The sequence below is a fragment of the Mustela erminea genome, chromosome 2 (assembly GCF_009829155.1).
Source record: "Mustela erminea isolate mMusErm1 chromosome 2, mMusErm1.Pri, whole genome shotgun sequence".
Lineage (NCBI taxonomy): Eukaryota > Metazoa > Chordata > Mammalia > Carnivora > Mustelidae > Mustela > Mustela erminea.
Genome location: NC_045615.1, coordinates 117,721,321 through 118,009,678, shown reverse-complemented (window position 1 = coordinate 118,009,678; position 288,358 = coordinate 117,721,321). Strand labels below are relative to the sequence as shown.

Below are 288,358 nucleotides of genomic sequence, written 5' to 3'. Positions count from 1 at the left end.
ACACAAGACTGTCAGAACACTGTGAACATCTTGAAAGGCACTTCTCATGTTCTACTTCTCAGGTTCAATCTTATTTGTGAATTCACTTCATTTCCCTTGCTAGATTATGCATGGCTCTTAACTGAAGAAATACTGTTTGGGTCCTGCCTCATTTTAACATGAGGGGTCTAACATGCAACACAAGATAGAAAACTGGAGTGAGAAAACAGAAAAGAGAACGAAGTCAGGGGGAAGAAGGGATAAAGCGAATGCAGGGGTCTCCATTCAACTCCACAAGGGTTTAGGGACTTTGTACAAAGCTGGGCCACAAATGTGGCTGAGCTTCCTGTCGGCCAGTACAAAGAGGGAAATAAAAGGTACACACACGAGGCTCACAGGATAAATGTAGTGACTGCTGGGCAGTGAAGCTGTTTCTGGTTCTGAGAAGTAAAACCTGTCTGCCTGACCTTTCTAAAGAGCATATTGTTTGACATTGAAAATGAAGGATCCAACAACTTCATTTTGTAGTAAGATTAAAAAATCCTGTATCTCCCCTCATAATCTCCCATAACGTAGACATGACAAAGCACAGTTCACAGCAACTATTGGAAGGAACTGATGCAAACAGATACATAATTCTCAAGAGATCTGACTTAACCCAAGAAAAACAACTAAATGCAGAGTGTGGTCTAGGAAACTTTAGGGGTCTCTGAGAGCTTTTCATGTCTGCAGAGTCGAAACTATTTTTATAATACCACTAAAGATGTTTGCCTTTTTTTTTTTTAAGTTTCAGAGGTAGAATTCAGTGATTCATCAGTTGCATGTAACACCCACTGCTCATTACATAATGTGCCCTCCTTAGTGCCCCCCACCCATTTACCCCATGCCCCCCCCCGCAACGCTGTTTGTTTCCTAGAGTCGAGTCTCTTATGGTTTACCTCTATTTTGTTCTCAATTTTTCCTTCCCCTCCCTTACATTCGTTTGTTTTCTTAAATTCCACATGAGTGAAATCATATGGTATTTGTGTTTCTGACTTACTTCGCTTAGCCTAATACCTTCTAGCTCCATCCATGTTGTTGCACATGGCAAGATTTCATTCTTTTTGGAGGCTAAGTAATATTCTATTATATATAATACATTTTCTTTATCCATTCATCTATCAATGGACATCTGGGCTCTTTCCATATTTTAGCTCTTCTGGACATTGCTTCTATAAACATTGGGGTGCAGGTCCCCTTCGAATCACTGTTTGTATCCTCCGGATAGATACCTAGTAGTGTAGTCGATGAGTCATAGTGGTTCTATTTTTAACTTTTTGAGGAAACGCCATACTGTTTCCCAGAGTGGCTGCACCAGTTTGCATCCCCACCAACAGTGCAGAAGTGTTCCCCTTGCCTTTTACTTTTTTAAAAAGATTTTTATTTATTTTTTTGACAGAGATTCCAAGTAGCCAGAGAGGCAGGCAGAGAGAGAGAGAGAGAGAGAGAGGAGGAGGAAGCAGACTCCCCACCGAGCAGAAAGCCCAATGCGGGGCCCAATCCCAGGACCCTGGGATCATAACCTGAGCCAAAGGCAGAGGCCTTAACCCACTGAGACGCCCAGGCACCCCACCTTTTATCTTTTTTTTAAACATTTATTTATACATTTGAGAGGGGCGGGGAGGGGCAGAGAGAGAGAGAATCCCCAACCAGACTCCCTGCTGAGTGTGAAGCCAGACACCAGGGCTCCCTCCCAACATCCTGAGATCATAACCTGAGCTGAAACCAAGAGCTGGTTGCTTAAATGACTGCATCACCCAGGCACCTCAGCTATCTTGCCTTGTTTCCTCTTATCTTCTTATGAGTATGTACAGTTGAGTTTTTGAGAGGCCATAGGACTTGTGATAGAGCAACAAATCAAATGCAGAAGCAAATATTAGAATCTAGCTGTTAAGAGAATTATGCCAGACATTAATTTGCAAAATTATTTTTTATCTTGGAAAACAACTTTTTCACACAAAAATATGTCATATCACTCTATATGGGTTTGTTATTAATATTCTTAAGTAAATTAGTAAACATTTTAAAATTTTGTTTTTATTTCTAATATAGTACCTACAGGCATAATCCACTTTGGGGTCCTTAAAAAATTTTAAGAGTTTTGTGAGATTAAGAGTCACTTATGGTTTAAAGGGTCCTGAGATCAAAAGTTGGGGAACCACTGATCTAGAGAAAGATTTCCCAAAAAGGATGTTATCCTAGGAGATAATCCACGAAAAATATTTTGTGATCAAATACATTTAAGAAATGGTAAGCCTCTCTTGGAAATCATCAAATTAGAAGCCAACAGGCCAAGTTTGCTTTAACTCTGTGTTTCCTAATGGTATCCGACCAAGATCCCTCTTCCAAGAGCTTCCATTATTGTCCTGTTGGCACACCGGGGCACCTCAGGATGAACTCCAAGGCCGTCAGGCAGTCCCCAAGAGAAGCATCTCTTACAGCCCAGCTTTTGTCAAGCCTGGGTAGCAGAGTCTGATGTGACACCTCTGACAACATGAAGACTGATCCTTTTATAAACATCAAGGCAGCTGAGCAGGACAGAGAGTTCCTTTTATCTCTACAAAGAGGTGTACCAAGGGCAGGGTCAAAGCCAGGACAAAGATCCCACTGAAGAGGAAAAACAGAGTCTGTTCATCTGCCAAACAGGCAGGCGAGGTCCCAGAGTTCTCGACGACATCTTCCAGAGCAGATGGTCCATGCGCTTGCCTCCGTCATAAAGAAATCTCAATTAAGCGCCCACAGAATGCCAGACTTTAAGTTACACAACTTCCTGGTGCCTCCTCCAAGGAAAATAGTGGCCAAATATACCCTGAATGAGTCAACTTCTTTTATTGGGTTATTAGCCGTAAGTCAATTAAATGTTAGGGAATGTCTACCAAAAAAACGATGCCTTTGGTTTCAGAACCATCAGTTTGAGTTCTTTTTGACAGTAAACTGACACAGTTGTCCATTAAGCAAACTCCCAGTTCACAATAATAAAATTATGTCATCAGGCAGCTCATCTAAAGAGAACCCACAGTAATGTGCAAGGCACTCTGGGAAATCTAAAAACGAAAGAGGTGTCTCTTCAAAAGCATATAATCTAGTAAGGGGCCAGACAAAGCACCAGAGAGAAAGAGATAGAGAGAGAGAAAGAAAGAATTCTCACGCTCATTTCTGCAGCGGCTGGTGAGAAAGCTGGTAGAGCACGGCAACCAGTAAGTATCTGTCTCAACAAATTTGCTATTTACCTTTAAAATGTTTACTTGAACACAAACTGAGAAACACCACACAGTCGAATATCTTATCAAATAGAATCTAGTCAAACAGTGCTTCTTAGTGCGATTTAATGAGTTTATATAGGATTTAAAAAAAAACACCACTGTGAATTAAAAATAGATCCTTTTAATATACATATTTTCACTTCCGTTAACTCAACACTGATTTCTACTATGCATGCACAGTCACTGGGTTGAACTTGTTTCATATTTATTTATTTTCCAACATGCGGCAACAAGACGGCTAAGCTGAACTGTTATTCTTAAAGAGTACAATGTACCTTGTCCTCAGAGTTTTATCAACTTTAATGTTTCCAAAGAGCCCCATGAGGCTGCTCAGCACGCTGGCTTTTCACTGAAATTTCCTATTTGGAGGATGGCAAGACAGACTAGGATCTTCCCAGGTCTACTGGCTGCTTGCATTCACATCACAGCTTGGCTGGGAAAGCAGTAGAGACTGAATAATAAGTAGATCTCCTCCAACCACAGCTGGGTGAGAGAGCTTCATTTTTAGAAAGTAAATCGAATCATGAAAACCTCCCTAATGGTGTGATTTGCTCCAGGGTTCTTTTGATACTTAAGAAGGGAAATATTAATCCTTGTGCACAGTACTCTTATTTCCAGCTTCACAGAGTTTCTTCTCCAGCCATCCTTCTGCAGTGAGGCAATTTATTGTACTTGCGGCAGAATGGAAAGCATGAAGATGTCTTTCATAATCGAGGTGGTGATAGCCTTCTCATTTCCTGCCAAATGGATCAGACCACACTTTTAACCCTATAGAAAGAAACATGAATCAAAACAGGATTCGCTCTTAAACTTCCTACCACTTCCCTCAACTGCAAACAAGCAAAATGACATCAGAATTGAGTTGTGCAATTTCCATGTAGTTTGAGACAGTGCGGGCAAGCTGCCGGAAGCCTGGGATGCTACGGCTGAGCAGCCGTGGCCGCCGTGAGACTTAAATGGCTCACAAATTGCCCCACAACAGGAAGCTATGTATCTGGCCTAGTCAAAACATAAATAATCATTTAAAAAAAAAAGTTGCCACCGATTACAAGAGTTTTGGTTAATAAACTGGAAACCTCTCCTTCTCACCCAACTGGGATCATCTGAAAGTAACTAACCATTTCAGCCACAAAGGGAACTTTAGAGCTTCTGGAATAAAGCAGAATCCTGCCTCAATTAAAATAGCTCTCAAGTAAACAGCCTTTATTCCCGCGAGGGCAGGGTTTAACTAGGTACTTGGTCTGTCGATCTACAGGACAGACCTTGCATTCACCCTTGATATTCGATCGCACACTTGTCACATTTTTATGCCCATTTATCAAATGCACAAGAGGAAATGTGCCAACTCGCAAAACGTATTTCGGGGTGAACTGTTAAAAATAAGTCTTGGGGTGGCTCCTATAAAATAGCAACTTCTGTGCAATGAAAGGCACAACCACACGCCAGCCTCTGCACTCAAAAGATTTCTTCCACCCAGGGCAAACACCCCCCCACACACACACACACAATGGCACAGATGCGATTCTGTTTTGATTTCTAAGTTTACCTGGCGGCTGCACATTTTCTTGAATAATACCGGCTCGATTTATGGCTTGCTCCTTCTCTGAAAAACACAATAGAAAAACTGCTTTTACAAAGGTGGGGGGTGGGCCATGGTGGTGGAAATCTTTCTATTTATGTGGGACAATGACATGGGACAATTCAGAAACAATATACACAAGATGCAAATACTCAAAGCATTTAGGTTATGGACGTCAGATCCTACAGAGCAGAAAGACTGGGTATTTTCAATAAGAGCAAAGAAAGCCGTACTTCAAAAGAAAAGCTCTCGACTAACATCTTTTCTCGGTGATCTCAGCATTTTGGAAAGGCAACAAAACAACAGAAAAAGAACAATTTTGAAAGAGCTGGTGGGCGTGATATTATGAGGAGAAGGCTGCTGAATTGAAGGAACAAGCACAATTAACAAGAAAACGATGTAGTTTCTATGTCTCAAATGTGCTCCGCTGAAGGACCAGACCCAGAGCTAAATATGCTATGTTTTTGATAGGAAATAGAGCAGAAAATTAATCTTTGGGTGGGTGGCTTTGGTTTGGGTAATTGAAGCTTCCCTAATTGATTGCAGGTGCTGTGCCAATTAGTAAGCGTGTTCCAGCTACAGCAGCTCAGCCCATCTCTTTGGAGATGTCCAACAGGCAAGGGCCAAGAGAAATTGGGCATTTTATGTCTGTGGGCTTCAAGCATTCTGACACATCTTTCTAAGTGGTTTAGAATAAACCATAGGTCTGTGAAAACAAAGACTTATTATTTTAAGTATCTTGACAAACAAATGGTGACTTTTTAGGGGAAAGACTTGGAGCCAAAAGATGTTTACTACTAAATTATAGTAATTAAGTGTTGTAATCAGACCTTCGTCTTAATCAGGCTGACACTGTTTCTTGAAATCCACATTTAGCTCTTATTTAATATTAGGCTGTTTCCTTTATTCTGGCCTCTGGATTCTCATAAAGTTACAAGAAGCATAAAGGTACAAGGAACAGGGATTTGCCAAATCGAATATTCATTGAACTCGCTTCTCCAGTGATGTGACAGAAAGTCAATCCTAAGTGACCTACCTGATAGTTTTATCAATGCTAAGTTTTGCTTTGGCAAATAAAACACTGGTCAATAAGGATTATGTGAATCTTAATATCTAATTCTAAGACAGACAGAGGGAAGACACAGCATAATGAAGCCCATTACAGACAATGGCCCGATGGTTTCCCTGGGCCTTTCTGAAAGTAGCAGGTAAGTGATAACCAAGACCCTCAGGACAAGCTATGCCAAAAAGCTTCTTCCATCTAGAGTGGATAATGGAGCTCTCGGGTGTCGGATTTTCTAAAATAACTCCAACACAAAAGGTGATCTCATTTCCTAAGACATTAAACTCCTATAGGATTGAGCCCTCCTGTACTGTCAACATGTAAGGTCTCAAAGTACGGATGTGTCTCAGATATGCTCTTCGAAATGCCAACCAGTGAAAGACTACACTGCCATCTATGGTGCCAGGAACAAAAATAGATACGCTTTTCCATGCCTAAAAGGTCCATTTGCCAACATTTTGGAAGAGGTGAATTTTTTTTTTATTTTTAAAGATTGCATTTATTTATTTTAGAGAGAGCATGTGCACACGCCAGTGGGGTGAGAAGCAGAGGGAGAAGGACAAACAGACTCTGGGTTGAGTGCGGAGCCCAACGTGAGGCTCCACCCCACGACCCTGAGACCAAGACCTGAGCCAAAAATCAAGAATGAGACACTTAACCTACTAAGCCAGCCAGGTACCCCTGGAAGAGGTGAGTTTTTAAAATAATAATAAACTGCCAGAAAGCTTTCTACCCATAGATCTAAGAAAAATCAGACAGCCGGTGTATTGAACACATTCTCCAAGAGGCGGGTACTGGGAAGACACTGGCAGACTGCCAAACACCAAAGGAAGTTGACTTTTGATAGCAAGGACAGAATGTCTAATTGTATCCTAACCTCTTACAATGCAACAGAAAACCAAGTGAAGAGAAAGGAATCCCTGTCTTCACACTTTCTTGCTAATTGCTAATGAGGTTCAAGAGAGGCTAAGGATTTATTTAAAATAGACCATAATCTCTTTATAATCCTTGTCCTTATGCAACCACCTCTGTTTTTTTGGCTTGGACAGCCAATTTAAACCGATTTGCTGAACTAGTTCCTATCAAGTGATAACCGGTATTAGCATCCTATCTACATTCCCTGGTTCTTTAATCCATTAATGTTTTATAAATATTCTAAAGCCAAAGCAGTCTTATATAAATTCATGATATAACACAAAGGCACTTTATAATTTGTGAATGCGGGATATGCTAAAAGGAAAACAAACTAGTCCCTCTAGATTTAGCAGTATGTCTTGTTGAAGTTGACAGTAAGTTTTTATTTTGTTATCATTAAAGAAACAGCAAGTGTCTAGAAACCTCAGGAAAAGGGCAATGCTGAAGTCAGAGGTTTAACTATGTGAACAAGTCAGGATAAGCTAATTACTGACTTTTCAGTAGTGAGCATGTTTCTATCAGGAGTGAAATGATTAAGACGCAAACAGGCAATATTGGGCCTGGAGTTTCCTGATGCCCGTTAGAAAAGGCCCCACTCCAGTGTCTCAGCAAGCCCGACTCTGCCCCCTGGTGCTAAGGCAGTGGTGTGATTTGTAGTTTGAATTGAGGATCGTTATCTCTAATCAGAGGGCCAAAGTGTTATTATTATTAAAACTAATAATGCGTGTGGGCGGGCTGATTCTCCGACTGAAGTGACATAATTCACCTAATAATTTTGAAGTCTCTGGAAATGAAAACATATTTTGATATTAAATGTCCGTACTGTTTAACAGCTCTACTGTGTGACTTGTTACTTTCACATCCACAACCTCGCAGCAAAGGCAGACACTGTTCCCCAGCGCCCGCTGACAGCTGACTGCCTGAGTGCGAGGGCTTGAGGCTTTAGTGCAGGAAGGGCATCTAGAAACCAAAAGCAGGTGCAGAAGGTCAGGACCCCGGCACCCTGCCCAGTGAGACAATGGCCTCAGGATCTCTTCCCGCCGTCTCCTTTTGGTCACAGACAGTTAAAAATAAAAGCAGCTTTTTAAAAATAAAAGCAGCTTGAAACTTGAAGTAATTGGACAAATGGCAACATTTGAGTATGGACTATATATGAGATAATAGCACTGTGTCAATATTAAATTTCCTGGCTTGGTTAACTGCATTGTGGTTATGTAAGAGAATGCCCTTGTTCCTAGGAAATCCAGGCTGCAGCATTTGGGAAGGGAAGCTCACAGAGTCCTGAACTTACTCTCAAATGGTTCAGCAAAATAACAGAAATAATTATATGTATAAGTAATTATGTAGGTATATGTGTATGTACGCAGGTATGTACAAATCTGTAACACAGCATTTCGGGGAGAAGCAAATGCGTCAAAATGTGCGTTGATAAATCTAGGTGACAAATAAGCAGGATTTATCGTACTATTCTTAGGTCTTTTTCTGTTGGTTTGGATTTTTTTTTTTTTTTAATAACTGAAATACACAACTGCAAAACAAGTTTTTAGGAAGTCCTTACACTTCCTTGTGACTGTTCGGTGATTACCTCTCGTACTTCACGTAACTTTGACTTCAAAGGACCTATTTTTAAACAGTAAATAAAAAAATTAAAAATTACTTTTTCAGTGTTCCCATTCTGCTGCTATTACCAAGACATGTCCTCTGTTTGCCTACGGATGGGGTCAACCAGGACCAGCAGCAGAAGGGACCCAAGAGCCGTGGTGGCAAGTGTGAACCAGTGGCTGAGGGGGACTAAAGGGCCAATGGAGGCACTCCTCCCAACACTAGAAACACTTTGGCTTCCTCATCAGAGAGTCTGGTTGAATCCAGAGAGCTAATAATTGTAATGCTGGTTAGAAAGTAAGACTTTAGTCTGTCCCTGTACTACCCTGGACTCCCCAGTGAAAGAAATAAAAAGCATATTCCAGCGCCTGGCATGGCATAGGGAAAATGCCCTTCCGAGGTAAGAAGTATTCCCAGGTCAAGCGATTTCTCACAACCCTGTTCCGACTCTGTACAACAGACTTCCAGCTGGGGCAGAAGGTGCAGCAGTAAGGCGACCATGTGGGAGAAGGACTGAGGTCCCCTCACGGCAATCCGGAGATCCCGTGCAGCCTTTCCTTCTGCTAGTACACACTCTGCTGTCTTCAAGGCATGAGAAACGGGGCATCATTAAGCAACAGACAAGGTTGCGGAGTCAGGCTCTAGTGTCCACCCAGCAGTTAATGTGCTCAGTGACTTTGGACAAGTCACCTAAGTGAGGGGATTGAAGGAGCATGGGTTTTCTGGCAAAACTCAAGATTTTATATTTCTGTGCATCTACTTAAAGTTAAAAATGAACAGGATCACCGAAAGCGATCCTATTCTGTCTCATCTCACAGGCTGGTATAAAATACATGTTATTTTTAAAAGGCCATATTCAGGATCACAGTCTAGTTCTAGGACACAAAGCCAGATTAGGCTCTGAGCTACAGCAGCTGTACTCTCCCTGAAATGGGGGCTCTTCCAACAAGCCATGCCATGCCAGCAGGATGAAAGCTAAAAATCATCACCTGGGATTCCTTCCAGGAGCACAGCAGAACTGTCCCCATACTTCCGGTTTAGGCTTGCTGACCACCAGTGCCAACACGGTCTCCCCAGGGCTCATTTTGGACTCAAGTGTCACGTGCAGAACTGACCTTGTCATCCTTGTAACACTTAGGAAAGTCTGGCTGAGTTAGCACAAGAGCTGAAGATCACACTGAATGTCAACATGAAATCTAGTAAGGCAGTCTTGTCAGAGCAGCTTGCCTGCTTTTAAGGCATAGAAGATCGCCCTCATTTTATATTATCTAAGCAGCCTTCCCCTACTTCCCTGCTGCCTCAAGATGTCCCCCCCATGGCCTCGGTCCTGGCTCACCAGCATTAGTCAGACTGGCTCTGGTAAAGAGTCGGTGCTGACCTGACCCTCCGGCCCAACATGGGAACGTGGGTTTCTCCCTTGTCAGCCACAGGCCCTACTTCTCCAGGACCGGATGTCTGGCCTACCTTGTCCTGCACTTCCAAGAACTGTGGCCTTCTCCTTGGTCTGCCCAGAGTCCTGGGAAATACAAATGTATGAAGGATAGTTGGGAGAGGAAGACCCAACAAGAGAGGCTAAGAAGTGGCTGAAAGGCAGGAGCAAAAGAGCAAAAGGCTAGATGACTGGCAGTGGGGTGGTCAAAGAAGCTCAGGGTGTTTCAAGAAGAGAACACGGTCTTCCTTCCAAGAGGCCTCTCTTGGGCCTCTCACACTCACAGATGACCAAGCTTCCTGTGTTATGAGAATGTAAGTCATCATGCAGAAGTGCCCACAAATTCCCAACATCAAACCTTATTTAGCTGAATCTGTACCTGCTCTTCCTCCTGAGCTGGTGGAAGAGGTGTCCTGCCTTCAGTCCAAGGCTTTCTGCCTCCTGATCTCAAGATCCCCTACCACCCGTCACTCTATGGATTATCTTCATCCTTCTTTGTTCAGAGCCTTCTTGGCTGCCCCATGTCTCCCTAAAACACAACTCTCCCTAGGCCCTCTGACCTGCTGCAAATACACTCTTATCATTCTCCTCTCCATACAAACACCTTTAAGTAGCTAACTGCGCAGAGCAGCCTGCTCTCTGCCCACCACCAAACCACTGAATGTATTCTTAACAAGCTAACTTTGACCTTCACCTTCTTTTTCATAAATCTACTGAATATTTCTTATCTGTCTCCAAGAAGCCCAATCCTGCTGACCATAACCCTCTTCATCAAGAGTTGTTTTCATGGGGCTTGTGACTGCAGCTTCTTGTGGTTTTAACCCTCTTGCCCTGGCTGCTCCTCCTCCATCCATCTCCTTCGACGGCTCTCTCTCCTCTGAACCAGCTCATCCTCCTCACTCCCCAAACCAATTCCTTCTTGTGTTTCTTAGTTAGTGACCAGTGCCATCATCTACTCTACTGCTGGAGCCTGGAAACTGTCATTCTCCTTCGTCTCCTCCCTTCCCCTGTGGAGTTTACTTTTTAAATACAACTCTGCAGTTCAGTACTTCTCCCCAGTCCTATAATCACCACTGGTTTGGGCTACAGTCACCTCTGCCAACTCTCCTGTGACCACAGCAAGTACAACCTTCCTCTATTTGGAAATCTTGTTGACTCCAAGTGAGAGTGGATCTGATCGTCTCACTCTCCCGATTAAAATACTTCCATAAGCCTCCACGGGTTAGACGCTGGGGACAGCAGAGGGCTATGGAAGAATTTTAATCAAGCAAGAGGATCAAATTCAAAGAACAAATGGCATGACAACAGACTTTCTCAACAGCCGTGGGGAAAACTGGAGGTTCTAGACATTTTTCTGACAAACAAGGATGACTTTTGCCAGTGACAAATGCTCCTGAAAGAAATATTATCAGATGCATCTCAGAATGAAGAAAACAGACGGTGGAAAGGATACAGAGCCTGGTGAGTAAAGAATGCAGGCAAAGAGAAACCATCAGTGAGCGCACAAACCCTGCCGGTACTAGGTGACCGGGGAGGAATAAACACTCAGTGGCACATGTGGTACGAGGACCAAGGACCAAGGCGTTCTCCCCAGGTCTTTGTATATTTCCTAGGAGGATAAAGATACTAACTTGAAACAGTAATCAGGAAAGAATAAAAATACAATGTAGAACTTTCAAAAGAATAGAGGAGAAAAAGCTTGAAGTTGCAGAAAAAGATAAAAAAAAAGCTATAGGAATAGACAAATAGAGAATACAAGGTAAGATGGGGCAAATAAATATATCAGAAAACACATATGAAAATGAACTGAATCCAACAGTTAGGAGAAATTATCAGACTGGGTTAAAAAAATCCAGTTTAGGTTCGTTATGAGATTTGAAGACAGATGCCAAGGGGCCCCTGGGTGGCTCAGTCAGTTAAGTGTCTGACTGTTCATTTCGACTCAGGTCATGATCTGAAGGTTGTGAGATACAGTCCCGTATTGGGCCCCATTCTGTGGGAAGTCGGCTTGCCTCCTTCTCCCTCTGTCTCTCCCCCGCTCTTTCTCACTCTCTCTCAAATAAATAAATCTTTAAATAAATAAACAAATAAAGACAGGCGCCAAATCTAAGAGGATAAATACTAACTAATAAGAGGAAAATACTAACCAAAACAAAGATGGTAACTCTAATATTGATAAAATAGAACTGGGGAGGAATAGCAGGGACAAAGGGGACCCTTCATATAATGATAATTGTAAAAAAAAAAAAAATCTCCAGAATATTCTCTATTGTGTGCACCTAGTAATATGGCCTAAATATACCTAAGTAACAGAATTAAGAAGTTTGGTCTGGAATCAACATATGCAGAACTCTGTACCCAACGATGACAAATACTCACTGCAAGCACAGAAGGAACATTTCCAAAACTGACCTGTACTAAGCCACAAAGCAAATCCTGACCAATATCAAAGAATCAAAAACATACAGTCCTCATTCTTTAACCACAAATGCAAATAAGGTAGAAATCAGCAACAAAAGAACAACCAAAAAGACTACTGTGGCCACTGAGTAGAGAATAAGTTAGTAGCTGGGGCCTGGCAGAAGCAGGGAGACCAGCTCAGAGTCCAAGGAGCGGGTGAGGGAAGTGGGTCGGATGACAGTGGGGACAGTGAGATGGACCGAATGCTCTTACCATCTTGTCTGGTTAGGTACACCTGGCACCTAACACAGTACCAGGTATACAGTCATTGCTAAAATCCGAGTTATAAAAAATGCAAAAGAAGCTACATAGATACTGGTTCAAGCACTAAAACGAACTGCAGCTTCATCCATGGCCTGGTCACCAATACCTCACCTGCCAGGACCCGTTTACTGCCAGGTCCGACAGCCCTGCTCACATCTCGTTGTCTCACATCCCTGTCTTATGGCTCCTTCTTTTTTTTTTTTTTTTAAAGATTTTATTTATTTATTTTACAGAGAGAAATCACAAGTAGATGGAGAGGCAGGCAGAGAGAGAGAGAGAGAGAGAGGGAAGCAGACTCCCTGCTGAGCAGAGAGCCCGATGCGGGGCTCGATCCCAGGACCCTGAGATCATGACCTGAGCCGAAGGCAGCGGCTTAACCCACTGAGCCACCCAGGCGCCCCAAATGGCTCCTTATTTTTAAAACATTTTTGTGGGATGCCTAGTATAAGCCATACTGGGTGTTTCTATACCTATTATCTCATTTAATATACCCCCAAACTTATAAATTGAGCCCTATAAACTCCATTGTTGGATGAAGTGACTGAGCACACTGGTTGAAATCCCAGATCTGACTCATTGGCTGCGGATCCTTGTACAGTCACTTAACTCTTCCATACCTCAGTCTGTCCACATATAAAATGGGGGTGATAATCACACAGCAACTACAAAGATGGTTGTGAAAACTACACGGGTTAATATATATTTAAAGTGCTTGGGGTACATGGCACAAGTCCACACCTTCACCATTGGATGGACCGGCATGTCAGCCCATGCACATCCTGGGCCGGGTGATTCTGTTGTGGGGACTGTCCTGTGCACTGCGGACGTCTAGCAGCATCCCTGGCCTCTATCCACTAGATGCCAGTAGCACTCTCACACCACCCCACTCCACCCTCAGCTGTGATGAGAAAAAATGTCTCCAGATGGAACCAAACATGCCCTGGGGGACAAAATCGTCCCCAGCAGAGAGTCACCGCTTTAGTCTTCATAATGGAAATTTTCCCAGCGGGACCCAAAGCATAGCCCCTTGTCCCAAGTTCAATTCTAGATGCCTTAAGACAGCCTGGGGCATGGATCCAGGCAGGATGATGGAACCAGATTATGTGGGGCTTCACCCCACCCTCTGTCTACCCCACATGTGGTGCCTGGACATCGGCTGGAAGGCAGAATGCACAGGGCCATTTCAATGCTGGGTGATGAAAGAAGCTACCAGGAAATGGGAGTGTGTACTTAAAAGGCTCTGCCTCCAGAAACCAAATGTTGTAGCATTTGTAACAGGCAGAGCGTTTACACAGAGCTTTTGCCTTCAAATCGCCAGGCTTTCAGCCTCTGCTAATATTCTCCAGGGGGCAGGGCTGGCCCTCTTCCATCTTCAAGATGATTCAGGTTTCCTGGAGAACAAAATGAGCCTCTAATGCCTAATATTTTCTCTCTGACAGATGGTTTCAGATGTATCAAAGTGCTAATCCTTGCTGAGGTATAGGTCTCCAGGAAGGAGAGTTTGGCTTTTAAGAATGATAGAACCTCAATGATTAAGGAGGAAAATTACTCCCAGGATATTCACCACTGTCATGTGAGCAACCCGCTTAAAGTGAAGGAAGACAGAAGAATCTGAAAAAAGACCTGAGGAAAACTCAAAAACCCAGGATACCAGTTTAGGTCTGAAACATTTCCCCTTCAAGCTGTCTCTGGGAGTGGAAATGGAGCACAATAAAAACACCTTCAGGCTCAGGAAGATTAGGGCTCCATCTGCCTCCCTCCAATACCACCATTCCCAGCTTCCGAGTGTGGGAGACGCCGTGCAGACACTGGGCAGGGCTGGACTATTCGCCTTCCAACTTACTAGCTCTGTGACCTTGGGCCTCAGTTTTCCATCCGGTGAAACGGGCATTAAAATACCTACCTCAAAGCGAGGTTGTGGATACTAAAAGATCCAATGTTATGCCTAACCTGACACAGTCAGCGTTCCGCGAATGTTACCTGTGAGCATGAACTAGTATTTAGTGTCAACTTACTATGTGCCGACTGCTTTCGTTACCACCTGGGAGTCTCAATGGGGACTGAACGGTCTTATTTTACTGATTACAAACAGCAATTTACAGATGCGGATGCTGAGAGTACGAGAGACTGAGTCACACTTGTCCACGGTCCCAAAGCCGCACACAGCAGGACTCGAACCCGGGACTGCCTGACTCCCGAGCCAAGCTCCTCCCACGGCCCCACGAGCAGGTGGGGGTCGGAGGGGAGGGGTGTTACTGAGACCAGGCCACCGCGCGGGGTCACAGGTCACTCACGGTACTCCTCCAGCCGCATGAGGGGCCGGAAGTAGATAGGGTAGAAGGCGGCGCCGATCAGGGAGATGAAGCCGCCGAAGATGAGCACGGTGCGCAGGTTCCGGGACATAGCGCCCGGTAAGCGGTTGCCCCGACCCTCTGAGAAACCCGCACACGAGTAGCTGCCCTTCGCGCCGCCGGGCCGTGACCCCACCCGGAAGAGGCGGAGCTGCTTTCGCTTCCGGGCCTTGGAGGTGGGGCTAGGGGGAGGGCGGGGCGAAATCGTGCAAGGGAGGGGCCAGGGGCGTGACTATGGGTGGGCGGAGCCGGGCGGGAGGAGGCAAGGGGCGTCGCTGCCCCTCACCGCTTCCCCAGCTCTGCCGCGTTGGAGTTTACGCCTGCGCAGCGCCCGCGGCGTGGTGAATGGGGCTCTTTTTTCGCTGGATCCTACCGGTCCTCTTCTGACCCCTGCGCAGCCCGCAGCCCCGTTCCCCCTAAGTGCACCATTCTCCTGACCTCTTTCATCACCCACTCCTTTATCAACCAGGCTTCCTCGTTCTACCCCAACCCTACCATTTGATTTTAGTGCCTTCCTACCTCAAGCTGCGTGTTCTCTGTGACTCGCTGATTTAAACCTCAAAATATCAGTTGGCCCATTTTACAGATCAGGGAACCTCGGCTTGGCCGCGCGGCTTTGCACAAGTCATTGGGTCTCCTTGAGGACTGTTGGAAGAGATGAGAGACGAAGGGGCGACTAGCCTGCCCCGGGACGGCCTGCAGGGGGCTTCTAAACGGAGCCACAGGGACTTTTGGACCAACAGTAGCAGGAGAGCAGTGTTGTTTCAACGTCTAAACTACAGGGAGATTTGCTCTGACTCCGTTTTTCTATCCCCCTTCTCTCTCGCCGTTCCCTCTTGCTGAATGTCTGGGTTACCAATGAGGTAGGGATAAATACGGTCAGTGCAACTCAGAGAGCCAGTGGCCAGTCCAATTGATGGGATCTTAGGGTTTTGCCTTAATGCCACTGAAGATAAACATCCTGTTCCCCTTCCTATGATTCTCATTCTCCATCCTTCCGGGTGGGCTGTGGGAGCATATGAGCTACCCAGAGGTATTGAGCAGCTGAGAGTAAGGTTCCTTGGGCCTTCACTCAATCTTTTATAGATAAGAATGCTACCAGCAGCTGGAGGCTGGGGAGCAAGCCGACATTCATCCTGACCCCAGCAGTATTAGTGAGTCTGGAAAAGATCTACGATCTTTCTGAAACGGTGTGGAGAGCACAGGTTTCCTCTCTCTCTGTAGCTTTGTAGTTGAGTCAAGCTACTGTGTACTTCTGTGGTTCCAGAAGCATATAAATCAGGTGTTCGATCTGTCAGCAGATTTATGGACTAACTGCCATGCCCCAAACACCAGACAAAGTGCGACAAGGGATACCAAGATGAGTAAGATGTGACCCTTGCTCTCTGGGATCCTGCCACGTGGATGAAGAGACAGGACATCTACATAAAAAGATAACTAATGACCCGGCGCAGCTTGTTGCCAATGAGTGATAGGGTCATGCGGGCTGCAGAAGTTCAGTGGAGGAAGACAGATGACTATAGGGTGAGGCGGGGGCTGCTCCGAAGCTAGCAGGAGCTTGTTAGGGGGAAAACAGAGGACTTCCCTGCAGAGAGGGGAGCTGGGATGCATGCTTTCTGTCATGTGATATAAAACCCCCGGTGTAGTGTGCCTTTGCATTTTAGCAGCTCAGCCTCCACTTACCTTTCTGTTAATCGCCCCGGAATATCTTTTGACAAACCCCTCCTCTCCCATCTTAATCCGTGAAACTGGGCTTCTCCTCAGTGCCCCCTGCACCCCACTTATTTTTTTTTTTCCCAGCTCTGAGAGTTAAGTATATAACCAAGCCTGACCAAGCTCCCACACCACGAGGATCAGTTGGGACAGGGCCCAGGCCTGATCACCCAGTATTGCTGCATCCTCCTGGCTACATGACTCACGTTGAGCCAGTCATAGTGTTTTCCAGATGCTGGAAATCTGATTGAGGATTTGACAGGACTGGATGCTGGAATCCCTGGGCACCACCATTTAGAGACTAGGAATGAGGACAGTACGGCTGAAGGAAAGCTAGGGAGTAAAGAGAATCAGTTGCTGACATTACATTTGAGCTCCTGGAGGCAGCTGTACCTGAAAGGGATTCACCTTTGGCCTTCCTCAGTAACATGAACCAATAAGGTTCCCTCTTCACTAAAGCCAGTTTAGTTGTTTTTTTCTGTTTGTTTTTTAACAGTAGGTGTTCCAGAGGAAGTCACCATGAGTATCATTTCATTTGCTTTAACAATTCTTTGAGCTGCAAGTCAAGGATTACCCTATTTTATAGAGCAGGTCACTGAGATCCAGAGACCTTTCTTAGGGTCACACACCATTAGCTGAGCCAGGACCAGGCTTTGGTTTTCTTGATTCCTAATCTGACTGGCTCCTCCTCCCTGAGACTAGGCTGTCTCCATGAACAAGCTCTCCAGGATGGCTGGATGAACCCTACCCACATCCTGAAAGCCAGGATGTCCTCATGAGCCACCAGCAGTGCCTCCAAGGCAGACACGGACTCATGTGGGACAAAAGAACCACCCCCCTCTCCAAGTGGCAAGTAACCTGGTGGCTTCTCTGTCCCTTCATGTGAATCTAAAGGGTTAAGTCTGACCGGTGGCCAGGCCACAATCTATACAGATACAATAATCACCTTATTTGCATCATCACACCAATAATTAGTTACCGAGCACTTGCTTGCCACTGAGTCCTACCAAATCTAGGTTTATCTCTTTGGTCCCCATGTTCTCCTCATTTCTGAGGATCCCACTGACTCACAGATTCAATCAGCAAATACTTATTGTGTGCCAACTCCAGCAAAGCATTGCACTAGTTGATTGGGAACACGAAAAGGAAACATCAGCATTTGTGTATTTGACAAAGGTTTACTGAGCCAAGCACCATGTGCCAGGCACATTTCAAATGCTGGTGACTGCAGCCAGCAGTGAATTAACAAGAGAGTCTGTTGTCCTCATGGCATCTCTAGTGTGGCAGAGGGATAAGATGCGGCAGTGGATAGTAATTGCTTTTTGGTCCCTCAACCTTCCCTAATAATAGCTCCTGATTCTTCATTTGCATAGGGAGGAGCTGGGGGCATAGCAAGAATGACTCGCTCAATAGCTACTAAACGGGCTGAGCCAGGATTCGAATCCAGTCTGGCTGGCTCCCGAGACCTATGATTATCACCAGTGTACTCTGCCTTGCAAAGTCAGTGAGTTCATATTGTCTGAGTGCGGGTCCAATTCCAACCTGGTCCAACTGTTTCTTTTCTCCCAGAAATAAGAATTGGGAGTTTGGTGACACTGGGACAGACAGACAGTACTGTTGCAGTGGATTTCTTCCATTGCTAATGTCCTGATGAGATGATCGCTTATCTTCCACTTGCCTGTTATCCTAGAGATTCTTTTATCCCCCCCCTTGCAGTTGGATTTTCCGTGGTTCATTATATTTTGCTGGCCACCCATATACTTCCAGTAAACTCCTTTTGGATTTTAGTTCGTCCGAGTCTATTTTGGTTGCATACCAACAGAAGACCTCATAGATGCAGAAAGTCCCACAGTCACCTCCAACGTGTGACATAGACAAGGGGCCAGGGACTGCATAGCTATGCTAATGTTTGCCAAAGCCAAAGGAAATTTGGATTGGTGGGGGAGAGATCTTTGCGCAAAGGGGGAGAGAGCTCAAGGGATAGAAGGAGACAGGATGCAAGTCAAATATGTCAGGAGACCTAGGGTGCATATTTCCATCTCAATCACTGAGAAAAAAAAATTGGTTCAGACTCCTATCTGGCACATTTCTCCTTCTTCCCTTGGATGTGAAGATTGAATGCTTGCAGGGAGCAGACCACCAGTGGTGGCTCACATGGGGTTCAGACAGACATCAAAGTTAATCCGCTCTCTGATCTAAGCAAAATGGTGATGAGGGTTTCCTGGGACAGCAGATCCACTAATTGTGGCACTGCAGCCCGGCTGATGTATTTTTAGAATATTGTGAATTTTCATAAAGTACATTGCTTTCTGCAGGCAGTCAGACTAGAAGCTTGGGGTTTGGAATAGAGTGGGATCTAATGCAGGGTCCTCTGGATCTGAACTTTTAAGAATGAGAAAATAAGGACAGGAAACACTTCCCTGTTTTTATCAGCCTCTGTGACTCTCTGAGTGTCTACTTATCTCTATAAATATTTCCGATTTTGATCATTTTTCAAGCTTTTCTCCTTTGATCTGTTCTTTACATCCAAGAGAGTTCCCCAAATATCTGTCTTGGCTTACCTCTTACCACACCATGCACCCTATAGTTTTAACTAATCTCTTTATGACTTTGTAGGGGCCAAGGGGAGTGGGGCCCAAGGTGGGTCACTGTGGCATAAACATTATTTTGAGTTAAAAGGAATCAGGGGTGCCTGGCAGCCTCAGTCCATGATGCTTTGACTCTTGATCTCAGGGTTGCGGGTTTGAGCCAAGGTTGGGTGTAGAGATTACTTAAAAATTAAATCTTAAAAAAATTCTTTTAAAAAGCAGTCTAGGGGCACCTGGGTGGCTCAGTGGGTTAAGTCTCTGCCTTTGGCTCAGGTCATGATCTCAGAGTCCTGGGATCGAGCCCCACGTCCAGCTCTCTGCTCAGCGGGGAGCCTGCTTCCCCCTCTCTCTCTGCCTGCTTGTGATCTCTGTCTGTCAAATAAATAAATAAAATCTTAAAAAAAAAATAAAAAGCAGTCTAAACCTAGCAGATTCAGGAAAAGTTTTTTTTTTTTTTTTTTTTTTTACCTCTTTCTCAACTGCCTGCCTGTACCAGGAAGAACACTATTAATAAAGATTCTTCTTTACCTAAGAAACTGATTTGCATAACACGGCACCTTTGTTTTCCAAAGATTTCCTCTCACCTTCCTGCTAATGGTCCTTCTCACCTCTGTGTCAGTGGATCCCTGTCCATCTCAGCTCCTGTCTCACATCCCCTCACAGTCTTTGGGATTTCCCTGTGTGGATTCCCGTAACTGTCCTATTAAATTTGGTTTTCTCTTGCTAATCTGTCTCATGTCAATTTGATTCTTACTCCAGCTCAAAGGACCGTGAAGGGCAGAGTACATTCTTCCTCCCTAACAACTTCAGGAGCTGCATGTCTAAACCAGCCTTTCTGTTGAACTCCAAGCTCCTGTGCCTGGGAAAATCCTCAGGTTCAGGACCCACTTGCTTCTGCCCTCTCGCCTTGACTCTCCCTGTCTGGTTTGGCTTCCTAACTCGCCTTGGGGTGCCCATCCCCTTCCACCATTAAACTGTCTCATTCATAGGGTACCCAAAGATTCATGGAGGACCCAAAGCACCTTTGGAAACAAAGATCTGGTTCATCACTGTTTTTCTCAGAGAACTTCAGGTTCTCCCCAAAGTATGAATTAATCAGCCTGGAACTAGGGTTTTTTGGTTTTTGTTTTGTTTTGTTTTTAATTTAAATTCAGTTAATTAACATAGTATATTATTAGTTTCAGAGGTAGAGTTTGGTGATTCATCAGTCTTATATAACACCCAGTGCCCATTACATCATGTGTCCTCCTTAATGTCCATCACCCAGTTCCCACATACCCCAACGCCCCCTCCCCTCCAGCAACCCTGTTTGTTTACTATGATTAATGGTCTTTTATGGTTTGTCTCCCTCTCTGATTTCATCTTGTTTTATTTTTCCCTCACTTCCCCTATGCTCCTCTCTTTTGTTTAAATTCCACATATGAGTGAAATCATATGGTAATTGTCTTTCTCTGATTGACTTATTTTGCTTAACATGACACCCTCTAGTTCCATCTATGTCATTGGAAATGGCAAGATTTCATTCTTTCGATGGCTGAGAAATATTCCATTGTATATATATATATACCACGTCTTCTTTATCCATTCCTCTGTCAATGGACATCTGGGCTCTTTGCATAGTTTCCATAGTTTGGTTATTATGGACATTGCTGATATAAACATTGGGGTGCAGGTGCCTCTTTGGATCACTACACATATCTTCAGGGTAAATACCTATTAGTGCAATTGCTGGGTCATAGGGTAGCTCTATTTTAAACTTTTTAAGGAAACTCCATACTGTTTTCCAGACTACTTGCATTCCCACCAACAGTGTAAGAGTGTTCCCCTTTCTCTGCATCCTCACCAACATCTGTTATTTCCTGACTTGTTAATTTTAGCCATTCTGACCAGTGTGAGGTGATATCACATAGTGTTTTTTATTTGAATCAAATGTTTTGATTGTTGAATGATGTTGAATGATGTTGAGCATTTTTTTATGTGTCTCTTGGCCATTTGTAAGTCTTCTTTGGAGAAATGTCTGTTGCATGTCTTCTGTCCATTTCTTGATTAGATTACTGGTTCTTTGGGTGTTGAGTCTGATAAGTTCTTTATAGATTTTGGACACTAGCCCTTTATATGATAAGACATTTGCAAATATCTTCCATTCTGTTGGTTGTCCTTTGGTTTTATCGACTGTTTCTTTTGTTATGCAAAAGCTTTTTATCTTGATGAAGTCCCAATAGTTCATTTTTGCCTTTGTTTCCCTTGCCTTTGGAGACATGTCAGGCAAGAAGTTGTTGTGGCTGAGGTCAAAGAGGTTGCTACCTGTGTTCTCCTCTAGGATTTTGAGGGATTCTTGCCTCATGTTTAGGTCTTTCATCCATTTAGTCTATTTTTTGTGTATGGTGTAAGGAGATGGTAGAGTTTCATTCTTCTGCATGTGGCTGTCCAATTTTCCCAACTCCATTTGTTGAGGAAACTCTTTTTTCTGTTGAATATTCTTTCTTGGTTTGTTGAAGATTAGTTGACCATAGAGTTGAAGGTCTATTTATGGGTTCTCTATTTTGTTCCATTGGTCTATGTGTCTATTTTTGTGATAGTACCATATTGTCTGTCTTGATGATTACAGCTTTGAAATAGAGCTTGAAGTCTGGAATTGTTATGCTACTAGCTTTGGTTTTCTTTTTCAACATTCCTTTGGCTATTCAGAGTCTTTTCTGGTTCCATACAAATTGTAGGATTGTTTGTTCTAACTCTGTTAAAAAAAAGTTGATGGCATTTTGATAAGGATTGCATTGAATGTATAGATTGCTCTAGGTATCATAGACATTTTAAAAATATTTGTTCTTCCAATCCATAAACATGGAATGTTTCCCAATTCTTTGTGTCTTTCTCGAATTCTCTCATGAGTTTTATAGTTTTCAGAGTACAGATCCTTTGCGTCTTCAGTTAGGTTTATTCCTAGGTATTGATGGTTTTTGATGCAATTGTAAATGGGATCAACTCCTTAATTTCTCTTTCTTCTGTCTCATTGTTACTGTTTAGAAATTCAACTGATTTCTGTGCATTGATTTTATATCCTGCCATGTTGCTGAATTCCTATATGAGTTCTAGAAATTTTGGGGTGGAATCTTTTGGGTTTCCACATACAGTATCATGTCATCTGCAAAGAGTGAGAGTCTGACTTCTTTGCTGATTAGGATGTTTTATTTTTTTTTGTTGTCTGATCGCTAAGGCTAGAACTTCTAATACTATCTTGAACAATAGTGGTGAGAGTAAACATCCCTGCCATGTTCCTGACCTTAGGGGAAAAGCTCTCAGTTTTTCCCATTGAGAATGATAGTCGATGTGGGCTTTTCATATATGGCTTTTATGATATTGAGGTATGTCCCCCTACCCCTACACTGTGAAGACGTTTAATCAAGAAAGGATGGTGTATTTTGTCAAACGCTTTTTCTCCACTTATTGAGAGGATCATATGGTTCTTGTCTTTTTTAAATTAATGTATTATATCTCATTTGATTTGTGGATGTTGAGCCACCCTTGCAGCCCAGGAATAAATCCCACATGGCCATAGTGGCTAATCCTTTTTATGTACTTTTTCGTAGGGTCTTTGTCTGGTTTTGGGACCAAGGTAATGCCGGCCTCATAGAAAGAGTTTGCAGACCTCATGTTTTGATCCATAGGCCACTACTGCATCTGTGTGTCCTCAGCTGAGTGGAATAATCTATGTCTACATTGCCATGCTCTGTGCCTATGGACAGATGTGATCAAATCAACATGGACATGTGACCTAGAACACAGTCAAAGGTCCAAAATCTCTGCCTAAATGGGGAATGGACTGACCCAATGAGATTCTCTGCCTCTAGAATTTCAGCTGGAAAGTCAGGGAGAATTGGGAGATTGGCAGAGGGAGTAGAAGTTGGACAGATCCACAGGGAGAGATAGTAGCAGCATAGGGGGAGCTGTGAGTAAGTCATGGTGATAAATCAGCAGAAGATGTGAGAGCAAAGTTTGGAAAGTAGATGCTATTCTCAGGCAATGAGAGAATTGCCTGGGAATACCAGGAAGCAGAGAACGAGGGAAGAGAATTAACATGAAGATCTACAGATCCCTGCTGCTAAGAAGTAACAAGTTACTGTAAGCCCTAAGCCTGTCTTGGATCCATTTATTCATTCATTGTTTTCTACCATTTTCTGTTGAACATCCAGCCTATGCCAGACCTCATTCCAAGCATTAGATGAAGTCCTTGCCCTTATGGATAAAAAAGTAAAACAACCTCATAGATAGAGAGAACACATTGGTGGTTGCCAGAGATCGGTGATTGGGGGAGGGCAAAATGGTTGAAGGAGGTCAAAAAGTACAAGCCTCTAGTTATAAAATAAATAAGCCATGGAGATGTAATGCACAGCATGGCAACTATAATTCAGAATATTGTATTGCATATTTGAAAGTTGCTAAGAGAATAAACCTTAAAATTTCTCATCACAAGAAAAAATTTGTCACCATGTATGGTGATGGATGTTAACTAGGCTTATTGTGGTGGTGATTGTTTCATAATATATACAACTATTGAATCATTATGTTGTACACCTGAAACAAATATAATATTTCATGTCAACTGTACCTCAATAAAAAAATAGACTAAAAAATATATGGGACAGTTTGACATTTCTTACAAAATTAAACATACTCTTACCATACAATCGAGCAATCACACTCCTTGGTATTTACCCAAAAAAAAGCTGAAGACTTGTGTCCACTCAAAAACCTGCACATGGATGTTTACAGCAGCTTTGTTCACAATTGTCAAAACCTGGGAGTAATCAAGATGTCCTTTGGTAGGTGAGCAGATAAAAAAACTGTGCTACTTCCAGACAATGGAATATTATTCAATGCCCCAAAAAATGAGCTATCAAGGCATGAAAAGACATATTGAAGAAATTTGAGTGCATAGTACTAGGTGAAAGAAGCTCATCTGAAAAGACTACATACATGTGATTCCAACTATTTGACATTCTGGAAAAGGCAAAACTATGGAGACAATAAAAAGATTAGTCATTGACAAGGATTAAGGAAGAAGAAAGGCTAAATAGATCCCAGAGAAGGTTTAAGGCAGTGAAAACATTTTATATGACCCCATAAAGATGGATACATGTCATTATATCTTTGTCCACACTCATGAAATGTACCACACCAAGAGCGAACCCTAAGGTAAACTATGGACTTTGGAGATAATGAACTGTCATTGTGGGTTCATAGTTTGTGACAAATGTACCACTCTTATAGAGGATGTTGATGATGGGGGACACTGTGCATGTGTAGGGACAGGAAGAATATGAAAACTCTCTGTACTCCTGCTCAGTTTTGATGGGAGCCTAAAACTACTCTATAATATAAAGTCCATTAAAGAAATTCATGTTTTACAAAAAACTGGAGGAGAGATGACTCCAGATTAAAAGAAACTAAAGAAGCATTCCGTAAGTAAGCAGGTAAGTAAGTAAGTAAAGTAAATGAATGAATAAAGTAATGGAGTCATGAGTTCTAGGAAGCAAAATAGAGCTGGGTGTAGGGAAACTATTTTTACTTAGATGTCAAAGAAGGCCTCCTTGCGAAGGTGACAGAAACCTGAATGAAGAGAAGGGGAAACCATGTGAATATTTTAAAAAAGATGAACAATCCAAGTGGAGGGTGGAGGGACTATGAGTGCGAAATCGCTGAGCCCACAGTGAGCTTACTCTTCAAAAAACAGTAAGAAAGCTGATGTGGCTGAGGGAAGTAAGCAAAGGAGACAGGGAAGGAAAATTAGGTCACGAGGGTAGCCAGGCAAGAGCACTATGCCATGGGCCTCACAGGATATGAAGGACTTAAAATGTTACTATGTGTTGCCTTGAAGGGGCACATGAACCCCACTGTTTATAGCAGCATTGTCTACAATTGCTGTAATATGGAAAGAGCCCAGATGTCCATGTACAGATGAATGGATAAAAAAGATGTGGTATACATATACAATGGAATATTACTCAGCCATCAAAAAGAATTAAATCTTGACATTTTGCAATGACATGGATGGAAGTAGAGGGCATTGTGCTAAGCAAAATAAGTCAGTCAGAGAAAGACAATTATCATATGATTACACTTATATGTGAAGTTTAAGAAACAAAACAGATGAAAATAGGGGAAGAGAAGGAAAATTAAAATAGGAGGAAAATAGAGAGGGAGGCAAACCGTAAGAGACTCTTATCTATAAGGAACAAAGTGAGAGTTGCCGGAAGGGAGGGGGGCAGGGGGCATGGAGTCACTGGCTGATGGGCATTAAGGAGGGCACTTGAAGTAATGAGCACTGGGTATTGTAGGCAAATGATGAATCCCTGAATTCTACCTCTGACACTGATAATATATTATATGTTAATTAAAAAAATATTACTGTGCGTGTGATGGGGAGCAATTGGGGGATCCCTAGCAACCTTCTTAATTCCAGTGCCTTCTGGGAAGTCCAGCTGCTCTGTGGTTTTCATTCTATAAATTCCTGTCTCCCTTACCTTATCTATAGAGCTCCATTGTTTCCCATAAAACCCTTTTTTCAGAAGAGCAGAAATGAGTTTCCTTTCTGTCAAAAAAGGAGGCCATCCCAATGCTGTCATGATTTTACCCTGAACACCCCTTTCAGCTTTGCTTTCTTCCTCTACTCCATTTCTTCCCTCTCTCTAGAATGACTTTCTCCCAAGAGATTCTTTCCTCCCTCCTTTCCATCCCATTCTCCAAGGAAATTTCAAATCCCATTTGTGCAAGGGACATTGCCATGATCACTTGATGTGACATGGACTCTTCTCTTCTAAATTCCTGTTTGGATTATTTTTGGCCATATAACTAATTATCCCAAACTGACTGTTTAAAAATTTTAAAGACAATTTATTATCACTCAGAAATCTGCAGATTTACTAGGTGTTCTGCCTCACAAGATGTGCCTGGGGGCTGGGACAGCTGAAGTCACCCGGAGGCTTAACTGGACTGAGCCATGCAAGATTCACTCCCATGGCTCAGCTGGAGCAGTTGACTACAACAGCCATTAGTGACATCTCATAGCATAGAAGCTCTGCCCATGAGGGAGCACCCCAAGAACATCTGAAGGAAGACATAAGTCTTCTGATGGCTTAATTTTGGGAGGCACCCAGAGTCATTTCAACTGAATTGTATTGGTCAAAGACCAGATTGGGGGTCAGTTTCAAGGGGAGCTCTAGCTCTTGATGGGGGCACTGTTGAGAATTTGCAGTTCTCTTTAATCCACCATAGCTCCTATCGTGCTTTTTCCCAAATACTGATTATAGCCTTTGTCACCTTTTGCCTCATATTATAATGATTTAAGTGTCTCTTTATCTTACCTAGTAGATTTTCAGCCCCTGATGAGAGATTACATGTTACTTAACCCAAATCAGTCCATGTAATAATAACAACCACCACCACCACATTTATTTATTAAGTGCCTACTATAGGTCTGACCTCATCTCATCAAACACATGATCTCATCGTATCTTTGCCCTCATAGGATAGACATTATCCCCACCATCCAGATTGGGAGGCTGAGGCACAAAGTGATTCAGCCTTGCCTAAAGCCAGATAATTGGTAAGTGGTCAAGCCGGGATTTGAACCCATTTAAAAGCTTATGTTCTTATTCCCTATCTTCTATTGTCATCTCACAATCTGTCTCGGCACTAAGGAAATGTGCTTAAGTCCGTCTGTGTTGGTGTTACGAAAGCGACACTGAGCCAAAATACAAAAGGGAAAGAAGAAAGCAAGCTGTACAGGAAGGGAGGAGAGGGAGGGGAGATGGAGTGGATGTCCGATGCTCCAGGTGGCTCCACACGCGGTCCAGAGGATCAGCACTGAGTGTCCTTTGCAGCCTACTAGACAGAGCGCAGAGCATTTGGGAGCTCAGCAAGAGTGAGAGTATTTATTGGGTTTGAGTGCCTGATTCGAAACTTTCCTCCCAGATTCCAATTTTCTATCTGCCAAGATAAGTGATGGAGGTTTATGGTTCATGTTCTAGCATATCCACCCAGGCCAGAGAACTACAACTTTGAATTTCTGACCTGCTTCCTCCCAGCTCAAAGTGAATCTAGATTTACTTCTCATCAGGAATAAGCACCATGAGATCCTAGTTTTAGAAGATTCTGCCTTTGTTCTGGATATATCCATCTAAGTGCACATGGCCCCTCTTTGCAGACAGGGAGATACTTAAACCTACCATAAGCGGAAATTTCGTGTCTGGGCAGATGGCAACTAAAATCTCAATGCTTTTTTTACCTTAAACCATCTCTTATACTTCTATCCTATTAGAAACGTAAGGGCAGTGATGGGGTAGAAGTCTGAAAGGTCACCTCAGGTCCTGCCTGAGATCATTGGGCTACCACAGATTGGGTAGTTTATAAAAAACAAACATTTATTTCTCACAGTTCTGGAGGCTGGGGTGTCCAAGATCAGAGTGCCAGCTTGGCTAGGTATGGGCTTTTTTTTTCTGGTCCACAACCTGTGCCTTCTTGCTCAGTCCCCACCTTGTAGAAGGGGCAAGGGAACCCTCCCAGTGCCCTTTTAGAAGGCATAAGTCCCATTCATGAGGACCCTTCCCTTATGACCTTAGCATTTCCCAAAGGTCCCGTCTCCTAATACCAACACCTTTGAGGTGTTCTTAGGATTTCAGCATATGAATTTGAGGGAAAGACAGGACATCCAGGCCACAGCAGCTCTTCCGTGCACATGTGAACAGTTAATGCAAAAGATGCAGCCGAGATATTTTGGCCGCTCTCTCCCATAGCCCTCACACTCACAGGGCTGACCATCCTCTGCCCACATATGCACCATTCCTGAAGGACATCACCTCTGAATGGTGGCCACATTCTTGGCCATTACAGAGCAAGTGTGTCCTCACTCCTTCAAGGACATAATTACAATACCTTTACCCACCTTGGGAACTACAAAAGTATTTCACTGGTCAGCCTGCATTCTTAGTTCTTTGTAGTCAATTCTCCTTGCTTTAGGTACATTCTTGAGACCCTAGAAGGGTATGACCTAGTGAGCCCAGGTCTGAGGACCCAGAGAATGTCCTTGGCTTAGTGCAGGATAGAAATCACAAGTCAGCTAGGAGAAAGTGAGAGCAGAGTTTTTTAAATAGTATAAGTGATAGAGTAGAGTGGACGGAGTGTCTAGGAGACTCAGAAAAGAAGCAAGTCTTACTGTGGTTTGGGGCCAGGAGTTATATTGGAAAGGGGGTCCAGGGTACGTCTTCTTTTGGGCATCCAAAGTACGGTCTGATCAAAAGCAAGTGTCAGGCATTATTCCATGAATCACTGAAGCTAGGGGGTGTTGAGGTCGGTGTCGACTGAGGTTTGTTGGAAGCTAATGTCCTGGAACATGCTTGGGATCCAGTTCTTAGATGTTATCATCTGTTGTTATCAGGTGTATAGATGGGGCCTAGGACGAAACTCAGAGAAATACGAACTTTCTCGCCTTCCCCTTGAGGAGGAGCGTAGCTTCTCTGGTTTACTTAGATGCGAAGTGAGATACGAATGTGAGTAAATGGGGTATCGCAGAAAAACAGCAGAAACACAGCCTTTCTAGGGGCACTTGGATGGCTCAGTAGGTAGCGGATCAGCCTTCGGCTTCCGTCATGATCCCGGGGTCCTGAGGTCAGGCCCAGCATCGGGGTTCCTGTGTAGCAGGGAGTCTGCTGCTCCTTCTCCGCCTCCCCCTGCTGTGTTCCCTCTCTTGCTGTGTCTCTCTCAGTCAAGTAAATAAATAAAATCTTGAAAGAAAGAAAAAAGGAAAGAAAGAAAGAAAGAAAAAAAAAAGGAAGGAAGAAAGAAAGAGAAATGGAGCCTTCCTAAAATGGAGTCTTGGGGCACCTGGGTGGCTTAGTCATTAAGCTTCTGCCTTTGGCTCAGGCCATGATCCCATTGGGTTCCTTGCTCAGCAGGAAGCCTGCTTTTCCCTCTCCCACTCCCCCTACTGTGTTCTGTCTCTCACTGTGTCTCTCTCTGTCAAATAAATAAATAAAATCTTAAAAGTAATAAATAAATAAATGAAATGGAGTTCCTTTTGTTTCCCTATCTCAGGCAAAAGGATACATCAGCCTATAAAAATATTGCCTCAAGACCCTAGAAAGTCTGAAATGATAGAACTCTGCCAAACAGCAGAGAAACCCATTCTGAAAAATGCCAACATTTTGTGTAGTAAGTTCAATAAGTGTCATTGAGTCATATTAACAGCAACATTATCTAATGTGGACATTAGTCCTACTGAATATTTTCTCTCCGCTACTCCCTGCCACCTACCCGCATAACCACACTCCACACAGCAGCCAGGGCTAACTTTTAGAAATCAAAATCAGATTGTAGGACCCCTTGCTAACGCATTCCAAATGTTTCCCAACACTTAGAATAATACCCAAGCATCTTACCATGTCCCAGAAATTTCTAGATGATGTGTCCGTGCCTATCTCTTCCACCTCCTCTCCCTCCCTTCTCCCACATTAACTGGTCCCAGCACACATGTTTCCAGTTTGTTCTTGAACACATCCCATCTGATCTGGCCACTGGGCCTTTGCACTTGCACTTCCTTCTGTCTGTTAATTCAAGCATCTGTTCAGGAGGCACCTCGTCAGAGTGCTCTCCACCATCACCTGGAGACCCTAGTCTCCAGGAGCTTTCATTCCCCTTTACTCTCCCATTTGTCCCTCAACCCGCCTTGACCTTCACTCTAGAATATAAACACCATGAGTGCAGGAGCTTTCTCTGTCTCCCTGCTGTGACTCTAGGACCTTCCAGAATATTTGGCACACAGTAGATGCTCAGTAAATATTTGTTGACTCACTGGTGATCCTAATTCCTTAACATTTTCCATGCATTTTAGAGACACTTTTGCATGGGGAAGATACTCAGAAACTTAATCTCACTTGGGAAGGCAGGGAAAGACTTGCTTCTCCTTAATTATTTAATTATCTTCAAAGCATGGAATTTCAGGAAGATTAAAAATCTTCCTTATTCCAGTTGTCACAGCTCCATGCTTCCAGGCCCAAGGGTGGGAGCTGTGACTCTGATACTGAGAGCTGGTGTCTGGCCTTGGGGTAGGGTCTGCATAGCAAGAAAGCATCCTCAGACTCTTACCACCAGCACCTTTGGAGATTTAATTAACAGGGTACTTTCTGTTTCTTTCTATTCATAGTCAGGATTTTGATGAACTTGTAAGAGGGAGCTTTGTTACATGGAGGAGGTTGGAGGAGTGCTTGGGGCTGAGAGGGACCAGGGCTGCCCTGAGCTGCCCGGTGGAAGAATCAGTGGTGTTCCAGCTGCCTCAGTCAGGATCTGTGCTGGCCACACCCTGTGCAGGAGGACGGCGAGGCACCGCTTGTTAGCTGCAGTGCGTAGCTGCACTTGCTGGGATGCTCTGCCTACCAGACATTTCTGTCTGTCTACAGCATCTTTATGGACATGGGGGTCCCCACGTTTTCAGCAGGGGAGGTCAGCAGGCAGCAGTTTGCTCTGGTGTTTTATTATTTGGGCACCTTCATGTCAGCATTTGGGCTGCATCCAGGCTGTCTCAGCACTTCTGAACAACCAAGGTCTGGAAATAGTTCATGCACAGAGCTGGCTTGTGAAGGCGAGAGAAGGCTTCACAGCCAAGCAGCCGTGCACATCTGACCACTCTCCACTCTGTGGCCTGAGGTCCAGGCCTGGCTTCTCACAGCCACGTGCTCTGGACCTTTCAGAGCCAGGGAAGGTGTGGAGCAAAGTTCAGCATTTAGATGCAACAACACAGTGAGAAAGATTTGGGTTTGAGTCTTTACCGATATATAGAAGCCGTCAGGCCTTAATATCTTTATTGTAAAATGATAAATATTATCTACCCCACAGCCTTTTTGAGAAGAATTAATGAGACGCTGAGCACAGTGTTTAGAATAGTAGATCTCAGCTGTTATTATTTGGGTCCAAGTGTGTATATGACACCTTAACAAGCTCTCTGGGCCTCAGTTGCCTCATCTGTAAAATGGGGGTAATGCCTCATGCTTGTGTGACCATGAAATGAAAGTCTGAGATACATGGTCAAGCACTGTGCAAACGCCAGCACGTTCCATCAGTGAGCTGTTTTCTTTCCCATCCAGCCCTGCCATGAAGTTAAGTTGACATTTTCTCAAAACCCCACACATGAATATGTCATCTGTCTTACTCATTAACAAACATAAAAGTATACAATAGGGAAAGTTGTATGCAAACGTGGGGAAGCTAAAAAAGAAGCAGAAGAAGGAGGAGAAGAAGAAGCAGCAGAAGCAGCAGCAAATAGCATTAAAATAATTACTGCATGAGTGACTGGACTATTGTTCCTCAGGGGAAAATATTTCCCAGTTTGTTTAGAATAGCAAAAAGAGGGGAAAAAAGACTTCATGGTTATTTCTAATCTGTCTCCCCCAGGGAAATTAAACCTGAGTTATGGGGTATTTTTCATAAAGCCAGAGTCTAGTATAAAATGAACAAGTTAAAGAACTTCTGTGAGGCGAGCCTAAGGGTATTGGGATGGGCCGTCCTTAGGGCACGGATGTCTGGACTCATGTCATTCCTACCACAGAACTTCCTCTTCCTTGTGCCCCACGCCACCACCATGGCCCTCTGGCACCTGGGTATGCCCATGAGGAGTTACCTCACCTAGCTATGTTCCAGTCCCCTTGCAAGGATGTCCCAAGCTCATAGCTGAAACGCTGACAACTCTCTCAGCCCATGCCTTTCCCACCAGCCCTCCTTACTCCTAGCAGTAACTGATGCTGCTAGGGGGACCACCGAGGCAGCTGGGCATTTGTATATTAAAGTAGCATGTTAATATACGTAGTCTTGTTTCTGTTTGTAGATTTTTAAAAAATTATACCGAATACTTTTACAGAACCCTGACTGTTTTTAGCTTCATCCTTTGTCTTCTGTCCTATGGGCAGTTTCAAGTGTCAGGGGCATTTCTTATCTAAATCTCTCCAGCACCCCCTTCTTGAAGGAGAATCCTCTTCTCTGTAAGGAACCCATTCCACTGGAGGCTAACTCTTCCCTTCCCATTCACATGACCCAGAACTGACCACTCCCTGGATGCAGTGCTCCTGGCTATTGTGACTGGTTCCGATGATTCAGACCAAGCAAATCAGAATCTTCCTGGGACTTTTTTCTAATTTTATAATCAGCAAAAGCCATATCTTTTCTCTGGGGTGGTTGGGCTGGGAGGGTTTCGGCCTGAGGTTGCTTGTAGCCAGGGGATGAGGGCCTGTTTGAGAGACAGGAGATCCCTGATAACATTGTTTGCACACTGGATCCAGTCCTTCCTGAAGTCACCTAGCTGGGCATTGTGTGAGCTCATAAATACCTTCCATGCTGCTTTTTTTTTTTTATGGGTTTCTGTCACTGCTAACTGAAAACATCCTGAACAATCCAGTCATATTAGCCTTGTGTTTTGAAAATCTTGAAGACTTTATAGGATGGAATGAATGTGGTATAAAGAAATGTGAAATGGAAGGTAGCATGTAGGGTTGAGTTTGGAATAGCCTTTTAAAAGAATACCTCTCATTTACTGCATACCTACTATTTTTCAAGCATTTTATATACTCTGTCTCCTTGGCTTCATACCACCATCGTGCACCATTGTATTATACCCATTTTAGAGGGAAGAAAATTGAGGCTCAGAGGAACCAACAGACTTGTCAAAGACCCTCAGGGAGAAACTAGTGGAGCCAGGATTTTGCATTCAGTGTTTTAGTCAAGTAACCCATATCGTACAGAGCTAAGCCTACTGCTTACTCCTTCATCCAGCACTTACTGGACATTAGCTATTTGGCAAGCATGGTGTAGGCACCGGGGATATGAAATTAATAAGCTAGTGCCTGTTTTTCATCTGTTTACAGTCCAGCTGGGGAGACCCTCACTAGGGTCATTATTATGGGTTGAATCATATCTCCCCAAAGATGTCTTGCAGTCTTAACCCTTGGTACCTCTGAATGCAAGCTGCTTTGAGACTAGGGTCTATGCAGATGTAATCAAGTTAAGATGAAATCATTTGGGCCAGGCCTCATCCAGCACACCTGGTGCCCTTATTAAGAAGGAAGTTTAGACACAGAGACACACAGGGCGAGTGCCATGTGAAGACTGAGGCAGAAATTGAAGTCATATCCTCCACAACCCAAGAAACACCGAGGACTGCCCGCTGCTGGCAGAAACCAGGAAAGATTCTCCTTGCAAGTTCTCAGAAGGAATCCATCTTGCCGGCACCTTGATTTGGGACTTCTAGCCTCCAGATACAGCCGTCCAGGGTTCCTCCTCCAGGAACCTTTATTTATTTGAAACTTGCCTAGGATTGATCTTCCTGTGGCCACCCAGCTGCTGCCGTGGGACGAGCCTCTGCTGCCAGAGTCCCACCTTCTCCGTCATGAGAGCAGGACGCACCCTGTATGACGACTGTCCCTTCACCTGCCCTCTAAACAAACTCTGGTCCTGAAGGCTGGCAGGGGCCCTCCTGTTTGCTTTGGACCAGAAAGTGCAGGGTAGCAGCCGTCAGCTAATGCCAGCGCGTCAGCTGTCCTTTACATTCGAAGGCCGTCTGTTTCCAGGATGCAGGTCTCGTGATGTCGCCTTTGTGATTAATGTTGAAGCCATTTCTTGACGTAGTGTGTTAATAACACAGTGCAGGCACAAAGACTTTGGTTGTGCAATGTGACAGCCCTTTAATCTGACCGGTCCTCACCCCAGCTCATTCCTGGGAGTCAGGTAGGCAGTGCAGATAGGCAAGAAGGTGCAAGAAGAGGGGAACAAAAGTCTGAATTAATCAGCGATTTGCCTAGGGTAGTGATTAGCTGTGATTTGGACCTGCTGCCTAGCATGTCAAGCATCGGCTCAAATTCCTAATTTTCAGCTTTTTCACAATGCCGATAGGACTCTTCTAATGACGTGCATTCACCTGCTGATGTGTTTGGAGGGCAAAATACCAACTCATTAAAAGTGGGAAAGTCCCTACTACCTGAAACTTTCCCTGTGGGTGAACTTCAACTTTCCATACTCCCAAAGGGGACAGTGTCAGTCATAATTATCTGCAAGTAGGTGTCCTCCTGTCAATACCTCAAGGTCAAGACCTCAGTTTTGCTTTTTTTTTTTCTTCTTTTCTTTTGGTACCTTTAGGAATGTCTAACAGAGTGGGGGCTTTTGGCATGCTGGTAGGCTTGAATAGTATAAAGATTTAATATGGCCACAGTGTCCTTAGTTTATTATGTATGGTGGTTAAGACTTTGGGTTTTGGGGGTTGGGAGCCAGACAGCCTGGATTAGGATGCTAGCTGGCTGTGTGACTTTGAGGTCAGTTAACTTCTCTGAGCTTCAGTCTCTCATCTGTAAAATGAGTTGTTAGAAAACATCAATGAGGTAATATCCCTGAAGTGCTCAGCATTCAATAGAAAGGCAGCCATGTTATTAGCTGGTGACTGGCAGAGGGCTGACCACCCGAGTTTGTTCGGTTCCAGAGCCCAGGCTAGTTCCGACTTGAAAGCTCAGCCTGACTTCCATTGGAATTTCTCTCCACCATGGGACAGTTTGCCACAACCAGGTGCAGACCAGCAGCCACCTGCTATAGGAGCCACACTGACATTTCTACATCCTTTCCACAGATGCCTGAGCAGAGGGCCTGAGCCCCCAAACTCACAGCCAAGAAGCATCCCCTACTCCCAACTAGTTGGTGATCCAGAAATCTTAGGAATGGCTTTGCCTCTTTGTGGGGATGGGTGGAACTAGAAGCTTTCCTGACTCCTTTCAGGTCTCTCTTCCAGGGCTTGTCATAGGCCCATGTTGTAAGGACAGGAGTGCCAGGAGGAAAGACGCATATTAGGGTTTTACTCTACTACCTCCTCCTCCCCCACCCCAAGGCACAGGTGACTGTGGTCTCAGATCTGGAAGCAGGGCTCCCAGCTACCCTTCTTTGTTTATTTCTTAGGGCTGCTTTCACAAGGTACTGCATACTGGATGGCTTGGAACAGAAATTGATTGCCTCATAGCTCTAGAAGCTAGAAGTCCAAAAATCAAGGTGTTGGCAGGACCAGACTGTCTGTGATGACTCTAGGGGAGAATCTCTTTGGGCCTCATTCAGCTTTCAGTGTCGCTGGGTGTCTGTGGCCTTATTGGCTTGTGGTAATAGGCTGCCTGGTCACCTTGTCCCCTTGTCTCCACATGGTCTTCTCTCTGAGCGCATCTGTCCATGTGTCCTGGTTTCCTCCTTTTATAAGGACACCACTTGTATAGGATCAGGGCCCATCCTAATGATCTCATTTTAGCTTGATTACCTCGGTAAAGATTCTTTTCCAAAGAAGGTCACATTCTGAGGTTCTGGGGTGTTAGGACTTCAACCTAAGATGGGAGACACGATTCAATTCAACACACCATCTGTGCTGGTTAATCTTATATGTCAACTTAGTTAGGCCACTGTGACCAGATATTTGGTCAAACTTCATTCTAGATATTTCTGTGATGGCATTTTCTAGGTAAGACTAATGTTTAAATCAGTAGACTTGGAGTTAAGCAGATTACTCTGCATCCAGTCAGTTGAAGGCCTTAAGAGAAAAAGACTGACTTCCCTGGAAGAAGAGGGCATTCTGCCTGCAATCTACCTGTGGACTCAGACCAAAATCCTTTCCTGGATCCTGCAGCCTATCCTGGAAGACTTTGGACTGGTCAAGCCTCCACAATCATGGAAGTCAATTCCTTAAATAAATTCTCTCTCTCTCTCTCTATGATATTCTTTATATCTCATATAAAATATATGTACATATATATGTATGTACATACAGATGGGTCTATATATATGTGTATATACATATATATCTGTACTGTTTATAGACATACCTATATCTATCTGTCTATATATACACATATATAATATATATTATATATATTATATATATATATATATATATATATATATATATATATATAGCAAGCAAGAGATAGTTGGCTCTGTTTCTCTGTTGGTTCTGTTCCTCTGGAGAACTCTGGTAGCCCATCCACGGATCCCTGTAAACCAGAGTCCCTCACTTCAGCCTCAGGATTTGGTGATTTGGTGCTACAGTTATGGCAAGACTTGGAGAAGCCTCACCTGGACAGTGGAGGAGGCCACGTGCCTCTCAACCCACCTCACTGTAGACAAACGATCCGTCAGCCATTGAACAGGCATTTCTGAACCTTCCATTTTTATTATTCCCTTAGCAAAGGAAGGTTGAACAGTTCAGTCTCAGCATGAACTGCTATAAGAGATGATGGGGAAGAAATGAGAAGAAATTTCTTAGCTTCAGAGGATAACACAGCTCTGGAAGCCTCTCTCGTATACAAGGAATTGGAGCAGCATCACTCTTTTAAAATATTGCAAAGCATTTTAAAGCCTATCACGTTGTTCAGTGTTTCGTTACCTATTGCTGTGTAACAAACTGCTTCAAAATTTGGTGTCCTAAAATTACACTATTTTATTTGTCCCTGACGCTGAGGGTCAGCCGTTCATGCTGGGCTCGGCAGGGTGGCTCTTCTGCATGATCTCTACGGGAGTCACTTATGCAGTTTCTGCCACCTGGCAGCATCCCTCGGATCTTAGCTCAGGCTTCTGTAACACAGATGCCACAGAAGTTGTGGTTTAAACAACAGAGATGTAATTCTCACCGTTCTGCACCATCCTGCAGCCTGGGAAGTCCACGATAGAAGTGCCAACCAATTCTTTTCCTGGTGAGTGCCCTTTTTCTGATTTGCAGAGGGACACCTTCTCACTGTGTCCCTTCATGGCAGACCCAGATGTTCTTCCATGTTCTTCTTAGAAGGGCACCACTTCCATTCTGAGGGCCCTACCCGCCTGACCTAACTATCTCCCAGAGGCTCTACCTCCTAATATCATCACACAGGGGGTTAAGGCTTCCAAATATGACTTGGGTGGGTGGGGAGGGACAAAGACTCAGTTTCAGGCACTAAGACTAGATGTTCCAAGATGGTCTTACTCACACATCTGGCAATTGGTACTGACTGTTGGCGAGGCTTCTCTTTCCATTCAATCTCGTGTTTTCAACATCATTAGCTAAGGCTTCCTCCCCTGGTGGTTCTCTGTTCTAAGAATGTGACAATGGAGACTTCAAGGTCCCTTAAGCCCTAGGCTTAGAAGTCACCAAAGCATCACTCCCGTGGTACTCCTTTCGCCAACAGGAGTTACAAAGCCTTCCTATGTTCAAGACAAGGAGGAACAGAAGCCACCATTTGGCAGGCTGTGGTGCAAAGTGACGTGGCAAAAGGATGTGTACGCACTGATGGGAGGTTTCATTACGGCCAACTTTGCAAACAACCTCCCACGTTCACTAAGCAAATTAAACTATTGAGTGTCTGGCTATGTCAGGGAAGGTGGCAGCACCATACTGATCAACCCCAGCGATCAGAGGGGCATCTCCAATGTGCCCTGACATGGCTCTATATTAGGCCATTTGATTGAGAACCCGGCATGGAAGTTTTTTTGGACTCTGCCTGATTCAGGGTCTAGTCTATCAATTTTTTTTCTTATGAGATTAGGTATTTGCTTCATCTCTGTTACAACACAGCCAGGAGCATCTGGCTGAGCCTGCTAACTTATGTTCCTAGATTTTCCTTGGCAGAAATTAATTTTTTTTCCTTAAGAAATTTTTTTTCTTTTCTTTCTCGAGGCTGAGTCTTTGGGTTAATACTGGGGATCCACAATTCATAAATTTGTTCCTCTTGGTTCATTGTTTCAAAATGAGACTTTTAATAGATTCCAAAGACTTAATAAGAGTGCTGCCTTGTCACATAATGAAGTTACTGTGCACGTGGCTGACAGGTGGTAATTTATTATTATCCTTGTCCCTGATAAGAGTCATGCCATGCACAGTGGGTGTCTAATAAATATTAGCTATAACAACACAAATGAGGGAAGAAAGTTTGTCCTTTTGTGTCTCAACCAACCATTCATAACACATCTTTCTATTACTACTGTGTCTATTGTCTGTTAATTTTATCAATTATAGGTAGAGGGAGACTATAGCAGAGTGTCTTTATTATTGTTAGTTTAAATGTCCTAATTTATCCTGCCACCATGTTTTGCTTACTGTAGCAAGTCACAATATTTTTCTGTCCCTGCCGTGAAAGACTGCATGAAGTAAGTTGATCTTGCTAACAAGAGATAATTATTAGCTTCCTCAAGAATATTACTGTCTATGCATTGCTAAGCGTTCCAGGAGGATTAATATTTCTATGAATTGTGGACAAGATGAGGTGGCAACCAAGAAAGATAGGGCTATTTTAATATTTGTCCTTGTTCCATTTGCATATCCATCACCGGCAATTTGTTAATGCCCCATGTGTTTCAGTCTGTGGTCACGTGGAGAATTAATGCCTCTCTACCACCTAGTACACCCAATTCCAAAGTGAGAAGTGGACAAGTCAGAACATTGGACCGTTCTGGCATCACGGGGTTTGCATCCAGGAGGAACTTGTACACAGGGTGCTGCTTTTCTGAAAAGTCGGCGGTGATGTGGCAGATTTGAAAGCACAGTTCATTGATGTTCAAGGGTTTCTTCCTCGCATGAGCAGAGCTGTTCTGGCACTATGAATTGTACAGGTTTTTTGTTTTTTATTTTTTTCCAGCCTATTTGTTTGTTTTTATTGTTGTTGGGAGCAGACAAGGGAAGGTGAAAGGATTTAAAATTCAGCAGAGGATTGCTGATACAGAGGTCAGTGGGGCTGGGGAGACTTTGGCAAGCTAAGGGTCGAAAAGAAGCGAAAACCTCCTGAAACGTCCAAGCTTGTGTGTATAGCGATTACACGGGACACCCTAATCATACTGTATATATGGGTGCATGAAACACACTGAATTCTCTGAAGACATTTCTTATAAATTCTATTTAGGAAAACTTCAGGAAGACTGCAGATTTCAAATGTTGATCTATTAACTTCAAGTTGGAATTTGGCTGTCATTACTGAGCATTTGTGGAATACCTAGTCTGGGTATTCACGGGTCATTCACGGGTTCATTTCATCAACCAACAGATAACTGTTGAAGGTCTCCTGTGAGCCAGAGGCGTGGTGGGCTTCAGGAATATCAGAGGATTTGCTGTCCAAAGAAGGAGAAAGACAAGCAGGCATACAGTTTCAATAGGGTGGAATTGATGCGAGGGCTCAGCACGCAGGGCTGTGTGCACGCACGGAGATGCCCCAGGCCCCCAGAGGGGTCTGGGTGGACCTCTCAGCAGGAAGGATCCTCTCTGGTGAGGCAGAAGGTGTGAGGAGAGGTGAGGCAGGAGGGATAAGCTGCTCCATGTCTGTGGCAATCAGACCCATGCTGTCAGCTTTGGCCGGTTGGAGGCTTGGCGGCCATCAGAAAGGAAGTAGCATGACCAGGGAGAGCTGTTCAACGCTACTGTGCTTATAGTGAGGAGGGTGGGGAGAGAGGTGTCTTAGGTTGGGCTGCCCAGAAGATGATATGGGCTTCTTGGGCAGGCAGTTTCCTGAGGAGGTGTTCGCAGGCAAAACCTCCAGGGGTGTGTGGGAAATGTGCAGAGGGCGGGCAGAGATGTGGTCTAACCTCAGCCTGATCCCATGGGAGCTGTGGGGCATGTAGGTCAGTCTTGAGCCTCATTCTCAGGCAATCCTGGCCATGGACTGTCTGTGTCCAGGGGTTGGTGAATCTCTCAGGGCTGGTCTCAAGACAAGGGAAAAGCTGTGAGCTCTTACCCACCCCAGTCAGCAGACGTAGTGGGGCACAAGGAGCAGCTACTTCCAGAGGGAGGGGTGTGCAGGGTAGGGGGCTCTTGATGTCCTCCACATGGGGGAGATTGCAGCTTGCCATTGCTGGTAAGGAAAAGGGAATCAGTTTTTGTAATGGAAAATGCATTAGGCTTTCTGAAGGGAGCCGCTAAGTACAGGGTGAGAACTATAGGACATTACTGGCAGTTTGGCTGAGGGTGAGACCTAAGAGGTGTATCTATCAATCACAAAGAAGAGAGCCCCACAATTCAGAATTAATCAGAAGTAGAGGGAGTGGGATTTGAGTAACATTGAGGGATAAGTGAGGCAAGGCCAGGATGCGGTTCTGCTAACATTCTGAAAATAAATAATTCTCTCCTATTTCTATCAAAGGCGCTCAAGGTAATTTGCAAAAATTTCAGGTAAGTTTTTCATGGGGCTGAACTGCAGGCAAAGCTCCCACTGACTTCACAGGAATCTCCCAGGGGACATGCAGCAAGGTGAGGCCTTGGTTCTGGGTAATTAAGACTTATGGCCCCCTTGTCAGAGTAGAAATCCCCACTTATATCATTGAAATGCAGCAGCCCTGAGCCTTGTCGCTTCTCAGTGGCCAGCAGCCATTAGAAGCCCACTCAAGCCATCATTAATTTTGCTATCCTTCACTTTCTGAAATCAGAGGATGACTTCACTTTGATTAAGAGGGACAGTCACGTTATAATCAGTGGAGCCTGTGCTGGTCTGTGGCCTCCGAGCTGCCTGCCCACTGCTGGTACGACTAGTCCTCCAGGAAACAGGAGTTGGCAGAGATAGAGCCAAAATCACCATTGCTTCTGAGTTGGTGCAATTCTCCCCAGATGCCCCACCTGCACTTGTTTCTTTCAACATTACTGTCCTGTTCTACTTCCTGCCCCCCTCTCTAAGACACCAAAGTGCTCGTTAAGTGGTCAGACCTGGACAGGAAAAAATGTATCTAGAACACTCTTCCGATCCACGCTCTGGATCGGGGTACAGAGGTAGAGGTAAGTGATTTAGTTGATGTGTATGAGACTTTACCATGTGTAAGAGGCTGTGCCGGCAGTTAGGAAGAAAACTAAGAATTCTGTAACTTGTCCCTGATCCTCTAAGGGCCTAAAATCTTAAGAAGAGGCACATCTCTACCCAGAGTAAGATACTGACCAGCGAGGCTTAAGCAGGGTGGCTTTGGAGGCAGATAACCTGAATTTGAATCCTGGCTCTGCCACATTGGCTGAGTGACCTCAGACAAGTTATACAACCTCTCCGTGCCTCAGTTTTCTCATCCGTAAAATGGACATAACAATAACACCTACTTCATAGGGTCATTATGAGGCATAAACACATTAATGAGAGGGTTTGAAACATGGTCATTACTCAACAAATGACAGCAAAGCAACAAATATTTATAGAGTATTGACTAGGGGTACCTGGGTGGCTCAGTCATTAAGCGTCTGCTGTTGGCTCAGGTCACAATCCCAAGCTCCTGGGACCGAGTCCCGCACTGGGCTCCCTGGTCTGTGGGAGGGCTGTTTCTCCTTCTCCCACTCCTCCTGCTTGTATTCCCCCGCTCTCTCTGTGTGTCAAATAAATAAGTAAAATCTTAAAAATGTATAAAGAGATATTGACTGTGCTGAGCGCACTGTATCCCTTATCTCATCTAATCTGTAAACAGTTTACGAGGTGGGTACCAACGTTATCCCCGTTTCACCAAGGAAGGAGAGATTCAGAGAAGTTCAGTAACTTGTACAAAGCCACAAAGCCACAAAGCCAGAAGTGACGGAGCTGGGATTTGTACCCAGAGCCAAGGCACTTAGCCATCATTCTAGAATGTGTCTCCAATAAGAAAGCCCAATGCTTTAGGTACCCAGAGAACCAAGAGCTCCCTGGGAGCCAGGGCAGTCAAGGAAGTTTTCTGCTGAGTCTTCCCCTGGCACGTAGAAGGCTGTTTATTTAATTGGCCAATATTTGTCAAACGCTTAATGCAATCACACTCAAAGCTAGAGACACCGTGTGAAATACATGGTTTCTACTGGTAGTTTAAAGGGGAAGAGGGAAACCATCAATTGCTACAATAGCAAGGATGGGGCTCTGTAGGGCCCATAGCAGGACCTTGAAGAGAAAGTGGCCAAACCCTTGAGAATGGGAAGATGTGGAAGAAAGGAGAGGGCAGGAGAGGACCGCCAAGGAGGTGAGGGCTTACGGCACAGGGGGAGCAGAGGCTCGGAGAGATAAGGCAACAAAAGGGAGCCCTAAGTGTTTACTTGGCTGAAGCCAAAGGTGAAAGTGGGTAGGATGGTAAGAAGTGACTGTCATAATCCACATCGCTTGAATACTCACAGTGTATTAAGCACATAGCACCATCTATTTTATTCTTTCCCTGGAGTAGGCAAACTACGGTCTGTGAGCCCAATCTGGCCCACACCTGTTTTTGTTTCTAGCCCACCAGCTGACAATGACTTTTACGGGTGAACATTGACCATAGATTTTGATGATTGGGAACACTAACTTTGAACATTCATTAAGCAAAATGTTAACTCCCTCCTATCCTCTCCCCCAAAAAGAATTTCAATGTATCATTAGTAGACCTGTATTATTTAAAAAGTGTCCTCGATTATTATTATAGCTTCAACTTTGTCAATAATATAAGTTGCGGAAATATATTTTCTCTCTAGTTTTAGAAGTACCTATATAATAGCCTTCATTTTGCATTTTGACCTACAAAACCTGAAATATTTATTACCTTGTCCTTTATAGGAAAAGCCTGCCAGCCCTTGTTCTTTCCAAATGCCCACAAGACATCATTTTATTTAAGGATATGGGGACTGAGGCACCGAGGATGAACTGACGGGACTCAAGTCCCAGAGTTAAGACGGGATGGGGATAGGGTTTGAACCCTGGTAGTCTAGTTCCGGGCCCGCACTCTGAACCATACCTCCTCCCAACGTTCGCAGAGCTCTGGGAAACAAGCTAAGCACCTGAACTCAGTAAGTCGGGGTGGGGAGGGAATGGAGGGGGACAAAACTGCCCGGATGTGGGGACCAGCAAGAAGGAGGAGGCTCCCCTCGCTGACCTGGTGTGTGCGGGCCTGCACTCAGGCTATGGGCACAATGGAAGTAAGCCTTGTTTCCCAGAAGAGAACTTTTGATCAGGGGCATCTGACTTCTCTCTTGAATGATTGGGCTGACTCACAGGGTTGCAGGAAATGCAGGAGAAAGAGGGCTGGTGGCCAAGGGTGGGACAGAGGGGACGTTTGTTTGGTTTGGACTAGTGGCCCTGGGCCGGCTCGGGGATAAATGTGTGGAGATGCCCAGGAGGAGGAGGGTGGATCTCAGGGGCCAAGAGGACAGTTGGGGGCCGTTAGCAATGGGGGGGTCGCAGCCTCCAAGAATCAGAATCCATCACTCAGAGAAGAAATTACTCCCCCTGTTAACAGGCATTGAAAAGTCTGCCTTCTTCGAGTGGGGGTGGGGCATAGAGCAGCTTCTTATTTTTGAAGCCCTGGGACGGACTGGGGAGGGGGCCATGGTTCTGGTTCAGGGCATCTGGGAGAGGGAAACGAGGTTCTTTTTGAAATGAGTTATCCATGTCATCTTATGACAGCTTGCGTCACACACATGCACACACGCACGCTACAAAGGATCTTAAAAGACATTCTTTTTCAAACTCCAGTGTGTGTATGAATTTAGACGGAATTATCTGATTAGCTTCAGAGGCTGCTGACTTGAGCATGAAGATTTCCAGGTAAAAGCAGAGTGGAAAATGCTCAGTATAATCGAGAACGCGAGGAGAATTTCCTTCCAGTGAAGTTTGAAAACACAAAGCAAGAAGCAGCCTCTGATTACATAATTCTTACCTGGGAAAGTAAAAATCTTTGATTATCTATTTATGCCCTGCCATACTCAGGGCCCAGAGGAAATCAGGCAAACCTAGAAGAAACCAATTTCCACCTCTTCTCCCTCTCCTCTCGTTTCGTGGCCTCCGCAACCTTGACGAGCTGGCTTGCATGCACTGGGCAGACTCGCGGAGGTCCACTGAGGCAGAGGCTTCACCTAGAGGCAAGCGCTGCCGGCGCCGGAGAGGCCAGGAGGAAGGGACCAGGGGTTGGTCTCCCTTGCCCACTGAGGGGATTCTTGGAGACCGAATGTTTCCCCAAGAGTTCTCAGCTCTGATAAAGCGAAAAAGACGAGGCGGTGTGACATTTTAGAGGAAGTGATGGTTTATCGAGGTCCAGGTGGGGTGTGCCCTGTCTTTGCAATGTTTGCCTTGGTTTTCCTTGAGGCCAGTCCTGATCTGTAAGGTGCTTGTGTGTAAATTATAAAAAGGTGGCCCTAAGAGAAAAAAAAAATATTAAAAAGGTGGCCTGGCTTCCCAGTCTCCCATCCCAGGGCAAGCCTGAGGTGAAGACTAATGAATGGCAGAGCAGGGAGAGGAGGCTTGCACTTGCCTCCTTGGGTGAGCCTGGTGGCAGGGCAGACACAGCCGGCCCCCCCAGTCCTGCGCGCCCTATTTATTCATTTGCAGAAAGAGCGGCATCTGGAAAAGGGGTGCTGCAGGCACCTGGATGTGGCAGTTTCAACTAATAGCTTCACGTGTGTCCTCTCAAACACTGATTCGTCCTTTTCCTTGGGTAACCGATGTAGAAGTCAGCCTGGGGACACCTGTCATTTCCAGCCCCCGTTCTCCCGACATTTGACCCTCGGAGGCACTTTGAGGAGCTGAAGCCACACTCGGAGTGGCTCACCCACTGAATAAATTATCCCTTTGGTGTTCTAAATGGAGCTTCAGATAGAATCAACAAGATCTAGGAAATTCATTAAAAGAAAAGAAAAAAAAAAAGGAGAGGCAACCTGGTCCCCTATCTAATACGAGAATGAGATTTTCATGAGATGTCTTTCCAAGAGAAAATGCATGTGCATAAATACACAACAGCTGTGTAAACTAAAACAATTATCTCTCCTGATTTGAAGGGAACATAATACGTAGGTAGAGGAGAGATTGGTATATTTACCTCTGAACCTGATTTGATTTTAATATCATTCTGTCACTTATGAAGAGTTCCCAAGTGCCTTGTCAGGAAGAGTCACTTATTAAGCCACGGAAAGTGTCTTAGAAAAACAGCAGACGGTGGAAACTGTGAGTCATCCCCCAGAACCCTGGTGGCCCCCAGCACCACCGGTTTCTGCACTGAGCTAAGAGTTGTGCCAACAGGTGTTCATGCTTTCCTGGTGGTCAGTGCTAATCCCAGGGGAAGGAAGAATCACAAGGCACAGCCTGGTTTGCAAGGAGTTCACAGCCCAGTGGGGAAGGAGTAAGCAGATGTTTAAAATATGAGAGGAGATAAGGTTAATTCATTAGATATCATTTAGAAGCAGCTACCTCAAAGTTGTCCTGACAAAGTGTAGGTCTGTCTAGGGTGCATCAGACGGGAACAGAGAAGAACAGACATTAACTGAACCTCAGGACGCCAGGAAAATGTCGAGGCAGAGACATCTGAACAATGTCTTCCAGGATGAATACGAGTTTGAAAGCAACAAAGTGAGTCTTGGCACGGTCAAATGTTTGGAGACAGGACTGTGCCCAGCTAACAAGGACACAGTGAGGAATTCTGCGCAGCTGAACAGCATGGTGTATGCAAGAGGGACACAGAATGGGAGAAGGCAGGGTGACTGAGCCAGACCCCCAGGGACTGCGAGCCCCAAAGGTTTTCAGGCTGAGAAAGGCTCAGGTTGGTGTTTTGGATGAGCTCTTCTGATGCCCTCTCACTGAGATTTGCCTTAAGGGTGATATGGGGTGACGGTGTTGCTTTTCTCACTGACTCAGAAAAGTAATTCACTTCCTAAAGTGTTTGGCTTCATCTCAGGGGGTGTTTATACCCTAAAACACGCTACAAACTATGACTTGTGGGTGGTATCTGGGCGACCACCTATTTTTATAAATAAAGTTTTATTGGAACACAGCTGCATAGTTCCATTCTCTATTGTCTGAGCTGCTTTTGCACCATGACTGATTTTTGAAACAGGGTTCAGTGACTGCAACTGATGACCCAGGGGCTTGAAATATTTATGATTTGATGCTTTGCAGAGAAAATCTGCTTACCCTTGCCCTGAATTCTTCACCATCTCTCTTATCAGACCAGACTCTTCGGAGATCACTGTGAAGGCTTGCCTCATTACTCTTTGTGCTGTTCACCTCTGTCTTTATCAAGTGGCCAAATCCAGTTGCCAGTAGTGGGAAATAGAGTGGAGAATCATGCACAGAAGAAGAGGCAGTAAGACACTGAGCACCAGGAAGCAGGTAAGTTTGCCCAACCACACCATTTCTGCTCTGCAGGGGTCCCTGAGTCTGAGATCAGGGACACCAGGTATATTGGTTTCAGCAGAGTTTAAAAACCTTTCACCATGTCCTTACAGGCAGGACAGAGCCAGCTAAGTGGTCATGTTGATGGTCAAACCACTCCCCCCGCCATATATAGACTACTGTGTGGACATCAGTCTTAGGGTGATCTCTTACGTGTTCCTGCAAGACTCCAGACTTACTCCTGTCCCATTCAGCATTTTTATTGGCATAAATACATCTGTCCTTTGGTGTTATCAGTGTGGAGTTTGCCCATCTCTGGGGACTGGGGGGAAGCTCATAACCAGCATTGATACGTCAATGTCAGTGTTCCTAAAAATTCTAGAAAAGCTTGAGCAGTGACCAAAATATGCTATCTGCCAGAGAACCGTTTCCTCTATGGGAGGAATATGAAGCTTTAGGAGGTCCAGCCCCAACATCGATAGCCCCTGGGTTGAGAGTACAGTGAAGGTCAGCATGCCATAACCCCCAAAACTTAGAAGCTATAAATCAAGCTCACAAGCAGATAGACAAAATGTGTTCTATCCTCCTACTTTGACAAATACACTTTCTTCACCACCTAGAAGCCCAGACTCAAATTCTGATTTCTCTGATTGCTGGAGGTTTTAATGCCAGAACATGGCAGCATGGGGAAAAGCAGCCCTAGCCCCCGGCCCCCAGCTCGTGACCCATCTTCTCCTTTCTGACCTGCTCTTACAGTTCTCAGCACCTTATCTCCAGTTACTTCCTCTACACTGGTTTGCCAGTTAAAACTGTCTTTTGGTGTCATTTATTGGGCTCTGCCCTCTAGCTTCTCTACTTATACCCAGTTTCTGCCCCCATGGCTGATTAATCTGTTTCCAGTCTTTTCAGGTAATCCCAGTTTAGTGCTTACATTTGGCACAGTTCCCGGCAATAGTGCTCCTGATGGATTCTTCCCAGGGCTAGGAAATAGAACCTGGCCAACTTTCAACTACCTTCTGGCTTCCAGGTCTTACAGGATAACTCCTCTCCCCCATCACCACCTGAGCCGATGCCTCTTGAGCTTAATTACAGAGGATGAACACGTACTTCTGCAAACTCAGGGCTACTGGGGGTGGGATGTATTCTTACCCACAAGTAATACATTTCTTTGAATGCTAGTGTTTTTATTTTCAAAGAGCCACTAAGAAAAGGTTTCATTGAAATACAATTACACGTTCCAAAAAATACGCAAAACAAATACACAGCTTAATGAATTATCACAAGGCATATGACCTCCAGGTAAGCAAATACCCAGGCAGCCCTACCCTCACCTCTTTGTGCCTCATTATCTTCTTCCTGAAGGAAACCAACCATTATTTTAAAAAATATTTGTCTATTTATTTTAGAGAAGGTGTGAGCTGGGGGCAGGGGCAGAGGGAGAGAGAGAGAGAGAGAAGCAGACTCCCCACTGAGCATGGAGTTGGATGTGGGGCTGGATCTCACAATCTTGAGATCATGACCTAAGCCAAAATCAAGAGTCAGATGCTTTACCAGTTGAGCCACCCAGGTGCCCGAAACCAACCATTATTTTGACCACTGATGTTATTGTTCAGTTTTGACTGTTTGGGGATTTTATATAAATGGAATCAAACACTATTCCTTTGTGCATGTCTTTGTCTACCTAACATGATTTTGGGATTCATCTATGATGCTTTGTGTAGTTCTCATCTGGTAATTTTCATTGCCGGGTGTCTATTATACAATGCACCACAATTTACTTACACATTTCATTGTCGATGGGGGTGTAGGCTGTGTCCAGTTGTGGTTATTATGACTGGTACTGCCATGACTACTCCTGTGAGTACCATGGTGCTCCTGGACACAAATTTAGGACGGTTTATATCTAGAAGTAGATTACTGGATCCTGTGTTTTGCATATTTTAACTTAGTACTTCCAAACCATTTTCCAGAGTGGTTGAACCAATCTGTACTCCCACCTTCTGACCACCTTTTCAAGGCGTTTGTTGTTGCTGTTCTTCTCCATGACATAGCTGTGTTTGTTTCCATGTTCAAAAATGTTATAAATTTTATGACCAAGAGGGGAAATGATGTTTCTGGATGACATACCAAGTTTATCCTGAGGTTTCCCTTGTCCAAGTTGGAGGAGTTCAACCAAGCTACTTCTTAGAGCTTCTTCATTCAGGGTCATGACTTTCTAGGCTTTCATCAAACTGTTTAATATTTATGGAGCAGCTTCCCCCTCCTCTGCCCGGTATAGCATCTGAGTCATATTGGCTGAATGTGAAGAGGATTCACTGTTGACCTTCAATCCATTTTGCCAAGATAGTATTTATCTGAACAGTCTTATTTTGATTTACATGTTCATCTATTTGTCACTTAGATAAGCTTCTAAGTCCTTTCAAGGAAATGGACCATATACTTCTTTAATACATACCTTTCTCATCTATAAGAATTCTTGGGACTCCATGGGGAGTAATCAGTATTTGCTAACTGACTGACTGGCTCAGTGTAGCTTAAAATCCATCTTTATTTTTATATGATAGTTTAAGTGATTTAATGAGTGGCTGTCACTGACAAGGCACTTGGGGACTATGCATAGAATGACACAATAATATAAAAATAAAGCTTTGCTTAGAGACTGATACATAGAATTGCCTTCTGTGTACACATTGCTCTTTATACTAGAGGAGGCAATTCTTCGTTTGGTCAAGTGCAGTGGCTTTCATTGATAAAAGTTAAATCAGTCCACATTCCCTTCGACTGCCTTATTTGAATACTTCCCAAATCAGGAATCATATATAATATTCATTTCAGCAATGAATATGCAGGAAGTGCTGCATCTCTTTATTTAGGGATTTTAAACATTGCAGTCATGTTCATCATGGTGACTGTAGGCTTTTATATCTAAGACAGACTCATTTCTCAAAGTCATATTTAAATATCTCAAATGGTAGTGCTGGCCTTTTGGGTTTTGCACCACATACAACTGGAGAAAAAAAGTTGACCTCGCCCCAAAAATGTAAAGAAATGGCACAGCTGTGGATATTTCACGTTTAGGAATGGCGCCGTGGGATGAGGGAGAAGAAGAAAATTCTAGGAATTCTAGGGAAGCTAAGTTTGCAATGAGAATCTAGATGTTGGTTTCATCTTAGAGCAGAGTGTGGGAGTTGTTCTCTAACTTAATGATGCTCCAAGTGAAGTATACAATTTTTTTTCATTTGCATCTTTTGTAGGCAAGGTTTCTCTTCTGCTCCTTGCAATAATCTAAATACCAAGTACTGACAGTCCAGATGCCACACACACAGTTTCATATCTATGGCTCTGTTCTTGATTTTAGATCTTAGGATTGTTCCATTCATTCATTCGTTTGTTCATTTGTTCATTTGTTTAATTAGATGATCAGGCAAGAGATACCAAGCACCAACTATATGACAAGTGTTGTGCTTGGTGCTCAGGGTACAGTGATGTGTCCTAATGGACACTATTCAAATAATTGTAAGACCTCATCAGTGTGAATACTTTGAAGGAGGAATGTGGTATGATAGAAATGTGTGTTAGAAGGATTTGACTTAGGTCTGGGAAGTGTCTTTGAGGAAGTGTTGTCTAGGCTGATATCTGTTAAATGAACAGATGAGTTCACTAAGTACAGCGGGGGAGGCGAGGGGAGTTTGAGGAAATGAGAACTGCTTATGCAAAGGCCTTGTGGTGGGAGAGAGTATGACTTACATGAAGATTAGAATGACGGTCAGTGTGGTAGGGGTAGAGTGAGCAACACAGTGAGGGCAGGGCCTTGGGATCCTAATGGAGACTTGTCCTTGAAAGTAAATTCGACACATGGGAGAGGATAGGCGGAGGACAGGAAGAGATCTCATTTCACAGTGGGGCCTGTGGGTCTCAGAGATATATGAGGAAGAGGGTTTTAAAAGTTCTTATTCTTGCCTTTACACAGTCCCTGGTCAGCAGCTTGACTCAATTACAGGTGTCCCCTGACAGCTGTGAGCTGTCAGGCAGGCTGGTCTCCCAGGCCTGAGTGGATAATAGGGAGGATGCTCAGGGGTGGCAGAGGGACATGCTCCACTGGTCCGGATCTGCTCTTTCCTCTGCGCACAATGAGCCATTTGGGCAGGAAGCTCCTGCTCGCTGCTTGCAGATCTGAATGTGTTTAACTGTAACGGCCTGACAGGGAAGCCTGGTTTTAACTTTAATAGAACACAAGGCACCCAACCAACTGGCATAATCTCTCCCCTGAAAGGTGATGTGTGGCCTTTGTGTGCTGGGGCTTCAATTTACAACCAAGATGAAATACAGATAAATTCAAAATATAAACTTTTTGACTCCATTTATAATGCTAATAATAAAATGCATCATAATAGCCTTCTCAGCCTCCAGGTAGTCAACATTTGGAGATTCAAAAGATCTGAAAAAACGTGTTTGGTTCAAGCTACTACAATGCCTAGTGTTCTAAGACAACGATAAATCTTGAAGGGGCAGAATTCCGGGCAGGGGGAAGGAAAGGGAAAGGCAACTATTTCCTGAACTTTGACCATGATTGTCATAGAGCAGGATTTCTCAACCTTGGTGCTGGGGACATTGTGGCCTGGATCATTCTTTATTGTGGTGGGCTGTCCTGTGTATTGGATGTTTAACATCATCTCTGGCCTTTGCGCATTAGAAGGCAATAGCACAGCACCCTGTCTTCCAGTGGTAACAACCAAAAATGTCTTCGGTCATTACCAAATGTCCTGTGGGGAGCAGTCACTGCCCCTCTCGAGCCCCTATAATACAAGAGTTATAACTAACACACCGAGTGCAGAGGGTTTTGTGAAATAACAATAAGCATTGCCAAAAATTGGGAGATTTACATAAAAGCTTTAAAAAATATTATAAAGAATATGGCTAGAGGTTTTTCAATCCAGCTTTCCTTCTCACACTAGTGAGACACATAGCATATATATGAAAATGACCTATCGCAAGCCTTCCTCAGAACTCCCAACGAAGGGGCAAATCCCTACCTATTCATTGAGGGGAGCTGAGCTTGTGATTCTGCAAGTCAACTTTGAAATTTTAAGTTTGAAATGCATAAACAGTTTTCCCATTTCTTCCTTGCAGAGGAATTAAAAAAAAAAAAAAATGGAAGCGATTGTTCGATCTCTGTGCTCTTGAAACTTTAAACATTTCTCCCCAGCTCAGTTTTGGTGGGATATGGGAAAGTATTAAGAGCTCTAATACAATCATTCGAATGCTTAGCCGGAGTTGGGAGGAATTAGAAAGGCTCTGTAAAATTTCCCAAGAGGATGAAGTCTCTGACAGGGGTCCGATGCCCCCTCTCCTCTGTGGGGACAGCTACCACTGACCAGCAGGGTTACTACCGCCCAGCAGAACAAGGTGTTTGGCTGCAGCCTCTTTACCATGCTGTGTGTGAGTGACCTTGAAAATTGGCTAAATCTCCTTGGATCTCCACTGTCTTTTCTCTGAAAAGAGAAATAAAAGCGGTGACTGAATCCCTTGTCCGAATGTTGTGAAGTTTAATGAGATCACAGTTGGGGAACCCGGCATTATCATTTGAAGAGTGTTAATTCTCACATTCAAGGCTGCCAGCCTTCCTCGGTATTTTGCCTATTTTCTTTTTGTTAAATTGGTTAGGTAGGCAGATGTTTCTTTTATATAATTGGAGATGCAAGATTTAGAAATGTCACGGAAGTACCTGTTAACCACCCTAAATTTGAATCTGGGGAGTTGAGATTAGACATACACAGGTTTAAACTTACTTTGTGTACATAAAAAAATAGATGAATTATGTAAATTTATTATATACGCAAAATATGTTTAAGCTCATCTCTAATATACATCATTGCTCTGTATATGCAACATATAAAAGAGATTCTATGTATGTATGTATGTTTGTTTGTTATAGATACAGCAAATGTCACTGAATAGATTTCACAGTACAAATAATAATAATAAAATACTGCCTAAAATATCAGCAATACCATGGCTTACACAATGGGAAAAAGCCTTTGGTATTTTAGTTTAGAAGGTATAAGCAATCTGTGTGAATGGAGTTAGAAGAATTTAGTTGGTGTGAATAACAGAAAGCTCCGGACAGAAGTCACTCCAGGCAACCTGCCTGTTTATCTCACGGAAGGAGAATTTATCTCTAGCCCCTGGAGGAATACAAAGAGAAGGCTTGTCTTGTTGTGCCCTCTCCTGTTTTGTGGTCTATGCTGTGAAAGTAGGAGGATTAGGCAGGAAAATGTTGGTTCCTTTACATTAAAGCTAAAGACCTATTCCTGACTAGTGTTGAAATGAACCAGATAAACTGGGGTTCATCTGCGGGGGGAAAGCAAGTAATTACAGGAGATCAGCATCTCTAAAACTGGAGCATGATTCTGGAACATTCCAGTGGCAGCAGCATGGGATGTTTGTCTTATGGAAGGAGGTGGGACGAAGAGACCTGTGAGTTTTCAATCAGACACTCAGAAGTGTGTGCCCTGGACAGTAAGCTTTTCCTCCCTGTCCAAACTGACACTAATAACCCTACATTTGTGTCACTTGCAAAGCACATCCCCGGCCACCATTTCCTTGAATCCTCAAGACAATCCTGAGAGCGGCTGTCATCATTTTCAATGGATAGAGCTGGCTCAAGGGAATTGTTTAAAGGCCCTCATTTGCAAACTGGTGGAGAACCAATTCTATCTCACACAGCAACTCGCTTCTCTTTGAGAAAGAGAGATAGAGAGAAGGGAGGAAGGGAGAAAGGAAGGAAGGAAAGAAGGAAGAAAAGAAGGAAAGTAGGAAGGAAAGAGGGAGGGAAGGCAAGGAGGGAGAGAGAAGGCAGGCAGCAGACAAATTCTTTTTAAAAAGAAGGTAAAATAAAATAAAAGTTGAAAGCCATCCAGGCTCTAGGTGGGGTTTGGAATCAATAGAGTGGTTTTATTTGCTTCTAGAAAAGCTTCTTCTCTTAGACTCCCCACCCTTCCCTTTTTCATCTCAATTTCCTGATGGTGGTCTTGGGCTGAGGCTATTTTCCATTTTAAAAAAGTAGAAGGCCTGTCTTTATCCGTGGCTCTCTCTCACACTGAAACTGGCCATAGGTCTGTTGGCCACGTTTCCACGTTAGCTGTAGGGCGATGTGCTGCCAGGCTATCCATACCTGAAAATGGCCTCTCCGAGGAACAGGCCTGTCCTGCTGCGTGGCTGGAGTCCATTCTACCAGTTTTAAGATGCAGTGACCAGAGGTCCATTCCCGTAACTGATCGAGAGCTCTTGGACCCCGGAAGGCAGGAATCTTTGCTGAGTATGGGGTTGCCCCACTCACCGGAGCAGCTGCGGCTTTCACTTCTGTTTTTGTTTGTTTTTCTTTTCTAATTCCTTTTTTGTTTGTTTGTTTCTTTGTTTGTTTTTGCCCTCCACTGATCTGGCAGACACATTTATACTTTCCAGAAAGGTGTTTAAGCCACTTGTGGTTAAAGGTATTTTTTTTTTTAAGTGTCCTGTCAATGATGCAAATGATGTACTGAGGATATAATTTCAGAAAGTCAGAATTGTTTTAAAAACAACTTACTAAATGCTATTGCTCATCATTTGGCATTTGGCCCTTGAACTTTCATTTTATTTAATGCCACTTTTGATGTTCTTGATTTGAAATACTTCTTAATTTTCTTTTTTACTTTTATTTTAGGTGGGCTCCCTGGCCAATGTGGGGCTTGAGCTCATGGCCTTGAGATCAAGAGTCACATGGTTTTCCTGACTGAGCCAAGCAGGTACCGCAATACTTTTTAACTTTCATTTTTGTCTTGAAGGCAGTAATTTTTTTTTAATGCACTCCATTTAACTTTCTTCTGCTAACACCCTCTCTCAAAATATACTGGATTTCTACATAATTCACCTCAATTTAGATGTCTGCCTGCTTGTCCCTCTATCTGTCATCATTTATCCGATTAACAAATGCTGCTTCGTCTGGAAGGTGCTAGGACAGATCACCATAGTGATCTTAGCTCCTAGAAGATGTCTCCTATTGTGTGGTCACCGGTGGGTATCACATGGGATTGCCTTTTCAAAGTGACACATTCATCGCTCACCAACCCGCTGGTCCTTTTCTGGAGTTATTTTGCTCCCTCTCCACTTTACTCAGATTTGAGACAGTTAATTATTTAATATGTTTGCAAAGCACATTGGGTTCCCAAGAGAAAGTGTGCCACATAAACATATATAAATGAATAATTAATTAAAGTTTAAGCAGATTACTTGGTGAGGTTTTCCTTAACTGTCCCATTTGCCTAACGAGGTGTTTTGAAGTTCCAACTTCCTTTGGTACCTCACCCCTCCTCGTTTCCTGCGTCTTCTCCCTCTTCTTAATTTCCTCCTGTTTACTTCTTGTTCCCCTCTGTCCATTCTATCAGTGCCTACCACATTGCGGACTCCCGGTCAATCGGTGATTTAGCGCCAGATCCACAGGTAAAAGCCTTCATTAACTTCAGCGGGCGTCATAAGCTCCTCAGAACTCTAGGGTGAGATTAATAATTAGATAATGAATCTAACGCGCTGTGAAAACGAGAAGCCAGGCTCATGAAATGCTGAGCACGGCGCGGTGATCAGTAATCGAGAAAACCCTTATTTACTGACCCCTTTTCCCTGATCTGTTTCAAGTAAAACAAGAGATCCTTGATACTCTAAAAATTAATATAAATCAAATCAAATCCCTCCTGCCATCCCGAATCCTCTCAAGGGCTAGAACAAAACAAGGAGGTTGCCATTGAAGAGCACGGTTTGGAGGTTCGTTGGATTCTCTTTGAGGGAACAGCAGACTAATTTAGATCGCGTTTGAAGGAGCGGCATAATTGCTTATTGAATGTTGACGTTCAAATCCTAGTTATTCCTTTACCAGCGATTAAGGGGAATTAGGGAACAGTTCACGTCCATCCTGCTAAACCTGACCCAGTTTATTTACACTGTAATCTTACTTCAGAGCATGAGAGGTAAAATGAGCTGCTCTTATCAATTAATAGCTGGAGAAAAAATTAGATTTCAAGTTCAACATAAGAGCTATTTATTCCAAAGCACCTCAGAAATGAAGAGGGGCTCCCTGTTACACTGGAGAGAGGGGCTCTGAGTAGAGTGGAGGGGAGTGCTGAAGTGAATTTTTTTTTTTTCCTTTCCCTCTTAAGAGTTTGAATTACTGTGCAATCTTGGATTTTCTAGTGACCTGTGTTAAAGCCCTGGGGCTAAAGCAGACCTATAATGGATCTACTTCTGAATTGTTCAGCAGTATTGGAGTTTAAAACAGCGGTCGTGGTACATGCATATAATGAGGCCAGTGCTTCCTTCTCCATCCGAGAGGGCACTGGTCACAGCCCTTCACCACTGCTCAAAGTACAGAGGACAGCAATCTCTTCCTCAGCCCCCTTCAGAATTCTCCGAGGCAGCCAGTTCTATCCTGAGCAGTCACTGAAGTTGCTCTAAGGATCTGAGATACCAGGTCAGTGAAAGACCCTACCCTCGCCCCCAAATCTCCCGTCTGGCTTTGCCCACCCCAACCTCCAGTGCCACATTCCACGGTTAGAAATTCATGTCTCTGGGTTCAGGCATTGTCTCACTTTCAAGCACCCCAGGGAAGTAGAACACATTCTCGTTATCAGTGATTAATAATTTAATGCTCATTCGACAAACATTTGTTGTTTGTTGAATTTATTCATAACATGAATTAATCAGCGTCAGGGAGTGAGAAGATGCATTGGGAGTTGGGTGTTGCCTTTCTACTGGTAGACCGACCCCTCTGCACCTCGGGAAGCTCAGCTGGAACACCGAGGGGTTGGATCAGATCCTCCAAGCCTCTTCTAGCCCCAGCACTGCCTACCTCTAAGACAGTTGTGGGAATGGGCATAGACCATACAGTGGGGATGGTTGGGGATGGTCCCTGGGCATGAGGATGCTGGGGAAGAGAGACTGAGACTTAACAGAATGAGCGTAGAAACTCATCAGAGGGCTTGGGTCTTTGATGTGCTTTATATCAACCTGAACTCTTGGGTCTGAGTTCCAGAGCTCAGCTTAGAGTCTGGTACACAGTAGGTACCCAATAACATTGCATTAAAAAATATAGGGAAAATGACAACACCTATATATTAGTTTTCTAGGGCTGCTGAAACGGAGTGCCTCAAATTGGCGCAGGAATTTGTTTCACAGTTCTGAAAGGTAGAGTCCAAAATTAAGGCACTAGCAAAGTCGTGCTCCCTCTGAAGCCACAAGACAAGGATCCTTCCTTGCCTCTTCCAGCTTCTGGGAGTCCCAGATGTTCCTGGAACTTGTGGCAGCATAGCTCCAATCCCTGCCTCCATGTTCATATGGCCTTCTTCCTTCTGGGTCTTCACGCTGTCATCCCTCAGTACGTGTCTATGAGCAAACATCCATCTTCTTGTCAGGATCCCGGTCCTATTGGGTCAAGGCCTACCCCACAATCTCCTCTTGACCTGACTATATCTGCAAAGACCTTATTTCTAAATAAATATTTGCAGGCACCCAGGGTTAGGACTTCCAAAGTATCTTTTTAGAGAACACAATGCCACCCATAACAGGATTATTTCACAGGATTCCACAGAAATTGTTGAGACATTGAACTGAAATATGGACATGAAATATCTTGGGGATTGGAAAGCATTTACACAAATGTAGGATAAAGAACTCAGCTGGGATTTGAGCCTGGTCCTTTCTGCTCACCTTTCGGCTACCCACAGAGCAGTTCACCATAGGGACTCAGAAGTCCAGTTTAGGGATGTGAAGATAAATAAGAGGAAGAGTATAGAAAACAAGGTCAAGGACCCAAGGATGAAATTCACTACCTTCTTAGGGTTGCCTGGGCCTCGTTCAGGTTCCAAGTAAGTGAGGTGACCTCAAATACCCTATGTGCTAACCCAGTCTTTCCAGGACAGGATCTGTAGGCAGACAACACGTATTCACTGAGGAATTCTCACACTGGAGAGAATGGAAGTCACTGATTTACACTCTGATTTACAGCTTTATGGTTTTTATTATTGTAGATTTGGAAGGTCACTTAATGAAGACAAGTTTTAATAAGCACCAGGAAAGCATTAAGCATTGCGTTATTTAGAAGGCAGATATGGTTCCTGACCTCCCAGAGCATGGGTTCTAGAGAACACAAAGACTGCCATGTGTCTATTTTAAATATTTTTCTTTTCCCTTTCCTTTTTAGGGGGGTTAGCACCAGGGAAGGGTTGCATTCTTAGGAACCACAAGTCTAATTTCCAATTCTGGGCTGAATAGTAATTTTTCCTGAAGGTTTGAATAAATCATCCAATCTGCTTCAGTTTCAACTATTTTCAGCATTTCTATTTTAATCATTAATTTTGGCTGCTTAGGACCCCGGAGACACTGAGCCCGTTTGTGACTTAATTTGGGATGGGAAGGAGGCAGGAGGCAGAAGATGCACTGAGAACCAAACAGGAGAAAACGGGCTTGAGGTACAGTGTGAAAGATTTGGGCCAGATGCAATGAACACTTTCTTGTGAGTGACAACTGCAATTCTTTGGTTTGCTCTAGCCAGGTGGATGATAGAATTCACACAATTATAATTTGGGGAAGACAGAAGAGATTCTCACGTAAGAAAGAGAGTTTAATTTTCACTCTGATTTGACTACAAGGAGAGGAGTCTGATGAACTCTCCATCCTGGTAAATCATAGTACTCAAGATAAGAAGAAGAGCACCCAATCCATCCTGCGCTCCTTTTTGCTTTGAAAGCCAGGGAGCTCAAAGCTAATGAAACTGTTCAGTTATCAAAGTAAGATTAGCCTAGGGCACTGCTTCAGTTACCCACTGTGGTCAACAAACCACCCCTAAACTTAGTGGCTCAAAGCAACAATTTATTTTTACCTTTCATGGTTCAGCGAGTTGATGGGACTCGGCTGGGCAAGTCTTGCTTGGGAGTTTTAGTCAAACAGCAACTGGGTTAGAGTCATTTAAGGTTTGACTGGGGTAAATGTTCAAGACGATTTGTTTGTTCACATGTCTGGCCCACACGATGGCTGGAATGGCTGGAAGCCAGCAGAGCATCTCTCTCCCTCCACAGGCTAGCTTGGACTTTCTCAGAGCATGCTGGTGGTCAAAGTTGACCAGGGCAGCTGGCTTCCCCCCCGGGAGGAAATACCCTCCCTACTCCAGGGTTAGTATGGAAAAGTGCTTCATGGGTAGGATCATCTTTGGAGGCATGCCACCAGAGGTATTTATAAAATTTTTTCTGTTTTCATAATTTAAAAAAATTATTTATTATTTTTTTTAGAGAGAAAGGGGGGTGGGACAGAGGGAGAGAGAATCTCAAGAAGACACCCTGCTGAGCCCAGAGCCCAATGCAGGGCTCAATGCCATGACCCTGAGATCAGGACCTGAGCCAAAATCAAGAGTCAAATGCTTAACCAATTGAGACGCCCAGCTGCCCCTCTATTTTTCATAATCTTATAAGGGCTGTATCTTTCTTTGTGAGCTTTTTCAGAAGTAGACAAGTGTGGATAACATACAAATGGCACGTCATTCTTGTCTAGGGCTTGACAAGCTGCCGTGTGCCCTCACCCATGCTTCCTTGATGGCCTTCCCAACGCCACATCAGTAGCCAGGTTGGTGACTTTATCCCCAACTTAACAGAGGAGGAAACTCGGGTTCAAAAAGGGTTTGTGACCCGCCCGAGATAACATAGCTAGGAAGTGGTGGGATGGCCTTGGACAGAAGCTTTGGCATTGAAATGTGTGTCCTTAACTCCATGAGGCCCTGCCAGACATCTAAGTTTGAAATCCAGATATGATCCCCCGCCCACACATACACCTCAGAACACCTGTTGCCTCTCCACCACTGGTTGTCACACCAAGAGTGGAGCAGAGTAGTGGAAGCTGGAGTCTTTGAGCAAAGCTGCCTAAGCCAAAGTGGTTTGGCCCCCTCGTGACCATGAACCTGAAGTCTTTCAAATGACTCCGTTCCTTCCTCTGTAAAATGAGGCTGCTGCTGCCCGAGTCATGACGATTGAATGAATCAATGCATCAAAGCAACACTTGATAAGAACTTTAAAAAGAAATCTCCCAGGGGTGCCTGGTGGCTCAGTCGGGTAAGCGGCACGAGCGCTGCCTTCGACTTAAGTCATGATCCCAGGGTTCTGGGATCGAGCCCCATATTGGAGTCCTTGCTCTGTGGAGAGCCTCTTTCTCTCTCTGCCTGCTGTCATGCCCCCCCCCCAACACTTGTGTGTGCGCTCTCTCTCTCTCTCTCTCTCTCTGACAAATTAATAAATAAAATCTTAAAAAAAAGAAAGAAAGAAAGAAATCTGCCAGCCAAAAGCTGTAGCGATAAGTAGCTATTAAGAGAACCCTGGTCTGGTTTCCTCTTCTCTAAGCTATTCTCGATTTTATATGGACCTCACTAAGTATCCATATGTGTACAGCTGATCTTGACATTTCATTTTACTTGGTATTATTTATTACCAGATAGACTGAAAGCTCTCAGTCGATGTTAATGCCTGCCTAAGGATCGCCACGTCAGCGGCAGGATGCACTTACCAAATCTGTCAGGACTTGTAGACAGCACCCGGTTCTCCAAGGTCTCATGTGGACTCTCCTTCCTCAATTATTTACTCTCTATCCTAGGTGCCCAGTCAATATCCCCCCCCCAACCCCCTTCTCCCTGTCCCAAGTGGATCTGTACATCCACACCCAACTTCCCTCCACCCCTCTTTTTCACACACATGTTCTTAACACACTCACCCAAAGAGATCTTTCCAAGCACAGACACGTGCCCTTGACCTTCTGCCTCTCAAGGTATATAGAAATTTCCTTACACCCTCGGTATACAGATACTTCTGTGCTCACTGAGCCTAAAATGTACCCCTACCATTCCAGGTCCCCCAAGGATGGTGGGAAGAGTTTCGCAGTCACGGCCAGTGAAGCAGGGCTCAGACCTCTATACGAGTGAGGAGGTCCTGGATACCTAGCTGCCCTGCCCCGGGATGCTCAGTTCACAAGTCTTGCCACCAGTAGTCTGAGGGGGCCGGGGAGAGGACTTCCCCTCTTTCCGGGCCTGGTGGCAGCACAAATAGCCGGGGTGCAGTCCAGGGCACCTGTGATAGCTGCTCCCTAAGGGGGCCAATGGTCCTGACTTGAGAGGAGGCTTGGCTAAGGAAAGCTGCCTGCTTTTTCCCAGCTCAGGGTCGGGGGAGAATTGAGCTGAATGTGCACCTATTCAGAAGGGCAAGGAGCCAAAAATAACTGGGAGCAACAGCATTTCATCTGACAGGCCCAGAAATAGAGCTCATTTAGGAGTACACCAAGGCTACAGAGTGGGTGATTCTGAGACCTTCAGCATTCCCACAGAAACGCATGGAAAAAGTCCCAGCTCACCCAAGGGCTTCCGTCCCCTCGTCACACAACTTCTCAAGGGTCCCACGGCCCACAGGAAAGGAGTCTGTAGAGTCACAGAGACATAAGGCTCAAAGGATGGGGTATGGGGATGAGGAGATGAGCATGGAATCTGGTGGAACATTTTAAGGAAGGGAGGAGCAGAAGTACTTGGTAAATATGGAGGATTCAAAAAAGGAAGAACAGAGTTGGAATGGATTTAGGGAAGCCCAAAGCCTAGGTTTCTCAATTTTTCATGAAAAAAAAAAAAATGGGAGTACTAAATGCTGAAAAAGGTTTTTGTTTTGTTTTTGCTGCAAACAGGATTTAACTGGATCCTGAAGGTCAACCTTGGCAGAAAAAAAGGCCATGGTTTTCCAATGGGGATGGGCAGCATGTTGCCTGACAGCAATCTTCTCTTCTGTTTTTGTTTTCTTCTCTTTTATGTTGATGTCAAAGGCAAATGTCACAGTTCATTTATCTTTATCCCGCATATCTGAAGTTGCAGAAAGGAATGGAGGGAGTGGGAGTGGACAGAATTCCAGAGAACTCTGGAAAAGCCAGGTACTAACAGGCAGGAGATGGAGAAGATGACACTGACTACTGAAGAAAAAAAAAAGGCAGAGAGGTGATAAGGGGGCAAGAAGAAAAGGAAGGATGGAAAGAAAACAAAATGAAAAAGGAAGATGATAGGGGCGCCTGGGTGGCTCAGTGGGTTAAAGCCTCTGCCTTCGGCTCAGGTCATGGTCCCAGGGTCCTGGGATCGAGCCCCGCATCGGGTTCTCTGCTCAGCAGGGAGCCTTCTTCCTCCTTCTCTCTCTCTGCCTGCCTCTCAGCCTACTTGTAATCTCTGCCTGTCAAATAAATAAATAAAATCTTTAAAAAAAAAAAAAAAGGAAGATGATGAAGTCGATTTTATGGAGTGACTAAGTCCAAGAACTTTCTACGTAGAAGGCATGGGGGCAGTGCCCAGGGCTGATTAAGAAACAACCCCCGCTTCCAAGGAGCTTTCAACCCACTTGAGGACAACAGGCCAACAGACCGACTAGAACAAGATGCAAGCTTAGCCAGCTGCCTAATGGAGCTGCAGGAGAGAGAGAAAGGACTGGTTGCTTTTTGACTGGAGGTCACTAGAGAAGGTTCTCTAGAGCTGGTGGCATTTGCCTGGGACCCAAAGGTTTCTGTGGGAGGGCAGTGGGCAGAAGGAGATTTCCCCACTCTTATGTAGTGCCCTCCCTGCCCCTTCTTATAACTCAGACATCAGGTGTCTCTGCACAGTCTCGACCTGAGACATCCTTGGGACCTAGAAGTGTGGTTTCCAAGGGCCCCTGCATGGACCATGACAGCCCGAAGGTAAGTTTCTACAGGTCCACAGCAAAATAAGAAAATGACCCATCAGGAGTTTTTCACAACTTATATTCAGTTTAAAGGACTTTTCTTTTACTATATTAGGTCCTTCCTAATTTTTTGATAGTAAAAATACCCTGTCCTTTGGATGAAATAATGTTGATAAAAGACAGCATATTGGGGCAGGAGGGTTGTTTGTTTTAAATATTTTTACTTGGCAAGTGAATAGTTGCCCAAATGCATTGGTCCCTGAGATTTTACAGATTTTATTTTTAAAAAAGATTTATTTATTCACTTATTTCTTTATGAGAGAGAGAGAGAGAGCGCGCATGTGTGCATGCAGGTGAGCAGGGGAAAGGGGCAGAGGGAGGGGGAGAAGCAGACTCCCTGCTGAGCAGAGAGCCTGAGTTGGGACTCGATCCCTGGACCCCAGGAGCCAAAGACAGATGCTTAACCTACTGAGCCACCCAGGCTCCTGATTTTATAAATCTTAAACCATTTCAGCATCCAAGAACTACTGGCTTTGGATACCATTCTATGCCCATTGAGGCAAGCACGTTCAGTGAAGTTTCTGTCTTTTCCCTGCAGCCCTAACCCCCTTCCTCCAGACCTCTGATTGCTCCAACCCAGAAGCCTTGTGGAGGGAGGCTACCACCCTCCTTCGGGACTCTGTCCTGTTCCACGCTGAAGTGTGGTGTTGCTTTCTCACGGTCTCTCAGAGGGGATGGGATAAACGGACTCACACTAAGGCAGTAATGAGCCACACTGGATAAATACGGTCCCCAGGGACCTTCACAGTTTAGCGGAGCATTAACACTTAATTCAAACCAATAAATCGTAAAAGTGGGAAAGAATGATATTTTTGGAATGAACAGTCTTCTTCTATAATCAGACCACACCCTTCAAATTATTGATACAGACAGCTGGAGAGGAGGCAAGGGCAAAAACTGATCCCGGCTTCTGGATCGAAATGTCACAGACCGCTGTGAATAGAAATCCTGACCTTCTCTATTTCTGCCCCTCTCCAGTACAAAACTGATCAGTCAATCCCTCCACCGCCCTGCCCTGGGCCACAGAGCAAGCTGAACATCCCTTTTTGAGGACCAAAATTGTGTTATGGTTAGTCTTCTGCATGCCAGCTGCTCCTCACATTAAGGGATGACCAGTCACCTCTGGACTCTGGAGCCTTGGGTGGGGCCTGACGCACAGTAGGAGCACAGCCGAAGCCTAGTCAGTCAGAGATTTGATACACCAGGTTAAAAATAGCCCAGGGCCCTACAGGGTGCCTCCACAGTGATGATAGTCAGGGAAATTCAAACTCATAGGCTTCTAAAACTTCAATTCCATGAATCCTGATTACAAACAACTGGAGAAATCCATTTCGTTCCCTGAAGAACAACTGAGTCCGTGGGCAATGAAGGGGGAGAGAACTCCAGAGAAGCCTAGGAAGACAGGTTCCAGAAATATTGTGAAGCGCCATATCCTGGAACTGGCCAATAATTTTCCTTCCACATACATTAAAATGTATAATTTATACTTTGACCTGACTCTCTCTCTCTCTCTCTCTCTCTCTGTGTGTGTGTGTGTGTGTGTGTGTGTGTGTGTGTGTATGGACACAATCTGGGACAAGACACCAAATCTTTCATCTCCTTAGACACTCAATAGAATAAATGATTTTCCACATCACACAGGAGAATTGTAAGTACTTTGGGTCTATGGAAGTGGGACAGTGTTGGAGACATCTGTCAAAAAGAAGCCCTCAGATGCTTTAAAGCGGTGGCCGCTGGATTAGGTGGGAGCAGAATGACCCTTTCTATCAGCCAGTGGTTCTGGAAATGGGGTCTGTGGACCAGCAGCAGCATCCCCTGGAAACTTGTTGGAAAGGCAGCTTTTCAAGCCTCACCAGGGCCAACTGAACCTGAATTCTAATGGGCTTATCCAGCAATGTATACTATCCTAAGTCCTCGCTGCGGTTCAGACGCTGAACGTTGAGAACCACCACAGAAGACATTACCTTGCAGTGTCAGGGAGCCATGATCCTGACCCAGGACCACAGCCCTCAGGTGACTTAGAAAGGGATGACTCAGCTGGGTTGCTGAGTGTGCTGGGGCCTATCCTGAGATGGCTGAGGGCATATCCAGGCACAACCCCTGGGCACCCCACCTTCACTGCCAGCCTCCCCTGTCTCCTGGCTGGACTTGACCTACTGCTGTGGCATGTGCACAGGGCAAGGGCCAAATCCTTCCAGACTCCCAACTGTTCTTAGCTGCAATATGCACAAATCCACTAGTGCCTAAGGGAAGCTTTTGAGAACTTTCAAAGGTGGGTTAACTGTTAACTGTTTCAGAGCACCAGTTCCGGGCCCAGGCAGTTCTCTGAACCTCCTGACGCAGGCCAACGCTTCCCAGAGCACCGGGGAGGCCGCAAGCTGGAGGTCTTGCGGTCCAGCCGCGCCCCTCGCACTGGTGGCGGAACACATACCGCCAACAGCCAGTCCCAACCTGGGTCCCCAAGACCCAGTGCGTGCCGGGTTTATTTTTTAAAAGTGTTTGTGCACTTCACGAGCCTTACTCTTTCATTTAGGGCTTCAGTCAGATTGCATTGACCTAATTAATTCATTTTCTTTTCGGTCCAAAGTGGAAGGCGGGCCACAGCGCTGCGAATCCAATGCAAACCCGCTTTGAGCGCCGATACTCTGGACAATTAAAACAAAGAGCGGTGGCGGTGGCGGTGGCGGTGGCGGTGGCGGCGGCACCGCACAAAACCCTCGGGAAACATCCAGAACGTGCCGCGTACCAGCCGGCAGGGCGGGGCGCAACCTGGGTTAAAAATGTGCCCGAGGGAGGCGGCCCCACCCCTGCAGGTGGACAGGTGGAGGTTGGCAGGGGTCAAAATCCAGACTTAAAGGACTAGAAGCGGGGCCGCCGCGTGGCGCAACTGCAGGGGGCACACTCGCCCCGCGCCCAGCGGGAATGGCGCCCTCGCCCAAAAGCAACGAAACAAACCCCATTGCACCGGCGGGAACTGGGCTGCGGGACCCGCAGGAGGGGTGGGTGGGAGCCGGAGAAGGCGGGAGGGGGCACTAGAACGGGAAAGGGAAGGAGGGGAGGGAGAGAAAGGACGGGGAGAAAAAGCAGAAAGTGGAAGGAAGAGGGGGTGAGGAAAAGAAAGGTGCGAGCGGGAGACCGAGGAGAGGGAAAAGGGGGAACGGAGGGAGGGGAGAGAGGGCTAGCGGACAGGAAGAGCGCCGAAGGGGGGCGGGGGAGGAAAGCGAAGAAAGGGAAAACGGGGGCGGGGGCGGGCGGGGAGCCGAGAGAACCGGGCGGGGGGCGGCGGCCAGGGGGGCGGGACCGGGGTCAGTCCCCACCTGCGGGGGCGCCGGCCGGCCCGGGAGGTGGCAGCCGGGATCGGGGGCAGCTGCGGGGAGGCGGGCTGGGCAGGGAGGCAGAGGGGAGGGAGGGGACGGCACTGGGAGGCGGGGAGGAGCCGGCGCTCGGCTGGGGCTGCGGGGGCGGCGACGGCGGGAGCGGCAGTGGCGGCGGCGGCGGCGGGTCCGGCGGCGGCGGCAGGTGGCCCCGCGCGCGGCGGCCGGCCCGGCCGGGGGCGGGCGGGAAGGTGGCGCCTCGGGCGGGGGCCGGTCCCTGCACCAGGTGACCTGCTCTGGCCCGGATCCGGGCGGCCTCGCCATGCAGCGGCGCGGCGCGGGGCTCGGGTGGCCGCGGCAGCAGCAGCAACAACCCCCGCCGCCCGCGGTCGGTCCCCGGGCCGCAGCCATGGCCCCCCCGAGCGGCAGCGTCCCCCCGGGCCTCGGCGGCCGCCCTGCCAGCGCGCTGCTCCTGTTCTGCTACCTGGTGAGCGCCGGACCCTACCAGGGTCCTCCCCTCCGCGCGGGGCCCCGGGGACGCGGGCGGGGGCGGCCGGGGAGCTCCGCGTCGCCGGGCGGTACGGCGCTGCTAGTTTGCTCGCTTCCTGGCCGCTGCGCCCCGGACGCGCCGGCACCTGGGATGGGGACCCGGGGCGCGGAGAGGGGTGCGTGGATCGGACTTGCCGCGCGGCGCTCTCGCTGGTCTCGGTTCCTCTCCCTCCCGAGACGCGCTCCAGAGCCGGGCGAGGTTCCCCTCGAGACCCCCCTCCCGTCCCCGGCTCCACCTGGAGCCTCGCCAGCCGCGTTTCCTCCCCACCAGCCGCGCGCGGCTCTCCAGCTCCCTCCCTCCCCGTCCTGGGCTTCCCTCACAGTCTCGCAGCTCCCTGCCTTCCCGCGCCCAACTTCGCCTCCCGCCTCGAACCTCCGTTTAGTTTCCGCCGGGTTCTCATGGCCCGGACCGTTTTCTGCCAACGCGCTGGCGACGAACCCTCGCGTTTCCAGCGCTCTTCAACTGCTCCGTGGTCACTCCAGCCAAGTTGCGGATGCCAGAAAGAAATCGAGTTCTTTGTAACACGCTTACCGCCTGAGTGGCGACTTTAGCTGCGACTTGAACATTGTCATTTAAGAGAATACGCTTGGCTTAGGCACGTCAGTTTACCATTTGCCCTCTTCTTGGCTTGGGTTTCAGTCATCAACTAAATGGCAGTAACCTATTTTACAAAACCAGCTCATTTAGAATACCAGAATAATTTAGACCCTCAAAGAGGGGTGGGGGAATAGTCCTCAATTCCTTTGATGGCTTGCTTTCTTCTGCTTTGAAAGCTCCTAAACAATAGTAAATTTACAGGAGGCGACACCCTTCCTGTCCAGCCTACCTTATGTTCCAGGATCCTGCAGAAACCTTGGGTTATCTCGCCATATATTACTGTAAATAAATGAAATCGAAAATGCTGAATCATGAAACTGATGTAATAGGAAATTCACAGAATGCTTAAAATTGAGCAGTGTCATTGTCCAGAATTGTTCTCATTTATATGGTCTCACCGTTATTTGGAGTCTTCCTTTGTAGAGGCTAAAAACTGCTCAGGAGACATTGTCAGCCATCAGGATCTGATTCCAGAGAAATTGCCACCCAGCCCAAGTTTCTTTTAACACTCTTTACTTCTTGGCTGTTGCATTTCTTGAAGCAAGAGGGTGTAGAAATGCAAATTGTAATTCGGTTTTAGTGTCTACCTGTTGAGTAATCCATGCTTCTCTTCCCATTATAAAGTTAACCAGCACCAAAAATTTGGTGGTTGGATTTACTTGCTGTCTTCAGAAGTTGTCAGTTAACATGTGTGGGTTAAGTATTATTATTTAATATTTATGCCATTGGGTTAGAGCTCACAGACTTATAAATATAACTGCCAAAACAAAAGACAGGGTTTCAGTTTAAACAGATGATCCCCATCCACAAGGCACTGGTTACCCACAGAGGCAGAAATGATGTAGTAGAATAGTGTGTGAAACATTAATGTCCAGGTTGTCTGGAAAGTTCTACGCAGAAATCTGAAGACCTGGCAAGGAGAGACCACTTCTTGACAGTTCTGAGAAATCAGAGTAACAGGAGCAAAGCCCAAAGGCCTAGTGGTCTGTGGGAACAGAGGCAGATGAGGGAGCAAATAGAAAAGATCTGTTGGGACCGAGGGGGTTTTAAGGGGCCAGGTCACAGAGAGGGGACAGAGGTGCTGTGCAGAGAATACAGTGAGATAGTGAGGTGGTGAGGTCAGGCCTCTAAGGAGAGAAATTATAGGACATACTGTAATGTGGGAACTAACCAGAGCACGTCTGAGTGTCTTGGCTGTTGGGGAAGGACTGGATTTTGGAACCACTGCGAAGAGGCAGTGTTGGTGCTTCCTGCTGTGTGTTTCCTTCAGGATGGGCTTCAGATAGGTGAGTGCACAGGAAAGTCTGGCAAACAAGCAAACCATTTTGCAACTGAATGAGAAGCTTTTGTCAAGCCCTGGGAAAGCAAAAGTGTGATTTGGAAGATGGACTTCACCTTTTGTTCTAAAGGTCTGGCCATTTCCATAGGATTCTGCTCTAGAGGTATGTGCTATCTGAGCCTCTGGTGAAAGGTGAGGCTTCCTGACCTTGGAGAAATTCACTGTGCGAGGTGGGGAACATCTGCCTGAAGCACGAGATACAGAAAATGACAGGGCAAAAAAAAAAAGGCATAATCGTGTCCATTCTCCTCATGGAGGAATACTGCCTAGAGAAAGTGATTGGTCAGGGGAGGTGAGGTGTGCAGGTGGAGAGTAGATGTGGAACAGAATAACGAAGCAGGATCTCAGGAACATGTAGACACTAGAGGGAGAAAGCTATCCCATAATTTGGAAACATAACTAATCATATTAGTTTGCATTGTACTAAGTTGTTTATATGCATTATCCAGTATTTTTTTAAAGATTTATTTATTTGAGAGAAAGCATGTGTGAGCGGGATGAGAGGCAGAGGGAGAGAGAGAGACTCCTCAAGCAGACTCCCCACTGAACATGGAGCCCAGTGCGGGGTTTGACGCAGGACTTGATCGTAGGACCCTGAGATCATGACCTGAGCTGAAATCCAGAGTCGGGCACTTAACCAACTGAGTCACGCAGACACCCCCTCCATTCTCCAGTATTAGCTTTAACGACAACCTTGTAAAGTGGGAGCTGTTATGATCCTCATTCGGATGAGGTAACTAAGACTCCGAGAGGTTAAGTAAGTTGCCCTAGGCCACACAGGTAGTCCAAGGTAGAAACCCAAGTCTGTCTACTTCCAGAAACCCAGTCCTTAGGCATGCTGACGTACTGCTTTCTGTATGTTGCTGCGTTGTGCTCTTTCCTCTCATACATAGATGCGTGGGTCGTTACCAAACCTCTTACCATTAGCAGCCACTGTGCAGTTGGCCAGGATGTGAGGTCATGTCTAAAGTAGCCTAAAATACACAAAGCAGGAAGCACAGGCCGCACACTAGAGGCAGGATGTTAATGAGGAAAAAAAAAATAGGTGAAATCAGAAAATATTTGCCATGGAGGGATAAAAGATAGGGTCTCTCATCCAGAGGCACCTGGTGGAGGTTGGCACAGGGCATTTGTATGAATGTGTGTCTAGGTATAGAGCGAGTGTGCCTTGGAAGGCATTCTATGCATTGGCTGTGATTTGGGGGTCAATCACCACTCTGTGTCATCCCCACCTGTGTTCTTGTTCTTTTGACTGGAGTCGAGAATGGTTTTCTGAACAGAAGCCTTTAAGCCCCTGCCCTCATGGGGAGCGTGCTTCCCAGAGCCAGGGTCCTGAGGCAATGGGCACCTTTCTTCCCCATTGGCTGGGACAGAGTCACCTTCAGTGGCAGCTCAAGAATAGTACTGTGACTGTAGCTAGGTTACTGCCAAAGCATGAATAATTGTGACGAGGCCTGAAAGATAAGTCACGGAACGATGCCAAGCAGATTTCTGAAAAGATGATCCCTTGTTCCAGCAGCTGCCAGAAAATTCTAAGGTCACCAAAGGTCAAGAGTCAGAGAGCCTCCTCACAAAGGGTGAGGGCCCGGAAAGGAAAGGGTAGCAGAATTGCTTCCACTGAGGTCCCGGGTGCTGAGTGCTATGGTCTGGGCAGGACTTGCCAGCAGACCCCTTCTGGCATTCCCGTACGTCATTGCCTCGTACCTTTCTCCAGACTTGGCCAGACCAGCGGAGGCGGCCCCAGCCCCATCTGGGATGGTGGCACTTGTGGAAGGCATTTCTGTCCTTTCCGAACGCTGGTCTCGAATGTATAATTTTTTCTTTAATGAGAAAAACAAATCTCATAATGGCTGGTATTGATGTCAGCCATAGAGCGGAAATATTCAGAGTGGACGTTCGCGTTTGTTAGACAACCAGAGGACAAAGACGCAAGGGGGCATTAGTGGCACAAATGTATGTGGTGTTTGTTAGCCAATCTCCAGTGGCTGTGACAGAATTCCCTATCAGTGGCCACAGACCATGGGTTATCCCTCTGGTAGCACTGGTAAACTCCTTACTCTGTGTCTAACACAGGGCCTAGGAAGATCAAAACAAGGTATAGAGCCTCTCTATTATCTCGTTTGTACAAGAGTGAAAATGGATATTTGAAATACAGAGCTCAGCTTCAGACTTCCTGTCAGACAACAGAGGCCACATTCACCCCGACCAGAGCTCCTAAAATCCCCCAAGCCATGGTGTTTGTCTCTTGCTTAGTAGACCTATTCCTCTTGGCAAAAGTGTGGGAATCATGAATTGACTGAAGGAAGCAGGTGGAGGAGAGACAGACGAGGCATAAAGAACCCAGGCAGTTCACAAAGATGGATAGACTTGACCATAAATATCCTCAAGTGAATTACCCTGTTTATTGGCTCTCATCCTATTCCCCCGAGAAAGGACCCAAAGGACAGGAGGGCTGTGTGGCATGGAAGGGATGGCTGAGGACATTCTGCTTTGGCTGCTCTTATTTGTCTGACATCCTCATCCAAAGAAGGGCTTAACTGATCTGGGGTGTTGGCTCAGTGCGCTGTGAATATTTGTGGGTAAGATGATATCTACCCTCCCCAGGCACAAGGTATACCAACCTGGTAGGATCTTAGCCTTCATCCTCCTGCCTCCCTCCACCTTCAAGATGAGAGTGAGCAAAGTCTCACTTCCCACATCTGTGGCCAGAAAGTGGGACTGGTGTAGAGGTCAGTTGGTGGGTTGAGGGCCTCATTTTGGGCATGTCTGGAAGGCAAGAGGGACACCATAATTGATTGTGGAGTCAGGAATTTGAATTTTGGTTCTGTTTTTGAGGAGCTGGTTGACCTTGGGCAAGTGACTCCCCCTCTTTGATTCCATTCCATTTCCTCGGCTGTGTCCCTCCCAGAGCTGTTGTGAAGATTCGATTTGAAGGGAGTTCTATGAAGTTCTTTTTGAGAGGATGAAGTCAGAAGTAAATGAGAAGAGGGGCTTGCCGCATCTGTCCCAATGACCAGCTCATAGTTATTCAATGAAATTAAACCAGACCAAACCTTGGTTACCCTCATGATTTAAGTTAAAAAGGAATAGCCTATCAAACAGTATTAAAGAGAGGAGGGGAACCGATTCAACCAGGAGTCTTCTCGTTGTCGTGATGGTATTTCTCCAGCCAGCTCTCAGGTTTGCGAAGGCATATTCGTCAACTGGGAAGTATTGCCCAAGGCCCATCTTGATTTTGGCATCCATACCGACATCACTGCCCATTCTGTTTAATTGCATGCGTTGTTGACATAAACAGGATTTTTGCTTGCTTCTAGTCAGCAGAAATTGGAAAAGTAGGCCTCTTAAGCCAATACCATGACCTTTTGACTTATGGAAAGTTGGATACAGCCAGTTTGGAGAGAAAGCACTCATGGGCAAGGTTTCCTTTGGTGATCGATGGGGTGGAATGGGCAGGAATGAGAAAAACAGATACTCTGTAATTGTTACAGGAACCCACCACATACACGTATTAGGGTAAATAAATTTCCCATGACAAGACGTGAATGATTTAAGATACCTCAATCTCTTGGTCCCTTCCTTAAAGAACAAGTGGTCCATATAGAGAAAAGGGCCAAGCTTTCTCAGCTTTTTGGAACAGGGAGGGTTATTTGAATAGAATTTCTTATTGATTTTGTATAAGGGCATCAGATGCAGTCATCCTAAAAAGAAGCTTAGATAGAATTGATAGATTTTTTTTTTTCCATCCAGAAGATACACAAATTCATCTGTTTCTCGACTCCCAGTTTGAATTGAATGCATTTTGATCTTCAGTTTGGGGTTTTTTATCACGAACATGACATCAACTGACCCATTTCTTTCTTTATAAAAATTTACAATACATACACAATTAGACAAACATGAGAGAATCTGTTTTGAGAGTGTGTGTGACATTGTCAAATTTGACTTTGATTAAGGCTTACTTCTGGTGTAAACAGATGTTTGAGGGCTCAGGCGTCTTTCAGAGCCCAGCTCCGTTGTGTGCAGAGCAGATCAGTAGCTTCCGAGGTGGAACATGTATGTGGCTGCCTAAATGGCCTAATTCGAGGGGCACAGAAATGCGCCCACTCACCTCCCAAGTCTTGCTTAAAGCTGCAGTGCATCTGGACTTTGCTTTGAAGGCGTTATCTCCCCCAGGCTGGTAGAGATATATGACACCACTGAAGTCCTTTTTCATTATCACATTAACACTGATGAACTTGCCAGACAAACAGGCGTCCAACAGGGGGTAGAGGGATAGGACATTTTAAACATTTAATTTGTATTTTTGGTGTGGAGAAATGGAAAGTTCTAGAAGATAGGGTGTTTGTCTGAAAGGTCTGGAGGGGCTTGATAGCTGAGAGAAGTCCACCCTCAATGGGTAAGCTAGGTGCCGGAGCACCACCTTCCCTGACCTCACAGTCCCCATATCAGCTGTGATCCCCTAGGGGTCCGATGAGAGGCCAAAGGGTAAGGGTTCTTCCCAAGGACTTTAATTAGGCTAGATGAAAAAAGAGAAGTGGAGAGGGTCCCCATCACAAGAGAACTGGTGAATGTTGGGAAAGGATGGGGAGGACTCGGGATTGGATCAAGAGCCCCTGGGAGCACTGACCTGAGGCGGAACACAGAGGCTCCTGACAGAAAGGCTCATGCCCAGGATTTTACTTCACCAGGAAACACTTAACCAAACTCCTTCTGTGTGCCTCGTTCTAGTTGAGAAGCCAGAGACATAACAATGAATAAGACATGGACTCTGACCTCATGATTTCTAAGCAAAGGAACAACTGGGTAATTTCTCACTTCCGTTAATGCAACCTGGCATGTGAAAATACCTATGAAGGTTGGACACGTGTCATGCCTGTAGCTGAAACTCTTCAAGTTAATTGCCTTATTTTCCTGGCAGGAAACAGCTCATAACCACACACATGACTTGAGCCAGGAAATCAGCCTCAGCTTAATCAATATTTAGAGTGTGATGTGTTGCTAATCGGTGTTGGTTTTGTACATAACAGAGGTGGCCACAACTCATGGTGCAGCAGCTGCCCACTGGGTCCTCTCCAAGACACAGGATGCTGGCTTCCTAAGTTGTATAGGAGCCCAAAGACTGAAGACCACCGTGCCTCCTTGAGGGATTTAGTCCATGCCCCTATAGCCACATACAGTGATTTTGAAGTCCCCTTTGGAGCCAGCACACCCCCATCATATTACAAAAACATTGCCCGTCCCAGAAATTATTCTTCTCCTGTATTCAGGCTTCTCCCCCTTCTTAAGTTCATCTTCCTCAGTCCATGAAATTCTTCTGCACCCAGCCTAGCACTAACTTCTCATCCCCTTAGCTCACAACTGACAGAAACAATAGCAAGATGTCAACACCATTGCGAGGGAGCCTTAGCAAAATAACAAATTAAGTGCCATCCACGGCACGTCTATGAAATTACGCCTAATTGGGTTATTCATCTCTTTTCTCTCACAAGACTATTCCTTTGGAGAGCATATTTTTCGTCATGTTGTGTTTTCTAAAACTCTTAAGTCTAGAATAAAAGCTTGGTAATCTAGAACAGTAGCCGGCAAGCTATGGCCCATGGGCTCAGCCAGCTGCCTGTTTCTGTAAACAGAGTTGAGCTGGACCACAGCCGTGCTCCTTTGCTTCCGAGTTAGTTGTCTGTGGCTGCTTTCTTGATACCACAGCAGAGCTAAGGAGTTTTTCACGGCCACCAAGTGGCCTGCAAAACCTAAAATACTTACCATATGGCCCTTTTTTACAGGAAAAGTCTGCTCACTTCAAATCTAGCATAGCACCATCCAGTAGAAATATAACATAAGTCACAAATATGAGCCACGTGTGTGCTCCCAGATTTTCTAATAGCTGCATTTAAAAAGTAACCAGTGAAATTAATATTAGTGATATGTTTTATTTAACTCGCTGAACCTCGATATGATCATTTCAACGTGTAATTGGGATAAGAAATATTAATGAGATTTTTTTGCATTTTTAAAAAATTATCTTTGAAATCCAGTCTATATTGTACACTCACAGCAATTTGGAGCAGCCCCTTTACCAGCTCTTCCTAGGACTCGTGGCCTCTGTATCAGTTAGCATCTAAAACGATGAACCCTGGATTTACTTTTCTTGCACTTGAAGCTTTGAAGTAGATAAAAATAAAATAATCTTCATCTGCATATATAGAGTTTACCTTTAGAGCTGGCTTTGGAGGGAAGGGCCAGGAAGGAGAATACGGTCATGTGTCCTATACCTTCTTTCTCACTTGTCCCTGCTGATCTCAGCGATGATGAACCCAATGTCCGGAAAGTCATGGGTCATCAAGTGAAGCTGAAACTAGTTTCAGCACGCTGCACTTATTAATGTGGGAACGTGGACCAGGCATGTTTAGCACTAAGATGTAAAGTAATGAACATTACTAGTAACGGCACTTTGCAATGAAATCTCGTGAAATCACGTAGCCTTTCCCCCAGAATTCTGTTGAAAAGAAGTATTAACCTGGAATTCTAGCGTCAGCAATAAAAACATGATTTTAAAAAAAATACTGAAGTGGAGAAGAGGGCTGGGACGAGTTTTTAAGGTATCATAAGAATATTGAGGAAGAAGTGTTAAGTCATTCTTGGAGAAAGAACACGAGGTGATATTCAGTATACCACAGTATGTCCTAGACTCTGCCCTCTGTTGCCACCTTAACTGGGCAAATGTGGAATTGAGTGACAGAGGCATGAGGAGCAGTTGGAATGAGGAGTGCCCGCTTCTCTGTCTTTGGCTGGCCTCCGCGGTGGGCTCATTGGCTGGATTCTCATGTTGAGAAGGGGGCCACATCTTGGCACATCTGGCTGAATGAAAAACCACCGCTTGTGGACAAATGCCGGGGGTATCTTTAGTCACAAGAAAGCAGAATTCCACCTGGCAGCTCTTTATTGTCTTGCTGTTGTGTGCTGTGGGGCCCGGAACGTGGGAGAGGGAGTGAAAGCCAGGGGCTGGGCTCCTGGGCTTGCCTCTGGGAAGCCACCAGCTGGGCGATGTTGGAGAACATCACTTCTCAGGGCTCGGTGCCTTGACGGAAGAATGGGGTGGGCTGGCTCATCACCAGGGGCTAGTCCACTCTAACAGTCACTAGTTCTAATTATAAGATTATTTTTATGTTTGTTTTCCCCCCTGTAATTTGGAAGTATAAATGAGAGCATAAAACAATTAAGCCTCTCATTGCGGGGGCAGAGAGTTTGGACTGTACCCACCTCTTTACATATTTCTTCCCACAGTTTTCCCATGACTAATCGAAAGCAATGGCCAGCCCTTCTCACTCCACCACTTGGAGAAGCTACATTTTTTATTTTCATCTATAGGACAGTTGCTTTTCTCTCCATCCTCCACCCCCCCACCCCAAATCTGCCCCCCCCCCCAGTATTCATGTAGTACAAAATTCAAAAGATAAATAAGGCTATATAGCACACGTTGGTCTCTGAGCCTATCTCCTGGTCACCTCATCCTTCTCCACATGAGCAAGCAATGCTATACATACTCAAGCAAATGTGTAGATATTTTTCCTTTTCTTAAGAAGAAACTCAAATGGCACTTCTGAACCTTGTCTAAAAAACAACAACAACAACAAAACTTCAAACTTTAGAGATCATTTCATTATCTGTCCATGAAGCTCTTCCTCGTTTGAATAGCTGCCTAGACTCTAGGAGTGGATGTCCTATCATTTACTGAACCAGCTCCGTCTTGATGGACATATAGTTTTGCATCCTTTGCTGTTACAAACTTTGCTGCAGTGCAAACCTGCACATCCATCATTTTGCACAAATTTGAGTATATGGGTAGGATAAAATCCTAGAGGAGGAATTATTGGACCAGAGGGTGGGTGCATTTATATATTTGATGGATACTGCCTGACCACCATCTGCAGAGATCACTCTCACCAGCAGTACATAAGAAGCCAATCTGGCTAGGACAGCCTGTTACCTTGGACTTTTTGATCTCTGTGAAGCTAGTAAGTTCAAACTGATTTCTTCAGTGTGGTTTCAACTTGCCTTTCTCAGACTATCAGTGGGAACTTACTTATTGATGAACTGTGTCATTTGCTTGTTTTTCTTGATTGTCAGCTTTGTTTCTAATTCGAGGTCAGTGCTTTCAAATAGAAACACTGTTCCCTCTTCCAGAAACTTCCATTGATTCTTCACTGTCCGTAGAAGGGAAGTCCGCATTCCTTGGGCTGGGGGACTCAGTGGTCTTCAGAGCTGTCTACCCAAAGAACTTTTCTTCTCTCCTCCAAGCCCAGCTGAAATACCATTCCTTTCATAAAGGCTATTCTAGACACATCCCCCCCTGCCCTGCCGGTAGGATTACCTTCACCTGGGACTGTATTCCTTTAGGATTTGCTTATAGTTTGACAGGAGCCCTGATCATGTTCTGCCTGGGGTCACTGCTCTTTATAAACACAATTCCCTGATACCCAGCTTCGTGTCTTAGCCCCTTTTGCGTCTCCTGTAACCCTCAGCAGGAATTGAAGAAAGGGGGCCTTATTTGTTCCTTCTTTGGGAAACTGACCTTTTTTCTTTAAACTTGTAAAAATATTCACAGCATAAAATTTACTGCTTTTATCACTTCAAAGTATACAGTTCAGGGAGTTAAGTACATTCATATTGTGTAACCATCACCACATCCCTCTCTAAACTCTTTTCCTCTTATAAAACTGCAACTCTGTGTCCATTGTACAATACTTCCCCATGATCACCTCCCCCACCACCAACTCCAGTCCCTGGCAACCACCATCTTCCCTCTGTCTCTGTGCATTTGACTGTTTCAGGTTCTTCATAGAGGTAGAATCATGCAGTATCTATTCCTTGTGACTGGCTTATTTTACTCAGATTGTTTCCTCAAAGTTCATCCGTCTTATAGCATGTGTCAGACTTCCTGTTCTTTTTAAGGCTGAATAATATTCCATCATGTGTACATATCTGTTTGTGTACCCTTTTATTCACTGAGGTCATTCCTACCTCTTAGCTATTGTGAATAATGCTGCTATGAACATGGGTGTATGTCTATGAATGTATCTCTTCGAGTCTCTGTTTCCAACTATTTGAGGCTTTATAGCCAGAAGTGGAATTGCTGGATCATGTGGTAACTCTAGGTTTAATTATTTGAGGAACTGCTGCACCATTTTACATTCCCACCCACAATGCACCAGGAGCCCGGTTTATCTACCTCCTCCCCAATGCTTGTTATTTTTGTTTTGTTATTGTTTTGGGATAATAGCCATGCTAATGGGTGTGAATGGTCCAGAGTAATCTTTTCACTATTGTGTTTTGGATGCCTGAATCACAAAGTTATATTTAGAAGAGCTCTTTGCACCCGTATATCAGTATCTTATGCTCAAAACATTGCCTTGATCTCATGACCAACTTCCAAGAATTCTTCTGCAAGGAATGTCTGTATTAAGAGGTCTTTTTATTTAGAGAACTAGAGAAATCAACACACAGATAAAATCTTTCTTGGCCCATGTAGCCCCATCCATGGTGAAAGAATCAGACAACACAGTCTGTGGTCCAAGCCTGCCTGTGTGTGATTTGGAGCAGTGGAAACTCCTGCTGGTCCATCCATCATGCGTGCTTGTCCTGGCTCAGAACTCACGGGAGAAAAAGGGGCCAGGTTGGCATCCCTGTCATGTTCCCTCTTGGGTGCACCTTGAACTCTTCTCCCACACTTTGATTTGGCTGCATGTGTCACTGTTTGAAGTCAGGACAATGGTCTGGAAATGTCTGAAGCTGGCTCATCTCTTTTTCACGCTAAGGCAGGCTCACCGCTCCTGGATTTGTTGTGAACTAGCTCCTCCATTTGGAAACCAACTCTGGAATGATTGCCACGTAGCTTTGAAAGGCCCATTTTGATCAGCAGATGCTACTAAGTCTGGGGAGAGACTTAAATGTGGCCTAATCTTCATTTGTGTGTGTGTGTGTGTGTGTGTGTGTGTGTGTGTGTTGGTTTTTCTCTAATTGTTTGGGAGTGGTTTTGCCGTCTCTTATGTTCCCCATACAGTGCTTTTTGTAGAAAAAAGGAAATGATTTGCATAGCTGTTAATGTGATGATTTTTAAACTTTCTATACCCCTTTCTTTCTTCCTTCCTTCTTTTTTTTTTCTTTCCCTTTTCAGAACGTTGTGCCGTCTTTGGGCAGGCAGACCTCCCTGACGACGTCGGTGACCCCCAAAGCCGAGCAGAGCGTGGCTTACAAAGACTTTATTTATTTCACTGTCTTTGAAGGCAATGTCCGCAATGTTTCTGAAGTCTCGGTTGAGTATTTATGCTCTCAGCCTTGTGTTGTCAATCTGGAAGCGGTTGTTTCATCTGAGTTCAGAAGTAGCATCCCTGTGTACAAAAAGAGGTGGAAGAATGAGAAGCATCTTCACACCAGCAGGACACAAATAGTACATGTGAAATTTCCAAGCATCATGGTTTATAGAGATGATTATTTCATCAGACACTCCATTTCGGTATCCGCGGTGATACTACGCGCCTGGATTACTCACAAATACAGTGGCAGAGACTTGAATGTTAAATGGGAGGAAAATTTGCTACATGCTGTAGCGAAGAATTATACTCTGCTGAAGACGGTCCCGCCTTTCGAACGCCCTTTCAAAGATCATCAAGTGTGCCTTGAGTGGAACATGGATTATATTTGGAACCTTTGGGCAAACAAGATTCCCCAGTGTCCTCTTGAAAATGGTAGGTCATTTGCCTTGCCAGGGACCTAATGCTCATTTCTTCAGATGGTTTGTATCACGAGAGGATGGCAGGAGAAGGTTCTTACACTGGCCGTGAGGAAGGGGCGGGGAATGGCGGGGACACCGAGTCTGTAGTTTAGGACTCTGGGGAGAAGGGGGGTCGGAGGTAAAAAGGTGATGAGAGAAGAAATAAAGAAGAGAGTAGACTGCATGGGAGAGTCACAGAGGTCACGGGGGGCCCTTGAGAGATTTGGTTCTGAAGTTGGAAAGGAGTGTTAATGCCACCGAAACAGACACTGGGAAAATCTTCTACCCCTCTCCCATCATGAATCCTTTGAGCGTCAGTTATTTTTAAGTGGAGCGTTTTGACCTAGAGGAGATGAGAACCAGAGGCACCTTTGTGCCAAAGGTGTTATCCCACAGTAGCTTTCAGCCCAGAGCCCCTGGGTTCAACTCCCGACTATGCCACTTTCTGCCTTGGCATTCTAGGAGCCTCAGTTTTCGGATCTGTAAAATGGGGATAATAAATAACAATTCCCTCAGAGCCATGTTGTGAAAATTAAACGAGACGTAATCGCTTAACGCATGATCAGCACTCAGCAAAAAGTAGCCGCGATTCTGACAGAGTCCAAATTCTGCATCTTATCCTACAAGCCACATGGTTTCAGCCACCGAAGGACCCATGCAGGAGGGGCTTGAGGTCTCTGGCTTGTGTGCTCTTAGTTCTCTCCATTGCTATGAAGGGCATCTTCCTGTGTGGATGCTGAGGGCCTGCCGGCTCTTCTACTGATCTAGCGATGGGGAGCTAACCTGGCCATGCTCCCAGGCATTCACCTGGTATCTGACTGTGTTTCCTGAGGTGTAGCTCCAGGACCAGCTGAGACAGAATCAGGTGAGGCTCTTGTTGTCAATGCAGATTCCCAGGCCCCATCCATATCCTTCTTGGTCAGGATCTGTGGAGTGCAGGGCCCTGAAACCAGCACTTTAAACACACTCCCATGACCCTGATGCATCTTTAAGCTCCAGGATCTCTGGAGCAGCATCAGAGCTGGTGGGTTTTCAAACTTGAGTAACTGCGACTGAGCTCCCGTGGGTCTGGGATAGCAGACCCATCCACAGTAGGTGCCTGACCCATCATGGTCTTAAGAGGACTGCTTTGGGGCAAGATGACTTAAGAACACTGAGAAAACAATGGCGACAAATATTTCCTGAGACCACCCCAAAACAGCCCCGTATCTGTTGGGCATTTTGAGAATCTGTTTAACCATATATTGTAGTTGGTCAAGGCCACTTGCCATAGAATGAATGCATGTGGCGTTACAAAAAAAACAAACAAACCCAAACCTCTTTATTTTGACATAATTATAGATTTGCAAGAAGTTGAAAAAATTGGAGAGGATCCTGTGGATCCTTACCCCAGCTTCCCCCTAATGGTGAGGTCTTTCATAACTGTAGCTCACTAGCAAGACCGTGAAAGTGACATTGACCTAGTACCTTTGAACTAGACTGCAGACCTTAAGCAGAATTCTCCAGTTTTTATGTGCTTTTGTGTTTGTGTAGTTCTATGCACTCTTACCCTGCACTTGGTCTGAATAGCCTTGTTCTGTGGCTGGCATATTCTATGTTTGTGTGGGGCTTTAAATACAGATAATGGAGAGGGAGAAGGCTAGTTCCTTTTCTGTGTGTATGTGGGTTGCTGGTAGGGTGGGGCAGGCAATTAAATGTCTGAAACCTTCGAGCTGCCAGCGTTTTGATGATTGGTGTACATCCCTCTTCCAGGAGGAACCCCATGCTGGCATCTTTCTGGAATGCCTTCCACAGGGAGACCTCATTTATTAAGGAGAAGGAAGCACAAGGCACATACGGCCAGCTTTGATTTGCCTTCGATTTTGTCAGGGTGTAATGATTCCATTTCATGTGTGGCAAATCACATATTTCTCATTGAAGAATGACTAAACTGCAAGCTGGAAGTTTTCAAATGAAGTCGTTTATGAACTGGCTGAGGTCTTAGGGCGCCCCGCACATACCCTTAAAATACGAACCACCTTTCCTTTCTTTTGTTCTTCCTTCCCCTATTCACCGAGCTTCAGAATAGTGCGGTGGGATTTTTTTTCTCCCCACCTTCCTCCGAGTGTTACTTTTGGGGTGAGAACGAAGCTAATAAAAGCATCATGCCGAGGAAAGCCTTCTCTAATCATTCACGTCACCTCAAATGGGGGCTGGGGTTCTCCATGCACTCTCAAAGCCAAGCCCTGTTTGCGTGGCTGTGATATGTTCACTAAAAAGGGGAACATTTCCTCTCCCTCTCTTTAAAAGAGGAATCAAAAGAGTGTGTGCAGCAGCCCTATGGAAAGTGTCCACGACCTTTGTTCTGGATACGGCTGGGCGATGGAAGGGAGCCAGGCCTCTGGCTCCCTCTTAGCAGGATTTCTCTGTTCGGCTCTTGATGAACAAGAGTCAAGTCAGAACAACAAGATGGCATTAGGGAGCCAGGGTGGCGCCTTTCATGCCCGGTCCCCTTGCAGTCTGCAGCCAGCGCCAGTGTGGGGTGTGGGGGAACGTTTTCATAGTGCCTGGTGTCCTACGAGGGCTCCACGTCTGGCTTGCTTTCATTTTCTTTTTTCCTTTATAAAGAGAGAGAGAGAGCCAAAGTCTCCATGCCCAGGGCTGTTCTGTGAGTATTGTTAGAGTGCCCCTCCACCAAAGGCTCCCAAGGGGATAGCTGAGTGCACCCGGACACAGCCCTCGCCCTCACACCTGGCCTTTTATCTCCTTTGCCAGGACTGTGCCCGGCCAGGCCATTGGTCTGATTTTTTGGTGCACACGCGGCAGACCCTTGTCTGGCCCTGCTGAGAAAACATACCCCAGATCAGAAGTCAGCAGGTCCTTTTACGACACGTGTGTGTCCAGGCTTGGCCACGTGTCCTTTTGGTGCACCTGTTCCTGCTACATTCTGGGCACATGGGCACCTGTGGCTGAACTTTCCTGGGGGAAAGGGACCGGGCATTAGCTGTTGTCCCTCACTAGTTCCCCGTGTGCCTGACTCACGCATGAGCTCATCAAGAAAAAGGAATTCACCACAAAGGCAACAAGCCTAGGCCCACCTGGGCGGCTCCCCCTGCCTGTCCTCCCGTAAGAGGTCAGCGGGTCCAGCGGCCTCCATCTTCAGACGACGTTGCATATTCAGTCATTCTTCATCTCGCGGATTGCTGTCATACTGGTGGATGTCACAGCCTGCAAGCGGCCCCCCAGCTTTGCCCTCACGCCCCACAGGGCAGCCAGTGCAGACATGTCCCATTTATCCTACCCCCTGGAGGTGGTTCCTTCCACTGCGGTGAGGAAGAGCCCCCCCCCCCCGCTCCGCCCTCCGCCACGACCCTTACCATGGCCTGTACCAGGGGTCCCTGCCCTCTCTCTTGCCGCATCTCCTGCCATGCTCGTCTTTGTCTACCTGCCCCAGCCACATGGGCCTTCCAGCTTCTTCTCATGCTGACAAGTTCATTCTCGCTTTGGGACATTTCTGTGACGGCTCCCTTCCCCTCACCGCTTGCTCACTGATGTCATGTCTCTGGGCTAACGTCATCTCAGAAGAGAAGACTTCCCTGACTCCTTTATATCAGATGGCAGCCCCACCCCTGCCGTTTCCACCCCCTTGTCATCTGTCGTTATTTTCCTGCATAGCCTTATCGTCCCCAGACATCGTAATTAAATATGCGTCGTTGCTTTGTTGCCAGTTACATGTTTCTGGACCAGTACGCAAGCTCCATGATGCCAAGGTCCAGCCTTGTCTCGTGCAGTGCCCAGCACTGCAGTCCCTAGCACACAGCGGGCGTGCAGTGACTCTTCGTGAATTGAGTGATGAATGCTCTCAGCCAAGGGGCAAGGACCTTTTTCTCATATGCCTGCATGTGACCGTCACACAGGGACATCCCCACAGAGCTGTGTTGCCACATTAGGGAGCACACTGGGGTACGGGGTGGCTGTGTGCCTTCTCAAGGCTCACACACACACACCGCAACTGCCTGGGGACCGCCCATCTGGGTTGTGCTGGTTAAGGATGCTGTCTCATGCTCAGAGATTCTCCTTTGCAACCACACACAAGCCCACCTGTGCCCTCAGAGTTTGAGTCTGGGATTGCCCATACCCTGCCTTGACTTAATCAATTCCTTTTACAAGGGATAGCCTTCCCCACTGCCACACCACGTGGTAAAACCACGTCCATATTTTGGTAGCTGGCTCAAATTTCCACTGTTCCCCTGCTCACCCCCTTCCTTTCCTTTCCTTTCCTTAACCTTACGTTACCCCGCCTTACCTCGTCTTACCTCCTCTCCTCTTCTTTCCTCTCTTCTCTTCTATTCTCCACTCTTCTTTCTTTTCTCATCCCCATAATCAGAAATTAGCTCTCTACCCTCTAGCCTTCCCTAGCCCTCTGTTGGTACCTGTCTCTCCATGCCATGTGTATCATGTTTAAGTCAACTAAACAAAGAACATTGAGCATCTACTATGTATCAATTTCTTTAGAGTCTGGAGGCTAGTAGATGCAGACATGGTGCCCTCTGTCTTTAGGTGCTTATGGGGGAGGGAAAGCCAGCTGCCAATAGTAACAGCTACATTCCGTTACTGAGTACTCACCATGTGTTAGGCTCTGGGCTAAGTGCTCTATGTATCTCATTTAATCTGCCCAGTGCCTTACTATCATATTTACAGAGGGGGCTACTGACTCAGAGAGGGAGATTGACTTGTCTAAGGTCACACAGCTCTTCATGATAGAGCTGAGATTTGAACGCCAAAAACCCATTCTCATCTTCAGATCCAGTGGATTAGAAGTGTGATTTCTTATAACATAAGAAACCAGGTAGTCTGGTTCCCAAACCCCACATGTAACTGTTATCCTATGCTGCTGAAGGATGTCACGAAGCTATTTATTTATTTACTTGAAGTCCTTCATTCATTGAAAAATGTTACGGAGCAGTCTTTATGTGTTCCGAGCTTTGCTTTTTTCACAGAGGAGCTGACTTTTGAACAGAGACTTGAAGGCTGAGTAGAGTTTTCAGAGTCGGAAAAGGAGTAGGGGGAAGGGCATCCAGGTGGAAGGGAAGGCATGAGCCATGGCACACAGAGAAGAAAATGCAGCTGAATGGCAGAATGGTGATGAGCTTGCATCTTTTGATGGGAGGGGTGACAAATAGGTTTCATTTTGCATTCCAGCTAGGAGGGATTGGGGTTGCCACCTAGAACGTGATGTTGAGAAGGATTCTGAGGCTGAGTCTGTGCTTAGTGAGAAAGAGTGGCAGGCAGATTGATTACCAGTGTCTGCCACATGGTGGAAATGCCGACTAAAAACTTCATGCTCTGTGTTTGTTCATTCAGGTAGACTCTCAGGTGTGAGTTGGGCGATTCAGGAAATCAGACTGGAAAAGCAGGGAGGGGGCCACCTTTTGAAGTCTCTGAAATGCCATGTGGAGGTGTATTAAGCATTCTGCCCTGTTGTCCATCTATAGGAATGTTTTTCTGAGCTTCCAGCTTAGGTCAGCAACTGGGGGACATGGCAGCTTCCTTCTTTTCCACTTTTTCTTCCTTTCGCCAAAAACCCATTCTCATCTTCAGATCCAGTGGATTAGAAGTGTGATTTCTTATAACATAATTCCATTATAACAAAGTCATGGAAGGGCTGAGTCAGATAGGGGAGCCAGGCTTTACCTGTCTCTGAGAAAGTACCAGGATGCAGTGAGACTCTTTAAGTCAATGTCATGATGATACTGTTTATAACTATGGGAACAATGCATTTAGCACTTTCATTAAAAGAGAGAGAGAAAGAGCCTTAGTTCTTTTTTTCCCTCCAGTTAATCACGGTGGTCTCAATTTCTCAGTAATAACACCAATTAATGCCTCGCATCTGTGTGGCCCTTTATGATTTTCAGAACACTTTTTCCGTGCACATTGTCTCATTTAATCCTCGTGATAGTCCCATGGGAAAGGGTATTATTCTCATCCTTTCTTTTCAGGAGAGAAAAACCAAGGCTCAGCTTCTTTTGCGGGAGTCCAAACTTTGCAATGCCGCCTCTCTGAAATATGCTAAAACAGCCCTAACCCAGGTTCTAAATTAGAAAGGAATACACTTTTTTTAAGCTGAATTTTTACTGATGTGAATCATCCTGTTTTCCTCACCCACTGGACTTTGTCTCTTTGAAGCAGATTGAATAGCCGCAGAGCCCAGGGCTGGGGAGGCCTCTGAATGTGGCTGGCCCCTGCCCGCAGCCTGCACGGGAATGCTCAGACCTTGTTCTCTGCGTTTTTAGCCTAAAAAGGAATATATGTACCTGGTAAAACAAAAAAACAAAACAAAACAAAAACATAGAGTGTAAAAGGGATCGGAGGAAGAGCGAGCTCCCACTCACCCTGTGTTCTCGTCCTTTTCCCAGAGGCAAACGCACTCACACTAGTTTCTTGCATTTCCTCCCAGAAATGTTTTCTGCTCCTGTAAGCCTTAAGTTGAGAGCCCCCATCTTCATACACACATGGGAAGACCCTATAAACTCTGTCCCGCACTCATTAGCAATACGGCAGATTTCCCCCAGCAGCGTGTGCCACCTGACCTCGTTCTTTTTGGTAGCTGCTTAGCTTCCTGTTGCCTGACAGCCCGTAATTTATCTCACCTGTCCCCTGCTGATGGTCACGCAGGTCATTTCTAGTCTTTTACTATTAGCGACAAGGTTTCACCGAACATCCCTGTACATGTATCTTGGTGTACACCTACGAGTATATTCACAGGGTAAATTACTGGGAGTGAAATTTATTTTATTTTTAACACTCCTACTATTGAATATGGCACTGACTTCCTTACTCGCCCACTTCACTGCCTGGTATCCTTTGGGGGGAAGTTCTGACCTAAATCATACTTGCTAGAAAATTGAGCTTTAGTTCTCAGGCTTTGCTTTTAAAGAAAATGAAACACCTGAACACTCCTGCCTTTTAATGTCTTGCATTTGGAAAGTACTGTTGAGTTACCTGCACTCTGTCCTTCTCCAGGTTAGAACATCTTAACTGCTTTTCCTCCTATTTCCGCTTACAGACTTAGAGTTACTTTTGCCTCAAGACTGTCTCTTCTCCCCAAATGGGCTGAGATCTCAGCTGCACCATTGTGGTTGTGTTTGAAGCACATCCCGAGTAGGGTTTTGTTACATGGACATGAAACTGTCTCCAGAGCAAGTGTCCACGTCAGAGCTCTGATCACCCTGCTGACCCAGAGAATGGGCTACATGATTGACCCCAGCCACCATGCTCGGTGGTGACGTTCAAAGTATTTAACAACCAATTATTAGACAGGGTCTGCTGGTCAGGCTCTGTAAGCGCTAGCCATAGTGCTGAAACAGGATAGTGCGGGAGCCCTTTCTACCCTGAAGGAGAGCCAGGATGGGTAGTGGTTGTGGAGTCCTGGAGGGTCGAGGCAGCACCCATCTCTTTGGGAAGACCTGGGAGATGTGATGTGGTTTAATAACAAGTCCATTGGTTTTTAGTAGGAGATCAGCTTTGACTCATTCCTGCATCTCTTACTAGCCATGCAACCTTCAGTGGGACACTAACACTGTTCTTGTCTCCAAATGAGGGAGTTTGTGCCATACAAAATTTAATGCCTCTTCTTGCTCTAAAATTTAAGGAAATAAAACAAGCAAGAATAGTCAAGGTGGTGGGTTCTAAATCTGAACTATCTTCCTGGTATTTTGTGTTTGTTGTCATGATGACTTTTTCCTACCTAACTTCTTCATTCAAAGTTAGCCAGAGAAATGGATTTGAGAGAAGCGTCTGAAGGAAGAGAGACTGTGATCTGATTTGGGCAGCACGGGACACATTACGGCATTGTGAAAAGAGCTGAGCAAGAGGGAGGCAGGTTCAGATCCTGACTTGGCCATATTGTGCCCATTTGTTCATGCGATCATTCATTCAACCATTCATTCATTCATTCCCTCAACATTTGTGGAGCCTCTGTCAGGTGTCGGGCACTGCTCTGTGCTCGAGGGATGGGATAATGATTGAAGTAATGTCCCTGTTTTCTTGGGGCTTACATTTTAGAGGAAACTGGGCAAGTCTCTTAACCTCTTTGAACCTAAACTTTGGACTTAGGTTTTTCTAACTGTAAATTCTTTCATGAGGAATGACACTGGTGCTGTTAACTCTCCATTCTAATGCCCACGACAGCCATCACTAATCAAGCATGGTGCTCCAAGCAACCACAATCACTTACTAGAAAACAAGCCTCTGTGTTATCCTGGGCTAGCTGAATTCTAACATCCTTTCCTGCTCTGAAATTTCATTCTTATTATTTCTAACCTAAATGGAAAGGCAATATTATACTGAAGGAAAAATTGCTGTAGAACTCCAAATCATAGAACTATTCAAGCTGCAGATTTTACAAGAAAGCCACTGCCGCTTTGGTTTTGTTGGGTACAAAAGGTATGTGTTTTTGTAAAATTTATTTTAGATCTTTCAGTCTAAGATTTTTTTCCTTCCACATCTTTTGCTGCAAGTTCTTCTGCTCAACCCGATTTACTTTGATCCCTGGATAAAGGAGAGGCTCATCAGCATTGACTTTTAACTCCTTTCACTTTGGAAACCTCTTTATGAAGCCTCCTTTTCCTGAAGTCAGGTTGGACAGAATCAAATCCTGCTCCTTTTGATAAATGTTTCTACTGCACACTAGGTAACTCACCAGCAATCACTAGCAGAAGGCCTCCTAGGGGGCTACCGTGGCCATCTGGTCTTTTATGTTCCAGTCCACACAGTGGAAGCCAAACCAAGGTTGGGCTGACAGAAACTGCATGGTGATTTTCTCTCTGGATTCCAGAGACACCCTTGCAGTATTTCCATTTCTAATCCCCTCTACCCATCCACATAATAGATCAGCAAGACTAGTGTCCCCAAATTGAGCTCAAGGTGTAAAAGGAAAAAAAAGTTTGCAGTGTTTCTTTTGGAATCGATAGCTCTATCCTTCTGAGTTTCCAAATGCCTCTCCACCTCTCACCAAACAGGGAGATTTGTGGACACTGGGGACAATTTGGCTCTAGTTTATTTAATTCTATTAGGTATACACACAGGGTCTGAGATTATGAACACTTTGCTCTTGTGATTTCTAAGTTTTAATGAACCAGAGGTACCTCTCTCTATAAGACATTTTTCTCCATTGAAGAGTGAGAGCTGGGGTCTGAAGTATCCCAGGCTGAGGCTCCCATAATTTGTGCCAATAGAGGCGTTCAGTAACTTGCACAGACGTTAACTCTTCCCTTTCCAAGAAGCCCAGGAAAATAGATGAATTCTACCGTTTACTCACAGACATTTAAACCAAAGAGCATTTTAAGAAAGTTAAAAAGGTTCTTTATTCCTCAGTTGAGCTCAGTGATTTTTTTTTCTTTGAAGGGGGATGGGTATGGAAAATAAAAAATATATATATAACATTCTGGCCTCCTTTAAAGCAGTAGATATTAAATATAGATGAGATAAGTCAGTTCTCCTTTTAAGACTTATTAAGGACACCCTATCTTCTCTAGGGCCACAGGATTCTCCCACATTTGCTAAATAAAGTGGAAGGCTCCCTAGTTTTAAGGGGTTTGGTTGGTCATTTTGCCTAGGGTAGTATGGGGAGTATACTGGAAAGTCTGCACAGAAGGAAAAAATACCTGTGCACTTCTAAAAGCGTGGATTCTGAAACCAAACTGCCTGAGTTTGAGTCCCAGCTCCATCTCTTATTACTTAATCTTCTCTAGGGCTCGATTTTCTCATCAGTTGAATGGGGATAATAATAGCACCCATTTCATAGATGGTTGTGAAATTAAATGAGATCGCTCCTGGAATGGTATGCTTAGCACATTGCCTGGCACATTCTGTGTTATATAAACATTAGCTACCATTTTGGCAGCTATGCCTCCATTTCCTCATCTGCAGAATGGGGATAATAATGAGGATGAGAATGAGGATTATGTGACTCTCTTCCTAGGTAGCTAGTTAGCTAAATGAGATATAGATCTATTTATAGCAGTGTGGATGGTATGGAGGGCTACTCACATGATAACTGTTTCTATTGTTGCACAAATTGTAAATGTTTTCCTTAGCCCTGGAAGGGCAGCATGTGAAATGGTTAAGAACCTAGAACCAAGCTTGGACGTCAAATCTGGCTCTACTGTCATTAGCTGTGACCTCATGGGAGTTAGTTATCTTACCTCTAAGCTTCAGGCTTTTCATCTGTAGATTGGGACTCACACTACAATCTCCTTTACACGGTTGCTGTGAACACGGATTGAGACAGCTCTCTATAAAGGGCTTAGCAGGCACTCGGCATATCATCAGTGTTCAGTAAATGTTTGCTAATATTTTCAGATGCTTTCTTGTAACTGTTTGATGGGAGTTAGGCAGAGGGTTCCGGTAAGAACGTGATTTGGGAAGCAGCACTTTTCTGGAGATAACTGAAAGGCAGCTGTCTTGCTGTTCGCAGATGTGGTCACCCTCCTGGGCTTTCTCTATGCCTCCAGTGGAGAAAACACAGGCATTGTGAAGAAGTTCCCGAGGTTTCACAACCGAGAGCTGGAGGCCACCCGACGTCAGCGGATAGATTACCCCGTGTAAGAATGGGCAGATGATGGGGGCTGGTGGGGCAGTCCTCTGTTTAATTTGAAGACAAGGCAGGTCTCGTGGAATCCCTTAGGAGGTCACACCTTGGTAATATGTTTCGGGAAAATGTGGAGATCCACACAGCTTGGACAGAATTTTTGGCCCAAAGCGTTCTTGAATTATTCTTGCTACTAGCAGTCCTCGGTTTGCCTTGGACTTTCTGTGTCGATCCCAGGAATGACACGAACAGGGGAACAAGGTGTGGGAGCCTGAGGCCTTGCAAGCTTTCGGGTGCAGCCCGCCACAGCCAGCGCCCACTGCTGCCTTCACTTTGCTCTTTTGGTCTTGAAAGATTGGATGAGCTGCTTGAAATCTCCCAACTTCTGATCTCCTCCATTGATTTCAGCAAAACCCATATATATATATTTTTTTCCTTCTGCTGAATTGAAGATGCTGAAAACAGTTCCTGGTTCACCTCAGACTGGATGGATTTAGCAGAATGATTTAATTCTTCCCATGCTGCTGGCTGTAGAAAGATCTTGAGTCACTTTACCGAGCGTATGTTCTTGCTAAGCTTCCTTGTAATAACTTATCTTCATGAGCTTGCTCAGCTGGGTGGGTCTGGAGGGAGCTGTGTGGCACCATCTGTTTGCGTATCTTACCAACTGATTCTGAGGCCAGATTAGAAAGCCCAGAAAATTCTAAAGGACTTGTTTGGATATATCCCCCAAGAACCTGGGGCCACGGCCACGTTAACCCAAACTGTGAATTGTTTACTGGGGTCATGGTGAGAACTCTGTGCGTTTGTTTTGACCTTGATTCCTATTTTGCCTGCAAAATGCAATTACTCCCAGCTCCCCAACTTGGAACTGCTGGTCACTAAGACAATGTGTGGTGTCAAGCAAGTGTTGAGCTAATATTTGCTGAGCGACGGATGGATCACACATCTTGGCTAAATGTGTCCTAGTTAAGTTGACTACTGTTATTTTATTCTCACCCCACAAATCACAGATGTACAATACTTTTTTTTCAACTAAAATAGCCCCGGTCCAGAAATGGAACAATTAGATTAGTTGTTCCATATGGGTCAGCCGGAACTGTGATCCTGAACAACCTAATGTATGCATTAAAATAGTATCTACGTGTCCCAATTAACATATAGCGATGCTATTTGCAGATTACGACACTTTTCTACCTTAAGGCTTTTATCTTGGAAGGAAACAAAATTGCTCAAAAAAGCCTAATTATGTTTTTTTCTTTTAATCATTGAAATTAGCATAGCTTCTTATCAGATCACCTCTTACTAAAATCCAGATTTTTATTTTATGTCTGACTTTCTAAACCTTAATCAAGAATTTAGATGGCAAGCATGTGAGGTTCTCCAAAAGGCACAGAAACAGAGTTTTTGGTGCAAGGCACAATATCTGCTAGTTTTGTACAATGATTTTTAACTCCTGTCTTTCGCAGTTTCAATAACTACCTCCTTTGTCTCAAAAATCAAGCTTTGCAAGCTGATCTCCCATGATGAACATGAAGGCAAATTCATCCCTTCATTGGAAAGAAAGCAATTTACTTGGTCATTGTTAGCTATAATTACCTGTTCTTGGATGATATCAATCTGCAGATTTTTTTTTTCTCTCCTCACTCTTGTAGGTTTACTGTTTCATTGTGGCTTTATTTACTCCATTATTGCAAGGCCAATCTCTGTGGGATTCTGTACTTTGTTGATTCTAATGAGATGTATGGCACACCGTCTGTATTTCTTACTGAAGAGGGTGAGTATGAAATGGAACATTTAAACCGATAAACTGATATCGTGGTTTCCTTATGCTCTCTTGGCAGGTGTGTCGGGAATTAAGGAAGATACCGTCAACGTGGCGGTTCAGTGAGAGCGATGATTTTCTAATGCAGCTTCCCAGGAACGTCTTTTTTTCCTGGAAGCTGAAAACACATGTCTTCTTTACAAAGGAATTCACTTGTGTGGTCTTTTGTTTGCTTTGTTCGTGTTTGCAGGGAGAAGGCCCATGTTCTGACTGTAGAGCTCCTTAGGCCAATTGTTGAAAACATGTAATCACTTCATGCCTTCCTAAGTTTTTGTTTTGTTTGTGTGTTTGTTTGTTTGTTTGTTTTTTGGTCCTTTCTCACAAGTTTTAAATTTTCCTTATAGGCCACTTGCATATTCAGATGCATCTTGTCAAAGGAGAAGATCTTGCCGTGAAAACGAAATTCACCATGCCTCTGAAGGAGTGGTTTCGACTGGATATCTCTTTTAATGGAGGCCAGGTATCTGTGCGCACGCTCCGTGAAACCCTTCATATTAGGCACTGCAGTAAAGGCAGGGAGCAGGGGTGTCCTCGGGCGCAAATGTGTGCTAAAGGATAAGCTCTTTACAGCTCTACACGTCTCCGATCAAACTTTTATAGATGGAAGTTTGTTTTATTTTTTTTCTGATTTTGATAAAATCCCAGCCCATTTAATTAACTTCCAAAGTGCTTCTTTCGACCATATTGTGAATGAGTAAATAATATAGTTGCTCTATGTCCACAATTATCTGAGCAATTCAGTTTTTGTTTTTTTTTCCCCCCTCTCTCAAGGGAGATAGGCTTTGTGGAGATAAATGTTAAAATAACATCGGTCATGTTTATACACTGTTATCAGATCTATGCCTTTTCTTTTTTTTTTTTTTACAGGAAATTTATTAGTTAGTTCAGCCAAGAAGTGGTTTGACTGTTTTTGGCAGTTACACAAGTGCTGACGTTTGGCATTAAACAAATAATAACCAACAAACCTAAGTGATCGTTCTGGTGGGACAGAGGGGGTTTATCTACTGTGTACTATAAAACAGTGCACATAACTGTTTCAAACTCTCATAATGTAGATTTTATGGATTATGGCAAATCTGTTGTTATAATTGAAGACCATTCCATTTCTTGATATACTTGATGCCGATGTGCTACATTTTTTCTCTCTACTTTACTTCCTCATCAGCTTTTCTTATTGATTTGTGATTTTCCAGTAACAGAAGTGGAAGAGACGTGTTGTTTGTCTCATGTATTAGATAATACACAGGCTTCCCTTGGTGTTTAGGTTCATCACATTTTCTTTTCCCGGGGAGACAAGAAATCAGGTCAATCCTTGTTGCCTCCCTAAGAAGAATCTGTAAAAGGTTAGCTGGAATTTTTTTTGTGTGTTTGTTGGTTTCCTTAACAATGTGAGGTGACCTAGCTCTAGACTATGGTCCAGCTTTCCATTTATATAAGGATTAGGATAGCATTAGAGCTTGGTTGCTGCTTGCTTCTGAGGTGAAGGTCAGCTCAGTACTCTGTGTCACTTAAATGGGTCTCAAATCATCAGAGCAAATCACAGATTTATTTTGCACCCTATGTATGCAAGGCTCTTTGCTCACGGAGCTTACTGACTGTTTATGGGAGAAGCATTAAGCAGGTGAAGGGATGTCATAAGGAGAGCTTAATTACCAAATGATTCATGTTAACTCAGGGAAGAGAGGTCGGGCTTTACGCTGGGATGCTCGGGGAAGGTTTCACAGAGAAGATTCTTACGGATTGGGTGGAATTGAGTTGGAGGGGAGGGGAGGGAACATTTAGCACATCATTGGGTTATCAGATAAACCAGGTTGGAGCAGAAATTGGCAGCCTGTAGAAAACTAATAGGAGAAAAAAAATGTCTGTAGGGCTAGAATGTCGGCAATCTTGAATATCAAGAAATCTGGATTTTTATTCTCAAGGTGGCAGGGCATCATGGAAGATTTTTGAGCCAGAGTAGAGCAAATCAAAGTAGTCCTTTAATTAAGGAGATGAATTTAATTTAGCAGAGTACATGATGGGGTAAGGATTAGAAAGACCAGATGGGGAGGAAAGAAAAAAGAACTAGGGTTGAGTGGGGTTTTTTTGGTTTATTTTTGTTTTTGGTAGACTTTTGCCTTTTGTCCTACTTTATTTTCCATCCTATCTCATCTTCCTAATATATCTGTAAGTCCCCAAAATAGCATTATTGTTTTTCCACATGACATCCGCCACTCCGGTGGGACTGCCATCCTCATTGTTTGGACTAAATGGACCAGGGACTTAAAGCCGGTGGCTGGTTTAGAGAAACAACTGACTGGAGTCATTTTCTTCTCTGAGCCAAGATGCTGCATATGGAGAATTGGGTTGGTTTTTATGTGTTAGTTTGTCTGTCATAGACACAGTGTTGTAGCCACACCTCTGAGTCCCTCATTAGCTCAGCACACGTTTCCTAAATCCTTGCTCTGTGCTTGCACTGGATGTTGGGGGCAGAAGGAGCTCCTTAGCTCCAGGGGCTTATGTTGTAGTCGCCGTCCAAGACACATGAAGAATGTGTGACAGCTCACAACATTATCAACAAAAACATTGTCACCGTTGAAATGGCAGTGACGATTCTCCACGCTTAAGGAAAGAAACTGGGGGACAGCAGTGCGTGAGGAACACTCAGCACCCACTTGGTTCTCCCCCTAAGTCTGTCATGGAATCAAAGGAAAATTTCATAAACCCCTTGTGGTATCTTACGCATTTCCTTCTCTTCCTGTGCAACAAACGTTTGAGCAGAAGTACACCAAGCAAAACCATGGCTTGTAGCTTGGAAGTATCTGAACCCCACTGGGGGGAAACTGTGTGATGGATATGGTTAGATGTGAAGTCATTTGGAGAAATTAAATTTCTTTAATCTTAAAATATACACAGGGCTAGTAAAGTATTCATTTTATTTCTGCAGAAATGGATCAGGTGAAAGACTACGCAGCCCATTTTATGCGTAATTAATACCCAGGACTGTATTTATGCTGTGAGGTGTTGGGGCCTAACTGATCTTGTGTATTTCTCCCACACAGATTGTAGTCACCACCAGCCTTGGACAGGATTTGAAAAGCTACCATAATCAGACCATTAGGTAAGGGTAATATTTTCTTTTTATTCAGCATGATGTTGGATAAGGATTAGGAAATCTTCTAACATTAGCCCTCAACCCTAATGTTCTTCCCACACTTCCTTATTCAGCTCTTGAGCGTGGACTGTGTCGCGTCTGCCCTATAGCTCAGTCTTTGCACTTTTTTTTCCCCATCTGCAACCTCCCCTCTCTTCCCCCACAACGTTTTTTTCTAAGCAAGAGGAACTATTCCTCTCTCCAGATCTCATTGTGAATTCTTCCTTTCATGTCACTTGATAATTCATTTTCTTTGAAAATTATCTCCTAGGAAGGATTCTGAAAAATAAATAACGTATTAATGCTGCTTATTGAGAATGGTTGTTAACTTTGGCCCTAGTATAAAACATAAAAGCAGACAGTCTTCATATTTATGTTCATAATCTAAATTTGAAATGCATGCCACTATTGATATTGGTGTAACTTTTCATCCTCATGTAACCATTCTCCACAAGAGTTACAGAAACTGAGAACTGGGTCCTTTGCCTTGCATTTCATAATTTTTATATTTGCTTCTACACTCCTGTCTGATAGCGGGGTTTCTACTGGTAGAACCATGGGGCAGCCTCCTTTGGGCACTCAGGATACCTCAACATGGCTAAACCATATATATATTTTATATATATATATGTATATATATGTATTTATGCTATATCTATCTCTCTCTATATATATACATACAGTCAAATGCTTAAGTGTAAAAAACAGACGCAAAAACTACCAGCTTTTATGTATAATTTAGGTATACGTGTATAATTCACATGTACCAGCTTTGTCCGGGTAATTTTAAACAATGTATCAGGCACTTTGGCTGGGCATGGGGAAGCTCATGCCTCCCTATTGTAGTTACTTTACTACAACAAGCAAGAAGCTGTCTCTCTGAACAGGCTTGTTCACTCAGACTCCTCACACAATCCAGATTTTCTTGAAGAAAGGACCACAAGGAGAGGTAGCGACAAGGGAATGGGGGGCCGTACACCCTACTTTTCTCCACCCATCACCACCAACACCCCCTTCCCTCCCGTCCCGCCATTCCAGTTTACATTTAAGTCAAACGAATGGCTTTTAGGCGCTGGGCCCATAGAACAATTCTTATTTTCATGGCCGGATTAAAGGATTACAGTTATAAGAAAAGGCTAAAGGGGTGTTATTCTTTAGCCTGCAAGGGGAAGGGCAGGGGCGACATTGACAGCTGTATGGGAACTGAGGGGCTGAGGGCTGAGAACAGAGGAGAAGCCTGAAAGGGGACCACGTGGACTTAGGCCAGTCAGAAAGAGTTCAATGGACATGAGTTTTGTTGTAGAACAGAGGCCTGGGAGTTTGCTTTGGAGAAACGATGATGCATCTGATGTCCCTGCTCTGCTCAGTGGGCCCCAGAAATTGAGGGTTTGCGTTTGGGGATGTGAAGCCTGAAATAATACCTCCTCCTTTCTCTCCTGACACCCACCTCTGACCCCAGGACGTTTTTGACAAAAGATTGATTTCATAGGCTCTTTTTAATTCTCTGTGTAAGGGCTTCTTTTCACGGTGCATCCCAGGGACCTAGATGCTGGCCTGAGTGAACTGTAGATGAGAGATGAGAGTTGAGAGAACTGTAGAAAGATCACAGGGTGGGCCCAGGAGGTGGGGAGGGAGACCCAGGCCTTCCACATAGTATTTAAGGAGGTGCCAAAAAACTCGGTAATTGTATTAGTTTGCTGGGGTTGCTGGAACATAGTACCACAAGCTGAGTGGCTTAAACAACTGAAAATTATTGCCTTACATTTCTAGAAGCTAGAGGTCCAAGATCGAGTGTCGGCAGGGCCGTGCTCTCTCGGAAGGGTCTGGGAAAAGAGCTGACCTAGGCTCTGAGCCTGCCAGGCCTCTCTCCAGCTTCTGACAACTCTGGGGGCTGGGGTGGCAGGGCCCCAGTCTTTGCGCCGTTTTCCCTGTAACTGTGTGTATGTGTCCTTCACATTCCGCCTTGTATAAGGACACCAGTCATGCTGGACGAAGGGCCCATTCTGCTAGTGTGGCCTCAGCTCAACAAATTAATCAGCAATGGCCCTCTTTCCAAATAAGGTCACATTCCGAGAGTCTGGGCATTCAGACTTTAACATAGGAATCTGGGGGTGGGTGGGGGAGGGGGAAGACACCATTTAACTCATAACAGTAATTGTGATAAATGACGTTTACTATAATATTGTAAGAAATAAAAAATTAATGTCAGGAATATACAATGAACAAAAAAATAAAAGTTTTAAGTAAATACAGAATCCGTGCGATCATATAAGATCCAGAGGGGAGGACCAATGTTCAGATACAGACCAATTCAACATTCTTCTTAAAACATTGAAATGATCCCTTACCTGGTAATGGGGCAGTCCCCAGACCCAGGAGTGTCCCTGGCTACCTCCTTAGCTGCCTTTCCTGTACTCCTGGGGCCTCACCCATCAATTCAAGAGTGGAAGAGTTAATGTCAGGCCTGCCTGGGATTCCTGTTGTTGGATATTTGGAATCTCAACCATCAGAGAGGTTTTAGAGTGGGCCAAACCCGTGAACTAAACATCAGATATGTCAGATGGTCATGGGTTTACTCCTTGTTGTCATAAAACGTAAGGATAGCTGCTGTCCTCCCAAGGTGGTGTGGAAAGATCCATAATTAAGTGCTCAGAAGTGCAGCGCTCTACACAAATGAAAGGCTATCAGTGGCCCTGGGCGGGGGCAGGTAACAACTTCATGCCTGTATAGTGTTTATCCTTCCTTCATTTATCCAATATATGCTCATTCATCCAACACCTCGACCACACACCTGACCCAGTGCAGACTCTAGGAATAAAGGATGAACAAAAAGGATACAGGCAGTCCTTACCTTAAGGAAGCTAAAAGAAAGGCAGAAAGGAAGAAAGAAGGAAGGAAGGAAGGATGGATGGAAGGAAGGAAGGAAGGAAAAAGGAAGGAAGGGGAAAGAAAAGAAAAAGAAAGAAAGAAAGGAGGGAAGGAAGAAGGAAAGGAAAGAAAGAGGGAAAAAAGAGGGAGGGAGGGAAAGAAAGGAAGAAAAGAAAAGAAAAGAAAAGAAAAGAAAAGAAAAGAAAAAAGAAGGGAGAGAGGGAGGGGAAGGAAGGAACGAGCACCAGTGGGAGAGACAGATCTTAAATTCATAAATAAATATAAAATTACACATCATGATGAATTCTGGAAAGGAATTGAACAGGGTAGTTTCAAAGAACACTCAAGAGGGTCAGAATTTACAGCAGATCCCAAAGAAGTGACATTTGAGATGATGATTACTCTAAGGGCGGTGAGGGTCAACCCGTCCGTAGCTTTAGGTTTCCCTTATTAAAGAACTGCGGAGCTGGAGTTGTTTTCTGGTTGTGAGGGAGGTTTATTTAACAACATCAGAGATTCGTTCAGGCTGCTGGAGGCAGACGGTAATAAACCAAGGTGGTCTCCTATGTCCAGATAAGCATAAAGATAGTTTGCCAGTGTGCCCAAGGTTTCCAAAAGGGACGGCCTGGGCTTTGGAACTGTCTAGCTCAGCTTTTATGTCCGTGAAATTGATGACCATCAAACAGGGCACACACAGTACAAGGAAGTGCTTGCAACCCCTGGCAGCCACGGAGGATTGTAGAGGAGAAAAATGTAGAGGCTCTGAGGTGGATGGAGAGCAGGCTGGAGAGATTTCCTATTTAGCTGTTCCTTTTGGATTTCCAGACCCAGTTCCAAGATGGGGGAGGGTTTTCCTCGTACCCACACCAGGCAATTCTGAGACATCAGCAGGGTATCCAAGAATTCAACTCAAGCCCAACATTGTCCATCTAGAGATAGCATCAGATACCATAGGGGAAGTGTCAGCCCTACAAGACGACCCTCACCCCACTTTAGATGCTATCTGCAAGCTCTGGAGATTGGAGGTTCCAATGACCTTCTCCTTAGGTTCTTTTAATTTGCTAGAGCAGCTCCCAGAACTCAGGAAAGTACTTACTTACATTTATTTACCCATTTATTAAAGGATCTGCTATAGGATACTAATCAACAGCCAGGTGAAGAGATACATGGGGTGACGGCTGGGAAAAGGGCACAGAGCTTTCATGCTCTCTCCAGGTGTGTCACTGTCCCTGGCCTCTGTGTGGTCACCAACCTTGAGGCTCTCCCCCAGTCCTTTAGGGTTTTTAGAGAGGCATCATTACATAGTCATGGTTGACTAAGACATTGGCCATTGGCTGGTTCAATCTGCAGCCCTTCTCCCCTCCCTGGAGTTCAGGGAGTGGAACTAAAACTTTCAATCCTCTAGTCACCTGTTTGGCCCACCTGGTCCAACTCTGACTTTGGGCAGAGTCACCTTCTTTGATATAACAAAAGACATCTTTATTACTTTCAAAACTTAGGAGATCCAAGGGTTTGGGGAGCACTGTGAGCCAGGAACTGTGGACAAAGACCAAATACATCTTTCTTTCTTTTCTTTCTTTCTTTTTTTTTTTTTTTAAGATTTATTTATTTTGGAGAAAGAGAGGGAACATGTGCGTGCACATGCATGGGGGGCAGGGCAGAGGGAAAGAGAGAGAGAGAGAGAGAATCTGAAGCAGGCTCCACACTGAGTGCCTAGCTTGATGCAGGGCTCCATCTCACAACGCTGAGATTGTCACCTGAGCTGAAATCGAGGGTGGGAAGCTGAAACGACTGAACCACCCACGTGCCCCCAAATATTTATTTCTTATAAACCACAATGTTGCAGTTGTATTATGATAATGATTAAAAAGAAAACAAAAATTACAGTCTAGAACCAGGGGGACCAAGTAATTTATTAATTAGTTGAAAAAGCAAAGATCCATTTAAAAAGATACCATAACCATTTTATTTTAATTAGAAAAACCCGGAAATGTATATTCATCCACCAGTCTTTCCAGATAGGGCCTTTCTTTTGTTCCAAATCTACCAATTGAAGTTCCCTGTGGTTTTCCTTGCATAAACGGCACCCAATTCCCATTTCTTGCAAACAGAGAGAGAACAAAGACACTCATGAAACTACCAAAGCCAAGATACGTCTAGATTTCTTCCATTTTTTTTCTAATCTTTTACGGTTGTCCTAATTCCACACTTTTAAAGCAACTGTTCTTTTCTGTGTCAACCCAAAATATTGAACTTAATCGTTACAGAGTGAACAATCCTTTCTTCCCGATCCATATTTTATTGAATGACATCATAGTTCATTAATCTGTATAATTACAATGACCATACAATTGGCACTGTCAGGTTTGGGAATAGACACTTCCCATTCTTACTAAGTTTGCATTCCTGCAGTGGATTGGGTTAATAATTATAACCGTAGTTACCAGTTATGGGGCCTGTTTTGTGCCAGGCACTGTTCTAAATGCTCTGTTTAAATATCAGTTTATTTAATCCTCACAGCAGTCCAGTAGGTAGGTACTATAGTCATCTTTATTCAAACGAGGAGAAGACTAAGGCTCCTCCGAAGAGTGGGCTCTGACGGGGCGAGCATCCAGCACGTTGCAAGGATAGCCAGCAGGGGCGCTGGTGAGCTGGTTGAGCCGAGTTCTGTTAAGAGCGCTTCTATTGTAGAAGCCTTGCGTTTTGTATCCATCAAGAGCCAGGTTAGTGGTGACGGTGGCTGGAATGTTAAATCTTTCTACGGTCTTGAAAAACAAAATCAATTCACAGCTCTCGGAGATAATAACTTTGTGGTCCCTGTGGAAAATAAAGAGAAGGACCATCAAGCCCGAGATTCTGAAAAGAAAAATATCGGGAAAAGAAGCTCTCCTTTTCCATTTTAGCCGCATTCGTATAAAGCTAATTTCTAAGCGTTCATTTCTGCCGCCTTCTGTTGATGTTGTCAGAGTCTCATTCCTTCTCCCTTTCGTCTTTCTCTCCAGCCGGGTGAACCTGCTACAGTTCGGGTTCTTTGGTAACAGTCAGTACATCCCCTCTCTTGGGATAACCCCAGGTTGCTTGACTTTTCTGATCTAACTGCTGGTATCTCCCTCCATCCCTGTTGGCATCACCCTGGCCCATTGCTCTCACGACTCGCCGGGCTCCTGGCGGCTTGCCTGACATTTTGTTTTCTTTCCGTCTGCTTCCATCTGCCCTCTGTCTTCCCTGGCTCTTTCCTCTTTGCCTGACTTCTCACTTGATGCTTTTCTTGGTCCTCCCCCCAACCTGCTGTCCTCGTAGGTCTGATACCGCCTCCTTCACCTACCCTATTTTAATTTTTAAATAGGCAATAAATGGGGCTATTTAAAAAAAAATCAAAATGATACAAAAAGATAGACAGCCTGATGTCTTGCTTCAAGCTCTGTCCCCGTCCACTCCATCCCCTACCTCCTACGCCCTGGGGAAATATTATTATTAGGTTCTTGCAGTATGTACTTAACAGAGTTTTTAAAATGCAAATACAACAAAAAGATCCATTCTCCTCTTTCTTGGATTAAAAAGTATATGTTCATTTTCCACACTTTTGTTTTACTTTTTTTCACTTTAATAAATTGGGATCCCTTTAGTACACAAAGCCCTCTGTTCCCTTTTTAAGCTATATATTTTAAAAAGGCTCACATTTAGGGTCCATTGGTTCGTCTGACAGACGCCTGGGGTTGTCCAGTCTTTGGTGCATATAAACAAGACAGTAAGGAACAACTTTTTGCATTTGATTCTTGCTAGCCCATTTTGTCCCTTTTGTTTTCCTTCCTACTCCTTCAAGTCTTTCAGGACAAGGCAGATTTCCAGCACACCACCTGTGCTGAGCTCTGGCATTCAGCCTCTTCCTTCTCAGTCCGAATTTTCCCTCGGGTTCTGATCTAATAGGATATGCTGTTAGTTTTCCTTCACAGCCACCTTCTATCCATTCAACAAGGTAGGTTTTCCCCTTTTTAGAGCAAAACATTTCCAATTAAGACTAGCGATTCCAAAGAATTCCAATTTAGAGCAAAACATTTCCAGTTAAGACTAGCGATTCCAAAGAATTCCAATCCCAAACCATTTTACCAATATCAGAAGCCGGCAGGTACTGAATATTTGTGACGGGCAATGCACTCTGCCGGGCACATGCCTTTAGGATTTCACGAACCCTCCTAAGAATCTAATTATTATCTAATTTACTAATGAGAAAACTTGGTCTCAGAGAAGGTAAGGGACAGGCCCAAGGTCGCATGGCCGGTAAACAGCAGTTAGGATCCTAGCCCAAGTGTGTCTGACCCCACCACGGTCTCATCTGCTAGAATTCAGTGTGAAGGGACGTGAAGAAATTTAGGGGTGTACATCAAGAAGGGTCAGTAAAAGAGTCTTTTTTAAAGATCTGCTTCAGACCAAGGGCTCTCTTAATTCCTTGTTCTTCCATAGCTTCAGAGAGGATTTCTATTATAATGACACTGCTGGATACTTCATTATTGGAGGGAGCAGGTATGTGGCCGGCATTGAAGGGTTTTTCGGACCCCTGAAGTACTATCGTCTCCACACTCTGCACCCTGCACAGGTGAGCCCCGGGCATCGAGAAGTTTCTGGGAGTTCAGGCTTGATGGGCATGTGGCTGTAGGACGTGGAAGCTCATGTAAACAAAAGATTTACCCAAGCTGGACCTCGCATTGGCTCTGTCATCAAAAGTAATTAATATGGAGGCTTTTCCCCCAGCAAACTCGATAATAGATTTCTGTTAAGATTTGGTTCATTTAGTACTCATGAAATGGAAACCATTTACTTCCTATGTTTTAATAACTACTAGCTTAATTATAGAGTAGATTTTTATCAGGCTGTTGCCTATCCAGTGATTAAGCTAATGAAAGGAGAGAATCTTAGTTATTTGGTAGAGCTTCTTTTATGTGCTATTATTTAAAGTATCAAAAGAGGAGACACTCTAGCAAATTAAAATCTTGGTTCCATTCGCTGCTGTCTTCAGACACGCAGGCCTTGGGCTCCCATAGTGGGTTGGCTGTACTTGTAGACATTGTGGAGGACCGAACCTACTATGCCGTGACCCTCACCTCCAAAACCCACCCACAGGTGGGCTTGTCCAGCTCTCCAGGTCAGCTCCCATGAGGCTGGTGCAGGGAGGCAGGGACTGCCTCCCTTCACAGAGGTGTCTTTTTCTGCCCTTTAAGGAGATCACCAGACACCTGAACAAGGAACCTTGATGCATTCCTGTGACCCTGCGATATTTGTTCTGGGGAAAGTTGGAGTCATTAGGCAAAGTAAAGGAAGAAAAATGCAGAGCCCTACTATCTATGGGCACATGTCAGAGCCCCTATGGAGAGATTTCTGTGAAGAGAAAAACAAATTAATATATTCCTTTTGCAACAAATACTTCCAGAGCACCTACTATGTGCCAGGCCCTGTGCAGATGCTAAGGCGTCCATGATGATGAAGAAGGTAGCTCTCAAATTTTTTTTGAGGGTGGTTCACATGAGAAATCTATGTAATAAAAAAAGAAAGAAAAGAAGAAATCTATGTAATGTCCTAAGCACACACATACATGCACACACATATGCACATACCTGTATATATTATATATATGTATAAAATACAAAACTAAAATGAAGATTTTACTGAGTATACATGCCTTTCCCTTGTTAGACACACTCTGCTATTTCATGTTCTATTTTTTAAAAATATTTATTTATTTATTTATTTGACAGAGACAGAGATCACAAGTAGGCAGAGAGGCAGGCAGAGAGAAAGGAGGAAGCAGGCTCCCCACTGAGCAGAGAGCCCGATGCGGGGCTCGATCCCAGGACCCTGGGATCATGACCTGAACCAAAGGCAGAGGCCTTAACTCACTGAGCCACCCAGGTGCCCCTCGTGTTCTATTTTATTAGAAAAAAAAAATCAGGGACACCTGGCTGACTAAGTGGTTTAAAGCCTCTGCCTTCAGCCCAGGTCATGATCTCGGGGTCCTGGGATCGAGCCCTGCATTGGGCTCTCTGCTCGGCAAGGAGCCTGCTTCCTCCTCTCTCTCTCTCTGCCTGCCTCTCTGCCTACTTGTGATCTCTGTCTGTCAAATAAATAAATAAAATCTTTAAAAAAAGAAAGAAAGAAAAAAACATCACTTCTGTTTACAACCTGTTGAAATACTTTCATGACCCTCTAATGGGTTACAACCTGGATTTTGAAAACCATTGAGTTGAGATAAGGCCTCTGTTTTGGAAAAGCTCCCCATCTGTGTCTTAAACACCAAAGTCATGAAGGAACACAGTACATGCTCTAATTCACATGCAAGTGTTTTTGGGTGAGGAATTCGCTCTGCAGAAGCGAAGGTAGCACCAAAAGCAGCGAGAGGGAACCAGACCGAGCTAGTGTGCCCTTGAATTATACCCTCCTGCTGCTGATCCCAGAGTCGACAGTCTGTGCGCAGGCAAGCCATCTGGTGACACCAATGGGAGAAGAAAATCCGCCTGAACACGGCCTCAGAGGTATCGATGGGAGTTTGATGACAGTTGTTGTTCATTCGATTTTCTTGCCTTCTTGTAGATCGTTAATCCCCTCCTTGAGAAGCCACTTGCTGAACAGCTCAAATTATATTATGAAAGGTGTGCTGAGGTCCAAGAAATAGTGTCTGTGTACACATCCACGGTACAGCAAGGGGGCGAGCAACAAGAAGCATGTGAGTACTGAGCTCCAGCAGGGCAATTTTTAGCTCTGCGTGTTTGTGTCAACATGTTTGGCTCCTTTCTAAAGCGGTTAAAATAGAATAAATATGACCTGAGAGGCGGGAACAGATACGACGTGGAGCCCTCCACAGATAGAGGCGGGGGACCCTGTATGTTCCACCTGGATTCCAACCAGACCAATGGCCAACAGGAACCCCACACCTGCCCCTTAGCTTCAACCATATGCGATTCCTTTTAAGAATACAAATGAGAGCGTGTTGGGCCTCGCGTTGCTTTCTTCCCATCCATAATGGGATCTTTGGCCAGTCTAAGAAAATAAAAGTGAATTGGAAAATAAATTAATCATTAGAAATGTTTCCCCATCGGTGCACTTTTGTCTTGGACCATTAATATCTGAATATTAGCTTTCAGAAATGTTGAACAGTGACTTTGTTGTTTGGGGCTCGGTTTTATTTTTTTTAATCCTTGAAATTGATTCTTTCTGGAAGACCCCGTTAATAGCCAGCAGAAGGAATGCATTTCAAATAGACTGCTTTCAGGCCTGTTCATTTTTGCAGAGGCATCCTTCACTCATACAGGGTGGTCATTGATTATAAAAATTGGTTCCTGGCCTGTCTTCTAATATTCTGGCTTGGATCTGCACTTGTAAATTTCTCTGTGCTTAGATCTTCTTGCCTGATATGGCGGCACTAGAGTTAGTCCCATATGTTCCTTCTGGAAGAGCAATTCCTGTGGGGCCTTTGCCATCCACAAAGACGAACGGAGTAGGGCGGTCCTGCCCACACGTCTCCCTCTCTCCGGAGCTGGACTTCCCCAGCCCAGGGAGTGCAGGGATGGGTGCGCCTCTGGAGCATGCCTCAGTCCCGGAGGGTTCACAGACCACAGTCTCAGCAAGGGAGGAGACGCAGCTATAGGGAAGCGTGGAAAGCCAGTGCCTCTGCCGTTTAATTTAAGAATAGGCAATCCTGGTCCCCAGCTGCTGCGGGTACAGCTGACTCATCCAGAAAATATGATGCTGTCAGAAGAGGGGGAAGATATATAGGAATAGTAATATCCCAAACAGGAAAGAAACTGATTTTGATAACTGATGTAATTTCAGGAGAGATACTCTGAGTTGGAAGGCCGTCCTTGCATGCTGATCTGTTTGGTGGCATTGGAAGGTTTTCCTAACATCCACTGCCTTGCCTCCCTGGGGGTCCTTGTGCTTTGCTCCTCAACTCACACTGCCAACAAAATGGCCTAGATATTGGCCTCCTGGGGAACAGTCCGAGGCCAGCTGCTCATTCTGTAGAATTATTCAACAGCCATCAGCAACTTTGGCACATTTCCCTTGGACATGGCTTTGAATTTGTGACCTCGAGACAGAGGCATCAGAGCCAATGGCAAATCCCTAATGGACCCAAACCAACATCCAGGAACATTAAGTCTGACCTCTTATTTCTAGTTCCTCTTGGGGAGGAGGGATTTAGAAGGATGAGGCCTTCCCTCTTCTAAGGGCAGAGCTCTCTTGTGCTTCCCTTGCCTGCAGGTGACTTCCAGAACTCCTACCTGGACATGAAGCTCAGGTACGGGAGACCCTCCACGTGCAGAGCCTTCCCCTGGGAGAAGGAGCTGAAAGACCGGCACCCCAGCTTATTCCAGGCCTTGATGGAGATGGGCCTGTGGACAGGTAATTGTGTCCTTGCCTCACCTGTGGACCCTGGCTGGGAAGGCTCCCTCTTTTCCGGTTCTGTTCACCCTCTTTGGTGATGTATGCCTCAGAGTGATTTTTTACCCTAGAGTTCTAGGTTAACTTCACATTTAAATTCTGCCCTTGTATGTCCACAACTCTCAATGTATCTGTGCATACAGATACAAATACAACCCCAAACACAACAACAAATTTAGGAATCACTCCAGCCATCCTTTTAAAGCCAAGGCCACAAATGACAGGCGCCAGCCAGAGCTGGCCACCAAAGGCAATTGGTTTGGCATGTACATGACTGTCCATTTTAAAGAAAAAAAATTAGTTGCCGGTATCTAAAAACTTGCATAAAAATGCAAATGCTTAGCTTTTCTTGAAAACCCCACAGATCTGGCAATGCTGGGTCTCCTACGTTAGCCTCGGTTCCAGAAGTGAGACCTGTCTATTCCCACTCCCTCGTTCCCCCCCGATCCAGCACCTCCCGCCTACTTCGTTCCTGGAGCTTACCTGCCTGGGCCCTCAGGCCTTGGAACTTGAGATCCTTGACATGAAGTACACACTGTAAACGGCATCTCGGGAATCTGTCTATAATCCCCAAATATGGCTAGTTTCTGCTTAGGCCCATCACAGTTGGGGTGGGCTTAGTAATTAAGTGCATGCTGTAAGAGCCACACGGGATCTTGAAATGATGTCTGTTAGGAAGAGGAGGGAAGCTGGAGGTGTTCAGCCTGGGGAAGGGGAGACGAAGAGGGGTGATGATAACTCTTAGTGGTGAGAGGCAACCCCTTGAGTCAGGGCTTCTGTGTCACGTCAGGACTTCCTGACAATGTCAGTGTTCAACGGAAGAGAGTCCCTGCTGCAGACAAAGGGCAAAGGGAATCTATTCTGGCCTGAAAGAATCCAAAGCATACCAGATATTTCTTCTTTGATTCATTCAATACTTGCTGAGTGTCTGCTCAGTTGCTTGGCTAGGCTTTAGAGAGAAGTAAAATAACACAAGTTCCTTGCCCTGAAGGGACAGACTTGAAAACAAAGAAAAATGGTGATGCATTTTTTAAAAAGATTTTATTTATTTATTTTAGAGAGAGAGAGTGTGTGAGTGGGGAGGGGGAGCCGTGGGTGGGTGGGTAGGGAAAAATCTCAAGCAAACCCCATGCTGAGCGTGTGGAGCCCAACACGGGGCTTGACCTTATGATCCCAAGATCATGACCTGAGCCAAAACCAAGGTGGGATCTGCTCAGTGGGTTAAGTCTCTGCCTTCAGTTCAGGTTGTGATCTCAGGTTCCTGAGATCGAGGCCCACATCGGGCTCTCTGCTCGGCAGGGAGCCTGCTTCCCCCTTTCTCTCTGCCTGCCTCTCTGCCTACTTGTGATCTCTCTCTGTCAAATAAATAAATAAAGTCTCAAAACCAAGAGTCAGACATTCAACCAACTGGGCAACCCAGGCGCCCCTGGTGATGCATTTTTAATAGAGGTGGCGGGAATAAGTGGTAGAGTCACAAGGAAGGGAGTAGTCAGGAAAGGCTTCCTGGAAGAGGGGACAGTGGGATTGATTCTTGAAGGGTCAGTAGGTGTTTGCCAGATAAGCAGGGTATCTGGGTATCAGAGGCAGAGTAGAGGCAGAGAGATGGGAATAACATCGCCTTTGAAATGATGTGCAAGGCGTTTGGGAGGCAGGAGAAGGCCTGGAGGTTCTGATTCTGCTTACAGTTCCGAAGGCATCCTTAGAATTTGTGCTTCACCTTATAGGCGACAGGGGCCTGATGAAGGCTTTTAAGCAGCAGGCAGAGGTGCAATCAGACTTGGGTTCCGAGGTGACTTGGGTTCCGAGGTTACTCGGGTAACAGCGGGAGGTTGAACAGCGGGGTGTGCCTGAAAAGAAGCGCATCCTTGGTAGTCTGTGGTCCAGGCCAAGGATGCAGGCCTGAATGGGACAGGGTGGTAGGGACAGAGCTAAAGGGTGTAAAGGGGTTGGCTCTTAAGGATGTGTGACTGCTTAGATGCTAGCAAGGAGGACAAGGAGCAGGAGGCGTGTGGAATCGGGTGACAGCGTAGCCTCTGCAACCAGGAGGCCCGTCTACAAGTTTAGCTTAGCATGTACTAGCCGGGTGGCCTTGGGCAAGTCACTCCATGTCCCTGTATCCCCTTCCTCACCTGTGCAGCGGGAATGATAACCACTCTCCTAGAGTCGACTTGATGAATTGATGCATATAAAATAGATGAAACAGAATTGGCCTATGGGACACTCGGAACAAGCAGTGTTTCTCAATCTTGGCACTAGTGACATTTTGGACTGGGTAATTCCTTGTTGGGGTGGGGGTGCTGGAGGGGAGGTCTGTCCTGTGTGTCAGCTACATTTCTGGCCTCAGCCACTAGACACTAGGATCCCTCTCTCCCTTCCCATGACCCCAGTCTTGAGTTGTGAGGGTCCAGAGTTTTCTAGATGTCTGTAAGGAGGCCAAACTTCCCGACACTGAGAACCATTGCTGAGTGAGTGTTACTGTTGTCACCTGGCAGAGACAGTCCCCAGGTTTCCACTGCTCATGCTGGACGCGTGTGCTGATAGGTTAGGCTGTATGGGCTGAAGCCACACCCACATCAGAATAGGCTTTCTGAGATTTCTGATCATATTTAAATATAGTTTTACTGACTGGGAGCAGGAGTGAATCATTTTCACAACCCATTCTTTTTAAAGGAAATACTCTCAATAAAAATGTTTTCATGTTATTTTTAGAGCTCAGAAGTTTTGTTTATAAGAATTTAGAATTTTTTTTTCCCCCCTCCATGGAGGCCTGGAAACAGAATCTAATTAAAAACCAAAATTGTGAGCTCCTACACCTCACGGTGTCCTGAGCTGTGGGACTGGGGGGAGCCGTCACCTTACAGCACATAGCGTGTTCTGCTGACGCCTGCTAGGCCTTCGGGGGTCATCTGTGGTGAGCAGGGAAGCCCCAAAGCCAGATTTGCCACTTACAGCCCACTGCTGGTGCCGAGCTAGCCAGTTGAGTGCCTCTGGGGCCAAGTCTGCTTGGGATGGCGCCAAAGAATGTCTCCCGAGGGGCTGTATCTTTCACCAGGGCCTCTGCCTCCCTCCGGCACCCAGCTACCTGCATTCCTTCACCCCCTCCCCTTTCCTAGAGCCAAGGACCAGGCCGAGAGAGAGCCTGGGAAGGGTGGGCAAATCTCCAGAATGAACCTCAAGCCCTCATTCCCCCTTCAGCTCCAGTTTCTCTAGGTTATGCTGTCCTGTCCACAAGGACCGGGGAGCCTTCAGCAGAGGTCAGGCGCACACTCCTCATTAAAATTCGTCTCTCTACCTGGCACACTGCCCTTGCTTGGGGCTATCACAGTGTCCTCCTGCTCACCCTGGAGAGAGACCAGGGTTGAACATTGTGTTCAGTTTCTAACAAGGCTGAGCGAAATGCAGAACATTTGATTTTGTAAATTGAGGTTAAGAAAACAAGTTTATGTATTTTTTTAAAGGTATCTTTACTTGGGTCTCCTGTAAAAGGAATAGACGTAGACCAGTGTGGCCTTCTGGGTTCATCTTGCCGTAAGTGTCTGGCTGGATTTGGAGGCTTTGGATAACTCTAGTTAATAAGAACTATGTCTACATTCTGTTTTCTGCCGTTGCCCCGAGCTGTCCCATCCTGTTCACTAGTAGACTTCCTTAGAACGTCCTTATCATATTACATGTTTTTGTGTCTGAGATAAGCTCTGGGAATGGAATCAAGTATCAGATGCTTGGCGCTTGGAATTCTGGCTGCGGGAACTCCATGGAAGCAGGAAGAGAGACAAGGAATTTATTTAACTGTGTGAGAAACTTTTTCAGTTGCTCATGGCACAACCTTCCATCCATTTGATCAGTCCACAGATGTTGACCAAGTGCCCCCCGTGAGCCAGCACAGAACAAAAATGGGGCCATGTTTTGAATGATAGTTTTTACGTCAATAGAAAGGACAACTTCAGCTCCATTGTTCCTACCAAGGAGATGAATTTGTGGAATTTTTTTTTTTTTTCCCCAGCACTTTGAAAAAAGAAAACCACTTAAGACAGTGGCTTGTGATTTCTGGTTCTTTGTGACAGAGTCATTTTTTCCTTGGCAGGCTGTCACACGTACATGGCCACTCCACTCCCAGGCCACTACACGTGCGTGTTTCCGACCTCAGAGTGTGGTTTCCCTGCACTGTGTGATTTCAGGCGGATCGTGTACTCTCTCACTAAGCCAACAGCACCTTCAAAGGAGAGATGAGAACATTGCAGGGGGTGGGCAATCTGGAGCACTGGCTTCATCCACGACCAGTAGGGAGCAGATAACAGCATTCCCTGCTGCCAGCCTGGCGAGCTCAGAATTGGCCGCCACCCCTCCGTTGTTCCTGAAAGTCTGAACTCTGTTTTCCTACTGCCGAAGAAAAATCACCATTTGTACCATCAGTCCTACAGGGCTGTAATTAAAAATATATTTTTTTGTGGTTAAAAATACATGTAATATAAAGTTCTCCAGCGTAACTGTCTTTATGTATACTCTTCAGTAGTGTCAAGTGTATTCACGTTGTTGCCAGATCTCTAGAACGTACTCACCTTGTAAAACTGAAACTGTGCCCATTAAACAAGCTCATTTTCCCTCCCCACAGCTCCTGATAACCACTCTTCTACTTTCTGTCTCCATGAACTTGCCTATTCTAGATACGTCATAGACGTGGACTCATCCAGTATCGGTCTTCTTGTGACTGGCTTATTTCACGTAGCATCAGGCCATCGAGATTGTTATGGCATGTATCAGAATCTCCTTCCTTTTTAAGACTGAACAGCATTCCATCATTTGTAGGTACCACATTTTGTTAATCTGTCGATGGACACTTGAGTTGCTTCTGCGTGTCCGCTGTTGTGAATAGAGCTGCTATTCCAGACTGAGCTTTCAATTCCTTTGGCTACCGATGCAGAGGTGGGATTACTGGATCATATGGTAATCCTGTGTTTCATTTTTTGAAGAACCTTCATACTCTTCTTGGTAGCGGCTACACCATTTTACATTCCCACCAACAGCACACAAGGGTTCCTATTTCTCTCCTTCCTTGCCAACACGTGTTATTTTCTGCTTTTTTGAGAATTGGCCATCCTCGTGGGTGTGAGATGTAATTTATGTTTGTTATTTATGTATTGGGGCAAGTTTGGTTCAATGGTGATTCAGGATGATGCCCTCCTAAATGACATAAGGCTATTAGAGAGGTTCACGGACAGAGAAGCACCGATACATATGACCATGAGGGATAAGGTCGCCTGAATAGAGCTCATCTCACTCTACCTTGAGTTGTAACTATTGGATCCTGTTTGTGTCTCTATCACTCAGGTAATCACACGCTTATGAGGGGAACACAAGTAGTGTAAGTCTCCCACTTCTACTTCCAGTCCACGGTGTCTGCAGTGGTAGTGCTAGCTGTGTTAGGTGCTTAGTTATCGATCCTTCTTCTGTATGACCCTACACAGCACATTTCTCTACCCTTCCCCTCCAAGAGCATACTTCATCCACCCACATTCCTCAGCTAACCTACAAACAGTTTTCAAGTCCCAACTCAAATACCGCCCCCTCACACCACCTTTTCTGGGTCCCCAGGCGGATAACTTTTCCTCCCATGCTCCCCTTGCCATTTTGTAGATATTATCTTCACAGGACCTGTCCTACTGCATTATAATTGTGGAATTGCCTGGTTCCACAGTGGAGCTTCTAAGTCTTCAAAGACAGGAATGGGATCTATGTTTTCTTTGAAGTCCCTCAATAAGTATTTGTTGAGTGACTGAATGCACTCCAAATGAGTAAGTGATCTCATTTTCAGTACTAAAAATGTCTTCGTTAGGTCAGTGAATCACTGACTGGATGAGAAATTTGACTAGTTGACTAGTTGACTAGTTGACAGGTTCAAGGTCTACGCTGGCCAAGCCATGACACTAATCCAGACAGATCGAGGTCTCTGGGCTTATTCATCTTCCTTCTACATTTTTCTCACTTCTTGCACACTTCTTCAGCCTGTTCTCTCTTAGGAGCTGCTGTCCTGGCTCTGAGACACCTTTGCAAACACAGTTCTCTTTCCCAGGTCGGCCAGCAAGCTGCTTTCCAATTTCTCCCCATCAATAAAAGTAGCCCAGAATCCTTCTTAGGCACATCCATTACAAAAGAATTCCCCAAATGTAGCCCTTGCGGTTCTCACTTTCATATGTCAGTTATTGAATTGCTGAAGTAGACAGGTGCCCGGATGTAAGACAGCCCCAAGCAAGGTTTGTGCAAACCCAGTTTGGCACCCATGCATTGGATCCCTCCAGCACTGTGGTGGGCCCCAGGGCAACCATAATGAAAGAACTACTCCAGCCCACACAGAACTCTCTGCCAAGTGCCAGGGGTTGCGGAGGAGGGAGGCTTCTTAAATGTTGACAGCTGATGTGCTAACCTTGTATAAAATGCAGCTGTCCCCACTGGTGGTTCCCACTCTGAAGAATCACAGGACGTGTTCCTTGTCTCCCAGAGTAGGCACACCTTTGAATTAAAGATGGCAGCGCTCCTCGGGGCACTCAGCTGTTATGCATATAGATGTGGCAGAAACCCTTCCTGCCTCCCGGCATTCCAGAGCCACTGCTCTGCATCTTGATTTCCTGGCTTGGCACAGAAATTCTCCTGTGCCATTCTGTCCCCAGGTCCACAGCGGTCCAGACTCTGGGTGGCATCCAACAGGAGACCCCATGTTCAAGAAAGACTTCAGGACTTCTGATTGGTCACCCTCTGTGTCATTTCCTGGGGAACCTCCAATTCTTTAGGAAAATGGCTGCTGTTAGAGCATAGAAATTGCCCTATTAGCATTTGGGCTTTTTCCAATGCTAGGATAGTAGGATTCTAGGGTGTATGCTTTTTCATTATTTAAGAGGTGTGCTGGCTATTTCTTTTACTCTCCTGTTGCAACTTCCTCGGCAAAATGGAACCCTTAGAATTCAAAAACCCTTTGAGTGGGGCTCCAACAACCAGGGAGGAGAGATGGTGGGGATGTGGGATTGCTGGTAAGAGGCTGCGGGGATGCGGGGATGGGAGTGGATGTGGGGCTCAAAGCCAGAGAGCTGGTTTGGGTAGGAAGGAGGGAGGAAAGCTGCAAAGACTGAGTTGCAGGTGGAGTGCCAAGGCAGGGAGGGACAGGTGGGTGGGACAGGTGAGCTGGCCAGCAGGCCCCTGTGGACATCTGCCCTGAGGCTAGAACTGTTTACTCCCTTCCCTCCCTTGGTTCTGGACAGCTCTGAACCCATGAGCTGTGGTTACAGGAAGTCCAAGGTCTGCCAGCAAATAGGTCTCGGGAGGAGGCCGGGTCTGAGGTGGGCTCGCCTCCCAGGCTGATGCCATCTGCATCTTGCTCCTTTTGTTTTTGTTCCGGACTGGCCTGCTTTGCCCCAGGCTTAGGAGTGCTGAGTGCCGAGCAAGAGGAGGTCCCACGCAATATGCCAAGGGGATGCTGGCCTTAACTGGTTTGCTTTTGACTGTTCCTATTTTCCCCAACAATTGCAATGTATATTTGGAAACACTAAAATGCAGAGCACGGAAATGGTAGACATACAGTAATGTTTCTTAATAACACCAGGATACCGTGTCCTTTAAGAGCTATTTTCAGTGCCGTTCATTGAAAAACCCTCATCTTTATTTTTATTTAAGAAAGCATACATTATCGTTTTTTAAAACAAATACACAGAAGCACAAAGAAGAAAACAGAGAGGGCCACGCTGTTCCTGCCCAGAGGACCTGTGAGGGCAGCCCTGGGGGAGGAGGAGATGGAGAAAGGAGGGAGGGAAATTATGGGGACAAACCCCGAAAACTTGCATACAGAAGAATACAAGCAGTTTACTTTTTTTTTTTTTTTTAAGATTTATTTATTTTAGGGAAAGAGAACTGGAGGGGCTGGCGGTGGGGGTGCTCAGAGGGAGAGACACAGACTCCCTGACTCCCCGATGAGTGTGGACCAAAGACTCCATCTCAGGACTCTGAGATCATGACCTGAGTCCAAAATCAAGAATCCAAAGCCCAGCCCACCGAACCACCCAAGCTCCCCAAGCAGTTTACTTTTGAGAGATAAGCCTCTTCCTTGGGGCTCTGGGGCTCATGGGATCAGGATACAGATGAAGAATATGCTGTTTTTTTTTTTTTTTTCTTACCGAGTAAACTGGGTGAGAACTTCCTTTTCTGGTTACATGACATTTTCTCCTTTCACTTCCTCTTCCCTCTCCAACTTGCACTTTGGATGTGTTCCACCTTTTGGAAGCTTGAGGCTAAAAATGACTTTCCTATTGATGCCCCCATCCCTCTCACGAGGAAGGAGTCTGCCTCTTTCCCAAATGCTCCATCAGATGCCCACTCCAGCTCCCCAGCAAGGGCCCACCTTCTTGTTTTTTGCTTTTTGCCTCCGTTAATGATGAGCCTGCCCATGGCCGCCCTATGGTATTGGTATTGCTGTAGAAAAAAAAAAAAACTGAGCAAAACAATGCCGCACTCCTGGGGAAATAGGAAGGGTTAAGGAGTTGGGGTGCTGGGCCCTTGTTTCCTTAGCTTCTGGGGCAGGAAGCCAGAAAATGGGACCGTGGCTCCTTCTTCTATTGTGTGTGTGTTTGTTTCAGTATGCCCGTTCATCTCCATAAACAAGCATGTTTTTTAGTTACAGATCGTCTAGAAAAAAAAATATGCATATGCTAAACCAGATGGGTGAAATTAACAATTTCATTAAACTAATTTTGAAATTGCCAGTTTATTCACCACTGGTAGCGTGGCTTTGCTTTTCTGATGCAGTTGGAACTTGAACTTTAAAGAATGTGCAAAAACAGCAGTTTGACTTTAGACTTTTTTTTTTTGCAGAAATTTGTTTAGATTCTGCAGAGGAAATACTGATTGGTAGTATTTGGGGGAGGAGTTAGAAGTTTTAATATGCAAAAGAAATAATGAAGCCTTTTCAATCTGCTTCGCTTACAGTCTGCAGGTTTTTTGTGCTAAGGCTTTGAGTTTGGTGAAGGATTCCCCTTTTGCTCCCTGTTCTCCAGCAATCCCGGCTACCCGCGCACTCTTGCTAATGATTTCTGGGGTTCTGTGCCAGGGGTCAGCTGGGGCAAGTGTTTCATTTGGAGCTTCATTTGGTTTGAAGTCTCCTCTCTCCTCTGAGCCCACAAAGCTCGTGTCTGCGGGTACTCAGGCAAAACTGATCATCTTGGTTAGGTGTTTGGCAGAGCAGGTGAGGGGGAATGAATCATTAACAAAATGTTAATGTTGCTTTGCTCAGAATTTGCACAGAGGTGCATCTGAGATGAGTACATATTTAAAAGTAAATGTATGAATAGGTAGGAGTAGGATTTATTTTGCAACTTCATCTGAGTGCTGCAGTGCATAACAAATCCAGTGGAGAAGGTTCTTATCCTGCCTAATGGTTGGGTAGGATGGAATTCTCTCAACTATTCAAAGGGAAAATCCAAAATGAGATCCCCAGACTCCTGGTGGAAAAGGGTGTTATTATTCAGATATATCCCAACAGATGAGCAGAGGGAAATGTTCAAGGATGTTCACTGCCACGTTGTTGGTTATAGCAAACTCACTGGAAGCAACCCAAGGGTCTAAAAATAGAGAACTGGCTGGGGACACAGCACTGCTACAGAATGCAATACTAGCAAAGCTTTAGAAAGAATGGGCTTCTAATAGCCGCAGACAAATACTCATGAAACATGGTTAATTTAAACAAGAAAGTTGAGGGTCAGAATTATAGAAGCTTTTGGAAAGAAAAGGCATGTGTATCAATATAGATAGTTGTGTATATGAGTTTTAGTCTGTGCAAAGGGAAAATTCTGGAAGCATACACACCAAGCCTTTAACAATGCTTGTCTTCACTATTAAAGAGGGATCGGGAGAGAGGGCACTTCTGATTTTATTTTACACAAATCTGTATTGTTTGATTTTTTTTTTCATAAACAAGCAGCTATTTCTTTAGGGATTAAAAAATACAGAAAGAGAAGTAAATTCCATTTGTTAAGTGAGGTCATTTTTTCATGTTCAGCAAGCAGCTATTGCTTGGGATCGAGAGAGTAAAAGCAGACCCCGCTGTTGCTTTTTGGAATCTAGTAGATGGCTGGGGTGAGGAGTTCCAGGAGCCAGGAGATGAGACTGCCTTGGTTTGGGCAGGGGTGGGCTCCTTTCCCGCAGCTCAGCAGGTGGAAGCACGTGTCCCCCACTCAGGGGGCAGCCAGCCCTCTTGTGTGCTCAAAAGGACTGGCACCAGCTCGTAGCCAATGGCTTGGCTTTTGCAATATCATCCTTGGATCCCAATGGCCTCTGTTTTTAGCATGGACTCTGCGACGGACTTGCCCTTAAGTAAATCCAATCTGAGACCTGCCCATTTCAGTTTTCCCACATTGGAGATTCATCGCTGTTTACTCCTTAGTTGAGTGCTGATAGAATGGGTCTCTTGTTGCCTCCTAAAAGTTATTAGTAACATTTTTATTTTGGATAGAATGAAGAAAAGAAAAGAAACACGTTGGATATAACAACTTTTAGGCAGATGCAATTTTAGTCTTAAATAAGTTGACCATGTCTCTTTAAACCTAAATAATATCTATACAATCCTATATGGTCCTTTGTAACATATCATCTAATAGATACAAAGAATAGAAAGTAAACATTTGTTGCCTAAATTAAGGAACGAGAGAGATGAATGGTGTAGGCATACTTTGGAAGACTGTCACCCTTACGTTATAAGGCCATATAACTTGCTAGTTTGGGCATAAATGCTTATCAGATTTATGGGATGGTTAGGTGAAAGGAAATATTGTACAGCTGAAGGCAGTTGCATAGAGAAGGATCTACCCATATTGGTAAGGTACTTATTAAGACATCTGGTTGCCTATTCATCAGCAAGCCGGTGCAGCAGAGTAAGTAGGAACGGCTTTCGTGCCTCGCAAAGCTGAACTCAAAATTGGGCTCAGCCACTGGCTGGGTTTTGTAATGTCGGACAGGTTAGTTGATGTCTCCAGGCTTCAAACTCCTAATTGGAAAAGTGAGGACACTAATAATAGTCCTACCTCATAAAATTGTTCAGATTACATGACATAATTTACATAAGACACCTAATCCAGTATTTGGCATTTTGTAAGCCCTCCATAAAAGTTGACTCATTCCTTTCGTTGTATTTAGAAACCCTCAAGAAAAGCTGGAGGCAAAAGATAAGAAAGCACCTCAAAATAAGTTTCGTTTGCTCAACTCTTTAGAGCAGCACCTAGGAACTATTTCTGAGGTAAAACACGTTCTTCTTCCGAGAGTCTCAGAGAGAAAAAAAAGTCTCTCTGGAACTTTCGGTGGTCCTGATTTGGTGGTGAGTTACACTGAGTAAATTACTCTCTGGAGGCTCTTTCTCAGCTATATATAAGGCATATCCTTTTTCCCAGGATACTAGGCTGTCATTCAGTGCCAAAGAAAAAGCTATTTGCAGAATGACACCGTGGCATCCCCGAAGGGTTTCATTTACCTCCCTGGAAGGTGGTATATTTCAAGGCTCTGCAGAACAAGCCATATTAATAACTCAGGTGGTTTAATTGGCTTTTCCCTCTTCTTTCTAAAGCCACGTCGATCCCATGGTAATTAATTGTGTGTGCTGTGAATTGTGGTTATTTACAGTGCCAAGGAACCAGAATGAATCTGTATTAGAAATCGGCGGGAGGATATTTGAGAAGGCTGTAAAGAGACTCTCCAGTGTTGATGGTCTTCACCAAATTAGCTCTGTAGTCCCCTTTCTGATGGATTCTAGCTGCTGTGGATACCATAAAGCATCCTACTACCTCGCAGTCTTTTATGAAACTGGATTAAATGTGCCTCGGGATCAGCTGCAGGTAGAGTATTTCATGGGTTCCAGGAACATCAGTCATCCGCATTATATTTGCAGAGTAATGCTCTCATACCCCAGGTGGAAGATGGACCTGTTCATGCTCCGTGGAGTCCTTTAAAAGTCTTGACACTCAAGAAAAACATCCTAGAGCTCCGTAAAGTACAGGATCTTCTTCTTTCAGAGAGTGAGAAAGGGCGCGTCCTTTCTGGACACAAGCTGGGGGATACGACGATGTACTCTAAGGAAGAGTTGGGGCACTCCTTCAAGAATAGGGGCCTCTCACCCAGTTCTTCTAACCACTTAACTCTTTTGGCTGTAGGACCATTATCCAGCATGACTGGATAGCTTAGTGAGCTAAGTGAAGTCATTTGGACCTCTAAGCAAGGACCACCAGCCTTCTACCATCAATTCAAAAGCCATAGCAGACTGTTTCCTTTGTGGTTCTGAGACCCAATTAATTACGCCATTTGCCACATTTGCGATCCCATTTATATAAGTGCTGCAAGTGGTTCCTGATTACTTTACGTTTTCAAGTCTGCACACAGGATTGTTCTTCTTGGATTTGAAGAAATTTATATTGTTTAAATCTGCCCAGGGAGTTCCATGTTCCTTCTATGTGACTGCTTTTTGTATGTCTCTGGCTTATTGGAGGTTGTGACTGATGGGATGCTTTCCTGAGTCCCCAAGCAGTCCCCCACAAAGGTAGAAGAGTGAAGAAGATTGTAGCCTTGTCTCTGTCACAAAGTGGCTGGTGGGCCATAGACACATGACTTCAAATCTCTCTCTCCCCTCTTTCCTCTACCATGCAATGAGGCTGTTAGACCAGCTGACCTCCAAAGACCCTTCTCAACACTAACATTCTGAGAGTGTAAGGTTAGGACATGGCCACTATTCATATCATCTGCCATAGGTGAGGTAGGTGAAGAGGACCAGGAATCCTTAGAACAGTTGACAGATACACAAAAAGATTCTATGAGAGAAATCAGGGGACAATCCCTGTTTTCATGGAGGGAAGGGCCAAAGTCAAGGAATCATAATATTAAGCATTAAGAAGGACAGAGAGCTAGAATTTGTAAACCATTAGAAAGTTGCTGCGGCTTCTTTCCTAAAAAATATTTTTAAAGGCCTGTTAACCTGTTTCTGGAATGACTAGGTTTATATATAGGAATGGGGCCAGATGACATTTAAGTGTGAGGATTTTATGACCTTTTCTACAATCCTGTGAACACTTGGTAAATTTCTTCCTAACAGGGCATGTTGTACAGTTTGGTAGGAGGCCAGGGTAGTGAGAGGCTGTCTTCAATGAATCTTGGATACAAACACTACCAGGGTATTGACAACTACCCCCTGGACTGGGAGCTGTCCTATGCCTACTACAGCAACATTGCCACGAAGACACCCCTGGACCAGCACACACTACAGGGAGATCAGGTAAGATAAAGAAGTGGGTGGAGATGGTTATGGCTCTGTTTACGGGGGCTTCCTGAGCAATTTTATACAGCGTCTGCACCTGTGGCTGGCTCATTTTCAGGTCTTCAGAGGATGCGCATAATTGAATGGAGAGAAAAGCTATCTTGCACTCTCCAATTCATATTTCCTGGCTGTGTTCTTAGGCTGGATGCAGGAATATTCCCACACCCATGCATGAAAAGCTCTTCATGAGCCAAAGGACCAGCATGGGAAGAATAGATCTGGCCCTGGACAGATTTCGATTTTGCAAAAAATGTGTACCAGAAACATAGACACCTTTTCTTTGTTCCAAGACCTTATAAGGGGGTGGGTCTGGAGATGTTAGGGATTGGGTCAAATTGAGCGGGGGCAGTAAGCCAAGGGCTCCCATCAATGTGCAGCCAGCAAGCAGGGTCTGGTGTAAGGAAGTAAGCTCCATCCCCAGCTATGTTCCCAGTGCTGGGCACCTTGAGAAATATCTGTCCCCATCGTATGAGCCTTGTTAGCTCAGTGCTTCCAGGTGACTGACAGGTGATATTTGAAGCCTGCCTTAGCCAGATTAAGGTTACCTAACTCTAGCCTTTAGTTCCGTAAGCTTCCAAATCTTATTGACTCATTGGGCCAAGATATCAGTGACTCACATCTGCCAAAAAATACATAACATGTTACATTGGATCGTCTGATGGTTTGTTTTGAGGACCATGAATAAAAGGGTGTAAGCAGAAGTGCTGGTGTAAGAATTCAAGGAAAGCTGCCTCTACTTGAGGCAGGTCTGCATTCCGTGGGAGTACACTATGGCGAGGTTGGCTTCTTGAAAAGTATTTGTATGTATGCTCTTTATCCAGGAAGGATTTAAGAGGTTTTGATGGTCATAGCCTTTGAGGTGGTCAAGTTGAGAGGAAATGCAAGCCACCTCTACCAGGAGTTGGCAATTTTTTCTCTGTAAGGGGCCAGATAGTAAATATTTTAGGATTTGCTCGTATAGCCTCTGCCAGGGAAAATATATGAGCAAATGGGAAACCTGGGTTTGTGCACTGTAAATAGTACATAAGCTGCATGGCCGTATTTGGCCCCAGTGGTGGCCATAAACTCTTGATTGCCCCTGCTTCTGTTCAGTGAGCCCAGGGGATATGCCCGGCTAGGTGAGGATCGTGGAACTTTAGCCTCAGCGGCTAACTGGGAAATTGTCCACTCACTGGTCCCCAGTGCTGCCCCTGGATTGCACTCAGAAATCCATAATGCAGCAAATTTGCACTTTGATGATTGGGAGTGGATGGCACGTAGAAAGGAAATAATGAAATCTACAGTGGCCACCGTATGGTTTCAAAATAAATGACTCAAAGGTATATGCTGTCAGTGACCATTAAAATTGAGTCGAACTATGAAACACCAAATGACCATCTATAGAGCCATTCTAATTCCGTCAGAAAATGGTGATTTCTACTGAATAAACTCACATAATCTTGTCATTATTGTTTGTATTCCCTCAGTGTATATAAGCTATGTGAAAAATTGGACCTCAGTTTGACAGGAATTAATTTATGAATCCATAAAGTTGTTGTTGTTGTTCTTTAGAAAGGAATTATTCTGAAAAAAAAAATCTGTACAAAAAAACGAGCCACAAAGTCATAGTGTGGTTATTCTACTCAGCCTAAATGTGTTAATAATGTCCTCTATGTATACATTATACTTTTAAGAATTCTAATTCAGTATAAATTAGCAATGGGGAATGGCATGTTGCTAACAAGCTCCTTTTCTTTTGAAGATTTGGCACATGCAATGTTACGATTATGAAAGAAAATGTTTAATTGGTCAGAACCAAGGAAGATGAATAGAGGAGGTCCATCTTGCAGCTGAAAGTCGTGTGATTAAGAATCACAGATAAGAATTATACAGTTAGGAGAGTTGTATCCTCACTCATTTTCTTAAGAATGTGTAATTAATGGCTTCTTGAGAATTTAAGCAGGTGTCATACATTGATTTAAATGTCCTTTTGTTGAGAAATCTATTAATTCACCAGCAGCACGTAACAAATGAGGAGATACGGAAAGCCAGACCTCTAATTAACAAACCAAGGATTCGTCAGTAACTCCTTCCTTAATTCTTGCTTCATTTTCTCTTTTATGTAACTTGTGGTTTACATCATTTCATCTTCTTTATTCATAATCCGCTTCATGGTGACATGATTTAGCAGGACTCTGCCTCAGGTGAAAGAGAAAGAAGCTGCTAGGTTTTGTTTGTTTTTGTGTCTTAATCGCAAATGAGTTTCTTTCATTCTCACTGCTCCTGGGAATGTGCTTTTCCATTGGGTTAGGCCCCTAGCTTCCTCACTGTGCACCTGCTAGAGGGGCAGGGGTCTCATCCACATCCCTGGTGTCAACTGTCTTCCACATACTGATGACACTCAGACCTTCTTCTCCAGCTGAGATTTTCTTTCTTACGTTCCCCCATCTACAATCCTAACACACTGTGACAGCAACATGCCACCTCCCCTCTCTGTCCCCCAAAACTCCTCCATGGGCGACGCCACTGTCCGTGGTGCTGGCAGCCAAGGAGCCGCCCTGTCCCCCATCATCCCATCAGTTACAGTCCTCCTACCTTTACCTGCCCATTTCTCTCCGATCCCCAATCCTGCTGCCCCAGGTGACATTTGTCCCTCATCATCTCTGCCCTGAGCCACTGGACAACCGCCTGGTCTGGGCTGAATCGTGCCCACCCTTTCCCATCCCCGTTGAAGCCCTAACCCCCAGTACCTCAGAATGTGACTCTCCTTGGAGGTAAAGGCTTTAAGGAGGTAACTCAGTTGAAATGGAGTCATTGAAGGGGGAGGCTGGGGTAATATGGCTGGTGTCCTTACAAGAAGAGGGGAGTAGGACACAGATAAAAGAGCAGGATGACCACAGGAGGACACAGTGGAAAGGTAGCCATCTGCATGGTAAGGAGAGAGGCCTTAATAGAAACTAAACCTGCTAGTATCTTGATCTTGGATATCTAGCCTCTAGAACTTTGAGAAAGTAAATGTCTGTGGTTTATGCTGCCCAGTCTGGGGTGCTTTGTTGTGGTGGCCACAGCAAATCAATCCACATCCTGACTGGTCTTTCTGTCACTGGACTTGTCCCATCCATTCTCTTCTCATTGAGGCCAAAGCAGGCTGTCCACAGTCGAGGGTCTCAACCTGGTGGCACATCAGTTCACCTGGGGGTTTAAAGAATAGCTCTGCTCAGGCTTCACCCCGTGGTCTTGAAGTGACAGACTGGAGAGGCCGGGGCATATGTGTGTATGTGTATGTGTATTAGTTTGACCTTTGAACAATGTAAGGGTTAGGGGCCCTGATGCCCCCACATATTTAAAATATGTTTTATTTAAAATACTTAAAATTTTATAAAAATATTTAAAAGTCCACGTATAACTTTGACTTCCCCGAACTTTGATAGCCTACTGTTGACCAGAGCCTTACAGATAGCATAAACAGTCCGTTACACATCTTTTGTATATGTGTATTATATGCTATATTCTGACAATAAGGTGAGCTAGACAAAAAGTGTTATTAAGAAAATAATAAAGAACAGATATTCATAATACTGTATTTATTGAAAAAAAATACAGACTTGTAGGTTCAAGCCTGTGTGGTTCAAGCATATTTAAGAAGCTCAGATGCTCGTAATGTGCAGCCGGAGTTGAGAAGTGCTGACCCACAAGATCTCAGCTCAGCTGGTCGCTTGGCATAGGAGGCTTTCCCTGATCTGCCTTCTGTTTCTCCAGCCTCAGCTGTCAGTAATCCCTGCTCAGCCTGTTTACTCTGGTGACACCATACTTTTGGCCACAGGCTGCTGCTCACACCTCCTGGCCTGGTGTGGTCTCCTCTGCCTGGTTTGCTTTTCCATACTCGCTCCCCTTTTCCTGCCTGCTGACTCCCCTACTTGAACCCTGGGCTCAGACATCACCTCCTCCTCCAGATGTCCTGTTATGGGGGGAACATGGTACCTGGGTATATCCCTGTGATTGCCTTTAGGATGGGTGCTAAGGACAGGGTCACAGAGCTGACTTCCCCAGGAGACTGTAGGCTCCCCGACACAGGCTCCTTGTCTGCTCACATCTGAAACCCCAATGTCCAGCGCTGTGCTTGACACACCGATGGGTTTGCCGGTGGGACAGTAGATGGGGTAAGAGTATGGTGCATCCAGTGACAAACGTGGAGTCATTACACTGTCCTGTTGACTCTCTGGTGCTATTTGATGCCACCAGTGTTCAGTGGACCGCAAGCACCAGGAGCTCTAGGCCCCTCTCACTTGGAGCCTTTCTGTCCCCTGGTTGGGAATCTGGGGTACTTATCCTTAGAGCTGATATCACTCCATTCTTACTTGAATAAAAATCTTTAAAATGTTAAATTTTAACAAAGAAAACACACACCCCTTCTTGGGAGCCAGGCATGAGAGCTGACTTTAAACATCCTGAGAGGCAGGTTCTGACTGGCAGTTCCCACCGGGCTTGTGGGAAGTAGCGAAGGCAGGCAGTTTAAGTGTAGGCTCCTGAGTCCCTGGAGGGTGGGGTGGAGGGGGATCTGGCTAAGCCGTTGTATCTCGCAACTCCGGAGAATACAGGTGCTCGGGAAAATGCAAACTACCCAGTTGCAAAGTCGAGGTTTTCAAATTCCTGCCCTGTCTTCGTTCCTCTCTATCTAGTCTATCTCTGTCTCTGTCTGTCTCTCTCTCCCTCCCACTTCTCTCTCACACATTTCCCTTGCTCTGTCTCTTTCTTATTTCTCTCTCCTCCTCTCTTCCTGTCTCCACCACTTCCCTTGTCCTCCCCAACCCCTCCCTACCTTCCTATCTGCCCTGCCTTGTGCCCTGTTCTGTGCTCAATGGCAGACAGCTGATACGGTGTGAGCACGGCCCTTGTAGCCTGCAGGCTGAGCAGAGGGAGAGAGCGTAAAGCAGGAGGACAGGCAGTGTGGCATCTCCTCTGACACCAGATGTGGGGGCTCTGAGGACAGCACGGTCTCCAGACAGTGGGCCCCCTCTGACCTGTTCAGCAGTACAGGATCTGAAATATTCATTCTAGAGACCTTGATTTATAACACAGCAACAAACAGAGCCCCTCAGAAGCCACAGAAATCCCGGCACTGGTCAGCGTGGGGCCTCTCGGTCCCTGGCCGCCTCTACCCAGCTCTGGCCCCCACCCCTCACCCCGTCACTCTGCCCAGCACAGCTTCTCCCTGGCTTGGGATGTCTCCATCTGAAGCATCATTCTCCGGTCATAAAACATGGTTCGAATGAATGAACCACCATGCATTGCTTGCTTGTTGTGGTTGTTCCTTCATCGGATGTCCTTGTAGGCCGTGGGCTTTCACAGAAGGCCCCAGGCATGTGGCTCTGATGCGGAGTTAGTGGCCACCATAGTGATTCCAGCACCAAGGAGAAGCCATAGGGACCCCAGCACCACGGAGAGCAACCAGCTGCCTGGGAGGGGCAGACAATTAAGGTGTGGCCCCAGGACCAGTTTTGCCTCGTTTGGGTCCCAGGTCTGCAGTTCACTGGGTGTGAAATCTCAGGTAGTTTTCCTCACCCCTGTCTCCGTATAGCTTTTCACCCGTCAGGTGGGTGCCACGATGGTGCGCATCTCACGCGGTCACTGCAGCTTGAGTAAGTTAGTCCACATGACGTGCGCCTAGTGGAGCCCAGCCCAAGGTATGAGCTCTCTGAAAAGAGAGCCCCCTCCTCAGATTCTGTTTCTTCCATCTTCTAAAGCATAACATTCTCTAGAGAGACCGTCCCCACAATGAAGGCCGAGAGCTGCACAGAACCACAAAGTCCACAGGAGGGTGGATGTTCTGAACTGCTGTCAGCCTTTGACGTGTTAGGGTGAACTAAGGACCTAACAAATGATGAGTTCCGTTGCTGAGAGCTTAGCATGTGCCATCCGCTCTGCGAAGCTCTGTATATACCATCTCGTTTGACCCTCACGCAGCCCTATGAGGTCAGCTCTCATTTTACAGAGCAGGCAACTGAGAGACTCAGAGAAGCTAAAGAACTGCGCAAGGTCACACAGCAAATGAGTCATGGGGCCTCAGTTTGAACCTAGGCCTTTCTATTATAAAAAAATAATGGCTGATATTATAAAAAATATTTTAATATAAAAATTATATTATAAAAAATATTATAAAAAATAATGGCTGATAGGTTGGATGCTTTTGATATAGCAAGTACCATGCTAAGCTCCATTTTGTGGATGCAGAGACTGAATCTCGGCTCAGTAAAGTTAGTGGCCCAAGGCCCATGGGTAGTTAGTGGTGAGTTAGAGTTCCCCTTGGTCTGATGTGAAAGGTTGTGCTCTTGATGGCCCCGTCCTGCTGCAAAGCTTGATGGCACGACCCAGATGAGTAGAAGGGGCTGGGCCAGGGGACAGTGATACAAAGGACAGAAGTGTTCCTTCTTTTTCAGAATTATGCCCAGCTGCCCAGGATCCCCCATAAACATGACCTTTGCCCAGACCCTCCTCATGACACTGTTTGAATTCACTATGTCTCCAGGAAGACAACGGAACAGTCTACCATTTGCTTCCTCTCAGATGCTTGAGCCCTTCACTGGTGGTGAGGCCCGTGAGCCCCACTGCTGGCCAGCCCGAGTTTGACTCCTAAGTTTGAAGAACTAAATATATGATCTCAGATGAGTTACTTAACTTCTGAGCCTCAGTTTCTACATCAGAGAAATGGGAATATTGGCAGTGATATTCTTATAAGGTTGCAAAGAGTCAATGAGCCAGTCTTGGGCAAAGCAATTAGAACAGTGATATATCCTCAGTGAAACATCAGTGATATATCTTATTGGGATAGATGAGTGACAAAAGTTAAAGAGAAAGGAACAAAATGAGGAGAAGAAAAACAACCAAAAATCAAAATACCCAAGTTCTCCTGTTGAAAAAAGAATTCTAGCTGGGAATTCCATTATTTGAATAACTCAAGCTTCAGCCCAGTTCCAGGCTCATCACAGATAGTAGAGTGTCCCATGGAGTTGGAGCTGAAACGCCAGCTCATTGGCCATACCCTTGTCAGAGTCAAGGAGACAGAGTGGATTCTAGGGCTTTCTTGCTAGAGGGCAACACTATGGTGAGCCTGAAAGCACTCTGTCTTTGAAGTTAAGCCAGCCTGGCTTCCGTGCCTGCCCTAAAAAGGGACCATGAGCTCATGGTTTCAGCTTTGGGGCCTCAGTTCCTTTGCCTATAAATCGAGGACAATAATATTTGGGTCGCAGCCTTTGGTGAGGATGAAGTGAGAAATAAAAATTTTAAATATCCGGCACAGAGATGGTTTCAGTAAAAGGTAGTGGGTGTCATTATTCGAACTGTTACTCTTCACTTGGTGACCTCCCCAGGTGAGACACTGAGCAGGATGTGACACCTGCTGGGGGCTGAGCTCCAGCACCGTCCCCACTTTCCAGCTCCCACCCTGCCCCCATGCCCCAAGAAGGGACCTGCCAGTTTCAGGAATGGGGCTGCAGGCCAGAGTTTGTGAATATAAGGACGTTTCTTAACTAACAAACAAAGAGGGTCAGAAGGGAAATCAGGCCTGGCTCCTTGTCCTCTGAGGCTTCTTTCCCAAACTCATGCAGATCCAATTTTTTTCACCATCTGCCCGTGGCATGTGCAGGGCGTGGGAAGCCCGTTCCAGTACCCCTCATGGCATTGTTAAATAGAGTTCATTATGTGTAAGGAGAGACCGTGAAACAACAGAACTGGTCTCTTGATAAACAGCCAAAATTTACACGTCAAAATGAGTCTGATTTTCTTCAGAGGAGTCGGATACCTCGGAGGCTGTGTGCCAATTCAAAACATTTTGTGAACTCTCCCTTTGGGTTCATCCTTAGAGCCTCTAGCACATTCTTGCTCGCATCCTTAGAGTGAACATGCCCTCTTTTCTTCCAGGGTAGATTTAATTTTTGGAAATAGCCAAAAGACATTTGAAGCTGAGCCCGCTAAATAAAAAGGGTTAGTCATGCAGGATAATAACACTTTGGGATTAAAAAAAAACAAAAACAAAAACAAAAAACAAGGTTATACTTAGAAAATATTGATTTACCCTTTTTGATGCTGTGTGTAATCTGGCTCTGAAATCAGTAGCGTGAAAGTGGTCTTCTGAACAAGCTTGAGCAGCAGAAGCAGAAGTGGAGGAAATTTTGCCCTCCCAGGGGAAATGCTTTGATAGGAACAAAAATGCCCATTTGGATAGATGTGATGTGATACATTCATTTCAGAAGAATCTGATCTCGTGGCATCGTGAGCACACCTCATATTTCAATTATTCATATAGTTTTTACTTGAGCAATTGTTTAAGAATAACATCCTGGCTCTTGCATGCCCAAATCATTTGGACATTTCCCTTTTCCCCCTCCTTCCCTCTCCTTCCTTCTTCCCTCCCTCCCTGTCTCCCTTCCTTCCTTCCTTTCCAGGCGTATGTTGAGACAATTAGACTGAAGGATGATGAAACGCTCAAGGTACAGACCAAAGAGGATGGAGATGTCTTTATGTGGTTGAAGCATGAAGCCACCCGAGGCAATGCGGCAGCTCAGGTAAAAATGTGGTCCACTGCTTTGGAAAGCCTATCAATTATAATAGCCCAGGTTCTGCCACAGTAAAAAACAAAAATAAAAACAAAAACAAAGAAACAAACCTTACTGGTTTAAAGCAACGTGGGTTAGTTTCTTACTCCCGCTACCTATCTGTTGGGGTCAGCATGTGCTGTGCTCTCGTAGACCCCTCCCAATGGAGCTAACGGGGGCATCACTGCAACACAGGCTCCCATAGCCATGGCAGCAGGATTCCGCTCAGAAGTGGCACAAGCCATCTCTCACATTTTACCGGCCAGCGTAAGTCACGTGGTCTCTCTTGACTTCGGTGTAGTCTGAAGTCTGCACCCAGAAGGAGAGAGAGCTGTAAGGTTTGTAATCTGTCCTAAAGACTACCATCAGACACTTTAGGGCACTGATAGAAATAAAAAAGAAGCATCTTGGGGTGCAGGAGCGATTAGATGGGTATCAAGAAGAAGCCATGAATTCAGCTAGAGGAGTAACAGAAATCAGGTGAAGCATGACCCACGGACCAACCTTGGCTCTTGAGCATGTCTCGTTTCTTGGATGGACTTTTCTGAGGTACCAGGAAGGGCAGAAAGCTGGGAGAACTTTTTCTTTCTGACTTCTTGCCTTGACTGCACTATGAAGAGAAACCCTTGATGGGAAGCAGCTTAGGCAGACTGAACGGGGAGGGAGAAAGCTTCCTGAAGAATGGCCTTAGCTTTTGCTTCGAGCGCCTAATGAGCATACAGTGTGGGGAAGGGCCTCTGGGTCTGCTAAGCAGGCAGAAGCCCAGAGATGGGAAAAAGAAAGAAGACAGAAAAGACAAGTGCATTGGCAAGCAAGCATTTCAGAGACCCTTTAGTAATGGGTCTCCCACCTGTCTGTGCTGACCTTCCTAGCATTGTCAGGAGATACTTTGCTGGAAGTTGTAAGTCCTTGAGTTGGGGTAGAAAGAAAAGGAAATAGAAGAAGAAGCGGAAAGGAAGAAAGACCACAAGGGTCCAGAATGGGGCCAGAATGTTAACAAACATTTCTCCGGCTCCCTTCTTGGGCGTCCATCCCTAGACTGCAGTCTTTCTAGCTCGGGAAGGAATTCCAGTGCCTGGTTCTGGAAATGCCTTGGTCACAGTCATTTCCCAGGTGCTCCAGGGCTTAGATGAACTTTCCTGTCTTCGTTCAGCAAATCTTTGTTGTGTAGCTTCCACGACCTTCTACTGAGCTTTGCTGAGTGGGGGCCAAAGGGAGAAAGGCAGACAAATCACATCGTGAGGTTCTGATCCCCAGAGAACTCCCAGCCTCGAGTGTCACGGTGGAATGAACCATGTGGACAAATGCTGGGGTGGGAGGAGATGAGTACCTTCTGATACGGATGTGCACACACCTCCAGACCACTCATGAGGCTAAGGGGACAGCATGTACCTTCCTAAAGAAAGGTGCTTTGAAGAGAGGAGACAGTCATTGTTGACCAGGTTCCATCCGACTCTGGCCCTGGGTGCAGTAGACTGATTCACGTTCACGTCCAGACATGCATTGTTTCCCACTGGGGCTAAGGACTTGTATTTGCACAAGTTCACCTTTCAGGGCTCTAGCCTCCAGTTGGAAGAGGTCATGTGTCTGCCTAATTCCTGGTTCTTGATATAAAAACATTTTGAACTGGGTTTGTCCTTTCACCTTTTAAAGCCTTATGTTAAGCATTACACAGGAAAGTAATTATTCTCAATTTGCTACTGTCTTGAAGCAACGATTGGCCCAGATGCTGTTCTGGGGCCAGCAAGGCGTGGCCAAGAATCCTGAGGCAGCGATCGAGTGGTACGCCAAAGGCGCCCTGGAGACTGAGGACCCTGCGTTAATATACGACTATGCCATTGTGTTGTTCAAGGTAAGAGTCCCTCAATTTGGGCTGAAAGTATGCAATTCTTATCAGGCTTCTGGAGCAGTTTCCCATAGGTGTGCAGGCAAACAAGGAGTCTGTAACTGGAGAAATTCAGTATATGCTTCTGTCACTCTTGATGGAAAAGGATATTTGCTGAAAAGGCAGAGTCAGAAATAGCCCCCTGATCTCATTTTTAATCATTAGTCTTATGTTTGGCACCTGAATTCTCTTTGCTTTTGCAAGAACGGTCTAGAGGAAGCACCCCTATTTTATGGATTGGAAAAAATGGCCAACCAGCCTCTAGAGGTACTGCAAGTTGTCATTGAATTACAGCTTAACCCAAGTGCCCCTTTGGGCTGGCTCCCAACAGTCTGGTCGGTCAAAAACAAAGATCTTGTTTTAAGCCACAGGAAAACAGGGGATGGGTTGAAAGAGCATTCGCCCAGGAGGCAGAGAATGGAATTCAGGTCCCTCCTCCACAGTCATCAGCTTGGTGTCCTTGGAGTTACTTGATCTCATGGGGAAATGGTGATGACCAGAGACTGAATGAGGTAACATAATGAATGGGCTTCGAGAAATGTAAAATACGGTCTAACAGGAAATTTTCCTAGTTTGCACTGATTGAGCACGTATTACCTGATTTACACACGGGGAGGCATTAGGATTGCTGTTTGTATATATATGTGGTAATCGAGGTAGAGAAAGGATTTTTAACTTGCTCAAGGTCACACAATCGGTATATTTTAGAGATCTGGGACTGGGATCCCGGCACTATGGCTTCAGAATCTGTGTTCTGCACCCCCAAACACAAGACATCAACTCACCAGCCTTGGAAAAGCAAAAATCTTTTGGTCTCGGTGTGGAAGCCCCTGGGCCCCATGTCATGCCCAAAGAAAGCAGCTGCCCTCAGATAGCGAGTGTCTTCAAAGGAGGGCATGGAGTCACGTGGCCAGGTCCATCTTCAGAACCACAGCTCTGGCCACTCACTGATTCACAGCCATGGCTTTGCTACATTCCTAATCCTCTAACAACTTAAAACCTATTGGATCATACCATACAGTTTCCTAATTTAGGGTCTGGACTTTTCCTTTTTCAGTTGTCAAGTCAACATGGAAATGGTTTGACTCCTAGCCATATGCTGATGCATCCATGTGTTTATTCAATAAACACGCATTCCGGGCTGACCAAATGCCACACACTGTGCCAGAGGGAGGGACAGATGGATGTGTGTGCCATGTCCCCGACCTCAAGGGGCTTGTGCAGTGGTGGGGAGGGCAGGCACAGAGAGGCACTGTCCACCAGACCTGAGGCTGGCCCCTGTCAAGGCCCAGAGAAGATAACAGCATTGAATCAGACGTTACTTCTGCCCAGCAGGAGCTCACCATCTCGAGGAAGAGGAAAATACAGTAATAAATGACTCTGGAGGTGACGCAGTGTCTGCTTTCCCAACCTTAAAGATTTTTGGTTTTCCTGCATTCTAATGAAGAATCCTTCAGGGGGATGAAAGCCCCTTATTGGTATTTCAGTAACGGGAAGATATTACCTGAAGGTCCCTTTAAGTGTGTTCCATGTGAAGGAGTCCCATGCAGAAGATGAACTTCCAAAATGTGAAGAACAACCATGTGCTTTGGAGCTCCGTGCGGGCATTCGGTGTGTCGTATGATGGTGCCATGGTGACTATGGCTTGTCCAAGACAGTCCAAGCCGTCCCCTCTTGCATGACACGAGGATAGCACTTTGACATTTACTGTAGCAGCTGTTTTCCATGAACTCACCCAGTGGACATTACTGAGCACTTACTATGTACCAGGACTTTACATTTCTCTCACTTAACAACTTCCAGGACAACTCAGATTTGGGCCTAGTGCAGAGGCTTTGTGCAAGAAATTATCCCACTTTGGTTTCCATAACAAATATTCTGGAAAATGTTTGGCACTTAGTAATCAGAATACCTGAATTCTAGTCGCAGATCTAACTGTGAGGCTTTGGGTAAAGTCATCCTCCTGTTTTATTCCTTCAAAGCAAAGAAGTTGATAAAGATAAACCTCGAGTTCTACCAGGTTCTAACATTCTGTCATCTTGTTCTTTCTGACGATTTTCCAGAAGTCCAAAAAGGTTGTCCCATGGCCCCATCCAGTTATTCCAAGTAGCCTCCATGTCCTTTTTCCTTTCTTCTTCCTCTCTATTAAATGAAGTAATGTTGCATTTCTGAAAAAATATTTTCATCTTCCAACTTTGCTTCAGCTCATCAGTTTCATTAAGTAGGTAACTTCAAGGCTTGGAGAAACTTGGTGTGTATAATTTGACTTTTAGTTGGACTCGCAATTTTATTTGGGGTCCTGAAAAATACAGAGACAAACACATCCTGCACAGTTTCTATAAGGAGGTTATGAGTCATTATACGTTCTCAGCACAGAATGAGAAAGCCCGGGAAGAAAGAGAGTGTGCTACTTATGAACTTGGAGCGTGGAGCCCATCTGCTTGGGTTCAAATCCTGCCTCTGCGTCTCACTCACTATGAGACCCTGGGCAAGGGCTCAGAAGGGAACACTAGCAGCATCTTCCCAGGCTTGTGGTGAGGATGAGATATAGCAACACAGTGCTGGGCACACTTAAACTAACACAGGGATGTTTGCTTGTGCCGTCTTCAGTAGAGTTAAAAGCTATGTTCCTTGCAAAGCCCCCCACCCCACTCCAAAATTATATCACATGTTATGCCATCAACTGTTTCATCTATGACCAGGAAGACTCCATGGGGCACATGCCATGTATTTGTCAACACAGACGCTTGGTGAGTTTGGTAGCACCGATGGTTTTCATCCAGCTGGCCTTGCCCACCACCTTTATTGTCAGTCCTATGGTGAGAGAGACCATGAGGCCCTCTCTTGCCCTAGCCTCAGACCTGCTGCTCCTCCATGCCATCCTCCCCACCCCTCAGTGTGATCCCACAAAGTTCCTCTCTTGTAGCAAGGACCACAGAGCCATTTCTCTCCGTGGCGGTGCTCAAACCACTTCTGCTGGAAAAGCTTCATTTTGCGGGAGGAACCTTGTCCGTTTCTGTCAACATCTGAGGCGATGGAGGCCAAGGGGTCCTATCCCCTTCCCGTCTGGCTCCTGAGCTGGTCTGGACTCCCAAGAGGACCCGGGAAGGCTGCAAGTTATAGCCCAGTAGCTTCTGGCTGTCCATTGCAGATCAAGTGTGACATCAGACTCGCAAATGAGGCCATCTGCAGGAAACACATCCAGGATGACCAAACTCATTTCACTCTTCTTCAGGGCTTCTCCTGTCAAATTCACAGGAACGCCATTCCCTCGGTGATGATGGGGGGTTTGTAGGGACACTGAGCTGCCAAGCTGAGATCTGCTGGCCCTGAACCACACGTACAAGCAAAATCATAGTGATGATGATGAGGAGGATGGTAGATGAGCTCTGCATGTAGAAACCTTGAAGATAAGGCTTTTAATGAAGAAGGCTTGTGTTTTCTTTTTTAAGTATTTTATGTGGAGCACTGATACACCTCCAAGATGTTTCTGAAGGCGCTCTGCGTTTATTTTCTTCATGCTCATCGCTGTTTATCATTGTTTAGGGTCAAGGAGTGAAAAAGAACAGACGGCTTGCTTTGGAGCTGATGAAGAAAGCGGCTTCCAAGGTAACACTTCTGCATATTGTCAGAGGGAAACATTTGCGCCACACACACCCACACGCTCACAAGTCTGCGAGAGTAAATGGCCATCCCGTGGCCCAGCCCCTAGAAAACGGAGTGAGGTGGGAGGGTCACTGCCATCGTGGTGATTAGTCACTTCGGAGCTGCGACACAGACAGAAACCCACCACAATGGGGACAGCAGAATTCAAAAGCTGAACTCACCTTCCAGTCAAGAGAATGCAGGCCGATTTTGTTTGAAGGCTAAAATTATAATCACAGGCTGCTCTGATAACAAGCAGTGGGGAGCGGTGCTCCTTGGAACTGAATGGATATATAGATACGCCGCTGAATTAGGGAAACCAAAAGCCTAATTCCTCTAAAGGTTAACCCTGTTGTGTCCAATCCCTGTGCCCTGCCCATGCTTTAATAATGAGGATGTTTAACAAGTTGACAGCCAGGTTTAAAAATTGCTTTGTTTTGGTCACTATTTACTCTAAGATGTTGTCAAGTTAGCCGGTTTCACGATAGCACTACAGAATGGAGGTTAAATATCGCTTGCGGGGGGTGGGGGTGACGTGTACACGTACATACAAGGCGTGCACACCCACACAAGCAAGCACGCTCACAGGTGCATGCGTGTGGATTTGCAAATAAATATGTAGAAACCGCTATAATTCTACAGCCTTGATGGAGTCCTTTATAGCCCTTCTGTCTCTTGAAAGAGACCCCTCCCCAAGGCCGCTAATATTTGCCTCATCAACAAAGAGTCCTCAAGCTGATTTCCACCCCCTCATCCTCCCCTGAGAAGTTCAGAGTCTCTTTTTGTGTGTGTAGAACAGGAGGTTGGAGCATGGAATAAACCGAGAGGCTTTCCGTCCACCATGGTGGTGTCAAGAGGGCACATGACCCAAGAGAAGGGAGCCCACTGAAGAGCACACCAGCTCCTGCCCCCTTACAAGTTAGAGGGCAGAAGTAGCGAGGCTGTTGAATGGTGGTCCTTAAGGGCCTTTAGTCCAAAGCCCCCTAAAACAGGGCTGTGATGGGCTTGCCATGGCAGGTGTGAAATTTGCATCTCTTCAGCCATCCTTAGTGGTGAGCTGATGTCTAATGTGCTTTGTTTGGAAGGGATTCTTTTTTAAAATTGACATATAATGTATTATTTGCCCCAGAGGTATAGGTCTGTGAATCATCAGGCATAGACATTTCATAGCACTCACCATAGCCCATACCCTCCCCAGTGTCCATAACCCAACCACCCTATCCTTACCCCCTACCCCCCAGCAACCTTCAGTTTGTTTTGTGAGATTAAGAGTCTCTTCTGGATGGGATCGGATGAAGGGATTCTTAGCAGAGCTTCGATGAGGATTGAGGAATGCTGCGTTATGGCCTGGAGTCATCACATCCTTAAAAGTGTAGTGTGATTCTCACTTATTCACCCGGCAAGGGATTTTTGAGGCCCGTAGTCTTTGTCAGGCACTGTGAGGAAGGTCCCACGCAGTTTGGTATTTGGAATGAGCGAGAAGTCACATGGGAGCAAATCTGGTGTTCAAGCTATGTATGTCCAGAGCATAGTATGATCGGTAAGAGAGAAGACAGGATTTCTTGTGGGGCTCCAGATGCAATTCCTTCTGGAGTTCTGCAGATGTTTTGAGGGATGACAGGTGCATTTGGATAAGCTTGTGGCCCCTAGGTTTGTAGCAGAAGTCACTGTGATGTGTACATTCCATAGGCTTGTCCCAAAGCTGGTCTTGCCACTTTATAGTATGGCCTGCTCTGTTACATCATTGAGAGGCATTCTGCCATACTTTGCAGGAGACCACCTTGCACCCTGTACAGCGTGCTGTCTGGGAAGAAGGCTTCCATGACTAGGTACACAGCACTGACACCCTTCCCGACGTCAGCTGGCTTGGGAATCAGCTGTCTTAGGGGCCTGCAGATCCCAACCCTACTCTCCACCCTCAGGGTGTAGGATTTGGATTCCATTTTGTTTAGCACCTCATGTGAAGGGTGGCTTTCATTCGTTCGTCAAATATTTATTGAACATCTGCTCTGTTGCAAGCACTAATATAGGTACTTGGGACACAAAACAAAGATTCCTGCCCTCATGGAGCTTCTCTCTTAATTAATTTATTTTTTTAAGACTTTATTTATTTTTTTGAGACACAGTGAAAGCAAGAGAGATCACAGAGCTCCAGAAAGGGAGAAGCAGCCTCGCCACTGAGCAGGGAGCCCGATGTGGGACTCTATCTCAGGACCCTGGGATCATGACCTGAGCTGAAGGCAGAGGCTTAACTGACTGAGCCACCCATGTGCTCTAGAGCTTCTGTTTTAATGGGCTTTTTTCATTTCTTTCCCTCTGGTCTTTCTGGCAGCTGGAATCTAGGAAGAAATCTAGAAAGCGTAGCTTTTTAGGATCTGTTGCAGACTGAGAAGTCTCAGCCTGGTATCTTGGCATCTGTTCTGAAGGGACACCCGTTCTTCACTAGTAAAAGGTGGTAAAAGAGATTTGGTTCTGTACTTGAACTCTGATTTAATAAGTCTCACAGGTGCAAGGCACTGTTTGACCTTCGGATCCTTTTCCCCCTGCTTCTTCATGGTTTGGTGGATCTGGCAGAAAGGGACACATGAGAACGCTGCATGCCCAGGTCTACACACAGGTATCTCACTGTGGGCCAGAGCCTCCTTCTGCAGCACTCACACCCCTGCGGGGCTTCCGAGCCCTCAACAACCAAGCTGTGAGCTGCCCTGTGGAAGCACGTGGGAACAACTGGGGAAAGCTCATGTGGGCACCTAATAGGATGAAATCACAAGGAGGCTCCAGACTCCATCCACACGAAGCACTTCCTTGGTACCAGCCTCAGGTCTAGACACAGCTTTAAAACCCTCCTTCCAGAGACGCCTGGGTGGCTCCATCAGTGAAGCATCTGCCTTCGGCTCAGGTCATGATCCCAGGGTCCCACATCAGGCTCCTTGCTCAGCAGGGAGGCTGCTTCTCCCTCAGCCTGTGGTTCCCTCTGCTTGTGCACTTGCTTGCTCTCCCTCTCTCTCTTTCTCTCTGACAAATAAATGAAATCTTAAAAAAACAAAACAAAAACAAACCCTCCTCCCATGCCCACCTCCCTCCCACTCTGCCTCAGCCCCCTCTGCCCCCACCCTCCCAACTCTGCCTGTCAGGACTGGGACTCTAAGTAGCCTCGAAGCCCCTGTGCTTTGCAAGTAGGCTGTTGCAGCTGCTTCCCTCTGAGAATTGGTTGATGTTTGGGGCAGAATAATCAACAGATGGGCAGGCGGGTCTCCTAGAAAACTGTCCCAGTGGCAGGGGCTGTCAGTTCTCCTCTTGCAGGTGAGCGCTCATGAGTTGCAAGGTCACTGTTGATACTTCAGGGCAGTAAGAGACCTTTTGGAGACGAGGGCTTTGTGGAAGAGCCCTCAGATGCTGAGCCATGATTTGGGGGCACCAAGACTGTGGAGCTGGAAAGCAGGAATCCTGGCAGCAGCTGGGTGAAACCCCCCTGGGGGAAGGCTCTGAGCAGGCTCGTGGTTTTTAACACTTAGCTTTTCTTCAATGCCATCTGCCCCCAAAAAGAGAAGGGAAGGGTTTTGCTCAGACCCAGGCAGAGTGCTTTCCCAACAATAGATTCTCTTTTGGTTTCATTAAAAACAAACAAACAAACAAAAATGTAATTTTTTTTCTTGTTCTAAAATCTAGGGATTACATCAGGCAGTCAATGGCTTGGGATGGTATTACCATAAATTCAAGAAAAATTATGCCAAAGCAGCAAAGTACTGGTTAAAAGCTGAAGAAATGGGGAATCCAGATGCATCGTACAATCTTGGAGTCCTGTATTTGGATGGCATTTTCCCAGGAATTCCTGAAAGGAATCAAGTAAGACTTGACACCAGCTGTGCAGCTGGTCACTGGCTCGTCTGCTGTGTGTCTGGCCTCGGGGAGGTCCCATGGGTGATGCAGACACCACCCAAGGCACAGACCCTGTCCTCAAGCAACTCAAGGGTCCAGTAAGGAAGATAAGATAGCAGATGGCAAAGGATGGCATCTAGCCAAGTGTCACATGTGTGCTCGTTGCTATGATCCAAGCAGTTCTGGACAGGGGAAACCGTGAAGATCAAAAGCAGTCAGGAAGTCTTCATGGAGGAGGGAGGCCTGAACTAGGGAGGAAGGGGAGGATGATACGAGATAGAGTGAGTGAGAGGCAGTACAGAGATTGATCTCATTAGGAGCAAAGAGAGCTGGGTCCAGATGGGTTTGCCTGGTATGAGATCAGACTGAATAATAGTGAAAACAACAGTGACAATCTTCAGTGTTTGCTAAGTACTTCCTCTGTGATGGTTACTCAGAAATACTTGACATGCATCCCATGTCATTCTAACCATCTTCTGGAATAGCTGCTATGATTATGTCCATTTTACAGAATGAACATCAAGGTTCTGAGAATGTATGTAACTTACTCACAGTCATATGCTTACTGGAGGCAGGACTGAGATCCTTGCAGAAGCTGGAAGCCCCTCGTTAGCTCGTTAGCCTATTAGCCCACTAATGCTATTGATGATGGTAATTATAATTTCTGCACTGTCACAGGCCACAGACTTCCTGAATGCCCACTCTATGCCAGGCATTCTTCCAGGCACTAGGGATACAAGAGGCTTACATATATCTGGGGGAAGAATATTCCAGAAAGAGTAAACAGTCAAGGCAAAAGCCCTAGAGGAAAGGAGGAGTGGCATGCTCTAGGGATAGAAGGGAAGCTGGAGCAATGGGAGCAGGAAGCAGGGGAGGGGCGAAGTGGGGGAGAGAAGGTTGGGCAGGCCGATGCGCTGGTCATTGTGAGGTCTCAGCTGCTCCAAGGAAGATGGGAACCGCTGGGCCCCTTTGGACAGGGCAGTGATGTGCTGTGTTTTAAAAGGATCCTAGCAGAGACTAGGATTAAAGAAGACAGGAGGAGAGCAGGGGGTTAATGTATTGAATCCAAGTGAGGAAAGATGAGCGACCCCAGAAAGGGGACGGAAGTGTGGCTGGATTATGCATGTACTTTGAAGGTCAAGGTGACAAGGCTTGCTAATGGATTGGATGTGAGGTGTGACAGGAAGACAGGGTGACTCTGAAGTGTTTGGCACTTACCGAGGTAGAAGAGTGGAGGGGGCATTTTGTGGGATGGGCCAGACTGAGGCAGCGGCAGGTTTCTGAGGGGAGGAAACTGGAAGATAATTTTTGTGAAGCACCGTGCTAAGCCTTGAGAATCCATCTCATTTAATCCTTGAAAGAGCCTTTCGTGCTAGGTACTATCAGAAGCCACATTTTTCAGTTGAAGAAATCTCGCAGTTGGAGAGATGAACTACCATGCCCAAGGTCACACAGCTGGGAAGGAGCAGAGCTTGGATTTAGACCCAAGCCCGTCTGACTCCAAATCCCTGGCTTACGAATGGCATCTAACTGCCTCAGAAAAACAATAGTGACCAGCAGAACATTCACGCTTCTAAACATTTGTCTTATTTTCCCCTCCACCTCTCTCTGCCTGCATAAGAGGCTGTATATTTTTATGCATTGCTAATGTCTGGTCACCCACACACATATATGCCAGTGTGGATTTTTTATTGTCATATTCTAATTCTCACCTTCCTACGGGAGATGCGGTCTTGGCGCATGAATTTGAAGAAAGGTATTAAGCAAGGTTAGGAAAGACAATGCCTGAATTTTCACCTGGCGTGAACCCGGCCTGACTTCTGATACATTCTTCTGTTTCATTTACAGGGGTTATGGGATTCGTAGCTATGTGTTGTCTTATTTGTTTATTTGGCAAACTTGACAGAATAGTTTACTGTCAAGGTTATCACATCCAGAGGTCGGCTTCTGTGATGGGCTGTCTTCCTGGAGCTTGACTTGGTTTTCCTAAAGATATCAGAGGTGATTAGCTGGTGAAAATATCAGGGGTTGAGTGTCTCACCGTGTTGGCTTCCATGAAACCAGCCCAGCCGGGAGGACTCCTCACCAATGGAGATGACTCTGTTTATCTCTCTACAGACTTTAGCCGGTGAATATTTCCATAAGGCTGCACAGGGTGGACACATCGAAGGAACCTTGTGGTGTTCTCTCTATTATATCACAGGAAACCTGGAGACGTTCCCTAGAGATCCCGAGAAGGCTGTCGTGTAAGAACCTGTCAGCTGTTGTGTACAAAGGGAAAGCCATGTACTTTATTCACTGTGCCTGGAAATGGAGTTCCCGTTCTTTGTTTTGCAATTTTGAATTTCACCTTTATTTTTACCTGTTGTGCATGCACAGACTTTCAAAAGCCACCTCATTCGACAAAGTGAAAATAAGTACATTTTAATGGAAACCCAAAAATAATAATTTGACATGGGAAAAGCAGAAAATCTGCTACCCCACCCAAACTACTTGTTCTCAAGAATAAGTCACTTTCAGTCTTTTCATTATCTCTTTACTATTGCCTCTCTCTTTCAACGACACGCTCATACTATTTCTTATTAGTTTCATTACAGGCTTTGTCTAATGATGTCCCTCTGTGAAAGATAAAGATGTAGTTCCCTCTCATTCTGCCACCACCTGCCATCCCACACATCCACACTTCCCGCCTTGTCCCATTTTCCCATTAATATATCATTACTTTGGTTTGATTAGTATTGAGGTGCCCATTATTAGGACCATGGGAGTCTGAGGTACAGCTAACCCATGTGTTAGGCTATGAGTACTTTCTCTTTCTTACACAGATTTTTGTGTTTGTGGAGTAATAATTATACTTCATAGTTCTTTAGGTGCTTAGCTTTCTGCATACTTATCATTTTTCATGTGCTTAAATCTCCGAATTCTCCCACAGTTGTCTAAATGTCTCCTCAGTATGTCCAGACCCACTAGGTATTTGATTAACTTAATCTCAGTGACATCTCTTCTGGAGTCTTCCCTCAGGACAGAGCTGCCCTGTCATCACTGTGGGGGGGTTTCCTTCCCCTTCATCTCTGTCTTTTTGGGTTCTCCTTGCTGGACTCTATTTCTTCTTCTTTCTTGGTTTATGCCTATGCTTTTGTAGAGCACATCCTACAGTAGCTTCCTAGAGAATGGTGAACAAGAGGCACATTTCTGAGACCACTGCATATCTGAAAATGTTTTACAGAGGTTGGGAAATAAGGGCCCATAAATAACATGCGGCCCACCCTCCATTTTGTGTGACCCCCAAGAGCTAAGAACGCTTTTTGCATTTTTAAAATGTTGTAAGACAAGTGCACACACTAAGATGAATACAAATAGAGACCCTGTGTGACTCACAAGGCTTAAAATATTTATTACCTTGCCTTTTACAGGGAAAAAAAAAAAACAAAAAACTTTGCAGGCCTCTGCTTTAGACCACCCTCATACCAGTAGTCTGGCTTTACAAAAGGTTTTGTTTCATAAGACATTTAAGAAAAAATCCAACCTGACCTGAACTCACTGATAAAACTTGACCTACACAGACTTGAAGATTTTATCAATATTAGTTAGGAGGTTTGGTGTGAACATTCATATGTTCCATAAATTTTTCTTCTGTTATTGATTTCTAGCTTAATTCCACTGCAATCTAAGAATGCATTCTGAATTACTTCAGTCCTTTGGAATTTGTTGAGGCTTTCTTTATGACAGGATATGGTCAATTTTGCTACACTTGCTTTCTTTTGCTTGTTAAAGTTTTGTTATTGTTGTTGTTAGAGTTATATCTTTTTCCAGCCTTTACTTTTAATCTTTTCTTCTTTTAATTTTAATGTGTGTCTCTTCTAAGCAGTAAATAATTGGGTTTTGTGTACTTTTTATTCAATTTGACAAGTTTAGTTTTTTATTGGGGTATTTAGACCATTTACATTTAATGCAACTTACAGAAGTATTTTGTTTTACATCTGCCATTTTACTATTTATTCCTTATTTTTCTCATCCATTCTTTGTGCTTGTTTCCCTTTTTCTTACTTTTCCTTTACATTAATCAAGATTTTTTTAAAAATATTTTTATTTCCACTTTCCATTAGCTTGCTAGTAATATATCCTTATAATATTCTTTTAGTGGTTGTAAGTCTAAAGATTACAACAGTCCAGTTCATTATTAGTAAAAATTCTCCAGGCTAGATTAGAGAACAGAAAAAAAATGGAGAAACCTTAAAATAAATCAGTAAATACATTTTAATGGAGAGAGTACTAACTCTTGGTGAAGATGATCTATTTTCATATCGGCAGGTATTTTTCATTAGGTACATTTCATGTCTTTATTTCCATACATGATAATTCCTAACCACTTATAAGAAAAGACACTGAAAGCAAAGTTCTCAAAACACATCTTTCTTTACCTTCTTAATGTTTAGTTCTGGTTTGTTGCTGTGTAAAAATTCTAACAAGCAAAATAATCCCCAAGTGGGATTTATTGAGATCATATGAAGAAAAAAGCAATTATTTAATTTGCCATGGTTTGGGTATTTTCTCATTCCTTTTCTTTTCAGATGGGCAAAGCACGTAGCTGAGAAAAATGGCTACTTGGGTCACGTCATTCGCAAAGGCCTCAATGCCTACCTGGAGGGCTCATGGTAAGCTGGGGACCCACATTAGAATGAACTTTCTCAGCCCGCACCCTTCAATTTGTCAGTGTAGTCATATGAGATAGAGTCTTAAAATACAACCGAAAAAGCAATTTGCAGGGAAATCACGACCTCCCAGTAATGATATTCTGAGTATCACAGACTGATTGGCTGTTGATTAGAAAACATAGCATTTCCATGTTTAATTATACACAAAAATTAGTTCTCTAGGGGAAGTGTCCACATTCATCAAGTTGAGAGACACATGCATGTGTTGACTTTCCTTCCCTGCAAGCTTGTTCCTTTTGGTTTTAGAGTGGAGACACCACAAGCTGAACCTCTGCCTCTCCCTGGCAGGGCACAGAAAGTTCACAGGAAGCAGAGAGAGCAGTGTGTTTAAGGCTCAAACTACATCCTTCCACTGATATGTGACTAAAACCTTCTGTGGCCAAGAGCCTGGGATTACTGGAACTCACTCAGCAGACCTCAGATGTCACAGCCAAACAGATTTTCCATTTTAACTTTCTTCTGATAAAATTAACAAATTTTATCCTGTACCCTATGGGATGAGATACTGCACTAAGGACTTGGAGATGCTCCCTGTTTGCTGTGCCTTGATTTTACAAATAAGGGCACATCTTTCCAAACTGCACACTCCACCGGATTCCATCTTTCTGTTTTCTTCTGCCAGCCTTGCCACTCTGTCTTACTTTTCCATTGGGCCATCTTTTCTTGGCTGGATTATTGCCTAAGTGATCTGGGTATTTCAGTAATAACTTAAAAGGGTATGCAAATCAGCATATATCCCATTGGTCCATTGCCTCAAAAACATTAGACCAGACCTATCATAGAGCATACTCTGACCTGAATCTTAATTAAAAATTAAAATACAAGTCCAAGAGAACATTATTTTCTCCTTTGGTCCATAGTGCCTGCATAATCAGCAGATAGCATGTCGATGAAAATTTTAAAGGAGGCAGGGAAGTAAACCCAATGAAAACAGCACCAAAAGGAATGTTTGTTATTATCATCCTGTGAAAGTTTATTATCTGTGGCCTCACTTCACACAACTGGGAAAAAATTTTAATGAAATTATTATTTTCCACTTGATACACCTTATAATTTTTCTGGTGTTTTATTTTGTCTCCCAAGTGAGCTTCAGTTTGTAAAACTCCCAAATTTGAACTTAATTTATTCTCTTCTTCTCATCCTCCAAACTTCCCACCCTTTGTTCCCCACAAGCTTTTTAGGGGAGAAAGGGCATTCAAATACTGAAGTGCATATGTGAGTTTTCCCAAAGAAGGAGCACATCTGTAAACACCCCGACACTGACACACACACACACACACACACACACACACACACACACACACGAAGATGCTTGACACTATTTTTCCCATAGAGTGTCTATTAATAGCTTACATTTCTTGCCTGCTTTTGAATTTAACATCACAAAGCATTTCAGGTAGCACATTTTAAAAACTGGCTGGGAAGGTCAAGATGAATTCAGATTTTTGTGACCTTTTGTCCTCCTTACAATATTCAGCCATAACACAAGATTGATTTTTTTTTTAAGACTTTATTCATTTAACAGAGAAAGAGAGGGCACAAGCAGGGGGAATGGCAGGCAGAGGGAGAAGCAGGATCCCCGCTGAGCAGAGAGCCCACTGAGGGGCTCCACCCCAGGATCCTGGGATCATGACCCAGGCCATAGACAGACGCTTAACTAACTGAGCCACCCAAGCACTGCACCTCATTTCTTTCTCATGCTGAACTATCTGCAGTTTTCTCACATGGCCTGCATTCTGTAGGACCTCTGGATCTTTGAACTTGCTGTTTCTTCTGCCCAGAAGGCCTCCCTAACTCCTTCCTCCCGTTAAGATCAGGATTGCTCTTGTTGATTGCCTGGTGATTTGCACCCCAGGGCCCAGCACCTGGTGGTACCTGGGAAATGCTCAGAAACAAATGAGTGCATGATCTAAGGTAAATGGAACAACCCTAACTCAAGACACATGAGCAGTATATAAAGGGCATGAAGGATTCTGTGAAGGAAAAGATGCTATCTGGTTTGTAGGACTTAGATCAGCCTTCATGATGGGGGTAGCAGATGACATAGCCTTGAAGGGTGGGTGAGATTACCCCTTGACTATGCAGGGAACAGCATTTCTAGTGAAGGGAACAGCAGAAATGAAAGGAAAGAGAGAGGAAAATTCTGGATGAGTCTGGAAAATTTTAAGCCACTAGTTTGCCTTCAGGTAAGAAGGGAGTAACAGATAACAAGAGCAAAAAGGTGCTGCTCTATGGAACTTTGAATGGCAGGTCATACACTTTTTACTGAATTTATGTGGCAGGGGGGAGCTATCGATAGTTTGAGGAGAGGGTAGTGACATGACAGAGCTGGGTTCTGAGATGGCTAACTAGATGGCAAAGAGAAGGGAGAGTCTGAAAGGGCATGCTGGGTCAGAATCTGGGTGAAAAAGAGCTGAGCATTTGAACTGGAGATGTGGCATAAGCTAGTTGAGTTGTTTTTTTTCTACTTCTGTCATATAGTAGTTGATACGTATGAAGTGATATGTAATACATATATATATATAGGTTCTCAGGCATAAGGATAAAATGAACATCTGTAGCCCTATGTGAGAAAATGAACAGGGCGCCTGGGTGGCTCAGTTGGTTAAGCGACTGCCTTCAGGCGACTCAGGTCGTGATCTTGGAATCCCAGGATCGAGTCCCGAATCAGGCACCCAACTCCATGGGGAGTCTGCTTCTCCCTCTGTCCTTATCCTCACTCATGCTCTCTCTCACTGTCTCTCTCTCTCAGATAAATAAATAAAATATTAAAAAAAAAAGAAAATAAACAGTTGAAACCCCCTGCATTTCCCTCCCAAATTAAACCCATCCCACCCTTTGTCCCCAGAACTAAGCATCACCCTGAACCTTGTTGTTGATATCCCTTTGCTTTCTTTATAGTCTTGTTCTATGTGGATTTATTCTTAAGCAGTAAAGTTCTTTGGCTTGTGTCTGAGCTTTCTATTATTAGAATCATATTACATATAGTTCAACTGCCTTTTCAAAAAACCTAACATTATGTTCCTGAGATTCTTATCCCTTGTTGCATGTATCTGTGGGCCATTCCTTTTTATTTGTCATTGACCATGCTTTACTTATCAGTTCTTATTTTAACACATTTGCGTTTCCCATTTTTTGTTGTTTTTAAGAACAATGTGGCCATGAACATTTTTTTAGGTATACCATGACATACGTAGGAAAAGTATCTCTAGAATATAAACTTAGGAGTGAGGTCACTGGGCAGGCACCTTATAAGATACTGTTCACCTTTATAAGATAATGCTGGCTGCTTTCCCAAAGGATTTTACCAATTTACTCACCCGCCAACAATGTATACATTTTTGTTTCTCCATATCCTTGCCAATCTTGGTGCTGATGCTAAGTATTAAGTTTCAGTCTGGGATTCAAAGCCTTTTTTCTATCAATAGGAAGAAACATCTAGTATCCATTATAATGACAAAATCCTCGTCAAAATATATCTGAGGCAAAGTGCTTCTGTTTCCTCCCATTCTCCAAGTCTGAAGCCCACCCTGAGGTTAAATAGGAAATATAGGGATGTTGGCCTCCCCACACCATGATGGGGCTTTTTTGGTACCATCTATTCTGCTGTAATAGAACTAAATCATCCATCAATGTCCCAAGTCCATCCCCCTTTTTCATTTTCTGTGAGTGAATTCATTCTGGACGTTATTTTCAAATTACATGTGTCAGTTTGATGAGCTTCTGCTTTTCTGTGTTGTTCCAAGATTTATACGGGATAGTTTAAAAGAGGAGCATGATTGAGAAAAGTGCTTTTTGCTGTATAGGCATAATACGGAAGATACTATTGTCATGCCTCAGGCTGTCCTCGGACACCAGAAGTCAGTGAAGGAGAGGCTGGCTGTCATGTTTCATTTCTCTGCCTTCCCCCATGTGTGTTTTATCTGTGAGCTATGTGTTTTATTGTCCTTTGTCTTAAATATGCCCCAAATATTTAACCCAGGAGGTTAGCCAGATTAGGGTGGGCTTGAAGCAAGACAAGTAGGCATGCCAATTTCCAGTTGAAAGAGATTCACCTTTCTGCAGGAGACCAGGGGTCCTGCGTTCCACGGGGATCCCAGGATTTTTTTTTTTTTTTCTATCTTTTCAGTTCAAGCTGCTTCATGCATTGGCAGAGAAAAGCACAAAGAAAATCATATAATTGTTTGGGAAGCTGCTCAGAGGTACTCGGATTCACAATTCACAGCAAGCAGCCCAAGGATTGATTATTAAGATGTATCATTATAAAATTCTCTATGTGTATATGCTGAGGCAGAACTGGAAGGATAACAAATATGTCCCTAAATGTGTTCTTTACCATAAATCCCCTCCTCTCCACGTCCACCCGCCACCCCCGTCCCTGCCAGAATGACTGCCTGGGGTACAACTTCACTTTAGTGCCTTGGAAATAAAGCTTGAAGCTCTGGTGAGCTTCCTAAGCCTTGAGGAAATTCATGGAAAGGACAGTACAGCTTTGTGGCTTATCTTTGGGCTTCCTGCCCACAGTTAAGTGCTGTGTACGTGTTTGTTCCATGAATATAAATATAGAAATATCTGTAATTGATACTTCTGGGCACTCTCTGTTGAAACACAATTAAATAAGAACAAATCACTGGGAGCCTAAATGTGGGTAGGATTTCTGCAGAGGTGTCATTTCTCAGAAGTCTTAATAAGCTGAGAAAGTCTGGCCTTGAGAGTTCTCACCTTCCCCTGTGGATGGTGGCAGTGTGGGAGTGCACGGCATTGGAGAATTGCTTCTGCAGCAGGGAAGACAGAGGTGGATTTCCCTTCAGTGCTTCTGTTGACATTGATGTTTCATAGACATCTCTTTCTGAGGGAATTCCGTGTTTCCTCAAAGGAAATGCTTGGGAAATTCTATGACATTTCCTCTTGGCTTATACAATAATTGGACAGTGGAAGTCTTCCTATGAAACTCGCCCCCCTTCCCCTCCCCACCTCCAAAGTAACTTTGGAGAGACGGATCTTGTCTTTGTAAAGTTTGTCCTAGTGACTTAGTTCTTCTGGGAAGTGTCAGCCTCATGTGCTCGCACACTCTAATCGTCTGCCCGACTGCTGTCAAAGAAAACGTCATTTTGATTACATTTTAATAATGTGAGCCATATCCCATTCAGCTACAGTAGCAAAGGGACCTGGCCCGACATGTGACCTTGAGTTGGCAAGTCTACCCCCTCTCCTTCCTGTACCCATTCCTGGGGAAGACAAGCACTGGTTCCAAAGAAATGCGAGATTGTAAGACCTTGGGAATGGGTCCCTGTCGTAGAGTGATGGAGACTTTTGACCAGGCCTCTTTTATACGCCCTCCATCTGGGGTCTGTTCTGAAGATTCTTGTCACAACACGTGATTTTTGCCAGCTGTGTAAGAAAACGCCTGGGCATCTTTTGTGTTGTTCTTACGGCTGCCGTTGTGGGCTTGTTATCTGGCTTGCAGTGCAGGGGACAGCTGCCCAGCCAGCTTTGTCTTTCTTTAGCATGAGTCATGGCTAATTGGTCCACAGCCTTGGGTGTCTGGGAAGCCGAATCAGCTCCCTCAGCAGTTACGTGGCCCATGACCTGCACTGTATCCAGTTGAAGGTCTCACCGTCCTAATTTGATGCCCAGTCACCTCTCTCTGTCCCTAGGCAATGGGCCATCAGAAGCTGCTTTAACAGTGTAAAGAACAGGATTTCAGAATCAGCTCTCCTAATTTCCCCAGCCCTACCAGAAGCCAGTTTTGGGGTGGAGATACAGTCAAGAAAGAGTTAACATCAGCTCCTGAGAATGCCAAAGAAGCTTTAGGAACAATGATACCTGGTCAAAATAAAATGTCACTCATAACCTGGGTGACACAAAGAAAATGGAGGAAATCATAGAAGTAAAAAGAAAAAAAATAAAATGACTCAATTTTCACTATCTAGAGGAAAGTACTATGAGGATTTTGATAGACAATTTTTAGGTTTTATTTTTCTCTGCCTATATGCACCTGCATGAGCTTGTGAAGGTGTGCGCTCGGTTTTATATCTGTGTTACAAAAACGGAACCGCTCTGTTTCTCATCCTGCTCTCTTTTTTTTTTTAACTGAATGGAAAATTTTGCATAAACATCTTTCTGTGTTTTTGAGTTCTCTTCTACAACATCATTTTTAATCGCCTCATCTGAATGTGGTTGCACTCTGGGGTAATTTAACTACTCACTGATTTTCAGATACTTAAGTTGCTTCCCGTGTTTTTTGTTCATATAAACAGCTCTGCCGTGAACTCTGTTGTCACTGAATCTTTGTGCACGTTTCTTGCTTCTTTAGAATAAACCTTCACAAGGGAGAACTGTTGGCTAAATGATGTGTGGATTCCTAAGTCTTCCTTCATTTAACGGTTGGAGTCACCTGCCCTCCCACAAGCATTGGCCATAGGAATATGTCCGTTTCCCCCAAACCCTTGCTTTTACCCTGTCTTGTGAATCTTGTGCCAGTCTTTCAGCAGATCAACAGTCCTCCGTCATTGTTTTGCCATCATTCACTACTAGCATTATCAAACATTTATTTTTTTCTCTGTGTGTTTGGTCATTGGTATCAAGCCCCTTGTAAACTCCCTCCCCTCTGCCAAACTTCTAATGCATCACAAAAGCTCAGCTCTAATTAAGCTTGCTCAGAATCCCAAGCCCCAGGAAGCCTTTCACAAAACAGCGACCCGAACGAACGCACAAGGCTTTTTCTAAATGCCACTTATCTCTTCTAAGCTGGGATGGAAGGATTCAAGGACAGGAGGCAATAGACAACCCAGCCCAGCCAGCATGCCACACACCGTTCGGCCAGTAGAGGTAGCTGTTGCATCAACTAGCTCTCCAACCTTATCAGTGAGTTCAGCCTTTAAGATAGAAAATAAATCAGTGCAGGCAGTATTTTTAACAACAGTATTTATTTTAAAACACACACACACAACAAACTCATGATTTTGTGGCTTAAAAAAAAATTGCTTATTTTGTGCCCTCTTATGCTTGAATATAAAGCTCTCCGTGAATATTAGTAAGAGCCACTGTATGAAATTTATTATTAATCATCTATTTTTAGGCACGAAGCTTTGCTGTATTATGTTTTAGCAGCAGAAACTGGAATTGAAGTGTCACAGACAAATTTAGCACACATCTGTGAGGAGAGGCCAGTAAGTAAATGTATTCTTCTTGGAGTGGAAGCTCTAAGGTTAAGGATGATGAATTGTGTTTTATGAAGGCAAAATCAGTCACTTGGCTGAAATATATTAATGAATTAACTTTTTCTCCCCCTCCATCCCCTTAGGACCTGGCCGAGAGATACTTGGGTGTTAATTGTGTTTGGAGATACTATAATTTCTCTGTTTTTCAAATCGGTGCTCCTTCATTTGGTATGTATAGAAAAATGGGTGCTAAATTGAAGCATTGGAAGCTTTTAATCTTTAGTAACAGGGAAGAGATAACGGCTTTGTGTGAAGTATGATATTTCTAAACAATTAGGAAGGAGTGTGAAAAATCTCTACTATTAAGATCATGAGTCAACTGCTGTCAGCCTCCAGCAATGTACTTCTCCTCCTCTGTTGTCCACTGAATGCTTGAACCCACCATTTCTTCAGAGCTGGTGAGAGTTCAAAAGAGGAAGCTATTCTGGAGAGATCTCCTGGGCCAGTCATTAGTGTTTTGCCCTCAGATACATCCCTGTCTTCCTCTGCTCTGCTCTGTATGAGAGGCTGATCCCAAGGAGCTACAGTTCCTAGACTCCTGTGTTCTTGGGCGTCTCATTGGTTTCAGCCAATGGGAGGTGCCAGCAGGAGATTGCTGGGTGGGAGAAAATGAGAAGTCCCAGTATTTCTCCCCTTCTCTCTACTTTGGGCTGTGTCTCCTGCAATGGCTGTACACCCAAGTTTCCAGTTCCTGCCTGACAGTCTTGAAATCTTTTGAACTACTTGGCATAGATTCTATTTTTCTGACTAGACACTGAGTGATATATACACCATTAGGCAAAACTTTTTTCAAGGGAAAAAAATAAAACATATGGCTTAAACAGAATAAAGAAATGCCCATCAGTCATAAGACTCAGGCAACAAAATTTCAGATGTCAAATAAAGTGCCCCAAACAATCTTGGCCAGTTGGACTGTCAGATTGCAGACTGGGATTTTCGCAGACCCATTTGGGAGAGCTGCCCAACAAAGCAAGAAAATGTGTCTAGAAATGGTGGCGCTCCGCACAAAAGGTTTTCGTTCCCCCACTTCCTGACATACCAAGGAAACAATGATGATGTGTGTTCAGGTCCTGGTAGGAAAAATTCTCAGTCATGCGACTGGGCCAACCCTTTAAAACATTGGTCTCAAATAAAACCACTTCACAAATGGGCCTGTGCTTTCTGTCCTGCAGCATATTTGAAAATGGGAGACCTTTACTACTATGGCCACCAAAACCAGTCCCAAGACCTTGAGTTGTCCGTGCAGATGTACGCTCAGGCAGCCCTGGATGGAGACTCACAGGTAACCCACAGAAAGGAGCACTGGGTGATGTCTGTTTGTGAGGATGCAAGACCTGGCTGGGGTCCTCCCAAGCCCTCCCGTCTTCATCTGCTTCCCTGTTCACAAAGTCATTTCTCACCCATTCCCACAGGACATGAACCCTAATAGGGAACCTTTATGGAGCACTTGCTATGGTTGCCACACCATTTTCATAACCATCTCATGAAGGTGGAGATGACTATGACCACGTTATAGTTATAATGGAGCATAGCAAGACTACAATCAGATGATAAATTGCTCAAGGCCAACCAATCAGGTAGCACGCAAAGCAGCCTGATCCTAAAGCCATGTCTGCTGGCTCCATGTCCAGGAGTCTTTCTACAAGATCCCATCAAACTAACTCACTCCATAGAAACTGAAGAAATAGGAAGTGTGGTCCAAATGACAAGTGATTTGCCCATAGAGTTGGACCAACACTTCAGTGATAGGAAGTTGCTCTTGGTGACTTTTGTCAGGGAGGGGGGGTGTTCTTATTTTAGAGGATTTTTAAATGTCTAGAAAATTGCAAAAGGAGTACAGGGAGTTGCTATATACAAGTCACCCAGCTTCCCTGAATGTGACTATCTTGCATATAACCACAATACCATTATCAAACTAAGAAGTCAGTCTTGCTTCAGTACCGTTAGGTATACTTGAGGCTTTCCCCTGGATTTCACTCATTTTTTCACTAATGTTCTTTTTCTGTTCCAGGATCCCATCCAGGCTCCTACATCACATTTAGTTGTCCTATTTCTTTAGTCTTCTTCAATCGATAATAATGCTTCAGTCTTTGTTTGTCTTCTATGACCTTGATACTTTGAAAGAACACTGTTTGGGTATGATGTAGACTGTGCCTTAATTTGGCTGTCTTCTGCTGCCTCATGCATGGAATGAAGTTATGCCTTCTGAGCAAGGAAAGCACAGAAGTGATGTGTCCTTGGTGTATCATATGAGCCACATGACGTTAGTATGTCTGATTACTGGTGTGGCTTGGTTAAGTTAGCTTTGGCTGGGTTTCTCCCTTGTAAAGTTAACATTTTCCTTTCTAATTTATATATACCCTAGGGAAATCGCTTGCAACTCTGCATGTATTCTGTTTCTCCTCAAATTTCTGTCCACTAGTTTTAGCATCCTTTAGTAGCTCTTGCTCGCAACGATCATTGGTGTGGTGAGCGATGATGACCCTGTTCCCTCTCTCTGACACTTGCTAATCAGAATGCTCCTGTGAGAATCTCAGGGGCATTTTCACAATGGAAGTCACAATGGTTGATGCCTCCTTTTAATTAATTAATTAATTAATTTATTTGGCAGAGAGAGTGAGAGAGCACAAGCAAGGGGAGGGGCACAGGGAGAGGGAGAAGCAGACTCCTCACTGAGCAGGGAGCCCAATACCTCCAACCCAGGCCCCTGGGATTATAACCTGAGCCAAAGGCAGAAGCTTAATTGAGCCACCCAGGTGCTCCATGCTTGATGTCTTCTTAGATACCAGGTTTCTGGTGTTGTGCTTCAGGGTTTGATTACAGAGCAAAGGTTGGAATCTCATCCATATCTTAGTTTTTGTTTGTTTGTTTGTTTTTGTTTTTTAAGGAGGTACGATATCTGAGTGTTTCTTTACTTGGGTTAAACACCCATGTCTTTACCACTTCATTGCTATTCCTACCCGGCAAGTCACTGAATCACCGAGTTGGTGTTTTCTCATTTGGAAACTGGGGTTAATAATAGTATTTAGCTCATAGGGATGAGGATTGAATGTTATTAGACATTCAGCACTGAGTACACTCAATGGACATGACCCTTCCTATAATTATTTCTTCTGGAATGAAATCAGAGTTGATGCTAAAAGGACTCGGTAGAGAGCCAACCTTTCTTCAATGGTATCTGTTGGCATTCAAATTTAGGGGACCGATTTTATTTTCAATTCTGATGTTTATTTTTTGGACAAACAATGTTATGCAAACATTAAAATGCAATTTTAGAGGAAAATAAAAATTAAAGGATGCAGCCCATTTCCATGGTGGGGGCTTTACTCCCTCCTGTCTTCCCATCCCCCTCCAGCTGCTGTCTACAAGCAAGCATGTCTCTGTAATGTTAACAACAGTGTCTGTGCCCCTTAAGAAATGCATCTCTTTTCTCATATTGCAGAGATGTGTGCATTTTACTGCATAGTCTCTGTAATTATTGATTATTCTTAGCCTCTGCCCCATATTTTGTTGTGCGCATGGCTGTAATTTATTAAGCTTTATCTTATTGGTGGACGTTTATTCTCATTTGCTAATTTATTCATTGATTTAGCACCTATTTATTCAGTCCTGCCATGTCTTAGACACTTCTTAGTGGTGGGGATGGGAGAGAAAAAGATAGACAATATTCTTGCCTTTGGGATTTATAGTCTATTAAGGAAGACGCAGAGGCCTTTTCCTGTTGTTTTACAAAGCTATCGAGTGCTTTAGTGGACACGTTCGTACCTCCATCTTTTATCTCTATTTGAATAATTTCTTTATAATCTGAGGGCTTGTATGACTGAGTCAATCAGTCGAAGTTGTCTCATGGTTACATAATGATAGCATATGGCTGATGTGCTTTCTGGAAGGGTTTTCCAAGGAATACCTTACAAAGCAGTGGTTGAGTGTGAGAAGAGAACTGAAATCTTGTCAGCATGGGGTGTTTTCATGACTTCACTTTTAATTATTCTAGGGAAATAATTATAAGTTGATAACTTCCTTATTGTTTTATGTCGCATCGGTTTGATTACTGGTGGCAATGCACATTTTTACATAGACTTTATGATCATTTACTCATGATATATGTGGATTCTCTATTCATGTTCTTTTCCTATTTATCTACTGGAGGTTTGATAATTTTATTTTTTTTAAAGATTTTATGTATTTATTTGGGAGAGAGAAAGAGCAGAGTAAAAGGGAGAGCAGGAGCAGGGGAAGTGGCAGAGGGAGAGGGAGAAACAGACTGCCCTCTGAGCAGGGAGCCTGATGCAGGGATCAATCCCAGGACCCCGGGATCATGACCTGAGCCAAAGGCAGACGCTTAACCGACTGAGCCACCAAAGCATCCCTGATACTGGGGGTTTTTTTCCCCATTTAAATCATAATTAGTTTTTTATACATTTTCCCAGTAGATAATAAAGCTTAAGCTATTACATTGTACACAAATATTCCCCTAGTCTATTTTCCCATTTATTTTAATTTTGCTATTTTTCCAAGAGGCATTAAAATCATAAAAGTGATTTTTTTCTTTTCTTCTAATATCTCAAATTTAAGAGTATGTTCCTTTTAAAGAGTGGAGAAAGAGTCTATTTTCTCCGTGTTTGTAAGTGTGTGTTTTGTGTACATCTCAAAGATTCAACACTTTCATCTATTCAGAGGTTATTTGACAGAATAATGAAGGTAAAGATTTGAGGCTCTGGACCCTGTCTGCTTGCATCTGAATTCCAGCTCTTGCCCCTGTCCAGCTGTATTACCTTGGGCAATGTCCTTAACCTCTCTGTGCCCCAGCATCCCACCTATAAAATAGGCTAATAGTACCTATCTCAATTTGCTGTTATGAGCATTAGGTAAATAAACAAGTATATATATATATATATATATATATATATATATATATATATATATATAAACTGTGCCTCACATATAGCATCACTCAGAAAATGTTAGCTGCTGTTATGTTTTCATGATTATTGCATAGGATGGTAATGAGAGGCCTGGTATATAGAACCTGTTGGAGGTGATTTTCACTGAGATCCTTGTCTATGGCAACTGAAATGAAAGGTCAAAGGGAGGATATAAGTCATTAAAACATGACCATGAATTCTTTGAAGGGCAACAGTCCCATTTCACTTGTAAATCCCTAGTGGTAAGTAACACATCATTTTTGTTGATTTCTCTGTCCGGCCACATGCTCCGTTCCTGATGGACTGTGCCTCTCCCCAGACAGAGTAGCAGCTCCCATTCTTAATGTCAGGCTCTTAATTCTGTTGGTTTTTTACATTAGATCTGCACAGCCCATTAAAGCAGGTTCTACCTCAGAGGGTAGAGAACAAGGTGTATAACAGGAAGAGGTAGGGAGTTGTATCTTAGTGGAGCTGTGCCAAGAGGAGAGTGAGAAGTTTTCCACACTGGCCTGGGAGAGCAGAGACAAACCCTTGTATGTGACTTTGTGCAAGAGATTCTCTATTTTAGAATGCCAGTCAGGAGAACATTCTGTTCAATTTCTGACACGCTGATGGTATCCCAGAGCGTAATCTGTAAGTGATAGACATTGCCTTCAACTTGGTATTCTGGTTTGTTGATGACACAAGGGCACATTTTCCAGGGAGTTCTGTCTTGAGAGAGTGAGCAGGAAAGGACAGATTCCCCTGGTTGACTGGCTTCTGAGCAGATGGGACACAGCATCTTCTGAAAGCCTCCCGGTTCTCCTGCAAATAAATTTCTCAGATGCATATATTTAGGGAAACAATCCATCAATGAAGATGACAAAACCATCTGGCTTGAGGGACTTTAAAAAAAAAAAAAACCCAAAACAACAACCAGAGGTTGTAAAAGTTTACATTCTGATGAAGGGTGTGTGTCTGGGGTTTATTATAAGGAGTTGATGAGTTTGGTTTGTGGCTTGTTTTCAGGGTTTCTTTAACCTGGCTCTGCTCATTGAGGAAGGTGCTATAATCCCACACCATATTTTGGATTTCTTGGAAATTGACCCAACTATCCATTCTAATAACATCTCTATCCTCCAGGAACTGTACGAAAGGTGAGTCTGGAGCCTTCTTTAATGCTGTGGAATCTGGGGGAACCCAAGTGGGTGGTGTTCGCTTCTTGGTTAAAGTCAGTTTCTCTCATTACATAACACCAGTTGTTATGAAAAGGGCTCAGGATTTGTTCTGATTCGAGAATACTCAGCTGGACCCAAACTATTTCCCTTTTTTAGCATCTGAGGCTTACTGTACAGAATGTGCTTGATCGGAAGTTAAAGTGCTGACCAAGGTTTCCCACCAGAATGGAAAGAATAATGTGTCTGATTAGACCGTGCCTTTCTGCAAGATAGGGAAGGGTTCTGATGTCCGCACTTTGGACCAGCACTCAAGCAGGAGTATTGCTCTGGCGGCTCCATGTCGGGGTCCTCCTTGACCCACTAGCTTTTTATTAAGGACAGGACTGATCTTTTCCAGCCAGGAGCCTGGAATATCAGGGTGGTCCCCAACCCTTTAGAATGGGCTTCATGTCTCTGTTTTTTCACCTCAAGCGTGCCTATTTTCCCAAAGCAGGAGGGGAAGATTGAGGATCTGACAACACAGGTCATGGGCGATGCCCCCAAGGTTTGCCGATCCCTCCAGATTCCCTGTCTTTTTGTCTGCAGGTGCTGGAACCAGAGCAGCGAGGAGTCCTTCAGCCCCTGTTCCCTGGCCTGGCTTTATCTTCATCTGCGGCTCATCTGGGGCGCCGTCCTGCGCTCTGCCCTGGTAGGTGCCATCTCCCCCAGCCCTGCCCTCGAGGTCCCTGCCCTTCAGCAGCCATCTGACTCGTGCTTCGGATTCTGCAGATCTACTTTCTGGGGACCTTCCTACTGTCTGTACTGATCGCCTGGACCATGCAGTATTTCCAGTCTGTTTCAGGTAAAAATTTCTAAGAAGCTGGGGCAAGATAAAAATGGAGGGATTCTTTTTCCCTAACCACCCCACCCTCAAAAAAAAAAAAAAAAGAGAGAGAAAGAGATGATCTCCCTCCTCATGCCTTTGACCATGCTATTTCCTTTCGTTAGATGGGTCCTTCATGGCGTGGTGGGCTTCCCCAGGGGGTACCATCATCTCTGGCTGATGGAAGGTCCCAATTACTGTTATATTTGTCAAAGTAAGCAAGGATTTTTTCTTAATAAGAAGCTTTATAAATTGAACAAAAAATGTCTTCTCCCATTGAAAATACATCCAGCATCAATATCCTACGTCTATTGCCCTAAAACCCAGCTTCTGAAGCCCCCTCCAGCAGGATTTCTTCCTATGTATTCCAGTCAAGGAATCAAATATGTGGGATGATAAAGAAGCCCTCACAAAGAGTAAAAGTACCCAGCCATGTGGATTCAGAAGGAGGGGCTGAGGAGGAAGATGAAGTGACAGTTAGTTTAGTGTGATTTCCGCCGGTCACTGTTATTTTTCCAAGCTCATGTAGGGCCGTCGTTAAAGAGATGGACACCCACCGTAGCTTGGAGTAGCGGGCTTGGAGTCCAGGCTCTGCTGGTCATTAGTGGTGTGATTTACGGTGAGTTATTTCATCTTCCCGATTTCCCAATTTTCCAAGAGTAGAATTAGGTAATAATAGTTGCTATTTCCCAGGGATGTTCGAAGGCTTCGGTGAAAAACACACATGATGGTTACCAAAGTGACTACTGCAGGTAGTCTTGGCCATTGTATTTACCTGGCGTATAAAACCCTCTGAGCAGATGTGAACTCATGTTTGTCACCCCTATCAGGACATACGATGGTGGAAGGCTTTAGTGCATCATGTGGGATATCTCACACTTAGTAGGTGCTCAAAGTTGCAAACCTCAGTCAGTGGAGAATTAGAATTAGGACTGGACATGGCATTGGAACACGCGCTCAGCCCCTATCCGTGTAGCAGATAATGAAAAGCGAAAGGAGTGCGTCTCGCCACAGATTTGACGGTGGGAAGGAAGTCTCTGTTGCAAGAGGCTAGCGCAGAATCATTTCCCTCTGATTTACCTGAGGAGGTTAACAAGGAGCCATCAAAACTTGGCCAGATTTGATGCCCCGTCATATGCTGGCTTATAAATTTTCCTCCTGCAAATTCTGTCCCGTCCCTAAATTTGTTGCCAGGTAGAGCACATTTATTTTGCATCTTGTCAGTGTTTTCCATTTCAAATTATCTTTGTCATTTTTACTCTGTAGAAATATTGTTATGATTATTACAAATGCAATTCCGTTAGAGGAGCTGAAAATTGTCTTTATGATTTTATGCCAGCTGGTAGCCATGAAAATTCATGGGCTGGTGGAATTGCTTTTATCAGAAGCCATCTCTTTTTCCTGTCTTCCTGTCTGCATTATCAGTCTCTCCACATTCTCGCCTCCCTGTCCCTCCTACCCTTTGATAATTCTTTTTCCCCTTTGCTGAGTATCCTTTGCTCTTTCTCACGTTTTCTTCATTTTTTGAAAACCCGTTCACTTCCTGTGCATGCCTCCCTCCGTGTTGCTGGCCTTAGACAAGTCTGGACAGGTTCTTAAAGTTAAGTTAATTCTATGCCCTTCATTTTACACGTAAAGAGACTGAGGCCAAACACATGAAGGGGTCTGCCCCAAATCACAAAATGATGTCCAAGAAAGGACAGAGGGCAGCGGGATTTCAAACTTTTTCAGACTCGTGATACAGTTGACCCTTCAGCAACTGGGGTTGGGAGGGGGGTAGCTAAGGGCACCAATCTACCCTGCGGCTAAAATTCTGCGTGTAACTTTGACTCCCCTGAAACTACACTACTGACTCCTGTTGACCAGAAGCCTCACCAAGAACATAAACAGTCGGTGAATACATATTCTGTCTGTTATACATATTACATTCTATATTTTTACATTAAAGTAAGTTAGAGAAGAGAATTCGTTGTTCAGAAAATCAGAAGGAGGGGAAAGTCCATTCAAGGTGCTGTCCTATGTTTATTAACAATAACACCATAAAACAACAAAACATAACACACAAAAACAAAAAACTTGTGTAAGTGGATCCATCCGGCACAAACCTGAGTTATTCAAGGGTCAACAGTATTTTAAAACAGCGGTTACCATTCTGTCTCTGACCTTTGTTCCTTGTATAAAAAATATTTCGTAGCACATTTCTGGGACCTTGAAATGAATGATAATTATCCTGCCTACCACAACACATATTTTTAAAAGTAGCACCCTAACAGCAATATAAAGGAGAAATAAAAAGAAATGAATTATAATAAAATGACACATATTTCAGTATGTAAATTCTAGTCCCATACTTCTTTACTATAATGTGCACATGAATCACCCCAGGAACTTGTCTAATGTGGATTCTGATTCAGTGAGTCCAGGGGCTGGCTCTGGGATTCCACATTTCTAACAAGCTTTAAGGTGGTGTCCATGCTGCAGTTCCATGGACCACACTTTGACTAGGAAGGGCCTAAAAGTATAAAAAAAAAAAAAAAAAAAAAAGTCTCCACATTATTTCCAAAACATGCTATAAGTGGTGCCTTCCAGCCCTGTTAGAACTAGTGTAAAGAGTTAAAATATATAGTAAATTATTTTCATATTTTTAAAGTCTTAAACATAAATGCAAATTTGTCAGTAACTTAGAAATAGGGGGAACCCGGGTGGCTCAGACAGTTAAGCCTCTGCCTTTGGTTCAGGTCATGATCTCAGGGTCTTGGGCTCGAGCCCCTGAATTGGGTCCCTGCTCAGTGCATACTCTGCCTCTCCCTCTAACCCTCCCCCCTGCTCATTCTCTCTCTCCAGTGAATAATTAAAAATATATATATATATTTTTTAAAAAGCCAAATTTTGAAATAGGAAGGTGCTCTCTCAGTGCCTGGGCAATGGGACAGGAGCCAGAGGGGTACAGAAGAGCAGGAGAGAGGGTCAGAGGGCAGAGTTGCTGGGATTGGTGCCTGGCCCATGACCGGGTTGATGCCTGAGGTGTCCTGACCTGCCCTGGGGAAAGGGGTGCCCTCTAGCGGATGCTGGTGTGAAGCAGGCACAGGAATGAAGTCTGGGTGCTGAGTGACAGTTAAGAGGGACCAGACTGTAAAGTTAGGAGCTTCCCTTAAATGGCCTTGTATAAGGCTTCTTCTCTAAGTGAGGCATCTTTGTCGTTTCGCGATTTGCATTTTTCTGGTCAGTGTTTTTTTAAAAATTAGTGATTTATGGCCAAACTTCTAAATTGAACTGTCCTTCCATTTTGCTTTCAGCTCCAACTACCTTCCTTTTCCTCCTGAGTTTACATGCTCTGTGATATATAGTCCATACTCCAACGCGTTTGTCACACTAAATTGTCCCGTGTTCAGAAGGCTAGCAGTGTGAGACAGTAGCTAATACCACAGGCTCGGGTGTCGTGCTGCCAAGGTTCTGGCCCTGCCACTCACTGCATGACCTTGGGCAAGGAAGGGAGCCCATTTGTGCCTCGGTTTCCCTTTCTGTAAAGTAGCAGCAATAGCAATATACACCTACTTGCCATTGTAGTTGAAAGAAGCCAATAACCAGGTAACAGGGTGTAAAGTGCTTAGAACTCAACAAATGCTAGCCGGCAGCTAATACCCTGGGGGCATCCCACTTGCAGTTAAAGCACACCGACACCAAGTGGCATCTGTACTTACCCGGCTTGGCTGAACCAGTAACAGACACAATTCCCAGAGCCCCGTGGGTTTTTCTGTGTCGTTAGACTCTTTCTAAAACATCAAACTCTTTTTTTAAAGCATCTGAAAGATATTGACCAAGCTTTCAGGAGAACCAAGACAAATATATGAAAAATATCGCATATCTCTTGTGTCCTTTAAGGGGACTTCTTTTTGTCTCCTGGCTGGCGTTCTACCAGGCAGCTCAGTCTTTCTTGAGACCGATGCCTCCCAGGGGAGTTCTAGGATCCCTGGGTCTTGGGTGGTGCCAGGACCGCTCATGTGACCGCCAGCCTGATAGCAGAATGCACACCGCCCTGGGCCGCCTCTGTCCCTCCAAGTCCACGGGCTTTGCAGCTTCTGGTCACCAAGAAGTCCCATTGGCTTTGCGGTCCACCTTTTGTCCCCCCATGCTTTCTTCCTGAGATTGCTGAGGGGCCACGGTGAGGACTTTGCTGCCACCGGGACAACATATAACCGGGCTCAGCCACTTTCCCAGGCTCCAGACACTCCTCTCCCCGCCTTGCTGAGTCTCTGAAGCGCTCTTCCTCTCCCCTCCCTGTTGGGGCTGCCAAGCATAATTGCCTTAATGGCTTTTGGGGGCGGGGAACCAACAAAAAAAATTCCCAAAGCAAAGTATGTCTAGAACAATTTCCATTTCTGTCCCTACCAAACAAAAGTCCCCCCAGAGAACGAGAAAGCATGGGGCTGGCTGGCTGCCTGGAGGAAGGCAAAAAGAGGATGGGGACAAAATGGAAGGTACCCCTCCAGAAAGAGTCCTGCCTTACCAGTCTTTTTTTTTTTTTTTAAGATTTTATTTATTTATTTGTCAGAGAGAGAGTGAGCACAGGCAGAGACAGAGAGGCAGGCAGAGGCAGAGGGAGAAGCAGTCTCCCTGCTGAGCAAGGAGCCTGATGTGGGACTCGATCCCAGGACCCTGGGATGCTGAGCCGAAGGCAGCCACTTAATCAACTGAGCCACCCAGGTGTCCCCTGTATTACCAGTCTTACCGGAAACTTGATGTCTCAGTAGAATGCACAGCATAGAGCAAGACCTGGCTGAACTAGCAGGCCCTGGGTATGACGAGGTAACCTCTTAAACCAATGTTGTTCTATTCAAAACAGCCAGAATTGAGGCTGAATCATTCTTTCTGCTTAAGTGGTTAGTGCAGTGGTCTTTGAAAATGAGTAGGATGATATGACCAAGATTAATGAAACTGTTTCTACTCTTTTCCTGTCATCTACATTTCCAGTGAACGAGGCTGCTCCTAAAATTACAGTGAAATCTCAGAAAGTGGCGTTCATGAAAAAAGTAGTAGCTTTCAAGTCAGAGCTATTTAATGGAGAGATTTTACTTTTCTCATCACCCTTGGTGCTGACCCAATAGCTTTCCTCATGAGAAATGTTGAAATGACATGAGTCTTACTTGTCCTGGGATCCCGCTAGATCCAGAGGCCCAGGTGAAGTAGGCTGGATCTTCTTCATTGCGTAGGATTTCTGGGGCTTCCCCCTCTCCGCTCCCTTCCCCTTGGACTCCATCTTTGCAAACATTCTATTAACTCGGGACTGACCCAGTATATTCCCTCATACTCTTTTCTTTTATGCTCCCATCTGGCCACCTGGCAAGCACAACTCTTTCCTACAATGGTCCACAACAGGGGTTGGCAAACCTTTTCTGCAAAGGGCCAGATGATAAACATTTGGAGCGTTGAGGGTCATCTCAACTACTTGGCTTTCATTATAGGGCTAAGGTGGCCATTGAGCGCGCATGAAAATGAGTGGGCGTGGCTCGTTTCCGGTTAAACTTTACTACAGATGTGGAAAGCAGAATCTCTTCTGTCACCTGTCACAAAATATTACTCTTCTCTTATTTTCAACCATTTAAGAATGGAGAAGCCATTCGTAGACTGCAAACCATCCAAAAAAGAGGCAGTGAGCCCTGGTTGGCCAGTGGGCTGGAGTCTGTCCCACCTTGGTCTACCCCGCTTAGGGCCAGCTTTTAGTTAGTCTCACTCACGTACAGAAAATGGTCCCCCTCCCCCAAGTGTCAGGTAATTCAAAAATCACTTCGATTTGGCTCTGGAATATGCTCTGTAATTTTTGAAACGGCACACTTATTTTCCTGGTTACCTTGATTCCAGGCTGGTAATCAAATTAGCACACATTTCAGGTGAGCAGACCCAAAGAGGCCACTTTAAAATTATGATAGGCTGTGGGGGGCTTGTCCAGTGATTGCGAACCCCTGTTGGAAGGGGGAGCGTTCTCATGTGGATAATAACGGATTCACTGTAGAAACATCAAGCGTTTTTATTATGTTCTTTCTTATGAGAAGATTTAAATGGTGGCAATGCTAATTACGCATTCCTTCTACATTTACACATTGGCACTTTTTTGTTTTAATCAGAAAACTGATTGCTGATTTATCTTGTTACCATGGTGATTTAAACTTTTTTTTTTTCCAGAGCTTGAAAGGGGGAAAAAAAAAATGCATGCCTTAGTACTTCGTGAACTCCCTCAGAGATCATCAGAAACACAAATCTCTGGCCCCAAGGGGGTCTCGGACACCATCCAATCTAAGTCCTTTAATTCACAAATGTGGACATTGAGACCCATGAGATGTAAGAATTTTAGTACTGAAATGTCTGCCAGTCAGTACTTATCCCAAAGTCACTCCTAGTGGCAGATAAATGAGACTCGCCTAGACCAAATGGTCTTTGTGCCATGTCACTGGGTCTCATGCTCCCTACCTTGGTGAGATCACCCACCAGAGTGATGGCTTTAACCTAGAAACATCACATCGTTATATAATACCCTGGTTCCCCATCCTACCAACCATCATCACTGTCCTGTTCTTTCAAAACCATCTCTGGATCCGCAAAATATTCTGTAGCTCTGAGGAGGGGTTCCTAGGAAATTCCATATCCAGAACACCCAGAGGCTTTGGAGCTCATTTCTGAAGTCTCTGGAATGGCGTTATGGAGATGGAACTCTTAAAGAGTTTATCTAGAAGTCAGATTGTCCATGTGGTGTCATCTTCTTAGGGTTGATACATTGCAGGATGGACACTGGGCACCTTTACAAACAGTCCCACCTACTGAACATGTCTAAGACTTGGGGACCACTGAGCTTGAGTGAGATCCCCAGTTAAAGACCTGTGAGCAGTCGTTTGCACAAACTCTGGCTACTGTGTTAGCCATGTGTCACACTGGTCCGCAAACTGCCTCCTCTGGCACTTTGTATACATTAACTCATTTAGTCCTTGCAACAATTCATCATGGGTGTAGATACTTTTATTTTCCCCATTTTTTTTTTCAAAAATTTTACTTATTTATTTGACAGAGAGAGACACACACACACACAGCAAGAGAGGAAACACAAGCCGGGGGAGTGGGAGAGGGAAAAGCAGGCTTCCCACCAAGCAGGGAGCCCAAGGCGGGGGCCCCATCACAAGACCTGAGCTGAAGGCAGATGCTAATGACTGGAGCCACCCAGGCGTCTCGTATTTTCCCCATTTTTTTTAAAGGCAGAAGGAGAGCAGGGTATTTGTCCAAGTCACATAACTGCTAAAGGAGAGTGGCCAGTTTCCAGATCCCACAATCTTATGAACCAGGGTGCCTCTCAGCCTCGGTCTAGAAAGCGGGGTGTGCCCATTTCAGAGCTACTGATATTTGGAGCCAGATCGTTCTCATGCATTGTAGGATCTCTGTGACCTCCCCGGCCCCTACCCACACTTCACCAGCAGCAGCCTGCTCTCCAGCTGTGACCACTAACAACATCTACCAACGTTGCCCACTGTCCCCTGGGAACAAAAATCACCCTTTGAAAACTGCTGACATAAAATACAAAACTTTATAAGCTTCCCTAATAGTTACGGTGGCTCAACCTTCTTACTAAAGGTAGATTGATAAATAATTAAACCTAATAATTATAATTTCTAAGACTTAGATGCATTTATTTAAATAACATAATTTAAACCAAATTTGATACTTCATCCAGCGAGAGTAAGAATGTGAATAAAATGAGCGCTCCTTTCTGATTGACTCGTATAATTCGTGGTTTTCGTTGTGTCAACACCTTGGGAAAAAAGAGATGACCACGGGAAACATAGACCAGAGAGTCTTTCCCTTTCTCTCTCCCTTTTTTCTTGCTTGCTTGTTCTCCCTTTCCCTTTCTTTCTTTTCTTTTTCTTTCCCTTTCTTTCTCTTTTTCTTTCTTTCCCTTCCTTCCTTCCCTCTCTCTCTCTTCCTCTCTCTCTCTTTCTTTTCTTTTTTTTTTTTTAATGCAGACATTTACCTGAACATCACAGCATAAATCCAGAACTCAGAATCCCAAGACGTCAGAACCATCAGAGATCCTTGAACATCTATTCCAGTCCTCCATTTTATAGGGGACACCAAAGCCCAAGGAACCTAGATAACGGGTGTCGAGTTACTCATCTTTTAGGGTCAGGGCCACTGGACCAGAAGCATCTGCCCTGGCTTGCTAGGGTCGAGGTGTGGTTGTGTGTCCTGCATTGCACTAGTTTGAATACTCAGTACCTGCTCTCCATGTGTCTCTGCAGCCAGCGGTTCCCATCCGACACCAGCCCGGACCTCCGCAGACCCCACACCTCTCTCCACAAGCCCAGCTGTGACTCCAGCTACAGATGCCTCTGTTCAGGACCAGCCCACCGTCCATAATAACGCAGAGCCTCGAGAGTGAACTGTGCACTCCAGGTCTCTCCCGATGAGAGAGAACCCCGACAGCAGCTGGTATTGGAAAGTTGGGGCTAGGGCATTATACTGAGAAACACATTACATGTCTTGTCAACTGGATGCGAATTTTGCACTTGATGTCTTTTTTTTTTTTTTTTCCATCAAATCTGATTACAAGGAAGTACCCAGTACGGCAGTGGGTAAACCGAAGGTTATCAGACCAATATTAGGAACATCCTGATCACAGGGTGTGTTGGCGAGGTTGACTGGGTCACTGCAAAGTCCCTCCCTAGTGACTGTGTGTATGGGGGGGGTTATGGTTTGCCCTGTGGCGTGTCTGAATCCCTATACACTGAGATGTGTTTTAAGAATCTTAGCCACTTATTTGTTCCCTTTCATTAAAGAACCGAAAATTGTGACCTCTCTATCAGTTTGAGAATCTTTCGGGATGTGTGTTGGCCACAGCACTGCTCCTCCAAGTCCAAAAGGCAGATTTCAATTTGACTTCCAAGACCCAGCAGTTCTAAGACACCTTGAAAGAAATCGGTTGTGGCTGGAAATGCAGGGAAGGCAGCGGCTTTGGAAATGGGTTTACATTTTTCTCCTTGACTTTTTCTAGGATCGTGCTTCTGAATCATTTAATGACATTGTTGGGTATCATTTCCTTTTCAATTGACTCCATAAAATACCACTTAGAAAATTCTTAGTATTTACCTGTAGTCTTCTCCATGAATTACCCATTAGAATAGAATGGTGGCAGTGGAATATGCAGGAAATAAGCCTTTAGCTCATAGTTCCATCCCTACACTTATGCCTGCCTATTTTCTGTGTAAGGGGGTTGTGTGTGCGTGTGTGTGTGTGAGAGAGAGAGAGAGAAGAAGAAGAGGAAGAGCAGACTGTCCATACACTGTATGCTGCTAAGGTAGTAAATAAATCAGTAATGCAATATTGTGGGTCCAAACTACTCTTTGCACTACTTTATTTACAGTAGCAAATAAAAATTATTTTTATACTGTTGACTCCTGGGACGTGGCTTGCTTTCTTTATCATAGTTACTGTTGTCCTCCTACAAAGTCCATGGACCTCCTACAAGGTGCATGCATGTTCCTCAAGGAGGCAACAACAACAACAACAACAAAAAAAAAAGGAGCGTCCTCCTGATGAGAGGGATTATTTCTGGTAACCCATGACTGTTTACAGATGGAAGGGGACTACCCTTCAGGGATCCCATGCTCAAAGTCTGCCCCCTGCAATGTCTTTATGGTACCGGATGGTATGTCAGGGCTCCGGGTATGTGGGGGCTGTATTTATATCAGTTCTGGGTGATGTCTGCCATCCATGCTCTTTCTCCTCTGTGTACCGTGTAGAGTGTTCTTGTATTACCAAAGGTTGTCTTCCCTGCTTACGACAGAGCCAGACTTTGGAGTCAGACGGCCCTGGATTCAGATTTCAGTTCTGTAACTTTTGAGGTCAATAACCTTGGATGAGTGATGAATGCCCTCTGGGTCTTGGATTACTGTTTATAAAATAAGGGTAATAAATTCCACCTCTCCTGACTTGTCATGTGGCTTAAATGAGATAACTTAGGTAAAACCCCCAAGACGGTGTCATGAACATGATTGGTTATTATTTTTATTAGAAGGAAAAGTCTGAGGGGCATTTGGCCGGTGCAGCCTGTAGAGCATGCAACTCTTGATCTTAGGCTTGTAAGTTCGATCCCCACATTGGGTGTAGAGATTACTTAAAAATTAAATCTTTAAAAATTAAAAAAAAAAAAGGAAAGGAAAGAGAAGTCTGACGGTCCAGATAAAGGGCTCTTTGCTTTACCTGGATCCTCCCTTCATGACAAACACTCACTCTTCAGCTGCTGGGATCATAAGACGTCAGACTGCTCACTGGGAATTGCCATCAGCTCTAGGAACCTGCCCAAGGTTATGTCCTTGCAAGAGCACCTCATGCCCAATGACTTGTTGATGTAGCGCAGGCTTTCACAACCTCAGAAATATGGACATTTGGGACCGATGGCTCTTTATTGTAAGGGCGGCCTTGGGCATCATATGATACTTAGCAGCGGGATCCCTGGGCTCTACACACAAGATGTCACGCATGCATGCTTCCCCCACCACACACACACACACACACACACACACACACACACACACAGTTGTGACAGCCGAAAATATTTTCAGACCTTCCCAAATGTTTTGGGGAGCGGAGTTGGGGGAAGGAATCACCTTGCACCACTCCTCACCTTAAGAATGACCTATGTAAGAAAAAAGCTTTCTTGCCTTATTTTGGAAGAGTTCTGAAGGGCTATCCCAACTCCAGAACACCACCTTGGTGGCAACCTCATTGTAGTTCAATTTCTCCCTCTACCTCATTCTGCCTTCCTTGTTTTTGTGTAGGATTTCCTGACACTGGTCCCATAAAACTCCAGATGCAACCCTGCATCTTAGAGTCTATTTCCAAGGAACACAGCTGTATTAGTCTGCTAGAGCTGCCATAACAAGGTGTCACAGACTGGGGGGCTCAACCAATAAAACTGTATTTCCTCACAAGTTTGGAGACTGGAAGTCCAAGATCAAGAAGCAGCAGGGCTGTTTTCTTCTGAAGCCTCTCTTCTTGGCTTTTAGATGGCCTTCTTCTTCCAGTGTCTTCACACAGTCTTTCTTCTGTGTGTGTCTGTGTTCTCATCTCCTCTTATAAGAACATTATTATATTGGATCAGAGCCCACCCTAATGACCTCATTTTACCTTAATGATCTCTGTAAAGGCCACATCTCTGAATACAACCACATTCTGAGATACTGAGTATTCAACTTCAATGTTGGGAGGACACAATTCATCCCCATAATACCAACCCAAGACACTGTGGGAAATGGTTCACTTCCAGAACACGGGCTCATGGCAGCCATCTTGATCTGAGACAGTTGTCCAAACATGCTCATCTCCAGGTCATGCTGGAAAGAATTGGAGTTGCTCCAGGACCAAACTACTACAGGTGAAGCTGGTAGGCAGGTCACACATCAATTCATGTCCCAGCTTAGGCACTTATTCTCTCAGGAGTTCTCAGCCTGTATGATCTGGGTCTAGCTCATACCTTCTCAAGCCTCAACATCCCTTCTCTCCTCAAGTTCTAAATTCACTTCCTATGAGGTTAGTGTAAGGCTGACTGGACTAGAACACTGTACAATGAAGTCAACATGGGGTGAAGGTGGGAGAAACGAATGGAAGAGTGAGGTCCAGAGTTGATGTTTGCTTACTTCCCTATTACTGTCTCCTCCATTTAGAACATTCTTAGACCAGGGGGTGTAGACCAGCAGATTGTGAAACAGATCGCTTTCACAGCACACAAATGCGATTGTGAAACAGATCGATTCATAGCACACAGATGCGATTTCTTTGGCCCATGCCATATTTTTAAAAATTTGAATAATTTTGTAACATCTTAAAATAAAAGATTTAGGGCTTCTCCTAATAAAATCTGAACACGTAAAAAAAAATAGCTTTCACTGCTGCATGACAAGAATTAGCTGAAGCAAAGTGGATCTGCCTTTTTTAGATAGAGGCTGTACTTTCTTGTTTACCCCAGTCCCACAGTTCCCTACTGATTTATACCTCGGTGATTTAGCCCACCTAGTTATTTCAGTTTACAACCCATGCTTTAGACTTTCTTCTCTTTATTCTTAGTGACCGCATTTTGGCAAAGCTGAGAGTGACTCCCAGATTCATCTACTGCTTAATCATTGTCAAGCCTCAGTTAGCTGGGGGAGTGGTAGTCTTTCTTTCCATTCTTTGGTAGAAGAAGATGCAAAGTTGTGACTCATTTGAAGTCCCATCAAAGTGTCTAAAAAAATGTGGGATAAAATGTCAATTAAAAAAAATAGTGTTTTTCTATACCAACAGTATAGAATATTTAGTATTTCCTATACTAAAAAATACTAAATAATTAAAATACTAATTTCCTTTATAATAGCAACAGTTTTTAAATGTCCAATAATTAACCCAATAGTAAATTCACTAGATCTTTACAAAGAAAACTAAAAATGTCGAAGTACATAAAAGAAGATATAAAGTACTATGCTGTGTCCATGGATCTAATAATAACATAAATATGTTAGTCTCCTCAAAATTAATGTGCACATTCAATATTTCAATCAAAGTCCTGAATTTGTGTTTGTGAGGAACTGACATACTGCTTCTAAAACGTATGGAAGGGTGCCTCCCGGGTGGCTCAGTGGGTTAAGCATCTACCTTTGGCTCAGGTTGCAGCCCTGGAGTCCTGGGATTGAGCCCTGCATGGAACCTGACATTGGGCTCCCTCCTCAGAGGGGGAGCCTGTTCTTCCCTTTCCCTCTGCAGCTCCCCCTGCTTGTGTTCCACTCACTCTCTCCTTCTCTCTCCCTCAAATAAATAAATAAAATCTTTTTTAAAAAAATAAAATAAAATGTGTATGGAAGAATATAAGTCAATGCACAGGTAAAGAAAATTTGAAAAAGAAGAGGAAAGAGAATTGACTTACCAAACATCGTTTTACTACAAAGCACAGTAAAGCAAACAGTGGGGGATGTTATGAAGGAATGGACAAATGGTTCAGAGGGGAACAAGGGAGAGCTCAGGAACAGGCCAGTTACATATGGTGTATGATAAAGTGTCATCACAAACCAGCTGGACTAAGAATAGAATATTTAGTAGTCAGAGTTAGGAAATTGGCTATTCACAGGTAGAAAAATAAGATGCACACTGTATGTCCTTTATACAAAAAAAAAAAAAAAAGCCAAATTTAATTAAAGACTTAACTGTGAAAGGCAGACTTGGAAGGCTAGTAGGAGTAAATGTAGGACAGTATTTTACTGATTTTGAATTAGAAAGGATTTTTTAAAGAGTAGATAGATTTCTTTTTTTCAAAAGTGAAGGATTTTTGTTCTGATGACCACAGACAAAATTGGCAGATTGGTGACAGATTAGGAGAAGGCATTTGCACAAAAGGCATTTTGCACCACAAAAGATCAATAACTACAATGTGCAATGAGTGCACACTAATCTACCACAATAGAAAACCCAGTAGAAAAAATATTCAAAGCATATGATCAGATAATTAATGGAAAGGGAAAAATCTAACAACTCACAAGTAGATAAAAGGCAGCTCAATGTAACCTGAAGTCAAAGAAATACAAATTAAAATTAGAAGCTATTACTTCATATCCACATATTCACAAAATGAGAAAGACAGATAATAATAGTCTGAGATATGGGGGAATAGAAGCTCTCATGCCTAGCTAGCAGGAGGGCAAACTGGTACATAATATGGCAGTAATGTACTTAGTGAAAATGAATTATTACCCAGCAAGCCTATACTTAAGGATGGGCTCCACAGACGGCACAGGTGTGACAGGATGTGTATGAGAGAGGATATTTATCATAGTGCTGTCTCACAGAGCAAGGAGATGGAGCAGCCTGGATGTCCATTAGTAGGACAGCAGATGCAACAGATGAATGTTAATGGAAAACAATACAATAGTCAGAAAGAAAGGAACTAGACTTCTGAGCAGCCACATAGAAAGATGTCAACAAATATATTACATATATATTACATATTTCATATATATATTATATATATGCACGTAAAAAGTAAGAAACTGAATAAGATCTGTATCTCAACACTATTTGTGTAAATTAAAAATCAAACTCCCAGAGAATATTATATACACATGCATTTGTATACATACATAGTGTATGTATATATTTCTGTGTGAGTATATTTATACTTTTTTTTCCCAGGTGCATAAGTAGTTCTCAGCCTTGGTGATATCCACATTTGGGGTTCTAAACATCTTTGTTGTGGGGGTTTGTCCCATTGTAGGATGCTTGACAGCATCTCTGGTCTCTCTCCTAAATGCCAGTAGCACATTTTCAGGACAACCAAAAACTTCTCCAAACATTCATAGGTGTCTCCTGGTGGAGATGGAGGAACTACTGGGGATTAAGAATCATTAGCTCAAATAATGTATCACTGGCTCAGACTATTAGAGTGGCTAGTGAAGTATTCAGAGGTAGGGACTGGGAAAAAGACTGTGGGCAAAGGAAAAGTATTACAATAAAAAAAAAGAGCAGTGGTGGTATGCCATGAACTGAAGAGAACGATTAATTCAACTTTGGGTACCTGAGGTCCAAATACAAGCAATGAAGAAATACAAAACAAACTAAAATTGGCCTTAGTGCTCAGGATTGGCAGGTGTTAGCTGGAGCTCAGTCTGTTACCATGTGAAAATCCTTGAAGGGAAAAAAAATGAGTAGACATTATAATATTTTGGCTTTCACTGTGACTCTAGCCTTGGCTTTCCTTTACTAAGTCTGTGCTAACGCATATTTTGCAAAAGCTCTGGTGTTATGAAGACAGTGTTGAATTAACCAATGGACAGACAAAGCACATGCTGTGATCAGCAAAGCAGAGAATCAGACACTGGTGAGAAAAAGTCAGCCCTGATGAAACTGCCTGGATTTTAAAATTAGAAAAAGCTAGAAATAAACCTTTAAAAATAAATAATATTTTCTAAAAGTAGCACATAACCAAAAGATAAAATGAGGAATAAAAAAGCTAGAGTAGCTTTATTAATATCAGGCAAAATAGATTTTAAGAAAAAGAGTGTTACAAGAGATAAAAAAAAAAAGGACACTTCATTACATTAAAAGGGACAATAAATCAGGAAGATAGAATAAATAGAAATAAGGAGAAATAGACAAATCCACAAAATGTGAACATTAACACACTTCTTTCAGTAATGAAACAACTAAAAATAAATCAGTAAGTATACAGAAGACCTGAATAACAAAACACTTTATTAATTATGTTTTAACATAAAACACTATACCCCCAAATCACAAAATACACATTCCTTTGAAGGACACATGGAATGTTTATGAAGATAAACTATATCCTGAGTCATAAAACAAGTCTCAATAGAATTCAAAATATAGAAATCTTACAGAATATATTATCTGACCACAGTGGAAATAAATTAGAAGTTAACAAAAATAAAGCAACTAGAATAGCTGGAAAAGAAACAATACATTGTTAAACAAACCATTGATCAATAAAGAAATCTCAAAGGAAATTAGAAAATATTTTGAACTGAATAATAATAAGCACATAACATCAAAATTTGTGGTACTGGATGGCATTAACTGTTTGTAAGAGAAGAGGTAGATCTTGGGGCACCTGGGTGACTTAGTTGGTTAAATGGCCGACTCTTGATTTGGGCTCAGGTCATGATCTCAGGGACCTGGAATTGAGCCCCAAGTTAGGCTCTGCACTCAGCAGGGAGTCTGCTTGAGGAATCTCTCTCTCCCTCTGCCTCTGCCCCTCTCACTGCTCACGTTCTCTCATGCTGTCTCTCTCTCTCAACTAAATAAATAAATCTTAAAAAAAAAAAAGGAGGTAGTTCTCAAATCAATGATCTAAATTTCTACCATAAGGAAAAAGAAGAGCAACATAAACTCAAAGTAAACAAAGAAAAACAAAGAAAAAAAATAATAAAGAAAGGAGAAGATATTAATGAAATTGAAACCAGAAAAGTAAAGAGAATCAATGAAATCAAAGCTGGTTATTTGAGGGAAAAAAAATCAATGAAATTCATAAGGCTCTGTAGAAAAGATTAAAAAAAAATTGCCAATATCAGGAATATATGAATAATATCACTACAGATCTTACAGACATAAAAATATTAATAAGGGTATATCATGAAAACTTTACACCAATAAATTTGACATCATACAGAAAATGGAAAATTCCCTAAAAGACATGAATTGACTGCCAAGGCTACTGTAAGAATAGATAATGTGAACAGTCCACAGCTTTTAAGGAAATTGAATTCACAGTTTAAAAACATTTTCAAAAAGAAATTTTGGTGCCCAGATGACTGTAGTGGTGAATTCTATCAAAAATTTAAGAAATGGGGAGCCTCGCTGGCTCAGTTAGCTAAGCATGCAACTCTTGATCTTGGGATTGTGAGTTTGAGCCCCACGTTGTTTGTAGAGATTAGTTTAAAAAATTTTTTCTTTAAAAAAATTTAAGAAAAATATAATGCCAAATCTAGACAAGCTCTTTCATAAAAATTAAACAAAGGAAATAATTCAGTATTTATTTTATGAGGCCAACATTACCTTGACATAAAATCAGCCAAAGTAATACAAGAAAAGGAAACTAAACCACAGATCAGTAACTCTCATACACACAGATACAAAAATCTCTAACCAAATATTAGCAAATTGAAACTTGTAATAAATAGAAAAGGTAATACATCATGACCAAATGTGGTTTACTCCAGGAATTCAAGGTCAATTTAATGATTGAAACCAATCAATGTAATTCACCATATTAAAAGACAAAAAATATAAAATAAGATCATCTCAATAGATGCAGAAAAGACATTTGACAAAATCCAACATTCCTTTATGATAAAAACAGGCATCAAATTAAGAAGACAAGGAAAATATCTCAATTGCATGAAGGGAATCTACAGCAAAAGCTATAGCTACAGCTACATTTCCCTTAATGGTGAATGCTTCCCAGAAACAAAGCAAAAATGTCTGTTCTCACCATTCTATTAGTATTGTACTGAAAGTCCTCTGTAAGATTTCTAAGAAGTACACAAAAAAGATACCATAAAAAACTAAGTGACTTCAGTAAGCCTGTAGGACCCAAGTCAACATACAAAACCAGATGATATTTTAACATATTACCAAAAAACAATTGAAATGTGAAGGTTTTTTTTTTTTTAAAGATTTTATTTATTTATTTGTCAGACAGAGATATGGCAAGAGAGGGAACACATGCAGGGGGAGTGGAAGAGAGAAGCAAGCTTCCTTCTGAGCAGGGAGCCTGATGCAGGGCTCAATCCCGGGATCCTGAAATCATGACCTGAGCCAAAGACAGATGCTTAACCACTAAGCCATCCAGATGCCCAGAAATGTGAAATTAAAAAAAAAAAAAAAAAAAAAGCAAGCTATTTACAAGAGCATCTGATAATATGAAACATCTAGGGATAAATTTAACAAAAGATTTAAAAGATCTGTATTCTGAAACTAAGAACATTACTGAAAAACTTAAGGAAAAGCTAAATAAAATGAAGAGCTAGATCATGTTCATGGATCAAAAGATTTAATATTTTCAAGATGTCTATCTTCTCCAAATTGATTTATAGATTCAATGCAATAGCAATCAAAATCTCCACAGGATTTTTTTTATTTTGGTAGAAATTGTCAAGCTGATTCTAAAATTTATATAGAAATACAAAGGACCTAGAACAACTGAGGCAATACTAAACAAACAAACAAACAAACAAACAAACAAAAACAGAAAAAGAAAACCTAAAGGACTGACGCTACCTGATTTTAAGACTTATGATAAAGCTACAGTTATTAAGACAGCATAATAATGCCATATAAATAGACATATAGATAAGTGGCACAGAATAGAGATTGTAGAAATTCCCATACATGTATGGTCAATTGATTTTCAACAAATTGGGCAAGACATTCAACTTCCTTGGAGAAAGAATAATCTTTTCTTAAAAACAACACTTGATAGTCATAAGCAAAAAATTAAACCTGTACCTTACCTTCCACCATAGATAAAAATTAACTCAAATTGGATCATAGATCTAAATGTACAGGGTAAAACTATAAAACTTCTAAAAGAAAATATTAGTAATATTGAACTGTCAAAGATTTTATATACAGGACACAAAAACATGAACTATAAAAGAAAAATATCAATAAATCAGATTTGATGAAAATGAAAAATTCTTGCTCTTCAGAACACTGTTAACACAAATGAAAAAAACAAGGCACAAACTGGGAGAACATAAATGCAAAAAAAGTACATGACAAAGGACTTGCATGTAGCATATGTAAAGAACTCTTACAATTCAATAATAAGACATGAAAAGTTCAATACAAAAAAAGGGGGGGTAGACGAACTGAAGACACTCTTCATCAAGCTAGCTATAGGAATGACAAATAACATTAAAAATATACTCAGTATCAGTAGTCATTATGGAAATGCAAGTAAAAATCACATTAGATACCACTACATACTTACCAGCATGGCTAAAATTAAAAACTTTTATCATAATAAGTGTTGATGAGGACATGAAGGAACTAGAACTCTCATTTACTGCTTGTGGGAATGCAAATGTTACAACCATTTCAGAAAAAAAGTCTGGCAGTTTCTTAAGAAGTTAACAGTGTTAAGTGTTCATTTAGTTAATTTAGTGTTTTCAGATAAAATAGAGGATGTTAAATTGGAACTTCACATAAATAATAAATAATTTTTAATACAGGTATGACCTAAAAATTTAACAAGACATATATTTTTAAAAAGTTACTTGCTGTTTATCTGAAATTTAATTTAATTGAGTACTTTATATTTTTGTTTAATAAATCTGGCAATTCTACTTCCTGAACAGCCCAATCATTCCATTCCTAGGCATTTACCCAAGAAAAATAAAAATGTATGTCCACTTGTATATATAGTGTTCATAGAAGCTTCCTTTGTAATAGCCCTAAACTGGAAACAATTCAAATGTCCATGAACAAAAGAAGGGATAAACAAATATGGTATATCCATATAACACATTACTACCCAATATAAAATAAAAAGGAATGAACTATGGATACACATAAGCTATGGATGAATATCAAATTAATTATGCTGAGTGAGAGAAAGCAGACAATAAAGAGTACATACTAAATTTTTCCATTTACATGAAATTCTAGAAAATGCAAACTTATCTATAATGTCAGAAAGCTAATCAGTAATCGCCTAGGGCAGGCAATGGTTGAAGTAAGATGCAGAAGCAAGGAAGATGTTTTTGAAACTTCTAGGAGTGATAGATACGTTCATTATCTAGATTTTTATTTTATTTTATTTATTTATTTGACAGAGAGAGATAACAAGTAGGCAGAGAGAGGGGGAAACAGGCTCCCTGCTGAGCAGAGAGCCCGATGTGGGGCTCGATTCCAGGACCCAGAGATCATGACCTGAGCAGAGGCAGAGGCTTTAACCCACTGAGCCACCCAAGCACCCTCATTATCTAGACTTTGATGATGGTTTCATGGCCATTTACATATGTCAAAATCTATCAGATTGTATATTCTTTACATATGTGCAGTATGTTGTGTGTCAATGACACTTTGACAAAGCTATAAAATTTTGTTTTGAATTTTCCTGTGTGAATTTACTCTGTGTATAACAGTGTGTGAAACTCTCCAGTGGATAAAACAAACATTTTACTTACTTGGAGAGAGAAGACCGACAAATATAAAAAGTTAAATAAAAGCACGAGCATTAAACAAGATGTAATTTGGGACAGTATTTGCAAATATTAAACCGATGTATTTTAATTTATCCCACAATTCATGTTCCTTTGAAACTTTCTCTCTCAGAGAGGGACCTAAATCTTATAACCAGAGAGCAGAAGAAAACAGATATTTGACTTCATTAACAGGATAAGGGGCTTGCCAACTAAGCCTGGGAAAAGAATGGGTTTCTTACATTTCTTATATCAAAGGGTAGATTTGGAGAATTAGCTCAAGAATTTTTCTATCAATGGTGGAGAGCCAATATTCCTTCCACTTGTGACAACTAGATACTATGATTGAAAGAGTATAATAAGAGGGAAAAAAAATCACACTTTAGAGCCAATGATGGGGAAAAGAAGAGAGGAACAGAGGTTGAAAGCAGATGCCATGGTCCTCCTTTTCTACATCCTCTCGACATCCTCTGTGTCCTGCCAGTCTTGCTGACCCTCTTGCCTGTACCTGAGGTTCAATCAGTGCCTTTGTTTGCTGTAGCAAAGAGCAAGAGCCTGAGGCTTCCCAGAGGCTTCTTAGCTTTCTGTGTGATTTGAAGATGAGCAGAAACCTATGTGTGCCCTGAGGGAGAAATGGAGAAGGTAGCTGAAATTTCTGGCTGTCTTCTCTAAGAGGGGCTGCAGCTATGGGAATCTTTATTTATTTTGTTAAGGAGGCTCCGACATAGTAGGTTTGAACTCATGACCCTGAGTTCAAGACCTGAGCTGAGATCAAGATGCAGATGCTTAACTGACTGAGCCACTCAAGTGGCCTAGTTATGGAAATCTTTAAACATCGGTGAAAGCCAGAATGGTGGCCACTGGTGAGCAGCAGTTGGAGAAGATGGCTCTGAAGCACTGCCCAGGCCAAGGGAAGGGACCACACGTGTGCTGATTGCAGATCAGCACAAGCTGGCCCAATGACTAGATAATATGAAGACTTCACACACCATTGTAAGCATCCTACAGGTTCTACCATTCTACCATCTTACAAGGGAATTTGGGGAGTGGGGGGTGATTCTGAAAGAGGAAGCATTTTACCTAAAGAAACTGAACATCCCCCAAAGATACTCTGTTAGTTTATTACTTTGGAGTAAATAGTTCCCTCACCCTGCTCCCCCGCCATCCCCATCAATAATACCCAGAGGATGTGCACTCCAATGTAAGTCTAGATTATAGACAAACTAAAGAAAATTTATTTCCACTGCACATCTTTGTGTGATGTACATACCTCTGCAACCCATTACCAAGATAATATATGTTTCAAGGTATTCAGTGATGGAGAGCAAGAGTAGTAGCCAGAAAGTGAGGAACAGTCACAGAGGTGGGGACTCAGTCCTATAGCCTGCGTAAGGTTTTAGGCAGAGAGGAGGAGCATGTCAGGTGGGGAGAGCTGCCTGAATGAAGGTCTGCAGGTGAGGACAGGCACATTCACCTCAGTAGATGAATGGTGAATGTAGGTGAATGCTGGGGAGAAGGGAGCAGAGAGCACACGTTGACCGGAGGGTCTCTGGTGCCCCACTTGGTTAGCATGACCGGGAACTCAGCAGAGAGTGAGCTCAGAAAAGGCTCTTCTGAACAGGCATGGACCTGCCTTCTGGAAAATTTGCAAAAAGAAAGCCAGAGAACATGACCACCTGAATGTCACTTGGTCTCTCAATAGGTCAAGAAGCTGAATGTGGTCATGTGATGGCTCCTGGGGCTTACAGTGTGGCAAATAGTTTCAACATGGTGCTGAGAGGGACTGGGACGATTCTTCAGAGGGCAAGTCTAAGGCACTAGAAACACCAAGGGTCACTCTCCTAGGAAGTCAATCTACGGAAACCAGGGACTCAGAATGAAGGTTGGCTGGCACCCAGGAAAGAGAGCTCTTATCTTCTTGTTTCTATTCAGTCCATAAAGAATGTAAGCTGGCTTGATCCTTGAGAACTGGCCTGACTCATATTTCATGTCCCTTCCTGAGGCTGGGCTGCTCAGCCAGGCAGAACTTGCTGAGAGGTTGTAGAAGAGGAAGAGGGTTTCTCCTTGCAGCTCTGATGCCTGGACATGGCCTGCCCCCACCTCTCCCTTCCACATCCTGTCTCATGTGTTTTTAATCAGTCGACACTTTCAGGCACACTTCTCCCTCTGCCTCTCTGACCTGGGCCTCCTGCAGCAGGCCACATAGCCATGGGACAGACAACATGCCTCCTGTCTGCACCTGGAGTCCCACATAGCTCAGGTGAGTGCTGGGCTGAGAAGCCCTATAGCTTCCCCCCATGTCACACAAAGCCAGATTGTATCCAAAAGGGTTCATCTCTGTGGAGAGGAAGAACAGAGTTGTTTGGCCAGGACCCTAGGCCAGGTCAAGTGGTGCCCAAACTGGTCATATGGAAGAGTCCTACTTTGGCCCCAAAATAAAATAAAGCAACAAAAAGCTTATAAGAACGGCCCAAATCTGGAACACTGACAACACCAAACACTAGCAAAGAGGCAGAACAACAAGCACTCTAATTCATTGCTGATGGAAACGTGAAATGGTGCAGCCCTCTGGAAGACAGTTTGGTGGCTTCTTACAAAGCTGAATGTACTCTTAACATACAATCCAGCAATTGCATTTGGTATTTACCAGACAAATTGAGAACTTCTCTCTGCACAAAAACCTGCACATGGCCGTTTATGGCAGCTTTATGGATAATTGCCCAAATGTGGAAGTACCCAAGAAGTCCCTCAGTGGGTGAATGGATAAAGAAACTTTGGTAAGTCCAGAGAGTGGAATTATATGCAGAGCTAGAAAGAAATGCGCTGTCAAGCCATGGGAAGACATGGAAGAAACTTAAATGCATAGAACTAAGTGAAAGAAACCAATCTGAAGAGGTTACATACTATATGATTGGAGCTATATGACATTCTGGAAGGGGCAGGACTATGGAGACAGTCAAATTTAGTGGTTGCCAGAGATGTGTGACAGGGAAGGACAGGAATGAATAGGTGGAGCATAGGGGATTTTTAGGGCAGTGAAAATGCTCCAGATGATACTATCAAGATGGATCCATGTCTATACTTTTGTCCAAACCCAGAGACCATATAATACCATGAGGAAACTCTAATGTACACTATGGTCTTAGAGTTACAATGACATGTCACTGTAGGTTCATCAACTGTAACAGATATATCACTCGGGGAGGGGGAAGTTGATTCTGGAGGAGACTATACAGCATGGGGACAAGTGGTAAATGAGAAATCTCTGTTTCTTTGCTTGAATTTTCCTGTGAGCCTGAGACTGCTCTAAAATTTAGTCTTAAGGCACCTGGGACATTCAGTCAGTTAGGATCTGACTTTTCATTTCTGCTCAGGTGATGACATCATGACCCTGAGATCAAGCCCTGCATCAGGTTCTGTGTTCAGTGTGGAGTCTGCTTGAGATTCTCTCTCTCTCCCTCTCCCTCTGCACCATCCCCTGCTTGCACTATCCCTCCCTTTCTTTAAAATAAATAAATAAACCTTAAAAGAAAAATTAGTCTTAATTTAAAAAAATAAATGATTAAGCTAATAGGGGGTTAATAACTGTTTAAATGAATAATGTTTACTTTTGAAGAAGAGTCACAGTATAAGAAAAATAGTACTCATTAGGACTTTAGGAAACATTTATAGGAATTCTGGGAGGCCTTATAATAATTTCATCACCAAAAGGTTGTGTGAGACCCACAGGTCTGCAGTCACCCACAGGTCTGCAACCACCCACAGCAGGCCCACCTGATGTATATGACTTTCAAGGAACCCTGAGCAACCACAGACCATCTGGGCTCAGTACACTGGTCTCATTCTGTCATCTCTGAGCTGATGTCGAGGTCTGATATACCAGCATTGGCCTTTTTCACTCACACCAGACACAGAGACTTCAGACTCCCTCCTTTTCTCATTTCAACTATTCCATAATCCAGCTCAAATTTCTCGGCCTCTGGAAACTGGAAGAGAATTGACACTCTTCACTATTTGCCATTTATTTGGTACTTTCTGTACATTATTCTGTTTCTGTAAGCAGGGATCCCAGCAGGACCCGATCTACCCTTGAGAGTGGTTGAAGGATACCCCACCTCACAAAACACTGTTTGGAGACTTGGATTTGCATGGAAGCTAGAATGTCTTCTGGGAACGTATCTTGATTGCTGTTCATGCTGGGGTTCAGACAAGCCTGACAGACTTAAGGGCTGTGGATTGGCCAGGTCTTACAGAAGGCAGGGAAGAAATTGATCCTACGGACTCAGACTCAGTCAGCAAAAGGCCCAAAGGGCTGCACAGGAGAGCTAAACTGGGTTTGCTGTGGTTGCTATCAGAGGGCCTCTCCTTAACTCTGCAATTCTAGAACATTCCACACTTGAAAGTGCTGTTTTGCTAAATTCTGACAAACTTCTGACCAGGCTGTGTAGTTCACCAGTTGAGTATAAATGAGGGAAAGAGTATTTTCTATCCTTATAAAAGCAATTACCCTAAATCATGAATCTAGCACAGTGTCCCACTGTAGTACACTGCTCAGCAGGCAATAGAGAGTTGTTAAGTTTGTGAGTCAAGCTGTCCCACACCATAAAATTTGTGTCCTCTCCTATTTCTCAGTGAATCTCTATTACAGCCCCACCAAACAGCAACTCTGAGCTGCTCAGCCAAAGCAGAACTCAAGCTTCGAGTGGTACCCTGGCAGAGTTCTAGGGACCAAGGGCTGGTGGGGGAAGGGGGCACCCCCCCCACACACTGAGAAACATCAAGACTATTGATAATCTGTTTTTGAGGAGGGAATTTCATCTTGAGTAGAGGAGCTATTGTAAATCGGGGATCAGTATGAATGCACCTCAATTGTATCCTCAGGGGGTTGAAATCTGAGACTTTGGGTTTATATTCCATTTAATGTTCACAGTACCACTGGAAGCCAGACATATTTTCCCCATTTTACGGATGTAGAAACTATGTTGCTGAGGAGCAAACCACTGTAGAGATCACTGGGATGCAGCCATAAGCAGCTATTCCTCACTCAGGCACCTGTGGGTTGGCTGTGGTTTGGCTGATCTAGGTGGGACTCAGCTGGGCTTGTTTCTAGGCTGTGGGGTACATCCCGGCATGCTCAAATGTCAATCCCATACAAAAGGCTCAAAAATCCAACAGTGTAAGTGCATTTAAAGCCTTTATTCCGGGCTGCCTGGGGCTCAATTGTTGAACGTTCCACTGGTCATTTTAAGGTCACGATCTCCCCCGTGGTGGCATCGAGACTGGCATTGGGCTCCACGCTCAGCAGGGAGTCTGATTCTCTCTTTCCCTCTCTCTCTGCCTCTCCCCCAACTCTCTCGCAAATAAATAATTATATCTATTTGTATATTTATTTATTGATTTATTTTAAGGTTTTATTTATTTATTTGACAGAAAAATACAGTGAGTGAGGGAACACAAGCGGGGGGGTGGTGCAAGGAAAAGCAGGCTTCCTGCTGAGAAGGGAGTCCCCCTCCCCATGTGGGACTCTCCATCCCAGGACCCTGGAATCATAACCTGAGGGAAAGCAGATGCTTAACGGGGCTACCCAGACACCCCCAATAAATATATCTTTTAAATAATATATTTTTTAAATAAAAGCTTCATTCACGTCGCTTCTCCTAACACCCCATTGGTTAAAGCAAGTCACATGGGTAAGCCATGTGGGCAGGGAAGCAGATGCTTCCTGTGGAAGAGGGAGGGGCGTTGCTTTCAACTCCTATTTGCCTGAGGCCAAAGCTAGAGATGCTTTCTCGCAGCCTCTACTCACTGCCCCCTCTAAAAATTCTCTGGTTTGTTGTCTTTACCACTGAATGAAGCAATCAATTTCATACTTTCGCCCTGTTGTTCAGGTCTTTGTGCTTTGGCATTTGCTTTGTCTCTGCCGTGGGACTGTTGTGTATTAAAGCAGGGACACTTCTGGGTCACCCCCCACCCTGCATGATGCTGACACAGAGAAGGACCACAGTAAGTAATTACAGAAGGACTGGTCAGGTGTATCATCATACCAAGAAGCCTGCGGTAAGTGCCACTTTGAGTATTCTGGCAGATTATGTGAAAACAAGCCCAAAAGAGTTGAGTGTGTAGCTGTGCCCCCCTCCCACCATGCTGGAGGAAGATGACAACTCTTTGTTATTTCTGAGGATCTGCCACCAGCAGGTACAGCTGGATTAATCAGCACTGTGTCCTCCTTGCAGACTTAATTAGCAGCTCTAGTTGAAACTGAGCTTCTTGTTAAAACTAGACTTTAAAAAAGAACTGTTCCAAGTTTCTATCCTAACTTTCAGTTCCATGTCATCAGATATGAGACGAAATCTCACTGTTTTAAATTGAGTTGTAATTGACATATAGCATTTGTGAAGTTTAACGTATACAATGTGTTGATTTGACACACTTATACATTGCTATTTGATAGCTACTGTAGCCTTAGCCAACACTTCCATCACATCACATAATTATCATTTCTTTTTTTGTGGTGAGAACATTTAAGATCTAGTCTCTGAGTAACTTTCAAGTATATAAGGCAGTATTGTTAAAAATTAAAAATAGAACTACCATATGATCCAGCAATCTCACTTCTTGGTATATAACCAAAAGAAGTGGAAATAGGATATAGAAAAGATATCTGAACTCCCATGTTTATTGCACCATTATTCACAATAGCCAGGATAAAGAAATAATATGTGTCATCAGTGAATAAATGGATGAAGAAGACATTCTGTGTGTGTGTGTGTGTGCGTGTGCGTGCGTGCATATATAATGGAATATTATTCAGCCATGAGAAAGAAGGACATCCTTCCATTTGCATTAATATGGATGAAGCTTGAGGGCATTATGCTGAGTGAGATAAGTCAGACAAACAAAAATAAATATGATATCACTTATACATGGAATCTAAAAAGGCAGAATTCCTAGAAACAAAGAGTAGAATAATGGTTACCAGGGCCATGGGGGTGGGGGAATTTGGGATGTGGGTCAAAGGGTATGAATTTGCAGTTATAAAATGTATAAATTCGGGATGCCTGGGTGGGTCAGTTGGTTAAGCATCTGCTTTCAGCTTGGGTAATAATCCCATGGTCCTAGGATCAAGTCCAGCATCAGTCTTCTTGCTCAGTGGAGATTTTGCTTCTGTGTCTCTCTCTGCCCCTGCTTGGGCTCTCCCTGACAAATAAATAAATAAATAATATCTTTAAAAAATGCATAAATTCTGGGGATCTAATGCATAAAATCTCATTTTCTAAAAAGAGTCAAGAAATGGGAGTCAGAGTGATTCCAGAATGCCCTTCCCTTAGTCAACTGAGATGATGATAATGCAGGTTAATACTTAGCTAAGCACTCACTTAGTGTACAAGGATCATGCATTCACCACCTTGCTCAATCTTCATCTTCCTTAACCTTATAGTTATTACAACTGTATAATATTGTAATTATTACCCATTTGGCAGCTGGAGAAAATGAGTTTTGAAGAAGTAAAGGGACTTGCCCAGTGCCCCAATGTTACAAATAGTAGCTCTGGGAAATAAAACCCTGACCAAAAAAAAAAAAAAAAATGCTGTGCTCTTTCATACTCATTGCTCAATCCCTACTGCATTCTTGTTTATTTTATTGAAATGATTTCAAGTGCTACAAAGTACAGCAAATAATATTCGTGTATCACTGATCAGTTTTGTAAAATGTTACCTTTTTCTTTTGTCTTTTGGTGATTGGTTTTAAAACACCAAAATACTACAGACACAGAACATGACCCACAGCCATCCCTCCTCTCTATTCAGGGTAACCACTTAAATTTAGTATTTTTAATTCCAGCAAATTTTTTTAATGTTTACTACATATGTAAATAAAGACAAACATTGTATAGAATTATTTTGAATGTTTCAAAATTCTATTTACTTACTATCCTTCTAAAATGTGTTTTTCATCCCACCTGATGTGTTTGGGATTTCTCTATGTTGATACATCAGGAATATTGCTATATACTTTATTTTGTACTTATATCATTGGTTACTCATTCTCCTCTTGGTTTTTGTTAGGACAAAAAATACATCAGTGTATATTTCCTGTCTGAGTTTCTTCATGCACATTTGCCAGAAGTTTCTGTGAAAAGTACCAAAAAGTGATACTCCTGTGTTGAAGGGTATATTTTGTACCTGATTCCTGTGTGGGTCTCCAATGAGGTCATACCAGCTTCCACTGCCACTAGCAGGACCCAGGAGCCCCACATAGCTTATATCCTCACCCACACTTACGATTGTTAGAATTTTAAATATTTTCCAATCTAATGTCAGTAAAAGGCAGCTCATTTTAATTTATTGTCTTTGATAGTTAGAAGAAGTGCATCTTAATACTCCATTGCCCAGTCATATTTCTTCTTCTGTGAATGTTTTGATCTTATTATCTGTCCATTTTCCTATGGAACTGTCTTTTTCTTATTGATTTGGGACTCTGGATACTACTCATTAGTCAGTTACATGTGCTGAAAATATATTAATTCCCCTGGCATATGACTTATCTTTTCATCTTTTTAATGACATCTTCAAGCATATAGAAATTTTAAATTTCAATGTAGTTAGTTTGCTCAATTTTAAATATGTTAATCTTCTATTTGAAAGGCAATACATACAGCTTAAAACTCAAGAGGTACAAAGAGCATATAGTGACAAGTTTTCTCTTGCTCTTCCTCAGTCACCCAGTTACCTTTGGCATCCTTCCAAAATTATTTTATGCACATAAAAACAAACTATAAATATATTCACCTTTGAACCCCAATATGAACATACTGTGTACACTGTTATGTATAGTGCGTCTTAGGGTTTTTTTCACCCTTTATCTAAACCTTGAAGATGATTCCATATCAGTACTAAAGAGTTTACATTTTACAGCTCCAGTATCCCACAGTATGAATGTATTATAATTAATATTTTACCAGTTACTGATTAATACTTGGTAGTTGGCCAACTTTTGAGTAATAGAAACAATGTTGCACTGAGCAACCTATTTAACCTACAGAATATATGTATGTATATGTATATTATATATATATACATATATGTATATATATTTTTTCCCCATAAAGAAAAAAAATGTTCTTTTATGTGTGCATATGTCTAGGGAACAAATTCTTAGATATGGAAATGCATGGTTAAAGGGTAGGTGCAAATGTATTTTTGATAGATATTACCAGATTCCTTCTGTAGGGGTTATAAAAATTTACTCTCCACAGCACTGGAAGAAGGTCTGTTTTTTATACCATGGGTGATACTATAAATCAGATTTCTGAGTTTATACCAACATGAGAGATAAAAAATAGTATCTCAGTGTGGTTTTAATTTGTGTTTCTGTTACTATCAGTGAAATTGAAATAAATAAAATATGTTTAGATTGTTTGAAAACCACTTGTATATATTTTTCTGTGATATATTTGTTCATATCAAATTATTGGTGCTTTATTGATTAGCAAAAAGGATTTTCTTTTTTTTTAAAGATTTTATTTATTTATTTGACAGAGAAAGACACAGCAAGAGAGGGAACACAAGCAGGGTGAGTGGGAGAGGGAGAAGCAGACTTCTTACTGACCAGGGAGCCCAGTGTAGGGCTTGATCTCAGGACTCTGGGATCATGACCTGAGCCAAAGGCAGGTGCTTAATGACTGAACCACCCAGAAGCCCCCCAAAAAGATTTTATTTTTTAGTGAAATCAGCTCTTTGTGATATAAATTGTAAATTTTTCCCAGATGGTTCCTTAGGTTTTTGACTATACTTAGGTGTTGTTGTTGTTGTTTTAGTAATTTCGACACCCAACATGGGCTTGACTTTACAATGCTGAGATCAAGAGTTGTGTGCTCTACCAGCTGAGCCAGTCAGGTGTCCCCCCACCGTATTTCTCTACTTTTGTTTAATTCTTCTCTGATCTGTTGTCATCAAAATATTTCTCTTGGGTTTTCTTCTTAAAATTTGTAGTATTTTGCTTTTTTACATTTAGTTTTTCAATTCATCTGAAATTAATTATTGTTTATGTTGTTAGGTATAAAAGTAATTTTAGTTCATTTCCCATATATTATATATAATTAGTTATATTATATTATAATTAGTTATTAGTTTTATGTAATATATTTAGTTATATTATAACTATATTAGAATATATATGTGTATAATATACATATGTATGTATATATATAATCTGTATCACTTATATATATTATATATATATAAAATATATATATAATCTGTATCACTTATTGAAACATCCTTTCTGGGATATCTGGGTGACTCCGTTGTTTAAGCTTCTGCCTTCAACTCAGGCCATGATCTCAGGGTCCTGGGATGGAGCCTTATGTTATGCTCCCTGCTCACCAGGGAGTCTGCTTCTCCCTCTCCCACTGCCCACCTCCCCCAGCTCATTCTTTCTCACACTCTCGCTCTCTCTCTCAAATGAATTAATAAAATCTTAAAAAAAAAAGAAAAGAAAAGAAAAGAAAAAGAAAACTCCTTTCTGTCCCAATAGATTGGTACTGGTACTCTTGAAGATAATAAAATTTTCATGAATATAAGGATCTATCTGAGTTCTCTATTCTAGTTTGCTTATCTATTCCAGCACTTTGTAACCTTCTTACAATCTGAACACACAGAAAAATATCATCTTCAAATTGTACACTGGAGTAAACAGAAGAGGCTGATGGTCCCTCCTGGGGCTTTAGCTGCTTCAGGCCCCACTAGGACTCCCCTAACCACCCTAAGGGCTGATTGGATCAATATCTCAGTACATTTTTAACACAATGAAGGGGCATCATGTCTATTTACCTTAATAACAAACCACTTTATTTCTATAATTACAGTTGACTCCTAAACAAAACAGGTTAGAACTGTACAGGTTTACTTACACATGGAGTTTTTGGATACAGTGCAGTATTGCAAATGTATTTTGTCTCCCTTTGAGTTTCTTAATAATATTTTCTTTTCTATAACTTAACTCATTGTAAAAATACTGTACATAATATATATAACACACAAATTATGCGTTAATTAACTGTTTATGTTATCAGCAAGGCTTCTGGTCAACAGTAGCTCCTAGTATTATAAAAGGATTATAAAAGTTTTAGGGAAGTCAAAAGTTATATGCAGATTTTCAACTATACAGGGTGGGGGTAGGGGAGGGTGCCTGTAATAATAAATCTTGGTATTCATCTGGTAATGCAAATCACTCCTCTATTTTTTCTTCAAGATTGTTTTAGCTAATTCTTTTTCTGTCCCTTTGCTTTTCTAGAAGAATTTTAAAATCAGGTAACTTACAGATTAATTTTTGGAGACTTGAAATATTCAGTCTCCTTATCTATGAACATGGTACACATCATTTAGTCATTATCATCTTCCTAAGCTTTAAAAAGCTTTCAGTGAAGTTTTATAATATTTATTCTAAAGGTGTGACAAGTCTTTTGTTAGACCTATTCTTTGGTATATTATTGTTTTGTGGATATTGTGTATAAATCATTCTTTTCTCTCTTGTTTAAAGAATGAAAAGAACATGATAATGTCAATAATATTAATACTGCTACTGCTAACACAATAGTAAATATTTATCCTCTACATAGAAAACATTATTCTAAGGACTTTACATATTTTAACTTACTTGATCTTCAGAAAAACCTTATTTAGTAGTTTTACCATTATTCCCATTTTACAAATGAAGGAACTGAGGTGTTGACAAATTTTTCAACTTGCCCAATGTTGTCCAGTTGGTGGATGACAGTATTGCTTTGGAGAATGAATTTTTATAAATTTAAGGACACCAGAGGAGGAACCCAAGATGGTGGAGGAGTAGGAGACCTTAGTTTTGTCTGGTCCCAGGAATTCAGCTAGGTAACTATCAAATCATTCTGAACACCTGCAAACTTAACTGGAGATCTATGAAAATATTAGCTGCAACTCTACAAATAGAAAAGTGACCACTTCCTGCAAGAGTGACAAGATGGAAAATTTCACCCCTAAAAAGAGAACAAGAGGTAGTACTGACTCCCAGGGACCTAATCACTATGGATATAAGTAAGATGTTGGAAATAGAATTCAGAATAATGATTATAAAGATACTAGCTGGGCTTGAAAAAAGCACGAAGACACTACAGAATTCCTTTCTGGAGAAATAAAAGAACTAAAATCTAATCAAGTTGAAACCAAAAAAAGGCTATTATTAATAGGTGCAGTAAAAAATGGAGACTCCAACTTACAGGATAAATGAGGCAGAAGAGATAATTATTGATATAAAAGACCAAATGATGGACTAAAGAAGCTGAGAAAAAGAGAGCTAAACAACTACTGGATCACTAGGGGAGAATTTGAGAAATAAGTGATACCATAAAGCAAAGCAATTATCAGAATCATTGGGATCCCAGAAGAAGAGAAAAGAGTGAGGTGGGGAACAGAAGAGATACTGGAGCAAATTATAGCAGAGAACTCCCCTAATCTGGAGAAGGAGTCAGGTATTCAAGTTCAAGAGGCACAGAGAACACTCCCTCAAAATCAATAAAAAATAGGTCAACACCTTGACATCTAATAGTAAACCTTGCATATCTCAGAGACAAAGAGAAAATCTTGAAAGCAGCTCAGGACAAGAGGTCTGTAACCCACATGGGCAGAAACAGACTGGCAGCAGACCTATCCACAGAGACCTGGCAGACCAGAAAGGACTGGCATGATATATTCAGGGTGCCAAATGAGAAAATATGCAGCCAAGAATACTTTATCCAGCAAGGCTGTCATTTAAAATAGAAGGAGAGATAAAAAGCTTCCAGGAGAAACAGAAACTAAAAGAATGTGTGATTACTAAACCAGCCCTGCTAGAAATATTAAAGGGGATCCTTTAAGCAAAGAGAGCCCAAAAGTAACATAGACCAGAAAGGAACAGACAATATACAGGAAGAGTGACACTTGGCACTAATGGCACTAAATTCATATCTTTCAATAGTTACTCTGAATGTAAATGGGCTAAATACCCCTTATCAAAATACACATGGTATCTGATTGGATAAAAACAAAAACAAAAAACAAAAACCAAGATCCAAGATCCATAGATATGTTGTCTGCAAGAGATTCATTTTAGACCCATAGACACCACCAGAGTGAAAGTGAGGGGGTGGAGAAGCATTTATCATGCCAATGGACATCAAAAGAAAGCTAAGGTAGCTAGCAATCCTTATATAAGACAAATTAGATTTTAAACCAAAGACTGTAATAAAAGAGGAGGAAGGACGCTATACCATAACTAAAGGATCTATTCAACAGAAAGGTTTAACAATTATAAATATTTATAACCCTAACATGGGAACAACCAATTATATAAACCAAGTAGTAACAAAATTAAAGAAACACATTGATAATAATACAATGATAGTAGGGGATTTTAACACGCCCCCTCACTGCAATGGAAAGATCATCTAAACAAAAGATCAATGAGGAAACAAGGACTTTGAATAACACACTGGGCCAGATGGACTTCACAGATATATACAGAGCATTCCATCCTAAAGCAACAGAATACACCTTCTTCTCAAGTGTACATGGAACATTCTCCAGAGTAGATCACATATTGGATCACTAATCATGTCTCAACTGGTACCAAAAGATTGGGATGATTCCCAGCATATTTTCAGGCCACAACACTTTGAAACTTGAACTCAATCATAACAGGGAATTTGGGAAGAATTCAAATACATGGAGGCTAAAGAGCATCCTACTGAAGAATAAATGGATCAACCAGGAAATTAAAGAAGAATTTTTAAAAACTCAAGGAAACAAATGAAAATGAAAACACAACTGTTCAAAACATTTGGGATGAAGCAGAGACAGTCCTAAGAGGGAAGTACATAACAATACAAACCTTTCTCAAGAAACAAGAAAGGTCTCAACTATACAAGCTAAACTTACACCTAAAGGAGCTGGAGAAAGAACATTAAAAAAGCCTAAATCCAGCAGGAAAAGAGAATTAATAAAGATTAGAGTAGAAATCAATGAAACAGAAACCAAAAGAACAGTAGAACAGTTCAATGAAACTAGGGTTCTTTGAAAGAATTAGTAAGGGTGATAAACCCCTGGCCAGACTTATTAAAAAGAAAAGAGAAAGGACCTAAAACAAAATCATCAATGAAAGGGGAAAGATCACAACCAACACTGAAGAAATACAAATAATTTTAAGAACATATTATGAGCAACTATATGCCAAAAAATTGGACAATCTGGAAGAAATGGATGTATTCCTAGAGATGTATAAACTACCAAAACGGAAATGGGAAGAAATAGAAAACCCAAACAGACTAATAACCAGTAAGGAAATTGAAGCAGTAATCAAACGTCTGCCAACAAACTAGAGTCCAAGGCTGGCTGGCTTTCCAGGGGCTTTCTACTAAATATTAAAGAAGAATAACTACTCTTCTGAAGCTGTTTCAAAAATAGAAATGGAAGGGAAACTTCCAAACTCTTCCTATGAGGCCAGCTTTACCTTGATCCCAAAACCAGACAAAGACCCACCAAAGAGGAGAATGATAGACCAGTATCTCTGATGAACATGGATGCCAAAATTCTCACCAAGATACCAGCCAATAGGATAGATACAACAGTACATTAAAAGGATGATTCACCACTACCAAGTGGGATTTGTTCCTAGGCTGAAGCGTGGTTCAAAATCCACAAACCAATCAACATGATATGCTACATTAATAAAAGAAAGGACAGGAAACATATGATGCTCTCAATAGATATAGAAAAAGCATTTGACAAAATATAACATCCTTTCTTGATTGGAAGTCTTCAAGGTGTGGGGATAGAGGGAACATACCTCAATTTCATAAAAGCCATATATGAAAAGTCCACAGAGAATATCATTCTCAATGGGGAAAAACTGAGTGCTTTCTCCTAAAGTCAGGAACATGACAGGGATGTCCACTCTCAGCACTTTTGTTCAACATAGTACTAGAAGTCTTAGCCTTAGCAATCAGACAACAAAAAGAAATAAAAGGCATCCAAATTGGCAAAGAAGAAGTCAAACTCTCACTCTTCACAGATGATGTTTTACTCTGTATGGAAAACCCAAAGGACTCCACCCCAACATTGCTAGAACTCATACAGGAATTCAGCAGCAATGTGGCAGGATATAAAATCAATGCACAGAAATCAGTTGCATTTCTGTACACAAACAATGAGACAGAAGAGAGAAATTAAGGAGTCAATCCTATTTACAATTGCACAAAACACCATAAGATATCTAGGAATAAAGCTAACCAAAGAGGCAAAGGATCTGTATTCAGAAAACTCAGAAACACTCACTCATGAAAGAAAGTGAGGTAGACACAAAGAAATGGAAAAATGTTCCATGCTCATGGACTGGAAAAACAAATATTGTGAAAATGTCTATGCTAGTTAGAGCAATCTATACATTCAATGCAATCCCTATCAAAATACAAAAGAAAAATCTTTTTCACAGAGCTGGAACAACTAATCCTAAAAACTCTATGGAACAAGAAAAGACCCCAAATAGCCAAAGGAATGTTGAAAAAGAAAACCAAACCTGGTGGCATCACAATTCTGGAATTCATGCTCTATTACAAAGCTGTAATCATCAAGATGGTGTGGTACTGGCTCAAAAACAGACATTTAGATCAATGGAACAGAATAGAGAGCCCACAAATGGACCCTCAATTCTGTGGTCAACTAATCTTCTACAAAGTAGGAATGAATGTCCAATGGATAAAAGACAGTCTCTTCAACAAATGGTGCTGGGAAAATTGGACAGCCACATGTAGAAGAATGAACAGGAACCATTTTCTTACACCATACCCAGAAATAAACCTAATGCCAAATATGAATACAAATGAAGCAAAAAATTAAAAAAAAAAAAAAAAGGAAAATGCCTCATCTTTATGAGTATTGTCAAAGTATTGTTAGATCTCCTTATCAGAAGCAGTTAATGAAATGTGGGGAGGCTATAGCAAGATCTCCCTCCTGGTTCTTTTTTTTTTTTTTTAAGATTTTATTTATTTATTTGACAGACAGAGATCACAAGTAGGCAGAGAGGCAGGCAGAGAGAGAGGAAAGCAGGCTCCCTGCTCAGCAGAGAGCCCGATGTGGAACTCGATCCCAGGACCCTGAGATCATGACCTGAATAGAAGGCAGCGGCTTAACCCACTGAGCCACCCAGGCACCCCTCCCTCCTGGTTCTTGAAGGGACTTCCAAAGTGGGTCAAGATGTTCTAGCAATCAATTAACAAACATGTAATGAATGGGAATCATGTGCAGGCTCTAGGTCCTTCTACACTCACTGAACTGGCTGATACCTGCTCTTTTTTAACTACGCAAGGGACATCAACTACTCAGGAGACATCGCAATCACAGAGGCCTGATTCCATAGGGGGTAGTGGTCCTGGAAAAAGGAGTACCACAGCCGTAATACCATCTGTCCTCAGCTATGCAGACTGAGCAACAAAATAGACTAAATATATGTTTAAAATCATAGGTCTCATCCTCTGGAAAGCAAATTCTATCAAAACAATGAGATCTTAAATTCTTCTCCAGAGTCATGAGATATTTTTGATCTATTTTAATTTTTGTTTTAAAAAAATATATATATATATAGCCAATTAACTAAAGTAACATGTGAATTACAGCTAAATTTGAGTAATATGAGAAAACACAAAATCTCCATAATTTCTCTTGCTGAGGATGCCCATTGCTAATAGGGTTTACGCATCCAGGCTCTGGAGATAGTTGATAGCTAGATTACCAGTCAGTATTGCTTTTTAAACGTTCCAACTTAATTCTTGTTTTCACCTAACAGAACAACTTTTTAGGTCAAAAAATTTCTTTTTCTTTACCATACTTCTAATGGCTGAATTATATTACATTATATGGATGTATTTATTTTTGGTTTATCCAATCTTCCCATACGGCATGTTTATGTTATCTCTGATTTTTGGTTATTATAAAAAATTCTGACAAAAAAGTCCTTGTAGTTAAATCCATAATTTCCATACTAATTCCCTTGGGATAAATTCATGGAAGTAGACATGCTGGATTAATGAGGGTGTTCAGTTTAAGTCTTGCTGTATGCGGCTGGATTGGCTTGACATCTCAGGTTGGAGCTGGCAATACCACTCAGTTTAAGATGTTTGGGTTTCCAGCAGCAGTCACAGCAAACTCTGGCTTCGAGGGGTGAAGCTGCATTCCAGAACTCAGAAGCTGGCTTCCCCCTGCTGGCCTGCTGCATTAGAACCCATGGTTACCAGATTCTCCTCCAGCTTTGGTTCTTACCCTGAAGGATTAAAATCAGGAGCACTCATGGTCTGGTGGATAGATTTTTGGGGGGTGGTCCTCTGAACTCCAGAGGTTCAGAACCTAGAACTAGCTAGAATCTAGAACTTCTAGAACCAGGAGTGAGAACTGACAGATCCAGGTTAGAACCAGCTCTGAACATCTATTGGGGGTCTGTTTGGGGGAAGGCAGAACAAAAAGCTACCTCTTGAAATCATTGATTTTAGATAAAGGAGTCAAAGGTCTCTCCAACAAGTACTGACATTCTACAAAATACGAGTTCTGTTCTAGTTTACCAAAGGCCCGTGTGGTATTTCAGCCCAAGTGTCTTAAATATACATAGGCAAGAGAAGTTCCAGTTTGAATGAATTGGGTCATTCTTAGCTCATTTTAATTTTCCACTGCAAGTGAACTTAACTTTGTTTCCACTCTTTACAAGAGAGGGTGTGGATCTGGGCTAAAATCCTGGTTTTTACACTTCTTAGAGATCTGCCTTGAGCGAGTAACTAATTTCTTTGTGCCTCAGTTTTCACATTGGTAAAATGGGCATCAGGATACCTACTTCATGTTGCAAGGATTAAATGAGAAAGCAAAGGTAGTGCACCTGAGGTTCTAGCATCCAGTAAATACTTAGAAAACATGAATCCTCTTTTCCTGTTCCCTTAGTTCATCAGCGACTCTGGTGTGGCATAAACATTATAAATGTAGAGTCTTTCCCAACTGCTTTATTTACAATTTCAGGTTCATTGGCTATCTCAAATCAGCAGGAGGCCTTCTATAAGTGGAGCCATTCACTTACAATAACCAAGAAGCAGAAACAGCCCAAACCTCCACTAACAGATCAACAGATAAGCAATTTGTGGTATAGACATACAGTGGAGTATCATTCAGCCACAAAAAGGTTAAAATAAAAATAAAAATACATACTACAATGTGGGTGAACCTCGAAAACTTTATGCTAAGTGGGAGGTTGGGGTACCAGGTAGTGGGTATTATAGAGGGCACGGATTGCATGGAGCACTGGGTGTGGTGCAAAAATAATGAATACTGTTATGCTGAAAATAAAAAATGAATTTAAAAAAAAGTCAGAAACAAAGAGTCACATATTGTATGATTCCATTTACATGAAATATTCAGAATGGAAAAATCAATATATAGAGAGAGAAGACATATCTATGTCTATGTCTATGATTTTAGGGGTTGGGGAAGGTATAATGGAGGAACTGCTTAATGGGAAAGGGGTTTGACTTTGGAGTGATAGGAATGTTCTGGAACTAGAGAGAGGTGAGGAGCACACAACATCGTGAATCTGAATGCCACTGAATTGTTCATTTTAAAGTGATTAATTTTACATGACAGGCATTTCACCTTGATAAATTAATTTAAAAAAATCATGACAGGGCCAAACCCATTCCACCCAGAACTCAAAGCCAGGCTAGCATGCACCCAAACTCATAAGATCCTAGTCCACTACATTGCTTTCTCGGGTCAAAGCCACTCTCTGGGCCAGGCTCTTGAGGGGGACAAAGGGGAGAGAGGAAATGAGTTGGTTGGTTGGGTAGGAGGGGAGGGGAAGAGCCCCAGGGCAGAGGGAAAGCCCTGCAGGGGTGTGAAACTCTTGCTGACTATGATCCCCAACACCACTGACTTTCTAATTGGTCTCAGCCACAGTCTTGATTTCTTTCATGAGACATTAATCCCAAGCACCAGACTGGGACCAGCCTGATGTGGCCTCGCTGTGCTACATTAACCTGCTGATTCAAAGGGAGTTCTAAAAAATTGGCCAGGAAATATGCATGGGAAATCAGAGCCCCCTCTCGGTCCTCAGCTTCCACCTCACCACACCCCATTCCCACCACATCCCTCAGTGCTGCAAGATAAGCCTCTCCTTGTGCTGGATGTGAGGGTTTCATGCAGATGGGTCGGCCCTGAGCATGTCCCTGATAGGGATAATGCCTTATCCTCCAGCCTCCAAGTCCCAGTATTCCGCTCAGAGGCTCCAGAGTTGCCTGGGTGGGTAATCAGTGATCTAAAGCTGGCCAGGGCGTGGAAGGAAGACCTCAGTTAATCAGCAGATGCTTTGATAGTTTAGGGCCAGGGCCAAGCAAGAGGTGAGAAAGGGGGATCTTTCCCTTGTTGGAAGGTTGAGCTGGGGGTGAGAGGAAGCAGAGACCCACACTTGAATCCTGAAATGTACCAGCCTATTAGCGAGCCTGTGTCTACTCAGCGTGGAAGGCAGATTTCTGTCCCTGAACAGTCTAGGTGCCTGGGACACCGATGCTCATGTCTTCCCCCAAGAATACCCCCATCACATCATGTCACTGGAACCCTAAACCTCCCCTCGCCTCCCCTCTTCCTCTTGCCCCCTGGGTCTGATGGCGCCTGGAAGGATGCACGAGGCGCTTGCTTGCTGTTTTACCAACAGCCGGAAAGTCTAGTTCTCTGTGTAAGGGACCACTCAGTTAGAGGGAGACAGCAGATTATAATCCCACTTTGGGAACTAGAGCACACAATTTCAGGAAGCACTTGTATGACCTCAAGAATGAGTGCCTCCTTAAATTTTGTGCCCTTGGTGCCTCTCTTGCCTCACCCCAGCCTCTCCCCTGTTGATACCCTGCCTCACCTGGTTCAGTAATCTTCACACCGAGATCAGATGCGATGACACTCAGAGGACAGATTCCCACGAATTTATCAGTCCAAGTGGCTGATGACTAGCACCGGAAGGTCAATTTATTCATTTATAGAGCTTGGTTATTTTAGGCAGCCACTGACTACCCAGCAGAGGCAGGGAGGAAGCTGTTACAATAATACCAAACCCTCACCAAACTTCTACCATGTGCCACGCAGCGCAGCAAAACGCTGTCCACTCGATATCTCATGGAATCCCTGCAACAATCCTATGAGACAGAGGCATGGATATATGATTCCCATGTGACAGAGAGGAAACAGGGACTACGTAAGAATAAGGGATTTACTTGGGACCTTGTAGAGACGTAGGAATCCAGGTGTGAGCATTGGAGAGCCTGGTGTGGAGCCCACCCGGGAGATGAGAACTGTCTGAGCTGGAGACGCAGAAGCAGCAGACAAGGGGTAAGACCGGCTCGGTATCAGAAAGGCCAAATGGTCAGGCCAGCAGCCCCTGGCTGTGGGCAATGCCGGGAGGAAGGGGTTAGCGAAGACGGCCAGTTTTCCGGCTTTCCGGCATCCACCACCTGGTGGGGGAATGACGACTGAACAGCCTTAGCTCTTCCGGACAGCAGAAGCTGGTATCAGAGACAAGGGGCTCCTTCCTGCATTATTTGGAAGCCCCAGTGAGTGAAGGACGGGATGGAAGAGTGAGAGAGCTTTCCACAGATTTATCAGGCAGCCGTGGGGCACACAGCCTTGGAACCTTCCGCTCGGAGCCCCTCTAAACACTCTCTGTCCATGGGAACATGTGATTTCTCAGCCGGTTTCTCTGTATCCGTCAGGATCAAGTCCAAACTCCGCACAGACTCTCGTTATCTCTACCTGAGCCGCCTTATCTCTCTGCAGGCTCCTGGCTCACAGGCCAGCCTGCAGCAGTTCCTCGAAGTTCTAAGGTCCCCTCTGATCCCGGCCTTTGTTCCCTTTTCTTGGAAAGCACCTCCCTTTCCCCCTCCCCCCTAACAGGTCCTCAAGCCCTTTCAGGAATCTGGTGACAGTGATAGCTCAGGCTTCTGGGCTGTATTCAGAGATCACCCCCTTTGGGAAGTCTTTCTCCCCGCTTCCCCCCACCCCCCCAATCCCAAGGCACTGGGTCCTCCCTCTCACCTCCTCAGAATCAACAGAACTGTGTGCTTATAAGCCTTACGATGCACCAAGCAACACGCTTGGTGCTCTAATTATGAATCTCGGTATTTTCCTAAGTACAGTATTTCCACCCCGGGACACATGAAATGTTTCTGACTCAGATGAACTTTAAAAGTTTGAATAGCTGTGCATTTGCTTTAGTGTTCTTTAGAAAAAAAAAAAAGAAAAGGACTCACACACTAAACCCAAGATGTCACAAACATTGCTGCTTAGGACAAAGCAAAAATGCCTGTCAATGTGAGGGGAGGAACCTGGCAGGGAGAGCAAACAAACATTTTAAAGGGGGAGGGGCTGATATCCCAGGTTCCGGGAAATCGCACTTAATCCTTACAACAACCTTGTGAAAATGGTATCTTCACGTTGCTGAGGTAGAAGCCGGTGCGTCCCAGAGGTTAAATAACTTGCCTCTGGTCACCGACCCGCACTTGCAAGGAGGGCATAGGGTTGGCTCTCCTTCTGGACTGGGGCCTCCCCGCCTAGCAAAGCCCTCGCCTGGACTCTGTCTCCCTCTCTGGATGGTTGGTGGTCCTGGAAAACAGGAACATGCCTTTATCGTCTGTGCATCTTGTGCTCAGGACATGTCCCAACACAGCAGAACTGACTGCCTGAGAGACTGACTAGTGCATGGTTTGCAAGACACTCACCAGCATTTTCACTCACTCTGGAGAAAGATTTTTTAATCCCTTTTTTTGCTTCTCGGGGGAGGGCACGGGGATCAAAGTCTCACCTTCAAGCCAGGAGCATCAAAGAGGGACCAAACTCCCCAGATGCCACAGAGGCCGGGGAGCTGGGAGTCTGGTGAGGCAGGAGTATAGGGGGTAGAGAAAGGAGGAAGAGAAAACTGATCAGGCCCTCCTCTGCAGACCCCAGCAGGGGACCTTTAACCATGAGCACTTTTCTCCTTTTCCAGCTCAGAGCCCAGGGGGCCAAAGTCACAAGAACATCCTGTCCTCCACAGGCACTGACAGTCACTTGGGACTTAGATAAGATATTAAGAGCTAAAGCCTTGTCCTTGAGCAAGCAGACACTCTGTGGGTCAAATCCAGTTTCCCAACTGACACACTTCCTGAGGGTCATTTGCGTTTTTCTTTTCTTTATTACATTTTCTTACTTGTAACAATATAATATAAGTCCTTGGTCAAACAATTGGGAGGAGGGAAAAATAGATAAGTATTTATACTTTTGATATATTCTTATATGTGTCTACATGATTATAAATATATAATATAAACATTTCTTTTTTAAAAAAAGATTTTATTTATTCATTTGACAGACAGAGATCACAAGTAGGCAGAGAGGCAGGCAGAGAGAGGAAGAAGCAGGCTCCCTGCTGAGCAGACAGCCCCATGTGGGGCTCAAGCCCAGGGCCCTGGGATCATGACCTGAGCCGAAGGCAGAGACTATAACCCACTGAGCCACCCAGGCTCCCCTAAATGTATATAATGTAAATAAATATATAGCATATATAATTGTATATAATTTTCTTTATCAATATTTCTTCCCACCCAGAAATGCCTAACATTTGTATGTATAGACGAAGGAGGAGGAAGAAGAGGAGAGAAAGGTTGGGAGGCTGTTCCTTGACAGGGCAAGCTGGGTTTAAAAGGGTCTTTCTTACCTGTTGCCATTCCTTGACGGGGCCTTCCTCTGTAGACATCTGGGATGGAGTTTGAGGTCCTTGGACCTTGAGAGAGGGAGACAGGAAGAGGGCCTGAGATCTGAGAAGCAGCAGCTGGCTGCCTACCACAGAGGTAGGCCAGAGAGAAAGCCGGACAAGAAGGCAGGCCAGGTGATCCCAGGTGGCCCACAGACTGAGTTTCGACAAAAGTTGTCTTTCCTGTGGTGCCCACTCAATGACATTTTCAAATTTTTAGGAAAGCCCGTGACTTTAAACAGCTAGTCTTGGTGCTTTGGGGACATGAAGGAAAGGGTGAAGTGACATTGAATAAGCAAGTAGCTGTGTATGGACCAGGAGCTAAGGGCAGGAGACAGAAGTCACAGCTTAGTGCACGAGGAAGGTGACTCATCACCGTCACAAGCACTCTAAGAGAGAGCCTCAGGAGTTAATCAGAGCAAACGGTGTTCCTGTTACCCCAGACAGAGGAGGGTGAGTTTTGGGGTTTGGGTTTTGTTTTGTTTATGTTTTTGTTTTTCCCCAAATGCTCCTCTCTCTGCCCCTCCCCCGACTTGTGGGTGCACTCTTATAAATAAGTAAGTAAAATCTTATTTATTTGGGTGGGGGAGCAGAGGAAGAGGGAGAAGCAGACTTTTTTTTTTTAAGATTTTATTTCTTTATTTGACAGACAGAGATCACAAGTAGGCAGAGAGGCAGGTAGAGAGAGTGGAGGAAGCAGGCCCCCTGCTGAGCAGAGAGCCCCACGTGGGGCTCAATCCCAGGACCCTGGCATCATGACCTGAGCTGAAGGCAGAGGCTTTAACCCACTGAGCCACCCAGGCATCCCGAAAAGGCAGACGTTTTAACTACTGAGCCACATAGGCACCTCCAAAGAGTGAGTTTTAAAGGAAATGTCTGGGGACACCTGCATGGCTCTGTCCCTTAAGCGTCAGACTCTTGGTTTTGGCTCGGGTTGTGATCTCTGGGTGCTGAGATGCAGTCTCAACTGGGAGTCCACTTGGGATTCTCTCTCTCCCTCTCCCTCCTCCTCTGCTCCTCCCCTCTACCCCTACCCTATCCCTTCCTCCCTTCCCCTCCTCTCCTCATGCTCTTGCTCTCTCTCTCTCTTTCTCAAAAATAAATGAATATGTTTAAAAAAGAAATAAATAAAGGAAATGTCTGGAGAATACAGACACTTTCGTATGCACACAGACACACACAGACACAATCTCTTTCTTCCCCCTCTCCAGGTTAATGCCAGGAAACCAGAAGGAAAAAATAAAGTTGGCCAGAAAAGACTCCTGTTCACCTTGGACTGGGACCATGTGTCCTTGAGAAAAGCTGGGCCGAGGGCCCCAAAGCCCACTGTCAGGCTGTCTGGGACGGAGAACTTTAACCAGTTGCAGAAACACTATCACACCCCATGCTTGGCCTCTGCTGTCTTTTGTAGCCTCTGGTTGCTGGCAAGTTGCTGCTTGACTCACTGAGGAATTTGAACTGCAGTATTCTAAGAGACAGTCACCTTCATCTCTGGACGCACAGAGACGTAGTCCAGGAAGCAAGGTTTCCTAAGAAGTCCTCGGCACCAGCGGGGGAGGGATGTGCACCTTAGTTTCAAGCCATTCCCTTTCCCAAGGACTCCCACCTGCCACTGCCAACTCAGCCTAGCTCCTTCTCCATCTCTCGCTCCCTAGGGAGTCTTTTCCTTTGTGGTTGTTACCGATCTTTTCCTGATCATAAAATTGAGGTGATGCTAAATTGAAGGTTTAGGAAAGTATTGAAAAAGTTGCTCACTGTCTCCAGTAAAATGTTGCAAAGATCAGATTATATATATATATAATTTTGATTCCTTCCCTTTTCATGTTTCTTCCTGGAGAGGTTTATTTATTCCTGGAGGACGAGCAGAATTGGTACGATTGTAGTGGGGTTTTTGGTTTTTTTTTTCCCCCTTGGATTATTTAGGAACAGCTTTAATTTCTGGAATAATGGTAAATTGTTGTGGTGACACCTGAATCTTTGTCTTGTTCCTGATTTTAATGGGGATGGCTTTGCTGTGTCACTTTTGTTGTTGTTGTTGTTGTTTTAAAAGATTCACTTTTAGAGACAGAGAGTGCAGGAAAGAGTGTGCAGGGAGGGAGGGGCAGAAGGAGAGAGAGCATCTCAAGCAGACTCCCCACTGAGCACAGTGCCCAACCTTGAGCTCAACCTCATGACCCTGAGATCATATCCTGGGCCAAAATCAAGGGTCAGACGCTTAAGCTTAACAGACTGAGCCCCTGAGGCGCCCCTGCTTTGCCCCTTTTAATTATGTTTTTTTTTTTAAGATTTTATTTATTTATTTGACAGACAGAGATCACAAGTAGGCAGAGAGGAAGGCAGAGAGAGAGGGGGAAGCAGGCTCCCCACCGAGCAGAGAGCCTGATACCAGGACCCTGAGATCATGACCTGTGCCGAAGGCAGAGGCTTTAACCCACTGAGCCACCCAGACGCCCCTATGATATTGATTCTTATTTATACCAGTTAGATTTGGGGCATTGAGACAGAGGTTCTTTACCAAGAAAAAGAAAGTATATTTCTAAAATCAAAGTTCACTATTTAAAAATAAATTTAAAATAATTAAAAAATTAAAATAAATGAGAAATGGATGTTGAAATTTATCAAATTTTTCAAAAATGTCTGTCAAGAGGACAGATATTGATGAATTTTATGAGAATATTTTTCATATTAAACTATCCTTATATGTCTAATATAACATCACTTGGCATTTCATGCACTACAGAGTTTATTTGCTGGAATTTTATTTAAAATTTTTGTTTCGATATACATAAATGAACATCATCTGTATTTTTTGTTTTAACTTTGTTCTGAATTAGCCTCATAAACTGAATTGTGATGCAATCCATTGTTTTCCCTGTCCCTTGTTCAAGAACAAGTTCTTTATCATGAGAATTATCTACTCCTTCAATGTCTTTTTAAGAGTTTTCTCTTGTAATCACTTAGCCCATCATCTTTTTTGAAGGCAATCAACTTCTCTTTCATATTTATTGCTTTGTTTAGATTATTATCCATTTCTTTTTTTTTTTTTTTAAGATTTTACTTATTTCTTTGACAGAGAGATAGAGAGAGATCACAAGTAGACAGAGCAGCAGGCAGAGGGAGAGGGGGAAGCTGCCAGACTTGATCCCAGGACTCTGGGATCATGACCTGAGCTGAAGGCAAATGCCCAACCAACTGAGCCATCCAGGCATCCCTATTAGCCATGTCTTGATCCAAGTTCGATACTTCACATTTTACTGGAGAAAGATAGATTTTATATGGATTTTCAAGTGTATTGCTGAGTTTTACATAATTAAAAAAAATTTCTGTGTCTATAATTTTCACTACTCAGTTCCGTGTAGAGATTTAAAATGGCAGGACCATGGGGCACATCAGTAGTACAGTTGATTAAGTGTCTGACTCTTCTTTTCCCTCAGGTCATGATCTCAGGTCATGGATCCAGCCCAGGGCTGGGCATGGAGCCTGCTTGAGAGTCTCTCTCCCTCTGCCTCTGCCCCTTCCCCCCCTGCTCCTACACACTCTCTCTCTCCCTAAAAAAGAAAAAATAAAATAAAATAAAATAAATTAAAAAATGACCAGACCTCAGGTTCAGAGGCCCTGGATTCAAATCTCCATTTTCTTACTTCCTCTTATGATGAGATTAGATAAGTTACTGGCTTCTGAAACGCAAAAATGAAAAATAGATATAATAGGATTTTGCACTTTATAAGGATGCTAGGAGGGGAAGGAGGGTAGGCAGAGTGCTTAGCGCAATGCCTAGAACATGGAAATATTCAGTAAATGTGGGCTGTTTTTATGTACTTAATATTGGGTATTTGCATTTTTCCCACATTTTTTCCTTTATCATATAAGCAAAACATTACCTATTTTTGTTTTTGTTTTTTACCTAAGACTGTCTACTTCTACAAAATTACTAGTGTATTTTTTTTCTGTTTTACCTTTGTCTTTCTTTTCTCTGGATTTCCTTCAGACTATTTTGCTTTCTAACTTCTGAAGCTTATTGCTTAATTCTGTTACTTTCCTTCTTGCTTATTTAATGGTGAAAGCATTTGTTGCTTTGAATTTGCTTCTCATTACAGCTTTGTCAGGCCCTATAGCATTGCTATGCAGTATGTTAATTACTGCTATGTTTGAAATATCCAACAGTTACATTTTGGTTTCGTTTTTGACAGAAGAGGTTTTTAGGAGAGAATCCCTGTATTTTCATAGGGTTGAGTCTTTTTGTTGATTGTAGTTATGTTATTAATATTGGTTAGAGGATGCTCTGAATAATTCATGCTTTGGGGAATTTACTGAAATTTTCTTTGTTGAGTAATATATAATCAGTATCAAAGTGATCTATAAGTCCTAGAGAGTGTTTTGTTTATAAGAAAAAGGAATATGATATTTATCTATAAAATTGACTTTCTTGATTACATCATTCAGACTTTCTTTCTATCCCAATGCCATCTGTATATGCTATAGACAATGTATGACTGAAAATTTTCTAGTAGCCATGTTGAAAAGTAAGAAGAAATAGGTGAAATTGATTTTAATTAGCATATTTATACAACACCCTGTATCCAAAATATTATCATTTCAATATAAAATATACTAATGAGGGTGCCTGGGTGGCTCAGTGGGTTAAGACTCTGCATTCAGCTCAGGTCATGGTCTCAGAGTCCTGGGATTGAGCCCCGCATCAAGTTCTCTGCTCAGCAGGGAACCTGCTTCCCACTCTCTCTCTGCCTGCCTCTCTGCCTACTTGTGATCACTCTCTGTCAAATACATAAAATCTTTAAAGAAACATAAAAATAAAAATAAAATATACTAATGAAATGTCTTACATTTTTGTCTACTATTAATGTGTCTTTTACATTTGCAGCACTTCTAGATTCAGATATTAAATTGCCATCAGGAATCCTTGATCTATATTTAGATTCCATAAAATCTACATTTCAAAAGGTAAATTCACATGCCTCTGTTGTTCTCAGTAGTCTTAAAAATTTGTCAATATTGAATCAAGTATCCTTTTTAAGAATTATATTAAAATTAATTAAAATTAAATACAATTAAAAATTCAATTTCCCAGTCCCACCAGCCATATTTCAAGGGCTCAGCAGCCACATGTGGCTACTCTCTGATGAACTGGGCAGCACAGCTATCCTTACTTATTTTTGCCTGCTAGATCTGCCAAATAAAGCTGTACTAAAATGCCCAACTACTTTTGAGGAATTGTTAATGTTATTTACATGTGATAATGGTATTTGCATATCTTTGGGATTTTTAATTGAGGTGTAATTGACATATAACATTATATTTGTTTTAGGTGTGCAACTTCCTGATTCGTTAATGCACATATTGTGAAATGATCATCACCATATGTCTGTGAACACTGATCCCCTGTGTTTAAAAAATTCCTATAAAAATTTAAAAAATTCCTATATTTTACAAATATATGTTGAAATATTTACAAATAAAATTAAGTGATCTTTGAAAAGGGTTTCACACCATATGGGAAAGGAGAAAGTAGGCTTGAGTATAAGTGAAAATACAATGACTCTGAGTTGATAATTACTAAAGCTTAGGTCCACAGGTACTTAGGAATTCATGACACTTTTCAGTTTACATTTTTTATATATTTGATATTTTTCATAATACAAAATAAATTTTTTTTAAATTTAGATGAAATTTTTTCACTTATGAATTCTATCGAAATTTCCAGTACAGGGTCATCTGGGTGGCTCAGTCGGTTATATGTGGACTTTTGATCTTGGCTCCAGGCATGATCTTGGGGTCGAGGGATAGAGCCTCAGGTTGCGCTCCCCAATCTGTGCAGACTCTGTTTAAGATTCTCTCTCTCCTTTCTCTATCCTCCCCTGCTTACACCATCCCCTCAGTGAATAAGTGAAATCTTAAAAAAAAATTTTTTTCCTGTGCAAGGATGCGTGGGAGGTGCATCTGATTCTTGGTTTCTGCTCAGGCCATAATCTCAGGGTAGTGAGATAGAGCCCTGAGTCGGGCTCCACACATTAGAGTCTGTTTAAGATTCTCTCTTCCTCTGCCTTTGCCCCTCCAGCTTGTGCTCTCACTCTCTCAAATGAATAAATAAATCTTTAAAAAAATCTCCAGCACATTGCTTTATGTATTTCAATGCTAGGTTATTTTATTTTTATAATTATAACTGAAAAATTAAATAAATCTAACTACTTATATATAATCAGAACGCAACTATTTTTTTCCTGCTGATCTCTAAATCTTCAATGGGAAGTTCTTGCCTTCCTCATAAAAACTCAGTTTTTCTAGTCACTTTTAGTGACATTAGGATTACTTTAAGTCACAAATTTAGTATGGTGGTTAAAGGTGGCTACAGATTCTTTGATGTTCTTTCTATGGAATGCTGGGGTCCACTCCTCTCCCCTCTAGTTGGGGAGCTTAGTTGGGGCTGTGCTTGCTTTGACCAATGGAATGTGGCAGAAGCGATCTTGTATAATTTCTGAAGCAAGGCCGTCAGAGCTTCACAGCTTCTTTCCCACTCTTGGTACACTCCCTTCTTTAATCCAGTCACCGTGTTCTGTGAAGCGTAAGCTGCATGGAGAGACCACATGAAAGAGAATCAAGACACCTGGTTGACAGCCCTCCTGAGCTCCCTGCCAGCAGCTGTGTGAGTGAGCCATCTTGGACAACATTCAACTGGCCGACAGAGTAGAGTAGGTCAACACAGCCTTTTTCTCCACTGCCACCAGCCCTTTTCCTCAGACACAAGTTGGGTAACACCATATCATGTCCTCATTTGCTGCAGAGCACTCCAACCTCACCCTCTGAGGGTTCCATGAAGCCACCTCCCTAGACTTGAGTAAGGAAGGAAGCATGGCCATCCTGGATTGGTGCTGAGACAGAAAGATGTAAAGTGGTGGGGAAAGGGAGGTAATAGTCACAGCCACCATTCCGTGCCATCGGCCTGGCCCACCACTGGCTGCATCTGCTCCTGCCTAAACTTTCTGCTCTGTTAAAAAAAAAAAAAAAAAAAAAAAATTAAAGAAAAAAAGTCTTCTTTCTACCACATCTAGATTCTTAGTATCTCCTTTTTTTCTTGAGGAGCAAAAAGTGAAAGTGATGATAAGAAGGAAGGAAGGAACAAGATTCCCTTACTGTTTCCAGCCAGAATGATAGGGCCAGAGGTAAGATCAAGGCAAGGGATACAAACAGTTCCCTGAGTAAATCTTTCCTCTTGGCTACTCGGAACTAAAACTTCAGGGGGAAGAAAGATGAGAGTTTTCTCCCTCCACCAGCAAGTCTCAAGTTCTCATCTGGTTCTGAAGTGATGTGTGGTGACACTATGGTTCTCTTTTCACCTCTATCCTGAATGTTTGGGGAGTGACTTGCTTGCTTTGATTTGTGATGTGTCCCACACATACTTCACTGGGTGGTGAGGAAGAAAAACCAGGGTACCTGTGAGGACAAGGGCATTGGATTTGGGAGGTTGATACAGGAAGTGACAGATATTCAGCACATGTCTGCCACATTGGATAATCTTGAGTTCCATACTCTTGATTCCTTATTCCTGGACTGTCCCACCTCCTTTCTTCTAAGCTTCTTCTTCCAGAATGCCTTGACACTTCAACTCTGATATGTTTAGAACCTGCCCTATAATAATGGAGGTCAGTGAATAACAAGGCAGCATGATTCACCGGGTAGGACATTGGGGTCTATTTGAATCCTATCATCTGGGACCATCAGTTTTCTGAATCTCCTTCATTTAATGGGAATAAGTAACTCCTGTCTCTTTAAGGCTCTAGTGCCTGTCCATGAGGTGTTGCATGGAAAACAGCTACCTAGGGCTCTCAAGTGCTGTTGGTTGTGGAAGGCCTCCCAAGCCTATCTGTGGTGTTAGCGAGGGTCCTCAAGTGCTCTGGAACGTCCACAGCAGTCACAGTGTGGGCCTCCGAGTTATCTGATGGGTAAGTCTGGGGGAAGATGGAGTATGCTCAGCTTTGGAACGCTCTGTGTCCCATTTTATTTCAGTCAGCTGTGGTAGGTCTCTCAGGGTTCTACCCCATGGAGGAGGCCTGCAGTATTCACCTCTGCCTGTGACTGGCGAAGTAAATTGGTTCATTCAACAGTGGAATGTTAAGAAGCTTTCTCCCACCCCTGAAGATATATAAGCCACATCTTGAAATCATCCCCCTTAGTAATAAAACAGATTATTTTCATCTCTATCTGTCCATCTTCTATGTCTTATTTTTCATTGATTCCAAATTCTGAAAGAAAAGAAGCGCTGTTATTTACTGATTCCCTAGGACTTCAGTGAAGCCTTCTCTAGAATGTAGGACCACTACCTCAACCCCAGAAGCAGATCCCAGATCCCGTGTGGATCCTATGTAACCACACTGAGCTGAACACGAAGGAACAATTTTATTAACTGACAGCATAATTCACACTCTACTCACAGGCCGTCCATTAGCCAGTACCTGAGGATGATGTTTTTCTGCTAATATCACACATCAAGGACGTTAAGCTGAAGCTAAAAATAAAGTAAAACATCGTGCTGGACCTGTAGATCTGCTCCAACCACTCCAGGTGACGGGAGATTTATTCTCTTGAGGAATTAAGCCAAAGAAGCCACTATAGGCAGGGCAGGTGATAAGAAATATTAGACTAAAGTAAAATTCTGTGCTTTGAACACTTGGTTCCATATCAGTTATCTAATGCTGTGTAACAAACAACCTCAGAACTTCGTGCCTTAGAAATGGCCACCATTTTCTTAGCTTACAAATTACTCAGCAATTTGGGATGGGCTTTTTGGGCTGGGGGTGGTGGTGGTGGATAAACTCCTACACGTGCCTGGGCTCAAAAATTTCATTTCTTTTGTAAACACTCTCAGGTAATTCAACCAAACTGGAGAGCAAAATAAAATAGGAACTTGACAAAAACACGGTATCCATCCTAGCAGAGTGGCAAAGCCCAAGATGATGGACAGCTGCTCAAAAGGCAGACATACATCAATCTATATGGGATTAAGAGGATAAGGATTTAAAAAACAAAGAAAAAAGTGAAATAAAAGAAAGAAACCAAAAGGTTGTCATACATTTTGTGGAGCAATTATAGAAAAAAAATATTTATAGGTATGACAACACTGATGAAAAAAATTAAATAATGTTCTGCATCAACATAATAATTTAAATCATATTAATCAAAATGATATAAATATTAACTACTGATTTAAGAAATTGGTGGCAGTGGGGAGATGTGTCAGATAAACCTCATTTACCAAAAATCAGGTGTACAGATGCATAAGGAAAATCCACAACGGTCATATGATGATTATGGAGCAAAATATCAGAAGACAGCAGCCCAAGAGTTGGAAAGGTTGCTTCTGGAAAACAGACAGGAGTATGAGGAGGGATGGGGCAAGTGACAGCAGCAACTTGTAAACTCTATAATAAACTATTAGATTTTCAGCCTTGACAAAAATAATGTCAAAACCTTTTTTCAACAATGCCTACCTCTGCATCCTTGGTTGGGATTAGAGAGGGAGCCTCCCCTCAGAGGACAGTTTCCAAAGGGCTAAGTGCCTGTTTGCATCCTGTCTCCTGGCTGCTTCTTACCCCGACCCTCCAATTGTCCAAGTCCATTTGGAAGTGAATCACAAGACGCTTGTCCACGTTGTCTTGATAATGAATCGAGGTCAGTCTGGCCACTGGGTCTTGGGTCGATAGCTCTTCTGACTTGCCATTTCACCATGGAAATATGTAAAGAAGAAAAGCACGCACAAGCAATGACAAATACATCCAGTACTCGGCATGTCAGGTGTCCTATGGCTTGAGGCATGACCGTATACCAAACACTTACAGTAAACCAACCCTGGGCTGAATAGTTAGATTTATTACCTGGTTTTCATTATCTTGAGGAGCCATGCACTACCGTCCTGTAGTTCAGATGAGGAAATTGACATTGAGGAAGGTTAACTGTTGTGCTAGTAAATGACATAACCAGGAGTGGGACCCATCTCTCCAGGTAATTCCAACCCTGAGCGGATGACCACCATACAGACCACCCTACAGTGCAGCTTAGCCCTCTGCACCTGCTTCCACTGTTCTAGAGAGGTACTACTACCATGTATCGTCCTTCTACACACATTTATTTCAGTCAACTCTTCCTTAACACTGACTGGCATGGGGGGGGGGGGGGCTTGGCCATCTTCCTGAGCTTGCAGTCTCATAGGACCTCACATGAAGAGGGACCTCATCCTTGGCTCAAATGCTCTGCCATCAGCATCCTGAAAATCCAAATCTTTTAACTTTGGCTTGTCTGTGAAGTTCAATGGGACAACGGAGCATGTGTGGGAGCTTAATGGGCAATCCGTGTACCCACAGTTCCTTGCCACCCCACTCGTATAGCCCACCGGCAATGCCCCTGAGCACAGAATTCAAGTAGACCCACAACGAGCCTAAGGGCAGCAAGACCCCAAGCCAAGTACAAGTGTTAAGTCTGCAACTGAGTATCCCGGGATACCAACAGTCACAGGAGGACACACTTCCCATTCAAACCAGCACCTTCCTCAAGCACCGCAAGAGAAATGACTGAGGAACTCTATTTACCCCTCCTCACTCATGTTTCCTCTCTGTTAGCCACTCATCTAGGCTGGAATGATGACATAAAAGGAAAGGTCAGCCTCTGGTGCTTCTCTTCATTGTCCCTACTCATCAGTAAGGTAGGATATGGATGGACATAGACACGCACACATCAAGAGGAGAAATAAAAATGGAGTTTTATGCAGCATTCCCGCTGTTCTGGCAGAACAAGATAAACGTACGAGCGACAAAAGGAGTTGTGTGATTTCAGCAATCCCATGTGTGAGTTGAAAGCTCTCATGTTTACATTTAAAATGGACATTTCATGATATGAAAATGAATCATTACATGCTAATAATTAAAATTTAAATCTTAGAAGCACTACCCAACAATACTTTAAAAGCCCTAAATCAGGAGAGATCACTGAAGGAAGGAGAGCTTTTGTATTTAGTGCCTATAATGGCACTTTCCCTCTGCTTCTGAACCAGGGGCCCCACAGATGACGCAGCTGACCCCGGTGATGGAGAGGTGGGTCGTGATATTGAAGAGACCCTAATGTTTTTAGGAAACAGACCCAGGAGGCCCCTATTTCTCTGGAATGAAAAGCAATACAGTCCTTTGGATTTGTCTTTTTTTATTTCTCCCTTCCCACAACCAGTAAAAAAAAAAAAAAAAATTACAATCAACACGGGTACAAGGATCCAATTAAAAAAAAAAAAAATCAGCATGCAAGAGGGCCACAGCCCTGCCCAGGCTTAGCATACATATTTACAGGGCATGTGGCCCTGGGTGCAGCTACAGAGGCACATTGAAAAGGCGGTATTATGAAATATACAAAGGTGCTTTCTTTCTATTTTATCATAGAACCCGGCCTCATTTCCAAATGACAGCACTACAAAACACAAATCACGCTACTACTTACTATGTAACTTACAAAAAATGCTGTACAGATGTGCGACTATAAATATATGAGTATAAATGGCTCTGTTTGGGAACTGGTATCTACAGGAGCTAAGGGTTAGAGGGCGGCTCAGTTCGGCATCCCAACCTGCTAAGTTGACACATAAGCCAGAATGGGGGAGAATGGGATCTTGGAGTGAGGCTGTGTGGAACTCTCTCCCCCAGACCCCTCAGAGGCTCCCTCCCTTTCCCGGGGGCAGACTGAGAGTGTTCGGCGTGAGAAGCGGTGGAGGGAGTAGGTGTAGACAGCAGGCCACTCTCGAAGGCACAGAGAAGGCATCAGGAGCAAGGAGGGGCACAGCCCATGGACCCACAGCCACACACGGACCCCTAATGCTACTTGATGATCACCGTTCTGGGGGCTGTCTGGCCATGCCCTGGTTTCTGCCCTTTGAGAAAAAGGTTGGATCTCCGCAGGCATGAAGAGAAGGCAGGAAATTGGAGCTTGCCTATCTATGGGAACGCGAGAGAATGCTCGATGCTCGAAGAGTTTTTGGCTTGGATGGATGAATGGAAGCTGCCCACCAAAAAGCTGACCCAGACATCTATCTTGCACAGGGAGTGAGCAGGCAGACAGAAGCTACAATTGTCTCATGTCTTTCCTGGGATTCACGGTGGCAGCAGTGGAGGGGATCAGAGGGGCTTCGGATCTTATTCCAAAAGACTCAACGAGGGCAATTTTATCTGATCAAAAGGGTAGCACTGGGCTCTAGCCTGATGGTCAATTTGGCTTTTAGAGTAGCCGAGTCAAGAGCCCTAGGCTCTTGTACCAGATAAACCATCTCTACCCCAGTGCTCCCCAGCCCCTAGCTCTCATCCTCCCAACTGCCCAGATCAGGATTTGGACCATTCACTTCTCGGAAAGATGGAGCCAACAGGGGAGCCAAAGTGCACTCTGAACCTCTTGGTAGCTCAGATGCAGCTCCTGCCCTAAGAACTTGGGCAAGGACACAGCAGGGAAGCTTAGGTGAGCCACACCTGTCTAGGTGAAGACACCCAACGAGGGACTTGTGGAGCTCTGGCAAAGGGTAAAGGCCCACCCTGTGGTCCTCACCAAGTCTCCACACAATTACACTATTCCCACACCTTCCCCACCCAAGGGGTCTGGTCTGGGGCAAGAGCTCCTGGGGGCAACTGCTCTTGGCTGAGGCAAATCTTTGGTAAATAAGAGAGATGGCAGAGTATTCTCACCATCACATACGCACGTAACATGTACATCTTGGAGAACCTTCCATAAATCCCTCCCTCAGGGGGTTTTTGGAAGAGGACTGCTGGAGTCTGAAAAATGGGTTCTGTGGAGCCAGCCAGCTGGGCCGGGCTGGGCAGTGTGATCATCTGGAGGCATTCTCTGTCCCAGTCTTTCAGGATTACTGAGCACATCTTGTAGGCGGAAGCTCGGGAGTCTGCACCGAGATGGAGCCACTGTGCAGGCTACCGGGCCAAGGGCCATGAAAGCGGGGGCTGATGTGAACAGCTTTCTGAGGAGGAATGGCTCCCCGCCAGGCAGAGGAGGGCCCGCGGAGACCGATGGGCTGCTGGGGGGCGCCCCCTCCTACCTCCGGGCCACCCCTACAAGGCGGTGCTGCTAGTGACGCTTCTGGTGCCCCCGGCCTCCCCCTGAGCCTGCGGGGGCCCATCTGGGGCCTCCCGGCTCATGGCCACATTATCAAAGGCCTCGGGGACCTTGATGGGCAACTCAGGCTCCTCCTCGAGGTTCTGGCAGCAGCCGCTGCAGCGGCAGCACGGTGGGCAGCCGCACAGCAGGCAGCACGTACGGCAGCAGAGCCGGCAGCAGAGACAGCAGCGGTTCTGGCAGCAGCCGGCGAACAGGGAGATCAGGTCGTCCCAGGGCTTCAGCGAGTGCATCCACAGCGGCAAAAAGTTCCAGTTCTGGAGCCTTCCGGGCAGGATGCGCGGGCAGCGCGACTGCAGGAGATTGAGGACCACCACCAGAAGGATCACGAAGATGATCGGCACGCCCACGCCCACCAGCACCGGCCAGCCGGCCAGCGAGAGGCCGAACACAGCCAGCGGGATCAGGAAGAAGAAGAAGATCAGGTAGAAGACGGCAAACCAGCGGTACTTGGAGGAGACAATGCCCAGGCCCTTGGCCAGGCGGATGGGCAGGCGGGTGAAGGGGATCGGGTACCATAGCACGATGCCTGAGATGTTGAAGAAGAAGTGGCACAGGGCGATCTACAACACAAGAGAGGGGACAGGTGAGTGGGTCTGGTGCCTGCGGGAGTCAAGGTGATGGAAGGGTGGTCTACTGGTCTACAAGGCATCCTGAGCAGAGGCAGGGTCTTCCTGGTCTTCAGAGCACAGTTCAGAATGGGCCTGATGAGGAGGAAGGGAGGCTCTGTGCCCAAGTAGCCTGGCTCCAGAGGTCACACTCTGCTCCTTCCCCGTGTGCCCATTAGGTGCCAGGCATCACAAGAGGGGCTCGGGACCAGTCTGTCCGATACATTAAGCAATAGCTGTGTGTGGTTGCTGAGCACATGACCACGTGGCTAGCCCACATGGTCTACATGAGATGGGCTGCAAGTCCAGAACACATACTTAGTGTCCAAGACTTAGTCCAAAAAAGAAGGTAAAACACGTTACCAGCTTTTAAATCGATTACAAGTTGAAAGGATAATGAGTTAAATCAGATACGTTATTAAAACGGATCTTCCTGTGTTAGTTTTTTAAAATGTGGCTACTGAAAATTTCCAATTACGTGGGTGGCTCAAATTTATATTCTACACTCAGATTTCTGTTCGGACAGAGTCTCATGAGATCCTTAGAATAATCCTAATGAGATAGGGTTCCCAGGTTTCTGATGATGGAACTGATGCTCAAGGTCAGGTCACCTGTCTAAGGTCACTTAGCCTGGAAAGGCAGGACAAGAATGCCAATGCCAAAGGTCTTGTCCAAGTAATCGAGCTGATCCAAGCAGGTCCTCCTCATTCTAAGCCCAGAGCACAAGCGACCTCCCAGAGTCCAAGCAGAGTTCCCCAAGTGGAGAGCAAGGAGATGGTAGTGTGGTATTTATGCCTCTTGAATACTCTTCCCACTGCTAACAAGTAGTGGCCACCCCACCTGTTTAAACCACCACCAGGGATGGGAGTGGTCTCATGGTTTTGAACACAGAAAAACTTGGCTTTTGTTCAAAACCATCTGCTTGCAAGCCCACAAATGGTGCTTAGCTCCCCCAGAGCCCCCAGCCTGCACAGCCTTTCCTAACCTGCAGTGAGCTCCTCAGGGTATTGCCAGGGCTGGCCAAGGCAGCCAGAATGGCGGTGGTGGTGGTGCCGATGTTGGAGCCCAGCGTGAGCGGGTACGCCCTCTCGATGCTGATCACACCAATACCTGGTGGGAAGATACAGAAACTAGAGTATCAGCTTCAGGGGATGATGCGAGATGGTAATGGCAACAGGATGGGGAAGCCAAGGAGAAACTCACCGATCAGGGGGGTCATAGCGGATGTGAAGACGGAGCTGCTCTGCACGACGAAGGTCATGCCTGCCCCCACGAGGATGGCCAGGTAGCCGGTCACCCAGGCAAAGGGAAATGGAAAATCTAGGAGACAGAGGTAAAGAAAGCTATCACAGGTTTCCTAAGGAGGCCTGGATTGGGGGCCTAGCTGGCACCTCCAGAGGATCTGGGGAGGGCATGGGCTGGGCCAGAAGGTCAGGTTGTATGGCAGCCTCCCCAGTGCCATGGCCAGAAATTAACAAATGGGATTTTTAGAATCCTTTCCCCTTGCATATTCAGATGGTAGAGCCAAGAATGTGTGTGTGTATGTTATGAAGGCAAATACACACACCCCAAAATTCTGATGTTGAAACCCTAACTCCCAGTGTGATTATAGCAGGAAGTGGAGACTTTGGGAGGTAATTAGTTCATGAGGGTGGAGTCCTTATGAATGGGTTAGTGCCCTTATAGAACAGAGATCTTCCTTTCTTTCAACTAATGCCATAAGAGGACACAGTGAGGAGGCGGCCATCTGTAAATCAGGAAGTGGGACCTCACCAGAACCTGACCATGCTGGCACCAAGCCCAGACTTCCCAGGCCTCAGGACTCTGAGAAATACATTTCTGTTCAAGCTACTGAGCCTAGGATAATTTGTTACAGTAGCAGAACTAAGACTCCACCCAAATAACCACCTTCCTACCACAAAGCACTTGGAGCACTAGGACCTCTGTTCTTCTGCCTGGCCTGGTCTCCCAGTACCATAGATCCTCCATCTTTGTGAAGGAGCATGGAGGCAGGACGGGAAGTTCAAAGTCCCACATATGGAGCTCTCAGGACTGCCCATACGGCTCAGACCCTGCCCACCCAGGAGGTGCCCAGAGTGACCCAGCTCAGCCACATGGCTACCCTGGGACAACCCTGGGAAGCGGATATTCTTGGCCTCATTTCACTGAGGTTTCACGGGGAGGTGATGTCCTTGGCCTGACAGTCTCTCACCGGCCAGGATACCATACTCATCAGCAGCTTCTCCTCGCCAGTGGGGCTGTGCTGGCTGCCTCGAGATGCTGACATATTACCCACGATCACATTTTCTTCCCAGGAGTTGAAGGGACGTGCGGAACAGGGTAGACATCTATTACCCTTTTCCTAAGGGCTCCTGACAAAGCCCAAAGCCCTGGGCATAGGAAAACCTGCTGGAAGGAAGTCTTGTCTCACAGATCTCTGGATTTGAGCCCCCTCTTCCTCAGGACCTTTCGAACATGACAAAAGCTAGTGCCTACTTCCCCAGACTCTACCCAAGACACCAAGGAAGATTTCAAGGGCAAATGGGATCTCAACTTCTTCAGCTTATCAGATCCAAGAGAGAAACTCCATGCAGAGGCCATTGCTAGATAAAAATCTAAAGGAGTCACCCCACACCAGGAGTAGCCATAGTTATGCCATGCCCTAGAGAACCCAGAATTGGCAGGAGTTGGGGGGTGAGGGTACCTACCAGTGTTGATGGTCTTCTTGATGACAACGGCCACCTGTCCCCGGAGCACAGAGCCCAGGAGCTTGACGATCATGATCAGGCAGCCGCAGAGGACCAGCAGGGAGATTAACAGCAGGATGGTGCCAACAACAATGTCCGGGAGGTTGGAATTCACAAAGATGTGCCGGCCTGAGAAGACCATGGAAAGCCCTTGTTAGGAGGGCCATTCCCTCCGCCCCCTGCCAAGGCCACAGGTTGGTACTCATTCCCCCAACATCTTTCTGTAGGACAGTAACAGAATCTTGATTGTTAGCTTGACATATGGCAACCCAGAACAAAGACCACACTTCCTAGCTGCCTTCTACAGTGAGGTGTGACCCTGAGGCTTTGTTCTGGCCAGTGGGAGCCTCATAAGGCCAGAACAGGAGGTGAAATCCTGTAGCCGCAGAGCTAGTCTGGGCATTCTTCTACCGCCAACTCCCACACAATGTTCTACTCGTGAAACTGAGGATACTTACAACGGAGAGTCTGAGGAGCAAAGTGGGGTAGGATGGACAAGTCAGAGTTGGAGCTATTGCTAACTGGAAGCCTCCTTATTTTTTTGTAAGTCCTGCATGGCCCCATGATTATATAGTTTTACTGATGGATGGCTAGCACCAAGAACACAGGAGGTGATGAACTCATGGACACTGTGAGGTCAACCACACTTAAAATACTTGCTGCTCAGAATGAATGTGGCCATATGGTGGGGAGAGGAGGAAAAGAAGCAGAGATACACACATGGGCAGATAAGGAATGGTAAGAAGTAAAGATGTCGGGATGCCTGGGTGACTCGGTGGCTTAAAACCTCTGCCTTCGGCTCAAGTCATGATCCCAGGATCTTGAGATTGAGCCCCACATTGGGCTCTCTGCTAAGCAGGGAGCCTGCTTCCTCCTTTCTCTCTCTCTCTCTCTCTCTCTCTGCCTGCTTCTCTGCCTACTTATGATCTCTGTCAAATAAATAAATAGATAAATCTTAAAAAAAAAAAAAAAGAATTAAAGATGTCTGGGCCAACATTCCAGAGGCAACAGTCTAGCTTCTTAAAGAATCAGAGCATCACATAGGCTCACTGCCTTGATCAGGGCTTTGGCTCCAGGGTCTTGAATGGGGCCTAATGGACAGCAGGGACTCATGATTTTAGGGTCAATGTATCTATTCTGTTCCATGTGGGCCCCGCATCTCCTGCAAATCTGGTGGGTGCCTCCCTAGAGCACAGAGGATACCAATGCATCCCGAGGGAGGACTCCGGAACCTATTGCTGAGCTCTGGTGCATTATGGGACCGCCAGAGGAACTGGGCCTCAAGACCTAGTTCCGCCCCCTACTGTGGGACCCTGGACCTGTCCTTGGGACTTAGTTCCCGCTGCTGTGAAAGTGCATAGTTCGTGACTTGGAATAATGCTGGTGTTTCAGTGAATCCTAGTGCGCCTTCACCTACTGGGTTTCATGCAGAGTAAGAACACTGTCTGCGGCCCCCAGCACCCATCCCCACAGCCGACACTCTGTTGAGACCCACTCACACTTGGCAATGTTCTCCTTGGAGGTCACGTTCTTGATAGTCCAGGTGTACAAATCATTCGACCAACAAAGGGAAGGCGAGGTGCAGTTCTCAGGCGAAGGGACAGTGACATTCATTTGAGTCTGAATGACAAACATTGAGAAATGGTATGTAGAGTCCACCCTACGCACTTTTGATGGGGACTAGCAGGCAATGTGGCAAGTAGGAGGGAGACACAAATCAGTGTGTGTTTGTACGCGTGATGCACTGTTTCCACGGGTCCCTCCATCAGTGGGAACACAGGTGCCAAAGGTAAGCCAGGAGACATGAAAGTTACAAGCCAGGAATAATGTATCTGCAGTGCGGGGTGTGGCAGAATGGGCTGGGTCTGTCCTACTGCGTTATCTGTCCATCCAGCATTCAAAAACTTGTTGTTTCCTTAAGGATTCTCACAGGCCAATATTTACTTCCTCTTACCTCTCATTTGCCCACACTGCATTAAAAGTTTTGCCTTAAGCACGGGTTCAAAAGTTTGCCCACCTAGCAGTATTCTTAGAAACTCACCACGTTGGTCAAAGTTTTGCACCAAATCTTGATCAGACTCTTGTTTATGGCGGCTTCATCATTCATTGCAATTTGGCTGATAACCTTCTTATCCAGCTGAGGAAGACAACAGGTGGGAGACAGTAAGCATGTCCTCAGCACTGGGGAGGGACCCACATGAAGAAGGTTCTACTAAAGGGGCTTCAACAACATAAGCCCAACGGAGAGCCCCTGCTGGAGTGTGTCAGGACTCACTCCATCTGCACCCCCAGGATGGAGCACCGCACCTGGACGGTAGCAGGTGTTGGACAAAGGAATGATCGTATCAACAACAGGCTGGCAGCTGGGAAACACACAACAGATGGTCATTGAGTGACAGCAAAACCCAGAAGGTAAGGGTGGTAAGGGGCAAGGTCAAAACTGACCCATTTTCCAAGGCAACAACCACAAAAAAAAAACCTTTTAAAATTTATTTTAGTAATATTTCACTGACCCTAGGGAGCAGAGGGGCGAGATGGAAGGGAAGGACAGCAACCTTTCTCTTGGGATAGGAGTAGGGTAATACTTTTCCCATGAGCCCATGGGTGCTGGAGTCAGTAGGGGCACTAAAATGGCCCGAAGTGTCCAATGGAGTCTTTTGAGTTTCGAGAAGCGCTTGTCACACGCTCCCACCCCAATAAAGATGATATATGTTGAAAGTCAAGGAAAACAAAAAGGCCAGTTACGATACCCAGTGTCCCCAGAGTTTCACCTCCCATGGTCTTTTTCAGAGGCGTTATAGACCCTCATACTTCTCTACTATCCCTGCCCAGTTAGGAGAGGAGGGGAGGTAGGGGGAAAGGAGGAAGTTAGCTCCTTCCTTTCCCTCTCTGTAGGAAGCTGGGTTACCTGGATTATGAGCTTGGTGAAGGGGTCTGTGATGACTTTCAGAAGTGCTGGGGCATCTTCTCCATTCTTGAAGTGAAAGGTCTCTACCACCAAATCGGTCAGGGTCTCCAGGTAATGGGTGGCTGCCTCCAGGGGCAAGAGCACCAACACAGACAGCCAGTTGAAGAAGTCATGGACAGTAGCTCCCGCAAAAGCCCTATAAGAATCCCAACCCAAGCCAACAGTTGGATTAGTCAACAAGCAAGTAGGTACCAGTCTAGGCAGGTCATGGATGGCATTATCTGCCAGTGGGGCGGTGGGGGGGGTCACCTCTCTGTCTATATTCACATTCTCACAGCAGTTCCCAAGTGGTTGATATCAATATCCCCATTTGACAGATGAGAAAACTGAGGGCCAGCAAACATAGAGGAATAGATGACCACTGCCTGGGTACTGGGTCCAGGACCCCTGGACTCCCACTGCCCAGTAGAGGCTTCCCCACCAAGCCAGATAGCACTCAGTTCTCTCTGCAGGGGGTAGGGGGGAAGGGAAGTAGACAGGTTATGGCCATAACAAGGAGCTCCGTGATTCATCCAGACCACTTCTGAATCACGCCATTGAGGACAATCTTTCTTTGGAAAGCTGAGGGCCAGTGGTATGGCGGTGACCAAAGCCATCAACTGAATTCTTAACTTTGTTAAAATCTTGAGACTCTGATGAACCGTTTGAATGGCCTGCACAGAGAACAGGTCAATATACACTACAATTTATATCTGAGAAGGTTTGCACGGTCCTCTGAATTCTATCCTATCTCCAGACTAACAAGTGAGATGTTTTTCCTCAATAAAAAAGTTTTCCTTTAAAAAGTATCTGCATGTTGGGCCTCTGGGTGGCTCAGTTGGTTGAACACGTGCCTTCAGCTCAAGCCATGATCCCAGGGTCCTGGGATCAGATCAAGTCCCAAAGACGGGCCCCTGGGATTGGATAGAGCTCATGGAACTGGGCAGGGAGCCTTCTTCTCCCTCTCCCTCTGCCCTTTTCCCACCCTCACCCCCCACTCATGCTCTCTCTCAAAAGTAAGTAAAATTTTTAAAAAACAAAAAACACATCTGCATGTGCAAAAAACCACCCCAAACAAAAAAAAAGGACTTGAACAGACAGAAGCTAATAAACCTGTGTGGGAGATGCTTAACTTCACTAGTAGTAAAATCTATTTACATTTATTTACTTATAAGTACAAATTTTTACCTTCCATATCAGCTAATATTTTAAAGAAGTAACCTTTTCTTCCAAGAGAAGGTGATTTAAGACATCTTCACAAAGTGATACAAATATTTCTTAGTTGTTTGGCAAAATGTTTTAAGAGCCTTATAGGGGTCGGATATAGTCATTACTTTTCTGAAAACCCACGAGGTGTTCCAAACCACCAGGAAAGAATGATGCACGTCTCCAAAGACATTACTGAAAGCAATCTATTAAAATAATCCAAACGAGGGCTGGGCTAGTTCAATTTTATTCCTATGTGCAGCCACTTTCATAGATCATGTTTATATTTGGCAAGTTTATATTTCATATGTAGCAGTGAAGAGCCCAGAATCTGGAAGAAAACCTGGACTGAGTCCCAGCCATGCCCCTTAGGGAAGTTATTTAACCTCTTTGTGTTTCTGTATTAATGAAATGGGGCAAAGAAAAGTCTATTCAGCTTCTTGAGAAGATCAAATTAACAGCCGGCCCTGGATAATGTTGTATCCGTTCTCGAGACCCTTGGGACATTTCATCAGGGACCAAAGAAGGTTAGCCGCGTCTGAGCAGAAATGAGCAGCTCTGAGGACCTCTGCCACCTGCCAGCTCACCAGCTGATGAGGGCTGTCATCTGCTGATGACCCAGCAGCCTGCTTACTGCTTTCTGCCCGACCTGTGCGGAGACCGCATCACGTAGATAGACAAAGTACTTCTGTTTTAGAAACTTCTGGAAAAAGTCCATCTGTCAGAAGGCAGGCTGAGAACGTGCTTCATTTTCCCATTAACCTTTCGGAAGGAAGGGTTACCCTCTGCCTGTTTCAACCCGCCCCATTTTCCGATCTTCTGCACCCACAAAAACTATATTTTGCCTTTTATTGGCATGCAGGTAAAGTACAAAGGGAAGGTGGCAGGGGTTGAGCTCAGCCAAAAGAGGAAGCTTTAGGAGGTTATAATTATTTCTGACTCAGCGGGATAGTAAATCCTATCCTAACTGGCCTTGTTTTAACTACACCACACGGCAGGGAAGCTTCTAGCTAGCGCTTGCCTTTAGGGAGCTCTTGAATGCGTGCCAAGTACCTGGCTAAGCATTTACCTGTAGGACTGGGTTTAGTCCTTTGGACAATGAAGGTGACAGACAGCCAGTGATCCTGGCAATGCCGACCACGGAGCTGAGTTTCATCAGCTGGTAAGTATGTGATTCCAACCCCCAGCTGCATTCTACTATGGCTACTTCTAGGAGCTCTAGCAATGACCAGCATATTTGCACTGGCTGATTAAAGGTAGTTATGAGGACCTGGCCCAGCAAAAGCTGATTCTGAGCCTCCTACCTTCTGAACTCATTCCGGTCTCCTGCCTGCATGAGCGCCACAATGGTGTTGGTGATTGAGGTCCCAATGTTGGCCCCCATGATAATGGGGATGGCTGCACGCACACTCAGCACTGGAAAACGGGAGAGAGAAGGTTAGGGAGTTAGCAAGCTTAGAAAGACAGCCTGGCCACATTCCCAATGTGGCCCAAGGCAGGGTGACTTCAGTCAAGCTGGTAACTGCCAAAGCAGCCTTTCCTCATGATTTTGGGGTCAGCACCAGGCTACGAATCTGATGCAAGCTGGGACGGCTCACAGAAATATGCACGTGTACCCCCAAAAATTTCCAGCACATAATCTCAGGGACTCCGCAGACTCCACAGAGAAGCCCTTCTGTGGAGCCCAGCTTACAAGTGCCTTTCTCAATTTCTCTATGCTCCCTATTACAGGTGCAAGGCCAGCTCAGGCGACAACAGGAAACAATGTGTAAGGACTTGTGTATTTATTATGGGAAATTTCTTTTTCTAAGACAAGTTAGAACACTACCACAATGTTCTAACATATGAAAGCAAAGCTATATATTTTTAAGATTTTTATATATTTATTTTAGAGATAGCATGAGCCCGGGGAGGAGCAGAGGGAGAGGAACGAGCAGACTCTGCACTGAGCACAGAGCCAACCCGGGGCTCAATCCCACCACCTGAGACCATGACCTGAGCTGAAATCAAGAGTCAGACACTTAACTGAGGCACCCAGGTGCCCCAAAGGTAAAGTTATTTTGAAGAATAACTTTTTTCTGATTTAGCCCAGGAAAGTTCTAGTTAATTTTGCTAAAAATGCTGGTCTGTGCTGAAAATTGCCCTCCCCCCACCGAGACTCTATCCCAGCTTAGCCAGAGAAAACGATCAGCACGTTCAAGTTCGGAATGCCGGCTTCCCAAGCTCAGTGGTCCCCAAGCCAACGTGTGATGGGATTACGTTTTTTTAATTCTTAGCACAGAGCAGTGATGGAAATGTTCCTCATCTACATGGCCCAATATGGCAGCCACTGGCCACATGTGACTATTGAGCCCCTAAAACATGGTTAGTACAACCCAGCAACTAATTTTTATATTTAAAGTAACTTAAGCTTAAATAAAATTAAATGGTCATATGTGGCTAGTGGCTGCTGGACTGGACAATACAGTTCCAGAGAATTCAGAGCCGAGTCTTCAAGCCTCGGGGACTTATTTTCAGACCCAACCACAGGAATGAAACAGGAGGCTGCCCAGGATAAGGCAGGACATGTCACAGTTGTGCAAGAAAGGAAGACACCAGTGACTGGCCTGGATGTATTCAGAACAAATTCCAGGCTTCCCAGCAAGACAGGGAAATGCCTGTAGTACGTCTGGGCCCACAGGTGCCTGGACTCACGTGAAGAGGCCACCATGCTGACGACGATGGAGGAGGAGGTGCTGGAGCTCTGCACCAGGACGGTCACCAGCACGCCAATCACCATCCCAGCCACGGGGTTGGACATAATGGAGTTATTGCTGAAGAACTGTCCAGCCACCTTTCCTGAAGAAAACAAGTGCACGGTTTGAAATGTTAGGTGGGCAGTGGGTATACGTTAGTCTCTAGACACAGCCAGTGGGCTGGGTGGGGGGTGGGAAGGTGAGGCCAGCCTCCAGCCCAGCTGGTACCTCCGGACTCTTACATCCATGGGCTTCTTTCCCAGCGCTGCCCTGGCACCATGTCTCCCCTTCTGTGACCGAGCTCCCAGTATACCCCCAACACCCAGTATATCGCTTCACCCTGTAGCCTCCCACATCTCTGCCATTCCTTTCCACAGCAAGCCCTCCTCCAGCCTTCTCTGGTCACCAACGGCCTCCACTCTACTTGGCCCAGTGCGTGTCAGTGAGTCTCCTGATGCCCTAATTCCCCGTTCAGATTTATCTCCCAGGAATGGATATTCTCATTCTTCTCTGTCCACATTATCCAACCCCCATTCTCCAGCCCCAGCCTAGCCTGAGATGCCCAAGACCACCAATCCATTCCCCAACCCATTTACGGAAGACCAGGGCCCAGAGGGTGGAGGCCACTTGTTAGGTACTCAGAGAATGAAACGCCTTGCTGATGCTGCTTTGGACCAGGGACTTGGCAGTGGCATCCAGGAGGCTGGTCTGCCCCTCATCCATCCCCACAAGTGCCCCCTTCCCCAGTTCTCCCAGGTAAAAAGATGAGTTCCCAAAGAAGGCACCATGGGTATAGAAATCCACGGTCTTCCATGTAACTGGGATCTGGGTTTGGAACCCACTGTACCAGCTCTAGGCTGTGAAATGAAGGTCTGGGCAGCATGACCTCTTTCGGCCTCAGATGCTCCTCGTCAATGAAAAGAGCTTTGGGAAGGAAAGTGCAGGACCCCAGGTGGCATTCCAAGTGCTGGTTATCGGTGTCATCCCCTACTGGAGGAACACAGGGGACCGAGCCCATGCTGACCTCACTCCTGGGTCCCCCACACACTGCACAGCCACCCTCAGTCCTGGAAGATGTTTTGACAACTGCCGAGGATACAGATCTACCAACTCTGGGACCCTTGTTCTTCTTCAGCTAAGGCCCAGCCCTGATTTTCCACAGTTGCTTTAGCTCAAGAGCACTCCTAGCTAATAATCTCTTCAGGTGGGAGGCCCAAGACAGCAGGGATCCCTGAGATAAGTCCCTCTGTCAGACAGCTTCCTGTCCAGGGTCCGTGGATGAACACTGGAGGCCGACAGCTTGGAACTGGCTCTAGCCCTGGCTGCTGGCCTAAAAGAGCCAACAGTCACAGCCCCTTTACAGACATCAGTTTTCTCTTCTGTAAAATAGGGGTATGACTTCACAAGATGTCCGGGGACTTCCTGCCCTGAAATAGGCTGAGAGGCTGCAGCTGGAGAGGGCTTGCTGCACTGTGACCATGTAAACCCCGTACCACAAAAATCCCCTCACCCTAGATCTTTGTCCCTTCCATCCATACCTCCAGCCAGCTGGAAGGCACTGCTGAGGACATCCAAGGAACACACGAAGAAGTAGAGAAATCCCAGAAGCAAAATAAATTTCCCAATTCCTTGGAAGACACAGAGGATCTTCCCTTTGGTGTCTCTCTCTGGGGTAGGGGAAAAGGGATGAAGTCTGTTAGTGCCCGAAACTCAGAAGTTTGGCAGTGAGCTCGGAGGTCCCCCCTTCTCCCTTCTACACCCTCCCTCCAGGTGGCTATAAGCAAGGCCTAGAGATGCGACACAGCCATAACTGCAGTTTTCAAAGCAATTACCACTATAGTTCATTTAGTTGAAGCCTGTGGTGAGGTGTCTCTAAAGAATCACCTTTGGAGAGGAGGGGTCCTATGGGGTCTGGGGCACTGATAGACAAGCCAGACTCCATGCTCGGCTGAACCAGTGCTGCTGAGTGGGGCAGTTAAGGGCACTTGGCACCTGTTAAGTGTGGGATCAGTGATAATGGCTCTCCTAAGCACCTTCAAAACAGCACAGGATACTTTCTAGAACGTGGCCACAAGGTAGCAATCACAGGCTCCACTTGGGGAGGGTTGGGGCGTGCACACATCCTGGAATGCTATGTCCTTGGATGCTATTTTCTCTGCTCCTTCTTACAGCGGTTCTCACTTCCTCTCTCCCAGCTGTCTGAGCTGCATACAGACCCCACACCCTGTACCCAGGAAAGAAATGCAGCATTTGCCTGCATACCAGCCTTGCTGGTTGTATAGTCTATCTTCTGCAAGCCTTCCTTGATGCCCACATTTAGGTGGGGAGCCCCCCCCAATCCAGGAGCTCTCAGTGAGCGACCCCGTCTGTTCACTGCTGCATCCCGAGCACCGCTCCTGGGAGCCAGTCGGCCCACAGTGGATCATGGGGAGCAGCACAGTGCCTAGCGTTCCAACACTGGGACACTCACTGAGTGAGGGAGAACAAAAGGCCCCCTGGTCCTCACACTGTGCTTGGAATTGAAGCCTCCAAGACTGCCAGGTGGCATCCCTAGCCAGGACCTTTTGAAGGGCATCAGAGCAAGGGCAAGAAAGAGGCCAACACAAAGGAGACGATACGATGGAGATTGTGAACCCAACCCTCACTGATGGGAGTCCCTCCTGCCTGCTTTTACCTGACCACTTGATCCCGGTGTCCCGAAGCTCAGGCAGGTCCCAGGGGTCTGCCACCTGGGTGGGCTCCTCTATCAGTGCCACAGTGGAATTGGATGGCAGAAGTTCGATCTTGGTCACAGGGCTCCTGGTGTCATCTATCCAAAAGAGCAACAGAGGCCATGAGAATACGGGTCAGACCAGAGTCTCCAGGGGTCCTCACAAAGGCCAAGCTGAGGCAGGATGGGCAACACTTACTTTTGTTGGTCTCCTTGCCTTTCTCAGTTGTGGTGGACTGCTGACTGGTGACCCCTTCCAAGTATTTATTGGGGTTGGGCTGGGCATTTTCCAGCTCAGGCCAAGGAGCCATGGTCTGTGGACAGAAAACAGAGCTTATAGAAGCAGCCACTAAAAGGCGTCACTCTCAGGTGCTGTGTCAGGAAGAACCAGTGGCTGCAGAGATTCGGGAGAGGTGTAGGGTGTCGTGCTCAGACAACTTTTAAGTGTGGGCTCTTGAACGCCTATTTCCACCTCTGGGTCTCCCTCACCTGCTCACCTCGGCTGTCGCTACATCAGACCCCATCTTAGTGTTTTTCCATTCTAGCCTCATGTCAGCTGAACTTGCTTCGGTTTCTCGCACTTCCCTCTCTCAGCATCTGTCCTGACTCTTCCTTCAGTCAGCAAGGGGGTGCAAACCTATCCATCTTCCACTCATGGAACACCAAGTCCTCAAGCCCTACGATGGGTCCCTCATCTGCTTTTTATTTCTAAACTACAGGTCTGCGCCGAACCTCATCCAGAGGACATAATGTATGTGTAGATCCTCATATATGTTCTACCTGCCGGATCCACCACCGAGTCTTCTGTGAGTAGCGTGACCCGCCGGAGCTGGTTTGAATCCCAGTGGTGCCACTTATCAGTGAGTGTGTGTTTTAGGAATGTCCTTTCATATCCCTGAGCATAAAGACATAAATGTCTCCCTATCTAGAAAATGTGGATAGTTCTTCATACTTTGCAGGGTTACGAGATTAATGGCGATACCTAGAAAGTGCCTGGCAGCAGGAAGGCAATTAGGACTAGGCGATGCGGCTGAATTAATGACCCTTTGTCACATTCCTTCCAACCTTTGATAGAGACTTCCTCATAACCCATTTTCTCAAAGCCTTTCTTGCTTACACAGACAGGAAGTGTGGCTCTTGACACACTTGGAAGTCCACTCCTTGGGGTCCTTGTCCTTTGACACATGTTAGACAAGGGGAGGACAAAGGACTGGAACAAACAATTCACAGAAGAGGAAGTACAGGTGGCTAAAGTAAGAATTTGGCTTCATTAACAACCCAAGATATGCAAAATGGAACAGGGAGTTAAGTTTCCACCATCAGATCAGCAGAAAATTATTTCTTAGGTATACTATGCTATGCTAGAGAAGAGGCAGTGAGCGGAGCACCACTATAGAACGCCTCACTTTTTTAAAAACATCTCTAACCTAGTCATTTCACTTCTAGGAATTAAGAATCTAGAAACATTTTCTCCCAGAAAATACAAAATACCTCCCTGTTCCAATCACTTCTTTGAAGAGATGTTCCCAGAATCTGGGTCTGACTCCTTTCCTATTTTTCTTAATGGATCTACTTCCTGCCTACCAAAATGTAAGCTCTACCCCTCAAATAGAGGCTCTGTCTAGATCTTCACTGTATCCTGGGGGTCTGGAGCTCTGCCTGGCCCAATAAATGGGGATTGACCAAATGAACGGGATGCAGACCGAAAAGGCGTTGCCACACTGTCAAAGAGATGAAAGTAAAAACATGGAAATTGTATTAACCACAGTCCGTCCGTGAAGCATAACAGCATGCCACTGAAAAGGTGATGAAGAGCCAGAAGAAGATAAAAAGAAAAAAAAAAAACCAGGAAAATGCTATAGCTAAATTGTGAATAAAAGGTACTTCTTTGTCCTACTCACAGCATGTTCTCGTAGGCTCTGGGACGGCTGCACGGGATTCAGAGTGGGTGAAATTATCAAATTCTCATAAGAGATGTAGCCCAACCCCAGACCCACAAGTTGCAATGGTTCGGGGACATCCGTGGTGGCACTCTTCTTCATCCTGGTAAGCCAAGACCTCATCTGATTCTGGGTGTCCCCATCATCTGCCTAGGGAATTTCGACTTTTCCAACGAACTGCAGGACATGACATGTTCTTCCACCATCACAAGGAAAAACGTCTTGCAGGCACCGGCTTCCATGCATACATAACCAGGCCTTTCATTTCAACTTAACGAGCATCCAACACAGGGCCTGGCACACAACTAGCCTCACATGCTTTCCACATAGGATGCTGGGACTGCCTGGCCAGCGAGAGCCTGTACTGACTGAGCCTGGCTGTGCTCAACCTCGCAGCCACCCATTTGGAGAGTTACTGTTCTCCCATTAGACAGAAGAAACTGGGGGATAAGGAGGCTAGGTAACTTACCCAAGGACCCAGGGTGTAGAGCTGTGAGCTCGGGTCAATTTGAATCCCGAGCCTTTTCTGGCAGCCACTCCTGGGCTGGGTGTTCTCTGCAGGCCACTCAATTGGTTTCTAGGCTAGACATTGCTTCTAACGTCTGGCCTTCTGGAGTTGCTGTGCCTGCCACAGGTTCGACTCCTCCCTTAGGCTCAATTAAATTCCTTCTTACAGCTGACCATGAAAGGTGGGGCAAACCCTGCTGTTCTCAAGGCTCGCTAGGGTGGGGCAGGGGATGGGCTTCCTGGAGTTGTGCTGGAAGGCGGCTATGAGGCTGGGGCCCTGGCAGGGGAGGTGGGAACTGGGTGGCTGGGGAGGACAACCTAGGCTGGCTGGAGAGAGCTCTAAGCTCAGCTCAAAGCCACTCTGCAGGTGAACTGGCTCAGGTTTGAAATAGCACAGAGATAAGAAAAGCCAGAGCCAGGTCCCCATGCTTAGGGAAGCATAGCTAAGGGGTCTACCTCTCCCAACACAGGATCCTTAGCCCCAGGGTTTTGGGGAAAGAAACACTCTTGGGGATCCTCATTTCAGTCAGGCACTAGGCTGGGTAGCTACACAACTCAGGTGTTCTGAATCCTAGGCCAGCTCTGCCTCAGATACTAAGGCAGTCACTCGACTGCTCTGTGCCTCAGTTTCCCCTATGCAGAATGGGGCTTATAACAGTCCATAACCCACTGGGTTATTAGACAGCTTCAATCAGTTAATTTCTGCAAAGTTCTTGAGACAGTAACCTGTCTGATCAAGTGGTTAAGGTTCCTCTTCCCAGCACCCCTGAGAGGAGTTAGTGTTATTCCCATTTTACAGATGGGAGAGCCAAAGCACTCAGAGGGGTAGAGCCACTTGGCCCAGGTCCACAGCATGATTTGAGAGGGTCTGACTCCAGAGTTGGTCCTGCCTCTCAGCTCCACGTCTGGAACGCTCCTGGAAGGGATGAGTCATGCAGTAATGGCACCAAACGTGCACTGTATCTGATTAACGCCTCACTACCAGGCTCATGGAAAGACGCCTCAACACTCAGGCGGTAGAAGTCAGTGCCCCACTTCCACATGCAGAGCCCAGGGGAAGAAGCAACAGCTCAGTGGACTGGGTCTCAAAGCCCCTGCCACTCCAGTTTTTGGCACAAAAGCATTCACCTGCATCAAACTTCAGCCACCTCAGGGCCCCTTGGAGCAGTCAGCACTTCCCCATCACCCCAAACGTTAGCTTCGCTGTTTGCCACCCAGAACTGCAAGGTCGTCTCTGCCAGCCCCCACACCCAGCCAGCACCAGGACCTGCTGACTCAAGCTGGGAACATCACAGCTTGTGGTCTCCGGCTCCCCGTGCCACCTCACCAGGCTGGGCCCCAGTGCCAACCAGCACACAGCAGCCTGTTTAACTGGTTTGGGCCCCAGTGCCTCCCAGGGGTTAACTTTGCCAGCACCCAGCTGTGATTGCACGGGGACTCCCCATTTCTTTACTGCCCGGTGCTCCCTAAATGATCCCCTCCTCAGGTCACACTGGCCTCAGTTTGGGACCCTGAAACCTCTCTGTAGGGTGCCACCCTCTGCTCTTGCCTGGGGAGCACCCCTCTTCAGAAGGCCCTCCCCCCATCTTTCAGTCCAAGCCCTCCCTCCACACTTGCCTGAGTCCCACGGGCTCCTCTGACCATCCCCATGTGCCAGGCAGCACTGCCTGTGTGACTCATAGGGCTCCCCGCCACACACACAGTCATTGATTTCTAAGAACAACCACCGTTTAACGAGCTCCAGCAAGGTGCCAGGCACTGTGCTGGGCCATGACACGTAATATCTCCTGCAATCTTTATGCGAGAAAGGGGTCATGCTCATCCCCACTTGCAAACAGGAAAACCTGGAGCACAGAGAGAGATTACGCTGCCACTTGATCAAAGTCACCAGGCACGGGAGGGACAGTTTTTAAACACTGTCAGTGGGGCTGGAGCCCTGATTTACAGTATCCTTGGCCACAATGTAAAGGTATTTTCCCGGAGCACTGGTTTTACTCCCATAACTGTGCGGTGGGGAGGCTGAAGAGTGTGCCTAGTGGGTGACTTACACTGGACACAGGATATTTACATGGAGCCCATGCTCAGCCTTGGCACTCCTGACATTCGGGGCAGAGGATGCTTTGCTGTGCCAGTGATCTTGTGTTATCGTAGGAGAGGCAGCATTCCTGGTCTCTATTCTAGACATACCTCTTCCCCTTAGTTTTGACAACCCAAAAGGTCTCCAGACATTGGCAAATGTCCCTTGGGGACTGAGAATAACTGGTCTATAGAGCTTCAGACTTCACATCCCAGCTACCTGGTTTCAAGTCTCAGCGATGCCATTTGCTGTGTGACTTTGGGCTAGTTCCTTTGCTTCTCTGTTTCCCCACATGTCAAATTAGGCTAACATGACCGAGTAAGGATTGTTATGCTTAAGGGTGTTATGTATTAAAAGTTCTCAGAATAGTGTTTGACACCTTGTTAAACCTTCTGTGGTTTTCAGCTATTGCAGTAAAATAATCAGGGACATTGGAATATAGAGGACAAGACTTCTCTGAATTCAAAATTAAAAAGACAGGACACAAAACATTGCTTTGAGCTTGCAAGGGGCAACTCTGAACTACTCAGATTTGCTAGGGGTTCCCATATACTTGGCTTATTCTGCTCCAGGGTAGCTTAAAGGAAAAATTTGAAAACCTATTATGATCTTCTACAATCTCTCCTTTTATAATCTTAATTCACTCTAGAATCATACTCCTATCTCTTTGCCGTCTCTACAGCCTTCTCTACTGCTGTTTAACTTTGAGGCAAGACCCGTATGTTAACGCTTTTTCTCCCAGTGCTCAGTAGACTACATGTCGTGGTGCTCCTCACATTTGGGAATGGAGGAGTCCGCATTCAGGGTTTGCTGAAGTGAGGCACCAGGTCCCTGACTAAGAAACACATCAAGCCTGCAGTTTACCCACCTCCCCCCAACCCTAAGCTGGGTTGGACAAGATCTGCTGGATGGAAGACCCGCATCAAGAAACTGGGCCCTGAACATCACCGCAGCCCCACTTGGGAAACTCTCGTCCCCACTTAGGTCAGAAGGGTGATTATTCACCCATTTAAATTGTGTTTTCAGGGACTGGATTTCTGAGTGGTCACCAACTATCCAGCACATACAGAAACAGACACTTCACCCAGTCTAATGTTCAGGGCGCTTAGAGCACGGTGAGCAGTGGGTCAAGTAGACGCCCACTTGCGCTGGTGCAGAGGAACTGGACCTCCCGGCAAGGGCGCCTACCCACTGACGGGCCTCAAATACCAACTTACTCTGTGAGTCCTCTGCTGGCCTCATTCACCTCCAGGCCCTCGTTTTACTCTTTGCCAGTACCACCAGAACGCAAAAAAAACCTATGAATGTCTCCACACCTCCTTCTTAGAACTCTTGTCTTCTCTACTGCAATCACTCTTCTCAGCAGCATGGGCACACAGGTTCCACTCACCTCACCTTCCCAGGCAGCAAAACCCTAGCTCTCGTGCGGGCTGACCCCACGGTTCTGGAGGAAAGGGAGGCCCTAGAACCAACTGCCTGTGATAGACTCTGAGGCCGCTCCTCAGGGCCCCTCCTCCAGGCCCCCGGAGCTGCCAGGTCTGCTGCCAGGATAGCGGCCAGCACACAGCACCAAGATAGCACCCCGCAGTGGGTGAGGACCTGGTCTGCGGAGTCCTGCCACGGTGTGGGACCCTGAACCTCTCTGAGCCTCAGTTTAAACATCTCCAAAATGCGGACAATCCCATCTCCCTCTCTGAGCTGTTGCAGGATTGACTGATTAATGGGCCTGCGTGAGCCCCTGAGCAGAGGGTCTTGCAGAGTAAGAACAGAGAACTCTTGTGGAATGAATTGTATCATGGACAAGGCACAGCCCAAACGCCACTGGGCCCTAGACCGTAGGCTTGTCTTCTCAGTGCTCAGCACAGCAGCGAACCCTCTGTTAATATCTGTCCAATAAAGGAACCTAAAGCACAAGAGAAAGGCGCTAACACTGTTTTGTGACGGCGGAGTGTCCTATGTGATCCATGACCTCATTAAATTTTACAATAACCAAGTTCTTTCCAGTTTACAGAGAGACTGAGGCATGGAGAAATTTAAAAAGTCCCATGGCTACCTGCAGATGGGGTCAGGACTGGAACCCAGGAAGGCCGGTTCCCAAGTAGGGACCCCTTCCACAGACCTCTCAGCCAGGGGCTGAGACAGAGGGACCAGGAATCCTCTGGGCTCCCTCCGAGCCATGTGCCACCAAGCTCCAGGGACTTGCAGGAGAGCTGGCCAGTAGCGAGCTGGCCGATATCGTCCCCCTGCAGGGGTCCTTCCTACTTAATCCTTTAGAGGGCTAGAGATGCCAGCCAAGAATGCTGGAATGACCAGCTGCTGTGCCCACAAAGGCTTCTGGCCTAACGGAGACCTGGGTTCAGCAGAGGCCAAACCTTTTTAATAAAGACTCTCAGCTAAGCAGGAAAAGGTGACACTGAATGAGCTGGGCAGAGGCCCCAACCTGAATCTCCGGCCCTTCTCCCAGTGCGGTGCCAGACACCGGCCTGTCTGGAACCTGCTTCTCTAGGAAGGGGCTCTGAGCAGCCGCTGGGGTCTTTGGCACCTTTGAGCACCCCCCCAAAGTCTCTCTCCCCAGGGGATCCTTTGATCTAGCTGTTCCCTCGCCCTACCTTCCCAAGGGCACAGTCCAACACTCTCTTGCTACCTGCCAGAAAAAGCAGAGAAGCATCAAGTCATCCACTTTGCCTGTTTGGTACTAATACCCATAAAGATTTTTTGTTTGTTTAACCCCTAGGCACGAGGCTGGCGCGGTCTGAGCACACACCTACTCTCTTGCTCCCCACCACTCATCCCTACAACCGCACTGGCTTCTGCAGAATAACCCTTTGGGCTCGACTTCCCACGTCCACATGTGGACCGCCCCGCCTGCCAAGAGGAACTCCTCAGGCCAAGGAGAGGACACTTCTCAGACCTGGGGAACAGGAAAATGTAGGGCACTTGGCAGTCACCCAACCCCTCCACTAGGCATTGTTTGAGCTTCCCCAACCAAGACCAGTGCGGGTGCCGCCTGTACTCAGAACAGCAGCCGCCATTCCAGGTGGGAGGGGGAAGAGGCAGGGCAGCGTCCTGCAGAGAGAGGAGACAGACCCACTGTCTCCTCCCAGGCAGTGGCCTCCAGCACCACAGGGAGCACCCCACACAAACTAACCCGTCCCATCTCACATGCACTTCACTTCTGCAAATTTACTTCTAAGCACTTGTACTTTCATGCTAATTCTACCCAGGAAGAAAAACTAAGACACAAAGAAATTAACTGCTTCATGGTCTACAGACTCTACACCCTCAGGAACAATTCAAACTCAGGTAGTCTGAGTCCAATGTTCAATACGCTTCAGAAATCCTTTCAGATGTTGAAAGAATGACCTAGACTTCAAAAATTCCCAAGAGGGCAATGTCTTTTTTTTTTTTTTTTTTTTTCCCCAGCTTCTTTCAGCCATCACAAGGCAAAATAATCCCAAAGACACGGTAGTGGGAGGCGGGGAGGGTGCATGGTAGTTGCGTGGGGAGGTGCGTGGCACAGGAGACGAAGCAATTGGTCTGGGCTTTGCATTCACGAATGGCTTTAGTTTAGACTTTTGACTATAGGCACGAACGCGGTTTTAAAAATACATTTATTCTATCCCTTTAAACCTGGGCTATATTACCAAACTACACCCTCAGGATGCACTTCCAGTGTACTTTTATGAACTTTTAAAATAAATCCTGCCATTCACTTTTAACTATACCAATTCTTGTGCATTGTGTTGGGGGTGGGGGTTAAAAACCCTCGTGACTGAAACCCCTTTAAACGTATCGCAATCTCTCTGCAGTCCTCTTTTTGCACTCTGGGGGCACTTCTGAATTCAGTGGGATGTCCTGACTACTTCCCGTTGATGCCGCCATTCCCGCAGTCCCTACAGTGGAGGTGGGGCGAGAAAGCGGGCCGGCAGGCAGGAAGTGGCTGAAAATGGTGTTAAAAGTTTATTCCAAATCACTGATCCCAAGAAGCTGTTTTCTTCATTAAATTGAATCCAGGATATTTTTCTGTCAGCTTAGTGCCTGTCAGCTTAGTGCCTAAAAGCTATAACCCAGACGTCCGTCCACCCACCACCGGGGACTTGTATCCATGAGGTGGTTGAGTGATTTGGAGTGGATTTTGGAAGGGGCAATTTGTTAAACATCCAAACCTTGTACAAGCATGCTCTTCCTGCCACCGGTTCCCGAAGTTACAAAAACAGATCATTATCAGCAGGTTGGCTGGCAGGAGCAGAGAGATTCAAACGCTCTGAACAACCTCAAATAATGGTTGCTCCTCTCAGGCACAACTTTTTCAATGCCCAACCCTGAACAACTTTGAGCTCAGGAGTGGGGGCGAGAGGAAGACAAACAGGTCCCAACCAAGCAGAGCTAACACAGGAACTGCTTGTGAATAGAAACAGGGAGACAGGGGATTCTGAGTGATGAAATCCACAAGCTGCCTCCTTGAAATCAATTATTGTTTGAGAAAGTTGCCACCTCCCTAAGGAAAAGGAGTTGATTCTAACACTCCTACCTCCGGGAATCCGAAGACTGAATTAATTCTGTTCTGTGTGCCACCTGTTTCTGGCCTAGAGATGCTGGGTGCCCTCCCAAGCCGACCACACCTGTGCATATTTCCTTGAACGCCATCCCCCCACACTGCTCACCTGGTATCCTGACTTTGCAAACACTGAAGAACTGTGGGCTCTGTTCTCCCAACACAAGCTGAAAAGACCAGCCCTGTGCAGAGGACAGCCTGCCCTAATGGGACCAGCAACCTAGACTGTATCCTGCAGTTCCTTTAGGTCAGTAACTCCCAAAACAAGAATGGTGACCCATGGAAGTCACACTGGTGGGAATGGCATTACTGGACAGCCACACAAACCTAGAATTTTCAGCACAGGAAAGGCTGGAAGAGGGTTCCCTTCTCCTTCTCACAAAGAGGGGGACACTAAGGCCCACGGGTTCATAGCCACCTGCTTTAGGTCACACTGCTAGTAAATGACCAAAAAAAGAGAGCCCTGCCGTCCTGATTCCTATGTGGCCCCTTTCATTCCCCCATTTTCCCCTCCCAAGCCACGAATTTCAGTATATGTATAATTTTAGATACCCCCCCCCACACCCGTGGTTGACTAATAACAGGGTCAGCACTAAGAGCGTCCTCATGGGAGTTGTAACAGCAAAAGCAGTCACACTGAGAACACAAATAAAATCTGATAATTTAGGGAAGGTGTATTTTGTCTTCAGCCCCAAACCAGCCAAGTTCCTGGAGGGGTGAACATCGAGGGCTATCTGAAAGAACCAAGTGTGGGAAGAGTAAATGACAGTTCTTTCCAGGGCAAGGAGGGAGAAGGAAGCGCCCTGGGCCGGCGGGTACTCACCAGCGCTCCTCGCGCAGTTAATGGACCGAAGGAGGCACCCAGGCGGAGCTCAGCCTCCGAGGCCTGAGTATATATAGCGAAGGTGTTGCGCAAAGAGGCCGGCGGCAGCGGCTGTCATCACGCCCCTCGCACATTCCAGAACCGCCTGCCGCCGCCGGGGCACTGCCTACCTGCAGGCTTAATGAGCCCATCGTGACCTCGCCCCGCTTCGGAGGAAAGCCAGGCGCCCAGGCTGCGGGAGAACCTCACTGGGCCCGTGTGCTGAAGGCAGCGCTTGCCCCGCCCCCGCCCAGCGCGGGCCGCACAGCCCAGCAAGTGGGGGCTCGCCAGGCTCCCCCCACCGCCGCCGGCCGCGGCCCCACAATCCCACCCCATCCCCTGCTCTCTGCAACACAAGACCCTGAATCTTCTAGTTTAGCTCCTGTGAGGCTGAAGAGGTCAGAGACATTGAGACACAGATAAAAGCCAATTGGAAACTCAGGGACAAATCCTTCCAAAACAAAGCCAGGATTGTTCGGCCTTATCAGGCTTTGGGGTGCTTTCTGCCCTCCTAGCCTGGACTCTGCAGTTAAGACACTTGGCCAGCTGGAGCCCTGGGTCTGCCACGGGGCTGGGCTGGATTAGCCAGGCTGAGTAAGGGGAGAGGGGCTGATCTTAGCTCTAGACTGGTGCTCCTGCCAGTTCATCTGGGCTTTGGCAAACTATGTCCCTAATTTCACCCTCTTCTGTCTTGTGTACTCCCCATGTGGCCCCACAGCTTTGTCTGGTTGTGAGAGGACCTGTCCCAGGGAAAGCCTATCATGGCACTTACCCTAAGAGCTACCCAGTTAGGTGAGGGCTGACCCCTGATGATCACACAAACCCCTTGCGAGGAGGGACAGTAGCTTCCTTTCTAGTGGAGGCTTCTGGAAGGGTTAGGGGGCATGGCACAGCGTTACTCAGGTTTGCTAAGCGGAGATCAAACCTGGATCTTATTGCAAAACCTCAATCTTACTGCAAAACGCAGGCCCCTTCCCTCCGCCACATAATCCTGGTTTTACAGTGAAGGGAAGTGAGGCTCAGTTGACCAGTAGCTCTGCTGCACACAGAGGAAGTGTGGAAGGACCCATGGGTTTAATCCCCAAACCAAGAGCCCTGCCCTCCCTCGGGAGGAGGAAATCAGCAGTGCTACTTCCTAGAACCCACTGAGAAGGACTGTCCCCGGGGCTGAGAAGTCGGTGGTTATGTACACTTAACTCTGGTTGGTCAAAGTGCCGAAGCCCAGTTTCTGGTTCTACCCTTTGCTCTCCCTAACTTCATGTGCTGCTGTGTAGAATGGGAATAATGTCCCGATCAGAGAAAAATCAGCTAAAATATTTAGAGCACATAGCACAGTCCCTGATGAGCACGAGAAGCACTCACTACATATTAACCAGTGTAGTTTGCTCTAGGAACCTCTGGTGTTAGAAGACTGAGCCGGAAGCTCTGATTAGTCTCATCGGGAACCTCAGGGCTGAGGTTACTTCTCCGCAGCCTCAGACGCTAGCTAGGCACATCAGTCCAAGGGTCAGGACTCAGTGCTTGGAGAGTGGGCAGAGAAATCAAATCAGCCCTGGGGCTGTTTTGATTCGAGGGATATTTTGCTAGTGGGTGCCAGACTTCAAAGCTAGTCCTTGGAGGCAGTGACCAACCAGCAAGTCTCCTCCGGGTGACTTCCAAAACACAGTCTTCTGGCAATGGCGGTCCATTGGCCCGTGTTCACTGAGCTCAGCTCCTCCTCCAGCCCTGGCCAGGCAGGCTGCAGACACCATTTCAGGGGCTCTCGGGGGCGGCCTTGGGCATCCATCCCAACAAGCCTCCCATGACCAATAATGGTGGGCTTTGCTGTGGGGCACAGGGCTAAGCATGGTCATGTTGCCTTTCTGTCACTCCCAATGAGGAGCAAATAGATAAAATTAAAAAACAAACAAACAAACAAAAAAACCACACACTGAAAAGGGAAAGCTTTCCCTTTTCTATTCTAATTGAAAAGGCAAAATGCTGGTTCAATCAGGAGGCTTTCTTTTCAGGTGTATGCATCCCGGTAATTGATGAGGGATAATTATGTATTTGATTCTAGTTTGGGATTGTTGTTTTCCTATTTTTCCATAAAGTCTAGAAGAAATCTAGATGCTGTGTGTCTGTGTCACTCCTGAATCCCTCCCTGTAGGGGAGCACAGTTTGCTATGGGGTATTTTCCCATTTTCATCCCACCTCGATACAACTCAGTATCATGCTTAAGAAGAACCTAGGCATACTTTGCAAGGTCCCTGTTTACCCACAAACTTCTAAAAGTACTTTCATTGAGTGTTTTCTGTGCCTGCTATTGCCCAGTAAGGTAACACTGATTGGATTAAATGTATCAATGCAAGATCGAGGCCCACCCAGAGTCTTACCCGAGGCTACAAAACTCTGTGCTAATAATAGAGGCCCACCATCCTTGCTGAGCCTCAGGGCCCAGGTGCTTCAGAATTCAGAACTTTCCAGTTGGGGAAAGTAAGATGAGAGACACTCTCTGGGGCCTGGGCAGCACCTTGCGATCAAACCTTCTGATATTTTTTGCTGTAAAGATGTCCAAATAGTATACTACACAACACGACTTTGATCTATTTGTTCAGGCTAGGGTTTGGCTTGACAGGGGTTTTCACCTTGCAGACTAAAGATTGTGACTTCTCGGTACTGAGCGCTTACCCAAGTCCTGTTCTGAGTACTGTACATATATCAAGTCATTACTTCTTCTACTAGGAGGAGCGAGGTATAGAGGCCGAGAAACGGGGCCCCAGAGAAGCGGAAATAACTCTCCCCCATGTGGCAGGACTGCTCCTAGTTGACAGGGTTCAAGTCCTAACCCAGTTATCAATTCCACCCACATTAACCAGCAAACATTTTCACTAATTTCCTATCTCCTTTTCCTTCTAGGGATGTTTGGTTGCCCAAAGAACAGGTATGAGCAGAAAGCATAGAGAGTTCGGGAACACATACAGACATTAGATTTGCAGCCATTATCTTCTCAGAGCAGCAGGGTGAAGATGACCCAGGACAAATGCGGACCCAAACAGCAACAGATCAGACCTGACCCTCTCCTGGGACACCCTACACACCCAAGCGTTTATCTAAATGTAAAAGCCAAAATAATTGGGACTTCTAGAAAATAACATCAACAAATACTAATGAACTCAGGGTGGGGGGAAGACTTCTTAAATAGTGTACAAGATGCATTAACCATAAAGGAAAAGATATTTTTATGACCGTGAAAAGGCCAACCAGAGCAGAGGGAGAGGTCTAGAGCACATAGAACTGACCAAGAGCTTATTTCAGAATATATAAAGAGTGTTCAGATATCAAGAAAAAAAAAAATCTAATTTAAAAAATGCTCCAGTGACTGGAACAGGCCCTTCACAAATGAGGATAATTCATAAACACACTAAAGGTGTTCTGTATCACAACTGAAGGAAACGGGAGAATTAAACCGCCATTAGATTTAAATCCAGTGTCTACACCTCCAATCCCAGACATATGCCCAAGCGACATGGACACATATGTCCCCAAAAGACAATGTCACCCAAATTTGTCCTCAGCAGCACAGTGCATGAAATAGCCTGGAAGCCCACCTCCATTAATAGGATGGCATATTAACCAAAAAATGTTCCTACAATGTAATACTATTAGGAAATTGCCATTTGGGGCATCAAAAGTGGCCAGATAACCTAGGATGAAAATGAACCACTTGTTACGTGGAAGGAAATGGATAGGTGTTCTCACAAAGGTAGCCGCTTAAGTTAGAGAAACCAGACGTAAGGGTTCATACTGTTGGATTTTGGGTGTATGAAATTTCTGGAACCGGCCCAAATGTAAATCTTAGTGAGAGACTATGGACTCTGAAAAACAATCTGAGGGTTTTGAAGGGGCAGGGGGTGGGAGGTTGGGGGAACCAGGTGGTGGGTATTAGAGAGGGCACGGATTGCGTGGAGCACTGGATGTGGTGCAAAAAACAATGAATACTGTTAAGCTGAAAATAAATTTTAAAAGAAAGTTTAAAAAAAAAAAGAAAAAAAAATCTTAGTGCTCAGGAATGCATGCTTAACTGGTATTACTGAGGAAAAAAGCAAGGACTTGCCATAGAAGTCACGTGAGGGTCACTGTGTTGGGAAGGAGGGGGTAAGACTGAGGGAGGAATTTCTGAGGCGTTGACAATGGGTTGTGGTCATTTGCTTTGTGATAAAACCTTGAGCTGTACTAATCCTATGTTTTTTCCTTTCCTGTGAATATCTCACAAATTAAAAAGCTTAAAAACACACACACAAAAAACCCCCGGTGGTCCTGGGGAGGGGTCCAGGAAAGAGATCGGGCTCTGGGTTCTATCAGGGACTTTGAAACCCTTTGAAGGGATTTCGTTTGAGCCACTGACTGTCCATGTCCCTGAAGTATTTACTATCCTGAAGTATTTACTATGATCGTCCACATCTCTGGCACGTGGAAGGATAGCTGCTTCTGTCCCAGATGTTTAACCAGTTATGTGATCCACTTTCAAAACAGAACACACCGGACTTTGCCTGCCAGCACCAAATGGACTCCAACAGCCTCCCGATGACCTTTTGCAAAACCTAGTGACCATCTCTTTGTTTCTGAAGCACCTCAGAGCTGTTTTTCTACCTGAAACAGGCCCAGACAGCTAAGTTTTCAATTTTTCCTGTGTGTGTATGTGCATGCGTGCGTGTGTGTGTGCATGTGTCTGGGGAAGGTTTTGGTGATTTTTTTTTTTAGTCCTTGTTGTTTGCGCGGTATTAGCAGTTAGGTCTGAGCTGGCTCTCTAAGTATACGTAGCAGGACCTGCCTGCATTATCATCATCAGAAGCCATCATTATGTTGCTATTTCTAACCTGTTGTGGATTAAGAAAACAGCTCACCTCATTCATTTATCCATTTAATTAATGGTCATTAAAACTGTGTAAAGCAAGAGGGAGTGAGCCTGAAAGGTCTAATGGGTCTATTTCTGTGCATCTTTTTACTGCCCAGGCTTAACACCACTTTAGCTAATCCGAAAACATCTTACTATGTAGTACCCAGCTAGATTCTAAAGCACTGAGGCCACCGACACTAAAATCCCATTTTATAAGGACAGACGGTAAGGGAGTAAGTCTGACACATTTGTACCATACAGAGGACCCAGGGTAAGCGGTGGGGATCGGATCATCACACTGGGTCCCAGGGCCTTTGGGGTGGCCAGGAGTCCAGCGCAGAGAAAAATGTGGCTTCCCTGCCATTCTGAGGTTCCTTTTGTTTCTGTCATTTATTCCTACCGCAGGGCCTTTGCTCTTGTCATCCCTCTGCCCAGAACACTTTTCTGAAATTTCACATGGACACTCCCCCTCATCATTCATGTGTCAGACTTTCACTGAACATTTCCCCTGCCAGCAGCCATTGTCACCTCAGTTCTGTTTCCTTCACAGTTTATCATAGGGCCTCTTTTTTTTTTTCAACACTAGATCTCCAAAGAAATGTCTCCTTCCTGGGTTGAGGGACTGGGATTGAGAAACCAAATGGCTCCCTAAATATGTCACTTGACTTAAATTTTAAACCAAGGGGATTGAAAGCAATTCAAATGTATAACATTTGACCACATTACTTAAAGTTAGTTTTTGGTTAATTACAATTAAAAAATAAAATAATCTGAAGATAAGGAAGAACTCACAGCTTGGAACTTAAGCCTGAATGCCATCCTGGAGGTTCGAATCTCTTTTCCACTCTCCTTTGGGTCTGGATCCCACAGGCCTGGTTGGAGATGCCAAAGGAAGAGATGTGAGTGATTCCTGAGTGCCAGCTCACACAGAGAGATCTCCCACAGCCCATTAGGGCATCTCACATTCCCACCATAGGTGACTACCAAAAAATAAAAAGGGAAGGGTAAGTTCTAGAACCCAGTGTGGGAGGGGGGTTGGGGGGAAAAGACGAAGTGGGGGGCAGTGCATATTATCTCAGATGATACTGTCAGTGACAGTGGTGTTTAAAATTGGTCTCTAAGGTGCCTCGTTAGCGCAGTAGGTAGCGCGTCAGTCTCATAAAATTGGTCTCTATTCTGCTTTACTCCTAGATGGTCTCATGACCCTCCTCCAGAAGTATTTTTTAGGTGTTCCTAAAAGGTAATGCTTATGGTGGCAAACAATTGGAAACCACTTATATGAATGTGTAACCACCTTTATCCCATTGATATATTATAATGCTGTCACGTAGGCAAAAAATATATAGTTATTGCTTTATGCATACATAACAAAACCCTCGTTAGGCCAGCCATGAGCCAGTGGGTTATCACTAAAAACAAAGGATAGCTATGGGAAGAAACAGATTGGAAGGTATATACCAACCTTAACAGGGATAATCACAGGGTAAAATCTAATCATTTCTTGTTATGGATAGGACTAACGATACCTACTAATTTAAAAATTAGGAAAAATAATTTTTTTTATCCATCCATCTATTAGGAGATGTTGCCTATTTCTTAGTTGGGAATTTTCATACCCATTATGTGGGGAGAACTTTTAAACCTACCTTCCCCAACTCGCAATGAAACTTTGCTAAGATTGTTATCAGAAAAGGGCTTGGTAACTGTAGAGTTACACAGATGTAGCTAGTTGGACTGTATGGAAATAAGGAGCTTGCATACACACATCCTAATTTCCGGAAATGTGTAGGAAATAGGAGAGTCTACCTGTAACTCCCCAAACTTCCCCCAAATGTGTCTGCATGCGTTGATCAGGACTGGAATTTTTATCAGTTCTATGTCCTTTCACCTTACCTGAAAAGCTGCCAAAACACATGGTAAATTTAAAATAACACAAACTCTAGCTCCGTGGGTACCTAACTCTTATGCACGTAACAATCTAGAAGGAAAACAGTGGAGGCAAGGTGAATGAAGGGGAGGCCTGGCCTCTACCAGGATGAGGGTCCTTTCTCTTCCTTCCTTCTTCCCCCATTAAACCACCCTCACCAGCTAACCAAAGACACTTAGATTTCTTGCCCATAAAAAATAGTGTCCTCCCACACTGGTTCCTTCATGAAAGATCCATTTCCTGGCAATCCAGCGAGCCTCTCTTAGAGTCCCTGCCTCCCAGTTTACCTGCCTCTAGCCCAGTGTTGCTGCCTTTGGAGGAGTGAGACGCACCAGGGCCCAGGGAGGGAAAGGTCTTCCCTTAAAATAGTGCTGTTGCTTTTAGACCTCAGTCCTGCTTGGATGAGGAAACAGATAAAGCACCTGAACAGAGTGGGGCAGGAGTCTCTCCCTCGCAGGTGCTGCAAGTAGGAAACACACCTGAGGAAGCCAGGCACTAGAAGACAGGCGCATTCTGTGTCGGGGGTGGGGGGAGTGAGCAGGAAATGCCTTTTCAGGGCTCAGCTCCAGGGGTTGCATGAGAAGACACAGAGTGATGTTGCCAGATCTTTGGACTTGGCTGGAAAAGCCAGATAACCAGGTTTATGAAATGTACCACTAAAACAACAACAACAAATAACCAGACAGGACAAACAGAGCAGGTCTATAGACTGCCAGTTTTCATCCCGACACCAAAATATATTCTCAGGTGTGCAGACCCTGGCCCAGTGCCCTTCTGACTAGCTACAGGGCTGTGTCCTCTGAGGCCCTCTGGGGTTTCCTCCTGCCAGTCTCCTAAAGCCTTTAGTGGGGCTGGCATTTCACAAAGTAGAGGTGGCAGAGAATGTCTCCAGAGGGGAGGATGGCGCTCTTCCCTGGGCGGTGCCTGAGAAGGGCCCCCGGGAGCCCGGCTCTCATTTCTCTTCTTCCACTCAGCACCCTGCCCCGAGTCACCCGGCCTGGGAAAACCTGGGTACCGATACTGATGGGAAAAGCCAGATTCTTGCCCTGTGCACTCCAAACTCTCCAGCAGCATGAAGCTGGCTAGTGACTGAAGCAAGTACAGAGGGGCACTGCCCGCCTGACTCTGAGCCATCAGGCTGGGCCTGGAGAAGGGGCAGCTGCGCTCTGCACCTGCTGGCGGGGACCCCACCCTGGGGCCAGCGGGCCCGCAGCCTGGTGCTCCCCTGGCCACAACCACTGCTACCAAAGTGGATCGTAGCATAAGATCCTGCAAAAGTGGCTCCAAGAATAACACCTGAACTAAACCACTTTGAACTTCTGCATTCGTTAGGAGTGTCTTCAAGGGCTCTCTGACGGTGCTGATCATTTTAGAATTGTCCAGTCAGGCCCACTGATAGGGAATCTATTCGCCTGGCTGCTGCCAGAATTCAGGAAATGTCAAATAATGGGTTACGTCTTTGTGAGAAAGCACTAGACTTCAAAGGATCAGGTTTCAGCGGAGAATTGCTAAAGGAACAAAACACAGGCTGGCATCATGAAAGGCTGTTTTCAACCTTGCTTAAATATGCATGCAAATGTGCAGAGACACCCTGGAAACGGAGACACAGAAATCATCGAGGTTACTACCTCTGACCATGGGGATGGGTGACTATTTGGTATGTGTTTGTATGCTGCTCCAAAAAGGATTTAAGGCAGCTTACGAACGGACAAAAGAAACTTGATTCAAAATGAGTGAAAGAAGAGGCAGAGAAGGGCGGGAAAGGAGGACTGAGGCAGCGGAGGGCCGGGCGCTACACATTAAATCCAACCCAGTGAAACTGCCATTTTTGTAGGTCAACGTCATGTGGTTCAGCTTCATACAGCAGGCTGATCTACACTTGCTGGAGCTCAGGCGCCTTGGGCTGTCCATTTTGTAGTCCGCTAAGAGTGGTAAAAAGCCCTCATTAAAGACCTTTGGTGTCCATCAGGTAAAAACAAACTGGATGCTACTGGCTTTCTTCCTTCTAAGACCATAGTTTCCTTCTGTAACCAGAGACTTCTAAAGTAAATTTTAAAACTTTTTAAAGATTTTATTCATTTATTTGAGAGGGAGAGAGAGCATGGGAGAGCTGGGTAGTGGGGGAGGGGCAGACGGAAGGGAAGAATCAACTCCCCACTGAGCAGGGAGCCCCACAAAAGTAACTGCCTTTTAAAGTTGAGGCTGGGGCGCCTGGGTGGCTCAGTGGGTTAAGCCGCTGCCTTCGGCTCAGGTCATGATCTCGGGGTCCTGGGATCGAGTCCCGCATCGGGCTCTCTGCTCAGCAGGGAGCCTGCTTCCCTCTCTCTCTCTCTCTCTGCCTGCCTCTCCATCTACTTGTGATTTCTCTCTGTCAATAAATAAATAAAAAAAAAAATCTTTAAAAAAAAAAAAATAAAGTTGAGGCTGGTTGTGAGTCCCCCCATCCCTGACTCCTCAGATTTGGGGAAATTTTACTCCATCTCTCAAACAAGAAGATAATCTCTGCTCAACCCACCTCCCATGTGGTTTTGTATATTCAAATGAGATGATGGTAGGTGAAATTAGATGGTATGTGAAATTAACTAAGACTTGCAAGTCTTATGAATGGCACCATTTTATTTAGTGCTTGTAATGGTCCGGCATTGGGCTGGTGCCTAGTAAATCAGTCACAGAGGGTCATAGTCACATGGAAAACTGGTAAATCCAAATGCTGTAGGTAAAGTGCCTTGCATGATGTCTGACACATAGGAGACCAATCACACGATGACTGTTCGTCCTAGCAAGGGACACGAATGCTTTGCAAAGTCGAAACTAATAGATCCCAAATAAGTCTGTCAAACTTTGTAAATATTAGGCATTATTTGTTGAGTCAATGAATATAAAGTATTATCACACGGCCTGGTACAAAGTAAGGACTCAATAAATAACTATAATTCCATTTATTTCTTTTCTTATGGGTCTGTTCAACTAAGAGGCATAGACAGGATCTCAAACCCTTGCTTCTCTGGCTTTCAAACCTGGCCCACCACAATCTATACGTATAATGAACACATATAGGAAGAATCTAAAATGATCAATTTAATGAATCAGACCTCAGAGCCTTGAACTTTTTTATCTCAAGTTAGTTTTTTGTTTAAGTTAAAATGTTTCCTTAAAATCTCCTGCCATCCTCTATTGTTTCATTGCTACTGGGTAATTTATGCCAACCAACTCCTCCTCCCATTTCTCCTAGGGCCATAGATCATTCCTGTTTATTTTCTCCTGGAAACTGAGGTCCTCCACTGTCCCTTCTCCTTTCCTAGTAGCATCATCTCTATCCCAGAGATAGGGACCTTCCATCCTTTAGCCAAGAAGCCTCATGAAGCGCCTACTGTGTGCCCAGCTCTACATGAGGGCCCGGCCCTGCCTTCCTAGGGCTACAGTAATGGATTGTCATTGAGTAATTTAACTGATGCACGCCCCTGCCGTGTTCTCATGTTTGGCACACAGTAGGTACTCAGCGGTGTTTCTTAGTTTTCGATCTGTGTGAGGACCCTCTCTGCTCTCAGCCTCAGCACTAAATCTAGCTGCTTGCGCATGACCTCCCTTCATCCTCACAGTGACTCAGTGACTGCATGAGTGTTTGCATTGTAAAGCTAAGAAATCCAGACCACAGAGGTCCATTACTTCCCCGGCCAGATGGGATCCACTCAAGTCCACCGAACTCCAAAGCTTTTGCTTCTGTCCAGGTCCACGCACAGGCTCGGTTTGAAGTACCAAAGTCAAGGTGCTCCCTCTTAGGCCCGCGTCCACACATCCATCCACGTCCTGCAGGACCCCAGAAGTGTACTGAGATCTGCACACTCTTGCTATCTGATGAGATTCTAGCTGGGACATTGTCTGTCAAACTTCCTCTCTCCACCTATAGACTCCTTTCTTCGTATTTTTTTCATGCTTCCACCCAGTCGGAGCTGGCCTCCCCTCCTCCCCACCCCCCTTCACACAGATCTCCGAGTCCGTGATCTCTAAAGAGAAAGGACGCTCCATGTGCTGGCATGACTTGCCCGCTAACTTGTATGTCGGTCATAGGGGAGTGGTCGGTCTAGCAAGACTGGACACAGCTCAAATGGCCAAGGAAGTTTTGTACTTGCCCTGGCACTAAGGCCCAGAGTCAGGCCAGCTGGAGGGAGAAGCCCAAGGACTCAGAGGAGCGCCTCATCCTGTAGAGTACCTCCTGAAGTATGGTTCCCAGACCAGTACCACCAGCAGCACTTTCCCTGAGACCTGGCTGGCCATACAACCTCTCTGCCCAACCCTCTCACCTCCCCCTCCACCCTGATCTTCTGAACAAAGTCTGGAGATATGGCCCAGCAACCTCACAGGTGTCTCTGGTGTGCACTCAATTTTGAGAACTGCTGACCTGTAGGGTAGAACCCCCACCTGTGTTCTAGCACAACATCCACCGCCTCTGTCTACACCTCCAGCCTTATCTCACCCCTCTCCCTGCATCATCACCTCCTCCAGGAAGCCCTCTCCAGGGCAAGGGCAAACACTGCCTTATTAATCTTCACGTCCCTGGTGCCTAGCACAGTGTCTGGTTCTCAGTAGCTGTGTAGTCAGAGGTTTGTTGAATAGTCACGAAATCGAAGCTGACGTGCCAAAGTGGGGCTCGGGGTGTGGTTACCATGGAGAAGGTGTGACCCCTGCCGGAACCAGAACTCTGGCCAATGGCCTAGGGCTGCAGCCACAGATCTTGAGTGACAAAGGCCAGGTGCCACAGAAAGTCTCAGGATAGTAAACGGATCCACGGATCTCCCCTAAAAGGGGCAGACACCACTGAGTTTCGGAGGAGGGCTGGGGTTGCTACTCCACTCACGTGTCTGAAGCCAGAAATTAGGGCCTTTGGGTAAAATTCCAGGACTTTAGATATTGGCTCAAAACAACAACAACAACAACAACAACAACAACAAAAAACATACAACAAAAAAAAGTAACCCTCCAAAACCCAACTGTGGGTGCCCAACGAAGTCCATCTCAGAACAAATGCAGGACACAATAGATGTTTGTGAGCTTGCTACTGCCCAGCATCAGCAAAGCCCTTCCTAGAACTCCAAGTTCTTAATCACAATATAAGGTGGGCAGCATGAAGGCATGGGGGCTTCGTCTCTTACTCACAAACTCTGGTCCGGGATCAGAGCTGAGCTCAGTCGACATTTGAGGAATGAATTAACGACAGAGGACGGCCTGACACCATCACCATCACAGTCCACCTTTGTACCAATTCCCCCCTTATCTGAACTTGGCTCATCTCCGCCAGGAGGGCTCCCAAGAGCCCAGCTGATTTTACTCTCCCAAACACCCAATGCCCTCTCACTGCTAATGACAATGTAGTTGCCTCTTGGGCTCTCTCCCGTGACAGAGGGGAGGGGCTCCTTGCCCACATGATGCATCCATGTTTACCCTGAGAGCAGGTTTCCAGACAGCCTGTGGTATGCTGGGAACTACCGCTAGTTACCGGCAACAATACAAGCTCTTTGTCCTTACAGGAACTCAGTAAAATTAAGGTATTTTCCCTCCACGGCTAGAGGCTTTGTATTTCCCGACAAAGGGCCAGGAGGTTGGCCATTCTCAACTGCTACCCAGACTTCCTTCATTCTTTCTAATGTAAGGGGGTGGTGGGGACTCACGGAAGAATGCAGTGGGCTGCCCCTCCACAGAACAACCACAACCTGGTCTCACCCTATTTCAGGAAGTGGGCCTTTCCCGTTTGGGGGTCACTGCACAAGACACAGTCTCTTCCCTTTACGTATATCTGGCCAAATGTCTCTTTTTTTCCAGAAGCTTCCAGAGTAACTCCTCCTGATCCAGGCACTGTGTAACGTATTAACCCCCATCTTACAGGGAACCTGTCAGAACACTCTCCCTCTCCCCAAATTTGAAGGGACCCACCTGTGTCTAACCCTGAGGAAAACTGTTCAGATAAAATCAGTGCTGCTATCACCTGAATGACTTATAGGAACAATGGGAGCACAGAATGTTTAAGTTGGAACAAACCTTAGAAATCATCTAGCCCAGTGATTTTTCAGCACAAACAGATAAAACAGATAACAGGATTGCTTGATCTGATCCTCCTCCCCCCTGCTCTGTCCTCTTTCCCATCTCCTTCCAGTCCTTGGATAACCTCCGGGCAGGGCTTGCACTGAAGAGGGGAGCTCCACCAAACTGCTGGGAGTCCTGAGTTTGAAAACCTGACCCATGGCAGGGTGGGGCGGGGAGGGCGGGGAGACGGGACGGGGACGGGACTTACTGAAGATCCCTATTATACAAGGACTCTATGGTTATTGTGAACCTTGTGAAATTTCCAGAAAAGGGGGGCAAGTTACTCTCCATGAATAGCCACCATGGCAGTTTGGGCATGTTTATTTTATTCCCAGCATTTGCTGGGATATTGAAAACCAAAACCCAAATAAACTACACGTAGAAAAAATAAAGACTTTCCTTTTTCTATGCATTAAAGTAGTTTATTTGGGTCTTGGTTTTCACCTGGGGCTGCATCCAACCAGAGAGGGACTTTTTCCCAATTCACACAGAAGTGGGAAACCAGTGTCCGTGGACTTCAGCTCCTCCCGGGCTGACTCCACAGCCCTGACACCATTCTGCTCAGAAACCCAAATGCCCTTCTGGGTGACCTCACTCAGTGGAGATGAGCCTAGTGGCAGATTCAGGGGCCCTTGGGAGGTATTTTGATGGGAAGGTAGGTACACCCAGCCCCAAAGGAGGCCAGAGTTCAACCACTACATGGTCGCCCAAGCATTCTGCAGCAGGTCAGAGGGAGGAGGAGGGCAGGCAGGAGGGCTCCAGCGTCGGGCTGCACACCCCTGGAAGACTTATGGATTAACGCTGAGCGGTAATTGGGGATCACTAGCTCTCCCTTCTTTGCTCTCAGCTGATGAACTGTTTCTAATCCTGCCCAGAAGACAGAAGCCTTTAGAAGAGACCATCCCGTCTCTCCACCAAATTAACTGAACCTCCTGACCTTGTATTCATATAATCTGCATTTCCTCTTTGCACCTGGCTTGATTCTCCTCTGACTCCACTCAGACTCCCCTAGATCCTCTTCCCTCTCACCTGCTCTAGGACAATTTCCCAGGCATGTCCCCCACCTTTCCCAGCCCTCTCCCACAGCACTGAGGTCTTCCCTTAGTGGGAATGTTTCCCACTGGCATGCAAATGCAGGGCTTCCTACTATCTTTAGAAACCTTCCCTCCTCCTTGAGCTCACATCCCCCTCTTAGCTATTTTATCCTCCTGATAGCAGTACTCCTTGAAAGATCACCCATACTCCATCTCCTCTTTCCTCCATCCCATTCTCTCTTGAATCCATTCTAACCAGGTTTTTGCTCTGAATATGCCCCACTAAAAGAGCTCTTATTGGGGGGGCCTGGGTGGCTCAGTCAGTTGAGCATCTAACTCTTCATTTCCACTCAGGTCATAGTCTCAGGGTCTGGGGATCGAGCCCCACCTGGGGCTCTGTGCTCAGCATGGAATCTGCTTGAGATTCTTTCTCTCCCTCTCTTTCTGACCCTCCCTCTGCTTGCTCTCTCTCTCAATAAATAAAAATTAAAAAATAAATGAGCTCTTATCAAGGTCACCATTGTCCTCCATGTTGCCAACCCAACAGTCAGCTCTTAGTTATCTTTCTTAACCTTGTGACAGCGTGAGAAGTACATGATCCCTCTTCGTGACCTGAAATGCTTTCCTCCTACATCGTGGGCCAGCCACTTCTCGCCTCTTGCTGGATTCCTTTCCTGACCTCTGCACACCCAAGTGTCCCACACAAGGGCTCAGTCCTCAGCTCTCTTCCACTCAGCCCTTAGGTCAATGACTTTCAGACTTTTCTGATCACAACCCAAAATATATTCCACATCCTGACTCAGGAGCTTTGTGCATGTATACACAGTTGACATAAAATGTTTTGTAGAACAGTGACTAACCCTACTATGTTCAACACTATTTGAAATTTTCTTTCTTTTTAAAATGCTGCTCAAGACCACCATCGGGTCATGCTCTAGTCTTTAAATGCCATCTGTATGCTGACAACCGCCAAATTTATCATCTCTAGCCTGAACCTGACCTTTAGACATGAATTTCCAAAAGCCTACTCAACAGTCCCTTCATTGGCACATCCCACCAGCCTTTCAAACTTGGCAAGCCCCATCCCTGGCCTTCTCCAGCTCAGCAACAATTCACCCAGTTAGTTGCTCAGATCCAAAACCAGGGCCTGCATTTGTGCCATTTTGACTTCTTCCTTTCTCACCCTACATCTGCTTTATCAGAAAATCCTTCTAAATGATCCACCTTCAAAATATACCCCAATGCAATCACTTCTCACCATCTGTTACCATGCTAGCCTAGCTACTATCTCTCACCTGGACTCTTTCGACTCTTAGCTAGTCTTTCTACATCTACTCCAACCCCTCTACAGTCTATTCAACACAGCAGCTAAAGGAATCCTTGATATAAACTCAATCATGTCCTTCACTCAAAGCCCTCCCATGTGCCCCCATCCCACTTACAACTCAATCTCTAAAGTCTTTCCAGACTCTCCACATATGGCTATTCTAACCTCATTTCCTTCTGCTCCAGCCACATTAGCCTTCCTGCTGTTCCTCAAACTTGGCAAGTTTATCCCTATCCCAAGGCCATTGGCCTTACTGGTCTCTCATCCTGCGTGGCACAGGTATTGTACAACGTGCTTCTTTGCTTCACTCAAAAAAGAACTGCGAGGTCTAGGTAGCCCCTTGTTTTGTCTTGTTTTCCTTCTTTTGACACTCATCATCACATAACATTGTTATGTATTTCTTACTTTTACCATTATCTGTAAGCCACAAGTTCCATGAGGGAGGATTTAATTTGGTCGCTGGGCTCAGGGAGTGCCTGATACACAATAGGTATTCAATAAATATTTGTAGAAATAACAAATGATACTCAAATGCTGCATTTAAGCAGGTCAATGCAAGAATGGTCAGATAGGGATAAGGACTAAGTGGGACTTGAGGCTAAATGGATGGAGCCTGATCTGCCCTAAAGCATTCACATGCAAAACAAAACTCGACAGGATGGTGGGGGGGGGGGGGACAACCTTGACTTAAAACACTCAAAACCTTAGAATTGGAATTTAAGATCTTTGAGACCTCCCTTATTAAACAAGTTGCCAACCTGCTGTTCAAAACTTCAGTGACTTGTCAAGGATAACTCTGCAATTTGGCCCGGAGCTAAGGTAGGTCAAGGGTCTTCTTGAGGGGTTATCCTTCTACCTGGAATGAGAATTCTTTTGAGGCCCTGCAGAAGCCCCATGGAGTAGTTTAATTGTTGGAACACAGAAAAAGCACTTGGCAATCCATGCTTCAAGGTGTACTTACTTGCCCCATCAGGCGTATTGTGGAGAAGACCAGATCTAGAGATAATTTCAATCACCAATGACAAGGGTATGGCACTTGGCTAACCTCCCCCACCACAACCGGATGGTATGTTAGTATAAATTCTCTACTTAGAACCAAAGTGGCTTTTGCTAAGGTTTCTGTACTCGAAGGCAAGTCAATTTTATAATTCCAGATTCCGTGAGGCTTCCTGTTCTCTGGCTGCCCTCCGCAACCTGAAAGAATCGGGAGCTGGTAAGTAACTTCAGGCACTGGACTACAGGCCCTTGTAGACACCGGCTCCTTGGGTACCACCAGCTTGGAGAGGAGTGGCTTAAGGAAATGCTGATAGAATTGTTATTCTGTGCATAAGCATTCATTTCCCTATTTCTCCCTCTATTCTGCTATGAGTGGGTTTTTTTTTTTTTTTTTTTTGGTCATTAAATTTTCTTAAAGTTATTGACTCCACAAATTGCAGACACCTCTTCCGGATTCTGCTGAGAGTTCTTTCAAGAGAAACGGGTGGGCACCATGCCTCCCTACATACCCTGTCCCCCATTTTGCAAAGATAGTTGTTTATAGGGACTCCAGAACTGGGTGGTTCCTTCTTGCGTTCATAATGTCCTGTGGGTATTTCCCCAAGGATGAAGTAGCTCCATCCACCCTCAAGGGCACCTTCCTCTTACCCTAAGTTCCCTAGAAACAAGAGAGAAAAGCAAGGCTACATAATTTAGCCTGGAAGCAATACCAGGGGTCCTCTTAAGGCTCCAAATCCCACTCCCTGATTTTGCCCGAAGGAAGGTGTATTGGGAGCCCCTGCTGAATAAAGGGATTACCCCCAAGGCTCTGGAAATCACCATATTTGTGGGAGTGGAGTGAAAGGACAGTCCAGGGCTAAACCTTTGTTTCAAGATTTCTTTTCTTTGAGTGCCCATGGTTCCTGGCCACGCTGCTTTGAAAAATGAAGAGGTAGACCAGACAATGAGTGGTAAGCAGCGCAGCAAAGTTTATCAGGTGATAGTACCAAAGCTCCTGAGGAGGGAGAGGACTCTGGAGAGGGTTGCCCTCGGAGTTTCTAAGTCTAGGGATTTTTATGAGCTTGTTGGTAGACTCTTAATCTGATGAATCCTCCCTGTGCTGCCGCCCACCCCACCCAATCAGGTTTTTTGTTCACACACTCCTCTACCTATCATATTAGGTAGCTGGGTTAGGTAGCTAACAGGATGGGTTTTTTGTTTTTTGTTTTTTTCTTTTAAGAGTAGTTTTCCTCTTAGGAGAAAGAAACCTTGCCCCTGCAGGCCCTTCTTCCAACTATCTTCCATTACCTTCCGGGGCTTGGGTTTATCTCATTTAATCCTCATCACTTTATAAGCTTGATCCCATCATTATCCACATTTTGCAGATTGCCTAAAATCTCACAGCAAGTGAGTGGCAAAGCATGGTGAACCCACAGTACCAAAACCTGTTGCTTTTCATCCCTAACCTTTGTGGCTCATAATAAACCTGAGTCAACTGGTCACTGAATCTACATGTTACAGATGAAAAACTCAGGCTCAGGCTCAGACAGCCTTCTGTGTTTTTCCCAAAAGAATTAAGTTAGTTTCTGGTCCAATCAGGACACAAACCCAGATTAATGACTACTCCACACAACCCCTCACGGGCCTAAGCATAAATCTGTGGACCCACGCTCTCCAACAAGGGTCCTCCCAATGGGGAGCTCAGTGACACACAAATACAACACTCTTGGCACTAGGACTCACCCCCACCCCCAACTCCTAACACAGAACCTGTCGGAGCTGGAAAATGGACACGTTTTTACAGATCCCTCAGACTTACTTTGACCCTCTCTGCCCAACAGGGCACCCCACGTTCCATCACCTTTCCAGAGACCAGCTCTGTTCACCCAGAACTTGAGGAAAGTAAGTATACTGTGAAAGACTCTAGATCCCTCATACCCCGTCTTCATACCTGAGAAGGATGGAGTCAGGAAGAGCCAGAAATTGCTGCTGCCTGAGGAGGAAGAAGACACCAGACCTTACCCAGGGTGAGCCAAGACATAGCCTCCCAATCCCAAGATATATAGCCTGCAGCCTCCCTTAATCTCCTTTACCCAGTTTAGGGTGGAACAGCCCCTCACTGCCAGCTCCCTCCCTAAATCCATTCATTCTGTTTTCTCCCTAGGGTTGCTTTCACCCTCCCTTGTTCAGCGTAGAGACCCAGCTTTGGGGGTGATTCCTTCATTCGGCTCATACTCACCGTAAGCCTCTTGCTGTGATGACCCATCTGAGCAGCCTAATCTGGTTCACATACATGTGCTCTGGGGCATTAGAAACCCAGGACACTTGGGCTAGCCCACTGACATCCCTGCTGGGGAAGAAGGTGTAAACATCAAGAAGACAATCCTAAAACTCATCTGGAAGAACAGGGAAAGAAAGAATATGGAAAAACATTCAGAAGACAGTAAAGAAGTGAGATGAAAAAATGCCTTATACGATATTAAAACATGCTAAAATGCCACCATTATCAAAATAGTATGGCAATAGCCTAGGAGCAAGATGATGGATGAATTGAATAAAATAGCCTTAGAAGCAGACCCCTGTTAAAATCTGATAAAGAAGGCATCTCAAATCAACTTTAAAATCAAGTAATATTACTAAATTTTCTAGAGTAACTTATTAGCAATTTGAAAAAAAAATTAACTCAGACACACCCATATCATCTATCAAAATTAATTCCAGATAAACTATAAAAGGCAGACCACAGAAAAATGATGAATGAGACAGACAAAAAGAGCTATAGATTTGGCTGAATAGATAAAAAATTACAGTAAGAAAAAACATCCCTGCTCAGTAATAAACATTGAGTTGGTCCCCCTTTTTTTTAATTGTTCAAATTCATCTATGTTAGTAAATCAAACTCTAAGACTTCCATAAATACAAGCAGTAAGCAGGAAATCCACCACAAAAGATCTAGATCTACTAATCCAATCTTGAAAAGTGCCAATAATCTTTTGAACTACATATTAACACTAAAGGACACTTCTCCCTATTAGTATGATTTGTTTGAAACATTAATGTCCTGTTGCAGTGAGCAGTGGTATAGGTATTCTCCTGTATGACTGGTAATTCAAGTTGATACAGCCTTTAGGAGAAAGTTGGAAACGTGTTAAGAAACACAACATGATCATTACCCTTTGACCTAGTAACTCACATTAGGAAAAGATCCTAAACATATGTATTAAAATATTCATCACAGTGTAAAGAATAAAGAAGGCAGGGTGTCATATATCCCAAATGAGAGCATGATAAATATTCCACTGGGCAATTAAGACTATTTGCAGCCACTTTAAGAAAAAGAGCATTTATGACCCAAAGCAATCTTGAGAAAGAAGAACAAAGATGGAGTTATCATAATCCCAGATTCCAAACTATCCTACAAAGTCCCAATAGTCAAAACAATATGGTACTGGCACAAAAATAGATACATTGCTCCATGGGACAGAATAGAGAGCCCAGAAATAAACTCATACACATATGATCAATTAATTTACAACAAAAGAGGCAAGAATATATACAATGGGGGAAAAGGAAGTCTCTTCAATAAATGGTATTAGGGAAACTGGTAGCTACATGCAAAAGAATGAAACTGGGTCATTTTCTTACACTATACACAAAAATAAACTCACAAAGGGCTAAAGAGCTAAATGTGAGACCTGAAAAACATAAAACTCCCAAAGAAAATAGGCAGTCATCTCTTCAACATCAGCCTTAGCAATATTTTTTCTGGTTATATCTCTTCAAGCAAGGGAAACAAAATAAAAAATAAACAATGGGGTCTATATCAAATTAAAAAGCAGAGTGAAGGAGGGGTGCCTGGGTGGCTCAGTCGATCAAGTGTCTGCCTTCGCCTCAGGTCATCATCTTAGAGTCTGGGATTGAGCCCTGTGTCAGGCTCCATGCAGAGCCTTCTTCTCCCTCTCCCTCTGCCCCTCATGCTCATACTTCTCTCTCTCTCTCAAATAAATAAATAAAATCTTTTAAAAAAAATTAAAAGCACAGTGAAGGAAACCCTTAACAAAACAAAAAGGTGACCTATTGAATTTTAGAAGATGATTGTAAATTATATATCCAATGGCAGCTTAATATCTAAAATATATAAAGAACTCATAAAACTCAACACCAAAAAACCAAGTAATCCAGTTGAAAGATGGGCAGAGGACCTGAAAAGATATTTTTCCAAAGAAGACATGCAGATGGGTCAACAGACACATGAAAGGGTGTGCATCACTAATCATCAGGGAAATGCAATGAAAACCACAAGGAGATGTCACCTTGCATGTGTCATAATGGCTAGCATCAAAAAGACAAGAAATAACAGGTGTTGCCGAGGATGTGGAGGAAAAGGGAATCCTTGTTCACTCTGGATGGGAATGTAGATGGTGCAGCCACTATTAAAAACAGTATGAAGATTCTTCAAAAAATTAAAAATAGAAATACCATACAACCCAGAAATTTCACTTCTGGGTATTTTCTTCAGCTGTATGCACCCCTATGTTCATTGAATCATTATTTATACTAGCCAAGATATGCAAGCAACTTCTGTGTCCATTGATAGATGAATGGATAAAGAAGAAGTGATATATATATATATATATATATATATATATATATATATATATATATATATATATCAACCGTAAAAAAGAACTCTGACAATTCACAACAGCAGGGATGGACCTCGAGGGTATGATGCTGAGTGAAATAGGTCAGACAGAGAAAAACGATACCAGATGATTTCACTTGTATGTGGATTCTAAAAACCAACAGCAATAACAACAATAAACAAAAGAAACACACAACAGAAATATACACCTAAATATAGAGACCAAACTTTTCATTGCCAGAAGGTAGGGGATGGGGAGATGGGTACAATAAGTGAATGGGATTAAGAGGCACGAACTTGCAATTATAAAATCAATCAGTCACAAGGATAAAAAATACGAAATAAAGAATATAGTCAATAGTGTTGTAATAACTGTGTGGTGACAGAGGGTAGGTACACTTACTATGGTGAGCATTTCATTATGTACATAATTGCTAAATCACTATGTTGTACGCCTGAAACTGACATAATACTATCAGCCCACTGTACTTCAACTTAAAATAAAAAAAAAATAGTGAATCATTGAACACTACATCAAAAACTAATAACGTACAATACGGCAACTAACTGAACATAATAAAAAAATAGAAAAAAATAAAATAAATAAATTAAATGCAAAAATAAAAAAAAAATAGCATTTATAAAAACAAGATAAAAATGTTTGTGATATGATGTAACAAAGAAATCCAAAACAGAAATAGGTTGGGAAGTCTCAGGGTCATGAGTTCAAGCCCCACATTGGGCAGAGAGATTACTTTAAAAATAAATCAATAAAAATAAAATAAATTTAAGAAATAGGTTGGGGGGCACCTGGGTGGCTCAGTGGGTTAAGCCTCTGCTTTCGGCTCAGGTCATGATCTCAGGGTCCTGGGATCAAGCCCCAAATGGGGCTCTCTGCTCAGCAGGGAGCCTGCTCCCCACCCCCCGCCTGCCTCTCTGTCTACTTGTGATCTCTCTCTCTCTCTCTGTCAAATAAATAAATTTAAAAAAGAAAGAAAGAAAGATAGAAATAGGTTGGGAAGGGGGGAAAAAACGGTAAAGCAAAAAAAAAAAAAATAAAGTGTATCCAGATTTGTAAGAATAATGGTATGAGGGTGATAAGATTAAAGAGAACTTTTTAAATGCTTCTTATTTTTCCAGGCTTTCGTTGATGGAGTTTTTGTTTTACAATCCAAAGTCTTTTTTTTTTTCCCCTGATGTCTTTTAAAAAACATAGAAGTTCTATTTGATATATTTCATTTGACAAGTGTACTTCAGCAGTTCAAGGAAAGATGCAGAAGGTAAAAAGATAGGGAGGGAAACAAAAGACAGAAAAGAAAGAAAAAGGGATTGAGATCTATGGGACAGAAACAGGCAGAGAGAAGATGCCCAGACTGCAGGAGGGAAGAGGGCCAAGTTGCAGAGCAATGGAGTGCATCAGACCCAGGCAGTGATGGAGTGCTCAGATGTGGAGAGAACAGTAGGATCCAGGAGGGAAATTTAGAAGAGACAGAAGTGCTGGGGCTGGGGTGGGAAAAGCCAGTTCACCGAGCTCATTTATCAATATGGCTTTTTCCAAAAATACAACTCTCCATATTAAAAAATGGGGGAGGGGTATTTGCCATCAAATTTTTAGACATACTAATATATCTATTCCTCTTTACAGTTTGAAAGCACTTGGGTTCTTTATAACTTTTCTTTTCTCCCAGTTCCCTGGAGACCATGCTCAGTTTCTGGTCTGAGAAGTAAGATTTCATTTTGCAGAGAGGAAAAAAAAGAAAAGCAACTTCAAGAATCAGCATCACCAACACTCCATATCTTGGTTTCTAACTCTAGGCACACCTGGTTCACACCTGCCCTGCAATCTGGCTGAAATTGGTCCACAGCTGGACACTGCATCTTTAAATTTCTTGTCCTAAGAAGATAGTCCTTGTTATTGACCATTGGATATACTTCTACTACTAACAACAGCTTTCTTTCTCATTCACCTGCAGTGTGCCTCACGCACTCATTCTCTGCATCGGCTATCTAGAATCCTGACAACAGAAATAGCACGACTGAGCTCCTGTAGCATCAGACCCAGCTGTATGCCCTTCAAATGCATCTACTACCTCTCATCCTCACAATGACCCCATGAGGTTGGTACTATTCATATCCCCATGTTGGGGAGTAGAGTTAAGTAACTACTCCAAATAGGTATTATGTACCATTTTCAGGATGGGGAACCAAAGCTCAAAGAAATGAACTGACTCAAGTGCGTGCACTGGCCAAGGGCAGAACCAAGGATTTGCAGAGGTCTCCCTGACATTGAAACAAACTTGAAGCCCTCGAGTGTGGTCCTAAAAGCACCCCATTTCCTGAATTAAACCCCTCTCTGATTGAAATAGCTAGAGCAAGTGACAATTTGACAAAAGGGACACTTGGCAAAGTCTGGGGACATTTTTGGTCTCATTTTTTGCTACAACCGGAAGTGGGGGTACTAAGGGCATCTGATGGGTATCCAGGAATGCTCTAAGCCCTGAGTACCCTCCACTGCACAGCAACCACACACACACCCCCAAGCCCGCAAGGAATGATCCAGCTCAAAATGTTATTAGTGCCAAGACTGAGAAATCCTGAACTAGCATGTTCTTCTGTTTTCTTCAAAACTCAAAGAGGCTGCATTTTCGCCATATAAGCCCTAAATCCGCGTTCCGTCTACTATGTGGCACTGCTCTCCTCTCCTGCTTAGGAGGTTCACAGTGTCAAAAATAATTCCTCCCTTCAGGAGACACAAGAAAGGGACCTGAAGGAAAGTCTGATGATTGATTTCTTCTTCCAGTGCCCAGAAAAAGAGATGAAGGGAGTTTGGCAGAAGTTTCAAGGACCTGGTATGGCCATAAGGAGCCTGTGTGAAAAGACACAGCTGCCTCTTTGAATCTCATACAGTGTGGGGCACCTAGAAATCCTAACACATTTTAGGAAGAGGAACCATTCCTTGAAATAATGTAGTCTTTTTGCCTGATAACAGAGAAGCTTCAGCTAACAGTCGGGTTCAGAAACCACACCCTTGGAATCCAAGTGATTTCCGGTCTTTTTTAAGCCCTCATCCATCTCAATTTTTCTGTAGTTTTGACAGTCTGGGTAAATGCTCTTTTCTGAGGATTCTGTCCACCCTGGGCTTCCGTGGCATCACGCTATGCTGGTCGCCCCACCCTTGCCCCACCTGGGCTTAATATGCGCCCCCTCTGATTGGCTGACGCTCACTCCCATGATTCCCCTCTCTCCCTTAGATCAAGTTCTCCGCCTTCTGTAAATTCAACGAACACATCTCAGGGGGCGTAACTTGGGAGCTGAGGGTTGATGCTGTCCCGGGCGTGGCCCGCGATTTCTGAGAGCCAGGACTCAGGCAACGCCTTGACAGATTCCATGAGACCTTGTGGGCTTTGAGCTGTCCGGTCCACCGGGTGTGACCCACGTAAAATCAGCAAGATTCCATCAAGTCTAAGGTGAAAGACACCTAAATGACCTAAGAGTAAACCAAACAAAAGCCCCATGCAATCAAATCTAATTAAAAATTATAATCTTATAGCAGTCCTGGTGGAGATGCAGATTTCGGCGGTTAGACTGGGACCCTCTCTTTCAGTTTTGGGCCCCGGACACAATGACTGCCATAGAAGGCTCAGTACAGCAGTGACGGGATTTCTTCCCTTGAGGGGGCTGCAGAACTTAACCCCCGGGGAGGTTCAGAATTAAAAAGAGCTACAAAGTCCATCAAACTCTGAATGTCAAATAAATTGTTATTTATAATCTCTATGTATGTGTTACTTTAGTTTCTTGAAATGTTAAGGACAGTCCAGCATATTTGTTTTTTAAATACACCAACCCAGTGATTTTAACTTAATATAGGTAATTGCATAATGGATTTAGATTTGTGAATTTAAATGGAAATCTTAATAAGTTTGTAAACCATATCGGAACTCTTAAGAGAAACTAAAATCCACTATGTTAAGGTTTAATTTGTTAGATTTATAAAAATTACTTGGGTATCTTGGAAGACTTGCTACCTTTGGTGGTTGCAATAACGTAAAGAAACCAAACCAGTATATTCAAAGTATAAATGAAGTCTAAGGTGTAAATAAGTACTCTTAGAACCAATGGTTTAAGATGTCCATCAACAGATGAACAAAGAAAATGGTATAGATATACAATGGAATACTACTCAGCCATCAAAAAATGAAATCTTGCCATTTGCAAAGGCGTGGATGGAATTAGATGGCGTTATGCTAAGCTAAATAAGTCAATCAGAGAAAGACAATTATCATATAATGTCACTGATACAATTATCATATGATGTCACAACAGAACAGCAAAGGGGAAGAGAGAAAAAAATAAGACAAAATCAGAGACGGAGACAAACCGTAAGAGACTCTTAACTATAGGAAACAAACTGAAGATTGCTGGAGGGGATTAGGGTGGGGAAAGGGGTGATTGGGTGATGGGCATTAAGGAGGACACGTGATATAATGAGCACTGGGTTTTATGTAAGACTGATGAATCACTGAGCTCTACCTCTGAAACCAATAATACATTATATGTTAATTGAATTTAAATACAAATAAATTTTAAAAAATGGTCTAAACTTGGGTAGAGTTCTTTTTAAATTGAATTAAGATATTTTAAAACTAAATTGAAGGAAATGAAGAGAGAAGAATTTTTAAAAATTGCAGCTTACACAAATTTAAAACATTGTAAAAGCTGAAATCTTTTCGGAACCAATCTTTCCATACACAAAAGCCAATCTCAAGGGCAGACAAAAGAACAAACAAAAAAACACCCATTGGACCACAGGGCTGATTTGAAATGCAAGTGTTTTCATGGGTTTGGAGACCCAAGGAGGTTTAAGAACTCCCCTTTGTGGCAACTGTGACCTGTATATCCCTCCCAACCCACAGTTCCTAACAGGGCACCACCTAACTGTTCCACCAGCAACCAACTCCCCACAGTCTGTAAGACCATCTTATTAGAGGGACCCTCCTAAACCAGTCCCTCCCAGAGACCTCTCTCTGCCCAGACTTTTGTCAACTTTCCTGTGTGCTCTCCTTTGCCCCAGATAGCCAACCAATGATCTAATTCTATTGATCTATCTGTCAAATTTTCTAATTCTATTGATTTCTGCAAGGGCATGATTCTATTGGTCAATTCTAATTGATTCTATTAAAAATCAGTAGAATTAGGAAATTGGTTGGATACTTCCTTTCCCTTTGCCACGAAGATCTAAACTGTCACAAAACCCTAGCAAGTCTTCCCTTAGAACATTCCCTGCTTGTTACCTTTGTCTCCATCCTATCTTCACCCTTTTACCCCCCTCACACTATCAACAGCGATGCAGGGAACTCAGGGTTCTCTCTGCCACCCTGAATGACTCAGATGTGTGGCTCCAAAGCTCTCCGTGGCTCTTTGCCACTCCTGTGGTTGGTCTCATCACCCAGGCATTGACTGCAAACTTCCAGACCCTTGTGGGCATCGCTCACTCCTGCCTCCACTCCTTCCTCCACATATGGGAAATAGCATTTGAGGGCCCTTAGACCTGCCTCTGGAAACCCCATTTTCCTTAAGAACTTGCAACCTCTGGCAAGACTCAGACCCTCTCTTACTTTGGATGACTGAGATAGCATGTCCATGATCCCTTCTGCTGCCATGACCTCTGGCCCCTAACCCTCAAAGTTCTGGAAGAGTGGCAGCCATTTCTTCTCCACTTGTGAATCCTATGCAGGGAGGCCTTGCTCCCATTCATTTATGAAGCACCAACTACATGCCAGGCACCATTCTAAGTGTTGGGGGTTTAGTGGAGAATGAGACAAGAAGCTTCCTGCTATCAAGGAGTTTATACTCTGGAGGAGCAGAAAGGAAATGAAAGGCAATAAGTGAACAAAATGCACACAGCTGTCTTCGCAGTGACACATACAGGGAGAAGAATCAACCAGAATTATGGGATAAAGAGGGGCTGCTTGGTGGAGGGGGGTGGCTAATTTCGATCTGGGTGGTAAGAAAGCCCTTTCCGACTTGGTGACATTTGTGCGGAGACCTGAATAATGAGAAGCAGGTCCTGGGGACAGCGTTCTGGAAAGAGGGGACAGCCACAGTGGACATGGGAGAGGGGACTTAGCACGTTGAGGGGGCGCTTCTGTATGGTGACAGAGGAAGCAAGGCCACAGGCAGCCCGCAGAGGTGAGCGCTCTAGAGTATCAGAGAGTCTCCAGCAGAGGCGGGTGGGAGTTCCTGAGTGCACCCTCCGCCAGCTCTCCTGTGGCTGTGTGGGGAAAGTCTGTGGGTCCAGAGCGAAGCCAGGAGGCCAGCAGCGAGGACGGTACACAGTCATGCATGGGGGACTAGGTGTGGCCACGGCAAATCGAGGTGACCGATCTCCCCGGTTTGCCTGGGACTCAGGGGCTTCCTGGGACACGGGACCCTTGGTGTTGAAGTGGGAAACCCTTGGCAAGCCTGGGCAGTCGGTCATCCTAAGCAGCCATGTGTGAAGGCCAAGTCTACCTGATTTGCTGACAGATGGGACTAAAGGAAAAGAGAGTTTAAGGGTGACAGCCAGGAATTTAGTTAGAACAGTGAGATGGATGGCAAAGCCAATATAAAAACACTTGGGTGAGCGCCGGTGGTTCAGTGGGTTAAGGCTGCATTGGGCTCAGGTCATGATTCCAGGGTGCTGGGATCAAGTCCCACTTAGGGCTCTCAGCTCAGCGGGGAGCGTGCTTCTCCCCCTCACTCTGTGCGTGCTCTCCCTCTCTCAAATAAATAAATAAAATCTTTAGGGGGGAAAAAATACTTGGGAGAGAACTACTGTTATTCCAGATCTACAGAGATAAAGTAAATACAGAAATAGGCTTGCAATCAATAGCAAAATCACTCTGAAATCTCTTAATTGCTGGCTAACAGTCACATGTGAGCTGTCTTTCCCAGAAAGAGGGAATGCATCCATTTCCTGCAGATACGATGTTCTCAAAATCCAGAGGCAGATTGGGAGCTGCACCTGAGCCTGGCCCCCCGCAGCCTTGTTACAGATCTGCCCCCCTCCCCTCAGCAATTTGCAATGGCTGCAAATGTGGTGGGAGACCAGAGATGAGAGGTTAGGGGAGATGTCACATCAAGTCACAGCAGGAGCATCCTTCTCTGGCCCCTCCCCCAACCCCTCCCCCGATCCTCCAGCCCAGCAACAACTCTGCTTTGCTATTGCTTCTCCTTCCTCTGATCCTGGCTGCCAAGTAAATAAAGCCCTAAGTCCGCAGCCTCCACGGCTGATGGGCTTCTCGAAGCATTTGCCGGCAGAGTTGGTCCTCTCTCCTTCTGACACTAAGAGAAGACACCGCCTGGTACCCTGTGGCCTTCCTCCCGTGGCCTTCCCCCCTACCAGCGGTGCTCTCTCCTGGAAGGGATACCACTTTCTGACTTTCCTTAACAAGCACAACCCAGTGCTTCCTCTGCTTTGCGTCAGCGACTCCCACAGCTCCCAGAGACTCCCTGCCACGTGCCCGAATCAACAAAGACCAAAAGGCACAAGTCCTTGAGTCCCTGAGGAGTCCCAGCTGGATGGAGAGAGGGCAGCAGAGCCTGGCCTCCTGTCCTGCATTTCCCCTCCGTGTCCGGCTTGGCCTCTCCCACCCAAACACGTTCTCACATCAGGAGCTGGGATTCTCACTGGCCCTGACCTTCGCTTTAGCTACATTTTGTTATTCGGCTTTCGTGGATTTTTTTCACATTCATTGTGATTGTTTAAAATCACATTTAAAACCTTGTGATAGGGACGCCTCGGTGGCTCAGTGGGTTAAGCCTCTGCCTTCAGCTCAGGTCATGATCTCAGAGTCCTGGGATCGAGCCTCGCATCAGGCTCTCTGCTCAGCGAGGATCCTGCTTCCTCCTCTCTCTGCCTCCCTCTCTGCCTACTTGTGATCTCTGTCTGTCAAATAAATAAATAAAATCTTAAAAAAAAATAAAACATTGTGATAGTTTAAAATGATACTGCATCCATATATTATTTCCTTTGATCACTGAGATTTTTGGCACCCCCTTAAGTTGTGAGCCTGATGCGGGTGCCTCACTCACTTCACCCTAGCCTGGGGCCTTCTAGAATAGTTGGTCACCCTCAGAGGGCTCTAGGTAGTAAAGCCAGACAGCCAGACGTCAGATGCTGGTGTTGCTGTTCTCCATCCGGAGGACAACCTCTCTGTGCCTCTGTGTCCTCATGCTATGGGGACAGGGCAGCTACCTCAGAGTGTGGCTGCTGTGACTGTATCTATAGTAAGGTTGGTATGATGCTGGCACACGGCAAGTCCTTCACAACATTGGCCATGACAGTGGTCCATGGGGTCTCTGCCACAAGCTGACACTGCACCAATAAGACAGTGTACCCTGGTGCTTCTGATGGATGTAGCCTTGCCCTTGGGCTTGCCCTTGCCTCTGTGTTCTAGTGGAGAAGTCACCAAGAGGAGATAATATTAAGGATTATTTGTGCAGTGCAGGTGCCTGAGAACAGGTCAGGAACCTGTGTGGTCTCATTGTAATCCTCCCAACCAGCCCACAGAGGAGGTTCTTTCATCCTCTACATGTTTGTAGACAGGATGAGTCAGCAAGAGACCTGCCTGGATCCCAGAAGGAGCAAGAGACGGATTCAGAATCTGACACATGCCCTCAGAGCTGATCTTTTGCCCTCTACCTCTTGACGGCTCTGGAAGTTGCCCAGCACACCTAGGATTCAGGAGCAGCACACTCCCACTAAATGCATCTTACGTATTTCTTGGCACCACCAGCAACTTGTGTTCATCAGGTAGGTTCCTCCCCAAGAGGACCCTTGGCAAAAAAAAAAAAAGAAAGAAAAGAAAGAAAAGAAAAAAAAATAGATGACTAGTTATTGCTGGCTGCTTTCATGAGTTGGAGCCGGCTGCCTGGGGACTGTGGGGTGGGAAGAAGACTTTTCATGCAGACCGATTTGTACTTGGAGCCATCTGAATATAATTATTACCTTTTCAAAAATAAATGCTAACATTAAAGTTCAAGACTTTAAAAAGAAAAGAAACACTTACAATTTATCCTCAGGAGAACCCCAGATTGGATCAGCCCTCAATGCATTTGGTTTCAAGAAAAATCTTGGCGGGTCCCCCAGAATGGTCTTCCCTGACTGGGGAGATGGGTGAGCTTCTCCAGAATTCATTCACTCCTTGGGCCCACATTCCAGATGCCCCAGATACATGATGCTCTGCTAATCTCAGATAAGCCTGGAAGGACACTGGGCCTAGAAGTTTCTCCTCGGGGCCCTAAATGATCCTAAGACAAGAGCAAGCTTCACAGGACTGCTTCCAAAGAGGATGAGAGTCACTGCAGACGACTTGCAAGTGGCTGGGCTGCTCTCTCAGATCATTAGAGGGGAAAAAGGACCCCAGCCATTAGCTCACATTTGGGATGAACTGTGCAATCCAAGGTGACACCAAGTCCTCAGTTATGCAAAGGTAAGCTCAACTTCCTTCCTTTGGTTGCATGGCAAAACTCAGAATAAAGTGGAGTTTTAAAAATAAAACGTGAAGGATGGTTCTGGGAGTGGTGAGTGCCCCAGGCAAAGAATCCAGAGAATGAAATGCAGGTCCCAGCTCTGTCACCAGCCTGGGGCATCGGGTAAGGCTACATATCTCTCAACCTCTAAAGCCATGACATGCAGGAGATGGACTGCTGTCCGCTCGATCCTCTCCTGAGCAGTACCATCTCAGATCTGGGCTTGTCTTCTGACTCTCTGTTCTCCTCTCCTGCATTTGGTTGAAGACCCCAAGAATTGGAGTATCAGTCCACAGGCAGTGTGTGGGAGCTCTGCTCCCCAAGGCAGGGAAAGGGCCTTCCTTCCTTTTGTACATCTTCCTGCCGAGCACATGGTCCCAAATTCTGCACAAGCTAACTCCTTCCACCCCTCCTCCAACGTCTCCTGGGCCGCCTTGACCAGTCACGTTCACTTCTGTCCCTGTCCTCACAGTGACAAGTATCTTGACATCTCAGTCCTGCTGAGCTGCGACAGTCTCTGAAGATTGTTGATCTTGGGTGTCCCCAGGCTAGAGGTTGCTCTGGAAACCCAGAGTGTTGAGCTCCTACTGAAAGGCCGGTTAGGACAGCCAGGGACTTATAAATCCCACAGACAGTGGCTCACAGTCTATGAGAAGTCCCTATGCTGGCCCTGCAGAGTGTTCTTCCCTAGGCCCTCTCAAGAGCAAGTTTGCCTTGTCTCTGCTCTCTTGGCCTCAACCAACTGGACCAGACATAGACACCTGGACCTGAGCTGGACCACTCAGTTCCTTGCCTGGAGAATTGAAATCGTACTAAGAGATTCGGTCCCAATGGGGCTGGGCCAGTCAAGAAATGCTGAGGCTGTGGGGTGCCTGGTTGGCTCAGTCGGTTAAGCCTCTGTCTCTTGATTTTGGCTCAGGTCACGATATCAGGATCGTGGGATCAAGCCCTGTATCAGGCTCTGTGCTCAGTGCCGAGTCTGCTTGAGAATCTCTCTTTCTTGCTTTGCCCCTCCCCTGCTCACATGTGCTCTAAATAAATAAATAAATGAATAAAATATTTAAAAAAAAAAACAACAAATCTTGAGACTGTGGATAGTCATTTTCTACCTAGGATGCAGAGAAAGTCAGTTTTTGGGGAAATAGAAAAAGATGAATGAAACAGAGATATAAAGAGAGCTCAAAATGGGACTTGGGGTTAGTCTCATGGGCATTCCTGTCCCTGGCCATTCATAGTCAAGAGCTGGTAAAGTGCAGGTTTGTGTGTTTTTGGCTGCCCAGTGTTCCTGCCAAAGCAGGCTCTCCTTTCCTATTGGAGTGTGACTTCTCTCTGTGAGTTGCCTTGTGGGGATGGGTCATTTCAGGCAACTGGGAGGGGGAGCAAGGTCCTCCTTCTCACCCCAGGGACCACCACATTTAGACATGTGTCCTGAGCTGCATAAACATACTGGCCTCCCCTAGAATGTGAGTACAGACAAGTGACCAACAGGGGCCATTCACCCCAGGGCCCAGATGGGTGGCAGTCTGGAATGACCCAACAGTCCCCACTGGACCTCCAGCTTTCGTCCCTCCAGACAGCCCGCCTCGGGTCCTGCCCCATCTGCAATCAGCCACAAGCTCCATGCACCATAACATCCTTCCGAAAATTCCCCTTTATTTTAGCAAAACCACACTTGGTTTCTCTTGTTTGCAACCAAGAGGGCATGACTGAGAGTCACAGTTATATCAGTAGCTTCGGTTCCATGAGCCAGCCCGTGTCTTTCCCCCTGAAGTGAGCCTCAGTGGATTTCCATTTCCTGTGGCCAGGAGTCCTAACAGCTCGAAGGACGGATCCTAGACAAGGCCTTTTCACCTCTCTGAGACTTTGTAGTACTGTGCAGAGAAATTGGAAGGATAAAATCACAACAACAGTAACAAGTGATGAAGAGCAGATGTTAGATAGTGCTTAAGATATTCCACGAGCTGTTCCAAGGGCCAGGAGAGTAACTTGTTCAACCCTCACAGCAGCTCTGTAAAGTAAGTACTTTTAACCTCATTTTAATGGTTAGGCGACAGAGAAGCAGAGAGGTTAAATCACTTTCCCAAAGCCACACAGCTAACAAGGGCCAGGGGGCCTCTACATGTGTTGCTGTTCAGGAAATGGGGAGCTCTTCTTTATGCTAATCAAACAAGGCCTAAAAGTCACTTTCTGATTTGGGTAGCATCCCACCTAGGAAGAAGGGGTGGCGCAGTCCTCCCCCCGACCAATAGCTAACTGATTGTGACCAAAGCAGTCCCAGAATGCAAAATAACTCCGCTTCCCTTGTTCCTTCACGCAGTCATCCCAGGGACCTCAACAATCTCAGGGCTTCAACGGTCCCCTTTCTGTACCGTCGCCCTACAACTTTGCCTCTGGCTCCGGCCTCGCCACTGAACTCCCAACCCATCTGCCCCAAACCCAGCATTGGCTTAAGGTAAACATGGAGCCTCTATCCCAGGCCTGCTCTGTGTCCAGAGCTGCCTGCCTCAGTGAACCTTGTCACCATCTTTCGAGCTTCCTAAATCCACTGTCCACAGGTGGCTTCACTTTCTCCCTCACCCAAATCCAACCAGTCAGCCACTAAACCGAGTCTGTTCTGCCTAGATACTGCTTGTCCCCGCACTCCTGAGAGCAGACCACCACCAGCACTGTGGCTGCTTCACACAGCTGCTCTCCGCCAGCCTCCCACGCCCCCCCTCCCATCTGATCCCACAGGCAGTGCAACTGATGCTTTCAAAATACAAATCTGGCCAGTTGCTGTTCTGCCAAATTTTCAGTGCTTCCCCTTGACCCCAAGATAAAGTCCCACCTACTTTTTATTGCTTCTGAGGCTCCCTGATCTAGCCTCTGCCTCCCCTTCCAGTGCTAAGATTTCCCCTGGAGATTTCCCTTCTGAAACTCCCTGCTTCAGACACACTAACCTTCCCCTGGGTTTGTTTTTTTTTTTTTTTTTTTTCTTTTTTGCCATCCATTCACTTATTCATTTAACAAAAATTTCCTGAGCCCCTACTGTGAGCTGGGCACTAGGAGTACAAAAAAGCAAAGAGGATTTCTGCTTTTATGAGGCTTACACTGGTCTAGTTGACTTATTTCTATCTTCAAGGGCTCAGCTTAAATCTCTGTTTCTCAAGGAAATACTCCCTTTCCCCTAATCAGGTTATGTTCCCTGGTGTGTGTCCCTAGATTCCACTCTTCCTCCCTGCCATAGTATCACCACACCTGACTATGGTTTAACCTCTCTTTCCTGCCAGATGGTCAACCCCATGGAGATAGACACTGGGCTTCTTGTTCACCCTTGTATCTTCAAGCTCGGTACCTAATAGATACTTAATAAGTACCTGATGAGTGAATGAATGAATGAAAGCATGAAGGAGTAGCATCATATTCAGCATATACACTTCTGGTTTTCCTGTAAGATTGTAAGTGTACTTTTTATTTATTTATTTTTAACGGGAAAAGCCATGTTTATATTTTTCTTGTTTACATTTTTCCCCTAGCTGCTCCCACATTGATTTTCCATGAGTGTTGGTTGAATGGATGGACAAGTGTATTTCCACGTATGAGCGTTAGTAAGGATGGTCAACATAGGAAGGCAGCATCTTCTTTTTTTTTTTTAAAGATTTTATTTATTCACCTGACAGAGATCACAAGTAGGCAGAGAGGCAGGCAGAGAGAGAGAGAGGAGGAAGCAGGCTCCCCGCAGAGCAGAGAGCCCGATGTGGGGCTCGACCCCAGGACCCCGAGACCATGACCCGAGCCGAAGGCAGAGGCCTAACCCACTGAGCCACCCAGGCGCCCTGGGAAGGCAGCAGCTTTAGGAGACTGGGGCAAGTGCAGACCCTGGAATTTATGATTATAAGATCTGGTAATTTTCCAGGGGGGCGTGGAGGTCCTCGGTTGTTCGTGCTTGCTGAACAATGCAATCATGTGGGGAGGCTGACAAAATACTGATGCCCAGACCTTTCTCCCAGAGATTCCAATTCAGTCTGACTGGGTTGAGGCATGGGCCATGGGAAAAATGTTTCAATCTTCCCAGGTGATTCCAATACACAGCCAGGCCTGGGAAGGTGTGGGGCCTCCTGGAATTTATAAGGTCTTGGCCAGATGTAAGTCTGCAGATGTGGAGAAAATCTGTCAGGGGTTCCTGAGTATTGCATGTGGACCAAGAGTTAGGACATAATCTGAGGTGAAACCCAGGGAATGAAGACAGAAAAAGAAGCCAGGACCAATTAACCATCCCTCTTAGTTGTACACTTATTGAATGAATTAATGAATGAATGAATGAATGAATGAGTCTATAATGGGCAAGAGTAAGTCCTCTGTACTTCTGTCAATTCACTGGAATAATTATTTTATGGACAATCAAGCTAGTACCTATTCATAAGTGACCATGAAAAATATTTCTGAAAAGATTAAATAATATGAAACCAGTAGAATTTTCTGATATCATAGATCCCCAAGGAGCTGTAGAGTCATCCACTCATTCTCCCTTTCTCTTGCTCAACAACATTTATTGGACACCTATTATGTGTCAAGCATTAATCTAAATGTCAGGAAGGATCCAATTTGGTTTTGTGTCTATTCAAAATGTGGAATTCTAACTACCAGTACTTCAGAATTGTACTTGGAGACAGGGTTTTTAAAGAGGTACTTCAGTTAAAACGAGGTCATTAGAGTTGGCCCTAATCCAATATAGCTAGTGTCCTCGTATGAACAGGACATTTGTACACAGACACCGAGTGAAGACTGCATCAAGACACAGGTAGAAAATGGCCACCTACAAACCAAGGAGAGAGTCCTCAGAAGAAACCTGCCTGCTGATACCGTAATTTCAGACTTTCACTCTCTGGAATTGTGAGAAATAAATGTCTGTTACTGGCAGCTCTGGAAGTCTAACAGAGAGTGGTAAGCAAGACCAAGTCCTTGTTTTCTATGCAGATATTCACAAACATTTATTTTCTGAGGACTGAGTAGATCTGTCTACGGCTGTTTTTCAAAGCTATGGTCATAGTTGATTTTAATAAAATCCACATTCACTGAAAGCTTTCCTTAATTCACATTGACATTTCATCATCGCACATATTTTGTACTAGATAAAATCTCAGTTGGGTCTAGAATGTCTTCAACACTTCTACAATGTTAGCTAAACTCCTGTGGATGAACCATAGAAAGGAGGCTTCCAACCCAGAATCTCCCTAAGCTGGAATTGAATAACATCACTGTTATTTTTCCCATTATATGTGTTTTCAAGATTATTTCTGCGTAATAGCAAGTGATAATGATTTTCCATTTGTAGTGGTAGTAGGATATTTCTGTTTCAAAACAAAAATGTTCAGGCAGAAAGCAAGTAATTAGATTTTAAGAATAAATATTCAGCAAATAATAGCAATGCAGTTTGTGTATAGGGCACAAATCATGATGTTGGTATGCAAATGATGAGAGACTAGAAAACACCAAATGAGATGACACATTTCAGAAATCACTAGTTTATGATTTTCATTCATTCATTCAATTTTTAATTTTACTGACACTGAACACTTATTAGCTTCCAGGCATCATACTACGCATTTTCTCATAGATTATCTTACTTCAGAATATATGAGAAGACAGGAACCCCCTCCATCCCACTCATTGCTTTGTCCCCAGCACCCGGTGTAATGCAAGGGCACTCAACACTTAGCCTTTGAGTGATACGTGCACATTTTTGAGTTAAGGTCCATATATTAAAGGATGAATATTCAAATCCTAAGTGAAGACCACTAAGAAGTCGTTGAAATGAAGGGCCAGTTCTTGATTTTCTCTACTTCTTTGGGCTAGATTCTCTTTTTAAAAAATTTTGTAGTGAAGAAGGTGCTTTTTATTTCATGAGAGTATCATGCTTTCCTGAGACATTGGGTGAGCTGCCCTGGTACCTGAAATGGGCACTTCTTCCCATCTGTCCATCATCCATTCACCCACTTATCCATCTGTCTGTCCATTCATTTATCCATCATCCATCCATCCATCCAATAAAGAACTTTAGAAAAAAACTGGAAACCTACATTTCTCTCTGAGAGGACTCAGTTGGCATTTGCAAAGCAATTGATAGAACTTGCCAACACCAGGCAGGCCCTGGGGAGAGGCGAAGCTGGCTGGCTACCACTGTTCCCTTTTCCACCTCCAGGCACTGTGAGGCCAGCCCTGGTGATTATAAGTTTGGAATTCGTGGCAAGATTTTGGGTTGGGTTCACCCATTATTATTGTTATTCTTATCTGGAGTCACTGGCTCGGGTTAAAGGACAAAAACTCCCGCTCTTCAAAGCCAAGCTCACTTTACCTGGCATTTAGGATTTAGGCACATTCCAAATTGGGTAATAGGTTTTAAAACAAGATTATGAAATTCTGACGAAAAAATCACAGCACACCTGCCTGTGGTTACTTTCTGTTTGGGAGATTAGAAGAAGGCAAGTCACACTTTCAAGGCCAATGTATAAATATACTATACTACTGGTGGAAGGTACTGGTTAAGCACTGCTGATTGGTTTCGGCTCTGTCTTATCAGCTCAATTGCTCAGCTATGGATGTCACCCCAAGTTCTTAAGCCAGTGTGCAAGACTCCATCTAATATGACCCAACCTAGATTTCCAGCATTGCTTTCCAACACTCCCATTCTGGAAACTTCCACTCCAGCTGATTGGTTCACTTACTTCTAAAAATGTCTCACATGGTCCTGCTCCCATTCTTTTGCTCCTGCTACGACCTGAGCTTTGATCCCTCACATTCCTCTCCACTTAGGCAAGTTATAACCTCCTTTGGACTCCAAATCCTATCAAACCTTTTCCTTAAATGTACCTCAGTGTACAAAGATCTCTCCTCAAAATTCTTAGCTCATACGGAGTTTCCAACCATTTGGAGTCTCAACAGAACAAACATTATGATACTTTGGTGTTTTTTCAATTATTGCCTGTAATGGTCAATGTTTATGTGTCAACTTGATTGGACTAAGGGATCCCCAGATAGCTGGTAAAACATTATTTCTAAGTGTTTCATGTATATGTCTTCAAGACAGATTAGCATTTGAATCCACAGCCTGAGTAAAGATCACCTTCACCAATATGGTGAATTGCCAGAGGATGGATTAGAACAAAAAGGTGGAGGAAGGGTGAATTTATTCTCTCTGCTTGAGCTTAAACATCCACTTTCTGCCCTCAGACCTCAACACTCCCAGCTCTCAGGCCTTTGGACTTGGACTGAATTATACCACCAGCTTTCCTGGTTCTCTAGCTTGTAGATGGCAGATTCTGAGTCTTCTTTACTTCCATAATCACATGAGCCAGTTCCTATAATCTCCTCTTATATTCATCTGTCTCTCTCAGTGTAGATGATAGATAGATAAATAGATAGATAGATAGATGATAGATAGATAATGATGCAAATATAAATATATTCTATTGATTCTGTTTTTCTGAAGGAACCTAATACATTGCCTTAAACTAACTTTATCTCACTTCCTGGTATAGCCTGGAAGCTTCTTGGTGACATAGAATCCTTTCAATTCTATGAGCTCTCCCAGGGCTCCAAAATGTCCCCTTTTCTCATGAAATAACCAGCATCGGTATCTGTTGCTTGCAACTAAAATAACCTCTAATTTGTTCTCCTGAACTAAGGATGGGAAGAATCTATTGAATTAATTTCAATAAACACCACCAAGTGTTTAAGTGTTAAGATGTCTTAACACTGACAGATGTAGCCAGGAGATACACTTACTTCTCAGGCAGGACCAATTCACTTATATTTTATAGTCATCTGTCCCAAGCTCAACTATCCAGTTTCAATGAAATTATAAAGGAGTAGTAGGAGAATGGTTACTGTAGGTCTTTGATGATAGAAAGAAAAGAGCTGCTGGCCCAGCAAAATGAAGAGAGAAACACCATAAAAGACTGAGCCAAAACTTTCAACACTCAAAATGATTTGTGTAGAGGAAAAAGAAAAAAACTCACGTACTCTAAAGGATTAAATGACAGTCCAGTATAAAAATCAACGTTCGTGATGATGCCCTGGGTCATTCAGAGTAGATTTAATTTTCTGGCACCTTCCACCTGCAGAAGGCATGAAACCAAATAATCCATTTCAGTCATATTTCTAACCCAAATGCGTAAATTAAAAATAAAAAAGCATGAGATGCTATAGAATGTTCACACCCAGTGCTTTCACACCTTCATTCAAGAAGTGTTTATTGAGTACCTACCACAGACCAGGCACTGTCCAGTAGGTGAGGACAGAGGGGTGGACATGATGATGAGATCCTTACTCCATTGAAATTTACATTTATGTGGGGAGGAGACCTTAAGGAAATATTTAAATGAACAAGATAATTTGGGATTATAATAAGTGCTAGGATATATGGAAATACATCAAAGTGATGTATCAGAACAAGATAGTAGACAGTTCCTGGGGTGGAGGATAAATGATATTGGGCAGCCATGAATGGCCTCACTGCAGATGGGACATGTGAGGTCATTCCCATCCTCCTTCCCTGCATTTGCTTCCCACCTTCCTACCTCCCAGAGATGCCTCTTCCCAGCAGGAAGACTCCTTGCATCAGAGAACCACTAACCAGCTTTCCTGAGGAAGGGAGAAAAACAACAAACAACCATATTCCTTTGCCCAAGAAGCATTTCAGTTAACTCCAGTCCTGATTTCTAGAAGGACCTTTTTGCCATACCTGAATGAACACACACTGACCGATGTCAGTCTCAAGGCTGTCCTAGGAAGGCCCAGGAAATACATCAGCAATGGATCACTGACTCTCAGTGGACAAGGCAGATCTATTCCCCCTGGCTTAGCAACCAAGACTCTCCCCAACACCTAGGAACCAATAGCCAAACAACAGTTGTCACTGATTTGGCAGAAAGTTTGAAACTGGTTTATCCCTTGTGTGCTCTACACTCAAGTCATCTAGAAGTTACCTATGGCCGAGGCTTTTCATGGCCTGGTATTTTGACACAAAGGCATGTGACAGGCAGACTCTTGGTGGTTCCTCCAGAGCCAGCAGCCCTCCCACTCTGGCTCCAAAGTACAATCTGTAACTCCATTCATGCCCTCTGACTGCCAACTTTCCCCAGGAAGTTTCCTTCTTTGTCCATCTGGACATCTGGCATCTCCTCCGAAAGTCTGGTTAAAAAAAATTCCACCTACTTCCAGGGAAAATGTAGGAGCAGATTCCAGTTTCACTTCACATGCCTCAGGAATGTGAGTAATCCCATTTAAGAAGATGCTTGATTAAGTTTTTAGAACCCAAATCAATTTGGTCATTCTTCAATGCCTAGAGTATGGCCGTCATGAGATGGAAACATTCCTAATCAAATATTGTCCTAGAGAGAAGTCTGGTTTGGCCAGCTCAATTGCACAGAGATGGGTTCCTGTAAGAAATAATAGTAGCAATTCCCACACAGGAAGTCTTTCAGGCCAGCTCAGATCCTCTGGTTGAAGGTCTCTGAGAGAAGCCACCAGGTGTAAGGCAGAGAGAAGGGCAGAGCTGTACTGTCAGATCTTGGTATAATTCACCTTCCCTTGCTGCCCAGCCTTGAGGAGGAAGGCACCTAAGGACCAAATCCACTCAGCAATTACTTCTATGAAAACTGTGTTATCACATCATTTAACAGGTCAGTAGAAAAATCTCTCTTGCTCTCCCCCTCCAACTGCCACAGCAGCACCCTCCCACAGAAGCTATGAAAGGAAGCTGAAATGCAGGAGCACTGAGAAAGAGATGCTTCATTATTGTAGCTCCCGTGCCTGTCCCCCTAAATCAGGACAAGAAAAGCACACGAAAGAGGTGGCAACCCAAGATGGTGGAGTCCTTGCCACAACGTGGAAGGGAAGAAAAAGACTCCCTTCAAGACAAGCTCTGGGTAATTTGAAAACACACAAAAATTCACTTGTTAAGTTCTATCAAAGGACTATTTCTCCCTGAGAGTATGGGTGTGATTTGGCATATATAAGTTCCCAAATAGTTTCCCTCCATCACTGCTGAGGTGGAACTAAGGGGTCTATAAAGTGTGAAATGAGAAGTGGACACGGTGTAGCTTAATGCTAGTTACCGCTTCAGGTGATGTGGCTGGGACTTCCCTATTTTTACAGCTGCCCAAATCAGAATCTGATTAGCAACTATTTTAAGACTGCATTATAGAGTTGGCCTCAAATGCTTCCTAAATAAGGCAAATGTTATGGGCTTCGACCAATATTTGCCTCCTGTTAATCATTTCAAGGATTTGTGTTGTGCACACAAGGTAATTATTAAGCAATTAACTCCCACTAAAGGTGTTTTGTTTTATTTTATTTTAATTTAAAGATCTGGCTGAACTTGAGAAGGATCTTCCTTCTTCCTCCCCCACACCCCACACCTTTTGAGTACCTGAGTTCATCTTTTAGAATCTTAAAGGTATAAATAAATAAGTTACTAAAGACTCTGGTGATAAAAAGCCAGGGAAATTATTTCTCTTTAAAAAAAAAAATTAGTATTAGGATGATTGCCTTTGATTGCAAAACTGGAAACAATTAGAAACCTGACATTTCGTTTTCCCAAATTGTATTTTCATTGCTTCTGAGATGGAATAACCAATCTATTAACTTCATTCCACTTAATAGTTTTCCAATTCTCCATATTTCCAATAAGGACTGGGGATTCTTTTGTGTTCTTCTGTGTGCTGGTTTTGTTGTTGTTGTTGTTGTTGTTTGTTTTGTTTTGTTTTTTGTGGAGAAGCTCATGGTGGGGAGGAAGGAGAGATGTGATGTGAAAGTCAGAAGAGCATTTAAGGGGTATATAGCTCTCCTTACCTTCAATTTCAGAATTTGTATTTGTATCTTACAAATTGTATCTTATCTTACAATTTGTATCTTACCTTCAATTTTCAGAATTACTAATAATCTGAATAATCTTATCCTCTAAACTGGCTTTCTTTCTGTGTTCATGTATCTGCTCCAAGTCAGAGGCCAAGAAGTCATTTTAAGATTTTCTTTTTTTTTTTTTCATTCTCCTTGTCTTTTTTTTTTTTTTAATTTTTTATTTTTTATAAACGTATATTTTTATCCCCAGGGGTACAGGTCTGTGAATCACCAGGTTTACACACTTCACAGCACTCACCAAAGCACACACCCTCCCCAATGTCCATAATCCCACCCCCTTCTCCCAACCCCCCTCCCCCAAGCAACCCTCAGTTTGTTTTGTGAGATTAAGAGTCACTTATGGTTTGTCTCCCTCCCAATTCCATCTTGTTTCATTGATTCTTCTTCTACCCACTTAAGCCCCCATGTTGCATCACCACTTCCTCATATCAGGGAGATCATATGATAGTTGTCTTTCTCTGCTTGACTTATTTCGCTAAGCATGATACACTCTAGTTCCATCCATGTTGTCGCAAATGGCAAGATTTCATTTCTTTTGATGGCTGCATAGTATTCCATTGTGTATATATACCACATCTTCTTGATCCATTCATCTGTTGATGGACATCTAGGTTCTTTCCATAGTTTGGCTATTGTGGACATTGCTGCTATAAACATTCGGGTGCACGTGCCCCTTTGGATCACTACGTTTGTATCTTTAGGGTAAATACCCAGTAGTGCAATTGCTGGGTCATAGGGCAGTTCTATTTTCAAAATTTTGAAGAACTTCCATGCTGTTTTCCAGAGTGGCTGCACCAGCTTGCATTCCCACCAACAGTGTAGGAGGGTTCCCCTTTCTCCGCATCCTCGCCAGCATCTGTCATTTCCTGACTTGTTGATTTTAGCCATTCTGACTGGTGTGAGGTGATATCTCATTGTGGTTTTGATTTGTATTTCCCTGATGCCAAGTGATATGGAGCACTTTTTCATGTGTCTGTTGGCCATCTGGATGTCTTCTTTGCAGAAATGTCTGTTCATGTCCTCTGCCCATTTCTTGATTGGATTATTTGTTCTTTGGGTGTTGAGTTTGCTAAGTTCTTTATAGATTTTGGACACTAGTCCTTTATCTGATATGTCGTTTGCATAAGATTTTCTTTTAACTTTAATACCCACCCACCTCCAGTCAATCACCAAACCCCAGGGCATCCCTGTCTGAACTAACTGTTGAATCCCACCCCGCCCCTGCTCCAGGAGGAGTGCCAGATACCACTGCTGTCATTGAGGACCCAGTTATGTCTCACCAGGGCAGTGAGCAATCCCACTGGGCTCCCTTGGACCAACCTGGCCTTCCCTAAATCCAGCTTCGGCCCTGCGCCGGTGGTACTTTCTAAACACAGTCAGAACCCTGGCTTTCCAGGCCCATGAAGAATTACAAGAGCCCCTTGAGGACCCTTTGCTGGCTTCTAGACTGTGAGTGTCCTGAAGTTTGGGAATGAAGTCTTTCCCAGTGCCCCCCACACAGGGACAATGCTCAGTGTTTGTAGGTAGAAGGAAGGGGAGAGGGGGCAATGGGAAGCTCTTCAGCTTCGTGTCGTGGGTGAAATCACTTGTCATCTTGCATAGCCAACTTCTTTGGGGAAAAAAGGGCATTTCAGTGGAGGGCCCATTGTCAAGCATCCAAACTATGCTCTCATCTGGAGAGAATCCTTGGTAGCTGGGTTAGCTTCATGTGCATGTGACCCGAGGAGTCTCAGAGGACCCCCACACCGAGAGGGTCCCCACACTTGGGTTAATGTCCTACTATCACTTCTTTGAAGTTCTTAATAAATTTTTAATTTTCCTTTTACACTGGGCCTTGCAAATTATGTAGCCAGTCCTGCCTGGTAAGTATGGAAGTCCTGGGGGCTGGGGTCTCAGATCCTCCTGCTTCCCAGGCCCAGGGGACAAAGACCAAGTCCCTGTCCCCTAATGCACATATTCACCAAGAATTCCTTATCTAAAGGCTGAGTACTTTTTGCACATCTATCATCTGCTATTTTTCAAAGCTATGTGGTCATTGATGAATTTAATAAAATACACATTTGTTTGAGAGAGCTCCTTAATTCACAGCAGCATGTCAACATTATAAATAGTTTGTGCAAGAGGAAAAGTCTCAGTTGGCATGTCCTTAACACTTTACAAGCACTGGTCACATTCCCTTTGTCAATGATAGAGAGGAAGCTGCAGGCACAGAACCTTCCCCACATATAAATATCTTTTTAAATTAAAAACCCTGGTACTATCCAACCTCAGGAGCCAGCCTCCCAGGCACATCTAGTCCCGTCACTTGGATGCTCCCACCCAGCTGATGAAGTAGTTAATAATAAGAAGCTCTCATGGGACCTCCATGGCAGTGAATTTCAGCAGGAAAAGCAAGGGACACTGGCCTTCCCTTGCAAATCTCCTCCTCTGCTCCTGCCCATGTTCCAGCCTGCTTGTTTGGACACCCACTAATTGTGAGAGCCCCTACAGACCTCCAAGGTGATGACTACTATGGATTCAGCCTCACCAGGTACCCAGTCTGTCCTGAGCCCTTCATGTTTTCCTGAAAGGAGCAGCAGGGAGAGATCAGGAGCACAAAGACTGATGCCAGGCCATTGGGTTCGAACCTCAGTTTCCATACCTGGAAAATGCCTATATGGAAAGTAGCCATCTCCAGCACTGCCGTGAAGTCAAATGAATTAAAGCACATGCTATGCTCAGCCCCAGGCCTGGTGAGAACTGCTTGTGTTTGCTAGTTATCGTTATTCCTATATCATTTAACCTTTACAACAGTTGGTGAGGGAGGTTTTATTACCATTGGCATCATCGCCATCATCATCCTCATTTTGCAGATCATGGAAAGGCAGAGACATTAAGGGCCTTGCCCAAGGTCACCCTTAAGCAAAGGGTGAGGCCTTCAAAAATGGCCTGAGGTGGTCTGAGTTCAGAGCTGGGCTCTTACACCACTAAGCACTACACCTTCCCCTTGGGACCACCTGGCTGACTGGGGTCCTTTGTGATCCCAGATATTTTTCCAGGTCAAATGTTTCTTTTCAATCCTGTGCCTGGTCCCAGACACATAAGCCTGCCATCTTGCAATGGTGCTTACTGAATTGCATTTTGTTCTTCACAGAGTCCTGATTGCCAGTCCCCAGTCGACTGTGGAGGCTGGGGGTGGAAGTTCAGCATGGGGGTGAAGGTAGGAGTTGGAGGCTGGGACAAGGTGGTATAGGGGCAGAAGGGAATTACGTGATGGAACAATACAGCTCCTGTAAGAAATGTGGGGGATCAACATTTCCTACCTTCTCCTCCTGTGTCTTCTCCCACTTCAGGGGCTGGACAGTTCAGAATTACACTTCCCAGATGGCCATGAGTTTCTACCACCAGAAAGGAGGAGGGAGGGGGCAGCCACACTTCTCCCACTGTTCCTCCTCGCAAGTGTCCCTGCTGAACGTCTGGTCTTTTTATGATCTTAAAAGGCAGTGGTGCTCTTGGTGGCCCCTTGTTTTGTAGCATGGTTCTCAAAGCTATTCCTGAAAACTCAGCCTCGTGCCTTCATCCTCTTGAATAATTCTGTAAACACTAGCAGGTCTTCTTCAGTTTAACCTGGCTGGGACCCTGAGTAGATTATGTCTGCTACGAAGTCCTGACCCATACAGCATCCATCAGGTGGAAACTTAACTATGACTCAGGCAGAACACATCCCATTATCAAACATTTCAAATATTTTATTATTTTTAAAAAAGTACAGAGAATAAGGTGGCAAACATCCCTATATCCACCACTCAGTTTGAGAAAAAAAATTACGAATAAAATTGATGATGCGCCATTTCCCTTTTACCACGTGAAGCCCCTTCCTCTTGCCCCGAAGGCCTGCCATCTTGAAATGGCTATGTATGTGTTTACATTTTTTACTTTGCATGCAGCCCTACACCACAGACAGTGTGATCTGGCATGTAAGCTTCAGTAATTTTGCTGTTTTTACTCAACATATTTTTGAGATTTGCCTATTCTGATATTTAGTCACCTCGTTTTATTCTTTTTAATGGCTGGCTGGTATCCCATGTATGAATATATTTCATGCACAATTCCATGACAGTCTATTCTGCTCTTGATAAGGGATGTAGTTTAACTTTCTAGTGTCTTTTGGGGTGTAGTAGTTCAAATATCTTCAGGACAGACAGATTCATGTATAATACTCTACTGATAATGGGGACTAGTGCCCCTGGTGACCAATGCATTCATATTTATGTCTTAAAACAGTGCACTGGCAAAACAGATCTTATCCTTGGAGCAGGATCACCCCAGGGCTCCCCTCTGCTATCTACAGACATATCCCTGAGACTGTCCATGAACAGACAAGACCCTGGGACAGAGAGTAGCGGACTTGCTACCAGGAAATGAAAATCGAGATGAAGTGGGTGACTAACCTCTGAAGTCCTAGCAGCCACGGCCCCCAGGTTCTGGGAAGATGCTGATGAGCTCACTGACTAATCATGGAGAAATTCTAACACCTTTGCCAGGAATTCTGGATAAAATGTGTAGCTTGGCATGAATGATTCAGGAGAGTTTATCAACCAGGCCTTAAAATGAGTTACTTTGTCACCTAAAGTTACTGAATCATAAAAAGTGGAGATACATTTCCTATGGTTCAGTTCAGGTCAGCAAAAATACCCTTGTGGCAGAGGGGAAAGGAACAGCTTTGCAGCCATTGCTCCAGGCGTGACCTTGGACCAAAAGCTTCCTGTCTCAGAGCTTTGGTTCCTTTGTTTCTAAATGGAAGGTTAAAATAATAATAATTAGACATGGATGACCTGGTGCTCCATTCCCACTCCTTTGGGTAACAGCAGCCAGACTTCCTTCTGGGGAACCACCTCTCCCCCATTCATAGTCTATACATTTTGGGTGAAGCCTTCTCTCAAATTCAGAAGTGGACATGGGTTTCAGGCCTGGGTAATAAGATCACCCATGTCCCCTGCCCAACCATTGGTTCTGAGACAGGCATATGATGTAGTCAAAACCAACGAGACGCAACGAGACTTTTATGGGAACTACAAGGGGCTTTTTCCTGCTGAACTTGAATTTAGGAGGATGGGAACCTGGAGTTACAAGAAGTCACCAAATTTTGGCCAAGAATGAAGGCCATTCACCAGACTACATTGCTAAGAAGTAAAAAGAGGCATTATTTGAGTTCCTGGATCATAAGTTGATGATCTTGCTGCAAGTTCCTGGATCATAAGTTGATCCAGGAACTCAGTGAACTTAATGAAGGCCAAGATCAACTTTTGGGATTTTCAGTGTTCTTTATTAATCTATTTAGGTGTTTTGCTTAAGCGAGCTTGAGTTGGTTTTCTGTCACTTACAGGATCGTATGTCTTGACCAACACTGTCTCTTTGGGAGCTGTGAGGAGTGATTGAGATGACATGGTAGATAACTACCATGGTCCAGATTCCCTCCCCCTGCCTGTTCTTGCTCTGATCCAAAGATATCTTCACTTGACTCCTTTTTACTTTTATGCTATCCTGAAATCATTCTGAGCTTCTAGAAACATCTAGAAACTATGATATAGTAGAAACTTGAACAAATTAAAGACACCTCACTTAGAAAAGACTGCTTGGCAAAATAATAGCTTTCTTGAAATACTTAAAAGGCTGCCATATGGAAAAGAACTGGATTTCAACTTGAAGAGCAAAATCGGGTGATTGGGTGGGAGTTGGCAGAAGACAGTCAGCTTCAGTGAAGAAGGAGCATTTAGCAACAAGCTCTGGATCGCACCTCTGAGGTACTTGGTTTCCATTGCAGGAGACCTTCGTGCCAAGAATGGACATTCACTTGTTGTGATTTGTGGAAGGGACTCATATTTCAAGGAGACAGTTACCTGGAATGACCACCAAAGCCCTCTCACATTATGGGATGCTGGGGGTCTAAATAAAGTACCAAATGATGACTATGCCCCTAATCTAAGACCATCCCTAATTTTTCCAGTGTAAGAGGGTTTTGAGCCATTGGAAGAGATAAACTTTTAGGAAGGTAGATGGAATAATTAGATGTCTATTTATACTTTTATTATACCTGACACATAAGTCATCACACTTACGTGTATCGTAAAATTATCATATGTAAACTTAGAAAAGTTACGTTTTCTATTCTTACATTTAATGAAATCACATTCAAGTCTTTCACATGCACTTTGACATTTTTTTTATTACAATCCTTTTTGAACCATATAATGTTGGATTTATTCGAGTGTTTAACTTTTAGAGCTGTGCACTTATGACTACGAAAAGCAACTCGAAGATAGGACTTCAGGCAGAAAAATACCTTTTTTATTGTGAGTTTAAAACTTCCTAGCCCCTAACCTCTCTGGTTTCATTATAAGTGATTTTTAAGAAAATGAGTTTTCTTAGAAACTCAGCTATTACCATAGAGCAGAATAAACCATCCTTAGGAACTAATAGAATATCCTCTGAATAAGGGGAGATATAAAACTTCATATACGGTGTGATCCAAAATATGACAACAACTTAGATATGCAAGTGCAAAGAAAAATATGAGAAGGAATATACCAGAAGATTAATAGTTCAGGTTATTATCTGGGCTTTGGTTATTATGCATGCTGTAGTTTTATTTTTCTTTTTTTCTCTATCTCTAAGTTTTCTGCTATCAGCATGAGTAACTTCTACAATGAGGAAAAAAAAAGAACTCGTGCTAAAAATAAATACCTGAGTGGCAGTTATAGAGTATAAATCCTTGTTCCAGATTCCATGAGGCTTATAAATGTAGCTGGACCAGAGGTCACAAACCCAAACACTTCCATGTAGCATAAATGACGTAAGTGGGGCCAACTATAATAAAGCAGGGGATGGGGAGGGCTGTGGCAAATAGGACAGCTTGCCTGAGACAGGATGGCCGGTTATTGTCATATAAAAATATAAGCCCAGTAATATCAAATGCTCTGATACTAGATATTTATGTAAAAATGCCACCCCTTGCCAAAATTCATATTCAGTTTGCCCTTGTCACTGACCTCTAAGACAGGGTTTCCTTTTTGTCTGATTTCAAGATATTCAAACTTCTGTCTTTTCCTGCCAAACTACAGATTTTAGAGGTTTTTTTTTTTCCTTAAAGATGTATTTATTTGTGAATGAGAGAGAGAGCATGAGTGGGAGCGGCAGAGGGAGAGGGAGAGAGAATCCCAAGCAGACTCCACACTGAGTGGGGAGCCTACTTTGGGGCTCCATCCTATACCCCTGAAATCAAGACCTGAGCCGAAATCAAGAGTCAGATGCTCAAACAACAGTGCCACCCAGGCGCTCCCAAACTACAGATTTTAACTTCCCTGTTCCTCTTCAGTCTTCCTGGCTTTCACCATTAGCAATAGTTCCCAAAGTGTGTTCCACGGAACATGATTCCTATGAGATGTTCTGTGAAAAGAAGAGGAAGGGTTCCATGGTGAAATATGTCTAAGAAACACGGCTCTTACATTTCCCACCCAGAGATTCACAGTGGACATCATTTTAAAGCCCTGAAGCTGTCCTGCAGTTTACTAAGCAAGCGGACTTCACTTAGTCTAGCATTTTCCAGACTCACTTGGCCATGGAATCTTCTGAGGGCATAACTCCTATTAACATGTTACTGCTACAGATGTAGTGGACCATGGAACACAGTTTGAGAAGCACAGATTCAGGTTGTTTGCAGTTCTTGCGGGAGACTATAATGTCAATTAATGAATGTCAAATTTCCTTTCTTTAGATTTGGAAATGCTTGGAGTATTGCAAAAGAAGACCTTGGTCCATGTACCACCTAGTGACAAAAAGTGTGGTCCTCAAAGCCAGACTTCCTGGGTTCAAAGGCCAGGTTCTGCCCTTTTAGTGGTGTGAGGTTCTGCCATCTTAGTGGTGTGAGCTTTGGGCAAGTGATGTAACTTCTCTGTGCTTCAGCTGCCTTGACCTAAAAGAGAGATAGTTAGAGCATCCCTCTCAGGAATGTGTACAGAATGAACTGTGTGCAATGTGAAATATTCATGGCATATTGTAGGTGCTCAACAAATGTTAGTGACTGTTATGCTCACTTCTCTGCTCACCACATTGGCTCATACATCACTAATAATAATGGCTACTATTAATATATTAAGATTATCTACGTGTTTTAATAGTTAACATGTACTGGCTGCTTATTATGTGCCAGGACAAGAAATATTTTTTAAAAATAAATCATTACATGAGCAGGCAACAGATGCTACTTTACACCCTTGCAGTTTAGATCCTCACCACTCTGACTTGCTTGGCTATTCTCTGTATTAGATAACATGACTTCCAGACCTATAGCATGAATGCCAGTTGCATATAGAAGTCAAGATCCCCCATGGCCAACTTTCTTAGAATGTGCTATCTGTGACATTTCTACCAAACTTATATATAGCTACTTGGCTCATGTTAACTTGGTTCCATGGAAAAAAAAAAAAAAAAAAAAGGGAAGAAAGAAAACTTCCCTTGTTCAGATTCTGGGCTCCCAGCTTCTCGATGGGCTGTGTCATGGGTGAACACTGCCTGGTGCCAGGAAGAGGAGAAACCGGTTTGCTCATTCATGTGAAATATATTCATGGAAAGCCAACTCTGCAGCCAAGAAGACAAGGGGGGTGTTGTGTCTGTCCATCTGGGGCAGTTTTAATAAAGGAACCTGAAAACCGATACTTCTTATCTTCCTCACCTGACAAAACTGGATGCCCCAAACCAGGCCCAGACGTCCTCACCTCAGATACTCTCATTTTGGAAGGCCTGGTTGCTAGAAATGAGAATCTGGGCTACCAGGTATAATACAAGGCACCCAGTGAAATCTGAATTGCAGATAAATAATAAAGGACTTTGTAGTTTAAGTATGCCACATACTACGTGGGACATACTTATGTTAAAAAAAAGGACTCATCGTGGCCTGGAATTCAAATTTCACAGGGTGCCTTAAATGGGGTTGCAGGTTGGGATCCTGGAAGAGCATGTTTTCCCCGCAGGCACCTCCCTCCCCCGACACCCTCCTAGGCTGCTCAGGGATAAAGGATGGATGCCATAGGCTGGGAGGAGGCATTTAGCAACCAGAGGCTGTGTCCGTTTGGGGTACAGGACTGTGTCAGGTGGTGTGGGAGACAGAAGGTCCCCAGGGGCACCTGGATGGCACAGTTGGTTAAACATCCAGCCTTTTGTCTCAGCTCTGGGCCGTGAGATCGAGCCCCATGTCAAGGGCTCTGCACTCAGCAGGGAGTCTGCTTGTAACTCTCTCTCCCTCTCCCTCTGCCCCTCCGGTTCATGCTCACTCTCTCTCAAGTAAATAAATAAATCAAAGAAGAAGAAGAAGAGGAGGAGGAGGAGGAAGAGAAGGGGGAGGGGAGAGGGAGGGGGAGGTGCTTCCCAGCCTCAGCGGCACATTGGAATCACCAACGTGGCCCTAAAAGCATCTCAGAGCACAGGCCACATCCAGATCAGTTAAATCAGAGTCGCCGAGGCTGGGACACAGGCTTGGGTACTTTTGGAAGCTCCCATGAAAGATCCCATTGCATAGCCAGGGTTGAAAACCACTGACCTTTGAGTCTTTCTTTCCCTCACACAAGTCACAGGTGATTTATCTTCTCCTTCGCGGAGCTTGCAAGCCTGTCACTCATCTAGCAAGCAGCCCCAGGAAGCCTGACGCCCCCTAAGTGATGTGCCGTGGTTTCCGATGCCACAAGGATTGCAGTTCCAAGCCCTGAACTCGGTTGCACATGATGAGGAGGGCCTTGAGCAAGAAGAGCCGCCTTTAGGGTTCTAAGCCTCAGCCTTCCTTTTGTAAATCAGAACTCCTCTAAGGCGGGGGGGGGGGGGGGGGGGGGGGGGTGCCTTGCAGGCAGCATGAGGATTAGAATTAGGGTAAGAGTCCCCAGTGAGGGTCTAGTGAGTTCCAGATGCTGCAGAAATGTCAGCTCTCATGCCGACCCCCTTCTGGGCTCAGGAATACCTCTCAGAGTCAGCATTGGGTGAGATCTAAATCAGAATCAGAAACTGTGTTTGAACCAGATCCCTACCCTTCCCCTCAAATGTCTAGGCACATTGTTTTCTGAGCAGCACTTAGGATACAAATATGGATTCGGGGGGCCTAGCGGGGCCCTGAGAATCTGCATTTTGAGCGAGTTTCCAGGGAATGCCAGTATTGGGGGTGGGGTGGGGATCACACCTGGGGTACCAAGGGTCTAGAATGGTGATTCTTAGCTTTGGATTTCCTTCAGGCTCACATTGGGGGCCATACCGGACCCCACACCTGGCCAATTGATTCAGAATCTCAGTGGGACCTGAGCATAAGCATTAGAAAAAAAAAAAAAAAATCTCCCATGTTGCCCTGGAAAATCCAGCCCAAAACCATGAATGCAAACAGCTTTGCTCTTGTTCATGTGCCTCCATCCTATTGCCATGCTGTTTTAGAATGGCTGTATAACATCTTCTTTCCACAGCTCTGCTGGAAATAGCTCACGTCCGGGTTGCCCCAGGCCCAAACCAGCACTGGGGCGATGGCCCCGAACTCCCACCAAATGGCCCCTAACTCCCACCAAAAAAAAAAAAAAAAAAGAGAAGAAGTAGGAGGAGAAGGAGAAGGAGGAAGAGCAGGAGGAGGAGGGGGAGAATGGGAGGAAGGAAAGAAAAAGGAAAAGCGCTGTGATTTGTAGCATTGTGGGAACTGTGTTTATCATGCACATGGGGAACCCACTCATAGTTCTAACTCTCTTGAGTATTATAATAAATAATCTTCTGCAGTCTTCTCCATTCCTAAAGCCCTTCCCCGAACCTCAGGGTCCAGGTACTGACAATACACGCTCAGCTCCCTCAGCCCGCCAGCCTCCTCCACTGGGAAGTGGGCTTTGCGCTTCTGGTCCCCTTGCCCTAGGGCTCCCCCACCACTGCCCCTTTCCAAGGCTGATGAAAGGCAAGGGTAGGGGTGCATACTCCTGTGGGCCTGGAAATTAGTGTGTGGGAGGAGTCCTCCATGATCCACGGACGACATGCCACTGTCCATGAGACGTCATAATAGTGAGGAGAGTTTCTCCATCTGTGAAATGGGCTTTAGCGAGGCTGCCTGTTTACACAGGACCTGGGAGGAAAAGGTTTGTAATGGGGACAGGATGCTGGCGAGTCTGGCCGCTGTGGAGGGGGGTGGTGGAGGGTGCTCTGAGGAGCCTGGGGGTTCTGCCCCCCCTCACGGGACCGCAATCCCACACAATACAGGAGTCGGGGGAGCAGAGGATTAGGCCCATGGGTGAGTGTGTGTGAGAGGGAGCATGTGTGAATGTGTGTGGGTGAGTTTGTGAATGTACATTGGCAAGTGTGTGTGTGTGGAGGTGAGTGTGTGTGTGTGGAGGGAGTATGTGCACGTGTATTCACTAATAGCATGGACAGATAAGGTCTTAGCCTTGAGGTCAGGAGCAATTCATGTGTTTCCATCCCAAATTCCAGGAACTCTTTAGGCTCCAATCAGTTATCATTCATGTGATGTTGCTCTTCTGGTTTTGGACCTGTGCCCCACGGGATCCCTCTGGGTGATGGGGAAAGGAAAGTGGAGGGGCTGGGCTGTGGCTCACTGCACCTCCTTCAGTCCAAATTGCTCCGTGTGCACTGTTTTTATAACAGTTTTCCTTCCAAGATGTCATCTGAAGCCAAAGGTCGGTGGCTTACAAAGGCCTCAGAAACACAGGTTGGGGGCGGGGGGAGGACGCAGATAAAAAGGCTCTCGCCAGTATCACAACAGCATGCCATTAAGCAACACAAATTTTAGGGACTGGTGGCCTGAGTCTTCGCTTTGTGATCTTCGACAAGTTGCTTAACATCTCTGTGATCTTTCCTGAACACGGATAATAACAGCAGCCAGCTCATGGCTGTGAGGATTACACAAGTTTGTACTTGTAAACCACCAGGGGCTGTCCCTGTCATTCAGCGAGGGCTCTGAAATGTCAGGCATAGTCGGGAGCCATGATTTCCCTTTGTCAAACTTGTCACGTGCAGTGCTTCCTGCTTCCCTGTACATGTCTTCATAGAATCTGTTCAGTGACCCTCTAAACTAAAAACTTACATTGGTCCATTTTAAAGATAAGGGCCTTAAGGCTTGGGTCAGTGGAAGACTCAGAGTAGAACTCCTGGGACAAGAAGGGAGGGGCTATTTCTTGGGCAAATATGGTCTCCCAAAGTCAGCTCTTTCCCCACACTCTGGCATCCTCTGCCTTGCTCTGTCCATCCAGGCCAGTGGCCACCTCCAGGGGTGAACTTGTCTCTCCCCTCAAAATAGTAAAAGCAAGAGCAGTAGTACAACCACAAGCAGTAGTAGCTGATGGCTGGCCAACCAGAGGGGACCCTGGTGGCCAGAAGCAGGTTTTTCTAAGCTATGCCCAACCATCTAAGTCAATGTTTCTCCAAATGCGTCCTATGGAGCTCTGTTTCAGAGCCTCCAAGGGCTCTCATTAAGATGCAGATGTCTTGGTCCCCCAAGTATTAAATCTCAATCTCAAGAGAAAAGTGCCAGGAATCTGAATTTAACAAGCATCCCAGTGTGGATTCCAAAGATAGAGCCCTTCTGTTCAGGCCCAGGGCGGGGTGGGGACAGGATGGATTCGTTCATCCAAACTTCTTCCTGTGTCTCCTGCCTCAGAAGCAGGGCTGAACCCCCAATCCTAGAACACTGGCCCCAGAGTAGCGGCCTTTACCAGCCAGGGCCCAACTTCACCTAGCAGTGCAAGACTTAGCCTGCCCCAAACAGGCACTCAGGTCCCA

The 288,358-nt window shown here is 44.6% G+C and overlaps 3 protein-coding genes and 1 long non-coding RNA gene across 7 annotated transcripts; 1 reads left to right on the top strand and 3 right to left on the bottom strand.

The window, feature by feature from the left end:
* Positions 1 to 3,327: 3,327 nt before the first annotated feature.
* SMIM20 (small integral membrane protein 20) lies at positions 3,328 to 15,100 on the bottom strand. Of its 2 annotated transcripts, none has more exons than XM_032334025.1 (5): positions 14,888 to 15,100; positions 9,905 to 9,956; positions 9,430 to 9,573; positions 4,828 to 4,884; positions 3,328 to 4,049 (listed from the first exon to the last, which is right to left on the bottom strand). In XM_032334025.1, the coding sequence occupies exons 1-5, from the start codon at positions 14,994 to 14,996 to the stop codon at positions 4,031 to 4,033; spliced, it is 381 nt and encodes a 126-aa protein (XP_032189916.1). In that variant the 5' UTR covers positions 14,997 to 15,100; the 3' UTR covers positions 3,328 to 4,030. The 2 variants fall into 2 exon arrangements, with proteins under 2 accessions (XP_032189916.1, XP_032189917.1); XM_032334026.1 differs by having other exon boundaries at positions 3,328 to 4,018.
* Positions 15,101 to 65,632: 50,532 nt separating this feature from the next.
* On the top strand, positions 65,633 to 178,834 carry SEL1L3 (SEL1L family member 3). Of its 2 annotated transcripts, none has more exons than XM_032334024.1 (24): positions 65,633 to 65,920; positions 78,094 to 78,664; positions 89,147 to 89,273; positions 90,916 to 91,037; positions 91,430 to 91,545; positions 94,127 to 94,185; positions 101,548 to 101,680; positions 103,669 to 103,801; positions 105,337 to 105,477; positions 117,163 to 117,374; positions 118,622 to 118,801; positions 127,264 to 127,383; positions 129,125 to 129,265; positions 132,845 to 132,907; positions 136,613 to 136,789; positions 138,941 to 139,068; positions 141,394 to 141,477; positions 148,619 to 148,709; positions 148,844 to 148,928; positions 149,933 to 150,042; positions 154,694 to 154,821; positions 155,428 to 155,530; positions 155,611 to 155,683; positions 177,134 to 178,834. In XM_032334024.1, exons 1-24 carry the CDS (start codon positions 65,756 to 65,758, stop codon positions 177,250 to 177,252), a joined length of 3,381 nt encoding a protein of 1,126 aa, XP_032189915.1. In that variant the 5' UTR covers positions 65,633 to 65,755; the 3' UTR covers positions 177,253 to 178,834. The 2 variants fall into 2 exon arrangements, with proteins under 2 accessions (XP_032189915.1, XP_032189914.1); XM_032334023.1 differs by lacking the exon at positions 177,134 to 178,834 and adding an exon at positions 163,984 to 165,135 and having other exon boundaries at positions 65,634 to 65,920.
* Positions 178,835 to 210,354: 31,520 nt separating this feature from the next.
* SLC34A2 (solute carrier family 34 member 2) lies at positions 210,355 to 234,368 on the bottom strand. 2 transcript variants are annotated; one of them, XM_032334022.1, is made up of 15 exons: positions 232,050 to 232,056; positions 230,481 to 230,485; positions 230,099 to 230,147; positions 224,557 to 224,671; positions 224,322 to 224,456; positions 223,186 to 223,314; positions 221,607 to 221,750; positions 220,217 to 220,328; positions 217,668 to 217,863; positions 216,801 to 216,896; positions 216,259 to 216,379; positions 214,721 to 214,888; positions 213,216 to 213,332; positions 212,998 to 213,122; positions 210,355 to 211,967 (listed from the first exon to the last, which is right to left on the bottom strand). In XM_032334022.1, the coding sequence occupies exons 4-15, from the start codon at positions 224,666 to 224,668 to the stop codon at positions 211,341 to 211,343; spliced, it is 2,082 nt and encodes a 693-aa protein (XP_032189913.1). In that variant the 5' UTR covers positions 224,669 to 224,671; positions 230,099 to 230,147; positions 230,481 to 230,485; positions 232,050 to 232,056; the 3' UTR covers positions 210,355 to 211,340. The 2 variants fall into 2 exon arrangements, with proteins under 2 accessions (XP_032189913.1, XP_032189912.1); XM_032334021.1 differs by lacking the exons at positions 230,099 to 230,147; positions 230,481 to 230,485; positions 232,050 to 232,056 and adding an exon at positions 234,260 to 234,368.
* A 38,314-nt stretch (positions 234,369 to 272,682) lies between these two features.
* On the bottom strand, positions 272,683 to 278,949 carry LOC116584948. The gene is made up of 3 exons (XR_004283393.1): positions 278,881 to 278,949; positions 272,922 to 273,018; positions 272,683 to 272,772 (listed from the first exon to the last, which is right to left on the bottom strand). It is a non-coding gene; the product is annotated as an uncharacterized LOC116584948 (long non-coding RNA).
* Between the last annotated feature and the right edge of the window lie 9,409 nt (positions 278,950 to 288,358).

Coding starts and splice junctions, on each gene's coding strand:
- SMIM20 (XM_032334025.1), bottom strand. CDS start 14,996: ATGTCCCGGAACCTGCGCACCGTGCTCATCTTCGGCGGCTTCATCTCC. Junction 9,957..14,887: donor CATGCGGCTGGAGGAGTACC/GTGAGTGACCTG, acceptor TGTATTTCCCAG/GACTCTGGGCAGACCAAGGA. Junction 4,885..9,429: donor GCTCCTGGAAGGAATCCCAG/GTGATGATTTTT, acceptor TGTGTTTTTCAG/AGAAGGAGCAAGCCATAAAT.
- SEL1L3 (XM_032334023.1), top strand. CDS start 65,756: ATGCAGCGGCGCGGCGCGGGGCTCGGGTGGCCGCGGCAGCAGCAGCAA. Junction 105,478..117,162: donor GGAGATGGGCCTGTGGACAG/GTAATTGTGTCC, acceptor GGTTATTTACAG/TGCCAAGGAACCAGAATGAA. Junction 117,375..118,621: donor TGCCTCGGGATCAGCTGCAG/GTAGAGTATTTC, acceptor TCTTCCTAACAG/GGCATGTTGTACAGTTTGGT.
- SLC34A2 (XM_032334021.1), bottom strand. CDS start 224,668: ATGGCTCCTTGGCCTGAGCTGGAAAATGCCCAGCCCAACCCCAATAAA. Junction 224,457..224,556: donor AGGCAAGGAGACCAACAAAA/GTAAGTGTTGCC, acceptor TCTTTTGGATAG/ATGACACCAGGAGCCCTGTG. Junction 214,889..216,258: donor CAAGGAGAACATTGCCAAGT/GTGAGTGGGTCT, acceptor TGGTCTTCTCAG/GCCGGCACATCTTTGTGAAT.